At 40.0% G+C, this 288,358-nt stretch overlaps 11 protein-coding genes across 27 annotated transcripts in view; 6 read left to right on the plus strand and 5 right to left on the minus strand.

The window, feature by feature from the left end:
• The window catches only part of fam168a (family with sequence similarity 168 member A), a 14,667-nt gene extending 2,203 nt beyond the window's left edge, over nt 1-12,464 (minus strand). The window contains exons 1-9 of one of the 7 annotated variants that reach the window (XM_085916221.1): nt 12,322-12,464; nt 11,941-12,135; nt 6,848-6,956; nt 6,374-6,456; nt 5,145-5,339; nt 3,138-3,283; nt 2,871-3,057; nt 2,507-2,634; nt 1-2,305 (exon numbers count right to left, since the gene is read on the minus strand). The exon at nt 1-2,305 is cut by the window's left edge and continues 2,203 nt beyond it. In XM_085916221.1, the coding sequence (XP_085772347.1) occupies nt 2,522-2,634; nt 2,871-3,057; nt 3,138-3,283; nt 5,145-5,339; nt 6,374-6,456; nt 6,848-6,909 (786 nt within the window). In that variant the 5' untranslated portion in view covers nt 6,910-6,956; nt 11,941-12,135; nt 12,322-12,464 and the 3' untranslated portion in view covers nt 1-2,305; nt 2,507-2,521. Of the gene's footprint in view, nt 2,306-2,506; nt 2,635-2,870; nt 3,058-3,137; nt 3,284-5,144; nt 5,340-6,373; nt 6,466-6,847; nt 6,957-11,940; nt 12,138-12,321 lie in introns of those variants that run through there. The other 6 variants (XM_085916220.1, XM_085916217.1, XM_085916223.1 and 3 more) reach the window with 6 other exon arrangements.
• Nucleotides 12,465-13,817: 1,353 nt separating this feature from the next.
• Nucleotides 13,818-17,616, plus strand: kbtbd3 (kelch repeat and BTB (POZ) domain containing 3). The gene is given in 10 exon segments (XM_085916524.1): nt 13,818-14,020; nt 14,103-14,268; nt 14,439-14,621; nt 14,689-14,862; nt 14,927-15,214; nt 15,541-15,783; nt 15,862-16,152; nt 16,224-16,373; nt 16,519-16,658; nt 17,327-17,616. Coding segments are annotated over 9 exon segments (1,821 nt in total). The 3' UTR covers nt 16,642-16,658; nt 17,327-17,616.
• Nucleotides 16,784-17,973, minus strand: sln (sarcolipin). Its single transcript, XM_085916525.1, has 2 exons — nt 17,833-17,973; nt 16,784-17,511 (listed from the first exon to the last, which is right to left on the minus strand). The coding sequence occupies exon 2, from the start codon at nt 17,393-17,395 to the stop codon at nt 17,300-17,302; it is 96 nt and encodes a 31-aa protein (XP_085772651.1). The 5' UTR covers nt 17,396-17,511; nt 17,833-17,973; the 3' UTR covers nt 16,784-17,299.
• Nucleotides 17,974-21,772: 3,799 nt separating this feature from the next.
• alkbh8 (alkB homolog 8, tRNA methyltransferase) lies at nt 21,773-28,142 on the plus strand. 3 transcript variants are annotated; one of them, XM_085917186.1, is made up of 14 exons: nt 21,779-21,821; nt 21,891-21,953; nt 22,328-22,461; nt 22,543-22,646; nt 22,840-22,971; nt 23,206-23,301; nt 23,415-23,519; nt 23,933-24,003; nt 24,792-24,898; nt 25,054-25,214; nt 25,871-26,136; nt 26,421-26,570; nt 26,723-27,886; nt 28,038-28,142. In XM_085917186.1, exons 1-13 carry the CDS (start codon nt 21,816-21,818, stop codon nt 27,347-27,349), a joined length of 2,022 nt encoding a protein of 673 aa, XP_085773312.1. In that variant the 5' UTR covers nt 21,779-21,815; the 3' UTR covers nt 27,350-27,886; nt 28,038-28,142. The 3 variants fall into 3 exon arrangements, with proteins under 3 accessions (XP_085773313.1, XP_085773312.1, XP_085773311.1); XM_085917187.1 differs by lacking the exon at nt 21,891-21,953 and having other exon boundaries at nt 21,773-21,858; XM_085917185.1 differs by having other exon boundaries at nt 21,783-21,953.
• On the plus strand, nt 27,893-30,627 carry LOC147054775 (THAP domain-containing protein 2-like). 3 transcript variants are annotated; one of them, XM_085917188.1, is made up of 7 exons: nt 27,893-28,140; nt 28,665-28,857; nt 28,969-29,055; nt 29,154-29,210; nt 29,399-29,606; nt 29,748-29,901; nt 30,240-30,627. In XM_085917188.1, the coding sequence occupies exons 1-7, from the start codon at nt 28,028-28,030 to the stop codon at nt 30,295-30,297; spliced, it is 870 nt and encodes a 289-aa protein (XP_085773314.1). In that variant the 5' UTR covers nt 27,893-28,027; the 3' UTR covers nt 30,298-30,627. The 3 variants fall into 3 exon arrangements, with proteins under 3 accessions (XP_085773314.1, XP_085773315.1, XP_085773316.1); XM_085917189.1 differs by lacking the exon at nt 30,240-30,627 and having other exon boundaries at nt 29,748-29,905; XM_085917190.1 differs by lacking the exon at nt 29,154-29,210 and having other exon boundaries at nt 27,998-28,140; nt 29,437-29,606.
• A 202-nt stretch (nt 30,628-30,829) lies between these two features.
• cwf19l2 (CWF19 like cell cycle control factor 2) lies at nt 30,830-42,784 on the plus strand. Its single transcript, XM_085916868.1, has 19 exons — nt 30,830-30,976; nt 31,386-31,496; nt 31,788-31,904; nt 32,176-32,292; nt 32,462-32,581; nt 32,663-32,756; nt 33,202-33,317; nt 33,464-33,920; nt 34,622-34,847; nt 35,894-35,999; nt 36,132-36,233; nt 37,092-37,220; nt 37,838-37,975; nt 40,020-40,232; nt 40,447-40,563; nt 40,658-40,813; nt 40,903-40,983; nt 41,183-41,284; nt 41,552-42,784. Exons 1-19 carry the CDS (start codon nt 30,884-30,886, stop codon nt 41,690-41,692), a joined length of 2,736 nt encoding a protein of 911 aa, XP_085772994.1. The 5' UTR covers nt 30,830-30,883; the 3' UTR covers nt 41,693-42,784.
• A 4,643-nt stretch (nt 42,785-47,427) lies between these two features.
• gucy1a2 (guanylate cyclase 1, soluble, alpha 2) lies at nt 47,428-66,455 on the plus strand. Its single transcript, XM_085915824.1, has 9 exons — nt 47,428-48,556; nt 51,602-51,663; nt 52,285-52,409; nt 52,570-53,444; nt 59,206-59,418; nt 59,981-60,253; nt 61,587-61,730; nt 64,307-64,461; nt 64,734-66,455. Exons 1-9 carry the CDS (start codon nt 48,245-48,247, stop codon nt 64,951-64,953), a joined length of 2,379 nt encoding a protein of 792 aa, XP_085771950.1. The 5' UTR covers nt 47,428-48,244; the 3' UTR covers nt 64,954-66,455.
• Nucleotides 66,456-67,437: 982 nt separating this feature from the next.
• On the minus strand, nt 67,438-78,106 carry aasdhppt (aminoadipate-semialdehyde dehydrogenase-phosphopantetheinyl transferase). Of its 6 annotated transcripts, none has more exons than XM_085915826.1 (9): nt 78,065-78,106; nt 77,678-77,868; nt 77,490-77,603; nt 76,568-76,697; nt 76,138-76,259; nt 75,413-75,574; nt 74,400-74,453; nt 74,140-74,291; nt 70,645-72,931 (listed from the first exon to the last, which is right to left on the minus strand). In XM_085915826.1, the coding sequence occupies exons 2-9, from the start codon at nt 77,840-77,842 to the stop codon at nt 72,712-72,714; spliced, it is 1,119 nt and encodes a 372-aa protein (XP_085771952.1). In that variant the 5' UTR covers nt 77,843-77,868; nt 78,065-78,106; the 3' UTR covers nt 70,645-72,711. The 6 variants fall into 6 exon arrangements, with proteins under 6 accessions (XP_085771958.1, XP_085771952.1, XP_085771957.1 ...); XM_085915831.1 differs by having other exon boundaries at nt 77,678-77,850; nt 78,065-78,088; XM_085915830.1 differs by having other exon boundaries at nt 77,678-77,850; nt 78,058-78,079.
• Nucleotides 78,107-79,691: 1,585 nt separating this feature from the next.
• gria4a (glutamate receptor, ionotropic, AMPA 4a) lies at nt 79,692-153,814 on the minus strand. The gene is made up of 18 exons (XM_085916410.1): nt 153,652-153,814; nt 147,314-147,580; nt 124,545-124,784; nt 123,026-123,078; nt 122,719-122,850; nt 120,016-120,069; nt 119,273-119,431; nt 115,650-115,817; nt 115,298-115,402; nt 113,834-113,944; nt 106,585-106,791; nt 104,839-105,054; nt 104,173-104,333; nt 95,478-95,676; nt 92,085-92,332; nt 89,300-89,414; nt 86,167-86,304; nt 79,692-82,891 (listed from the first exon to the last, which is right to left on the minus strand). The coding sequence occupies exons 1-18, from the start codon at nt 153,812-153,814 to the stop codon at nt 82,727-82,729; spliced, it is 2,901 nt and encodes a 966-aa protein (XP_085772536.1). The 3' UTR covers nt 79,692-82,726.
• A 35,196-nt stretch (nt 153,815-189,010) lies between these two features.
• On the plus strand, nt 189,011-213,483 carry pdgfd (platelet derived growth factor d). Its single transcript, XM_085916559.1, has 7 exons — nt 189,011-189,300; nt 204,453-204,642; nt 205,287-205,464; nt 208,210-208,263; nt 209,190-209,400; nt 211,539-211,756; nt 212,469-213,483. The coding sequence occupies exons 1-7, from the start codon at nt 189,180-189,182 to the stop codon at nt 212,601-212,603; spliced, it is 1,107 nt and encodes a 368-aa protein (XP_085772685.1). The 5' UTR covers nt 189,011-189,179; the 3' UTR covers nt 212,604-213,483.
• Nucleotides 213,484-222,719: 9,236 nt separating this feature from the next.
• Nucleotides 222,720-280,276, minus strand: dync2h1 (dynein cytoplasmic 2 heavy chain 1). Of its 2 annotated transcripts, XM_085916467.1 has the most exons (96): nt 280,061-280,276; nt 279,671-279,856; nt 278,331-278,646; nt 278,107-278,225; nt 277,739-277,883; nt 277,448-277,593; nt 277,245-277,331; nt 276,874-277,008; nt 276,686-276,799; nt 276,501-276,612; nt 276,253-276,377; nt 275,584-275,759; nt 275,078-275,273; nt 274,884-274,979; nt 274,406-274,567; nt 274,201-274,299; nt 273,965-274,104; nt 273,653-273,881; nt 273,383-273,510; nt 272,837-272,952; nt 272,551-272,678; nt 271,568-271,717; nt 271,203-271,408; nt 270,960-271,115; nt 270,745-270,859; nt 270,466-270,636; nt 269,505-269,663; nt 267,811-267,879; nt 267,552-267,706; nt 267,041-267,173; nt 266,839-266,956; nt 266,624-266,736; nt 266,397-266,510; nt 266,126-266,276; nt 264,677-264,882; nt 262,852-263,034; nt 262,412-262,594; nt 261,957-262,180; nt 261,695-261,810; nt 260,551-260,750; nt 260,305-260,436; nt 260,057-260,189; nt 259,777-259,984; nt 259,565-259,694; nt 258,504-258,659; nt 258,053-258,312; nt 257,709-257,955; nt 257,115-257,266; nt 256,835-256,979; nt 252,652-252,754; nt 252,281-252,445; nt 251,941-252,065; nt 251,387-251,635; nt 251,177-251,285; nt 250,974-251,087; nt 250,379-250,521; nt 250,177-250,249; nt 249,502-249,662; nt 249,229-249,366; nt 248,406-248,519; nt 248,157-248,317; nt 247,046-247,169; nt 246,839-246,960; nt 246,278-246,364; nt 245,261-245,387; nt 244,488-244,629; nt 243,855-243,964; nt 243,464-243,484; nt 243,075-243,173; nt 242,587-242,710; nt 242,132-242,295; nt 241,920-242,039; nt 241,291-241,425; nt 240,324-240,467; nt 239,799-239,888; nt 238,628-238,693; nt 238,449-238,499; nt 238,302-238,355; nt 237,930-238,061; nt 237,651-237,723; nt 234,777-234,937; nt 234,258-234,383; nt 232,248-232,358; nt 231,292-231,361; nt 231,098-231,183; nt 230,404-230,479; nt 230,039-230,259; nt 229,106-229,210; nt 227,230-227,346; nt 226,472-226,579; nt 226,254-226,355; nt 225,465-225,554; nt 224,703-224,812; nt 224,556-224,637; nt 223,375-223,491; nt 222,720-222,946 (listed from the first exon to the last, which is right to left on the minus strand). In XM_085916467.1, exons 2-96 carry the CDS (start codon nt 279,851-279,853, stop codon nt 222,785-222,787), a joined length of 12,921 nt encoding a protein of 4,306 aa, XP_085772593.1. In that variant the 5' UTR covers nt 279,854-279,856; nt 280,061-280,276; the 3' UTR covers nt 222,720-222,784. The 2 variants fall into 2 exon arrangements, with proteins under 2 accessions (XP_085772593.1, XP_085772594.1); XM_085916468.1 differs by lacking the exons at nt 222,720-222,946; nt 223,375-223,491; nt 224,556-224,637; ... (10 more) ...; nt 232,248-232,358; nt 234,258-234,383 and having other exon boundaries at nt 234,791-234,937; nt 237,651-237,785.
• Between the last annotated feature and the right edge of the window lie 8,082 nt (nt 280,277-288,358).

Below are 288,358 nucleotides of genomic sequence, written 5' to 3' on the forward strand. Positions count from 1 at the left end.
CTGTCACGTTAAATAAATCCTTCAGAAATATAAAATGACTTGTGTTGCAAGAAGGGCCAATTGAAAAACAAACTGATTATTTATTTTTTTCCGGTAGCAACTTGATGCAATATTTCTTGAGTTAATGCTCTAGTGTAGAAACATTGGTGGGACTAAGAATAACTCAAACACTCAACTTTGTCTTATTTTAATTACAAGAGAGCTTCTCTCACACTCTTGCGATACAAAGCCTAAAGGTACCTGTGACTTAGCATTAAAATATACGACTAGTAATTATTTTATTTGGTTTATCTAATGTTGTGCAACTGTTCTTCACAAAGTTATTCAAAAGCCAAATTGTTGATATGTTTCTCTTTTTGTTAATGGTCGACAATAAGGATGCATATAGTGCCTGCAAACTTCTTTTTAAAAGACTACAAGCGTTGTTTTTTTCTTGAAAAATTCAAAAAGCTGATAAAAGAATCATTTAATGAGGCATTCCCTCTTTTTTTATTGCAATATTAGGCCACCTCGTCTACTAACCTTTGTGGTAAATGCTCTTAACGTTTTTTGAGCGATTTTGTTTTTTTGTGAATCCTGAAAATGCTACGCACATAAATTTTACACATTCCACCAGCCTTTCCTCAAATTGAGAACCAATAACCAAAAAAATGGGTTGACAAAAATCTAATTGTCACAGTCCAATAGAAGCATGCACTGTTTATTTTATGAAATCCTTTTTTGTTTACATCCACTGGGATTATTTTTTGTGTGGATTATGTATGCGCTCGTCACAAAACAGCAACGATTTATTACTCTTTAAAAGTCAGATTACAGCATTCTTTGAGTACAATAATCCTACCTCGGCCACATTTACGCTTTCACACAATGAACCACTTTGGGTTTAGCTATTTTTGCGACTTAGATGAGCAGACTTTAGTACTGGCTCCAGTGAATTGAAGTATCTTTTATCTTATCAAGTACTTAAAAAACATAGGCATGTCTGCTACTTCAATTTTAAAATGAATTAAGATTATAGTTCTGTTTAAATCGGTTTTGCACTTGCACTCTGAAGTCACTTTCAGCGGTATTTTAGCTGTTGTTTAAAATAAAAAGATCTGCGTACGCTTCTGCGCTTGCTGGATGTTTGGTTATTGGTCCTCATGTCGACGTTTATGCAGTCCTTTGCAGGTAAGATTTCACAAACCCAAAATGTCTTGCACTGTGAATGGCCACCAGCCAACACAATCTTTTTAAACTTCCCTTGCCCGCCTTGGATTTTCTTGTGTTGATCAGTAGCATAACTGAGTACTGTACACTTAAGTGCCAAAAGGCATTCATGTTTTTCACCCCCCAAACTCAGAAGCCTGCGTAAGTCACTGTATGCACGACCACCCGCACTGTTCTAATAATCCAACATCAATCACAAAATGTGATCAAGAAATGTTCTTTAGCGCTATTCATGTCACGTGTCACAACATACTAGCCTGCATAGTATGTGGCATGAAGTCGGTGACGGTTATTAAGCGCACACCACAAATGATGTTTGTATGCTGCTGAAAGCCGTATACAATTCACATGGAGACAGAGAGACAAGACAAGACAGACAGACAGACAGACAGACAGACAGACAGACAGACAGACAGACAGATAGTGAGGTGTTGGAAGACAAGTGAAGTTGGACTGAAAGTGAACCAATGCTGATGAGGAAAATGGTGAAAAGGAACTGCTGGTGGAAACATAAAAGTAACTCAAAACAAGGTGAAATTGAATGGAAAAGGCAAAAGAATATCTAACAATTTAAAAACCTGCATGAAACCAAATTGGGTATTTAAACCCTGTGCTGATATCTAGTTTGAGGAAATTTGGCAGCATAAGTCAATAGGTCTTGTATTTGCAAAGAGTGAAGGAAATGATATTGAGGAATAAGTGCGCTAAAATTTCCAGCCAACTGAGCAGCAGTCGGCGGGACCACATACACCCCCCCACCACCCAAACACACACATAAACACACAGGAACAACATTTGTGATTGGTCTGCGTCCTTCTGGAGTTGCAATGACAAAGGAAGTAAGGGGGAAAGAAACCCTGAAAATAATTATAAAAAAAGAAAAGGTCAAAACACGGCAATAACTGGTTGGCAAATGAGCAGATTTTTAAAAATGAAACGAAATAAAATAAAAGCAGCTTTTGTAAAAATGTTAGAGAATGATATTAAAGTGGCTGTTGCACTTTAGATTTGTTCTGCAGACACGGTGGCGAGTTCCCATGGTTACCAGGAGTCTGGGTCAGATTTGAGCAGTTGCATATGATGGCGGACTCCAGATCTGGAGGAAAATAAGAACAGCGATACAAGTTGGTGACGCATGTACTATCATCACATTAAAACTCGGATGAATGAGGGGAAAAGAAATGTTATGCAGCTTGGTTGTCAAGGAGACACAAGGGTAGCCACAGAAGAATTGCATATGGAAAGTTAATGAGGAGACTGGCCAGAGAAGAGATGGAAGTGGATGGGGCTCGCTTACATAAACTGGTGGGCTCTACCAGTGAGGTGGAACGTAGCTGTAGCCAGGTGTGCCCTGGGGTCTGTAAGTGGGCACAGTAACGGGGTGTCCTCCGATAGGGCCATGCTGGGGCGTTGTCAGCAGTGTCCCTTTGGAAAGAGAATGAAGAAGTTAAGAAGCGCAAAATGGCTCTTGACATTTGCCAGTATGCTAATGAAGGATTGTGCTAGTTTGACACCTGCCTCAGATTCATTTATCATTTCGTAAACAACAAATCTGTGGTAGTCTAACGCCCCAGCTTTACTTGCAGATGTCAAAGCGATGAGGGAAAAAAAAAATCCAGGACTTCGTATTACTAGTACATGTGTCTCACGCGTGGTCATACCTGCACTCATAGCCATGGTCGTCCCGGCTACCATCCCCATGGCAGCCATGCCGTTGTTACGAGGAGTGGGTACAGGGACGGGGGCCGGGTAGAGTGCTGTGGAGGGGATGCTGTTTGGTTGCACCACGGTGGTGTGATGGATCACATGTGGCTGAGCTGCATACACCGGTTGGGTATAATATGCACCCTGGAGATGAAGATGTTCATCATTCGCAGAGGAAATACCCTGGCTCAAGTATTTGATGTGTTCTTCTGAAGGCCCCTTACCTGTGTGTACAGGTTCTGCTGTGGATAGGCACTGCGGATGGGGTACATAGCTGTCGGGTATGGTGTCGGGGTTGGGGTATAGGGAGGAGGAGCTCCATTTGACTGAGTAGGTGGCACTTTGTATGGAGTGCCCGCTGCAGTGTATCCTGGGGGGGAAAAAAAAAAAAAAAAAAAGAGTATTAACGTAAATTCAATTTGAATCGACATTGTCAGGCTAGATGAGCAAAGATAAAAATAAATAAATAAATAAAAAAACAAGTGCTGACATGGTCAGCTCTTCTTTATTGTAAAAACAATTACTTCCCCTGACGACAAAAACATACAGTGCAAGGGAATACATCTTTATTTATATAGTGCTTTCACACCAGCTGCTGCTGTTAACAAAGCACTTTAGAAAAGACGATGTGAAATAAGCACGATGAAAAACTGTGTAAATATCTTATGCAGGTGGTGTGGACAATAGATGTGGCCTTATGAGGAAATTTGCATGTATATTAATCCACTCATCTTAAAATGCACCAAACTGCCCCCGGATGGTGGCATTTTACTCCTAAGTTATTCATCAACTTGCACATATGTGACCAGTGAATATGTTCATTTTCATTACCGTATAATATATATATATATATATATATATATATATATATATATATATATATATATATATATATATATATAAAATATAATATAATATAATATAAATATATATATATATATATATATATATATATATATATATATATATATATATATATAAATACATATATATATATATATATATATATATATATATATATATATATATATATATATATATATATCTTTACGATTACAGCGTGGGGACCAACATTTTGAGGTTAGGAACCACAGTGCTCCTAGTTAACATAAAAAGTTAACTTGGAGTCCCGTCTTTAATTAAGGCAAGCCTAAAATTGACATCGTGTGAATCTCAATTCAAGAAAATTATGAAAGGAGGTGCATTTTATTCGGAAACCTGCAGATGGTGCCCTGCTGCTGTTTTCTCTTTTTTTGGGGGGGGGGGGGGATTATGAAAACGTCGTTGACGGCACTTAAAAACACATTTGAAGATAACACAGAAGTGATACATTTAACACCGTGTCACTGAGGCAAGACATTGGGCATGAGTAATAATAGCTTACGACCAGCGCTCCTGCTGTAAAACAGTCTAGTCTAGAGAGTGTACATTGTTGGATGTAGTACCGCAGAATGGCCACTCGGAGGAGCCTGAAGGTCAAACATGTTGCTAGCTAGTGCTGCACTGCTTATGAAAGCAAGCTTCCCTTACACAAGGACAAGGGAACAAAGAGATGCAGGAGCTCTTCTTGCTCTCACTTTGTGTGTGCGTGCTTCTAAAGAGAGCATATATTTTTACTATACTGTGATGCACGCATGATAAGAATGTTTTCATTTATTTTACTGTTGTGACAAAATATATATACATATATATACATACACACATATATACACACACATATATATATATAATCTGACGATGTCATTCATATATACACGTGTATGTATATACATATATATGTATGTATGTATGTATGTGTATATATGTGTATATATGTGTATATATGTGTATATATATATATATATATATATATATATATATATATATATATATATATATATATATATATTACCAGTCGTTACTGACGGAAATCATTACCAGAGAACATTCTTTTTTTTCCATGCATACAAATTTTACAAATATTCAATGGCGTGAGTGTTGCCAGAAAACACTTGGCAATTTAACATCATTTAATATTTGAATCGATTTTAGCTTTTACATTTTAAGAGTAATAATAATAACCAGCTTTTCAATTTAATGCTGTTGGTGATTTTGGGGCACCCACAGGAGACTCCAGCGCTCATAGCATTTACCTAATTAGAGAGTAGTTTGAACTGGTCTAACTTGGATTAATTTCAAGGAAAAATGCTGTTTAGAGCTTTTGGGCAGTCTGAATAAATTCATGGTTCTACCTTCAAGTATTTCAGCATGTGATCTCAGCCATCTTTGGGGAGTTTGTAGGAACGTGTCAACAGGAAAAAAAAAGTAGCCTTTTGTCAACGTGTCAGACAGACTGGACTCACCAGGTGGATACCCAGGGCTCCCTGTTTGATATAGGTTTGGTGTATATGTGGGTGCCGTGGTGGGATACCCTCCTGGATAGCCTGCTGGACATAACAGGGAGAGACAGAGATTAAAACAACCAGGGAAATGACACACAAACACACATATGGGAAGTGTTTGGATTAGAGAGATGCGCACAGATGGCGCTCATTAAAAAATAAAATGTCTGAATTAGAAATCCTGTCCAAATGGCAGCCAATATGCACCGACCGCGTAAAAAAGACACACTTGACAGGAAGACGTAGGAGGAGACAATTCAGACATATTAGCAATACATGGAGAAACGCGCATGAGGGTTTAAAAACATGGAACACAAATGCCTCGCCACATACAAGTGAAGGAAAGTAGCAGATGTCATTTCTGGTACAGAAGATATCATACATGCCAATCACTGTTATCATCTCTCAGGAACATTGTGGATTTATTTTTTTGACAGGAACATTTCAATTTTTTCAGGAGCATTTTAATTTTATCAGGAACATTTGCGTCTCAGCCAGAACAACAAATGTGCTGCCTGAAAAATTCTGAACGATACGAGTATTTTTAGTCCATCTACTTTAGTTTGGAGTGACAAAATATCAACATCCTGCTTGTTTTAATTTCAGTGTTGATTTATTCAATACGATGTGGCATTTTTTTGTTAATTATACAATAATGTAATGACAGATATCAGTGTAGTCAAATATGAATTTATTAAAAAGTAAAAAAAAAAAAAAAAGTCTAATGTGCAAACCAAGAAAATGACATAGGTGATACTATGAATATTTAAAATACATGAATGTACTTTGAGTCAATCCCCCATTTAAAATAAAATAGAAACTGTTTTTACTGGCTTCTGATTTCAAAGCTAGTTGTGTTTTGTGAATTAACTGTTCATAGGTGGTTAATGGAGGAAGAGCAAAGGAGACAAGTGGTTACTGAAGGAAGAGTAAAGGAGACAAGAAACGCAAGATCACATTGTGGCGAATAACTAGTTCTTTGGAAGGGATTAGCGTCCATTGTCATTTTTTTTAATTTTTATTCAGGGCAAGTGATGTTGAACAAGATACTGTACCAGCAAATGTTTGAATTGTCTTACTTGCAAAGGCCATGTTCTTGGGGTTCCCATAGGGGGTTCCTGGTTGAACAGGGCTGTAGACTGGATTCATGGCTGAAGACAACCTGTTTTTGCTTAAACGATGTGAAACAGAGAAAAATGTGACATAAGGAAAGATAAGGTTAGAGTAAAAATAGAAAAAAAGACATCTTTGCATGATACACAGAAACAAATCCCAAGCCAACATTCTTATCTTGCCAAACATCCAACCAAAGGATTTTGCCAGTGTTCTTGAATCGAAATCCCTCATAAATGAACAGACATCAAAGTAAGCTGAGCAAAACGCAAAGAAACGCTGAGTACTAAAGAGAAAGAATGAGGCCCGCTGGTTATGCTAATGGCTTAGTCTGCTGCGTGGCGGCAAAGACAGACGTTACACTTACCTCCCTCAAAGTAAACATCGGCACGGGCAAGTGTGTGTTAGTGTGTGCGAGCGTGTAGATGTGTGCCGCGTACCTCTTGTGCGTGTCTGGTTGATACATGAAACTGAATTTGTCTGTGGGATGCCCGCTCGCCATTTCTTGCTGTATGCAAATGAGGAAGGAGTGGAAGTGGATATGCAAATCTGAAATTAAAACAGTGAGAGTCCATGATTACAACAAACACAAGAGAAGGAGGGGAACTAAAATGCAAGGCAAAGAAAACAGGGGGAAAAAAGCAAGCGGTTGTGTATCGAGCGTGTGAGTGAGGGAGTGTGAGTTGTGTCTTCAACAGCACAAAAACGGAAGAAATGGGTTTTAACAAAACTGTCCTCAACACTATTTTATGTTTGCAGTATCCTTTAATGATTCAATGATTGCTCAATGATAGCTAACAAATGTAAAACAAAACAAAAAACACCCTAAAATATACCTAAATGTGTAACATTTCCCTCGACTTTCGAGGCAGATCTGGGGAGTTACACATGAGGCTCATCTATTGGACTTTGCTTAAATGGGGGATTAAATAAGAATGATGGACCTTTTCCCAAGTGCATTGAAACTGTCTTTAAGACGGTGACACTCACTTCTTCGCGGCTGCTGCCCATTCTTGACTCGTATGACACAAGATCAACATCTTCAATCGCAATGGCTCCATTTAACGGTGTCATTGCACCTAATGAAATATACACTTGACCTGTTTTCTTGAAGTAGTCAAAAATGCAATTATAATAGATATAATCACAACCTGATCCAATGAAACAAATGTATTTGGTCTTGTAAGGTGGAGTTGTCACAAAAACCACAATGAAAGATTTTGAAAGCCTCTGTCCTGGTTGTTTTGTCTGTTTGCTTGTGTCTGTTTTTGTGTGCGTGCGTGTGGGATTGAGAACATTCAATCAAAGCAGTGATTTCACAATCCACACAATGAAAAAGCACAAGATGTGAGCAGACAACTCAAGAAAATTAACATTGTGCAAAATCTTAAATCGCAACATGAATATGCATAGCAGTGACAGCACTATATACAAATTAAAAAAAATAATAAAAAATATCAAGCCATGAGTGCCTGGTGTGGTGTAAATACAAATTTGGGTTACTTGAGAGAAATATGACACCGATTGTGATCTAGTATCCTATATTGTGTATGCTCCCATGTATGCACTTCTGTGAAATGGAAAATGCATATTAATCACTTTAGGCTTCTTGCTTCTTCACAGCTAGTCAAAACATTTTCCTTACTGCAGCGTTGTTATGACATCCTAATTACGCAATAATAAAAACTACAAAAACAAGACACCAGTCATAAACAGAATACCAACGAAGCACCTTTCGAAAAATGGCATTAATGTGGTCCGCATGAGTTATAATGTGCATGTCAAAAGAGTGGGAACATAGCTCATTAATACAGGCCAAGCAGCTAAGATAACCCTGAGGTCATACCCACCCAATATAGTGCCTACCAATTACAGATGATGTCAATGGACGGTGAGATATGCACATGGGCTAAGGTGTTGCGGAGTGAATGAACGAAAACAAAAGGGGCACCCAATTGTGCCTAATAAACCTCTATGTGTGTGTGTGTGCGCGCGCGCAAACACACACACTCGCCTGTGCTGAAGTGGGCGTGTCTAACGACAACTGCCTTTGTTTCACTGCGTGTCCAGTCAAGCTTCATCAAATGAAAAGATGCTCAATTCAACAATCACTATTCAAACCCAAAGTGAGCTTGTTACTGACATTTCCAGTCAATCAGCAGAATATTGCCACAAATACGCAACTCAATGAGGATTTGTTTACAGTGAAGGTTCATACATCCATGGCCGTCAACACTTCAATCTCAAATCCTCCGTTGACTCCAAAAAGGATCAGCGCTATTTTATTGGCATTCACAATGAGCTCCACCTGTTGTCGGCTTAACCTGAAATCTTCCTCAGAATTTAGTTTGGCTTGGACTCTATTAGTGGGACTTCATTTGGGATGAACTCATAAGCTCTGGCCTCAAGGCATGATGATCAAACACAGCCAGTGAGCCTCCATGCTAAGTTGCTAAAACAGCTGGGGGTTTTGTGCTGCGCGGTTGTCAATGCTGCGCATCTGAGCTTTGAGATGTTGCTGAGTACGCCTGCATATTTTCTCTTTAATAGTGTACTGTTTGTGTGTCTGGAAATAATCATGAAGATTCCACCCCATAAAAGGGAGCTTCCTTATAGCCCCGAGGGACAAGAGAGATTAATAATGAGAAGAGCAAAGAAGGGAGAGCGAATTATTGTTAAAAGAATGAAAGAATCAAAGCTCCCACACACATGCGGCAGCCATTGGTGGTGAACGTGTATGATACATTGCAACCCCCCCTATCCTCCCACATAATACCTCACCCGGCATCTATTCTTACAGTAACAAATCAAAAGCAGTGGGCGTAATCACACTTCCACGTAAGAGAGAATAGAACACACCAGTTTCAACAATCCAACACAAAGAAACATCCTCGAGATCAGTGGTCCGCCCCCTAACCTTTTTTTTTTTTTTTTTTTTTGCGTGACGAACCATGCTCTGCTAGAAAACAAAAAAAGACTGCATGAGAAGTAGAGTTATCTATTGATCTTATTGTATTTATGGCTGCTGCTTGTGGTCGGTGAGAAAAAAAAAAAATCTATGACACATCGTTCAGGTGCAGGTGATGGTATCAAAGGTTGACTCCTGCTGTCTGAACAATAGAACTTGCCTTGCAGCAAGCAGCTCCCAACACACAGCTCTAGGCTATTTCAGATCTAGGACACCGTTAGACACATTGGGACACATGTCCCATTCTCGCCGCGCTGCTTTTTACCTACCTCGCCACTCTCTTCTCCAAAAGCAGCTCATCAGTCACACACCTCTAGGGCCCGCATCCCTTCATTATGTTCATGCTTTCCAGCCTGCTGAATTGTGAACCCACCTACACAGTGACTTGAATTTCCATTTAAGACACTCTCGACTTCGAATAAATATTCAGAAAATTTAACAAGTATTTGTTCCACTCTAGACATGATCCCTTTGAGATATACATTCCAGCAAATGTGCTATTAGGGGGATAACTTTATTTGGGTTAAAAATATATACAGTGAATTCAAAATTAAATCTAACAATATGCAGTTGTATTATTTTGTCATGTTGAGCCACTTTTGCACTAGAAAAAAAATAACGGCACAAAGACATAGATAAATATTTAATTGACCCGAAGAATGATTGATAACAGCCAAAACCCATAGCCAAATTTCAACCAGCACCAAATTGCAACATTATGTACAGTTAACCAAGGACACAGGACAAGAAGCAAGGTGAAAATTGACGACTGCGAGTGTATTGTTCTCTAATCTACAAAGAACAACACATTGAGTGCTTGAACCACATGGGAATGAAGTGGTGCTCAAACAGTCTGTTATGGGACCAGCCTCTCATGACATTAAAAACCTCCTGGCTTTCTAGGCTTGACAGTTTTACAGCCACTTTGTACAGCCCACCATTCACACACAAGAGGCTGCAAACAATGCAACCCCCCCCCAAAAAAAAAACCCATCATAACATGCTCCACACATTCTGTTTTGACTCCTTCAGGACGAAGGAGGAAAAAAATCAAATTAAATTTGCCTCTCACACTGACATGTTGAGAGCTCAGCATGAACACTTTGATTTAATGAATGAAAATGACTTGCATTTCTAAAATACTAATCACATATATTCCTGCAATGTAGCCCTTGGATTGAACCAAATTGGCAGCCGTGCAGCACTCTTAGTGAATTTCATCTATTGACTCACAATATATGTATAAATAAATATATATTATTAGGAATATTTTTGATTCTACATTTGACAATCTTGTAAACAAGAGGTCCGTGTGGATGTAGCTTTCCTTCCCACAGTGACTGGCAACATCCAGCATAAGAAGCAAACGTCTGCTCAATTGGTGCACTCAATTTTGCCACGATTGTTTCAGTTATCAGTAAACTATTAAAGCCGTACAATGAGCAATTTAAATTCTTCACAATTGATTCAGCTATTGTTATTCATAATTACTTGACGATTAAAAAAAAATATTCGAAAATGAACTTAACTGAATGTGATGAAAAAACGGACAGAACAGCATCACTAGTAGTTTTGAAATTATTCAAGGTTTGGATCTTTTTTGGTGTAAAGTTGGTACAAGGAACCATTATGTTTTGTAAATTGATGATAAAATGTCGTCGCATGAACCGAACCAAACTATCAAGTTGTAGCATTAACTTGGCCATTAAATACTGTTAATAAAGCTCTGATATATATAATAGATGCAAGAGTTAAAGAGATCCAGGTGAAATCGGTGCGTACACATGGTTACAGTTTGCTACAGTTTAAAATAGCAGAACAGAAACAAAACAAACGGTCGACAGCGTTCCTCATCAGATTGGCTCACGTTTTCTTATTACATCCCCGTCGTAGGTTCATGTTTTTTTCTTATCTATCCCAACGTAGCACGCCAACTGGGCAGTGCGTCACATTCCAAAGATAGCAAGCAACGCCAAAACAGCCACTGGTGGACAAAAATGGTCACACTCAAACAAGCTCAATACACCATTTTGAATATCAACTCGGAGATGCCATCTTGCCAATTATCACCACGTTAGCAACGCAGTACACGCGTGGCTTTCTTCTTGCATTCCGTGGCAGTCCATGCAGGAATCCGCGTAAAGGCTCACTCATAATATGCCAATGTTAGCTTAGCGAAATAAACCGCTGTAGCATCCCTGCATCTTTCCTTCTGCACGTTCAAATAGCTAATCAGCGGGTTAGCTGGAGTAAGATTAGCAGATGACTAATACAAGGGGGGGGGGGGGGGGTAACCGCAGTGGGCCACGCCGGACAAGACCAGAAAAACAAATTTTAACGCCCCGTTGACAAACTTCTCCCACTAAAGCCGCTGCGATCTTCCAACTACTTTCCATTCTGTTCTTTCAGCTAGCCTGCTTCGCCAAGCTAGCCCGCTAATTCCCAAAACAGCCAACGCGGAGGACAATTGGGGCTCCACCAGGAAAAGAAAGAGCCTCAAAACAAACAACACGGACGTGGGTGTCCCCCCCCCCCCCCCCCTTACGAGGCGACAACGACACTTACCAACGTCACTTGGTCGAAGAAAACGAGTTTTTTTTCTTTCTCACTCCCGCGCGTGATGGGAACCAGTGTAGTCGCCTTTCTCTCGCGTGGACTTTTGCCTCGGGTCGGTGCGGGCTGGCTGAGCTCGAGCTGCGTTTGTGTGGGCCCAGTGGCGCTGCTACAGACGCGGCCGTCGAGTGGGGGATGGGGGATGCACTGTCGGGAGAGAGGGAGGGAGGGAGGGAGGGGAGGAAGGAGCGAGGGATGGTGAAATGGATGCAGGGATGCAGGAAGGAGGCTAAATGACAACGATTCCAAAATCCCAATGGTTAATAACAGCTGAAAAGAAACTAGGAGGAAAAACAAGCACACAATCGAATTAAACCACGAGTGATTGCTTACAGTGATGCCCTTGCAGTTATTGGGTGGTCTCATTAGATCAATAACTTTTAAAGGTCTGTAAATATTGACTTGATTTAAAATTGACACGGCACGGCACGCCGCTGCGTTATTTGGTCATATTCGGTGCCCTGCATATTGCTTACCCAACCACACGTTGGGCTTCCCAGTAAGACAGCGACATCAAGCGGCGATAAAATGCAATGCGCCACAATGTCAGTAGCCTCATGCTGATGTAATTTGCAATAATCGAATCTCCTTGATTCATTGATTTTAGAGGTGTGGAGTTTCACTATCCTTGTTTACTAATTTTCAGGGGCTGTTACTAGTAGAAAGATATTAGAAAGATAATAAATGTGTTTTTAAATTAGATAGTTTATTATTACATTTATTTCTTGGAAAACTAGGAAAGTAATATAACCTCAAGAATTACCTGTAAAGTATGTGTTTATTTATATTTATCTTGTATCTGTGCTCAATTAATTTTAGTTGTGGTGGTTGAAATGTCTATCAGGTATGCGTTGCAAAAAAAAAAAAGCCACCAAAAAAAAAAAGTGTAAGTGTCAAATTGGAAGTACAGTAGCTCTCAGTTTTAGAGGTTAGTGAATCACTATAAAATAAATGAGATGCTGAAGTTCCAACATAAAAAGATTACCACCCAATATTCAGTCTCCTTCTATATGTGTATAAACGCGTCTGACATTTTTTGATATTCATGTGATCTTTTCTGTTTTATATTTTTATTTTATGTTTTTGAAAAAGCGCTTTGTTGCCTCAAAAGTATTCAAGTTGTCACCAAAAGACGTATCGCAGTTCTTTAAGTATTTTGTAGTTTTGTACAAGCGCTTGGGGGAATTCCAATGAATATTGTTGCGTAATCGTGATTATTAATGCACACCCGAAGAAGTTAGTTGAACTATCTTTAACATTATATGCACAGTATATTTCTTAACATTTTATTCTCCACGTTTTCGCACGATTTCCGATTTGAAAATCAACCAAGAGAACTACAGTTCCCTTCAGTCGTTGCGCTTACTTCCGCCTGAAACAAACCATACATGCACGGATATAATCTAAATCTTTAAAACTCGTTGGATTTTCAATCAATATTGTGTATAACATTAAAATTTACATTCTACTTTTAAAATTTCGCAGCGACAAGCAAATCATAGTATTTCCGACTTCTCGTACCATATCTACCTTCCCTGACGTTCCCGGGAGAGCTATCCATGGTGCTGTAAGTAGAATCCGTGTTACCTGTGCTACGTGAAGCTTTTACAAGTGACATGTCTTATACAATAATACGTTCAAATTGAGATTTTCTATACCTAAGTGGCCCATCAGTAGTCATAATTTTGGTGCTTATATTAGGCTAGTGCACAGCGCACTATTTATTGCACAGGGAAGGGTATAGGCATTACCAAGTAATACAACACATTTACTTGCTTAGAAATTCCACTTGTCATTTATTCCCTCTCTTTTTTTGATGGGTGCTCAAGATGGCTGAGGAAAAAGAGCCTTGCAGCAAGATCCGAGAGGGTCACACCTTGCTGCAGGTGTCCAACACGCATGGACTTCAGTTGCTGGGTCTGCTCAGGTCATTTCGGGAGCGAGGCCTACTATTTGATTTCACCATAAAAGTCCAGGAACAGATTTTTCCCTGTCATCGCTGTGTTCTTGCTGCCTGCAGTGATTTCTTCAGGTCTCGATTTTCTTTCTACCTGTACATTTTTTGGAGAGAGAATTTTGCAATAATTTGAAAGTTTTCTTTTCTTTATTTTTAGGGCCATGTTTGAAGCAGCTATGCGAGAACGTGACGATGGTTCCGTAACACTGTGTAACCAGTGTCCAGTTGTGATGGAGTCCTTCCTGGATTTTGCCTACTCTGGTGAAATTCTTATCACAGAAGGGAACGTAGACTCTCTGTTTCAACTTGCCTCCTTTTTGCAGGTAGAAACACATAGCTCCGCAGCCACAGATCTATATGACTCTTTTCTCAATCTTTTTATTCTTATGGTATTGCCTCAAAGAAAATTAATTGATATTTACTCAATTGTACATGATATTGTACATTGAGTTCAAATAAAATTTTACTTACTTGGTGTTGTTGGTGTCTTCAGGTGTCAGTTCTATCCAGAGCCTGTAGTGACTTCTTGTTAGGAACGATAGATCTTGGTAACTGCCTGTCACTTTTGGCCCTTGCCGAAGCATATGGCTCAGCCTCCCTCCTCCGAAGTGCCACCGACTTTGTGGTTCAAAACTTCCAAGACCTTTCTGACACACAAGAATTCCTGGACATGCAGGTGCCAGTCAGCCGTCAACACGTATCTTTCTAAAGGCAGCTTCTAAAACTAGTTCCAATCATTGTAGGTGAATGTGTTGGAGGGGTGCCTCAGGTCAGATGCCCTCTGTGTGGCCAGTGAGGAGGCTGTGGTCATGTCACTTCTAAAGTGGATCCGCCATGACCTTCCTGGAAGACAGAAGCTGCTACCCACATTGCTATCTCTAACGAGACTTCACCAGCTACCGCCACATGCATTTCAGGTATTCACACAGTCAATGTCAGGTGAAAAGATTCTCGTCTCAAATTGATTTTCTTTTCTGTAAGTCTCTTCGTGATTCAGATCTGCTGAGCAGCAATCATTCCTGTATGGCTCTGATCTCTGAGGCTCGGAGCAGACAAAGTCAGCACAGTGGATTGTTCACTGATGCCAGACCTGCCACCACACAGAGCTACATATATATCCACAAGACGGAGGAGAACGGAGTTGTCCGCCACTCTTTCTGCTACTGTCTGGAAACAGACCAGTGGAGGGAGCTTGGATTCAACCAGGAGGATGGAACAAACATGATGCCAGATCTGCCAGGCTCCCATCTGACTAGCTATGCTGAGAAGGTACAACATGTGATTGCAGGAATCGTGTATACACTGCCACAACTCCTACACAGTTTAATTAAATCCAATAGTGGGCCTGCAGCACTTTTATCTGGGAAATATATTGCGTAGCAATCAAGTTGTTATTTTTAGAATCAATTTATCTTCCTTTGACAATGTTATAAAACGCATAAAGAGTCTCACTTGCCAACTCCATGGCCATTTGAGAGTTCATGGTGTGCTCAGTTATATCTGACATTAGCCAATTAGCACAATGACCAAAAAAAAAAAAAAAGCAAATGACCTTTGAATGCTTCCCTTCCCCTCTTCCTTCAATTGCCCACAAGATGTTTATCACTGGAGGTTGCCGTGGAAACTGTTACCGGGCAGTACGAATCCACGTGGCGGAGCCTTCCCATGATGCTACCGATGAGGTGTGGTGCTTCTCCCCCGTAACAAGAACCTGCACACCTGCTCCAGCGATGCCGAAACCCCGAACCATGCACACAGCAGTGGTCTGTCTGGACCGAGTTTATGTTATTGGAGGGCGGACGAAGGGACACAGAGGGGCTGCTCTGAGTCTGCTCGAGGTGCGTTTGTGGACTTTTTTTTTCGATGTATGTCTAAGTCAGAACATTTGCTGGCAGTACAACATGTTATATGTTCAGGTGGACTATTATGACCCATTGGCCAAGAGCTGGTTCTCAGTCAGTCCTCTGCCAACCGCAATCTTCTATCCTGAGGCCAGTGCTTGTGGCAGCGTTATCTACACACTGGGATCGGAGGTGGAGATAACCGACTCCTTCAATCCCTCACTGGACTGTTTCTTCAGCTATGATGCCCAACAGGACCAGTAGTGTCGCCTGGTGGCAGAGTTTGGCCAGTTTTTCCATGCAACGCTAGTAAAGGCTGTCTCAATTCATAAAACACTACACCTCTGTGACTTATCCACTTACAAGGTGAACACACAAAATATAGACCGATTCAACAAACAAATGTTTGTTGTAAGATTTTCCTGATCATCCTGCAGGTATACAGTTTCTGTCCAGAGACTTGTGTGTGGAAAGGAGAGGGATCATTTGAGTGTGCAGGGTTCAATGCTGGAGCAGTTGGTATACGAGACAAAATCTACATTTTAGGTGGTGATTATTCCCCTGATGAGATTACAGATGAAGTCCAGGTAAAATCCAGATTCTTTTAATTTTCCCTTCATATTGCTCGTGTCAACGTCTGGTCATGTGACAAAGATGTGACACAGAGCAAATGAGTCCATTTTGCGGATAGAGTGACTATAATTGGATAACTTCGCATATTTCCTTTGTTAGGTGTATCACAGTGACAGAAGTCAATGGGAGGAAGTGGCGCCCATGCCCAGAGCTCTGACTGAATTCCATTGCCAGAGCATCAGCTTCAATAGGCACACAAATCCATGGAGTGATATAGAATGATGCACACAGGTGGCAAGGTGAAGGAAAGTAAATTCCAACTGCAAATTTTTCACATTTAATCAACAAAAAATGACTATATAACACAATGCATTGTTTTATTTTTTATTTTTATTTATTGTTTATATAGCAGAGGGACCCCCTTTTTATATGTACAGAGGCTGACAGCAATATTTTGTGTGCAAAAAAACAACTAGAGTCATTCAAATAGGGAATTTATTCTGCGAGAAGTCAACAATAATTAAAATATTTGATTCAATTACACACAAATTATTTAAATACAGAATTAAAGAGCATACAGACTCAAACATAATAGCATGTGCGAGTCCATTAAGTGTCATCTTGCATTGTTTGAAAACAAGGGTGGAGAGATTTGCACGGTTGGTTAGGTTTCTGGGGGTTTTTTTGTTTACATTTTCCTCTTTTCTGGAAATCCCCTATTTGATTTTGATACAAGAGCAGGATCTCCAAAAAGCGTAGCTCTAAATCCCAAATTAGTTTACTTTGGTAACCGCATTAAAATCACACCATTTCCATAGACGAAAACACTAAAACTGAAAGCTGACCTAAAATAACCGCAGAAACCATGCAGACTCCATAAAATGTCTCCCATCTCCTCCGAGAGGAGATGGAGATGGGAGGAATGTTCATGTTCCGCATGTTAGTCCTGATATGTTTTCACCAACAGCCACATCAAGAGAACGGTGATTAAGACGATCATGAAGTTGAGGAAGAGTTCCTGCACCGAGCGATCCATGGCCGCTTTCCAAACAGGCAGATTAGGAGACAATGGCGATTAGGCGACAGCTGCTGAAGGTGGTACACACGGCAACAGGGATGGCAGAAAGGAAGCTTTGCTGTCCAACCCCCCACCTGAGCAAAACAAACAAGCAGATTTGCATGAAAAGTGAAAGGCAAGGCAGCTTTTTTAATTTTGCATATTTCCTTCTCAATGTTACTCAGTTTACATAATTAAGAATATCTATATAAAGAACTAAAGGCACGCAAAAGCAAAGTGCAAGGTACAAAAGCTTGCTATAAGATTGTCTGCACAAGTGCCATAAAAATATACTGTAGATTAATATTAAGTTGTGGTCACCTGTCATCACCTTTAAAAATTCCAGATAATATTTATTCAAATTAATAAGGTAAGAGATTTTCTTGCATCCTTTCAGGCCTCAAGTGGATTATTACCTTTTCCTTTATGTCATGTGCTCCAGTAGAGTTTTTTTTTTGTTGTTGTTGGTCTTGATTTGCAAAAAATCCAAACTGTCTATAGTCTGCAAATGTCTTCTTTAATTTTCTTCCCTCCGTGTCGAGCTTCAGCTTTCTGCCCTGACCGGGGACCTGGCCTGCCCCTAAAGTAGTCAACCTCAGTGGACCGCCCATGGCTCACATGCAAACATAATGATGTCACCTACACTATTTAAGTGAACAAACCAATCAAGTGTTTTATTTTCCACAATCTGGTCTACGACACATAGCCATAGAGAGTCTCGCTCTCACTGTCTGAGTTATTTATAGCAAATTATTGCAGATATGAGGTGGCTTACAATTGCTCCAAATACAATGCATGCATCGTCTCATGGATGGAGGAATCTGTCACAGTATCGGGTGTGAGGCGATGCACAAGATGAATAATGCAGTCAGCTTTTCAAAATGTAACATTGGAGGCTCAGATTCAAGTCCAACTGAAGCTGCAATTCATCATTATGACATGTCCTGTAACCAAAGCTGGTATTGCTTATTTTCTTTTTTGGTAAAATGTTTACATGTAGCTTCAATATCACGAGTCACTGAACCGATCTATTTCTCATTTGAGCTGTCGAACATCTATATCCTGGCCGATTGTTCGACCGTAAACTTTGCATAGTCAAAGAGAGCAGGCCATTTTCAGCACTTTAGGTCAATATTTCTAAGTGGCCCAACGAATACATTTTTTGAAAATCAATCGAACATCCATATCACTGGCCGATTGTTCGATCGTAAACTTTGCATAGTCAAAGAGAGCAGGCCATTTTCAGCACTTTAGGTCAATCATTTCTAAGTGGCCCGAGTAATAGATTTTTTTGAAAATAAAATTACAGGATTTTGACACGTAATAAACAACTGAAGGAACTGGTTCAATGTTTCTTGTAACATCAGACATTTGATGATTTGGGTCAATTCCAGATGCAATCATTCCCCCACCCCCAACATGTATTGGCCTGATCAGCTTCAAATGTGGATGTGAGTTGCATAGTTGTGTTATTGTGTGACCCATTAAAAAAAAAAAAAAGCAAAAACAACTCCTTGCCTACATTAATTTGAGTTAGCAAGTGATGCTCTTGTGGCTGTTTGTTTTCCACTTCTGCATTTCTTTCTTCCCTTCTGTGCCGTGCCGCTCCCAAGAAAGAATCTGACCGTCAGCCAGCAATCCTCTCTGCTCATCTCACACTTGACAGCTGCTTAGATTGGCTTTATCTTCGAACTGGTGCTAAACCCCATGACACGCACACCTTCTCCTGTGCACACGTCGGGGGTCACGGTGGGACAAAGTGTGTTTGAGTAGGCCGATCTTGAACCTTTCCATCACAGGGCATTCCCGAGGGATTATGCAGATCAAAATGGCTGCAATAAGTGTCACTCTATCGCATACGATTCTGCCAATGTTGGACCAGGAGCCGTTTGACCCAGGGATTCCCATTGTTATGAGATCCACTGTGGCTCTGATGGGATATAAAACGGGCTGGAGTGTGCTGACAGGATAGACCGCAGAGCAACCTGACAGCTGTGTATGTATGTGTCAGATAGAAAAGTATATGGCAGGAGTTACCTACTAAAGTAGTGGAGACAAAAGTGTCAACAGCAATGCAGAGACACCATTCCAGACATTCTGGAACATGCTGTAGAAGTACGTACATGGATGCAGAGTATGTGCTTGTATGGCCCTCTTATGTTAATAAACCACTTAAGAAGTAAATGGTTTGGGAAGTTTACGTAAACAATCATTGATCAAATAACTGATCAAATAATTAAAACGATAGTGAAAGAAGAGAGATAACTTTATATCATATTAATTACAGTTTGAGGAAAAATAATATTTTTTATATTGATCATTTTTTTCAATTTTAAATTATTTCACAAATGCAGTCACTTAAAAAAGTATTTCAGTTTCACTATTCAGTACTTTAATAATGCAAATACTTAAATAAAGCACCTTATATAAAAATTTAACCTGGTTTGTCTTTGTACAAAAATAAACCCAGCTAGTTTGGATTGATTTAATCTCTTTTACCTTGCTGTTTCATCACCTTGGTTTTGATATGATTCATCCTCCTCCAAATACAGGCTGATCAGTTAACACTGTGTCCCTTTGGACAAGTAAAGAAGGAACCACTATTTTAAAAACCCAGATCTTATTTCTCCGTTTACCCATATCTATCCTGCAGTCCCTAGCAAATTAGAATACAAAGATGCCTTCAGTAAAGGGTTTGGTGTCTGGCTCTCAGACCAGCATTTCAAAGAGTGATGGCGTGCCTCAGGGTACAAACACCATCCCACTCAAGTTTGCAATGTTTCACGACTCAGTTGCTGTGGTGAAGGTCAAAGAATTATCGAATCTCAACTTCAAGATAAATATAAGCTAGGAGACATTAACAAAGAGTACAAAAAGTTTCAGATTTAAACATATCTGGTAAAATGTGCCTCAAAAGCTTACAAAAAATGGCAACAATCCTACAATACAATTAAGGAAGGAAGCCATTCACTTTTCTTCAGGCTTCACTCACTTCACAGTATTTCTACAATGACAGAAGACTACAAAATAGGATGGAATGTATTACAGAAAGTAAGCTGCATTTATATCTAGTGCGACTTTCATTCACCCTCTTGCTCCATAGCATATTTGGCAGATGTCATTGTGAGTAAAAATATTTTTTTTCTATTATTATTATTATTATTATAACAATTAATATTATTATTATTATTGTTTCTTACTTTTTAATTCTTAACTTATTTTACACTTAAATTAGTTTAAAATGTAATTAAAACATTGCATGATAATGGTTTTTAAGTTCAACTAATTTGACCCTGCTGCCAGTGACCCTGACTGCAAATTTTTGTTTTGTTGTTGTTGTTTTTTTTAAGGAAGAATCAGATCATCCTCTGTTCAGAAAAACATCAAAAGTTTCAAGTGCTTTAAAAATAGATGTAGCTGAGTGTCATTATCATGTCGGAAGGATCAGTCATGTGCTTCCCTTTCTGACCAGCTGTTGTTTTGTAGACTACACTGACAACGAAGGGCTGCCGCTGGCAAACCCACCCTGGTGCTGCAATTTCAGTGCTTAGATGACTAAAGACAGGTGATTCCTACATTACACAACACACACACACGCGCACACACACGCGCACACACACACACACACACACACACACACACACACACACACACACACACACACACACACACACACACACACACACACACACACACACACACACACACACACACACACACACCAGTGCATGTTATTGGCACACAAGGATCCAAATCCGCAACGGTTCGTGTAAACCAGCAAACACAAGGAGTCACAGGTATGCAGGAATTCAGACCCGCTACAGGCATGCCCATTTATCACTTAACAAATCAAGGGCCTGCTAAACTGTGAATGGCTTTTTCTTTGGCAAAGGCTCCCCAGGAGAGTCACCCTGTATAGTTACATTTTATCCCTAGGTATCAAGTCAGCGATGACTATAGAGAATGATCCCTGGAGCATTTTTCCCTATCTTTTGATGGAAGATTAGGAAGGCATTGAGTATGGCATTTCCATCGTGGTTAGAGTCGTCTACTGTACAATGTGGCTACAAGTGAAAGCAGGCAGTGTCCCCCCCACTTTGGTTTTTCTGACAGTCCTGTTGACGCCTCGGTGTACACCAGCATCACTAGTGGATGACCAGTCAATAGCAGTCAATTGTATATCAATTTTCCATAATTCTGTCCAGTACAGGCTTATTATTATTATTATTATTATTATTATTATTATTATTATTATTATTATTATTATTATTATTATTTCAATCGACGCTAGTAGTAGTTGTGTCACATCTGATTGGGTCAAATTCTATAATCAAAGTCACTCTAGGAACGTTTAGTGTCTCCTCGATGTTTCTTCCGGACAAACCTAAAAAGACGCACAATGAACGTAAATATGGAAAATAATTCGAAGGCATGCCTTAGAGGTAAAGTTGACAAGAAACTTCTCCGTAAACAGATTAAATCCAGTCACACTTTGCTGAAACATGAAGGAATTAGCACTACGTCGAATCCCTCTAAGGTAACCCATAAAATAGATTACTCATTATTATTATTTTATCACAGTAAGTAGACGTTGTCCTACCGATACGTACAACATACCAATGCATTAAACATTGAAATGGACTGCAGAGAACAACATACGCAACAGTTTTTTTTGGTGTGTGTGGCAAAATACTGACAGTGTGTTTCTGTGTATTTTGTCTGTGCTGTACATTTAAATAGAATAAAAACAACATTTTGCTCGTTATTTGGCTATTCATTTTTTGTTTGTAGTGTCGTCTGATATACATACATATCTTGTTTTCTGGCTGTGTGGCAATTATTTGGATTCCTGTACAGTATGATGTCTTAGTTATAGATAGTCCAATGAAAATGTTTCTGTGTGCTCTGCAGAGTTTGGTGGTGGCTAACGGTGGCCTGGGGAATGGTGTCAGTAGGGAGGAGCTGTCTGCTGTGCTAAAAGAGATAGGAGAGGTGGAGAGCCTCCTCATGCCCCCTCACAAGCCCTATGCTTTTGTCACCTATGGGTAATATTGATCATTGAACCATGTTTTGGAAAGTTTGAACATATTTGCCTATGCCTTCTCATATTGTTGCGTCTTATGCAGATCTGAGGAGATTGCCAGGAAAGCTCACGTCCACCTGAATGGACGAACACTTCAGCGTGGAGAAGAGAATAACGTGACTCTCTACCTCAGCTTTGTTGACTTCGGTACTGCAGTATTTTACCATCTGACTTGCCTTTCAGATGCGAGGGTTGATAATTTGAATTGCACCATTCACAAATATCACTAAAATCAGGGACTGCTTGTTAGAAAGATTTTGTCTGTTTCCATGGCACTGCAATAATTGTCTGCCATTGTAAAGGTTTGTTTCCAATCATAAATGTTGATTCACGTTCACAGTGCCGTGTGAGCAGCAAGCTTGTGTGACTTTTCCACCTGGACTGGTTTTGGTGGAGGACTTTGTTTCTCCCGTGGAAGAAGCTCTACTGCTTGCTGCTATTGACTGGTCATCCACTAGTGATGCTGACACTGGTAAGGAGGAGCTGTGTAATGTGTTATTGTTACTGAAGTCTACTAATGAAGAAGTTTGAAGCATTGAAGTTTGACTATAAAACTCATTGTAACCTATCCCAGCTAACTTTTAAATAACGGCATTTTTTTTTACTGCCAACTTTAGGTTCTAAACTCTAGCAGTACATTTTCATTTGTAGGTGCCGAATTGTTTTACTGGTTTTCCAACTCAAATCGAATGTTCTCTTACTGTAGCACAAAAGGCTCTGAAGCATAGAAGAGTCAAACATTTTGGCTATGAATTTCGCTACGACAACAACAATGTAGACAAAGACAAGCCATTACCTGTAGGTAAGATGATTTGCATATAAATCGAAATATTTTACTTATCACATCATGTCATTTGCATCATTAAAATGGATGTATGAATCGTTAAATAAATATGAATGTGTGTGTCTATCTAGGTCTTCCTCAGGAGTGTCAGCCTGTACTGGACAGAATTATGGAAAATGGATATACAAAGTTCATGCCTGACCAGCTGACTGTAAACCAATATGAGTCTGGACAAGGTTTGTTGCATTTATATGACACGTGCTTTACAGTATCAGAGCCACTTACTATACGGTTGCATAATACAGGTGACCAATAGACCCATTATAAAAGTAGGACGCTGTAGCATGAAGTAGGTTTAGCAAGATTCTCGGGAGGGACTCGGGTCACACATGTAAAGGTCTTAATTTGTATCATAGGGTTTCATTTTTTGGTTTACAGTCATTGCCACCTTGTTCTCAAAATGTTTTATTCCTGCCACAAGGTGGCAGCACAGCCTTTGCACGGTAAAGGACATAGTTACCTCATACTTTTGCCTAAAGTTACTGCAAAACGGAATATGTAAACAAAAAAAAAGGTTGCGCTCACAAACTAATTTAAAATCTGTAAATGAATGTAGCATTAAAAAAAATCTGATTTGTCACATTTATAGGCATACCTCCTCACGTGGATACGCACTCTGCTTTTGAGGACACCATCCTTTCACTAAGCCTGGGGGCAAAGGTATGAAGTCACCCTAACCCTCTCTCATCAATTAAGTAACTAGACTTTTGCAAAGACCTGTCAGTGCAGATACCATACAGCCTATGAGCGAGCCCTTCTCAATTAGTTAAAAAAGGCGTAAGCAGTGCTGTCTCCATGAATGGAATGAGTTTATTGGCTTTACATTTTCCCCCATTCCTTTGCATGGAATTTAGGACATTTTGATTCTTGTGAAATAAATGTATAATATGGGTCTCGTCCTTGAATTGTGATTGTGCACATAGTGTGTAGGGGGGCATGCATTGTTCAGCTGGTTACAGGAACAGTCTGATTCATTTGCCGGTGTTCCATCAACGCGTCTGTGCTTGCATGCACACACGAACACACACACACACACGTACTATCTTCACAAATCCAATTTACCTGCTGTCAGAAGTTGTGCAGGATGCACAACTGGAAATAGTGTCGGTATAATTTCCCTCAAGACCTGGCGCTGTTCTGCTCCGGAAAGGAAAGGAAACATTAGGCTTAGACACTGACTCTCTCATGATGATGCTTGTGAGCAATGCTGTACCTCGCCTTTCTTTTGTGGGTTAGGGTTCTGGGCAAAGGAATTGGGATCATGAAGTTGTAGACTTGAATCAATATAGTAAGAATCTGATAAACAGGATATAATTTGGTCTAATTGAGGTGACTCAACAAGAAGCTTTGACCCATTTTATTTTGTTTATAGACAGCTGTTACTACACTCCTAGCTCGCTATTATTATTGGTTGCAATCTTTCAAAGTTTCTGCTTGTCTTCTTACAGACAGTTATGGAATTTCGTCATCCTGACCACCGTGTAGTAAGTGTGTTTTTGCCAACGCGGAGCCTCTTGGTGATGCAAGGAGAGAGCCGTTACCTCTGGACGCATGGGTGAGTTCAGAGCAGAGTTTCTATTTGTAAGATTACATTTATCAAACATTTGTGGGACTCTCAAATCTATGTGTGCTTCTCTTTTTCGTTATGTTGAAAGCAAGGTTACTGGATGTACACTAACTTGTATTTTATTTTATTTATTTTTTTATCAGAATCACTCCTCGCAAGTTTGACATGGTGCCCGCCTGCGATGCACAATGCTCAGCTCCGTCTATGCGTGACATTGGTGCCCTCAACCAACTCACCTTGAGCAAAAGGGGCACTCGAACGTCTTTCACTTTCCGCAAGATCAGACATGAACCTTGCTGCTGTGGTGAGGCCTGTTCAAGCACACAATGACACGATACTTTTAAAATACTATATACGTAGTATACTGATTTGCTGTGCAATCGTACGTATTAGTGAAAGATATTCTCTTGGCCATTGGTGTTATCAACGTTGTATTTTCCTGTTTGTTTTGATGTTGTGTAACAATTTCCATTGCCATCCATGCTAATGTCAACAAGCATACATTGTCTAGAGCAGGGGTGCTCACACTTTTTCAGCATGCGAGCTACTTATAAAACAACCAAGTCAAAATGATCTACCTACACACCACAAAAATGCAAAACATTTCACTATTTTCAAATTTATTAAGGATTCTTTGTATGTACTATGTATGTTGATGTACCTTGCATAACTGAATAGGCCAATATTGCACAACACACATAATGAATATTTCATTTTTGTGTAATTATGTGATGATAGGCTGACAATCTTTTTTTTTTACGTCACGCTGCGATCGACCAGTACTGCCTCCGCGATCGACCAGTCGATCGTGATCGACGTAATGAGCACCCCTGGTCTAGAGTATCATACAGAACATGCAGTGCAAAGTAGAATAGCAGATAAGACAGACCACAAAAAATACATTAAATTTTTGCAAGGACCTGTTTGGATGAATTTTTCGTCTCTTACTACATATTTCAGCTTTTCCCTCCGCCTGTGATAGTCAAGGAGCTCCATCTCCACCCTCCCCTCCCTCGCTTCCTCGAGGCCATGATGATGCTACCCGTCTGGAGGAAGAATATGTTCACAGGGTGTATGACGCAATCGCCCCCCACTTCAGCAGCACGCGTCACACCCCTTGGCCCCGTGTGTGCCACTTCTTGTCCTCGCTCTCACCTGGGAACATGCTGGTCGATGTCGGCTGCGGAAACGGAAAGTATCTGGGGGTCAACCCGGAGGCCATTAGTGTGAGTGCCTTTTTTGGTCACACTGTTGTTATTGTCAGTTTTTTTTTCAATCGCTTCAGCATATCATTTGGAGTCCTTTCAGTACAGATAGTGAATTTGTCTTTGAATCCAGGCCTTCCTGTGAGGAGTTTGCATGTTTTCACCCATGGTTGTGACACTTTTGCAGCTTTCTCCCACATTCCAAAAACACACGTGATAGATAAATTGTCCATAAATTGGAATGTGAGTATTTTTTTAATACAGCAATCATAAGAATATTGTGTCTGATGTCTTTCATATACCAGGTGGGCTGTGACCGGAGCAGCGCCCTTGTCCAAATCTGTGCCCAGCGAGGTTTCCAGGCATTTGTTTCCGATGCCCTCTGTGTTCCGCTTCGAACAGCTTCTTGTGACGCCTGCATCTCTATAGCTGTCATACACCACTTTTCCACACCAGTATGTATAAAGACACACACACACAAGTCTGCTTTATTGTCAATTTCTTCACGTTAAGACGCACAAAGAGATCGAAATTACGTTTCCCGCCATCCCACGGTGCCACACACGATTGTTGTCATAATTTGAAATGTTTGTGAATGTCGTCACAGGAGCGTCGCTTGGCAGCTGTGAAGGAGTTGGTGAGACTTTTGAAGCCTGGGGGTCATGCTCTCATCTATGTCTGGGCCTTTGAGCAAGAGTACAAGCAGCAGAAGTCCAAGTACCTCAAAGACTACAACGCTAGAAACAATGCGGTCAAGGACAACACAGAGCCTGACGGAAAATCCGAAAGCAGCCCTGGACATGACAAGAAAAGATCCTTGGATGAAGTGACTGCTGACAAACTTAGTGTTCATATTAATCGCACAGCGTTCAATTCTCAGGACCTTCTTGTTCCGTGGCATCTGAAAGAGGGGAAAGGAGGGAAAACAAGGGAGGGTGACTCAGAAGAGGCTTGGACAGATAGAGATAAAACAAAGTGTAAAAAGCTTTCAAAAGACTCTCGTCCAGACAATCGTGACTCAAGCATTAGATCCCACTGTAATGTTGAGGCAGGGAGCCAGAGTGGCCAGGCGCCTGTCTTCCACCGTTATTACCACGTGTTCCAGCAAGGAGAGCTGGAGCAGCTGTGTGTGCAGGTGGAGGGAGTCAAAGTCCAAAGTAGCTACCATGACCAGGGCAACTGGTGTGTTCTTTTAGAGAAGGGATCCGGAAGTAGAAATTCATCTGGAAAATAATGCAGCGTAAGTCATGGTGGAATCAAAGATTATTTTAACAGCCAAAGAAAACACATCTTGGATCTAGACATCTGCAGTAGTTAAAATGTTAACAAAAGTCAAAATAAAGCAGGCACACTATTTTATTTCTTAGTGTTTGATTATGAGGCACATTTCAACTTTAGAGATAAAGCACTTTAAAAGCAACCACATCTGCATACAAAGTGCTATACATAAAATAAAAATCAGACATAAAACACAGAACACAATAAAACAGTTGAAAAATGCTGAGTGGAAAGCCGAAGAATAAAAATGTTATAAATTCCAGTAAATCTTGTCAGTCATCCTTCATCAAATTAAAAGCCTCCACATGTCCCTATACTTTGGAGGTAATGAGAATAGATGGTAATCCGAGACTGAAGCATTCTGTCAGTTTTACACCTGCAACAAAGGAAGCAGTAATCACTGCAGATCTATAGTTGGCGCTAATGCGGAATTATCATTTGTAAACCAACAAGAAGAGAAAGAAGAAGAATTCTCCGGTGATGTTTACTTGAGGTATATTTTTCTTCATTAACGTTAACAACTCTTTGAATTCGTTCTTGATTTTGACACGTCTTAAATTGCTATTAACATGACATACGTGGTTTTACTGCAAGACACGTGGTACGTGGTGAGGATTTTAAAGAAATTTCTTCCATGTTTACAGTAACACACCTCGGAAGTACGAAGATGCCCGAGTATTGTGTAGCTCATGGGTGCAAAAACGAGCGCAATGCCCAGGTCAAGGCACGAAAAATTACCTTTCACCGGTAAGTTTTTTTTCTTATTATAATTAGAAGTCCACCAGAGAGTAAAATGCGAACAGTCTTGATCAGATGCTAAAAATGGAATAATTGCTATCTAGTTTTACCCAATTAGTCTTTTGACGTATTAAACAGTCTTGAATTTTAAATACTTTAGGACACTGGTGCAGCAATAAGTAACCTAATGCTTTTAGAAGGTAACTTAATGCTTATAAAAAGCAACTTTAGGCTCACCTTTTTGAGCAAGCATTCTCACTTGCATTTTATTGTCTTAATTTTATGTATATGTGTGTCATTTTATAATTTTGTTATTATCATGTGAGCAGTTTGTGACCTTGGTCTGGAAAATGTACTTTATAAATAAATTTACTTACTTAGTGAATCAACCTTTTGGATTTTGACTTTTTGGGCTGGTTAATCTGAATGACCAACCATTCGGGAGTTGGCAGCTTTCTTGTGCCATGCCACAACATAACATTTTTCTCTGTGAATATTGAAATGCTAATGAAGTTATTGTCTATGAATTTAAGGTTCCCAAAAGAAAAACGTAAAAGGAGGCAGTGGGAAGTTGCCCTTGGGAGAGAAAATTTTGTCGCCAGTGACCATTCGGTGCTCTGCAGTGCTCACTTTAAACCTGAAGACTTTGACAGGACTGGTCAAACTGTCCGACTTAGAACTGGAGCCATACCATCAGTTTTCAGCCTTCCGGCTCATCCCCAAAATGTAGGTGATATTTATACTCTAGGTGTTTTAGATGCTTACATTAAAAATGACAAATAACACACTGTTGAATTATTTGGTTTTAAACTTTATTTGAATCTTTTGCTATTTTAGCAGTCTTCTAAGAGAGCTGAAGAATGTCAGGAGCCGGAGCCAATGGACCTGTCTCCGGTGGTCTTTGAACTCGACCCCAAAACCAAGGTTGTAATTATTTGAGTTTGAACCACTGATCGTAACCTGTCTATGATCGTAACCTGTTGGTAATAATCTCAGATTTTTCCTTCTTTTGTCATTTCCAGAATGGTGAATCTGGAATGAATGATAAAATTAAGAATGATTCCCAGTACCACACAACTGTGAGTTCTTTGATTTAAATACCCTATAAAATTGATTCAGAGATTTGTTTATTCATACATTATTAATTCAATGTAGTTTATCAATACATTATACATGTTTGAAGATAGTTGAAAAATATTTGTAGTCTGATAACTGTTTCAGGCAGTTTAAACCTTACTCAAAATACTTTCATCCATCTCTCTTTTAGGATCACGCCTACGCATTGCCTTCTGCTTGTCTTCTAAGGAAGAGACTAGATGAAGCCCTAGCAAGAGTGGAGAGTTTGGAACGGGAGAACAGGAATGCAAAAATCAGAGAAAGTCGGGCCAAGGAGAGGCTGCACTGTCTGCTTGACGAACTGAAGGAGAAGAATCTCATCAACATAGAGCTACAAGACAAGCTTGATTTTTACTCAGGTAAAATGGACAGTGTAGTAAATAACTGCTTTTGGAAGGGATTCCTAATAGAGTTTTATGTCCCACCCCCAATGGTGGTCTTGGAACTTAAAAACGGCCCCACGGTCTACTAGTAATTTATTTCTACTCATTGAATTTCAGGGCTTAATCTTGACCTCCTTGAAAAGAAGAGTCATGAGTACTCACAGGACCAGCGAGAGTTTGCTCTCACGCTCAACCTCCACGGGCCAAAGGTCTATCACTACGTCAGAGAGACTCTGCAACTCCCCCTCCCACATTCAAAGATTTTGCAAAAGTAGGCATGCTGCACCTTTTTAAATAATTTGAATGCACTAGTTCAAAAGGGTGACTATGATTTTGACTTTCACCTCACGACAAATTGCATTATGAGCCGCTGGAAGCTTAAAAATCAGCTGTGTTGAATGAATTATTGAATTATTCAATGTATGCGGTGTGTTATTTGCACTAATCCATTCCGTCATTGTCACTGTGGGAGAAGGTCTTCAACTCATTCAAGGCATCCGGAATGGATTCCAAAATGAAGCATATTAAGAAAATGACGTCAACAAATATGCATTACATCTTTCTTGTGGACAATAAGTGTTTTTTTTTTTTGTTTTTTTTTTAAATAAGGTGGATGGCACAAGAACCCCATGACAGGACAATGCCAGATGATGTTCCCACCATGTAATGGTTGGGAGCGGTATTGAACCAAGTGGCACCCCCGGTCTGGACTGTGTTCCTGTCTTCCTTTGAGATGTTCCCTGCTGCAGCAGCCGAAGAACCAGATGACTTTCTGCCGATGTACTTGCCATTGTCAGCAAGGATACCTATCTGCCCACCTGTTTGTTGGTCTCGTTGAAAATGCCTTGGTCAGCATTTGTGGGTTTGTTTGAAAGATGGTAAGATGTTTGTTACCATCTGCTTCAAAGTATTTCTGTGCGGAAAAAAAAGTCTAATGCACTCTGTTTACTTGTATCATAGCTACATATCGGTCTTTTGTAATAAAATGTCATTAAAATTGTTGTAGTCAGCGATTTGTTTATTTGTTTCATTTGTAAAGTGTGCTTTTTTTCACGAAACTCTCCAAAGAAATGTGTCCTGGTCATAGTAAAATTTCAATCTGAGACTAGGCTGGGACTAAAAACTCTAAATGTGAGTTGGTGCGCGATTCAGCTGCAATTGAATAGCCTTCACTATTTGGTACGAGAACAGCCACTAATCCCCTCCGAGGGAGGTAAACATTATACGACACTGGTTTCATTTACGGCAGTGTCATGGCGGCGCCTGCAGTCAGTTTTGAGAGTTCAGGCAGCATAGCTGATCGAAAGGACAATAAACGACAGGCACGACAAGAAGCACTTGAAAAGGTACAGTGTAACAACGGTTACTATTTATTTATTTACTTGAAATCAAATTCTAATGGCGTCGGAACTTGAATCCGCTCCCATATAAGCTAGCAACGGGCTAATGGCTAATTTCACCGATTACAGACAAACTGTCCAAACACGGATGAAGTTGATAGAACTCGCCATCTGTGTTTGCCCGATGTTTTATATCCTGTATGTGGGAGTTACGCTGTGTTTACAACGCCTGTTATCTTTTTGCTCACAAGCTGTGTTTACAGTGCTACGGAACTGATGATGCTTCTGCTACCAGAGTGGTGTAACCTGAGCTCATTTGTGCATTGCCCAGATGAAAGCCAACAGTCTCCGCGTTTCATTTTATTTATTTATATTTAATTGCATCCGTCTATTCTGTTTCACCCACACTGTTTAGGCCAAGCAACAGTATGAGAGAGAGGAGAGGAGGAAGGAGCTGAAGAGGCAGAGAGGGGAAGACACTTGGATGCTCCCTGAGGTCACCGACAGATTGAAGGAAATAGAGAACGTAAGGCACCTTTTCCCACTACCTTTAGAAACTGCTCACTTGCCACTGAGCAATGAACTAGTTTGCTCTCACCATGCTGCACAGGGAGATTTGATTTTAAAGCATCAACAGTTATCACTTCAAGAAACAAAAATGTCACTGATATGGGGGACATAAGCAAAAAAAGGCACATTTTGAAGCTGCAATTGTGACAAAAAAGAAAAAGATCTCATTTATGCAATACCTTGACTTTATTAATTTTAAATATAAGAAAAAAAGGTACACCAAAATTGATCATCTTTTCACATACAGGAAACCTCAGTTAAAAGCAAAAAGAAGAAGAAGAAACTTAAAAAGGAGAAGAAAAACAAGGCCAAGAAGGAGAAGAAGGCGACAGTATCAGCCGATGGCTCAAGTGACAGCTCAAATGTGAGATAATTCAGTCATCCAATTTTTCTGTCGCGTATTGGAAGTCAGAAGTAAAATACTATTCTGCTATACTGCAGCCCCAGTTGATCAAATATGTTTTGTGGAACACATTTATTTGTCTACAGTGCAGATTTTCTTGTGATATTATGGTATTCTGTGGTTTATAGATGTTTAAAAAATGCTTTTATCACATTATTCATGCATATGGAAAAAGATAGCCACATTCATCTAACACAAAATTTTCTGCCTTTGCTTTTGCTGTATTTCTCAGGACTCAAATGATGAGTGGGTTGAAGCTGTGCCTCAGTCACAGCCTGCTAAAGCCTGGAAGGTGTCAGAGAAATCAAAGTCTCCAGAGAGCAATGGCGACTCAACTCAAAATGTCCAAGTACTGTTTCCATTCTACTTCCAATGGTGCTAAAATATACGTTTAGTGTCGCTCAGTAGTTTCAAATAAATTTAAATCTTCACTTGTCTATTGAGAAGACACTTTTAAAGTTAGTGTTGGTTTTCCCATCCATTGTTACCGAGATATTATATGTATCTCTTTCTTGTAGCGAGATGAATGGATGACTTTTGACTTTTTGGCCATGAAAACTACATCCATAGCCGAGAAAAGAGCTGAAAAAGACCGACAGAAAGAAGAGGAGCGGGCCAAAGCTCAGGCCATTGAGCAAGTGTGTATAATATTTTACTTACTGCAGCTCTTTCCTCTCCCGTGAGTGGATGGAAAAATTATGTTATGTGTTTATTTTCAGGCTGGCTTGCACAAATTAGAGCTTAACCCATACTGGAAGGATGGTGGAACTGGTCTGCCTCCCGAGAAGATGGCTGGTACTGCTGCAAACAAAGGTCACATTGCTCACAAGAATTTTGCTTTAAGATTTTGTTTGACCAAAAAGAATTCAAAGAAAGAAAGAGTTAAGCAAAACAAAAAATGTGTTTTTCCATAAGTAAAGTAGTTCATTTTAATTCCATTTTAATTGTAATTATAAAATATTTTAATTTATTTAAACATAATTATTAAACATTTAATAAAATTATAAAATGTTAAATATAGAAACCATTAAGAAATAATTACCACTTTTTAATTAGATGAAGGAATTAAAGAATAAATACTTTTTCTAGGGGTCTCACCATCAAATATTTTTAGAATCGATTATCCTATAGATTATTCCATCGCTTTTTAGAGAGGAGGAATGAGCAGGAATTCTCCAAGATGAGTGACACCATTTTGGGGCTGTTTTTGATGAGGAATTAGCATTAGCATACAATCTAAAAATATATTATCCAACAGGTTCAGTGGTGAATGATGGTGGGTTGAGCTGGCTGAGGAAGAACTACCAGAGGATGAAGGAGCAGGCAGAACGAGAGCAGCGTAGCCTGGATGATGTGGTGGCAGACAGATATGGAGTAAGGACTAATGAATGGCAAATTTTTACGATCTATATATGGCTGCATCTTGGGAAAGCCAGCAGGCTGCTTTTAAAGCTGCTGGATTTTCAGTGCAGGAATACACAAATAATAATAAAAACATGTTTATATGGTCTATTTTGCAGTCCATGAAGGAATTCCAGCAGCGACTTGCCGAGGCAGAAAAGGCTGCTCATGGACGTAGAAGCAGAGGAGAAGGGGACACTATGTTGAAAGACAGGCGGTTGGAAGGAAAGGAGAGCAGAGAAAGGTGGCGGAGAAAAGAAGATGAGCTAGAGAGAGATCAGTGGAGGAGACATGAGAAAGAGTCATCACCTTCGTCCCATGAGAGATATTCTGAGAGGGGAATCTATCGAGAAAGAGAGAAGGATGGAGATAGTGAAAGAAACCCAGACAAAAACAAAGACCGATCAAGGGACCGGGGGAGAGAGAAGGAAAGGGATGAAGAGAGAGAGAGAAACAGAGATAGAGCGAGGTCCAATGTTACATCCACATCTGAGAAAAAATGGAGTCAACGTTGTTCCTCTCTTGGGTCACTGAAAGGCCATTTTCTCAAGCCGACAGAAGATGATGACAGCAAAGGTGAGTTAAGAATGTCCTTTTTCATTATTATTTTTTTTTTATTCATTTATTATTTCTAAATAATTCATTTGAAATACAGAACTAAAGGTATCTCAGATTTTCATTTGTAGTATTTATTTGATCTTACAGTTGTCAATTTTGTATCAGTGAGTATTAACAATTTTGTTCGGGCGTGTACTTTATATGTTATCCAATTTCTGTCCATTTTTTTTTTATTTATTTTCAAAAGTCCCATGTTAATACCTTTTCTGATCACCAAGGCAAATTACAGCACAGTGAGAGGGTTGGGCAGCGGTAACACAGATAAGCGTTAATAAATGTAGTTGGCCCGGACAGACGTTTGGGTGCTTCAGTGAGTCAGCATTGCATACTCCACTGGGAAACATCTGCAATCCCCTTTTCCAAATTAAACGGTCTGTGCGCCTCTATTGTACCATAATTACCCCATTTAATGGTCAATGTGTTGGCTGTCCAGTAGTTGGAACTCAGAGCAGCTGTTGTGATGTTTTTTTTTTTTTTTTCTGTGGGCGTGTTTGGTTCGATTTATATACATTGTAATGATTAGGGAAGGCCTTTATTACATTATCATTATCATGTCAGTTACTTTTACCTCCATAGCATTTTGCTTAATTCCTACACAATTACACATCAACTTGTCTTGAGTTTCGGTGTGTTTTTTTTCCCCTCTGTTTACTGTGTAGCTCCCAAGCGTGCTCATCACAGTGCATCCATCGGATTCTTAAAACCCAGCTCAGACGATGAAGATTGTGGTCCACGAAGAACAAGGACTATGGACTGGAAGAAGAGTGGGAATCCTGCCAATGAGCCTCATCTTTTGGAAAAAGCACAGCAGGAGGACACGCGAGATGTTGCACTCCTAACCTCCGCTCATCGTGATGACACAGCTTCAGCAACGACAAAATCCAGGTCAGTAATGACAATTTCAGTAGAAAGATTGGTGAACATACTGTTGACTTTGCGGAGTGCCTGAAGGGAACGTCGATTTGTATTGTCCGATCAAAAACCAGCATCTAGCAAACATGAAAGAGGGCACACAACGAAAGCTTTCCATAAATCTCGCCTGTGTTTCTTCTAATGATGTTCTGGTTTAAAGCACCTCCAGGAATTCTTAAAAGACCCTGCCTGTATCTATCCACAGTAGTCATCATATTTCTAGAATAATGGTTGCCTAAAACAATTAAAGTCTCTTGTGTGTTCTCTGAAGTTTTTTTCTGTTTAAAATCTTTGTCTCTTTATACATACAGGCTATTTAACACATTTTTGAAGCCTCTGTCAATATATTTTTTCTTTGTTTAATCAGCCATCAATCTTTACTGAAGTCAATCTGCAAACTATTTTAATTATTTGACATTTATTTTATTATTATTACTTCTCACCATATTTTTGAATAAAGTAATTATAGAAGCACATTCTAGTTTAAGTAATGAGACTATTACAGCACAAAGCTTAAACAGGTAATATGGAGTATAAATTATAATGCTCAGTTGCAATAAATAACTTATTATTGTGATTGACGTTTGCAGTGGTGTAGGCTCCAACTGTACTTGATCATATTGAGAGGTGTTTCTAAAACAAACAGAAAATCCTTGCAGCACGAAAGAAATCAGCAGTGTTCTTGCCCCATTGCATTTAGTAATGAGAAGTCTAACAACCCAGAACGTGGCTTCGCAGATGTTAATGAATCAGAACTGACAAACATGGCGAGAGATTGGAAAAAGACAATTACACACAGTAAATGGTCGTACCAAAATGCTCCCCATCACTTCCTTTATCGACATTTAGAAAGGTTCTTTTACAATTAGAGACATTCCCCAACCATCCATTTTCTTTTTCATGAATCAGTGATATAAGTAGTGCCAAATATGAAATCATGGGATGAGTATTCAAAATCAACATGTTTTTACGTCACATTGTTGCCTTTTTCCTAAATGTCTTTTTATGTTTACTTCAAGTGAGAGTGACGATGATGCAGAGGAGGAAGGGCTCCCACTTCTCTCTGAGGAAGAGATGAACAAACTGGGAGCCAAAATGGTGAAGGCTGAGATTTTGGGTAACACCGTAAGTTGGCAATTTCAAGTTTTGATACTGAAATACATTCTTCATGCTGTAGCAAGTTAATATAGACATTTTGGCAAAATGACACAAAACAAAGCTAAAAAATCAATCAATATTTCTTTGACTTTATTTTAGGCCATGGTTGAGAAGTTAAAAGCCCAGTTGGATGCAGCTCACAAAGCCATAGAGAGCCACGCCGCACGGAAGAAGCTTCACGAAACAGCAAAATCAAACCAGGTTTTAATATACTACATTTGTCAGTCTGTTTCTTTTGGACCTCTACTTCCCAAGTCCCTACAAAGTAGTTTTTGACATTTTTAAAAATGACAAACCGAAGATTCGGGTGGCAAAAGAGTGTGATCGGACATTCTTAGAAACCACTATAACAATCAATGCTATATCAAGTTCAATTTTCCACAACTTTGGCAGAGATGTTTGGTTTCTTTTCGTGGAGCTATGCATACTTAAGAGACGTGAGTAATTCACGTTATGAGCAGAGAGTTACGAGTTCACACTAACCTCCTCGGTGGCATTGCTACAAATGCTCATGTGCAACAACAATGTGAGTAATGGTATGCAAGTTGGGGCAGATTAATCGCAACAGTGATGAAGTCCGCTGTAGAGCATCTCAGAAAAAAAGAAATCATTCTTAAGTTTTAGTGCACTTATCAGCTAAGAGGCTCTCCAGGCCTCAAAGTGATGGAGTGCTCTTGACCCGCGCTTGTTGGAGTTCCTCCCAGTCTGTCTTGTTATGGAAGCACTTTGGCTCATCTTCATGTTTTGCAGCTTTGACTCAAACTCATATTTACGTTCTAGCCTGAATGTGTGCACCCTCGCCAGGCCTAATTCATAACTGAAGGACATAATATACTGTATGCCCTCCCTTCGTTCCCTATTTCATCATTCCATCTCTTCAAGAGAGCTTTTTTTATGCTTTACCGAGACCTGCGTCTAATCAGAAGTCGCCTGGGGCTACACAGTCTAATTCCCTTTGGAAAGCAATCAACATAGAGTTCCGCTAAATGGGTGAACGATGTTATAACAAGAACACGAGGAAAAGATATCTATAAATATATATTTTCTGGGGTTTTTAAGGTGGCGGGCTGCTCCAGTGAAGACCGAGAAGTCCTATTATTCAGAACTGATCACGCTGGTCAAGCCTGGCCTGTCAAGCCCGTGTCGAGACCTCAGGAGCCCCACGGAGGACGTCGGAAGAAGAAGGCGGTAAGGGATACACAACAGAATAACAGCAAAAATAATCTCACTCCTGTCAAACATAATAATTACGATATAGCTTTAGATTCTCCCTCATGATGTGAGGCATTTAAGTTAATGAGGAAGTAACGGATGACTCAGTTTTCAGGATAGAATCTTATTCAAAGAATGTTCCAATGAAATTCCTGATGTCATTTACCTTCTTATTCTTTATGATGGGCCAAACTAAATATACATCAGACCGGCCAGCATTATGACACGCACACTTGCAGAATATAATGACATCCCATACGAAAGCGGTGTCAAATATTCTACAATGTTGCGATATCATTGTTTGCCACTGCAAATGAGTAGCACAATAATGAATACCTTGTAAAATCGACATCAACAGTATTGTCTTTGCAAGTACAGAATTTTTTGATGCCGCTCTTGTATTGCACTGTAATAACTTAGACACACTTAGAAGTGATTTTGATTTATATCAGCATGCAAATGGTTGAAGTGATATTTGTTTCACCTAATCTTTATCAAAATTTGATTTATTTAGTCATTGATAGTGGACTGTACTGTGAACATGGTGCCAATGACATTCACTTGCATCGGGCATGCTCAAACTCTCTGTCCAGATTGAGACTCACGTCGATGGGCAGCGGGTGAGGTACTTCCAGGATGACGACAGTGTGGGTCTGAAGGAGATGGTCAGGAGGGAGAAGATGAGCTCAGCGCAGGATCAAAATGCCCTCTATTCTCGAATGGCTGCCAAGGTAAGAAGGCACTTTTATCACAAAGAGTGCAGCGCTTAACACGTTCCAGCCAAAACCGTGACCTTGAAGGAAAAAAAATAATTGGAAAAAGCAGCCTGGCATTTTGAAGATAAGATGAGTGATTTTCTTAGCCTGGCAATTTAAACACTATTGTTCGCTGTCTTGCAAAGCTGCAGAACTGAGTTAATTCCTATTAAGTAAGAACGTGACAATCAAAGCAGCCAGCATTTGCGTTTACAAGTTGCTTTGTACAGTGAACACAGAACACAATGAGATGGCAAAGAGGAAAAACTGTCCATTTCTTGATTCATATCAATTCCACATGCACACATATAAAAATACACCAGCCTGCATCAACAAACTGTGACACTAAAAATATTTCCACAGTTACTATGGCAGGGCTTCCATAAATATCGCTTATAATCACAGTTATAGATTTCTGATTGCGAGTGAAAATCGGTTTTGTTTGAACGATTCTTTTCCATATCTCTATCACCTCGTGTGTTCCACACAATTTCTTTTACTCTTTGTTTAATTAGTACCACATGCCTTGTTTATTCACGTTTTCCCCAAATCTTGCAGTTCTCCAATTGAATTGAATTAGTGAAGCAATCTTGCTCAATTAAAATGATGAGAATACATCAAAGGACATCCAGCAGTAAGAGACATTCACTGAATACCATCCATCCATCTTCTGAACCGCTTAGTCCTCACAGGGGTCGTGGGCGGGCTGGAGCCTATCCCAGCCGTCATCGGGCACTAGGCGGGGGACACCCTGAACCGGTTGCCAGCCAATCGCAGGGCACACAGAGACAAACAACCATCCGCACTCGCACTCACACCTAGGGACAATTTGGAGTGCTCAATCGGCCTATCAAGCATGTTTTGGGGATGTGGGAGGAAACCGGAGTGCCCGGAGAAAACCCGCGTATTCACTGAATACAATATTGCAATATGCAGCTTTGTCTCCCTTTACATAATATTTTATAATTGAGTATATTGTCATCTTACCTTAAAAGAACATCTCAAAATAGTTATGACGATACACCGGCATATAAATGAAGAGTACCACCTCTGTGATTGCCATGGCAACACTAGATCACCTACTTTAGTGCTTTACAATAGTGTTGGTCTTTTGCAAAATCCTCTCGTGTGCCGCTCGTCCTGTGTTCAGAGTTGTGTGCAAGGTGTGAACCTTGTTTTGTTTTAAATAAAGCTGCTGTGTTGTCACAAGTTTAAAAAAAAAAAACATTATTAATTGGCCTGAACCTAGGTCAGTGCAGATTTGTGTTTGCCACAGTGGCGTAAATCAGTTTTCAAATTCCCTCAATCGGCGTCAATGTTTGTATTAATGTCAGTGACAGTACACTTCACATCCCGCTGAAGATATGCTTTGCAGCTTGAATAATCCACATGCGTATGCAGTTTTACGTACAATTTCTGCAGACAATGTTTTCACGGACGGAGAGGGTTACACACACGCGCGCGCACACACACACACACACACACACACACACACACACACACACACACACACACACTCTCAAACACCTTCCTGCAATTTCACTAAATTAATCCAATTTTCAGTCTCACTCACTCCCCCACTTAATCACTTACACACACTTAAGCCGTGCTTGCCTGTCTCTCTTTCTTTCCCTCCCGATCTCTCTGTTTCTCTTTCTCTCATCTCTCTCTTCCTCTCATCTCTCTCTGTCTCATTCCCCCCCCCCCCCCCCTCTTTCTTGCTCTCACTCACTCACTCACTCACTCACTCACTCACTCACTCACTCACTCTCAAACACACACACACACACACACACACACACACACACACACACACACACACACACACACACACACACACACACACACACACACACACACACACACGATAGCATTGCTCAATTGGTCAATAATTATCAGTTTCCATATCCAACATATTTTATGATCCAAAAATGAATCTAATCTCAGTAACATAGTTACCTGCCTCATGCCTCCCCCTGCCCTGTATTTCACCACCATTGTCTTCTAATGAACCCCCTAGATGATGGGGAAGACGGACGGTGACAACTACACTCTGGATGACATGTTTGTGTCAAGTGCGGCACGAAAAGAGGGCGAAGGGAGGGAGGAGGAGAGGCTGAGGAACCGAGCTACCGAGGAAAGTAGGAGGCTGGCGACTTCCATGGAGAAATGCCGTCATTGTTTCAACAACCAGGAGCTCCAAAAGCACCTCATAGTGGCCATTGGGACCAAGGTAATCAGACCATTCATAGTGGCAGTCATAATAATATTGCGATACAATGAAAAGCACTGACAGCAGTGGTCACGATGTATTTTCCCCGAGGGGCGTACACATAAAAATGAAAAGAATTTATATATTTGGTCTATATAAGAATATACAATTTTCTAACTTATGATGTACTTGTGTTTATATTTAAAAGAAAAAAAACGTGTTGTTTTATATCCAGGTATACTTAAGTCTACCTGCGGGAGTGTCCATGACAGACGGCCACTGTCTCATCTGTCCCCTCCAGCATCACTGCTCCGCTACCACCATGGATGAGGATGTCTGGTCAGAGATACAGGTGGACCAACCAGTTGTCTCTTATCCTGTATGGTAATCAAAGCGATTCCTCGCACTAACTTGAGTTCACACCTTTCCCGCTTTGTGGTATGTAGCTGTTCAGACGCAGCTTGGTGCGCATGTTTGAGTCGCAGGAGCTGGATTGTGTGTTCATGGAAACACACATGAACCTACGCAGGAGACAGCACATGGTCCTGGAGTGTATCCCACTCCCCCGGGACCTGGGTGATATGGCACCTATATACTTTAAGGTATATTTGGGTTTGTATTTGCAGTATTTGGCCTAACCACATTTAGATGTTTAAAAAAAAACTGCTAATCTGATGTGCCTCCCCCCTAGAAAGCAATCATGGAGTGTGATGAAGAATGGGCCATGAACAAGAAGGTCGTTGACCTTTCTTCAAAGGACATCCGCAAAGCTGTAAGTTTGTTACCTCTTTTGTTTACATTCATGGTATCCCAGCATCGTTTTTAACCAAAATGTCAATTTGGACATACTAATAGACCAATTTGTTTCCTTTGTGCTTCATGTTTTTTTTTTGTCTTTCCCTCCTACCTCTTCATTCATTGTCCTGTGTTGTGAAATGTTTTCCGCCTGGTTAATTGTTTGTGCGCTGCAGGTTCCCCGAGGGCTGCCCTACTTTGCTGTCGACTTTGGACTCCAGGGAGGGTTTGCCCATGTAATTGAAAATGAGCAAAAGTTCCCACATTACTTTGGCAAGGTCAGTTTATGCGTTAACAGTTCCGCATGATAGTGTTTTTGTGCTTATTAATTGCGCCATAGAGAATATCAATCTGTGTCTGTAACCATCTTTGGTTTTACAGCTGCGAGCAATCAGTTACAAAATGATTATATTACAAAATCGACAATCACGAATTGTCACATTGTTTCAAATTATTTGTGGAACTGAGTGAAACCAAAATAATGTCAGCCTTCTTGTACTTGTTCAAATCTGTTTCAATAGGATTCATTTGCTTTCTCATAACAGGAAGTGGTTGGAGGTATGATGGACGTGGAGCCAAGGCTTTGGAGGAAATTGATACGTGAGAACTTTGACGATCAGAGGAAAAAGGTTCTGCAGTTTGCCCAATGGTGGAAAGAGTACGACTGTACCAAGAGTGAGGCCTAGCAGGACACATGCAAACACACACTCTGAAAGACTGACTGTGGAGTAAACCATCATCTGCAGACACTATTGCATCCGTAGATGTAGACAATTAGATTTTATTAGTACCAACATTTTTGCATTTTTTTTTATAACATCAAATATTTTTATTGAAATACACACAAACAGATAAAATGCTACTACATAGCAATAGGATATAAATGAAACAAATAATTTGCCATGTTTTTCTTTTCCCAGATTTTAAAGAAAACTTGTAGAAAGGTGGGCCAGGGGCTAAATAAGAACTTCTTTTTTTTTTAAACTTTGATTCCTTTTTTGGGGGGCTTTTAATTTCATCTCAAGATATAAAATAAATAGCCCATACGTTGGCTTAGCAGGTCATCTAAAAAAAAGTACAAGCACACCAACAGATCCCAAATTTGGCTGTATCTCATTAAGTGTTTTTTTCTTGGTTCATCCCTTGAGAGTATTCTAGGGAAACGATTGAGTAAAAAAAAATCAAAATGGTGGGCGATATCATTGATTATGGATCAGTTGTTGCTGATCCATAATTTGGATTGTGTGACCTTGGATTGTGAAAACAATTGACATCTAGCAGATTATTAAAAAAACAATTGTGGAAAAGTCATTTGTCAAGGATGTCGTGTACCTATGAATGATATATTGAATTTGTGTATGCCTGCCTCCATGATGATAGCAAATGTGTAACTGAACAATTGCCATACGGTTTTATGATCGTAACAGGACCAGCCTTGGGATTTCATAGTTCCTCTGGCCTCACTATCATATGCAGCTGTCACCTAATTGTTGGAGGCTGTGGTGTCACGACAGTCTTTCAGAGGAGAACCACGCCACGGCCTCCCAACCCTCGCACACAGTCATCTCCTCTTGCAAGCAATCAGCCCCTTGCCCCCGAATGCGTCCTCATCATTTCTTTCACACAGGATACTGTTGGCTCTTTGATTAGCTCATCACTGCAAAAAGTCACCATAGTTCACGTCGCATTGTAGAATCTTGAATGTGCAGCTCTGCTTCTCAATATATCACAGAAAGTTAGTCTTTTGTTGTGTTGCATATTGTTTGAACATATGTGGACTGTTTTGGCTTCACATTTGAGGCTCTAACATTAATAGAGGCCATTGCCCCTGTGACCCACTGAACAATGTGATTGAACAATCCGGTTGCATAGTGCTTTTATTTGGGCCTCCGCTCACCACGATGGAATAGATCAAGAATGAAAATTACAATTGGCAATTCTTCACTGCAACACCAAGCAATTGGGCACCACTGTACTGTATTCTTAGTGTTGTATTGAAGTTTTCATGAGATGTGAATGCCATAGAGCTCAATTTTGAAAATACGTCAATATGTTAGCTTGCATAGTGGACCCGGACGTTATACGGTGCTGTGTGCTCAGCACCCCGAAGTCTTTTGGAGCTTATGCGCTTGGCCGGATTTGACAGGGGACAACCTCATTTAGATTGCGTATATTTCATGAGGTGACACGTTTAAGTTGACACGAGAAGCTGCGCAGCCCAAAAAGTGCAAAACGGAACCTTTTCGGACATAAGCACACAGAGAAATGTGCTAAAGGGCACTTGTCCGTTTTGGTGACAGCACAAGTTGGTAATTGTTACATGTTATTCAAAGTGTAACACTGAAGGCAAGTTGACTTTTTCCCAGATAACAACTTAGTGCTATAAAAACAAGAAAATTAACCTTTCCAAGAATTAGACTGTGTCAAAAGAATACAAAAGGAAACTGAGAAAACATATTTCCCAGAGGAAAGTGTTGAATATGTAGTTATTAGTCTCCTGGATGTTTTATTGTTGTTAAACAATAAAGTCCCCAAGGTACAGCGTTTAGCTTTCAGGCGATAAGTGCAGTCTTTAACATTCACAACTTTGTATGCCACTCAAGTGAACAATACTGTGTAATTAAACAAGGTTAGTCTGAGCACAGACCTCAACAAGGGCCAATAATAATGTTAGCTAGTGCTAGATTCTTTCTACCCGGTGTCAAGGCTGCCTTAATGCTGTAAGGGAGACAAATGGTTTCAGGGAGAAGTGTACCCTCTTGTTTTAGTCATGCATTTTACCAAACGTTTAATAATCCAGTCTTCATCTGGTATCCCTTTCTGTCTCCAGGGACGTGTTGGTTATTTATGCTGTATAAGTGCCCAAGAAGATTTATTGCTAATAGTAGCAGAGTGCTGTGGAGTGATGTGTGGTTATGGCCAATTAGGCCGTTTGGAGATTTATGACCAAGACGGCCATCTCTTGCTTTGTCCTGTCTCCTCGCCGTGCGCATACATCTCAAGTGATATTTTGGAAACGCCCAGACCGCATTGACATTCTTTTTTTTTTTATTTTTTTTTTTTATTATTATTACACATGCAGGACCAATCTGCCACTGTGTGAGATGCACTTGGCGGAAAAATAGACGGTTATGTGCATATGTTAAAGTCTATTACAATGTTCAGGTTATTACCACATTGATTTAACAATATTTTTAATGTTGTGGTTGTAATTTAACTGCACTTCATAGTATTTATGTATTTGAATAGTGTTGCCTTATACAGTATCACCACAGCACTTGAAATGGGCAAAGTAATAGAAATGATTGTTGCTATATCACTGATATTTTACTCCAGTATAATATTCGTATACTGACCAACATGGTCTGTATGCCTGCACAACTTTCTTGTGTCATGTGGCAGAACTTCTTTCCTTGTACTTCAACACTAACTATATACATGCTTTAAACTTATGGGTGTGCGTGTTTTCCAAGCTTTTTAGAGCCCACATAAATAGTCAGGGTATACCTGAGATGACACTGTACTTCTTTGGCTTCTTTCATGACCATATAAGTCTCCACTCTGCAGATGCCGCATGTTGAAATGTAGTGTACTCATAAACAATGACATTTTACAATATAAGGCATAACAGCACGACAGTGCTCCCGCTTACTGTCCTTTCAGGTTTTTGACACATGCATCTTCCAAGTGTTTTCATTCTTTTCCAACTACTTGTTGCTTTTTACTTAAATGGCACACCTAAACATTATGAAGGGCAAAAAAAATATCTCATCTTACGTCACAAAAAAAAAAATTACCCCGTGTGATATTGGGGCTCATTGAGTTGAACACACAGCTGTTATTTGACTGCATGAATGGTGACAGATGCCCGAAGGTTTAATTGGGCAACATGTCACTATACCTCACTGGATAGATAAACAGATCCACTATTTGCAGTAAATAAATAATTTTCGCAACAATTAAGTGAAATTGGATCATTTCCCACTGCACACGTGAATGATCTCACAGCACTTATGTGCCGAGTCAACCTGGTTGGCAATCACTGCCCATATTGTTTATATGTATGTTCAAAAGTTGCACGGTGGTTGAGAATGTAGTGGAATAGGGGAACTTGTCAAGGCTCTTGGCAATTCCACACCAACCTCGCTGGCTCACTGGCTTCTTAACAGCAGAGGAGCTGCTTCAGTGACGGATTGCTATCGGGGCGATGCTCTGCTGTCACATTCTGGAATAAGTTTTTGTCGCACGTAGAATGGCAGATGTTTGTGATAAGATGGCAGTGATTTTTTTTTTAGCACGTCATATATCTACTATGTTTTTTCAGTTACTAGTTGATTGTTTTCAACACACAAACCAAGTGTAGTTGATAACACGAAAATACAGATCAGATATTTTGATTGATCACAATCCTATGTATAATATGCTATCGTTATTAACTCATTCACTGCCAGCCCAGTTGAAATCAAACGTTGACGTCTATAGGCGTCAATGGCAGTGAATGAGTTCAAATCAGATGTAATCCCATCCAAGTCAGATGTTCCTATTGACTGACACCACAATGGCCAGAGTTGACCTTCTCTAATTCCAGGATAGCGTACTTACTGAGCTATTGCCCTGTCTGCACTCGGCTATAGACCAGGCTTATCATCTTTGGGACATTATTTATTCCATTGTTGAGTTGGCTTTATTAAAAGCCAATGTTATTACTGATGGATGCCTGGTTGATTGCAAGAGCAAGCAACCAGATAAGGAAAGAGAAAAGCGCGGGGGAGAGAGAGAGTATGGGCAATTTAGTAGGAGGTGTGTTGAGTTCATGCGGCTTCAAAAAGTCAAATGAATTAGTACCTTCAGGAAATTACAGTGAGTCGTGGCTTGATGCATCACGTCTCGTTCCTGCTCCTCTGTGTTCGCCAACCCTTTGGGGCTCGTAATGAGCAGACATGCTCTGCCAGTTGAGGTCAAGGTCATGGTTGTGATTAGTGCCAAACACGAGCGTCATCCTGTTTTCTGACAGGAGGCAACGAGCGTGCGCAATGACTTGCAGCTCATTTGCGATCTGCTTGTAGCGGCATTTTGAATATCGTCACAAGTAGGAATTGGAATGAACTCGCTGCAATCAGATAATGGTCAGTTGTTGTCTGCGTTTCTTTCAATATTTATGGAACTGTTTGCGGGTATACTGGCCTACTGATAAATGATTCGTACATGAATTTAGCATGCTGATTTCGATGAATTGTTTCTAACAATGATCAGTAAACAAATAAATGACCACGTAATCATTTATTTCTACAATTCTGCGCATTTACAATTTCATATGATCACTTCTACAACATGAGGAAATTAAAATGTCCCTTCACTGATGAGCTATTTTAGAACAGGCCCCTTTGGCACCAAGCTGGTAGTGACCCTTGGTCTACAAAAGGGGTTCTCGACCCTGTTCCTCAGGGGCCAGTGTCCTACGTGATTCATGTTTTCGTACGTCTCCCGACTGTCATTCAGTGAAATAATCTCAGTTTAATTTTTGCTTGTCTTTAAGTTCGGCGGTAAAAGATGTTTGAATTGGATATAGATCCGAGTTGTTTACGACAGTACCTTTGTCATTTTAGCACATCCAAGGAGATTAGAAGTCATAAAATAGCTCACTGTACAAAAACAAACAAAAATGAAAATTATGGTGTGTATTCTTTCCAGGTCTAGCTTATCCTCCCAATTTGGACTTCCAACATCGCTGACATATACTGATCAAGTCTTTCAGGCATATATGGAACGGACTAACAAAGCCACCTACTTGCCCCTGAAAGGAAAGAAGCCACTTGCGAGCAATTTAGGTTGCCAATCTCTAATCCTAACTAACTAACTAACATTGATTTTTACGTGGCATTTTCACGTTATTTTCTGTCTCTGCGTCAAACATTCCACCCGAAATGGTACCAATAAATCTGGGAAAATTGCTACACGCACATTTCACCTGTAAAAATTTAAGGTATATTTCTGAGTGCTACTTAAATATTTGTCTGCATCATGTCAGAACTGCCATAAAAATGAAAGCAAAGCCCATTGGGGCAAATCTGTTGCTAGATGTCAACCTTACCTCTGAATGGTTGATACAAACAGTGGAATTTATTCTTTGAGAGGATCTAATGAATCTCATGACTCCAGACAGCGATCCAAGCCTGAAAGTCAGTAAAATTGCGATCGTAAAATGGCTGCCACGGGCTAAATGTTCATTTTATATAAGTCAGTGTCAAATGATTGAAAGTCTATCCTGTGACCTGACGCGCATCTGCAGGTGTCTGTGAAGATGTGCGCGTGTTTTTCCTGATTGGTGGTGTGTAGTCTGTACCCCCCCCCCCCCCCCCCCCGACTCGCGCGTTCCCTCCACCTCCACTTTTTGCTACATCGTTGGCCGCATTCCGAGCGACGGCCGTGGAGACGCGTCGACGCAAGAGTGGAACATGTGCGAACCATGAGAGGACGCTTGCTCCGCAGACAGGAGCGTCACTGTCGCAGAGGACTATAGAAGGAAGACGAAGAGGAGGAGAAGGGACGAAGCTCGGACTAAGAGAGCGCATCTTCTGTGATTTATCTGAGGGGCGCGGGGGATTTTCTCTCCAAGTTCGAGGGGAAGACGAGCTGCGACATTTGTTTGTTTTCCGAATAGGAACGCGTCGGAATAACCCGGCGTGGCCGTAGGTCGATATGTGAAGGATTTTATCGGCGTTTCACTTATTTTTTTTGGGGGGGGAGGGGAGGAGGGGGGTGGACAGGACGCTATATGACGTCTGCTGTTTAAAAATAGGACGTTCCACCATATTAAAGCTCGCTCCTTATTAGTAAATATTGAAATGTATTTATCTCGCGCTTTTTGGAATCTCGAGTTTTCTAGGAATAAAAGGGGTCCGTTTTTAAGCTACTGCTGAACCTCTTACGTAAATGTGTGATAGTACCTCGGTTGTCCTTTGAATCGCGCCCCCCCTTCACACCTTATCTTCTCCTATGCACACGTAGACTCACTCACCTGAGCATACACATCATGCATACAAAATAGGACAGACAAACACACATCACCCCTACTCCCCCCTCCATCACCCCCACCGCCACCAACTGATGAATCCGCGTTATATAGGTGGACGTGGCACGGACCCAGCTGTAGCATCCTCCTCCTCATCCTCCTCCCCCTCCACCTCCTCCACACCACTAGAGCCGCCACTATCTTCAACGTTCTCTTCCTCGCCAGCATGTCCTCATCGTCGCGCAAGATCTCCTCGGAGTCTTTCAGCAGCTCGGTGGGTTCCGATTGCGGGCTCGAAAGCCCGGGGGGAGACGGAGGAGACGGCGGGCTGGAGGCCGCGGAGGAGATCCGAGGATGTCCCTTCTCCTCCATCCACAGACCGCTCCTTTGGAACGGCCGCAGCCCCGCCGAAAGACTCGCGTGCCCGGCGGGTGAGGAGCAGCCAGCGGTCGGCGGGCCACACAAGAGGGTGACTCGGAGAAGAAGAGTGAACCTGGACTCGCTCGGCGAGAGCCTGAGGCGGCTAACATCACCCACGGTAAGGCCTTAATAAGACCAAACGACGAACTTCTTCCCCACTAGACCTGTCAGATGGTATATTAGGTTTTATAAGCGTTTGAGATTTATACTATATATATATGGTATTTATACTATATATATGCTATTTATAATATATGTGTATGTTTCTAAAGTTCAAGACAGCAGCTAGAAAACGATTTTTTTCCCCCACAGGGGGAAATCATTGTTGTGACCCCTTCACAAATTCAGTCCAATTTGTAACAGTAGTTGAGCTCACAACAACAACAAATGTCATTCAAAAATAATTCTGGTTTCAAGGCATTTCTAACATGCTTTCACAAATTCACAATGATATATAAAAGGAAAGCATTGCATCATTTTGATGAACATTATTTATAGTTTAGTTGCTAATTTGGGAACATGAGTTTGAGCTGATCAGATTTGGTTCAGTAAAAATATACTTTGTCAAAAACGGGGTAAGTTCATAATCCAAATAGGTTGACACTTAAGTTATTAAAACAAAGTAATAGCGATACTTTTACATCTTCAGTGCGTTGTATGTTGTCACTTCTCAAACACAAAGTAAACTGAAGCAACAGGTGGATTTTTTTTTCGGAAACATCATAAATAAAAACACTAAAGTCCATATTGTGCACGCTTTTGTGGGTCAAACTCCAAAATAAAATATAAAACAAAAAAATAAAACTAACATCAAAAATATATTTAAGGCCACATATAGCCATTGCAGATTAAAATTTGCTATTGACAACAGCAATTGATATTAGTATCGGCTGTAACCCCACCACCACCGCATCAGTCTATCTCTAGCATTGAAATGACATAAAGAACTGTGAAGAGCCCCAGTGTCATCCCTGGCCATATATAAGGATGTTATAATATTTAAATAAAAGTAAAGTGTGTACGTCATGAAAGCAATTCTGACAAGTACAATTTATCCAAAAAGTTAAAGAAGTCCTGTAAATGTAAATCATTACAGTCCTCTGTATTTTTTTAGGCTCCCTTCAGTCCTCACCCCAAGTAACCTGAATCCTCTGGCGGATTATTATATAATGTGGTTGACCTGTGTTTTTCTACATGTCTAAGTCCATTCTGGTGGAAGTAGTAGGACACATGATTATGGTTCTGTATGTATGTGTTGTATTGTAGTAGGGGTCCATTCCTGTCCTGCTCATCCTGTATATGTATCACAGTAAATATTTGGCCCCGATCCTTTTTGCCGGATCAAAAACATAAAAAAATACGGCTCCAATTTGGAACTCAACACGTCAATGCTTTTTGATGGTATAGCACAAGACAAATTATTTGCAATACTTACCGACAATTAATACTTATTACAAAAGATTTCCATCAGCTGTAGAAATGTCATACAAATGAGGAGTGTGACATTCAGTGTTCCATATTCTCAAGGACACCTACACACTTAACCGGGTAGACTGTAGCTGTTCAAAGCTCTCATCATTATTCTATTAGATTTAACCTTTCAAAGAGGGTCGATTAGCATGTGTTATGAGGTAAAAAAAAAAAAAAAAGGAGAATAGAATAAGTATCAATTCAAGGATGGCTCCAGGACTGTTGGGGGGGCCTGAGAGTGCTAGAACTGTTTAATGTTAATTTTTTGGAGGAAATGCTACTAAATCTGTATAGGTACAAATGGGACACGTTCTATTTTGCTTTGTTACTCATGAACAATTTTAGTCACTCACTCCTGTAGTTATCTTTTTTTGTTCTCTCTCACACACCATTGCTGCTTGCATACTCAGTAGCTGTGTGCAGCAGCAGTCCCTGTTGTTGACTGCAATGGAGCGTGACAGACAGAACAGAGCATGCTCTCTATGGCTTTCTTCACTCCCTGACCACGCTGACCCAGAAGCAATGACACACACACACACGCACACACACCACACGCACACACGCTTTTACATGTGAGCAAACATTCATTTTCTCTGTCTCCCTTCTTTGTTTCATCAGCTCAGTGATCCGTGACACTGATCAAGGCCTCAGCATGTTAGCCGCAAATGCAGAAAAGTGTGAAACAAGTGTGTCGAGTGGTGTATTATATGGTGTATAGTCGCCAGGAGGTGACTCTTTTTCCACATTTAAACAAAGTATATGGTGTGTCTGCCATTATTTATATTATTGTTAAGCTAGCTGTTACATGTGCTTCAATGCTACGTTCCCATTTCTAACAATATCCCTCTTTACCATCACATGGTAGTCACAAAGAGCCAAATCAAATTCCAATAGATTACCCCCCTAAACTGATAACTTGTAACTTTAAAGGGGGAAGTTACAAGTTATCAGTTTTCTTGTTCCATCCGTTTTACTTGGTTTCCAAACTGTACTGTGAAGTTTGAGGTTGTATTGTTTGTGTAATTGTAACTGCATGTACAGCTAGTGTAGCGACTGCAGCAGGAGAAGAGTGATGGTGGGATTACCCCCTCCCCAATGTAAAGAGACAGCGCAAACAGAGAGAAATGTCGAACCAGATAAAGAACATGGGAACTCGACTTTTGTTGATCCTATTTGAAGACAAACTCTCCTCTCTGTCAAAATTCTCGGTTATACACACTTGTCATTTTTTGCTTGCTTCTATAAATGTGTACACATTCTCAAAAGGCACCGTTATTGGTCTACTGCTAAGCATATTCACGAGGGCACTTACATGTGTGGGCAATAAACATGCCAGTGAAATGATGATCTACTGTATTTATATTGAAATGCTCAAACGTTATACACACACACGCAGCTGAAATGACTCCTGTAAATGTCCGTAGTGGGCGGAGGCCTCTGAATGACCTCTCCAGCTGGCACACTGTGTTCTAGTATTGTCACTATAGCCTCGCATTTGAACTGCATCACACATAATCACATTGGACCCGCCTTCTCAGGCCTATTCTGTCAGATGTGCAAAATACATACACCAGCTGTGCGGATACACACAAATACATACACGCTAGCTGGAAGTGATTAGCAGTTAGCTAGCACACTGGGTGAGATTGCTGAAAGATTGTTCTGGACCCAAAACCATGTCATTTTCTTTCAGACACAGACTGTTCAAGAGGCTCTGCAAAGGACTCTGAAGTTTTACAGACAACAAGAGATCAGGTAGATTGCGACTGCTTGTCTCATCAGTGGCATCTGTTGCTATGCGCAACAGCTTTCTGTTGCATGTGTTGTGTCTATCTACCTGCTGCCTCACGGCTTTTCCCTGTTACTCTGTCACATGCACACAAACACAGTCAGCTCATTTTGGCTTTCACTTTCGTCATTTTCTTCTAAAGGGTATGGCCGATGACGGCTGGGATAGGCTCCAGCACGCCCGCGACCCCCGTGGGGACTAAGCGGTTCAGAAAATGGATGGATGGATGGATGGATGGATGGATGGATGGATGGATGGATGGATGGATGGATGGATGGACGGATGGATGGACGGATGGGTACGGACTGGCTCTGAATGAACGGACAGCACCTTTGTTGGTCGCATTCAAGTCGTCTGCTCCACCTACAATCCAGTTTTGAATCATATCTAAATAAATGACTTTTCACCGATATTTGTTTGTTGATTGGCATTTGGTTAAAAAATTTTCACATGAAGGGTTGATTCATTGCAAGAATTGTAAATAATTAATATGACATAGCAATGTTCAATTTTGCCATTTTCAACACCCATCTAGCAACATGTTATTGCTTATCTCCACTCATTGTTTGTCTTTGGGTTACTCACAGGTATCAAGATTCTGGTAAGGAGGACCAGCAAAGGGAAAGTAAAGACGAGAAGTGCCCATTTCTAGAAAATTCCGGTTCAGAAGAGGACGTCCTTCAAATCCTACATTACATGGCTACCATCCTTGGTAAACACAATCACAAATGTTCATCCAGATGAGTAGCTAAAAAGATGAGTGCATGTTTTCCTACAAATATCGTTCCTGCATGATTAACAGGCTGGTTTCAGATAGTGTATCTAATCCCCTGTCGACAACCGATCCTGGTTTTGTGTCTTCTCTCTCTCAGGAGTACCATTCTTTGAACTGCGCGAGCATTTTGGCGAGGAGTTCTTCGGCCTGTGCTTTGAAGAAAACGAACGCGTGCTCAGGGCCGTAGGTGGCAACCTCCAGGACTTTTTTAACGGCTTTGATGCCATTTTGGAACACATCCGCACCTCCACGGGTCGCCGTGCCTCGTCGGAAAGCCCCTCCTTTCAGTGCAAAGATCCTCACGAGGAGGTGAAGGGCCGAGAAAAATTGGACAAAGCACAAGATGGCCGCCGGAAGTTGTTGCTCCTACATTGTTTTAACCCGGCTCCTGTGGTGAGCTTGATCATGCCTGGGCTCATCAGAGCGGTTTCCAGACGGATTTTTCATTTTGAAGCGAAGGTCGATGAAGTGTCCCCTCTGACTCCTTTATTGCCCAAAGAAGAAGCGCATCACAGCGATGGTGATTCTGCCACACCAACTCCAACTGGATCCCCGTCTGGCTCTCCCTCCTCCTCTCCCTCTCCACCTTCAACTTTTCCAACCACTGCTCCCACAGTTTGCGTGTCCTTCCAAATTCAGGAAACTTGTCCTTCCCACTCCCTCCCAAATGCCAAGAAAGCCCCCATTTCTCTTTCAACAAGCCCCAGTGATTTACGCATCGGCCTGGCCACGTTTTGCCGTGCCTTTCCGTTCCACCTTGTTCTTGGCCCTCGGATGGAACTTTTGCAGCTGGGTGAGGGATTGCGACGGCAGGCTCGCATCGAGCCTCATCGGAGTCTCTCTTTCAGGGACTGTTTTGAGATCGTCTCACCCAAGATGGAGCCTTCGTTCCAGAGGATCCTACTGAGGCTTGCGTCTCCTTTTACTATCCGTACAAGGCCAGATACCACACAACTAGGGACCAAGGAAAAGGTAAAATAACCAAATATTTCTAAATGAACTCAAATCCAGCTCACAATATAATGGGATTATGGTTACACACTTCTCCCAAAGAATTAAAAAAAACTCTTTTTGTCACATTAACAAAGGTTCAACAGTAGAAGTACGGTAGAAGTGTATAAGTAGTGGTCATATTTTCTTAAACAGATGTCTTGACAATGTCAGCTGCCTTGCTTCCTGGCCCCTACCAATTCCCTCCCCGTCTCCGATCATGGTGCTGATCATTTTTTCCATAACTGCAGTGTTAATCTGAATACCTCGTTTAGTCTTGTAGGGGCATATGCAGCATTGGATTGTAACACCTTTGGGTTGACATGCCCTTTCAAGTTTATCATGATGATATTATACACCCATCCATCCATTTTCTATACCGCTTGCCCCGACGGGGGTTGTGGGCATGCTGGAGCCTATCCCAGCGCTCATCAGGCAGTAAGCTGGGGACACCCTGAACTGGTTGCCAGCCAGTCGCAGGGCACACAGAGACGAATATATATATATATACAATATAAATAAAATATCTGCTCTGATAAGACTGTGATCTTATATGCCGCTATAGACAAGCAGCACCACTTCTTTTTCCCAAAGGGAAATACAACTATTGAGCTCTATAATGAAAGTCATTCTGTTACGTATTACACCCGCATGAATGTTGTGGGTGGTTTGCAGCACTGGCCACAAATGAATCAATCCGTATTGTTTGCTATATCTGGTTCTCAATTGATTGGTTCAGTCAGCCACCATAACAAAACGCCTTCGTGGTGAACGGACCTGACACGGAGATTGATCAGTGTTGTGCTTTTGTGCGAGCGTGTGGGTATAATTTCACAATACGAATGCAGGAACACAAGTGTTTATAACTTTGAACCTGCGTATCATAAGAGGGTGGTTCTTAGACTTCTACATCGACTGTCTTTTATCGGCTTTTGAGTTAGATGATTGATTTTCATTGAAACTGACGGGATCCAATATTGTGATGCAGAGATTTTTGTTCGTCTATTTTCTTTGAAAGAAGTGTGCCCCCTAAGTAGGCTTAAGTAACTTTTGCAACACAGTATCTAATTCCAAAACGCTACAGTGGTAATGTTTTGAATAACTTGCAAGCATAAGTTAATAACTGACATTTAAATACAAACAGAAGTTATAATAGCTATAAATAGGTCACATTAAAACTAATCCAATAACAAATGATGAGTAGTGGCCGATTGAGTTGTTTTCTCTTTCTCTGGAGAATCATTTTAGTATATTGATCATGTTGAGTGACAAAAAAAGTGCTATACAAATCCGATTGATACATAATGTGTAAATAGTGGTATAATATCACTCTTGGATAACCAAATAAAATATTTTCTTTTAAAATTCATTCCATCACATAATCACAATGGAGTATAAAAGGGATAGAGTTGGGTACACGTAACTCTCATGAGATGATTGGCAGACCAAAAATGTGTTGTCCTCCCACACACTGCATGGATACTTCCGAGCTTTAAGCCTGAATCTGTCAACTCTGAGCAGCTGTATGCTTTTCGCAGTGTACATTGTTTCCCCTTTGCGTAGCTAAACACGTCTTGTATGAGCAAGGCGAGAATCTAGAATACAGAGAAGAAGAAGAGGGATGGGTTGACATTTTCACGAGAAAGGGCAGCAAGAGAAGGCGACAGGCCAAGGTAAAGACTCCGACACTCCCCGAATGCTGCACCTTGTGTGTGTACGTGCGCGTGCGTATGTGTGTGTGTGTAGTGCTTTTTCAGTTTGACTTCTTTCCATTTGTCGCCCAGGGACATTGGCTGTGCAAGACATCCAAAGCCCTACTGTAAAGGTCAAATCCCACCTCTTTCTGGCTCTACTTAGCGTGTATACCAGTTAACACAAGACGGACGGCCTGGGGTGGGGGGACTACACAGAGGTCAAATACATGCCACAGCGCCGTAATGGCACAACAGCGTGCCACAGATTTTTTTTTTGTAAGAGATTCTTGAAAGATTCATTCTACTGTAAAGTATCTTGAGGTATTGTACACGGGCAAATAAATAACAGAACCGAATATTTTTTTCCAAAAGAGATTTTCACTCAGCATGGACACAATTCTCGTTGGATCACCATTAATAATTAAATAAAACGTGTTCCAAAAGTGATTCAAATGCATATGAATGAAGAAAAAAAGAGTCGGTTTTGTGGCGAGCTACACTGGAGTTAGAATTTGCCTCGGATTGTCGTTACGACTGAAATCACATAACTGTTTCATCAGCTCCTCATATTATTTCATACACAGGACACACAACAAGGCATAATCACTGGCTACTCCTGTCTAGCACCCCTTGACATCTCCTTGATGGCCTGCCCTCGACATTATCCGCGTATACTCAGGTCCTTCGTCAGTCTTACAGTAGTTGACGCAATCCAACTTTTACCTGGCCGACTTTTGCGTTTCAGGTTTTCATCTCAGCCTCTGCTTCCAATTGATAGTATCGAAACTTTTTTTTTCTTTCATAAGCGTCCTTCACAACACCCTACCATTTAATTATTTCACAGACTCCAAAAACTGTATAGAACCTTCAAGACGATTCTTGTCGGTTAAACGCATTTGAGAAAATGTCATCCTCATTAATTATTCATTAATCACTTGGGACATTGGTGTTTTAAAACATCGGTATGTTATTTGAATATTAAACCTCTTAGTAAATACAAAATTTGTTTGACTATTGTAAGACTACAGTACAATATAGGCATCACTGGCAAGATAAAATCTTTTGTGTGCTCATGCATGCGTGTGTGTGTGACAGAAAGATGTACGAGAGAGGCTTGACTATTTGCTGCTCACTGCTTGTTCATGCAAATAAGAGTCTGTTGACATGCCAGCGTCTGTTCACAAAAGGCGATCCATTACCTTCACATATCTGTCTTTCGCCATTTCATTTTTTTTTTTTGCCCCCCTTACATTTTTAGTGTGTCAGACTTGCTCTTTTTTTTCACCTTACCAGACTTCATTCAACCTTTCCATTTCCAACCATTTCTTGCTTTTAAATTCTGGTCTTACACCTACTGTACACTGGAGTCAACCAGGAGCCTCGTGTAACACTTTTAGTGAATTTGATGAAGGCGCAAGCAAACAGATTCTGAGCTCCACCGACATCTTATTTGCTTCAGAAATATGACAACAGTGTGCATTGAATCCTCTGAATCATTGCACAAGTCCATCATGTAACATATTATTATTATTATTATTATTACTAGCATCTTTATATTTCCACATGAACATGTACAATGTGGGTGGAAGGCAGACTCAGATTGCGCACTAAGACTATCAGCACAAGATATGTGTAAATTCTTGTCGGTTTAGTTTTAAAGAGAAAATTATATCCTCATTAATCAGTGTGTTGCCAGTATCAATCAAGTCTGCCCGGGATCTTTAGAATTGGTAGTATTGTCCGTCAAAATCTAAGCAATTTGAAATTGGGTCTTTTTCTTCAATTGGATTTCAAATTCACCTCAAAATGTATCCCTAACTATCTGCTAACATTACTAGATACTAGAATAATCAACATTTCTGGTGAGGAACATTTCTTTTCATTTGTCATGTTTTGTCATGTTATTAATATTCCCTGTATTGCGAAATCTCTTTGCAAATAACATTTTCCCATTATCTTATAGCTCTAGGCCCATTTGTCACATTGTCCGGATTTAGTTATTCAGCCAACTCTCATCTCTCTGCTTGTATTTTCCTTTCCTGCTTCCATCTTCCAATCTCCTCTGTGTGTGATGTAAGCACAAGCAGGACAGACTGCTGAGTTAAACAGATGCTCAGGCAGACCAACACAAATCCTCCAGAGAAGTGTGTCGCTGTATGCGCAGTGTGTTTGTTTGTGATAAAGAAACAAACAAGGTCACTGAGTAAAAGGTACAGAGACATAACACTTTATGTCCAGCATGTTTTGACACTTTAAAGAACATGCTCAGATCCTTTAATCTGGGACTGTATGCATGCTGTTAGTATATTTCTGCACGAGCTGTTTTTTTTTTAAAACTCTTTGTAGCTTATGCTTCTTGCCGTGGAGGTGTGTGATCATAATTTCAGGCAAGTGTACTTGTTTCCAAATCTTTCAAAGTATACATTCCACACTTTAGCTTCTAATTGGCTCATCAAACCAATGAAAAGATCAAACACGTTCTCGAAGCCCTGTTGTGATGGGAATAGAAATAAATATCTACCATGCTGTTCCTTTTCACTGATCAAAACTAAACATCAAGCCAGCATGTCAGAGCTTTTCTCTTATCATATTTGATAAAAATTGAAAGGACGCAACGGAAACTTAAGCAGTTGTTAAAAGCAGATTTGTTCACTGCTGTCCTGCTTTTCATCTGATTTTGAATTACAATCTTTCTGATAACGTTCAGCAAGACAGACATGGGAACGACGCAAACGATGCAGCAGCTCTTTGTAGATGTGATTTTTGATTGTCTGGCCTACATTGAAGGGGAAAACCTTGCAGTTTGGATACGAAATGTTCGAACACTTGGAATCCATGTGCTTGACCCTACCTTGCTGTCTTTTTTGACAGAGTAGAAACTAAATTTGTAGCGTAAATGTGTTCAAGACTATGATGTAACGTAATTTCAATCTCTTTGTGTGCCTTGACGTGAAGAAATTGACAATAAAGCGTACTTTGACTTTTGACTTATACCTGCCTGCATTTTGTAGCTTATGTAACTGTCAACCAATGTTGCTCTTTGAAGAAAAACCTCATCTGCCATGTATCCATCCACCTATACATGCGATATGCTGAGTCTCTCATCAAGCTGCAGTTCACACTAATCATCTGTTGTGTTTCAGGGCGTTCGCTTTTATTCTGAACTCCAGAGTCTCAACCTTGCGTGCATACGGGATGCATATGTTTTTTAATGTTGCCCTTTGTTGGAAAAGAGACATCACACTGGTGATTGTGTGTTAGTGTGTAGCAAAATATGGTGTTGTGTGTGTAATGCAGACTGTATGTATTATGCAGACAGAGGAGAGCCTTGCGCTATAAATAAAATAGGGCTGCAGTGTGCTCACTGGCGGAATAATCTATCTGACACTATGGAGAGAAACAGAGAGAGGATGCGGGCAACGTTTAAAAAGAGTGTACGTACCGTGCGTGTGTGTGTGTGTGTGTGTGTGTGTGTGTGTGTGTGTGTGTGTGTGTGTAAGAAGCAGGTGAAGATAGAGAGAGTAGACAGATGAAATAAACATGGGGGGCAGACCAGTCAAAATGTGGAGGCGAAAGGTCAACGTACTGCAGTTTGCACCTTGTCTTTGCGAGTATTCTTTTCATCTCATGAGATGATTTGCCATCCTGCCCATTTCCGTCACACTGCTGAGAAGAAGTGCTATGCTTTGTCAAGAAGCATTTATGACAATGTACCAGAAACGTATCTGTAGCCAAGCGGCACATTTGTTTCCTATGAGATTCATCTGTTAACATGCTCTTGCCTCATAGTTTGGTTTGAGGACATTTAGATGGACATATGTAGGTTTAAGTAGGACATCAGTTTAGCCAAGTCAGTTTTTAAAAGCTCCCGCCCCCTCCCACCCAAGTTGACATCCATTATACATTAAGCCTTACTTAACCATCTTTGTTGTACAACATTGGGCACCAAAAAATACAAGCCATCAAATCATGAAATTATACCTTGTGCAATTTGATGTTTTCTCCCATCACATAGATTTTCATTCATATGTATCTTCTTTAATGGCCAGGTCATGGAGCTGAAGGGTCAGATGATCCATGTGCCAGAGTCGTGCTCGCTGATGTTCCTGGGCTCACCACGTGTTGACAAATTGGAGGAGCTCATGGGCCGGGGCCTCTACTTGTCAGATATCCCAATCCACGATGCCAAGCGGGACGTCATCTTGGTGGGGGAGCAGGCCAAAGCTCAGGATGGCCTCAAAAAGAGGATGGACAAACTCAAGGTAGGTTGCTTCATGTCAAGCCGGCTAAATCATGTTAATAACTACAAATAAAATACAAATTTCAGTTTAGAATCCATACGGTTCCAGTCAGGCACCTCTCACTTGAGCATCACTGTTGCATCACTTCCACTGATGAGTCAAATCTCAACATTGCCAGACTGACTGGATCGAACAGAACCCCTGAGACTTGCTCTTATAATTTGCTTTCAAAGCATCCGTGAGCAAGTCACTGGGTCCTGACCCAATCCACGCATCTGCTCTGTGCATCATCTCTCGCTGCTGCTATTACTCCCCCGGGCCACTCTCAAAAATAGATGTATTTCACTCAAGATGAACAGTGGTAGCCAGACCGACTCGGAGGAGCCCTCCCACAGACACAAATCATCACATGCAGATACACACAGCTTCACACCAAAAAAAATACATAGTAGATCATACATTCAGCTGTTCTTTGTTTTTGTTTTCGTCCAGTGCATTCTTCCCACATCCCAGCATTGCTGTTAAAAACGGCTTCATCCGAGCTCAACGCTTCATCTCTTTCCTCCTCACCCTCCTCTTTTAGGCCACATTAGAGCGCACTCACCAGGCATTGGAGGAGGAAAAGAGAAGAACGGTGGACCTCCTCTATTCTATATTTCCGGGCGATGTGGCGCAGAAACTGTGGCAAGGTCAACCGGTGCCCGCTCGCAAGTTCGATGACGTCACCATGCTGTTTTCCGACATCGTGGGCTTCACCGCTGTGTGTGCGCAGTGCACACCAATGCAGGTCATCTCCATGCTCAACGAGCTGTACACTCGCTTTGACTACCAGTGCGGGATTCTCGATGTTTATAAGGTAAGTTGACAAAAATGGACTCATGCGTATGTTTGGGTGAGCCGTAAAAACACTAGCTTCTCTCATACAGACTGAAACAATTGAAGCATCACGTTGATATAGCAAGCTACAATCCCATAATGATGCGTGACAGCTTCAGCACCATTGTATAGTGCTCACAATTGCTTCTTACACAACAGGAGTGGAGAAATGTGTGTCAGAGTTAAACTTCACACCCCTATCCTGGCATTGTGGATTACCCCAAGCCAGAAAATGCACCCCCCCATCCTCTGTTGGTGTTGTTTATACAAAACAGTGACACAGAAAAACGCTGGAAAAAATGCCTGCTTTTACTGGCAGTGTGAAAGGTGCTGCTTGTTTTTTTTTTCTTTTCCCTTTTGGGATGCCGAAAGCAATTGTATAAGGGGGCTGTTGTTCAGCTTTTATTTTGTACGATTTCTACTCTTGAAACAGTTGTTGTCTATGTCTCCCCCTTCATTTATGTGGTATTATATCTCTTTTTATTTTCACACATTCTTCCTTTCTGAGAATCTTAAACTGCTGTGATTAAATGTGCTTGTACGTATGTGGGCAGGGAAGAAGATTGTGAATGTATAAAAGAGAACGCAAACAGAGGTGGACAGAGTGAGGAAATTGAGGCAGCTGTATATTGACATCGTCATGGTTACTGTCCAAATGACTTAACCGCTGGAACGCTTAAATGAGAGCCGTTTGTCTCTCTGTCCTCCCTTTTCACCTCGTTTTTTTTTCCCCTTGTCGTATTCTCCATCCTGTTTGTTCAAGCCACGCAAGTTTGACTTAAAGATGTAATACATGATGGGATGGCAGTCACTAAAACAGAGAGACTCTATTGCAGTCGGATTCATGCTGAGAAGAAAACCTGATATTTTAATGTTGAAGTAAGAAGCCTTGTGCAAATCGAACTTTTGGAAAAAACATTTCCTTTGCTGTTTCAATCAATGCAACAATCAAAACTGGAAACATCCTTGGACTGTAAAATGTATGGCCTTCTTATTATATTTAAAGGGACAAATGGAAAAACAAAAACCACGAGTCCCAGTGGCACAATGACACCTAAAACATAAAATGACAAATAAAGATTTGGTGAATAAAACAAAAATAAATTCCCGTACCAGTACTCTGTTTCCTACATTATTTCCTGGAACCTTTTTCTAAAATGATTATTTTCAGACATTTTTCAATTGATCATGAATAGCTCAACACTAGTAATCAAAAGCGTTTTGTTGTCGGTGTGCAAAATTCAAGTCCATCTTTGCCAAGCGTGTGTAAAAATGTTTGTTAAAATAAAAGCTGACTTCATTTCCCCCCACAGATAGAGACCATAGGCGATGCCTATTGCGTAGCAGGAGGACTTCACAAGAAGGTCGACAGTCATGCAAAGCCCATCGCACACATGGCTCTGAAAATGATGGAACTTTCCGAAGAAGTGCTCACACCTGATGGAAAGCCTATTAAGGTGAATTTCGTGATAATAAGCACACTTCCTCACCGTGGTTATGCAAACTTTTACCATTTAAAACTGAAATGATCACACAATTTACCAAACATTACCACAGGCATTTAATAAGAAAGGTTTCACTGGAATTATTCGATAAGATGTCTATAAATTAATTTAAGGGTATTACAGAATGCTGTGTCAACCAGCCTAATCTTGTTTTACTTTTTTTTTTGTGATTAGCCAGCTGTTCACGATGCGTTTGTGTGTTTTGAATGTGTGTGTGTGGTCACCACCTAAGAATGGCCTGGCCTCCCCTGTCACAAGACACATAGTACTTTCCAAATTCTTTCAAACTTAACCATTTTAATTAAAATCAAAACAGCCCTGAAAAAAAAACCCAGAAGCACAGAAAAAGCAACAATTGCCCGGGTCTGCTTCGTGACAAAGTAACAATGCCTTTTCTGCCTCTCTCATGTTTTATACTGAGTGGGAGGATACAATTAGACTTTGAGTAAATTGGAAGTTGTTACATGCTCCAAAAAAACGTCAACTCATGTATTTTTAAGCAGCCATATCCTCATAATATTTTAGGTATCTGATGCTTCTGCTCAAAACCAATTTGAATTTGAAAAGTACAATGACTATCAAAATGATGACACTGAAACAGTGTGTTCGAGCAAAGCAGTAACATAATTGCTGATTAACAGACAGCACAGAGGTTCTCTGTGCTTTCCACTTGTCTCAAAATAGAAAGGCCTTGCCAAGCGCTTTTGGCCTGCAAGCTCGCTCTTCCCATTTCTGCCTCTGTGCATCTCCCTTGTTGTCTCCTTCCATTCCAACTAACTAACTAACTAACTAACTAACTAACTAACTAACTAACTAACTAACTAACTAACTAACTAACTAACTAACTAACTAACTAACTAACTAACCAACTAACTAACTAACTAACTAACTAACTAACTAACTAACTAACTAACTAACTAACTAACTAACTAACTAACTAACTAACTAACTAACCAACCAACCAACCAACCAACCAACCAACCAACCAACCAACCAACCAACCTCTCCGTCATTTTTTGTAACAGCTTATTTCCTCCCTGATTTTGTTTTCTTTTTTTTGCCCCCTCCCCTCCCTTGTGCTTGCTATTGTCCAATTCCCCTCCTGTTGGTCCAAAAGGGCTGTTATGGCCATAACACTTGATAAATGCTGTTCAGTGAGAGCACTCAACTCCAGCCAACGTTGCACTTTTGTGCAAACTAGCATGAGACCTTAGAGGGAGGAAAAAAAGACTGAGTGGTGGAACGATTGAGAGAGAGTGATTTGGAAAGAACTATATCTACAGGGAACGACACACAGAGGCCCGATATATTGGATTCATTGTGCAAGTGTATAAGTGGCTGAGTAACTGTTAATCCAAGAATATATTTTTCATATTACAACTTGTTAGGGCTTCTCCAGCTCATATCGTCCAAACCAACAGGTCTATTATTAGTTGTAAGTCTTTTGACTGTTAACATGCATTCAAAAGTATTTTTATTGGGCCACATCTGAGCAGAATAGTTGATCTCATATTTATATCGAGTCTAAAGTTCTCATCTTTTTTTGTTTACATCTCGAAATCAAGTTGCACACTTTCAGTGGTTTGCCATCTAATGGCCTGATGAGGTTGATTTCTCCCTCGATCTATTTTGTCTCCTGGTCTATCTCTCGCTGTCCTTTCTGCCTCACTACCCCCATCCCCTGCTGTTGCCATGACTACCTTGCACTGTGCTGGCATGCAGACAGTAGCGTGGGTTTCCAGGGTGATGAGATGCTCTAGTTGATCAGTTGGAATCTCCTGGCTTCCTTAGCTTATCCTGTCTGTTCGCCATATGTGAGTTAGTCCTCGAGGGAAAGATGCATTCAATTTTGATCGAAGATAACATTTGAAATGCTGTGGGAATGGAGTAACCCTTTTTGACTACAGCAGTATGGAGAAGGTTGAATGCCTAAAATGTGGAGTTGTAACACAACTTTCAGGACAAATGTGTCATAAATAGCATGTAAATTATGGACACCTGTCAACTGTGAACTGAATATATGTGAATTAACGTACCATGCAAGTGCGCCTCACTTGACCTCATTTCATCCATCATCTAATCTAACAATTTCATTTTGTACTTTTGGCATCGTAACGACTAATCTGTGTGGAACCTAAAGCTTTTATGAAGCGTGGCTTTGGCTTTAGAATTTGTTTGGTTCATTTCTACTTACACGTGTGCTATAAATGTTGCTTCTACATTGTCTCTATTTTTATACCTCTGCTTGGAGTAAAGATTTTATTGTGAAACCAAAAGCTGAACCGCCCGTTTGATGTTATTGACAACACACGTCCAACAGTTAACCACCGTGAGCAGTATAAGTTAGATACTATAAAACCACCTAAGGCTCATCTTTGAATTAAGTATATAAAACAAAACATAATAATAAAATATCATTTAGCTACAGCAATTTATTTAACTGTCAACTGAATTGTTGTTTCAATTCCAATTCTGGTAAACTAAAGCACAGGAGATTCACTGTTGTCTTTTTGTTGTTGTCTCCCTAGCTGAGAATTGGCATCCACACAGGCTCCGTCCTGGCTGGTGTGGTTGGAGTTAAAATGCCGAGGTATTGCCTATTTGGGAACAATGTGACCCTGGCTAGCAAATTTGAATCAGGGAGTCACCCAAGGTGTATAAATGTCAGCCCTACAACCTACCAGTAAGTTCATATGCTCATATGGAATGTGGTTGTTTTTTGTTTTTTCCCCCCCACACATTTCATACAACAAATAATTTCACAAAACGTAACTAATACATCACAATATTCATTCGGTGTAATAGTGGAGTCTTATTTTTCCACAACTGAGGATACGCTTAAAAGAAATGTGCAAAAATATAATGAAAGTAATACAGAAGTACTTTTGAGGGTCTGCCACACATTCAGCCTTTTAGTCCAAACTCGTAATGCGTTATTTTCTTTTCTTTTCTCAGGCTGCTTAAAGATGACCGATCATTTTCCTTCATCCCTCGTTCGCACCTGGAGCTCCCTGAAAATTTCCCCAAAGAGATCCCAGGAACCTGTTATTTCCTGGAGGCGGGAACGTCTCACAGCCATGCATCATTGACCAGCTCTCGCTCCGCTCCCCCGGCCTCTATGAGGAAAGTCTCCTACAGCATCGGGACCATGTTTCTAAGAGAAACCAGTTTGTAGGTATCATAAAGGATGCAGGAGACCAGAATTGAACCCGTGCAGCCGACAGGACGCCCAATAACACACATTGTGGATATGCAAATGACAACCTGGGCTCAGTGCTGCGGGATGGAAGAACATACAAGAAATGATTTTTGTCGCAGATGAATCCTACTTTGGATCACTTAGTGGAGAAAAATGAGGGTGTTTAGCTTGCAAGGTTTCTTCTGAGCCACTCATGACATAGAGCTCTCCTCAGCGGTCTTTTGTGTCACACGAAGAACTTTTACACTCTTGAAGTGGATAGATAGGTCGATTGAATGATTATTAGGATTTACACAAGTAACCATGGAGGAAGCTCTGTGACTAGCTGTGGGACCGTCTGGACAAAGAGGACCACGAATGAAGAACAACACACACCTCCTTCCATCCCTTCCAAATGAGCGAATTCATGTCCTACGTTCCATTAATATCGTGCATTATGACGGCAAACCAGTTGGGGCAGACGAGAGACAGACGAAAAGCAACGAGGGGTTAGTTCTGAGAAAAAAAAAAAGCTGATAATAGGAAAAATAACAATGCCAAAAAATGCTAGAACTAGAGCCTTTTTCTGCTTCTAACTCACAGCAAACTGCAATCTACAACAATCCAGCCATTTCATTGCAGGTAATATGTTCAAAAGTGTCAGTTTGAAAGCGATTCTCAGCTCAGTGCCTTTTCTGCTCAAATCAGGACAACAACAACAAAAAAGGAAAAAAAAAAAACATGCAGGATGGATTAATTTTAAATATCTGAGGGGGGAAAAGCCGCACATTGACACACTTGTCCTCAACTTTTTTTCCCCCTTGACATTTTGGTGTTTCCACCCTCTCTTCTCCAATAAAGATTCTGAAATATGAGAGCCCTTGAGTGATCCACAACACCAATGAAGGCACCGAATAGTTGCGGCAATTCATTTGAGTGATGAGAGGAGAAAAAAAATCAAAACAATAAAGTGCACTTCATAGGTTCCAAATATTTGAAATTGCATTTATTTATAACGTCTAGTTGTACCAATCATACACATGATGCAGTTTAGCGCATATACAGTACACATAGCATATGCAACACATTTGCAGAAATTTGTTTTGATTTACCTGATTAGGATTCTACTCTTTGCTCTTCATTTTCCTGCTACATACTTGAAATCTCAGGCCTTCCAAATGAGTCAGTGTAGCTCACTAACAGATACTTAATTGAAATAATTTTTAGATGCTCAATCTTTTGTTAAGTGTATTTTTGATGACATTATTATTGGTTGTTTAACATGGATATGTAACACTGGTGAACTCAATGCATATTTGGATTTTCTTTTTGAATAGTTGGCCTTTTATTCCAGGTAACTAGCGTCATAGTCAAATTGATGATTGGAAATTTTGCCTAACTTGTGGTTAAAGAGTAAATGATTCACACTTGACATCCATTCTAAATCTTCTCTAAAAAATAAACAGCTCCTCATGTCTTTCGATATTCTACATCAAGAATATTGGTCCGCTTTGCTTTGTCTTACTCATCTTGGGCTGTTTCTTTAAACTGCAGTATGCGTATTGTGCCGGAGATGCACACAGGCAATAAACATCAACAACTCGACTGGAGACGTTGGGTCAAGTCAAGAAGGTATGGTAGCCAACTGTAACCAAAAGTCTTTTTAACAGTTAAAACAAAATCACAATTGAATTGGTTGCAAAATTCATGATAAAAAATTGTTTCTTGAGTTTTAAAATGACTAAAACTTTTTATGACTGCACATTGTTACATTGTACAAAAAGTGAAGCATTTTTTTACAATAGCAGAAATAGCTCTCCCTGAAATTTATCAGACAAAAATGAAATAAAACATTGATTATTTTTCATAGCTTCATAATATAATCGTATTCACCTTGGCCAACATCATGTACATGGACTATTTTTGTTTGTTGTGTTTTCGATCCCAATCCCATTTCACTGTAATACTAAAACGATGATCTCATCTCAGATTTTAAAATTTTGCTTTGCAAGGCCCCAACGATATCCAGGGAAACATTGCAGTTTGGTTGATGGATCTCTGGATGTCTTACTTTATAGTAATATTACGACCAAGGCTGAACATGAACCATGTGTGTACCAGAAAACAGTTCCATAAAAGCTGTATGACTGACATTAAGGGCACATTTTCTTGTCTTAACATATGTAAATAAAACACCAAGTGTGTTTAACAAGAAGCAAAATGACTCCGGCTGTTATGTTGAACTCAACCTACAAAAGGTGCCACAATCTTCTAATCTCAATATATCATCTGAAGGCTGTTCTGTACGTTTAGGGCTGACCCATCCAGACATCCACTGAAAAATAATTGTAACAATGAATGTGTTACGTAACATGCAAATGTAGAGGTGAAAAGGGAAGTGTGCATGAGTACGAACCTCTTTCATGAGTTCAGTGTAGCTTCGTTGTTCATGTAGAACTATGAGTGCAAGATAACAGTCAGCATTGCTCTACTTTTGTTTTATTACTATTCAAACAGCATTTGGCTTTTACAGCACAGGCTTGGAGGAGACAAAACCTCTCCCAGAAGAACACAAAAAGGCTGCTTGGTTCCCCCCTTGCATGAATAATATAACCTGTACATATAAAACCTTACATTTTTTGCAATCAGCTTGACTGAACAGATAGAGAATTCATGTTTGAAGCCAGTGGCGCCTCTTAATCAAAATCACCTTGAACACACTTGGTTCGACCCATGACGCAAATAAGGACAAGGAAAATTAAATGGCTGGCTATTTCTAGGTGATGAAGCTAAAATGATGTTTAACATTGTCTCCACCCAGACGAGGCCAGAGTCAGCATTTGAACCCAAAGCCTCCTTGCTGTACGGCAACAGCAAGACATTTCAAAACAGAAGCCTTGTGTGTCATTGCTGTTCATCCCTCAACTTTGCACAGTTGTTTCGTGCATCCCTTTATTTATGCCCCCTCAACCCTTTTATGCAAATACGTCCCCCATTACACTAATTGGCAATGTGAGGTTTGAATATTTTACATGAATGGTCTCGACTGCACAGGCCACTGACTACGGGTTGTGGCATAACATTGCACGCTCTAATGTGCTAATGGTAATTACACACACAATAACACACACACGCACACACAAACAAAGGTGGCAATAAATAGGGAAACAAAGGTCATGCAATTTACGCACGGTGCCTGTCATATTAGCCAAATGAAGCAGGGCTGAATAACGGTACCGCTGACAGGAGAAACATCTTGACTGTCTGGCGAGAGGGGTGCGCACGTGTGTGTGTGTGTGTGTGTGTGTGTGTGTGTGTGCTGGATGGCCATGAATTATGCAGTCTTTACTTGTGGCCGCATGCGGAGAGGAGACGCTTTGTGATCGCTGGGTGTGATGTGTGTTCATCGAAGAATTGCTCTTGTTGACTACAAAAACAAGTCAAATACAACTGCATTGTTATTTATTGTTAAGAGACATTGTTTTAAGATTCATGTCCTTATAAAAGTCATATTTAGCCACAGATCAAATGTTCATCCTTTCAAAGTTTCCATTAATCTGGGAAGACTTTCTGTGGGGAATTTGAATGATCAAAGGTTACTATTGTTAGACCTGAGAAAGATCCTGGCCCACAATCTCGGTTCAAGTTCACCCGCCTGTCCAAAATATCTTTGGATGATGAAAAATAAAGAGGAGTTGGATGTTGTTCAATCCATGAGGGATAACCATATTTGGTCACAAAAACATACTTAAATCGTACCATGTGACTTAGGCTCCAGCAAGACAATAAAAAAAAAAAAAAAGTCAGATAAATTTAGAAAGCATTTGGAACCACAATTTAAGATTGTGGAGGAAGTCAATGTGTCTACTTGCTCCTGGGAGCCTTAATCGTGATTATGTTGCCTTATGTAACACATTGCGATCATATTTTTTTGGTGGGTGCCTCCTCCTTGCGATGTGTTTGTCAGCCTTGAATGAATGAATGAATGAATGATACACCATCTCTCTTATACTTGACAGCATTGCAGTGATGTCGCTATCATATATCTTAAGCTAGCAGGTTGTGTCAGCACACGCATGTACACATCCACGTCTCATTCATCGCTCTTCAATAAATCAGTCGCCCTCTAATACATCACTGCCATCACTCAGCCAGCACACTCCATTTCATTTGTCCCCTCCAAGCCGACGCCTCGCCTCAGCAGGTACGTTGATCACTTTTCTCTCAGCATTTTTTGGGTTGTTGACTTAATTTCTCCATGTATGGTTGAGTCCCACGTTGCCTCAAAGTGCAAGTGCGGACGAGTTGGTGTCAGAAGAGCGATAATCCACATGTCCTCCATGGCACTGATATTTTCCATCAGGGTTGCCTGGGTGGAAAAGAGATGAGCAGGATTGGGGATTAGAGTTGATCCATGCAAATTAAAAGATTGTGGAGGAGACCTTGCGAGGCTGGGTGAGTAGGATGCCCTTTGCGGGATTTTTGACATTGCTCTTGGAAAACATCTTCCTTTATCTTTTTTGTTTTGTTTTTTTGTCTGAATGTAAAGTTGGCTTTCAGTCATCTTAATAACTGTTAAAATGATGCTTTGTTTGTTGTCTTTTTTTTCTTCGAGGTCTCCCATGGCAAAATCCTGAGTAGTCTCCGACAAAACACATTACTACAAACATCACCGCTACATTTGATTTGGCTTTACAAACTCTCCTGAGTGACAAATGGCGGTTTTATTTTGTGAGAGATATGTTTGAGATCTTTTGACTTGTCTCTCACTTGGATGTAAATGTTAACAGCGGCAAACGTGGCTCCTTCAAGGCTCCGTGTACAAGCATCTGAAAAGGAAACTCTGCATGTGCATGTGCCTTTGCACTTCCTGGAACATCCTTTAACTTCGTTACAACGCTCCCATTAGTTACTCATTTCGACTCCTATTGCTTTAGAATCTAATCATTTTAGATTAATTATCAGATGAATCTATTATTAGCGCAAACAGTGTGCATGTGATGTGTTTGTACATGCCCTTTAGTATTTTCTTGTTTGAGCACAGGGTGTGAATGACATGTATTGTTCGGCAGTCATTTCCCAACGTCATAAAACTTAATTCGCAAAAATCTCCCAGGGCGATGTCACAGTATTCGGGATCCAAGGGTGTCAAGAAACAAGTAGCTCTCTCCATCAGGGAAACCTAAGTCCAGCATTTCAAAACTACTTCATAGACCAAGATTTGGTCTTGAATTATGAAGTGCAATGATTAAAGTGGGGAAATGAGAGCAGTAAAACAGTCAAGAGCGTACACCAGCTTTTGACCAAAGTCAGAAGGGATAGACTGTAACTCACCCGCCGTGACCTCGATGAGGGAGGATAAATGTTACGCAAAATGGATGGATGGAAAATAGAGGATTGGAATGTTTTACCCTTCTATCTATTCTGGTTCCCTCCTCTTTATCGCTCCCTTTGCACAAAATCATCTTTGTACACAGCGACACACACACACACACACACACACACACACACACACACACACACACACACACACACACACACACACACACACACACACACACACACACACACACACACACACACACACACACACACACACACGCACTTTCATGCTGCACAAGATTGTAAACTTGAAATTTAAATACGCTCGAGCAGTAAACATTCCCCTGGCCTGTTTGACTTCTGACTTTTGTGAACTTGCTCTATTGGTCTTCTTCTTTCAGCTGCAAAAACAAGCTAACAGCACTTTGCTTATGTGTGTTTGTGTGTGTGTGTGTGAGTCTATTATTACAATTGTGCATGTGTGTATCTAACCACCCGCCTCAGAAGAAAGTGATGGGAACGTATTGATGTTTTGATAATTTTTCAACCTTTAGCGGCAAGTCAAGCAAGGAATGTGTTTTGTGTGTTTGCAGGCTGTAGAAAGTTTCTCTACAGCACAAGCTTTTGCCTGATTGGAGAGAACGTAGTCTATGTTTTGATAACCGCTGGTCTGACACGTAGATGGAAACATGTCATTGAAGCAGTGAGAAAATTTGCTTCCAATTACAAAACTTTCCATAGACAACGTCAAACGCAAATATTTCCCATGATGGTAAGTCACATTCCTTGTGTAGAACCTTCTCAGTGTAGCCAAACTTTGAGTTCAATGTTTCAAACACTTTGATGACATTCAGAGACAAAACTCTTACCATTTGTCCATTAATGTTACAGAGTGAAATTTCAGATTCTTATCATTATCATATCTCCCTTTTTGTAACATCACTTACCCCTGCCCTCCAAAAGCTAAAGGGTCCATCTTTCACATCCTCACCAAAATGAAGTTAGAAGATCTCATCTTTCCTAAGTGAATGCTTCACTCACTGTGGTGTTGCATTAGCTCCCGCAGGACATTCATTTGGTCCAAACAAATCAATGAGCGTGTATGCACTGCATGTGCGCAGTGATGGATAGCTTTTTAATAATGAATCAGTGTGTATCGGTGTTCGTGCGAGAGGGGCAGGTGTTTGTGTGTCTCTTACACTTCAAAAATTTCAATTAAAACTCCACAAGATAGAGTATGACAGTTTTCTTTTGTTTTTTTAATTAGGTGCAGTGTTTGACTTTCGCAGAATGTAAAATGTTTGTCCCCTTCAAGCTCTTGGTTAATTAACTGGGACAATCCCAAGGCTTCTTTTTTTTAAATTCAACATGAAAAAAAATAGGGTACGTAGCCATCTTATTGTCATCATCATCATTGTGCTTCCATAAGATGAAGTTTCAGGACAAAGCTGGATGCTTGTGTGTTTTAAGGTGAATGGATGCTGTGCAGCTGTGACCATTGACGATGTGTTTCTTCACTAATCAACCATTTGAATGTCTAGCAGTGACTTTGATTAAGAGGACTGACGCAGGTCTCAGACGAGCGGTGAAAGGAGAAACCGCCTTGCTTTTCACGTTCCTACCCTCTTGCTTGCTCTCTTGTTGAGATCAATTTCAATGTTCCATTTCATTAACCTATTTGTATATATAATTCTGCACGTGGTCTGAATTTTGTTTTATTTATCGTACTCATATTTCCTCCTTTATTGTGTCTAATCCTCAACGTATTTGGTTTCGATGTGACTCTCCGTTTTTGCCCTTTCCCACATTATTCCTTCATCCTGTCTTTCTGATCATTCTGCCTCTGCCGGCAGCACTGGATTACCTCGGTGCACATGCGCACACAAATGTGTGCACACATGGTCTCTGTCACACACTCATAATTTTTTTTCTTTTGCATTAGTGCAGCTGGCTGGATGTAGATGCCCCAGTTTCACATGGGGAAAAAAAAAAAAAAAAAAGGGCCAAGGTTTGTATCATGCAGTGTATGTTTTTATCTTATCAGGGATTGGAAAAGCAAATGTTGTTTCTTGTTTTTTTCTTATCTTCTTCTTTCATGCAAAAACAAACCTCCTGCATGTTTCAAAATAGACTTCATCCTCGCATGTCACCCTGCTCCGTAATATACAAATAAGTACAACATTTAAAGCAGAATCAAATATTTTGTTCTGTTATTATATCAATATTTGAAGGCATAATGACAGTTGTGCAAAGACCCCATGCAGGCCTAGGGTGGAATATTTACCCCTCTCTGATTAACTCCTGCTATCAAAAAAAAAAAAAGATTCCTCTAGTCTGATAAGCCTTGTAAACCCAAGGCTACTAAATATGCTCTCTCTCAAGTGTGACTCCAACCTGACCCCACTGCAAGATTTAAAATGGCCAAGAGGCAAACTAATTCAGGCCAGCTGGAGGCGATGACTTCAATTGTGTGTGTGTGTGTGTGTGTGTGTTTTCAAACTCTGTGTCTTTCACGGCAGTAAAGAGGACTGCATTTGCATACTTAGCTACTCGTGTATAAATAGGAACAATCATCTCCGTCTGCAGACTTGAATGATTTCTGAGCCATGGCTGTAATCCCCATTTGAATACAGCCTCTGACCTAAAAGATTGTCTGAACATGGAGAAAAAAAGAGTAGACTAAAGATTTGCAACTCATTGCATCCTGTTTTTATTTACATTTTACACATCCCAAATTCAAGCCCTGCGATTGGCTGGCAACTAGTTCAGGGTGTCCCCCGCCTACTGCCCGATGACGGCTGGGATAGGCTCCAGCACACCCGCGACCCCCGTGGGGACAAAGCGGTGCAGAAGATGGATGGACATGACAAATTTATTCTAATTGGGGTTTGTATAACTTTTGTATTGGATCTTGTAACCATTGTGAGGACTTGAAAGTGTTTTTAGTATTCCTATGGAAAAGGGGAGCAGGAACAAGCCTTACGATCTTAATCAAGCATTATTTATTACTTTCAAGCTTTGAGAACATCTCAGAAGCTGCTTAGCATTTCCTTGTTTGCTCTCCAGTAACTCTTTATCTACTTCATAGCCCTCGACAGAGTAATTCATCAGGTCACTTAATAAGTCACCACTTCAAGTTGTGTGCATGCTTTTGTTTTACGCACGCCATGATGTACCACGTTTTTGCAATGTTGTTTCAAAAGGCTCCAAGAAACTTGTGTTTTTGGGTCATAAGTGTGAAGTGGGTGCAGTACAAACGATTGTGCGGTTTATTGACGCTATCAAAACAATGTACATTGACTAAGTTCTCTTTATTTATCTGTAATCATGTGTATGCTTGCTTTTCTTTTATAAGGGAAGATACAAGATATAATCATAATAATATTGTTGCTGAGCTGACCACATGTGTCCCTTAATGGGCAGAATGGACCATGATCCTCCATTGCTTCTTCAAGGACACTTGACACTTCATAGAGATAAAATAATCTCAAAGTAGATTCTTGAACATGGCAGTGCGTACTGTACTCCGTACTACCATGAATAATTAAAAATGTTCCGAAGGCGTTCAAGCAGGCACAAGTTTGGTGCCTTTAATGAAGTGTCTGGGGTGTGCTTAATTAAAAAAAATGTCCATGTTATGAACATTTTTTGAAGAGCATATTAGCATTACGTAAATCACATTTCACTTATATACGAGCATAAATTATGGTATAAAGCAGAATTAAAACAGTTTAGCCAACTGGATACTCAAATACCTGCGTGTGAATTTCAGTGTGTATTTTTGTCTCTATTGGTGAACAGTCCAGGAACACTGTAAATGCTCAAATGTGACCACTTCATGCTCTGAATGTCGGAGATCACCTGTCTCTCTGTCTCAAGGGTGCTTCGGGCTTCACTCTGAAGCTTTCCCAGTAGGCGGGGTCTTCTTCTGTCAGAGGCGAGGCCGATGCAATGAGGTCAGTGAACGTCAACAGTGTGAAAGCAGTGGTCGGAGGAAGAGATGAGGTACAATTCTGAAGGTTAGGTGAGCACAATTGAATGAGCAGAGGTTACAATTTGGCAACTGCTGGCTGCTTACTGAATCATTTTTAAACAAGACAGAGGCAATGCGGAATACTTACTGCATTGTGTCCCAATGCTACAGCAACATGGTGATCGGCATCAAGTAAACTCTCCTGCACGCACACAAACGCCATAAAAATTGCATGAGACGTGAAGATAATTTATTCAAAATATTGTTGATGTAACTGGCTGCCTAAACAAAAAAAATCAAAGGGCGACCTAAATGCTGCGTGTCGCATTTAACCGTACCTTTCTCGCACTGACCTTGACAGTCTGAAATAAATGTGAGCAGTCCCATTCTAAAACTCTTTGCTGGTCAAGCCAAGAAACAAAAACAAAATGAAAAAAAAAAAATCATTTGCCAAATGGTTGAAAAAAGGGACACACCACGAGTGAGCCGTTACATCTCCTTGCCAGTAAACCTTGACACTAGAACTGCATTAGGCCTCGGGTACCTCTCGAGGGAAAAGACGTGAAGAAAGAGACAAGCTGCTCTTTTTAGACTGCTCGTAACCTTTTAGCGGTCACATGCTAATTCTTCCGCCTGTGTGCGTGTAGGCGAAGGGTGAGAAGAGGGCTAAAGATAACATCAGAGAATGCAATATTGGAAGGCATCAAAGGGAGGTGAGGGCAGATGATGAGAGAAGAACGCGAGTATGAGGACATGGAATACAAAACAAGATGAGCAAAGAACAATCGAAACGGACGTTTTTCTCCGCTTTGATCAAGGACCTCTCATCCCCTCGGATCTTGCTGTTCATTTCAGCAGAGTGAGACCACCTGGGATTCGCACAGTGGACCCTTCCGTTAGGAAACCCACTGAGGTGCAGGTGTGATGTTTCAACTTTGCACTCCTTCATCTCAAACGTTGCACTACATGTAATTGAGTCCACCATGTACTTTGACTCTAATCTGAAATAGAATGAAATTAAATCCAGCTCACCTGTACACTGAAGGGATTTAAAATTTTAGTCTTATATATCAACAACTCAAGACTTTTATAACTACAATGTCAGACTTCGTCCAGTTCTTACGTAATAGAAGCTCCTCCTACATATGGGCACATACTCACTTCAAACAACCAGTTCTCCTCATCCTCTTCATCCAGGTGCATTCTGGTCTGACAGAGCACATGGGCTTGTGTGAGAGCTTCAGGGGACAGATGAAACTCCAACCTTTGCAGATTGAAGCCCAGTCCTGTGCCGATGGCCTTGATGAAACTCTCCTTCAGGGCCTTGAGCGGAAACAACAAACCCAGTCACCTCACTGAAAACTGATTATTGCTAAATGTGTACATTCCATCACTATGGCATTTCTTCTTGCCATGCTTGCATGTGGGTGCTCCAACAAACACAAATTATTCCAGCAGTGTAAATTGAAATAGAATAAACCGATGACAATAATTTATGGTGTAATATGCAGATGTATACAATGGATAACAAAACAGCGAAGATTGACTGTTTCTGTAAATATGGCTCTATGTGTGTGCAACCCTGTTCAATAGCCAATGAGCCACAACAGAATTACAGGGCCAGTTGCCATGGCAACCACTGAGCTCTGACATTAGTCAAAGGTGTGATGATGACATCAGAGCTTGACGTCACTGTGCCACCCTTTCAATCTCACAGCTTTGCTTACCATTGCTGTTCCGTATGTGTGTGTGTGTGGGAATAAAGGAGCGGGAGGCAAAAGTAGCAGCGCTATGCTTTGCTCTCACAAACACACACACGGAACACCCCCTGCAGGAGGTAGCAGCGATGCAATGTGACAACAAGGTTGTACGGTTGCCATGGTTACCCAGTGGCGGTAGAACATTGCGAGCTGATGCCGCTCGGAGCCGGCTGACCGGATGACGCGCCACTCGTACGGCGTGAATTGACGAGTCATGATGCGGAAGAACTCGGGAACAGTGCTGCTACCTGAAGAGAAGAGGGAAAGAAGGATGGAACCAAAACGACAGGGAGGGGAGGACAAAAATGGAGTGAGATGTGTGTTGTATCAAATGAGATGAGGTAGACAAACATCATTACTGCACTCTAGCTCTACCACTCACATGCAAAGATTTGCCCTGTTTTTTTTCCCCCCTCCTCGATGGTACAACAGCGTCACCCAGCGGCACAAGCTACTACACACACTGTAATAATGCTCATCCATTGTAATTTGTGCAGAGTTCTGGAAAGCTTTGAGAGCAGACGTCCAATTATGTCAAATTTGACTGTTGGCTTACCAGGCATGGATGTCTTCATGATGTCAACACCAACTTGCATCCCCTTCTCAGCAGCAAGCACCGCATAGTCACCCTGGTGGGAGATGTTAAAGTTCCAGGTCTGAGGCCCCACTCCCAAATCTGAGCTGACCTAGACAAATGAAAAAAGAACATCAACGCTGTCTCTAATTATGATGACAACAAACAAATCTTGTCATTCATATTTACATGTGGACAATTAAGAGCAGGACTGGGAAGACATAAGCACTAAGAAAGGACCACATTCAAGTTGTATAACAAACAGAAAGGCCAGGTCATTTATATAATAAATGATGGTGCTGGCTATGAAGATAAGTTGTGGCAAATGTGTTATTCGAATCTAAATACTACGAGCTTCTGGCGCTTAACATTTCTTTGTCTAACCTGAAAGAAACAAACAGGTAAGATATATATTTTCAGTGGTTATCATTTGACAATTAGGCATTTTTTATTCTCGCAAGTTACAAGTACTATGCAAGTTGATATGACTTTTTTTTCATTGCGCCAAATTGACAGTAGTATTAAAGTAATCAGATGCACTGGTTAGCACGTCGGCCTCACAGTTAGGAGGGCGCGGGTTCGATTCCACCTCCGACCCTCCCTATGTGGAGTTTGCATGTTCTCTCTGAGCCTGCGTGGGTTTCCTCCGGGCAATCCGGTTTCCTCCCACATCCCCAAAACATGCTTGGTAGGCCGATGGAAGACTAAATTGTCCCTAGGTGTGAGTGCGAATGCGGATGGTTGTTCGTCTCTGTGTGGCCTGCGATTGGCTGGCAACCGGTTCAGGGTGTCCCCCGCCTACTACCCGATGACCCCTGGGATAGGCTCCAGCATGCCCGCGACCCCCGTAGGGACAAAGCGGTATAGAAAATGGATGGATGGATTAAAGTAATCAATCACGAACTTGTAGCGGTGCAACCAGATAAGGCTTCCCCCTCGGTGACCGTTTCAAGCGGATATGTGTCCAGGGAATGTGCATGCTTTCACACACGAACCTCCTCAGCAGCAATCTGCCAGCCTGGCAAAAGAACGTGTTTATTTGACAAGTGACCCTCAGTGCAAATAGTGCATAGCCAATACGTTTACGCTCACCATGGCTGATTTGGCATCTTTAGCAAATACAAACTTTCCTATTCGGTCTTTCTCTTCCGGTTGAATACAGCGTGCAGCGAACAGCCACTCAGCCCGGTCAGGAGTCCACGACGCGTAGCGAAAAGCCCAGCGAACAGAACCCATCTGCTCGCCAGCCTCTGACATTTGGGCTCCTTAACCAGAAGTTGTGGCTGTCAAAAGTTGTCGGGTTGCTCACATTAGCATTGCACGCTGGAGAGTGTTGTATGTGCATTCTGTGACTAATAATAAATATATTGCCGACATTCTACAGCGAAGGAAAACTCGCGTTTCAATAGCATCTATTCATCCATGATCGAAACCGTTGTATTGTGAAAACAAGTAGTAGGCACTTTGTTTACATTTTACCTTTACCACATACACCCCGGAAGAGAGAGCTGATGATGTCACAAGAGGCGTTGAGCACATTGACCAATAATAGGAACGACCGTAAGTGCGCACCTCAATGATGCATTCACTTGTTAGTATAAAATGTAGTAAATAATAAAGTCAGTTTTATAAAATGCCATGGTTACAGCATTGTCGTGATTGAAAGGGTCATTTCTAATTGTTTCCTTACGAAAAAAAAACATCACGCTGTTTTAGTATGCTAAACCTTTAAAAGAAAATAAATGCTAACTGAAAGAGTCATTTCAGCTGTTAAAGCGGAAACGATTAAACACAATCCCTCTTTATCAAGGCCAGGATTTTAAAGGGTATTTGGTCACTCCATTGAATAAGATCGATCTGCACGCAATCTTTTAAGGCTTTGAGATTTTTTTACAAGATAACATTCTGTGAATGTTGCCTTCAAAGGAATCGTCAAAGTCATCAGATTTAAGTGCCGATTTTGAGGTCACGAAGCATTGTATTCAAGATTTTATCAGCAAATGATGCATGGCTAGATGAGGGGAAAAAGGGAAAAGGGTTTCAATTATACATTTATTTAGCTACTTGGTAGTAACCGGCAGATGGCGCTAGCTAATTAAAACCCGTCTATTCTGACGCTAGATCGACTGAAACATGTACAATAATAGGTACAGCATTTTTTTTTTTATTTGGTTTCCCTCCCATTCGACTTTTCTTGTGGTGCTCCAAAATGTTATGTACAAAAAATCTGGTACAGTGGAAGCTGTTTTGTTTCAAATGTCAAGCTACTGAATTTAGTAACATCCCTTCTGTGTTGTGTGAATGTGTCCCGCAGGCTGACTGTATGCAGCAGGAAAAAAAAAAAAAAAAAAAAAAACACACACAGAATGTTGAGAATCAACGTTGACTAGAAAAAAAATAACGACAAAACTAACTGCCATGCTGACATATGGTCAGCCCAGCAAATACCTTTTTCGTGGTTGAAGCATGAAATGAATTATTTTATTGATCTAGTATCAGTATGTAGAATATATATTGTAAAATTCTCTTTCTCGTATACATACAGTACAATTCCAAGCTGAAAATGTTTGCAACCCCAAAGTTTAAATCATTTTCATCTGTGCCTCACTAAATTCTGCTCTCACATATTTGATGCAGGATTGCTACACTGTGACATCCAATTTAACTATATGAAAGCCTGTTTTTAAATGAATACAAATTAATTGTATGATAGACAGAGGGAGTAGGAACTTGGACTTCACGTGTATTCCCTTATTTTGTGCTAATTGAAGTTATTTGTCACTTTTTTCAAAGGTGTTGTGTGTGTGGATTTGTGAATAGAGTAGTGGTGTCTTAAAGTGAAGGGCCACAATTGAACATTATTATTCTTTTGGACACTAACATCTAATCATGGATTCAAGAGATCAGAACAGTGAGAGAGAATTCTCAACATTCATTGAATTTTAGTGTAATGCCAATCTCTATTTGCTAACAGTCATATCTCAATCAAGGATGCAAAAAAAAAAAAAGCCTGTGCATGGTGCCGATATTGCAATAGTTTCTGTCCAGAAACTGAAATCAATATGGGATAAACCTTTATTTCCTCTTTGAGGCAGCAAAACCCAGATCTTCATTACAAAATAAACTTGAACCATTTATATTTTTCAGATTTGTCACACTATTATTTCAGTGAGCATGAATGTGCCATGCCAATCTATGAAATCAACTTTAATACATGTTTACATCACATCAGCAGGTAAACATCGGCCAATGCCTTTCGGGTAAATTTAGATCAATACATCCACAGCCAATAAATCCTTCAGTGTGAGCTTGCCTAGGCTTCACATTTGCAGCTGACCTCGCTCCGAGGCAACATTTGATCAACACAAACGCTCCAAGCCCCAAACACTGCACACTTGTCACAATTATTCATTCTTTCAGTGCTCTCATTGGTTCCACTGTTGAAGTGTGGAGCTTAGTGGACCTGTGACCAACCTCTCATTTTGAAGTAAAAACATACGACAACAATGCAGAGCCACAAGAAACTAACAGATAAAATCCTCACAACCCATTTCGCTGTGCTCAGGCGATCGACTTTGTGTGTTTTTGTATCTGTATGTTTGTGTGCCCCAAACACTGTACGCTTGTCACCATTATTCATTCTTTCAGTGCTCTCATTGGTTCCACTGTTGATGTGTGGAGCTTAGTGGACCTGTGACCAACCTCTCGTTTTGAAGTAAAAACATACGACAACAATGCAGAGCCACAAGAAACTAACAGATAAAATCCTCAGAACCCATTTCGCTGTCCTCAGGCGATCGACTTTGTGTGTTTTTGTATCTGTATGTTTGTGTGCATCTCTGTGTGTAGGTGGAGATGCCAGATGGACTTTCAGTGTTCAGTGAGACACACAAAGACTGTGGCATATTATTATTGTCCAGTTATCAAAAAAAAAAAAAAAAAGCCATGTAACAGAGTGTATACCATGGCCTCTGACAATTGGATCCATATTTTCAATAGATCTCTATAGACATATTTTATATATAGATAGTCTTTTGTTTTTGTATAACTATATATTTACATATATAATATGTAGATTTATCAAAACAATTTGATTCTAATTACAAGTAGTGGCGATTTTAGTTTGTACTCATTATTGCAATGAATTATCTAACATGTTTAAAAAACAGACAGTGTGACTTTTGCTACACATTATTTACAAGAATTTTAAAAAGCAAGCTTTCTGATATGATGCTTTCATAACGCCTTATACTGCCTTTTTATTACCCGAGAGAAAAAGATTTAGACTACATGTTGATATGGTTCAGATTAATCAAAGCTTTCACATTATGAATGGATGATTTGCAGCTAATAGGCGACTACATTGGGACACTCAGTTGTTTGCAAATGTGCAAAGAGTATTTCTTTTTTTATTTAACTGGCTTGACTTTCGAGGGTATTCTTAATACATATGCACTCCACAGGTAGTCCATTCACAACCATACCACTGATTTACCAGAGTTTTCATTGTTTCCCTTGCACTTGGTTTTCTGGCTCTGCATTCTGCATTTCAAGGCCCCGCAAGTCCAAATGTGCCATAATCTTCAATGCAGACCAAATATAGGCTTTCTCTGTTTTTGGAGGATGCGTTGCTCTGTGACCACACATAAGGGATGATTTTTAGCATCCTGAAACTTGTTTTAAAAAGGTGGCATAAAGTACAGAGGAAGGGGGAAACAATGATTTGAATGTAACACGAGGTACTGGTATGTGAAATGTTTTGTTAAATTACTCAACAGTAGCAATAATAGCGTGTAGCTGAAGAGTGTCGCCACTGAACTGGACATACATGGTTCCACTGGCTGCTAAGCTTCTTTCTAGAAGATTGTCGACCTTTGGTCGTCACAGTCTACTACTGTCTCTAAGCCACTTGCGATTGAGTGTTCACAACAGAATATGGTCATAAATTGACAACTATATTTAAAGTTTGTGGATCAAATTTCTTAATTGCTTTGGTCATTTGCAAAAGTCCATAAGGTCCCACTCTTGAGTCTTGTAAGCTCATTTGCCATTTTTAGTTTTTCTTTCCACATCTGTACATACATCTGAACCCTCAATAATGCTTAGTTTTTTTCTTCTTCATATTTCTAGGTTGTTAAGCTATTGGTGAAAGACTATTGATGTGTTACAAACCCATATTTACAAACACTAATTCCAGTGATGTCGGGACATTGCGCAGAATATAATAGCAAGACAATCTTCAACAAAAATTTAAATATATGAAGACAAGATTTCCAATTTTCAAATGTTCATCAACATTAGTTGTTTTTCCCCAATTATTCTCACAAAATACTGAATATTTGAAAAAAAAAAAAACCCAAACAAATAAACAAACAAAAAAAACAACATTTATTTTAACATAACACAGCTCCTGCATGTGGTGTATTCATTTGAATCTACTGGTTTAAAAAGGATGTAGAAATCAGTCTATTCTGTTTTTGTTTACATTTTACACATTGTCCCAACTTCATTGGAATTGAGGTTTGTATTCTAGGGGCCATCTTATGCCACACAAACAGCAAAATGGAGGTTTTGTCTGTTCCATAGTGGCTGTCTGCCTTGCTGCATGAAACAAGAATTCATTCTGCATGAAAAATAACAAAGCTTTGTCTTCCATATTTGAATTTCCATGGCAAAGTCTGCATTGTCCCCAAAACTCAGGCTTACAGTTTTGTGGTCTTTCAAGATGATCCACCTGGCACTTTGCAGGCGAGATGACGACAGCCGTGACAATATGATCAACATAAATGTTTGTCTTTGTAAGGCGTTGTTGAGGGGTGCCGCTTATTGGCCGAGACTGTCCAATGAAGAAGATAGTTTTTTCTTCATCATGATGGTCCTTACATCTCAGCGTTTTAAGTATCACTCTTTTGGATGAATCCTTCAAAACTAATTTAAAAAAAATGCTGCAGCCAACTATAGCAATGTTCACAACATTGTTTCCCATTCATTCCACTTTCTTCTGTCAAATAAGTCAGAGGCAGCGGAAAAGATGTAAAAATGTATGGCATTTGAGGATAAAGTGATGAATATTGATGTGATCCTTCAATGTGAGTCTGCATGTTGGTGTGTCACTAAGGCACAGCGGATCTTTTTTGGTTTTCAGGGCAGTCCGGTGGAGACCACTGCAAGGCCGGGGTGTCGGAGGGTGGCGTGGCCAGTGTGCACTGCTTTAGGGCAGTCTGGCGTTAGAACGCGGCCGTTCTCCCCCACACTTCCTGTGATGGACAGACGGGCCTTGTTCCGCATGGCTTCGGAAAAAGACAGCTAAATAAGGAAGAGCAGGAAAAAGGTTTGTCAAATTATGTGTGGAAAAATACCATCTGTACATAAAAATTGTTCTATAATTGCACCCATTTCTTTCAAAACACACACGCATGCATTTGATGTAATCATGCACAAGTCTTCACACATATGAATTAGAACCCACACAAATATGCTCCCAAGTATAAAGTTGGGAAAGTGCAGTCACATCAGGTTGCTTCGACTCAACTCTATCAGGCCTCACTCTCATCAAGTGTGTCAGAGTTGGTTTTCTATTTGCTAGAAGTAGATCAGTGCAAAAACGATGCTGCATTGAACAGATCACTCAGGAGAAATGCTAACAAAATGAAAGAAGGAGAATAAGAGTCACTTCTTCATATGTGGCTGTCGGCTCAGTAAGAAGACACATTTTATTTGTGAGGACACTGAGGTCACATAATGGACTGCTACGGACACTGAAATATAATAAAGAAGCCCAAACAAGCTGAATTTGATCATGCACCCGCCAACAGAGTTTTATGTCATCTCTATACTGTAGTTGGCTTGCTTTGGAGCCTTGGCTTGCCAAATACTAAAAATAGTACCCCGTGGTACCTGCATTTCACCGATGTATGGAATTGCCACAGTGGAATTAAAATGTTTGACTGGTCAATACGTTTGGATGTGTTTGCAAAGGTGTTTGAATAACTCGTCGGAAAAATGCTACAAACCGATTTTTTTTCCCCCCATAATGCCACTTTGTATCCTACTTGGGCAAGTGTGAATAATAAAAAGCTACTTGGGCATGTGTGAATAATAAAAAACTTTTATTTAGCATTTGGCCTACATTATACCAATATGCTAGAAAATGAAACATGCAAACACTGTTTGTATTTTTATGGTTTTACTATTATTTTCCTATAATATCACAGGGTATGCGCTTATGTAAGTAAATAGCCATATTCAATATGTTTGAATGACTCGCATATACGGTCGAACGTACTGGCGGGTACACTCAAACGGTCAAAAACCTTTGCCCCAGATTGGCAGTTCCTCTCGTCCATAGCCTTTGACAATGGAAGAGTAAAGTAAACAGGGAGTAACACCTGGTTAGCCGAGTAGAAACATTAAAGATGAATAAAATTTGCTTGCTAATTATTTCCAGTAATCAATCTTGTAGTAAAACACTTGATATATGCTTTAGTCTCGGTATTACAAATCAAACATTTTGACTGATTTTCACCAATAATTGATTGGAATTTGTCATAAAAACACAACAATCTAAAATCAACTTTGGAATGCCTGGTGTGAATGCACCCCCCCAAAGCATGGATCACACAGAAAGGCAATCACTGCATTAAATGTTGACGTACTTGATCAAGGCAAAAGGTACAAGCAGGCAACAAAGTGACAATGTGAATTGTTGACATCTGCATTTTATAGTGACTATGCTGTTTGGGGTGAGGTGGGGGAAGTTTGATAGGGTGCGGATTGAAGTGATTCTACAATTGGACAGGTTGTATTTCAAAAGGGAACATTTTTGGAGGGTGAGGATTTGAGAAAGACAAAGGAAAACAGAAAGGTGAAACTTTATTTCAAGGATTCAGATTTATAGAGAGGGAGTAAGTGCCGAGACCGCTTGGAGTAGGGTGGGCCACTTTACATGGACAGGCTACTCAATGATGTCTATGCACATATCATTTGTATAACTTTAGTAACACAACCCAAATATTTCCGTTTAGGTTGTGTGCTTATTAAATGAGTGTGCATGGCCAGAGCTTGGATTTCTTTCCTTGGAGGGAGGGGGTGGGGGTGGGGGGCTATCTAAACCAAAAAACAAAAAAACAAGCAAAACAAAAAACAATTATTTTTACAAAGGCCTAAAATTCTTCAGAAAATGGTGATAAAGATTCATTGTACTATGTAATGTGGAATATAAATGACTACCTAAAAAATGGGAAAATAAAATTGTCATCATCTGCTCTGGCACCTTGAAGGTCCCAGCATATTTCAGGAGGAGGGCAGTAATGCCCCTGCGGTCCACCCTCTAGCTCCACCACTGTCAGCGTGTTTTATTTCATTTAATCGGCCCTTTTCAACATCATTAAGTAGCTGTGCTACATGAAGTGTTTGTTGATCAATTTCCCCCCTGCAGCTATGCTGGTCTTGTTTTGAAGTTGTCAGGGCTGGATTAGCACCTCTTTGGTCTATCTACCAACAGGGATGCATAGCTCCACTAAACAAACACCTTCCATGTTTGTTTGAATGGAAATCACAACTACTGTATGTCACTGTACTCCTTAGCCGTTGTAATGTACAGTACTCAATGGTTTTTACATACTAGTCTGTTGCTACTCGTGGGCTTCCTTAGTGTGATTTCTATCACATTAGTGTTGAAAGTGAGAAAACAACTGATGAAAGCTAGTGTTGACGCTGAATATAATTAGCTTGTAGTTGGGAGTCGGATGAGGATATTTGTGTGAAACAGTCGAGGTCTGTGTAAAACCGACCCTATGTTGCGTACAGAAACAATACATAGTCTCACGGTTGAGACTCTGAGGTTGTGAAATGTTGCTTTGTGTAGTTTGTGCTTGTATGGACATTCTCCAGTTTCCTCCCACATTCCAGAAACATGCATATTAGTTTTTGTCTATAAGTGTGAATGTAAGTGTGATGTATTGAATAGAGTCAGTTTCAACTTGAATATGATTCCTAGCTCTCTCTCTAAAACAAAACATGCACTTCCATTGTACCACAATCATCTACATCTAAAGTGTTGTTTTCATATAACAGCATGTGAGGATGGAGCTGTGCATCCCTGCTCCATTGTTTTGTTCATAATTATGCAGTTGTCTAGTTGTGTTATTAGCTATGAGCATCACCGCCACTGTCACGTCATCATCATTTTCATCCTTATATTGCAGCCAAAGACGGTGGAACCAGGATAACAAAGAAAGAAATGTTTTAGGTCTATAAAATAGCCGCAATAAGATTTCATTACAAAACAACAACAACAAAAATGATCATCATTGGTTCCACAATGCTTGACCGCACGTAGTCATGAGCACATGAAGAACAACACGGTTCCGCATTGACAGGCTCTGGCATGAACATAACAAATTACAGCGCCACCATGACCACCATCACCACCATAATGACCCCACCTAGACGGCAGCCTCTAAATCCTACCCCTAGATCTTGACCCCCTCGGAGCCGTACACGTTGTACCCCTCCCTATAAGTGGCTAGATTCTGGGTGCTTGGGGAGGGGCTGGGGCAGTGGGGGGGACTAAGGTCCACCTTCATGCGTTTGGCTTCGGCCCGCGACTTGTAGCAGAACTCGACCAACGCCACAAGCATGGCGAGGCCCAGGCCGCCCACGAGGATGTAGAAGACCCCGGCCACGTTAGACAGGCTCAGGGCCTGAGATGACTTGTCCTGTGAAGAGCAGGAGGGGGAGTTGTGTTGGGGGAGGGGGTGAGGTAGAAGCCAATGAGGGGGATGTTGTCGATGGTTATCAGAGTGAAAGAAAATCAAAGATGATAAAAACAGGGGGGGTGGGGGCGAGTGAAGAGATTCGAGATGGGATGGAAAGAGTAACATAAAAAAAGAAGAAATAGTAAGAGGAACGGGGAGAAGAGAGACAAGGGGGTACAGGGGGTTAGACACATCCAGTTGTAATTGCTTCCAAGTCAATATGCTGTAATCATGTCATGCATCTGGAATGATTCTGCATTCATTGCTTCACGATAAACAATTCTATAGCGACAGTTAGTACTTTTACTCCTACTACCAGTTCTCCAGTACAGTCTAGATTCGTAGGCACCAAACATATCATAGAAAACATCTTAAATTAATAGTCTTTTTTTGAATGAGAGCTGGCAATTATCTTAGCAATGAAGACATTTGACTGCACTTCCAAAAACATTCAAAACAACTTGCATCTTTTCTGGTTTAGCTCATTGAGATTTAATATGTTCATGTTTTATCCTTCAATAACTTCTCCCCAATTTTGCAGGGGGAACAAACAGTTGCAGTTGGATGTGATATAATTGAGTAATTGTTTAGAAGATGACATTTTTAGTGGTTGTTTACAGTACACCGCCTGTGCAAAAAAATTCTCAACAACTGTTGCTTTGGTTGCTGGTTTAAGACGACAGCAGAGCAAATTTGCAAACTTTTGAAATTAGGGTTCTAGGATTACTTGCGTAAATGTACATTTATATGTCTGCAAAATAGGCACTGGAACACAATTTTGCCTCTTTAGTCTTAGCTTTCCGATTATGACAATGAGATGAACGTGAGCGTAGTGCACCGTCAATATTAGATTCCTGAGCCTAAGTGCAATGAAAATGAGATTGCCACAGATTGCTACAGAAACTGAACGAAAAGCGATAATCTGCGCTTTAAGATATTGGATGCTTTTTGCTAAATGTGATTTATCACCACATCCATATCCTGATATTAAAAAAAACATTTCTCTCCTGCTGTAGATATAGATATAGTATTATTTGGAGGTGTTGCTAGGACAGTAGTTGCAGTAATCTGGAGCATGTTGAGGATGAAAGTTTCAGGCTAGCATTCTGGGCTGTAGCAGCGTGGGACTGACCTTACTTCCAGAGTCCTTGGGTCCACATTCTCCCTTGTCATACCACCATTTGTTTTTCAGTTTGTCTAAGACGCCCGCTTCGCTCAGTTTCAAAACGGCAAGGTTTACCGGGGTTCTTTGCGTGTAAAAATAACATAAATAACATCATAGGACATGTTATTTTATGTTATTAAAATCTTTCACATATATGCATTGCACAGCTCAGTCACAATGTTAGCAAGTAGTTCATCAGTTGAGAGCAAGTGACCTAGCATGGATCCCACTGAGTACATGTGTGTATGCTCCTTGAGGAGGGGCTGGGGGGGGAGTGGAGCTACGTGAGCTACAGACATATGAGTGGGACCCACCTTTGTCACTTTACGTAACACAACCATACTACCCCAGCTTGTTCTTTAGCAAGTTGCACACAAATACTGTCCAGCCAGGAACGTTGTGGTAGCTCTGTGCTGTGGCTGGGAGAGACGGTGAAAGTGGAACGCCTGGCACAGCACATTTAGTAAGTCTTTTGACACCATTGTGGCATTTAACATTATATTTGTATGATTAAAATGCAGGATAGGCATTGCCATTTGCTTGCGGCGGTGTCTAGTCATTGAACACTGTTAAAGGTGTGCAATGAAATACTTGGTAATTCAGCATTTCACACCTAGACAAATTTAAGAGGAAATTTGGAGGATTACACCCCCCTCACTACCTTAAAAAATTTCGCACCCAAACAAAGCATAGATTTAGCTTTGTGAAATTAAAGTTGTTATAAAAATGTATCATTGTCCTTATTACCCGTATTGCTGACATGTTTTATTATTATGTTGTCAAGAGCATCGGTATATAATTTTATCTGTTTGGAATCTGTCTGTAGAAGTGATATTCTGTAGCTCTGTAGCATTATAATTCAAAAGTGGTTTGGGCATATTGTTTTCACAAAATAAATTAAAGCATTTTTGTAATACAAAACAAACAAAGTGGATATTTATAGTGTAATTGTACCATACCACTGTCAATTATTCATCCACAATACCGCTGAGTGAAACTGCAGCAAATACGTTACTTTTATGCAAGACCAACTGACCAACAAAAAAAAAAGTATTACACAAAGAAAGTAAAACAAAACACAAAAATAACAATAAAACAGATTTTAAATTAAAGATAAGTGTCAAAATAAATACAAAAATAAAGCTATGAATCAACATCAATTTATATATATACTTTTGTTTATTTTTCAATTAGCTTTTTATATTTGTTTTTATGATGACATTTCTTTATTTTTAATTTTACCAGTCCTACATACACTTTAGCCTTTCTGATAAATTGACTTTCTTCCACTTTCCTCAAATTTAGTGTCTACGTCTCTCCCCGGAGCACCACTAGGGGGCGAACATTCCTGCCTTTACAGCACCTGGAGCTTGTCTTCTTGGCTCTATTCAACACAGAACCTCCACACCACCTTGCTCTTTACTTTCAGAAAGAAGTGTCAGATACTTTGGTATTGGTACAGTTGTCTGATAACGTTTAACAGATCCATCAAAGTGTATTTTTAGAGACATTTTTATCTTTTAAAAGGCTCAAGTGTTGTAGTCTGTGAGAACACTCTGAACCTTTCCATGTGGGAAAAGGTGCACACTATTGACAGCAGCTGCAACCTTGAGTCTACGTTCAAAGCAGGTGGTGTCTCAGGAGGTTTTGGACTCCAATTTTGCTCTTTGCCAACACTCTTCACCAGGGCAGATGCTTGCATTACTACAGGATGGGGGCCATCTCAGGCTCCCCAGCCGCTGATTGACCCCCGTTCCCTCAGGGTGGGTGGGGCAGACAGAGAGGGCTAACCTTGGAATCCCCTCCCCCGCTGCCACATTCTCCTTTGTCATACCACCACTTGTTTTTCAATTTGTCCAACAGGCCCTGCTCGTTGAGCTTTAGCACGGCCAGGTTGACCGCATTTCTTAAAGTAAAAAAAAAAAAGGAGGAAGGGGGGAGGACATAAGATAGTTTGGTCAGAGCAAAGGATAGAAGGAAAGACAGACAAGCTGGATGGGCACCAATGCCAGGTGGAAAAAGGTGAGGGACATGGGAGCAAGGGGAGGACAACTAAGAAGGGTTGGAAAGGAGATGCAAAGCACCTCAGAAAAAAAACTCTCTTTATCTCTTTTGCTCTCTTCCTATAAATGTATTTTATGCAAATGCTATCTGTGCAAGAGTTGTCACACCATGCCAGATTGCTGCTGTACAGTGTTAACCAGGGCTGTAGCCTGCTGATGGAGTTCTTGTCCCCTCCTGCAGCTTCACTACCCTCCAGCTAGTCGCAACCTGTGTGTGCGTGTGTGTGCGCGCGTGTGTGTGTATGTATCCACTTTCCCGCAAGCCTCCTGCTCACACCCCTGAAGGGATTGTGACCTCAAAACAAAATTCAGGGACAGATGACTGGCTTTTAGATTTGAAATTGGATCTCAAAGTGCAAGTTTTTGAAAAATACTCGGTTGTTGTCTGTAAATACAGAACAACATACAGTCAGTCTATGAATGGGTGATGTTTTTTGGAGTTTGGTAATGTGACAGCCAGCAAGATGAGCCTTGATTGATTGTTACTTGAGGAAATATGATGTGGATTTTATTTTGGGGTTGACTTCCCCTCTAAATGTGTATTACTTTGACACTAAATTTCTACTCGGAATCATGAATTGTTTACTATCTGGTCTTGTTCGTGACTTGGGTTGACCACTGTCACCATACAGTCAGTGCTTTTATGTAAAAAAACTCTTAAGTCAGGTCACACATTTCTCAAGGCACCACTGAGAACAAAAACCTCGTCTGCCGGCAATGCTGGGAAAAATCTGAACACATTTATCCATCCTGTACCGGTCACTACTTTTAACTTTTGAGGATTGCTTTGTGCGCAGCACGGTGTGCCCCAAGGGGTTTTGGCATCCCCTTGAAAAACATCTCGGTGCTCTAAACTGAAATACTTTTTCCTCGTGCCTGTCAGCCATGCGAACTTAAAATCATTGCCACTTTTTTTCTTCCAATGTCAGCTGTCCTGTGGTGGACCATGAGGCTTCCGTGTCTGTCTCACTGTCCGAGGTTCTGGGTTCAAATCTCAAATTGAGCCTTTCTGTCCGGCATTATTATAAGCGTTAGAAAATGGATGGGTGCTTATATTGTTGTGTGTATTTTGGATGATATCTGCAAAACTGGAGCTCATCTAGACGAGCACATGTGTAGGGCAACTGGTAATAATTACATAATTAGAGGTTAAGTTGTCTGTGTTCAGTTGGAGGGGAGAATTTTTTCACGAGTAAAGAGATTTCAGAGATATTGATAAAGACAGTGTTCTCTGGGGTGCTCTAATCTACAAGCTATGATTATCTGATTTAAAGCAATGGATGAAAAACAGTTCATAAACAGTCCCATATTGTTTCAAAATTGATTTCAAAATGCAGTGATTATAATCATCAGAGAACATTCGTTCACCAACATGACCTTATGAGGAGAGGCAGTCTCACATATTCACGCTCCCACACGTTTTCGCCTCATATTTGGGTTGATTGGAAAAAAAAAGAAGATAGAACTACAGATAATTATGGGAGGAAAGACCACACACTCACTGGCTGCCACTTCATAAAAATTGAAAATTCATATTATAAGCAGAGGGCGTCTAACCCTCGCCATTGGTATTTGAGGGACTTATTTCACCACTCACGGGGGAAAGTTATAGGACAGACATGATGCTTTGCCTTTTGTACAAGTTGACAAAAAGAGAGTGAGCGAGAAATTGAATTGTCTGACTCCTTATTTCCCCTCAGCTGACACATTTCACATCAGGGAAGGCCCTGCAAGAATATGTGTCAAGTAAACAAATGTCTCCTGAGGGGAAAACAACAACACTTTTGTGGCTTAAATTCCCTAAGTCAATCTCTGTATCCACACTTTAAGGGAACAAGGGTTAAACCTTTGGGTTTGATGAATTTTAAGTCCCCCATTAGTCAAGCCCCTCTGGTCAGTTCCTTTTATTGCTGTTTCCTATAATTTTCCCTTTTGGTTGTGGATGCAGTGGCTGTAGCTTGAGGTTATTGCCCCTCCTCACCGTCATGTCACCAACCTACATCATCATTATAATGATCAACACTACAATGGCTTTGCTTAGAAGAAACACAGACATAAGACAGCAGACACATGGACAGTGTTACCTGGAAGGTGACCCTGCGAAGAAACAAGTGTAAAGGAGGAGCAACATAAAGTGCCACAGGACATAACAATGGCAAAAAAAAAAAAAAAAAAAGAAGAAGTGACTGAGAAACACAATGAGAAAAGATTCAAGGTGATGAAGAGGAGATATGATGATGTGCACACATTTATAGTTGCTGCTGGGTGGAAACTTTTTTTGTGTGCAAGAAACATTTTCTTGTTTTGGTGGCTGCATCCACTGATGAGGCCATCAGAGTGTGGGGGAAATGTTTTTAAATGACAGTTTTTTTTTTTTGTGAGTAAGAAGTTTCCACCGAACAGCAATGACAGTAATAGTTGTGTAAAAGGCACAGCAGGGTAGGTGGAATATCGCAGCAATAGCACAGTATCACTATTGTTACTGTTTCCTATTGTTACACTATTCCACCTACCTTAACTGTGAGCCTTTGGGTGTAGCAATTCCATATCCTTTGGAATCCAGGTTGCCTCCGACTTTCATGGTGTCACAAGGCTTGCGCTGCTCCGTGTACTCATTCATGGTGGACTCCAGGAGGAAGGCGTACTTCCCCTTGGACTTGCGCACCCTCGCCACACCTTCGGCAGTGGTTTTGGTGAAGACGGTTGGCTCGGCCGACTTCATGTACGACCACATCTTCTCGTATACAGCTATTTTGGACCTCTGGGTAGAAGAGGAGGAAGAAAACAGAGGAGTTCATGAAGACCATGATTGAATATTTCAAAGCAAATTGTGTCATCTTGGCCAATGTTTTATGGACAGAAATAATTGGATATAGTAACAAGAGATTTCAAAGTAAAATGTTCGATGCCCCTGCCTCTCTCCTGAATATATTCTTGAAACTGTCAGCAATTAAAGCCCAACTAGGGCTTATGTTAGACTAAAAGTCATGCACCTGCCACATCCACCAAGATTACTTCCGTCATCCCTGCCAATGGACAGGCCACGTTTGTAATAAATGTCGTACGGACAGTTTAAGGAAGGACCTTCATTTTGCTTCAAAAGCAAAGCAGTGCGAAGAAGTGATCCACCACAAAAACGGCACAACAAATCCAAAACTTTGAAACCTCCATACGCCACCATTGCAATAGATTGTGAATTAGGGATCGGCCTCAACAGCCACACAAATAGCTAGACCCGCCAAGAGGAGGACAATCATATTCTCTTCAAGTGATTGCCAGTGCCGATCACTGCAATTGTGTACAGACCAGATGTCCTCATGGATAAAAGCACAAGAGTGATACTACACAAGCATAGCATCTTCCGTTATTCTTGACGAGATGCCACCACTGAGACCTGCATTCAATGAGGTGCATGTTCATGTTTGCAGCTTGTGCATGACGGACTCCTATCGCATAATAATGACACTCGCATCCAAGAGCACCAGCAGACACCTCCTCTTATCTTTCTCCCTCGCTTCCTCTTTATATGATTTTGTTTGCCCTCCAATGTCCAAGATAGACTCAACCTTTATGCTAACAATCATCTGTCTTGTTTTTGGTTAATAAAGTGGTTAGAGAGCAGCACCGTCTGTTTCCGTTCTCCTATCAATACTAATTGTTATGATTACAGTTTGTTCTAATAAGCGGTGATCGCAGTATAGCAGTAAATTCAGTTACAATTCGCAATGAGGAGACAATTGCATGTACAGTTTGCACATATATTGACTGTCACAAAATTAAAACTCGCACAAATTATTGACAGAGGCAGATATGCTCATCATATTCTAATAGTTCTGATATTTGTTGATGATTCGTCCAAATTAGCCACAAATTTGATTCCACGTTCGTAATGGATCTTATTCTACACGTGCAAGTGATTGTAATGTTGTGGCCTGTTAGCGTGTGCCGGAGGTTAATGCGGCAATGATGAGTGTGCAACTCCGCCGCAGCGAGAAGGGTGAAGATGTGTGACGATGTGATGTGGCTCTTTCCAGATTCTTGAACAATGAGTAAGGCGGTGAAGGAGGAAATGGATGCGAGAATTCACCTTCAAGCATCCGCACTTTGAAAAACACATTTAATTATATATCGACACACAAATATGCTCAGAGGAGAGGGATGAGGCTCGTGCACATACATTCACATGCTTCCATAGGCCTATGAATATGCTCACACTCACACACACACATAGTCACACAAACAGACACTGATAATTAATGGTGGTGGTGAATCCCCCTTAGCTGTGGGGGAGTAAATTGCTTTTTCACCCTCCACAGATTTCAGCCTGCTCGTTATGTTGATGATGCCAGATCTGTTCACAGAAGCACAAACTGTCTGCTCTGATACCCCCCCCCCCCACAAACACCTACCCCCTCCCATCCAAGCCACCCAGCACACTCACTACTGTTCATATCTTTTAAATCTGTTATTTGGTGTGTAAACACACACAATGAGCACAAGAGTCTTTGGAATACTACAAAGCATGACTACATGTGACAGAGTGCATTTAGCGCTTCCCCCTCGAGACTCCACTGCAAAAGTTGTGAATGAATGAAGCCAAACTTGGGCTTCTCTCAGCCACTTAAACTTCATGCTACCACTCTCTACCAGACCCTTCCACTCATTACTCACTAAGCGTAAAGTGCAAAGTGCTCTTACCCACATTAGTGTGACTCTTGCCTGTGTAGATCATACTAAAGTTCTTGAGACAGTTCCACAAAATTTTGTGGAAGTTTGGGGCATGGCAACATATGGCAATTGATCAGATTTTTGTGATTAAAAAAACATCCTCATAAAATATCAAACAGTTTCATGCTTCAGCAATTTGGCATATGGTAACTGATTTATGATGCGCATTAATTACACCTGCAGTACTAGTGTGAACATTATGTACCCTCGCATGCACAATAACGGTTCAAATTTAAAACCAGGTTCTATTCAGGCACTAATTTTCCACAGCTTATCATTCAGGGTCACTTGTGAGCTGGAGCCGTTCCTAACCTCACTTTGTGTTAAAAGTTGTCACAGCTGTCTGCACACATTGCTGTTTCTCACATTAGGTCCATCCACCCTTGCGATCTACCAGTTGTGTCGGTGCTGGATGGCTAATCATATTTGGTTTGGGTTTTCAAATTTTTAATCTGTGCCACTGGCAGTTTAAATCGTGTAGCTGTCTTTGCAGGTAAAATCAGTCCCCATAGTTTCTTCCTCTTCTCTGTGTGGCAGTTTAAGAAAAAAAAAGCTTTTTATTCTGCCGGCAGCATTCATATTCATTCTTGAAGTGTCCTCCACAATTCCAGACATACCTGCTTTTATAGATAAGACCAGCAGCAAATCAGGTCACGGTGGTTTGTCGATCCCCAGAAAGAAGCAAACAGTGCTATTAACAATTTTACACCAATTTAGCTCCAAGCTAGGTGCACTTCAGTGCCATTTCAACAAAGCTTTTTTTCAATAAAATCTCTGGAAATGGCCGTCGATTTTTTTTCTTCACCACCCACCTGCAGTGGAATAAATCAGTTTATACGCTCGTTTGTCATCGTCCTGCCTACAGTCAGAGCTGAATTCTTCTGCTCGGCTTTGTGTCTAACACCGCAAAGTCTGAAACCGGCTTTCTGTACAGGTACCGTGGCCAATGCCGCCGCTGTTGAATAGTGTGTTTTACATAAAATATCACATAGCCTAGTTTTCTTTTGGTATTCTTTTGTCAGGGTGCTTATGGCAGAGAGAAGATTTCATGCCACAGTGTTGCTTATTTATGGATGAAAATGGTAAACACAAGACAAAACACTTGATGTTTCCCAAATGTCATATTGTGTTTTGTAATCACATTTAAGTGCAAATGATCAAGGGCATTAAGGCCATACCCTGAAGAACTCCTTAGTAGAACCTGAGTCCAGTGTCCCATAGGCTATCTCTGTCTGTTTGGCCAAGTCTTCAGCACTCTCAATGGGGGAAACCATCCTCTCCACAGTCAGGAAGGCAGCGAGGTTGGCTGTGTAAGACGAGATGATGATAAGGGTAAAGAACCACCACACACCTCCCACAATACGTCCAGACAGAGACCTGGAGAGAAGACAGATGGAGGTGGAGGAGGGAGAGAGAGAGAGAGAGAGAGATGGAAAGGAAGTGTGGCGCAAAGGAAATGAGTGGGAAGGGTGAGGAAGAGGAGGATGGGTGCAGGAAGAGATCAGGAAGGGGATTTGAGAGGGATGTTTGCAAGCAGATGACGAAGGACCAAGGAAGTGTGAAGGTTAAGGGGATAAAAAATACATGAGAACAAGAGCGATGGAGATTAGCAGAGGAAAAAACAGACGCGCTTAATTATTACTTTGTTTTTGCAAAATGGTTTCATCAACTCTGCATGCGTGACTTTGACAACATTAACGGCCAAGTAAACCTCTTTCATTTCCAGAACCCAGTTCAGTACGCACCATAAAAAAAGACTATGGAGCTGATTGTGATTTCAGCCCCCTTATACTCTTTTCTCTTCCTCCATGTTTACCCTTTCTATCTCACAATTGAGAGCGAACACATCAACCGAAGTGGCAATTCTCTCTTTGTTTGCATGAAATTGTTTTTCTGCGTAAGGGGAGAGAGGGAGGAGTGAAAACTGATCAAATAGAAGTTCTTTTCATTTAAAGACCTTGGAATGGTGAACATGAAACGCTTCTGTAAAACATTTAGATCTTTCTTCTCTGTGCTTTTGTCGACATGAAAGGACACATGAGGGAAACTATTGATTTTATAATCACTTTGGCAGTGTTGTTTCTTAGTTTTCAAAAAACTCAGCAAGGACTCAATGTTTTTTTTTTTGTTAAAGATACTCAACCTACATAATCCAGCTTTCTCACAGTTTTTCACAGTTGTTTCTAATGTGGAGTTGTACAGGTGAAGCAGGGCGTCTGTGTAAAATATTTGCAACTTGGAAGCAAACATTTCGGGTCTTAAGTTTCCAAAAAGCCTTTTTGGGCAATATATACATTCACAATGTGATTGACTCTGTGATGGTATCAGTTTCTTATCCGGAATTCACCTCATAACTTTGAAAAAAATAAATACTTAGTTGCTAGAGCAGTTGGAAAAGTTGCTAAGGTCAACCAAATTGCTAAGTCGGCAAGATTGACTGTCCTTTCGTAAACTAGCTCCTCAATATGGATAGAGCCTTGAGTGCTCATCAGCAGGGACGTGCCTTGAACTTCAGAAACGTTTAAATCTAAAAGACACCCTGGCATGACAGACCCATACTGTCTCCGTCAGCATTATGAATAAAACGCTCATGATTGTGTCAGTTATGTAAAGCTCTGACAGCTTCCAAAGATGAATCATTCGCCACGGACCTGCATAAATGTATTTACTTATCGAGTCCTCCAAACACAAGAAAACATTTTATAACAAAAATCACAGGTAGCCAGAAGGCTCACCGCTTCGGGTCACATCAAAAATGCTTTGAACTTCCAATCTTAACATTTAAAAAGCTTCTCTATCTTGGGACATGTACAATAAAAACGTCCTTTAGGGAAATAGATAAATGACTTGTCTAGCAACGAATGCATTGCCCTTGACTTGTTTGTGTGTGTTGCCAGAGAGGAGAAGAGCATGAAAAAAGAGGTGGTTATTAAACAGCATTTGGCCTTGCACCAAGTTAGCGATGATTTTTACCTCCTGGAGGTCGATGACGTGTGCTTCATTCAGATAAGGCTGTGACAGAAAGGACACTTGCATGCATGTGACCAAGTGTGTGTGTGTGTGTGTGTGTGTGTGTGTGTGTGTGTGCAAGTAAGTGTTGCTGGATGAGTGAAGTCCTTGATTCTTCATGTGACACGAATTTGAACACATTTATTTGACGGCGCAAATATGCGTGTTGATATGCAACAGGCAACTTATTCGCCGACAGGTCATGTATCATCTATGATAGCCAACAGATTGCCTTTCCCAATCGTTGTATGTGAAAGATTAATGGCGTGTCGTTTCTTTTTTTCTCTCACAGCCTGCACATGACACTTTTCAAGGGAACGTTGCTTCTTTGCATGCAACACAAGTGTGTTTTTACTCACCGTGCGGAACCAAACAATTTCAGTGAGGCTATCTCTTCCATTTTGTGTGTCAATATTATTTTCCAACAGTGTAGTTTGTGTAGTTTTCTCTGTATATAGTAAATGCATCTCTGAACATTGTGCTCCACATAAGCATGACCTCCAACTTTCCCCAGGAAAAAGGGCTTTTCTAAACCATAGTAGTAATACGACATCATGTCTATGGGATGCTCAGATGTAAATATTTCCCTCTTTTGGTGAATGTCTCAATTCAGTGCACTTGAAGACATGGTAAGGCTTGAGGGCACCACGAGCAGAGAGCTGTCTGTTGCATACAGTCATGAAACCAAGCAGAAGCTTTGTGCTAATACAAATATAGTCTGAAAGAGAGATGGAGCGAGTAAAACAATTGGAAGGGTGAAAAGGTGTTGAATCAGTGGCTGTCATGACTAGATGACAATGTACCTTCCCAGCATTGTATTTCTCCCAAATTTTGGAGGTTGCCACTTGTTGGAAAACCTTGCTTGATGATGTAATCAGATATTGATGTTATTGAAGCAATGTCAAGGAAAAAGAAAATTATTTTGGCTGCTGTAGCTCTATGATCATAATACAAAGAGAGCAAACAGGCACTTTGTTGACTACCCAGTAACAGGTAGTTCTTAATTAGTTGCGGCGAGTTGCAGAACGAAGTAGCATGTGCCACAGTTCAGCTGCATCTGAGTCACTCACTGTGCATTGGGCCTAAGTGTGGATGTTGCCATAGTAGCAGTTCTATCCGAATGGTACAACATTTCTCCATTAATACAGCAAAGAACAGAAAATAATGCATTTTTTTTGATGACATAATATTTTTTTTCATTATCTTAAGAACAGGATCTTCTCACGATGTGGTCTGCTTGTCCATCTCTTGCGCCCTTTTAAATATTACAGACAGCACATTCAACCAAATACCATTTTTATTTGAAAAATAAACCCGATATTTTTGGTTCACAAAGGCCCTACCGATTCATCGACCTGAACATTTAGGCTAAAATTGGAGAATTTTCATTTTTTTTATTTGTACCGCTTGTGTAAACATATTAACACATTATAACATAAGACAAGGACAATGATGTGCAGAATCAGCCGGTGAATTTAGGTGAGCAAATTTACAGATGGGTTGCAGTTAATTGTGTGATGGCTAGTTAAGGATCTCCCTGAAACTATTATTAGTGAATTGCAGTGCACTTTACAAGAGGATTTTAATTGGTGACCTTGTGACCAATTTGAGTTGGTAAGCTTCAGTGCACCACTATAGTTTGTTAGTCATTCCATTAGATGGATCTCTTGCAATCATTAAGTATTCAAGCCACTCGGGGCCATTTACTCGATAAATTACGCACACACACATGCATGCGCGCACGCGTGTACACATACACACACAGACAAACACACACATAGATACACCGGACTGTAGATGTAGTCGCAGCCGCCAGCCAGCACAGACGAGAGCTGTAATTTCAGATGTTTATTGACAAAGACATCCAATTCCTCTGAGATGTTTTCTTCTGATCGGTTTACTTCACTCTGCTGCACTCCTTCTCGACCCTCCTCCCCATCAGCATCACTTTGCTGCCATTAATGTTAACAATTCCAGTCCAATATTACCCACATACCCATCATCATTTTTCCCCTGCACCTTTCTGCAGTGACCTTGCCAATCAGTGACATTAACACCCTACAAGTCCCAACCGAAAGATGACAGGCGGGTGGTGTAAATGTCTTCTCAAGGTCAGTTTGACAATATGGGCCATTGTGTGTTAATGCTTTCATGTATCCTGCCACTCACTGCCATGCATGTGAACACAAAGGCGCGGGAATGTGTGTGTGTGCACATGTGCCACCGCACACACGGCACTTGTCATGGAAAGTTAATTAATTAAGTCGAGGATTAGACAATGGATCAGCATGAGCACCCTTGAAAAGATCTGCCGAAGGATGATAAGGAAATCTTATAGAGAGATTGGATGTGATAGAATGTAAAATTGGAAAGGCGCGATCTTTCCAAAAGATAGATAAATATAGATGGTGCAGGCTGTAGATTGAGAGTAAAAGACCTGAATAGAAGTGAGTGTAATACTCAGACTGCAGAGATGACTGCAGCAGCAGGGAGAGAGGGATGCAAGCCGCATACCAATCATGGCAACTCAATACGCAACACACACCGACTCTCATTCGCACGCACGCACGCACGCACGAACGCACGCACGCACGCACGCACGCACGCACACACACACACACACACACACACACACACAGATGTATTTAAACATGTCTTTTTTTGTTTCCCCAAAGATGGTCATGAAGGTTACAAAAAAAGAAAAGTGCTGTATTTGAGAATACACAACAGAAGGTCACAAAATAGTTGCGCACGCACAAGGCCTTTTATTCAATAAGTATCAGCGCTAAGATGTTTGTATTCAAGCAATGAAAACCTTTTCCTTGGGAGGTCTTTGACCTCACTTTGTTTCCAGCGTCACTATAAATGTCAGCCTGAATATCTCCATTGATGCCAGATAAGTGTTGAAATGATGAAGATGGAGAAGATCCATCCATCCATCCATCCATCCATCCATCCATCCATCCATCCATCCATCCATCCATCCATCCATCCATCCATCCATCCATCCATCCATCCATCCATCCATCCATCCATCCATCCATCCATCCATCCATCCATCCATCCATCCATCCATCCATCCATCCATCCATCCATCCATCCATCTTCTTCCGCTTATCCGAGAAGATCAGACTATGAAAATATTAGCAACTCATGTTAATGATGGTAGATGTTCCAAACTTGGCAAAGGTTCTGTGTTCCCTTTGACCTGCTTGTACATTAGCTGGTCTACACATGACTTTTTATCACCTCTGCCAAGGAGGTCATATGATAGGTCATGTTTGTTTTTGTTCATGCATGTATTTGTAGCTGCAGTCTCTGCAATATTCTTCAATTAAAACTATCTACACTTCTATTTTAAACAGATTGTGGCAATTTGCTTTTACTTTGGAAAACAATAATCATCATTGTTGTCGCTTTTCTGACCTGTTGCAGACCAAACCAGGAAATGAATCATAATTGATTTGTTTGTGCATTTTCCTCACAGTCAATTTGAACTAATATCCTGTTTTGTAATTAAAGACTAGAAATTACATTTCCATTACTTTATTGACAGGAGAATCAACTGATTAATTGATTATAAAAATAATCATTAGTAGTTGCAGCCCTATTAAATAATCAATCTGCTGCCTTAATCAGGACGTTTATCGCACTCAGTCCAGCACCCGTAGTTGTTGCACTGCTCCTGTCGCTTAGCAACCATGAAGGCTAGTGGGCATTCGTGACATGTTATTTGACTCCGTGCAAGTAATGTTTTCTAAGGTCAAATGTGTACAAAGTTTCGTACAATCTACAGACCTAACTGAATCGCATATTAAGAATCATGGTATCGGGGTTCTCAATACTGGAGCCGGAGCCAGGCTTCTTTTTAGACAGTACAGAGCCAAACCCATCGTTATTTTGACAAACGCTGAAAAATAATCAGTGCAGTTTGGGGGAATTTACTGTAGTCTTGTTTTTTTAGCTTTCTGGCAGCTGTCTGATTACACAGACTATGAAGTGTGTGATTGTAACATCTCCTAAGTGACAATGAGGAGAGAGACAAAAGAATCAAGAAAGTTCAAGGTAAAAAGATTTTTAACTGCTGAACAGCAGATGAAAATTGTTTATTAATTTAGATTGTTCGGAACAACAGCTCAAATTTAAAACATAGTTGAGCAGGTATCATCTTTCTCGATCAATTTGAAAATGTAAAAATAAAAAGTATTCCTTTTCTTTTTATTTTGTCTGTCGGTTGGTGATGACGTCTATAGTAGTTGATGTGGATATTGTTTCTCACATGATAATGTTCTGGACCTCAGATTTGTCCTGAACTAAACCACTGCAACTTTTAATTGAATCAGCCTAATAGGGTTGGCGTTGTAGATTTAAAATAAAACACTGTTCACAGAAATCCCATTACTAATCGTAAAGCAAGTGACATTACATTGTTCAAAACAAGTTTTGTTATTTGGTTGTTTCTCTCTTCTGGGATTTGTGGTATTTCTCCTGGTACCAAACAGCCTCCCCTTGAAGTTTTAACTTGCATCAACCTTTGCATAAATAATGGAAATACTTAAAAAAAAATGTTTTTGTTTTATGGATAGTGTGAAAGAGAGTTTATCCTCTTGGGGAAAAAACATGTAAATACACACTACTCCATTAAATTAACATTTTAAATGTTTAACAATTTGTACTGGTAGTGTAGCTTTTAATGCAAAGAGTTCAGATTTTTTGTGGAGAGGCATTTGCTTTCGTCTCGTCTTAAAATTATTTATGTTGACATTGTAGTAACTCGATTAATTGCCCAGCTCTGCCCCTGTGGTAAATAACCACAAAGATATTATCAGTTAAACAATAGTGTTTTTTTCTTTAAAACAATACTGTAGTTTGGATTTATGGAGTTTTGTTGTTTTATATTTTATGATATTCTTCATTTTGTTAAAAAAAACATCTGGTGGATGAAACAAGATGAGGTAGAAAATAAAAAAGTAGATATAGGACAGCTTTCCCTTTGCAAGATTTTAATCAGGCATTTATGAGTGCAGTAATCCTAGTCTTTATAGCAGTTGTGCTGTATTGGAGGTGACAAGGCCGGGCAATTTCGATGATGAACACCGTTATGTGAAGTATCGCATTATCGCGAGGACAGCTGCACATGCAGACACACACACACTTGAGTTAAGAGAATGAAGAATTTCTGTGTGTAGGTCGCCTGCACGTGTGTGTGTGTGTGCGTGTGTGTGAGAGGGTGGCGTGTGAAGTGTACTCTGCATTTTCAGGCACACTGCATTTGAGCCAGAATGTTGATGCATGCGGATGGCACAAGTATTTTTTAGTATTGTGGTTGGAATGGACCTGTCATTTGCACAAAGTGGGATTGAGAGGGAGAGGACAGCTGCTGGTGAGCGAGGAATCAGAGACAATGAACAAAAGTGAGAATGAGCGCAAAAGAGAAGGCTGGAAGGGTCATGGCAGATACAACTTTTGTTCATTACTCCAAATGCTGCTGTAGTTGTTAAAGCAGATGTGAAAACACAGCACAGAAGGAAAAAGTTCTTAAGGTGAAAAAGTTTGCAAAGACAGAAGGCCCTGCAGGTTTATTTTATTTTTTTAGGCTTTGTTTTAGTACAGCTATTAATGTTGAGTGAAGAAGGAGTTTGTCGTCTTGAGGCAAAAACAAAATCTTTACTTTCATCTGTTAAAGTCTGTTTCGGTTGAAGACCCAGCGCTAAATATTCAACATTGTCTCATCATTTTAACATGCCAAATACTTCCTACATATACCACGCACAAATCCAAACAAGAGAAAAAGGTGACAGAATTGGTTCTTAAGAATCTTTTTTTGGACTGTGTGGAATGTTGATCCAGTTTTTGTGAATACAACAAAGATGTAGGCAGCAAAGTGGGCTGGTGAGTCTTCATCCAAAAGCCATGAACGATTACCACCAAAATTTAGCCGTGCATATGTAGGCATGCGACAAAGGAACTCAATGTTTTTTTTAATTTACTTCTGTCGTAAGGATGCCTCTCCTTTTTTCCGACTACATGCATGTACCAACACTGACTACTGGAAGAAGCATTCGTGGGTTTCCATGGTAATGAATAATATTTTGTTGATACTGAACACATGAAATATATTGGTAGTGGTAAGTTCGGATGAGTCAGCAAGGACGTGCGCTGTGCAAACTGTGCCAATTAAAACATGCGAGCGACACACTGTCACATTAATTACCAGTTATATGAACATTGTTTTGGACATTCTAGCTAAAATGAATAGTTGTAAAAATACATTTAATAAAATCAAACCAATTTAAAATTTATTGAAGAATTAGCAGGTCACAGTCTCATTGTGGTCAAGCTCTCCCTGATGCTCCTTCTTTCCTCAGATTTGCTCTCTTAAGGTCTTCAGGATGACGTCCATCAATATTTCAATAAACTGCATTCTCAAGTTATCAATAATGGAATGCCATATTCATATAAATATTCTAAAAATACAGCTGGACTCTGCCTCTTCGGTTGTTCATTAAATATTTAAGGACACCTAGCAAACTGTGAAATGTCCCACACTTTCTCCCCCATATAGACAAGGACGAGGGACTGTGTGCCCATGTTTCCTTTTATACTTCCATATTTCACATTTATGGCGTCTGCATATTTTCACATCTTCACACAATGTCATGGAGCAGCAACCCAGGTCAGTACTAAAGTGAATAAAGTGTTGGGTGTTGTAAACAGCCTGTATCACAATATCCGGATGCGGCTTTTGTCTGAAACAGACATGTAGTATATATAGCAGAGTATTCTGTGGAGGAACCACAAAGGGTATCCCCCCCCCATGCACGCACACACAGATACGTCACGTAGCACATCTTCTACACTCACCGCGGCGAGATGTCGCAGCCTTGTTGCATGAAAGCTCCCAGTGAAAACCAGAGGGAGTTGAAGATGCCAAACTCATTTGGAGGTTGATCGTTGGGGCCCTGCTCTGTGGTGCCCTCCTCTGGTTCCTCAGCATGCCACTCATAAGGACTGAAGCGACTCACCTGAGACAACACAGGGAAGCGTCTTTAGTATCAGTAGGGTAATAGAGGGAAACTTGAAGAAGAATGGGATTGACACTTTACAAAAGTCATGCTAGTACAGTAAAAGTATAGTTTTGCTAGTTTTATCTTCGTCGACTTTCTCCCGGTCTCATATGATCAAAATTGAACAGAACAATGAAGAGGAGTATTCAAATGCCAATTATAATTGGACCAAACGATGTAATAGTTAATTCATTCTGTTGTGAAGTTTGCCATTCAGAGAGCATATCAAGCTCACTTAAGGTCATTTTAGGCTCATCGATTATTCCCAAAAGCCGGATAGTCCTAACCTTTTCTGAGTAGTGTGAGCAATTAATTCCTCTATTCACGATTGAAAAATGATATCGCTTGGCATATGTGAAAATCATCCACAATGTTTCATATAATTCCTGCAGTTTGTGTCCAATATAGTCTAAGTTTCATACATCCATTCATTCAGTGAAAACACGACCACCCCAGCACTCACCAAAAACAGCACTACGCTGACTCCGATGTAAGCAAACACGATGCACATCCAAATTTCATAGGCCAGCGGGTCCAGGAAGGAGAAAACACCTGGTTTGGACTTCTGAGGCTTCTTAATCATGATGGAGATTCCCAGAGACATGAAAGGCTTTGAGAAGTCGATCACCTCTTCTCTAACCAAAGTGATGGTAAGTGGGGCCACTGCAATCTCTGCTTTCTGCACAGAAAAGAGGGTTTCTTTTGTATTTTAAGGCAATTGATTTCCAGACAAGCACCTTTATCTGTCATCACCATTTATGCAAAAAGAGATAGTAAAAATAGGATGATCATGGGAAGAGCAAGGACAATTGAATAGGCAAGTACTTAGATTAGTGTCGTTTGAGGCAGAAGAAAATGAGGAGCTGAATCAGTACATCGAGATAGAAAGAGGGAGTGAGTTTACAGTGCATTGAAGATTGATTAGACTAACCTAGTCGTGATGTGCAGAAGTTAGAGGAAGTTACAGAGCATGAACACGCAGAAACAATTGTGACACAAAGACGAAAAGATAAAACAAAAAGTGGATGAGAAGAGAGGCTTTCAAATGTGTTTCCCTTTCAATGCCTCATCTGGGAGTACACCGAGCACTCGGAACAAATCAAACCTGATTAGTCGACGTGCTGTTTCCGCAGTGTCACCTTCCATCAAGAATAGTGCAGGCCAATTATTTGTGTTGCTGCTGTGCAACAATCTCAGCTTTCACACTTTCTCAAAGTGATGACTGACATTGTCTTCACTCACAATGTGCATGGTGTCGACAGACAGCATAATTGGTCACAATGCCAAATTCTTCAGGAATTACTAAACCCTTCGAGACCAAGCTGGGCTGGAGGAAAGATGCATGTAAAGCTTCTGATAAGCATATAAACTAGCAGAGTGTGAGAGCCCAAGGTGGGGTCACGGTGGCAGGAAAAGCTACTAATTGGAACAGCAGTTTGTTCTGCATGGAATGTGAAGTTTTACCTAGTTTTTTAACATCTGTGCTTGGCGCACCCTGAGAAGATACTGTTTGTGTACAGATTTGCATAAAAACACAATTTGTAGCCTAATTTACATATATGATTGGATCTTTGTAATGATCTACCAAAAACATCGAACATATGCACAAATTATATGGCGTCTGACTCCAAACAAACACTGCACATATTTTGGTACCCCAATCATCTTAGTTCAGGTGGCATTAAAATTATAGTGGAATATCATAACTTAGGTTTGAGAGGCAATATGGAACTTATCTGATCTTCGATCCCTGCTCATAGAATTTAAAGCCCTCTTGAGAATAGTTAGCGATATCATACAAATAATGGAGTAGTGTGAAAACGGGGTTGACATGTAGACTTACAAGTAGTTCTGAAGTGCAAGTTGTTTGTCCTTTGTTTCCAACTAATCCCCGAACGAGTATTTACTTGTGTATTCACCGATGCCAAGTAATGTCTATCAATATCAATAATCAATATACTAGGAACAAATTGAAAATAATAACAGATATAATCTGAAATAATGTCCTGTTTTTAATAAAGGACTACAACTTTTTTTTTTTTTATCTGTTCATTGATTCATCGACAACCTAATCAACAGATTGATCAATTATTGATCTAATGGTTAGTTGCGGCCCTAATGATCAGAATAGCATTTCTCAAGCTATAAATGAAATGATAGCCCAAGACTTGCACGGTACTGTTCTAATGTAATATCCATCCGCCCTTACCCCATAAACAAGCTCGCCCACCATCCCGTTCCATATCTTTGTCTCTGGATCTCTGGCTCCATATTTCCCATCAGGCACAATGGAGATCTTGTATTTGATTCCAATGTGCTTGGCGATCTCTGAGGCCAGATCCACACAGTAGCCCTCATACTGGTCATTGCCTTCATATAGCTCCCAGTTCTTCTTCAGCATCACATAGGGGCCCTCCTACAAAAGCAGCATAAGGCGAGAAAGACACTGTTTGGAAGTTGGTGATGTAAAAACAAAACTAAAATATATATATATATATATATATATAAAGACAGAAAAACAAAAAAAGGGAAAACAGATGTCAATAAAGAGCAAAATCACATTTATTTCAGCATAAACAATCGACAGCAACAGAACTAAGTATACATTGATTGACAGCTTAAGTGCTACAGAAAGATCACAATATTTCTGTTAGTTTTACAGTTCCATCTTCACAACATAAAATTCTATTGTGGTTATCTCGAAGTTTGGCAACCGCCGATTTGTTGCTGCAACATACTTTTCATCAAAAATGACTCGAGAGACATTTGAGAGCTCAAGAGGCAAATAGAAACGTGAGCGAGACGAGGGAACACAGATTTTCTTTCTTTCAAGGAAACACCACTCAAGTGCAGATTCTATGATAAAAGAGAGAATAAATGATTACATGGGTTCTTTCCACATATATCTGGGTGCTTTGTATGTGAAGTATTCAGACTTTGTTGTGCCTTATGTCTTATCTTTATCTGCCTTGACATGTCTCCACTGGGGCGTGCACCTGCCTGAGTGTTGCCGATGTTCAACTGAAGGAAAATACAGGCGAGGCAAGAACACTGCGGCTTTGAAGGCGTGTTGTCAAAGGCAAAACGACTTTTTGGGTTTGCAGTTTGCAAGATGAAAGCAAAATGCGACTCCAATGGTTTGGTGGGTGCGTTGTAACAATTAGAAATCACACACAGACGTACACATGCGTATAGAGTGGCGGTACATCTATCAGCATCGGTGAATTATTGTATAATGCCTGAGGCTGCTAATCTTGTAATCCAATTGAACCAAGCCTATTAAAATGTAGTTGAGCTCCTTTTAATCTAATATCAATCTCCTCTAATTTGTCAAATAGTCTTTTTCAATGTGGTTGAAAATGACAAATCTTAGCATTGAAATGTTCTAATACGCACTACAATAAAATGTAAACAACTTAATTTACTGGAATTGTATTACCATGATTATGATCAGATGCAGATTACTAAAGAAGAAGAATCGTTTTTTAATTATTATTATTTTTTCATTTTACAGTGGAATTACAAGTTACAAACTTAATCGGTTCCAGGAACCCATCTGTAATGTGAAATGTTCATAAATCTAAGTAATGTTTCACATTGAAATGAATGGAAATGCAATTAATCTGTTCCAGCCCCAAAACCAGTGTGGTAAAAATGAATATAATGCAAAATAGGATTAAATGAAAGCAGACAGACACCTCAATAAGTAACATGCATTCTGGAAATTATTATCTTTTATTTTATTTTCGGACTTCTTTCACCATGCCATGCAAAAACACACTCACTATCAGATTTGTGATTGATTTAGGTGGGATGATATGTAACCACTTTCCATCTTGTGCTGTGGACGGATACAAGTAGTTTTCAGGTCACAGCAGTGCATTATGGATGTTGTCAATGATGAGCATGCAATGCGAAACAAAACACAACATACGTATTTTTGGTCTGGAAGAACTTGACCTTTCAAATTAACCAGAACAGGCACGATCTCAGCTTCAACAGCACCTCTGACCTTTCAGATATTGTTGTGGCTTAAAATCTCCCAGATACACTCCAACATCTTGTGAAGAGTCTTACCAGGGGAGTCCTAATATTTTCATTGATATCACTTCCTGTAAATTGATTTGTCCCAATACTCTGCACTACTTTAGTAACAGGTCGCGTAGAATAATTAAAAGAAGGAAAAACTCCTGTCCACGCTCTCACTCTTTAAATCCTTTAAACCCACAATGTTTCGGACACACTGACCTTCCTCAGGCTGCCTCCAGTCCACTATTTTGTCTCTATAGAGTGCCTTTAAATTACTGTAAAAGTTGTGTGCTCCAAAGGTAACCACAGCGTTTCCTTAGTTTAGTTATGCTATTAGACTTTACTCTTTAATCATCTTTAATATAACCATCACATGAATATATTGCCCCATTGTGTCAAATCGCACAAAACAGATTCTCCTCCAATGACATTAGAAGAAGCATTTGCAGGTCCCTGGGCGCTCATTCCATCGACTCAACATGAATCGTAAAATTAATGAACACCAGACTTGCGTCTTCTAATAGTTCAACACAGCTATCTCAGATGCTCACAGACTGGGAATATCACCTGAATTAGCATATTGTCGATTTTCACAGTTTAATCTCATTTGCTGTTTGCTTCATATTAATATTATTTGCCGGCATCACATCAAATAAAATTGTTTCATTTGGAAGTATTAGCAATGTTAAATAAACAAGATCCTGTGCAAGTTGGTAAATCATATCCAGTAGGTACAAAGAGTACAGTAGACACAAGAATAGTTTGAAATATAATAATAATAATAATAATAATAATAATAATAATAATAATAATAATAATACATATTTCTATGGATCTACTGTCAATTGCATAGCATTCTGTGAGATTGCCATAATTTTAATCGTTCCTATCACCGATTGAATCAATTACTTTACATACTCTAACAAGGAAAACTTAATCACTCTCAAATTGCCCTCATCCTCAAGTTCATTATGTTAGAAGGTTAAGTGGTTAAAATCAGCTCACTCTACGGAGCTAATATTATGAAAGCAATGAATGCACTCATGCACACACGGACACAAACATGCACAGCGGGAACATTTTCATTTCAAAGTCGCCTTAATGTTTTTTTTATCAGTTTGCTCCAGATACCTTTGCCTCACTGTGAAAGTAATGCGTAATGCGTGTGTGAGTGTGTATTTGTGCCTGTTTGCTACTTGTTATCATGCGTTTTTGTGCTGCACCAGGGCAAGGAATGGGTGTAAATTTGCGGAAATGGGGGCAAATAAGTGCAAAATCAGCATGTGAATGTGATGAAGAAAGAATAATGTGTTGGCTGTTTAAATTTGGATTAACACAGTGCCCAATTCTCATTCCAATTCTTGTCGATTATTTAAATTTAAATCCAGATAACTCTACGAAGTCGGCCACAAAAATATCTGTCCCACAAAACTATTCATAATAATGTTAATATTAAAAAAAAAATAACAGCAACAATAAAATAGTTATCAATAAGTACATTTAGTAATACAAATACTGAATATCAGATTCTATTATTTATTGTAAGGTTTAAATGAAGATAATCTCATCGTTAGTTCACATGGTAGTACCAAATGTGTTTTCTTTATTTAATGATCCATGCAGATGTCATGTATCATATTAGACCATAATTAATGATGCTTGAGTTTATGCTTGATTGACCTTAGGTGTGTTATTTTACTCAACATGTGTGTGTTGTTTGGGTAGGTAATAATCAATTTGCATATTTCAATGATGTCAGGCCCACATTGACAGGACATACACTGTATCTGGTGCAATGTGTTGTGATTTTTCTGCAATTAATTTTTGTATGACTAAGATGTACATTTGAAAGACACCGGATCTAATCTCAGGTTACCTGATTCTATGAGATTCTTTTTACTTAACCCTAAAATATGAAAGCAAATTAGTCTGACTTGAAAGATCTCACTTGAACCTGGTAATGTAAATCCAGGCTGAAACACCAGATGTGGTAAAATGAAACATCGGATTAAACGTGGAGAATTTGAATAAACGGGAATGTGTGAAAAGAGATAAAGAGAGAAAAGGTACACTGTTTAGGAGGGAGCAACAAAACGAGGGACAACAAATGATCCAAGTGGCTGTGAAGAACAAAAAGGTTGCCGGGTTGAAACAGCTTTGTGGGAGCAAATGGTTGGGGCTGATAAGGCTTAAAAGGTTCCCGATCCGTGCCACGGAGACAGTTAATACTCGCCGTTTGAGCCAGTTTGCTCGATGGGGCAAACAGCTGGACATTGAAAAGTCCACTCATTCAAACAATCAGTTCAGCGTTACAAAACGCTAAAATTTCGCATAATGAATAACCAACGGCAGAGGCATTAAATCAGCCCTGAGCCATCCATTGCAAGAGCCAGAGGGCCGAGCCAAGCGGTCACAGCCTATTTCAGTCTGTCGGATGGATAATCGGTCCATTCATTCCTCAATTAGTCAAATTACAGCACATAATCATGCATTCACTGATGTATTGGCCAAGTGAGTCAGCATGATTGTCTCTGAGCTATCGAGACATAAAAAGAGCAAAACATTTTAACGTTTAGTTCTGGAGCCATTGTGCCGCTTGGTCAAGTCAACCGCGTTTCATTGCCAGAGGGCCATGTTAACCTTATCTGTTTCACAGTAACCTGTTGCTGGGAGAATTAAAACTTTTGGTATAAAAACTCATTATTAGAATTATTACTACATCAACGACTATGTTGCTATGGGACTAATGCTGGCTCACAAATTTGCATATTGTATGACGGTTTGGCTCACACAATACAATAAACACAATAAAGTGTGATTTCACTGTTTCATCAAATGTTAGCAACTATTTTAAACACACAACCCCAAACACGTTTTTATTCGCCATAAAACCACGGGCAGGAAACAGCATCAAGAAATTACAATGTATTTGTAATACAAACAACTGCATGCTAAGCACAATGGGAAACGCCACGCGACTTAACAATTGATCACAAGTGCAGTGCAATTTTTCCTTCCTACTCGTTGTGCTTGTGATTTTTTTTTCTGTGGTGGCCTAAAGGCATGCATGCATGAATTATCTACATAGTACATAGAAGGGTTGAGCTAAGCGTCTAAATGGGCCCATATCTCACGGAATTTTTCATGTTAACAGTGTCGGTGTTGCATTGATGGTGTTGAATGACCATTAAGGAAGGCATTTGACATAATTACAAGTGAAAACGTTTGAATGAAGGACTTGAGGAATTTATTTCTGGTTAAATTCAATGGGCAAAAAGTCTGTCATTCTCCAAAGGTCGGTACTCGGTTGACTTGCAGTGAGTTGCTGTTTCTTCAGTGTCGCAGCAGAGGCTTCTTCTTCATCAGAGGCTGCAAAGAGGAGGAGGTGGCTGAACTAGCGTTAGCCAAGGTCTGCTGAGGTATCCATCCACAGAGAGATATGAAGGAGGCATGGCGAGAGAAACAATGGGGCAGATGGAGCCAGGGGAGAGGAAGAGGACAGATGTGTTTGGGGAGACACATCGAAAAGACGTGTACAGTAATGCGCTGCCACTTGATCACACCCCTACAAATGACTTGATTGACGTGAAGAACTTCACACTCATCAGACAATTTTGTATGTACACACACTTGAAAACACTTCAAGAGCTGTGTGTGCTGCTCATTGTGATCCTGTGCAATTCTATATTACTGTAACTATATCCACAATAGTAAAAATATCTGAAGTCGATCACAAATGCTATCTTTGTAAAGGCAATTTGTTTTGTATGTTATTAGGGACTATATCTAATATCTGTCAACCAGGAGATAGATCCTAAGTGCACTTTGTCTGCCATATTGAACATGGCATATTTAGAAGAAAAGTGGTGGCCGACCATAAATCGGCCACAGACGGATGATGTCAAATCACTTACACAAACACACTCAGCCCTCCTTTGTCTTGGATTGACACTGTGCCATGATTATTTAATTGGCAATGGACTGGCATGTGAAAGTCATTAGAAAAAAGCCGACTGAGGTCACATCTGAATGGTGATTCGAGGTCAATTTTAGATTTGCCTATTAATGAGACATTAGTATAATCAAGTGTCACTCCCTTGTAGCCACGCTCCAAGGGCCTGCTTAAACTCGTTCGAAGTTTTCTGAGACATGAATACAAATTTGCTGCAGGACACTCACTCTTGTCTTCCACTATTAGGCTGGATTTACACTACATGGTTCAAGTGACACAATTGTGATAGACCATGGCAGCATAAAGAAGGAAAAAAAACATTGAACTTGGATATTCTCAGATTGAAATCGGGCTACTTACAAATGTGGACACAGTACACCTACCATTGTGACTGCAGTGGAACAGACAAATCAGACACAGTTTACCATGTCAAAGTGAGTCTGATCCAAATGCACTCACTGCTTGCTCTAGCGGAGCTAGAGGGGGAGCCACGGAGGACGCTGCCACCCCCTATCTGAAAAATTCTAAACCCCTCCCCCCAGGAGCCACGCTAGATAATCGATTTTAGGGTATTTTTCAGGGAATTGTTTTCCCAAAATTTTCACCATCCCTCAAAGGCGATACATAATCAATGTTTATCAGCACTCTCAAAAAAATTTGGGGGGGTTTGTAAAATTGAAAAAAAAAAAATCTGAGCTCAGCAAGTGACTGCTTGTTGATGTACTGTATAACAATGCCACACCTACTCTCAAACAACAGAAATATTCACATTAACAAACAAATGATGTATTGCTATTACTGTCAACAACAGTGACATGATGAAGATTATTGTATTCGAAAAATAATTGCAGCGGGTCATCCATCCATTTTCTGAACCGCTTAGTCCCCACAGGGGTCGTGGGTGTGCTGGAGCCTATCCCAGCCGTCATCGGGCACTAGGCGGGGGACACCCTGAACAGGTTGCCAGCCAATCGCAGGGCACACAGAGACAAACAACCATTTGCACTCACACTCACACCTAGGGACAGTTTAGACCACTCAATCGGCCTACCAAGCATGTTTTTGGGATGTGGGAAGAAACCAGAGTGCCCGGAGAAAACCCACGCAGGCCCGGGGAGAACATGCAAACTCCACACAGGGAGGGCCGGAGGTGGAATTGAACCCGCACTGTGAGGCGGACGTGCTACCCAGTGCGCCACCGAGCCGCCTGCAGCGGGTCAATGGATGAAAATACAGTTGTATCAGATTGGTATAAATTGGACGTGGGCTCTAAATTGGAATTTGGTACTTGCAGTGTAAATCCAGCCACTTAGCAGATTTTCCATTGCTTTTACATTATTTGTGCATGTTGCATGGTGGGAATCAGCAATATGAAGTGGATTTGGTTCAATTCAGTAATATAAATACTACCGCTGCCCACCCCTTAAAAATAGCACCATAATTATGCAGAACAAAAAGCAGTCAGTTGGAACATTACCATGATAGTTGTCACGATTACAGTCCGGTTCTCCATCGCTGAGCTGTCATTGGACAAGGAATTTTCATTCTGGACCAAAACAAGTTTGTCGATGTCATTCCAGTAACCAATCTGGCCCGGACAATTGAGGAAGAGAAGTGACAAACAAGAAATCATTCAATTAGTCTCTTTTATAGCTCAATTCTACCAAAAAGACAATTACAATAAAGATGGGACAAACACTAATAAAATGAATAAGAATAGATTGAACCAAAAGTAAAAGCCAACCAACAGAATGAGTCCAGCCGCAAATTTCCCCCTGGAACTGCTGAAATTGAGTGTGAGCCAACAACTTTCAATAAAACGCACAACGCTGTCAAAGGAAGTGAAATGAGATTCTCTTTTATTTGTTTTCTTTGTTGTAGGAATACGGTCACAAAATATTAGTCGTAAGCGCCTTAGCTCATCATGATGAATGGATTCAGTTTGATGTCTTATGTCTTGGCAGACTTTTATGTACACCGAGGTTACGCGTGTTGAGATGCTCCCAAATGTACACATCCAAGGAAGCTCTGATAATGTCGGCAGGAGTGTTTCTTCACTATATTCCTGTCGGGGATTTTGTTATATGGAATTTGAGTTCACTGCTTGTATTGTCTATGTGGAGTTGTCCACGTTTTCTGCTGTCCACCTAGCCAATGCCCTCATAAGCGATCAGGGCAAAGAGCCCTAATGCTGAGTGAGCCGGATTGAAGCATATTACTGTGACAGCGTGTTGAATTGAAGCATATTACCACAACGTACAAATGAAGTGTCGATGGTCAATGTGTGGAGCAGTTCACATTAGTTCTTGCAGCGACTCGCTGCCTTGTTCATCACTGCACAAGCGGCTAATCACACTTGAGTTGTGTTAGGCTGGCCTGCCCCAGGGCGAGCCAATTGGGGGCTTTATTTTAAATGTAGTAAGGCTTGTGTTTAAAAGACCACTTTGTTTTTTTTTTCAGTTTTGAATAATGTCACCAACATTTAATTTTTGTTTCGATCAAAGTGTGTGGGGGAAAATCAATTAAAGTTGAGCATCAGATTTTTTTTTCAGGACAAATGACATAATGGCATAAAACAGTAGAAATCAAAATGGGAAATTATTACATAATACATTTTGACTTTACTGTCCTTTGATTTTCCAGTGTTGGTTTGGACATTTCAGGCTCATGAATAACAGTAACAGTGTCCTCAAGTACTTGTAGACAAAGCCTTCCTTGCTCTTTTACTGATTTTTTTTGTTGGCTCCTTTGATAAGTGTGATCTTGAGTTTCTCGCATCCCAGCGTTTGTATTTTGAGTTGGAAAATACATAAATATTTCTCAATCTTTCTGACAGCCTTTGCTATTTTGTTTCTCTTTCTTTCAACACTACATGCCATCGTACAATGTCAGGCTGTGTTTTCAGAGAAATATATCATTTTATTCCCAATATAAAACCTACCTTGCGTGGTCCGTTGCTTTTCAGTTCAAACACATCCATGGTATAATTGATTCTCCGACCAAAGTGATCAAATTGGATATTGCCTGTCAGGCCCTGAATGCGCACCTGGAAAAAAAAAGAGAAACGTCAATTCAAAGGACAAATGTTTGAATGGCTCTTAGGTGAATGTTTATGTCCGTGTATGTATGGATGGCTCATATAATGAATTGACTTCTTGAAACAAAACTTAATAAACAATATACTGTGACACACACACACACACACACACACGCACGCACGCACGCACGCACGCACGCACGCACGCACGCACGCACACACACACACACACACACACACACACTTCAATAAGCACCTGCTTGAGTGCTCGTTCCATATCTATTCCTTGATTCCAGGGAGCAGCGGGATTGGCCAAGCAGTCTCCAGCATTTCCCCGACGACTGATGTCAATTTTTTGACGACGAAGCGTGCGAAAGGCTTCAGCCATTACGAGCACACCATCATAGGTTAAGGATGAAGTATACTGAAGATTGAAGGAGAAAAAAAAACAGGAGAATTCATGGATTAAAATTCGTTGTGCACATTGAAGCATTGGAATACATACGTACACCGTGTAACCAGAGTATGCAAACAGCCAGAAAAAAATAGAAAAGTTGAACAAAATAAAAACCACTACAGCTGTATTATGACCCACAATAGCACTCAGCATTGATTGACAGAACTATTGTTTTCACATCAGCTCACTAGGGGTTTATATTATATTATATTATATTATATTATATTATATTATATTATATTATATTATACTGCAAAACCCTAAACCTGCCATAGTGTTCAACTCCCTCATAGTGAAATGTGAGGTGTGACTGTGCAGGGTGAAGTAGATTAACTTGCAATGAAACACGATTTGAAACGGAAAAATAATTACAATTTAAATATGTTCAATATGTGATCTACTTCAAAACTATTAATTTTGACAGGTCTCCTTTTTTTATTTATTCTTTTAAACAAATTCATTAAAAGTAACACACGCCACAGCAGGGAACATCATTGGACTCATACAGCTGCAGCACACATGCCAGGCCTCACATAGCCACTCAGGTGGGAGCTCTCAAACACACAGCAGGGGGGCGTCACTTCACAACAGAAACAACTGAAAGCATGGAGATTGGGGATAGAGAGAAATGAAATGACAAAGTCAGCGGATGTGCATCCCACCTATAAACAGGAATGTTTCTCCTTGCTGACATGCCTTGATTTGTATCCCGTCAGGAGTGCAGCAGGAGACTACACAACTACACACATCTTTTCATTCCTCAGTGTGATATTGATATTGTGTGTGTGTGTGTGTGTGTGTGTGTGTGTGTGTGGGGGGGGGGGTGTACACACACCCACACACCCACAGGTATATATTACATTTTAGAAAAATCCCAACGCACATCAAAATTTATTTCAGGGAATACTAGCACAGATTTACTGTGTAAGGGCATTTTGATTGATGGCAGAAAGCAGTTAGCTCAAAATCTACTCCCTATGCAAAATTGGCAATTTCCATTGTAGGGCATTTCAGAGGGCGTTTTATTTAACTAAAATACTGCTTGAGTGCCCCAAGGCTAAGTGAGCGCAGGGACTCCTTTCCCATTCTGCATCCTTCATGGTGACTGGTCTGTTTGTAATTGTTGTCCGTGCTGGATTTTTCCATTCATAGGTCTAGATATTTCTATGTCCTGGAAAGCTTCATTCTAAAACAACTGACCAAAAATAAAAAGAGTATATTTTGTAATATGTAGTCCATGGATTAATGAAACAATTGTCGTTTGGAAGCTGTTAACACAAATAACAAATCAGGATTTAGAGAGCGAGTACAAGAGTTTTTGCAGGAATCTAATTTCCCTTTTTAGTTGGCAGAGTAAACACACAACATCAGGTTTGTATTTAGAACCTAAATTTTCCTTGTACCTTTAAAAATACTACTGGTGATGAAAGTCGTTATTTCGCATTGTGTAGCTTAATATCACCCCCCCTCGTGACTCAGGCAAAATGTAATTTGTTTTTATTTGGACTGCAAAATATGTTTGCATTTTACCTGAATCGGCCTGTTTTAATACAATAACCATTCTATTCACGGTGGACAGGAAAGTCTGCAAGGTACTGATGCCCAAGTAACAATTTACCCATAGATGCCACAAAAAGGCGACAAGATGCAATTTTTCAATTAGACCAAGCGATGGCCAGATGAAATCAAGATTTCCCCTCATTGTCTGATGGATGACACCTACTAATGGAAAGAATGCCAGCGGTTGTGTTTATTTTGTGCATCTCTACATGTTGACTGTGTCTATTCATGATGGCTTCATTAAGATACTGAATGTTGTGTAAACTGTAGAGGAAAATTAATGCGGCTAATAAGGATTCATCCGCTGAAAGTGAGAATGCTGATGAGACAATTAACACCAGGGTTGGGGTGAATAATGACATGCCAATAATAAATATCATTCATGAGTATGGACTAAAGTCAAACATTCTGTGGCATCTCATTAGAGCATTTGCATTGTATGTGCGTGAGGGTGTGTTCAATTTCTGAATAACTAGAAATATATAATGCAAATAAGTGGGCACATTTCCATTTAATATATGGAAATAAAAACACAACTGGCTGTGCTTCAATTCATAAATCAATGAAAGCAGGAAAAAGAAGGAAAGAAGACACTGAAAATAAAAGTACAGAGAGATGAGCACTACTGTCTGGAGAGTACACAGTACAGAGGGCTGAGTGAGATTGTGTAAAACATACTCTATATTGTTACATGAGAATCATGTGCAATCCCAAAACAAAGAAGAAAAGAAAGCTGGGATCATGTGAAAAGGAAGTGATAAAATCTGCAGCGAAACCTCTCCACTGGTTGATCCAACAAAGGAATCTATGTCAAATAGATTCCTTTGTTGGATCAACCAGTTCATTGCTCTTACAGTTGCAATGTTTGGATAACTTGCACTAACACAGACACTGTGAGGGATAACTTTTAAAGGAGCTGGGTTGTGAAGTAAAAGCAAGCTCACGCAACGTCGCTGTTTGGCAGCAAGTACGTGTATCAATTGAGCAATCAAGGGTTGTATACGACCCTTTGAGTCCTGATCTTACAAAGGCATTTTGAGCTATTGTAAACTTTCAACATCTCTCAGGTCAAACATCAGTGACCTCAGGAATATTATGGATGAATGAACATAAATTTAACACAGTCCACATTAACGTCTTGTACAATCTTTCCAGATGAGTGTGTACTCAGGAACTACAAAACAGGGCTATGAAATGTTTCTTTCCTAGATTGTTTTAGGATGGGTGGCTCGGTGGCGCACTGGATAGCGCATCTGCCTCACAGTTAGGAGGGTGCAGGTTCGCTTCCACCTCCGGCCCTCCTTGTGTGGAGTTTGCATGTTCTCCCCGTGTCCGTGTGGGTTTTCTCCGGGCACTCTGGTTTTCTCCCACATCCCAACATGGTTGGTCAGCCAATTGAAAACTTCAAATAGTCCCAAGGTATGAGTATGGTTTTTCGTCTCTGTGTGCCCTGCGATTGGCTGGCAACCGGTTCAGGGTGTCCCCCGCCTACTGCCAGTTGACGGCTGGAATAGGCTCCAGCACGCCCGCGACTCCCGTGGGGACAAAGCGGTTCGGAAAATGGATGGATATTTTAGAATGAAGCTTTCCAGGACATAGAAATATCGAGACCAGACATGGGCAAATTACGGCCCGCGGGGCACATCCGGCCCACGGGGCTGTTTAATCCGGGAGCCCGCCAACCCTGAATAAATTGTAAATAATATTGTATTATTAAACATTTTCTTGGTCATTATCCCTGCAATGACTGCGTTTCCCCTGCCCGCGCATTTGTTGAACCTACCGGAAGCCGTGTCAGAAAGACTTAGTCATCGCATAATATTGTTCAATCTTTACTTCTTAGGTTATGAAATAGCTCCTACCTTGGGTGGACTCTCTGATCCAGGATATTCTCTCTGATCGAGTTTGTTCCACCGCTGCATCAGTTTAATGACGATGGCTTTGCTGAAGTCCACTAGCTGGAAACCAGTCACATTGGCACCACCGTGCATGAACCTTTCCAGAGAAATGTCTTTAAATCCCTGAAAGGAAGCATCATAACAAAAACAAAACATTGTTATGATCCACTTCCTATTATCAGGAGTATACAACATCCTGTGCCAGCTAATCATACTTATTGTACTAACGCAGATTATCAACATTATTTACTCCTAATTAATATGGTGTCATTTCTGCTGCTTGATAAGCTTTCGCGCAGAGCAGCTCTCTGTAGTAGTATGGTCACGGAGAGTGATTCATTTAGAAACGAGGCAGCGTACAAGGTAGAAATGTGTGAGCTTGATCCTGGACTGATGAAAAGTAATTGCTAAAAGCGCCGAGAGCTTTTTCCCGCTTGACCTCGTCTTTCAGCCCTGTTCTTCGTGGCCCCGGCGGAAATGACTGAGAGATTAAAGATGGGGCACTGCTAAATTGACTGTTCTATGTCTGATCTACATCTGAAACTTGTTGAACCAAGCAACAAAATACAGCATATTATGAAACAATATTGACATTGGAAGACTTTGATGACAACACAGTTGAGCCGGATTCTTTTCCCCCTATATCTGGCAATTGCATAAAAAAATGATACAAGTAAAATACCAGGAAATTACTCAAGATGACTTACCAGGTTTGCTATGATGTAGTGGTAACCTTTTACATGTTTTCCCACACTGACTGCCTGAAGAAGGATTGACAAAGTGCAACACATTAAAATGGTGAAATGCTAGCTTAGTAATGACAAGCAAAATGACATTGGTTCAGAAAATAATTTCTTAAACATTGTTTCTGTTTCATTTATGAAATTTTTTACTTCAGATACACATGGACAAACACTCCAGATATAGTTCTCGGAACACAGAATACAGGATTATTAGTCATTAAAAAATGTAGTCCAAAAAATGTTGGCCAGCTTCATGGAGTAACCTCACTCCTGCCTGATCTCAGGCCATGTTTATACGACAATTGCCTCATAAATTTTGTCTCACACATTTTTGTACTGAAAAGTGGATATAATTTAGTCTGTATGCCAGGGCAGTACTTGTAATTATAACCACAATTACACATACTGAAATTAATACACTGTTTTAGTTGGACAGCCATGTTTTGAAACAGATAATTCTGAAACTAGTGATTATACTAGGGAACACATTTTTTGTTGAGTTAGGTCTGACAGTAGTTTCAACTAATTTTGGGGTGCAGAATATAAAACTGCTCTTGTTTTTTTCTCAATGATTTCAAGTTTTTAGCTATGATCCCCATTTTTAAAAAACAATTAAACATAAATATAGATTAATTGTATAAAAGTCAGCGGACCTGTCATTTACCTACAACATAAATATAGATGTAGGTAAATAAAACAACAGGTTGGATTTATTACAAGTTTTGAAAACTAAAAAAAAAAAATATTCAATGAAATCAAAGATTATGAAAAAGGTTTGATATTGCAGATATTGATAGAACTGTTTCAATTGTAACTGCACAAACAATTTCTCACGTAGCTGTAGATGCGTCCAAATTGTAATAAGATGGAAAGTCTCACTAGAGCCAATCAGTTGAATTTTGCGTACGGGTCAGGTGTGGAGAAAAAAAAATGACGTGCTGGAAAAAAAAACTGCAGTTTTAGAATCTGTTTGCCAATTTTAATTTTAATCATCATAGAAATTTAACAAGATTTTTGTAAATTGGTTCTACTTGAACACGACTGCTGGCTGTGTGATGGATCATCCTCAGGAGAGGGGTAAAGCTGAGTGGGTGATACCATGCTCAAAATTCTGTAAGTTATGTTATAATATTGCATTTATACTATGATAGGGCTAATTTATATGTGCTAAATAATAGACAGCTCTTCCTCCCACCCTCACAAATCAGCAGCCACACACACACAGACTGCAGCTGGCACTGCCTGACAAACAGAAAAGTGTGTCTCCAAGCAGGGACACGAGCCAACACAGACACTGTAGAGCCCATTGTGACATGAGTTTGTGTCTGTTGTAAACACTAATGTGTGTTTGTGTGTGTGTGTGTGTGTGTGTGTGTGTGTGTGTCTCCGTCTGCCTGTTCACTCACTACACTATAGAGTCCAATTAAAAAGCAGTTTGTCTGTCTGCGACGTGGAGTGTGTGTGCTGCAATGGGGACAAACATTTGAACACAAATTTGTACGTGTTTATTTTCTTACACCTTTCTCATGTGCGACATGTATCCTTGATATCTGCATTAATGGCGAAGGCGTGTGTCAGAGCTCTGTGTCAGATTTGTGTCACTCTTGTTCAAGTGTGTTAAGAGTACAAACAGTGGATCGAATGTGATGGTCGGTGACAGAATCAATGGGACGTTGCAAAGAAACATTAGTCAAGTGACACTCGCACATACACATTGACACGCTAATGTATTGGGTATTCCAACTGTCATCTCTCACAAGCCAAGGAAAAAAACATGACCCCTGCCTACCTCCCATGCATTATAACTACTAAAATAACAATATAACATAAAAAAAAACGAGTGTTAGAAATGATCCCAGTTGAACTCATTTTAAATAAAGGTCAATCACCATTAATGATGTGTTCCAACCCTACTGGTTCATGCTCAGTGGCCAGACCAGTTGAGGAAGGGCTGACAGTGCTTCCTGCAAATGAAGCTGTGATGCTCATGGGCTATTCAAGATGATATTTTTCCATTAATTTCATAGGGGAAATGAATGTTCTGTTGCTGCCACACATTGCCTGAAGCTGACAAGCAGCTGGCAGACAGCAATGGAAGCATCAAAATGGGAAAAATGTCATTCTTCCATTAATGACCGCAATTAATCACGTTCCAGTGAGTCTACTGTGCTGGCAAGGTTGTAAAACCTTTTAATGTGTGTTAAAAGGCTTTTAGTCTAGTTTCAATTGTATCATATCTCTTTACTTTTTCTTGAGTTAAGTGAAGACTCTTGGCTCCATTTTTGTGCCCAGCGCAAGTCTAGCATAAGGCATGGTATAAAGCTCAAAGTCAGGTTAGATTTATTCTTGCATACACATGCAAACGAGAGCAGTGTGGCGGACTAAGAAAGGGCATTTTTTGCCATTGTGGGTATGATCACAGCAAACTTAATTTGCTATTAATTGAAGCGACGCTTCTCTGATCATCCTTGACATGGAGGAAGAACAAACTGATTTTCTGTAGTCCAAAGGCAGGCCGAAGAGCGCACAGTGAGATTATATGCAACTGCAATTTTGGATGATGTAAACTCAGACAGGAGGATGATAAAAGGAACGTTGGAGACCACCTTCCAAGGACTCTATTAATATATTTTATATCAATATTACATTGGAATACATTGACAGCACCTGTTCTAGCATGCTCTGTAGTCTCTCTGGCTCCAGGTCAATGACAAACTTCCTCTCTTGACGTCGGTCCAGGTCTTCAAGAAGTCGGCGATATCCAGCCTCGTTGAAACTCTCCACACAAATTGCACTCACCTGGATTTATATTGCAAACAAATCCGTTGACAGACGCTTAGTCCGACAACAAAATTGTATAACAAAAAAACAGCGAGATGTTTGCGGTCATGCAAACCACTTTTTATACACCCTGCAGGAAATGTGTGTTTATTTTGGGCCGTTTCCAGAGCTGTGTATGTGTGCGTCTACTTACCTGCCAGCCGTTTTGTCCCGCTCTCTCCATGATTGCTTGCAGGATTGCATAACCTAGACAAGTGAGAAAATGAAGAAGGGAAAATTGAAGCATGATCAACCTGCTTGAATGCGAAGCAATTATAGTTTGCCGTTTTTACAAAAAAAGTGTTAATGCTTAATATTCCCATCAGAAAATATTTGATTTCATCACAATTACTACACAGTAGATTGGCAATATCAGCAAAGTGCTTTGCAGGTGTACTTTAAAATCCAGCAGACTCATCAGCCTAGCTCATTTGCTGAAGCAATACCCTAATGTCTTGTCTTTCAAGGTGGAGGGTGAAAGCACTTACCGTAGCATCCCTCGCAACAATCCTCTCTTGACCAACACATCAAGTATATCAAGAGATGATGATGTGCCAAACGCTATTATACTGAAAGTCAATACTAGTTTGCAGTGTTTCTTGTTTCTTGGTGCAATTCAGTCAGCACAATGTGTGTGAAGTTGGTCCAGTAAAGTGGGCACTTGGTGACCACCGCTCACAACAGACTGTATATGAATATAAACCTATTGAGATCTGTTTCTAATCGTTTGGTTAACAATATTAAGTTATAATATTAAAACATTTAATTTTAAAATTTGATAGAAACATTTCAGTCTTCTCCCACTCCTGTTACATACCACTGGATAGCAATAGATGCAAAGTTGAGTTCCTATTTGTTACTATCCTTCCTTGCAACTAGCATAGCCGTCTCTTTCCAATCAACTTGTTTGTCCCCTGCCCGTCTCATCTCACACCTGTCCTTCATGCTTCCCTTCTTTCTGGCTGCCTAGCCAACTTGACTGACTCCTGTGTTCCGCCTCCCTCTTCACTTTCATCTCTCATCACCAAGGGTACAAACCCAGACAGCCTGGACCAAGGGAGGAAAACACACACATACACGAGTGCACACAACACGGCTCATATACCATGGGACAGTGGATTACGTCTGACCTTTATTTCCGCTCTGTGTTTTGGAAGCACTCCACAGTTCTTTGAGAGAAAAAAAGAATGCTTTGCCCCATGTGCATTATGCTAGGGTTACATCATGGCTATGTCACCACGGTGAGCCCGAGTGACTCAAGTTTTGCACATTTGACAGAGGTGAAGATCCGATAGCTCATGCAAACAGATTTGGAACCTGATCTATTCATTTGACGCGCCCAGGAATGTACCTGGCAAACTGACAAAATTGCAGCAGAGCGTTTACGTATTCTCGGAGGGGTATATGTCAAAAGATTACTTTGTGATTTATCAAACCTGAAATGAATTGCAAGTGTAGTGCAGGCAAAATGAGAAGTGGTGGGAATAAATTAAGGAAACATTCTTGAGGGTAGACTCAAATGGATCATTAGCATTTCCATGTTCAATGCTGCGATGGTGTTTGTGACGCTAGTGTTTTGAGTTCCGAGCATTGCCGGTTCACAAATTAAACTCGTATCTTGAGGCACCATGGTATTTGTATACAATTGATGTGTTTTTGGCTTCTCTTTATACCTCTGTCTGTATCGTAGAGGAAGACAAATCGGCTCCAGTCATAGTGGTCCAAAAGGGAAAGCAATGCCCCTCTGATGGATGGCCTCAGCTGCAGGGTGAACTGAGCCTCTCCTTCGGTGGGGAAGCTGGGTGTCACCAGGCTGATGTGCAGGGCCCCACAAAATGATGTCAGCGTGTTGACTGAGCGTTTGTCATAAAGGCCGAATATGGCAAAGACTCCCCTTGAATACTGAGAACAGACTGGGGAGGAGGACGGAGATGAAAAATAAGGAAGGATGCATATGAAAGAAGAAAAAGGGTGATTAGACACACTTATTGATCACACATTATTTGTGAAAGTAAACAAAGAGCAAGCTTGGCAATGGAGAAATATTCAGGACATTAAAATTCCATCTGGTTATACAGCTAACGCCCCTTTCTTGCTACATACTATGACATCCCGTTACAAGATGCAGGTGTACCGAGTTTATATTTGTATTCATTTCAAATGATTAATAGAGCATCCAAACATAAAACCCGAGTCGATAACAGCAGTAGAATACGCAGTCTGGCACAAGCAATGAAGGCTTGGCACATTTCATTTGGGTGCACACATACACAATCAATTGTGCCACTCACCATACAAATAAGGCATCATTTAAAAGGGAAAAAAACAGCTCCCCTGCCCCAAAATGGGGGTTTAGTGTTTTTCTTTTTATAAAACATGTGATCAGAGAGTATAGTGCTTTTATTGATATCAAAGTCAAAGTCTGCTGTATTGTCAATTTCCTCTCATGTCAAGACACATAAAGAGATCAAAATTTCATTTCCTACGATCTCACGGTGACAAGACATATTACATATTACATTATATATATATATATATATATATATATATATATATATATATATATATAAAAAATAAAGGCAAATTAGTAGTAGTTGAAATGCTTACTAATAGATACCAGCTATTCAAAACAAAAACACATGCACGGTTAAAAATAATTTGTTTACCCTTCAAACCTTATCGAGCTTAAGTGAAGCGGTGAAGATTTTGATGAGATATTTTGGAAACAGCAATCACAAATGTGTTGAATTTTATCGGCCGTTTAAACAAACGACACTGCTATATATATATATTGGTCCACGGACAAACACAACATTCAAGTAAACAACACAAAAAGTAAAAACAAGAAGGCTCATACAATGAATAAATAAGAGCGATGAATATGAAATAAATAAATAAATAAATAAATAAATAAATAAATAAATAAATAAGAGGAGCAAAAATGGAACAAGTGTGCATACAGCAGACAGTCAGAATATAGCACAAAAGTACAGCAGGAGTAGTGCAAGGTAGCCAATGTGACCCAAAAGGCCAGGACGTTATGCAGCCGAGGGTGGAGGGGGATATATATTAATAAATATATAATAAATAAAGTTTTATACTTTCCTGGACAGTCTTTCTTGAAAAAACACAGCTAAAATAGCTAACAAGCAGAAATTACTAGCCAATAAAGCAGCAGCCACTGCTTTCATCATCACCAAAAACAGCTTTATTCTTCCAAGCATTAAAGTCAGTGAAGGTGTTTCTTGTGCTCATGTTTTTATGGTCTGAGTTTTGAACTTGAGTTACATCAAGCATCATAAGTCACTTCCCACCTTATGATACATCACTTTGGAGTAAACAGTGAGTCTGCAGACTTTGCTTTTGGCATCAAGCGGCTATCACTGGGTACTTCATCTTTCTTTTCTTCCCACACCTGCTCCACCCATCCTCCCCCTTCATCCTCCCCCTCTGTCGCTCTGTCTCTCTATCTCTCTATCTCTCTCGCTCTGCTTGGACAATGAATGTTGCTCCATGTGTGCTTCCTCTTTGCTTTTATTTTGGTTCCCTCCTTTGCTCCCTTCTCCTGGGACTCAGATTAATTCCATTATCAGCTCGAAGTCTCAGTGGGGATAAACAGTCAGGGACATGGAGCTTTGACGCTTTGCGTTGTGGCAATTAGACAAAGCTGAGACCTCTGCACCCACCAGGTGACAAGGCAGATTATAACATGAGTTAAATGCCTTCAGTTTTGAGAACATGCGTAGAATGTTCTTGGAGTAAGTTCTTCAGTACAAGCTGAGTCATGGTGTTTTCTAAATCAAATACAGTACAATATGACATTTTATTGCTTTGAGTTTAAATAAGTCTCATATAACAATTCCAAGTCAGCATGAATTATTCCCATGTCATTGGACTTTCTCCAGCCTTTGAATTGGCGAGAATGGCCTGGTTCCTTCACATCTGATCACGAGGACATTGGAATTTTTTTTCTCATCAAAAGACCTTCAAACCGAGAAAAGTAACCATCAGCACGAAGAGGGCCAACAGACAGTCTGATTGTTAGTATGTTCATATTTGACTCGAAACTTGCAAGGAAAATGCCTGTCATTCATGAAGGCTTTCTGCTTATAAAAGTTGCTTCTCAGCAGACAGAAACGATGTCCTCGTACTCTCTGTGGGCCAGCGAAGAGCCACATACAATTGGATTTCTCTGACAGCTTTGTTGAGGAAAATGACAATTTCTTGGTGGTAAAGCATTTGAACCAAATAAAAGTGAGTCTCTCTCTGAATACTACTCCCAAGCCAGATTGTGACATTTTATGGAAATTTTATGAAAGCTACTTGCCGAGATAGAGTTTTGAATTCTATTTTTCCACACTCCTCAAGGGTTTCTTTCAATTCAAGGAAAAGGAAATCATTTTTGCCTTGATACAAATCGTTTTTTTAAACCCAATATGCACAGGATTAGTGACAGCATTTTAATAAACGCATTTACCTGAAATGTACCGAAATCTTTTTGGTGAGTCATTCTGACATCACCTGTCTTTACTCTTTGATTCTGCAGTGTTCTCCCCTCTGATACAAATCTGCATTTTCTCATTTCCAGCACAAGTTTCTAAACCAGCGTAAGGCTGCAATGTGCCAGCCCGGGGCCTCATTGCAATAAAACATGCCCCAAAGTTGCCTCATAAGCTTTAATGAGAGGAGGGGACCTATGGTGGTGCATCAGCACCACAGTCAACTCGTCGGACACAATAGTTCTCCTGGGATCTAACTGGTTCTCTCAAGGTTAGTATTTTTTTCTCTGTTACCATGTCTTTGACTACTTCCTAACGACTTTGCGCCGCCATTTGTCTTACTCATTGTATACGGTAAGTTTCTATTCTTTGGACCATATGGTATGCTTAGTCTTTGCTATCTCTGTATCTGCAATGATCACTCTGCAGCACATTACCCTTTTTGTTTATTCAGGAAACTGTTTTAACAGCTCACTTTTTCTTGTTTTTCAGGTGAATAATCGCATTTTGTCGAACAGCAATGAGTCATAGATAAACCTCATAATTATTTACTCTACCTGCTACTACGGTGTGGCTATAGAAAAAAGGTGCACTCAGTAATCTGCAAACCCACAATGCAGCTGCCACAGGATAAAAAAATTATTGAATAAAGTATAAAGCAATGTCCGATACATTGTTTCATGTGAGTAAGGATCCATCCATCCATCCATCCATCCATCCATCCATCCATCCATCCATCCATCCATCCATCCATCCATCCATCCATCCATCCATCCATCCATCCATCCATCCATCCATCCATCCATCCATCCATCCATCCATCCATCCATCTATCTGTCCATACATCAGTCCGTCCATACATCCGTCCGTCCATCCATCCATCCGCCCATCCATCCATGTACCTGTCCGTCCATCCATCGGTCTGTCCATACGTCTTTCATACCATTTGTCATTAGGGTCACAAGTAAGTGGAGCCTACTCCATCTGACTTTGGGAAATATTTTTGCCCTGGACCAGGTGCCAGCCAACCGCAGGGGAAATGCAATTTCCATATAAATGTAGTAAAATTTAAAACGGCAGTAGTGTAATCTCAAACTGCAGATTGTCATTAGCATTGAAATTAAGACTGATATGATGCACATTGTGCAAGGTCAGAGTCCTCCTGTGATGCAACAGAAGCTTAAAATTATTATGCTCAAGCATCTGGCACTCAGTGCCCATACACTTCCATTTCTGACAGTATTATTTTCTGAGTGTCTTGCCATAAAGTTGACCATGAACATTTTCTGAATTAAACCACTACCTCTTGCCAGCCTGACTTTCTTGGTAGCATATTTTTATTCAACATTTAGAAGTGTGAGTGCGCCACCTCTCCGAGATTTTTAGTGCTTGGGTAGCAATGACTAATTTTCTCTCTAGTGTTTGATCGTTGTAATAAGCTCTCAGAAGCGTAGAGACTCGACAAAGACCAAATTTGTTTCGAGAATACAACAGCGAAAACATAATGAAAAGTGCTAGTAGTTATGACTTTATTCTTTTGTTCCATGTTTGTCTTTTCACAGTTGCCAAAATATTCCTTTGTAGGTTAGACATATTCATTGATAAGCAGTGAGCGTTATGATTACCTTTAAAGCACGGCAATAGATCAAGGTGTGTTTAAAATTTCATAACTTTCTTAACTCCCTGCACATATTTGAATTTTTTCTGAACTTACAACATGAAGTCGCAAAGGATCAACTACCCCAATGCACATTTAGACGAAATAATAACTTATACAAGTGTAAGCATCAGCGGCACTTTGCAACAAATATACAGCGCAAATGGGACAATCAATAAACAGGCAGGAGAGTTCAGCCACCTTATGGATTTCATATTTAATGTTCTCAGATGGAATAAAGTTACACGGAAGCAATGTCTTCATAAATGGAGAGTGAAATTTTATTGGGTGTTTTACATGGAGTGTATTTTAGGTCTTCCAACATTCTGTATGTCCGCTTTACTTCTAAGAATTAGAAAAAGAGTTTTAGCAACTGCAGATGTTTTTGAAAAGCTCAAACTTGATTGATTTATTGGACACAATTGGATGCAGTTGTGTTGACGCCCAAATGGCCGAGACAAGCTCCATCTATTTGTACCAATATGCGGCAGTCTACAAAATGACCAAAACTCTGTCTGTCTTGCACATTTCCGGTGTGCCGTGCGCCAGAGAAAAAATGTAACGACAATAGAGCCCATAGTCATTTTTCACGAGGTGTCAGTTTTTAATTTGTTTTGTTCCACATTTGTTGCAGTGTTGAATAGATAATATTTGAAATGAACTAAATCATTCATAGGGCGCTTGGTGGCGCACTGGGTAGCACGTCCGCCTCACAGTTAGGAGGGTGTGGGTTTGATTCCACCTCCGGCCCTCCCTGTGTGGAGTTTGCATGTTCTCCCCGTGTCCGCGTGGGTTTTCTCCGGGCACTCCGATTTCCTCCCATATCCCCAAAACATGCTTGGTAGGCCGATTGAGCACTCTAATTTGTCCTTAGGTGTGAGTGCGAATGCGAATGGTTGTTCGTCTCTGTGTGCCCTGCGATTGGCTGGCAAACAGTTCAGGGTATCCCTCGCCTACTGCCCGACGACGGCTGGGACAGGCTCCAGCACGCCCGCGACCCCGGTGGGGACAAAGCAGTTCAGAAAATGGATGGATGGATGGATGGATGGATAAATCATTCATAATTCATTTGGTTTTAAAATTGTGAACAGAATGTTGAAATACTCTTTTGTTACCTTAGTTTCTCAGTAACAATGCTTTAAAAACAATCTGATAATGATCCCAATTTTTATGTCCTCCCACTTTAGTTCTGGCTGCATGTCCAAATCCAGGACTGAATGTAAGGTCAGCAAGGTGAGGGACGGCTGAAGAATAAGCTCTTGGGTAAAACTGCCACAGTTCACTTCTTTATTCATTGTGATTATATCTTTCCACTCCCCTGCACCTGCCCTTCCCTGCTACCTTCTTCTGCAGGCATGCTTCCCCCCGGCAGCATGGAACACACAATCTAAGAATAGAAGAACTGATTGGGGAAAATGAGGGCCAGTAGCCAAGATGAGGGCAGCTATCTTGAAAGTCTTACGTGTTGTTGCAGTTAGTGGATATGCTAATCGTTGCTGACATATGGTCCTTTCTCCAACGTGGTCCGAGGGACATTTAAAAATGGGAAAGGACACAGTGATTTCCAAAGTTCTGATTTTCAGTAAAATACAAACTTACTGTCCAAGTTATGTAACATTCTAGATTACAAAGTTAATTTTCATAAGCCCAAGGACAAAATAAATGACATTAAACAAGAAATGGATGTAGTAAACAATAGAGGGCAATTAGCTAATACAATCTTTTCCTGTCTTGTTCTGTCATACTCTGAGTTCTGGATTCTACTTTCACCTGGATTCTACTGGAGCATATGTTCCTTGAAAAGTTGTTCGACCGCCAAACCATTTGTGCATGTCCAACTTGGAAGTCTTGTCACAGTGACATTTTCATTCTGGGTAGTCATGACAAGTATGCAAATCATGCCCCTCTGGTGTACAGAAATAGTTTCTGTGTAAAATTTGTATGCAGTCCAGTTTCCCTCCAGTAATCCAAGACATGTGTCTCTGAAATTACCCGTTGTTGTGATCCTTATTTTGACAAAAGCATCTTCAATAGGCAACCTGTCTGATTTGGGGGGGAAATTATGTTCCAGACAGGATGAGTCTGTCTTTGGAAATTAAAAAAAATGCAAATGATAGACTTTGAAATTGACCTTTCACAATTCATTTTTCTGCTTTTAATATCCTGCTGTCATGCTGTAGAGCAGAGCACATCAGTGATGCTATCCTTGCATTTACCAAGTTACTTGGTAGGGGTTCTCATAATTAGTCAGTGATGAATATGGATTAAGAATAACAATCAAAACATGCAAACAATGAAAAGGTCTCCACATTAAAAGTTGGCCAACTAGGAAATTAACCGTTTATGAAAAGGCAGGTTGTAGATGTGACACTTAAACCTTTATCTTGCGTTATAATTTGATAATTTCGTTATTGCTTAAATAGTCATTGTCAAATTGTCTTAAATAAAGATTCTAAACTCTAAACAAAGGCATCTGGGAATTGTATCAATTAGAGCAGTTTGGCACACTGTACAGAATGCACACAGTCCCTTTAAGGCTCCATATTGATTGCACAGCAGAAAGTTTGCTTCATCACTGATGTCTGCAGCCTTCCAGATAAAGCTAGATGAGAGAGCAGGTGGAAGGACAATCATGCCTTAAAGACGTTAACCCTAAACATGGCACGTGTATATTGTATTGTTTGTGTGTGTGTGTGAAAGAGGGACCTCGATCCCTAATGTGTCACATTAAGCTTTTAGGCCTGTAACCCAGTCAACTTGCAGTGCTACTAACAGTAGCTGAGCTGTAGCGGGTCTTTCCTGTATGAGCAGTCATTCATCACACACACGCCCCGCTGATATCAAAACCATTCATCACTGAAGACAGGTAGGAGGGGAGTAAGGAGAATAGGGTGCCCACTCGACTCATATAGTATGTTGGTAGTCTGATGTGGTCTTCCTCCAAACGGACAGTCACGAGCCTCTCCCGTGGCATCTTTTTCATTTAGCTAGCAGTTGCGTCATTTTGTATAAACGTTTAAGTATGCTCATCCTGTCAACATTGCCTAATGGCCTCGGGCTAGCCTTTTTCTAACCATCCATCCACAGGCATTTTTTGAAGTAGGTCCTTTTTTATCTATACATGGCGTGATCATAATGTAAAAAAACAACATAGGGTTTTAATTCTAATGTCTCATGGAGATGATACAATATGTATGAGTGGCCTTCTTTGATGTATGTGTGACAAACAAGCAAGAGAGAACCCTGCAAATTTGGCCGCTTTTCAGCTCATTTCAGATTTGAATGCAGCAGGGAGGGCTTGGATGAGTGTCCAGTGCCAGAGGTGGTACTGCAGCTGGTGCCCCTTTCATGGGAAAACAAAATAGCTCCGTTTATCACGCACGGCTCAGTGAAAATCAAAGACGGAAGTCCGAGAGACTCAAGGTGACTGATCCATTTCATGTTTCATCAAAACTTGGAAGTTATGAGAGAGGATGCATCCATACATCAAAAGCTAATACACTACTGCGTAAACATACAAGGATATCTTCACGATAAATGTGTGACACGCACACACAATGGTTTGAGAGCCATAGATTAATGCACGAGATAAACTGCTGAGTAATTTAGGGAAGGCATGCCAAAACTTATCGCACCTGCGGTCTCACTCCTCGACCCCTTGGTAATTCCTTATTATTCCACTCCTCCTATTGTTCTCTCCAACACAAATTTTTCTAGACAATGAAATTTAATTTGACGTTTTGAAGCATTCATCTTAAATTCAATTTTGCTGAACAGAAGACAGTCTGCTGTGACTGCTGTGAGGTAGGGGCGCTTGGCTCATGAATGCATAAGTGGTGGTTTGATCACAAAGGCTTGTGTTCTTGTGCTGAAGTGTCCTTGAGCAACTTCCAAATATTCTTTAGTGAGTGCATATGTTCATGATTTATGATTCTTTTGGATATGGACTCAGTCTAAGCCCCACCTATTTGGGTGTCACTGTCTTGTGTGCTGACCGTCAACTCCAATTTGAGGGCTCCAAGGAGAGAAGTTTTACTTTTACCGTACACTTGCACAGCTCAAGCCTGCATCCGTCACATTGGGTTAGCTCTATTGCTACGTTAACATCACATTAGAGCGTTTCACTCTCCGGGCATGTCTAATCGATTTACACTCCTTTTTGCCGTCATGCAACGGCAAGAGTTTTGATTGGATGAGAAAAATAAGTAGCTCTTGGATCACTCTCATGTAGCACACCGACTGCAACATCGGTGTTCCTAATAATTAACAATCATGCCGGGGAGATTGAAATGATCATAAGTGTGATTAAATTTCTTAAATATTAATTGTGACATCAATATGTAATCACTTTTCTTTCAGACCTGAGAAAAGATATAGTTGCTTTTCCCGTAGCATTTACACGACACAGGTATCATGAACTCAAGTTAGTTGGTGCTCTCAGCTTTTGAGAAAGGAGCTACTGTAGAATTTCTGAAAAGGCAAGGGCTCTCCTGTTATAGAATTTTATACACATCAATTTGTCCACAGTTCTCACTCTCCACTCCCATGGGAATTAACGCACGCACACACACACGCACACACACACACACACACACACACACACACACACACACACACACACACACACACACACACACACACACACACACACACACACACACGCACGCACACACACACGCACACACGCTGCAAGGCAGCAGAATATTGAACAGTCTGTACTTGTCCCCAAGCACAGAGTCAGCCATTGCTGATGAATGCTAATCACATTCCAATTAATTCTTCCCAACTAATGCAGTCAGGGTCAATTCTAGATTAAAGTGCAATCCTCCCAGTTTGGCTACTTGCAAAAGTTAATAAAAACACATTGGTTTGTAATCCTATCTTGATCACACAGATCCATAAACAGCTCATTCACACCAGTGCTCACACTTACTACATCTTGCCATAAGCCCAGACTTGTTTAGAAAAAGAAAAAAACAAATCCTTTTCCACTGGAGGAATCTGGTGGGCCCATCCGCTTACTACTGTTTTTTTTTAGGTGATTGGAACCTAGATCATACGAGAGTCGCACTTATACATTTTGTATCATATCTAATTTTTTGTGTATTTGATATCTCACCATTGGCACCTTTCAACTCTTATGTTCTAACAGTTTTTTTTTCATAGATTTTAGGTCATTGAAGAGACATTTTCATTTGAACTGAAGGTGGCAGTAGTGTGTATTTAACTCAAAAGAGTGTTCTATGAGTGGGCTGCAATCAGTAGTGTTCCACCTCAACTTCTCCATATAACAGCCACTTTGGAGATGTCCTTGAACACAGCACTCAACACTATATTGGTTTGCTTAGGCCAGTGGGAAAAAATGACTGTGCAGAAAAGTCACAAGCGACGACCAACGATGGAACAATTTCTCATGATAATTCCCAAAATGTTCGTATAACATCCATTCACTTGTTCTCATCCTGTTTCTGTAAGGAGCTGGAATCTATTTCAGACCTTTTCGGATGATGAGACCTAAACTGGTCACTATTTAATCACAGAACATTTTTAGTAGAGACAGAAAACCATTCACATGCACATTTACACTGTCACTGAACTGGTGGTGCGTGTATTTTTCAATTCAAACGCTGAATTAAGCATCCTTTTGCAGGCAACATCAGTAAGAGGTTGTTGAATGCTCCCTTTATCAGAACACCTTTACCTTACAAATGTCAGCGTGTTCATCACTAAGCTTATAAATAAACAGTTCACGTTCAGAGAGGTATCTCCATGGCCAGATTCCAAAGACTTGGCTCCGTTATGACATATTTTATGTCACTCTTGCAGCTACGATTTCTGTGTGCAGACAGTCACAAACAAACAGCAGATAACTGCTCGCACAAATAGTATGTGAACAGACGTGCATGATGTTTACTGTGGGGGCCCATGGTGGTTTTTCGGACAATTGAATGGACATTCATGCTCACCCGCCATGTTCATTATTTTTTTTGTAATTACCTTGTGAATATGTTTCTGAACACGTTATATGCAAATAGTACTGTATTGTATCAGTGGCTAGCATCTGGGGATTTGAATAAGGCACCTGGGACAACTACGGGGGTCCTCTGTACCCGGACGTTAGTAGACAGTGAGCGGGAGTTTCGCCGGGTCTGACTGTAACTGCCACTGTTGTGCTATGTGTTTCAGTAAATGTATTATTTTGATAACAAACCCCGCATGCGTGAAGTGATTCATGTCCATGCGTGCGTTATTATAAATGATTTGATCCATGGTTGGAGACGGACTAACAATGACATAAGAATGATCCACTGCACTGCCGTTCATACAATGAACGGAAGCAAATAGCCCATGTTGGTACGATTAATAAAAAATATGACATGTTCCCCAGCTCACTGTGTGCTTAGTGTACAGTGTTTATCCAGTATCATTTCTCCCATCTTCCATTTTCTCTCAGCTGGAAGCTTTGTCTTGAGCATCCACAGCATCCACGCCCTGAAGCACACAATTGGTAATATGATGTTTTTTTCCCCCCAACTAAACATCATTAAAAACTAGCATGAAGTCTTTACCCAGTGCTCTACCACTGAAGTGATTAAGAGACGGATGTTACTGAGTATTATTAAAAACGATTACACAATATCATACTCTATAGTTTTTCTGGTGATTGATATTTATTGGGTTGCTCAGTGTCAGTCATATATATTTGCCTATATGTTTCCCTTTATCCAGACATTCATTTTCTGTACTGCTTGCACTCAAGATGTAGCTTATCCCAATTTACTGGTCAAGAAGTGGGGCACACCCTGGAGTCGAGCCAACCAATCCCAGGGCGTATACAGGTTCACACTCACATTCACATCTGTGACAATTAACACGCTTTTCCTGTTACCTTTCAGATATAATTCAGACAATCAGCATTTGACATCTTAGGTCTTTCCCTTGCCCATGACTTGCAAATTGATATTGGAGCAGTGTTGAAAAATTGCCATCTGGCACAAAGCACTGGGGTCCTGCCGACTTCGCGTTGTCGAACATCCTGATACTCTGCTTGAAGCATTTCAACAAGCAGATGCCAATACGGGTCAAGTTTTAGCAGTGCAGTCCTCCAGATGGACTTTCCCTGTTTGCATGAATACCTGTTCGAGGAGTTTGGTGTTTTCATCAGTGTTGGTTGTAGGAGGCTTCTGAGAAACTTGATATTGATTGCGGAAACTGTTCTAACTGATGGAGCGGTGTGACGGCTGGCTATAAAGCTTTGCAACCTCATGCTGAAGTGCGATTGGGAACTTTTTGCCATTTTGCAATGCTGCTCCAATGTCAGTTGATGAACCATAGGCGAGGAAATGACATGCTTTCAAAACTGCTCAGCCTAAACAGTCAATGGTCTCAAGTCTGTCTGTATGATACCTGAAATGAAATAATACTAAATGCGATAGTGACTTTTGGGACACTCTGTAGAGTCATCAGTTAACCAACTTTGCATGTCTTTTAAATATGAAATGAAACCAGAGTAGCCAGAGAAAAGAAACACAAGCACGGGGAGAATCTAAAGAGTCTAAATATTCATTAGCTAAGTGACAGACACCAATTACTGTAGATTTGTTTGGCTTGTACATAATTGTACAATATAACCGCTAGAAATCCAACATGATCGCATTCTGTGTCCCTTTTAAAAAAAAAACATTTATTTGTTACTACTAATAAAATCCGGACCTATTCTAGACGACTAAAAGCAGTCCAGTCGAATCATGTAGCATCTCTCCTCTCCAGATCTAATCAGCCACTCTCTCTCCCCAGACGACTGTTCCGATGATATTACCTTCCCATATGGAGAATATTACTCTAGTAAGCCATCTGTACTATCATCCCATCATCCCCTCCGGCGTGTGACCATGTGTGCGGGACTATGTGTGCGAGGGAGCCAGCCCGTGGGAGGGAGGATGGGTGAATGAACTAGACAACGTGTGTGTCAATAGGTGTGTGATTGAGTGTCTGAGTCAGGAAGAATTTAACTGTGTGTGTAATTCTGAGTCCCTGTGATATGGCCAAGATAAGACACTGTAATAATATCCACCCTCTCATCAGTCTGCTTGATGATCTTTGAAACAGACTATGCCACTCTCTCCAAAAACATAATCAGCCATGTTAGATAATACTGTATACAACACAATATCACTCAAACAACAATAAGGGTTACGCTGGATAGACGATTGCTAACTTTCTCATCAAGTAGCTGAATAGGTGATAGAGATGTGTATCAAGCTTGTGTTGGCATTCATTGAAAACGTGTCAAATGTAATGATATTGGACCTTGTGTTTATTTATGATATACTTGTTGACATTGCTCAAGTATTCAGCGTTTCACTTTCATCATATTATATGTTATAGCTTCATCCCGAAATGGATACAATATTTTTCCCATTAAAACTCTAAATCCAACTACTCAAGATGACAATGTGAAAACAAGTTTTTCTTGTAATCTTTAGAATTTTAGTTTAATTAAAAACTAAGCCATCCCATGTGCACAAGTATTCACAGACTTTTTTTTAATGCATCTTTGGGAGTAATTACAGCCTTAAGCCTCCTTGAATATGATGCTACAAGCCTAGCATGCCTATCTTTGGAGAATTTTGTCCATTCCTACAGCACCTCTCGAGCTCTGTCCGGTTGGATAGGGAGTGTCGGTGCTTCATGTACCTTTTGGCAAACTCCAAGCGGGCTGCCAGGTGCCTTTTAAACAAGTGGCTTGCATCTGTCCACTGAAAGACAGAGTGCTGCAGATTTCTGTAGGTTGTCCTGAAACTTTCTCATTACTGTGCAGTAGTGTGGGTTCAATTATGTGTGTGGTAATTGATTGGCAACCAGTCAAGGTGTGCCTTTCATTCAAAGTCAGCTCTGCAGCTGCAACTCTCGGATAAGCCGTAGCCTATATAAAATGCTTGGATGGATGGGGTTTGTCTTAGCTCTTATGTCAGCCAAATTAATTCCCTCAAAATTCCAACAACAAGATGCATCAAGACCAAAAATTAAGAGCCATACCATTAATATTTTGATAATAGCTGTTAATGTAATTAGATCATTTTGTTGACAAAAGACACTGCATCATACTGAAAGCTATTCCTCATATTTTGGGTATCTCAGTTGCCTGCCAAGGGCAACCAGATACTGCCACAAAGTAAAGAACATATTATAAATACTATGCTGAACCATACATCATCATCTTTGTAAAGATGTAATATGCTATTAAGCTCTTGTACTGGGTCTTACTTGATTTTTAGTGATATCTAATGAAGTGCAATAATACATTTTTCTCCTCATTTCTGTCAACTTCCAAAGAAGCTTTTCAGAGTGGAGCGCCTCGTTAACAGTGTGTAATTGCTGCTAATGGACGGCTTCTTGAAATACAATATCATTAGGAAGAGCATTTGCTGCCAGACATATGGATGCAGACGGGCTGAAAATAGTCTTACAAGTCCTTTTTTTTTTTTTTTTTTAATACAAAAACAACCTCAATCTGTGAACTCTGTGTCAGTTGGAGAGAATTAGAGGCTGCATGAAAAACAACAGCAGTGGGCTCCTTTAGGCACTTGGTGAACCCATTTAGTGAACAGCCTCTGGTGACTCCTCCAACTAAACGGGCCCCAGATGGGATGAAATTTGACCTTGTTTTGAACTATTTCCACACTGCCAAGAGGTAATATGGATGCTCTGCTAGTTTTCATTTACTGACTTAAAACCCCTCTAAATGAAGGGCCGATACAGACAATGTTGGCGATATTGGACTTTGTTACAATACAATATGATACAAATCAATCACGTTGTTTAATTTACAGCCATTAAAATGCATTTGGAAGAAAACTATTACAAGTTTGAAACCCCCAAAATTATTTGTACCTCAAAATGGGCGTAAATTGAGAAAACAAAGATGCAAAGCCCACCAAAATATAACAAAATCCATCTATCCGTTAGAAAATGTATAATTTATATCTGCAAATATTGCACATTTGAGTATCTGAGGTTGACTGTACTGAATTTAGGTCACTCGAAAATACATGCAAATATAGAGTCCCAAAACATGTAAATATAAAGTCACAAGATTGAAATAGACCTGCAGTGTTTCTTTCACATTGGTTAGTTTGCACATTGGATGTTTGGGTGGTCATGAGCTTGAACTGTGCAAGTTTTGTCAACACTGTATGAAAACCTCATGTAAAATTAATCGCGTGTCCAATTAATTTGTGCTGCTAGCTTTATATGTTTGCTTATTGACCAAATGCTCCGAATTTTGAGTCCGTGCATGTTCTCCACTATTCATCATCTTAACCAGATGTCTTCCTTGATTTGTCTCTCTTATTTATGGCATCTCTTGGGATAACAAATCAAGCTAAAGTAGCTCACCAATGAGACATATTCTGGTAAGTTGACTCTACTTATTTGATCTTGTTTTGCCTTGACACATTTCAGAATGATTAGAGAAAGGGCTTGGAGTCTCCTTGTGGGGCCGCCATTTGGAACTTGGTGCTGTGCTTTACTGCTGCTTCCGGGTGGCTGGGGGAAACCTACTGGCCTGCTGCCAAGGCAAAAAACACACACTGGTCATCAATTATTCAAATGTATCAGGAATGCATACAAGCATAAATATCCCCCAGATAGAAAAGCCAAGGCTGACACACGATGTACTCGTTTGTATAATGATATAAGTGTATGATTCCCATGAAGATAAAAAGGCACACACATGCCGAGCTGGTGGGTAAAAATAGAAACGACCGAGTGTCCATCCGTCACTGTCTGAAAGGCCCGATTGATTATTGCGCGTGCGTTCACGTGTGTGTAGGACACACGCTGTTTGACACACTCCACTTTCACAGAGAGAAGAGGTTAGAGTGTGAGTGGGCAAACAGTGATATACACACACACACACACGCTCAGACAGGTGAACCAGCAGGTTTAAAGAGAGAAATACCAATGCTGTCCAATAGACGCTGACCTATGAGCAAACACACAAACTTGTCCATTGCTGCTCAGCAGCCGCCTCTCTGCCTCGCATACATATTAGAAGACAAGTCCATGCATCTGTGCACATATGCGTTCATTCTCTCTGGGCATCTGCCCCCTGTGATAATCACCAGAGACTGCATAATTAATTGTTTTCCTTCTATTTCCATGAAAGCATTCCGCTCTTCATAAAAGCACCGGACCTTCTCTGATAGATTTAATAGCTTTTTGCTTCCTACTCTGTCTTTGCGTATTTGTAAGTATGATGAATTACCTGGTAGTTACCAAAGAATCTTTTACCCCTGCAGAATAGCAATGGGCCATTAGGGATGCAATGCTTAAAGGCTGACTCTGGCTTTGAGGGCTGTGTTGTCGTGCTATCAATGAGTATACATTGCAGTGTTGTGCTATATCTATGTATGTCCCCAAAACACAATGAAAACACCAAATAGAACCGTGTCAGCCTGTGTGTGCGCACGTACATTTGTGGTAAAGGTTACGCCTCTCATCTTTAAATATGTGCACTTATCAATATTAACAAATGACCTTACTTTCATCCACATCATAAAGCTATGGACATAAATACATCCACACAGACACTTCATTAGGAACACATTCCAGCTTTAATATAACAGCTATATTATACACACAAAGCGCAATTGCCAAAATAGTTCTACAGTGCAAGCGAGCAGTGTTATTTTTGTGAAAGATAAATCTTTTTAATACAGCTTTTGCAGTGGGTCTCATTTATTGGGACCTGAAGACAAAAGACCTATGGTTTGATGTAGAAAGCTGTCCACTGATTGTACATTGTTTATTGACATTATGGTGGATTCTTAGGTTGCATTTTCTCCGACAATGCAATGATGGAAAGAATCGAGTGAGAGTGAGAAACAGAAAGAGAACAAGAAAGGAAGGTTTGTTTTCAGGCTAGCACCTGGGCTCTATTGTACTTGAGCAAGTCAAAGCACTGAACTGTTCCTTGTAAGCAGGTTGTCACCTTTTCAAATACTGTATGCATGTAGTAATTGTTTTGCAAAGTAATGTCATTGCTGTCGGCAACTACTTTCTCCAAAACTGGATGCAATGAAAGATGAGAAGAAGCTACAAAATGTTAAAATATGCAACACTTCTGTTTGCGATTACATGCTCGTGAACGTTTATGCCTCTCAGCGTCAAGACACAAACTGGGAGGAATAAAAGTGACAAGAGGAAAGTCCGTAAATGCAAATGCTTTGATTAAAACATGAAAACAAGAGCGGCAAGATGAGCAAGTGAGGGACAACACAAAGACATTGTAGGCAATTACAGTGAACATGACTCTATCCCGTCTCGACTTGTGTTCAGAATGAGGTAGCATGTAACACTTAAAATCCACTGTCCTCTCTTGTCATGCTTTTCATCTTGCAAAAGCTGCAGTGTAAAAACAAAATTGTACATATGATGTTTACATTTGAAATAGCTTGCCCACTGGGATAGATATTTCATCGAGACTTTAATGAAGGCACATGGAAAATGTGTGTGTGTGTGTGTGTGTGTGTGTGTGTGTGTGTGTGTGTGTGTGTGTGTGTGTGTGTGTTTGTTTATATCTATGGGCCAAAAAGATCCAGTCTGCTTATTAAGTCAGATTACCTGGGGGGAACATCCAGTATGTTAGTGTATTCTATAAAGACATTATTCACTCTTCATCACGACCAAAACTAAGCAAGATGGCGATGTATACCCTCTCTCCTCTCCCTTACCCCTACTTGCATCTGTATGACCTTTGGATGACCTTCAAAAAATATAAAATGGCAATACTGAGCTTATTCTCGGCATTTTGGCAACAATGCCCTACCTCCTCCTGTCTACAAGATGTCCTCCACATAGCCACAACTTAATGAAAAGTTTCACTGGGTTGAACCAGACAGGTCTTTACTGAGTGTTTTGGGAGGATTTTCTCAAGAAACTCTAAGCTTGGGAGTCTTTAAAACACCGCATTTGGGCTCATTGTCCTTCTGCTTCCTTTCTTGCCTCAAAACCGCAGACTGACAAACAAGAATTTCATTTATGTGAGTACCAATGTCACTGTAAACACCAGAATCATTTCCTCAAAGCTGCTACAAAGGTTTTTGGCCCTTATCGCTTCATCGTACAATCTTGCACTCTATGTGATATCAGTGCAAAAAATAATAAAATAAAAAACAATATATATATATATAACCTATATATATTAGGTTATATATATATCAGGATATATATATATATCATCTCATCATCAATCAAGTCTTTCTTTGATTCGTTGGGCCGAGTAGTCTATTGCAAGTGCACAGACAGTGTGTTCCTCCTTTAATTAGAAGCACAGTGGGCATGATGACGAATAGATCTGTCAGAAGCAAACAATTCCTTCAAAAATTCAATAATTTCATGACCCAACTCTTGGATTGATTGAAAATTATTCATGCCTGGAAAGAAAGTCTAACCGGCAGATAATGCAGCCCAGTCAACAAAAAGAAATGATCTATTTAAAATAATTTTGTCATTGGTTTCATATATTTGGTAAATGTGGGCATGTTATCACACTTGATCTCTTGTCTACACATTTCAGTGAAACTACAATGTATTATAATGCAATTGCCAATCGTTTTTGCATTGCATTATTTACTGTCAAACAATCCTTTCACTGCAAATGTTTTGCATCCTTCCCTGGCAGCAGATATTCTAATGAAAGAGTTGAGTTGAACAAACAAACAATCCTTTTTATTGGTCTACTAAATGAAATCAGATAAACCAGAACAAATGTATAGCTCCATTGCAACACAAGACTTGTAATAATATTACTTCCTAGTTGCTGGATTGTGCTGAGTCTACAATAACATGATTTGATAAAGGAACACTTAGCACAGAACAACACACCGCCAGGGAGTCACCTTGCTTGTGCGCGCATACAAAAGAACCGAACACTGTTTTAGTGTGCAATTGTTATCGAGGCAAAAAAAAAAGAACGTTTGACACGTGTTGCGATGCTAAACGACCAATGTGTGTGTGTGTGTGTGTGTGTGTGCGTGCACTTAACATTTTCAGTTGTGCAAAAAGAAGGTGATTTACTTCATTGATTAGAAATACTGTAGGTCTAAGTATTTTATTGTTCCACAATTTGTTTTGAAAAACAAAGACCAAACCAGAAACTGAATCGATTTAAAAAATGTCAGCGAGTAAATACATTTCTTCTCGTGTTAGTTGATTGCTAAAAATAGTTTGTTAAACATTTTATTGCAAAAAACCCCAAATCAGCCGATCAATGCATGAATAGGATAATCAAATTTAAAAGTATTTGAATGTGACAACTCAACTCTCTGCCCTTCTCCAGCTCACCTGACTATAAGCAGTATCGAAATTGGATGGATTAAGGGATGAACGCATGTTAACACAGTATTTAAGCATGAAGGTTAATATTCCATACAAAGTGGAAGATTAATATTCAATACACGACTAATGGTAGAAAGTCTGACGTGACTGATCTACAAATTATGACACTACAACCGTTCACCAATTTTACATGAAATGCAAAATATCTGCTGATCCAATCCAGCCAATAAGATCTCTTTAAAGGCCAACTTCCCCTTGACCTTGAACAGGAATAAGTGGATGTATAATATGTATTTAGAAAGGTGTATCAACTTTGATTATCTGGACACTGTTGATGCACCACCACTGTGAAGGTGTGACCACTGTGTTGAAAGAACAAGATTTTAATCATATTGTATTCAACCTTCAAAATTTTAGTCACGCTCTTAAACTATAAATGTGAAACGAATTCATCATAGCCAGGCTCTATTTTAACTCAATATCCTGATACCAGAATGCACACAGTCTACCAGCCAATTCTGTATGTAAGTACCATGATGAAATGCAGGCTTGCCAGATAGTAAATCTCCTTGCCTTGCTAGGTTTTGAGATATTATTTCACTCCATTTCCCTTGTGTAGCCATTAGGAAGACTCATAACCACAGAAAACATGATGATCACACAGTTGGCTTACAGAGTGTCTCACCTTATCTACATAGGAAGACTGACCCATTAAATACATTGACTTCAAAAGAAATGGTGTTTTGCAGATATATGGTAAGGGTGTCCGTACATCCATTTTTGAGACTGCTTCTTCTGTTCAGGGTCATGAGAAGCTGGAGTCTAGTCCAGCTGACGTCGAACGAAAGACGTCCGACACCCAGCATGACATATGAATACAAATACACAAATTGTGTCACGGTCCTTTTTCTGAGAGAGGCAGACCAAGAGAGGGAACATAATGTTTTTACAACAGACAATCTGTCTCTGACTGTTAACAACAACATTTACAGATTGCTCCTCAATGAGGCACACTGACTCACACCAAATTATACAAAGCCAATTAAACTCACTCCACAATGTTCAATTCAAGCCATTACTTTCTGATGTGTGTGTGTGTGCGCATGTGTATGTCTTTTATACCTTTTGATACAAGACACCAACAGTTATTTTATTGTCAAGTCACGCTTGAAAATTTAATTGGCGAGAATCAGTATAGAAATGTCCCAACTGATAATGATAATAATTAATTTAGACGGTTGACAGGTTGCTAATATTTTTCACAATTGTGTAACTAATAATGTGCCGCTACATAATTCAGATGTGTTGTAGTCACCATCAAACTATAAATACCAATACTGTCCTAAGAACCAGAGCGCAAAGGGGCATCTCAACGAGTCACAGGGCTTGATGCTGTTAGGGCGGAAAGATAATGAGATGAGTGTCAATTGAGCCTGCATGTAAATGCAATCGGTCCTTTAATAAAGCATAAACAGTATTGATTGAATTGATTCTCACAGTCCCAAAAAAATTAAGAAGACAAATGAGGATATGGATCGAAGTAATGGTTAACCACCTAAACCACAACTTACACCACTATCATAACTGCAGTAGCTACAGAATAAATATTAATGCTCTTAGTTTTGAACCACGAATACCAACATTGAAAAATACTCGCCCAAGATTCCGATTGTGGTTCCAGTACATCCGTTGCTGATGAAACGCACATAAGCGCTTCTTTGTTGCAAATCCTCTTCGTCTCTTTCTTCTTTGTCCCTAATTCACCTCAGCTGTCCGTCCAAATCGATTCCTTTTCTCACTGTTCATGTGCATTCACACGCTCACTTGATTATCCTCCCCTGATTCAAATTGACTCAAGTTTGTATACGCACACTGTATATTCGCGCATAGATTCAAAACAAAATGCATTACTTTCTAGGACAGATTGAAACTCCAAATCTCAGAACTGTGAGTTAGTAGTACTAACCACCACTACCTCACAGTTGTGCCGCATTTAAGGAAGAAAAACTGTATATGCCAAACTAAAACAATACAAAAAAAAGCATGCGATAAACTGTATTTACGCACCTACAAAGTAAATAAGTGAAAAAGACAGACATTAGCAGAGGATATATCAGATGAATGTGTGACAACGCAGAAAATGTAATTTATTCAAAATGCTCTCTTCACGCTCTCTGAATACGAGAAAAGAGAGGACCTGACGAAGGTCAGAGGGAGAATTCCCTATTCTAATTCAGAGGCATTGCTCACCACCCGGAGCAAGAGCCATGGATTAATTTAGAGATCCATTCAGCACGCTCGTGCTGAGGGAGAGGCAGCAAAACGTGATGAGGACTAAACGAGTAGAAAAAGAAGGAAAGAAATGACGTGGAAAAGGGAAGGACAAAAGTGAGGAGAAAGAGGATGAGAGACTTTCAACCAAGAGACTGCTTGCCGAGTGACAGACGCTTCACTTAGGAGAGCTTCATTTTACAGACACTCCTCCCCTTATGGCCAACTGGCAGCAGTGTGCATGCGTCTGCATGTGTGTTAATGTGTATGAGTCAAAACTTGCACTGGAAATGAAAGAAAAAAGACAATTGCAAGAAAAAGACAATTCTACAGCTCCCTCAGACATCCCAAGAACATGCTTTTCGGATCACTTGAATATTTGAACTTTGAATGTGAGAGTGAATAGTTTGGCTAAATATGTCTCCTGCTATCGGTGGCGCACTGGTTAGCACGTCCGCCTCACAGTTGGGAGGGTGCGGGTTCGATTCCACCTCCGCCCCTCCCTGTGTAGAGTTTGCATGTTCTCCCCGAGCCCGCGTGGGTTTTCTCCGGGCACTCCGGTTTCCTCCAACATTGACGATAGGCCGATTGAGCACTCCAAATTGCCCCTAGGTGTGTGCGAATGCGGATGGTTGTTCGTCTCTGTGTGCCCTGCGATTGGCTGGCAACCAGTTCAGGGTGTCTGCTTCCCGGGTGACGGCTGGGATAGGCTCCAGCACGCCCGCGGCTCCCGTGCGGGTCCCCCGCCTACTGCCCGATGACGGCTTGGATAGGCTCCAGCACACCCGTGGGGACAAAGCGGTTCAGAAAATGGATGGATGTCTCCTGCTGCTGACCTGACTCCAAGAAATTGTTGACTGGCCTATACATGCATTGCAACTGGGGTTACAAGTGGAGATTACTTTAAGCACCCAGTCAACCGATATTAAAAGATTAGCTTCAAATAACCTGGGTGGAAATCAATACATAGAGAAGCGTCTGCCAATCCGCACGGACTTCTTTTATGATGGTATAAAGTATTTGGTGATTCTGTAGAGTTAGCACCAATGGGAGAAATTGGGAGTTATGTTTTAGCACATTCAGTATCACATCAATCTCAAAATAACAAAAAGATTCCAAAAAGCATTGCACCGTATAGACTTTTGCATTTAGGATTTATGAAAAATAGCAGCTTTTAGAAAGCAGACCTCAGAGAAGGCCAAGCTGACAGTGCCATCAAACAAGAACAATGCTGCAGATTTGCCTTGAAATGTTACAGTATTTCTTTTTGTTTTTGTATTGGCCTCATGTGAGCCCTCTGCAAGGTTTTGTAGGATTGAAGTGGTTTTTTTTTTCCAAAGAGGAATGTAATGAATCACACAAACAACAAACACACTTAACATCCATCATAAAACTTCACTACTGAAATAAAATCTTAACTATGCAGTGGACACTAAAAAATGTATCATAATAACTTCTGCCAGGCCACTTGTTGCCAGGCAGAATGGAGCAAAATCAGTGAAACTTTGACTAAACTTCACCCTTTTATTTTTGTTTTGTTTTGATGAAATCAGAAAAAAAAGAAGACAATGTCCACTCACAGCAACTCATAATGCGGAGTCAGCACTTACTCAAATTCCAAATATCGATTAATATTCACATTACGGAGGGTAGAGAAGGCTTGGATACTCACATGCATTGGTGACTGCAAAGCTGTTGGCTGTCTCGATATTGTCAACATGTGGGACCAGGTTGAAGGGGGCTTCCGTAGCGTTGGGGCTGGTGTTGTGAAGGAAGATAGCTAGTCGAAAGGCAGTGTATTCCTGATCAGTATTCCTAATGAACAAGCCGCCTAGGGAGTGAGGCAAAGGAAAAGGTGATGGAGAGGAGAAAGAGAGCCAAGAAAGATTGATGAGACATGGAAGATGACAAAAAAGGAAAGACAGAATACAACTAAGATCTTCATTACCATTGTGAGAAAAATGTCATTTGTCTTTCAGCACACACAAAACCTTGAAAGAAAATCCATGGATACCAGTGAATAGAAAAAAAAGGGAGCGGGGTGTAAGGGGAAGGAAAAAATAGAAATAACTAGCCTGTCAGAGGTTAGTAGACAAAACAATAATGAGTTGGAGAGGTGATAGATAATAGAGGATGGCCAGATCACAAAAGGGAAGAGCAGAGGCCATGCACAGAAAAGGGATGACGATGTGGATACAAAGTGTCATTTGGCCTTTCAGAACGAGAGACATCTGACCAAATGAGAACGCGATAAAAGATAAAAGAAATGGCACAAAATTAAACCTTCTAAAATGTAAAACAAAATTGGCGGTTGTGGGGATGGCTGTGAAGAGTGGAACGCCACATACTGTTGGTATTGAAAAGCTTTTTAGAACTTCACAAGGAGTCCCAGGGGGGCTTCTTTTATGAACTAAGACAGACACATTGTAATCTGGTTCATTCCAGCAACGATGCCAATGAGATGAAAATGAATAAAATATGACGTATCATTAGTACTAATTCAATCGGCGAATAAACACATGCACACAAAACAGAACAGGAAATCAACGCACATGGTTGACTTGTATGTTATGTCCTGTCAATCATGACATAACATTAAGATTGTGGGACCTTGTAGACAAAATTTAAACAATGAAAAAAATGAAAGAACCCAAATAAATATATTGTACATTGTGAAAGTAAGAAATGGACAAAATTATTGGCACCATTACAACATATTCACATGACACAAAAATGGCAACGTAACACTTTGTTGAAACTGATGGCCTGACTCACGATACCCATTCTAATACATCCTAAAGGTGTTTGGTGGGCTGAAGGTCAGGTGCTACTCAAGTTCTTCCAAACATCTGATCATGTCTTTCTCTTTCTGGACTGGGCCACACATTATTCATCCACTTTAACACACTTGGACACAAATCATCTTCAAATATCTTAAGACTAAAGTACATCTTTATGAACGGTGATGAAAGCGACAATATCCGTTCACACACGCGGAGAGCAATTCTTACCCAACGTGGCACACCGAGCAATATTTGATCGTGCGCCCACCCTCCCACATTGATTATTTACACTGAATTGTGCTTAATTGATAAGATTCAGTGTGACCTTTACACGTGTTTGTCATGTTGAAATAGAAATAGCCTTTTGCCAAACTGTTCTCATGATTGAGGCGCAACTAATGGGGCTAGTACAACCTCCTAATTGTGTCCCAATACATTTAGTCATGCACTTGTTTTATATATTTCTATTACTTTCTCGCTTTTGAAAAGAAATTCTTATATTGAACTTTTTTTTTCAATTAGATCAACCTCTGAGATTTGATCAACGCTTCGAGGGCTTAACTGATTGCAAACAAAGTGATTGAGTTGACTTTTAACAGTAAAAGACTGGGAGGGGAAGAAGAAAGATGACAAGGGAGGAGTCGGCAGGCAGCACATAATGAAGCAGGCCATTATTATGACAAGGTGCCATCTACATTTGTGTGAGCGTGTTTTCTCACTAGGAGTCCATCCTGCATGCTTCTAGTTTTCTAAGATTATCTCAGATAATTAACTCACGATGATCAACGCATGATGATTAAAATGTAAATTCAATAATTCCAAATAGAACAAATACTGGTGGCTGGAAGTGTTCCGTCGCAAAATTGCACTCTGTTTTGGAGCGCGCTCAATTGAACCTGGAAAGTTGAACATTCCTGATGTGATCTTCGTAAACATGAAATCTTACTCGGCACATGTTGTGATGTTCCTTCGATTTTTACGGGGCTTTTTTCGTGGCACTTATTCTGAAAAATAGATGGTCATCATTTTTGGCTATTGTGTGCAAAATCACCATATCACACAATTTAGCGATCAACATAGTGTTAATTTGCTTTTCCTTTGGCTTGGAGCCATTGATGGTCCCAATCCCTTATTTGAAAAAAGAAAAAAAAGACTTGCTATAGCGACGACTTCTCCTCATAGGACGAAGTGGAAAGTTGCAACATACGAGATGGGATTTGTTTCCACCTCTGGTAGACGACCAACTAAGAAAAGCCTGCATCCGACTTGTGAGCTTCTACTCTACTACAGTTCTCTAAAATAGAATTAATGTTAGCAAAGAGCAAAGGTTTCTGTCAAGTGACACTGCAGACGTATGTATTCAACTCTGGAAGTGAACAACGAACCAGGCAAACAGAAAGGTCACGTGTGTGTGTGCAGAATCTTCACCTCCTATCAGCAGCGGGTCCACACATGAAGTGGGATTTGTGTACATGCCACATGCATGGGCGTGCGACGCAATAGTTACGACCATCAAGGATCAGCCTTCAGCCGCCTTTTACCTGTAAAAGCCGTGTGTCCAGAAGGCAATGCAGACGCGCAGTGGATGCTAATTTGCCCCAAAATATTTAACATCTGAAGTTTATTGGCAGCTGTAGGTACAGAGTCAAGGAGATGAATCCCATTATAGGACCTCTCGACTGCCCCCCACAAGGAGTGATGCAGTGAATTCATTATCACACGTTTGACTGCGTGCCAGTGGCGTGTGCGCGCAGCATAAGCGCGCATGCACGTGGCGTTATCTGCAACGGGTGATCCCTATTTTGCAAACTTTATCACTTTTCGGGGGTTCATGTGCTTGGGAATGAAGGTTTTGCTTTCACGAGAAGGGAAAGGAAAGATAACTTGAGGGTTAGAGAGAGAGCGACAGAGAGGGAGGAAATACTGCAGTGTCTAAAGAGAGATAAGATTGAAGAAGGAAAAGCTTTTTTAAAATATTCACACAGACAAAACCAAACTCAATGTATTTGTAGACTATTTATGATTTTGAGAATAAATAAATGAATAAAAGATCATTGCTCACAATGTTACAACGTTACATTTTTGTAAGATGCTTTTTCTTGGAGACTTTGCAAATGCACATCTCTATGGAGAGTGGGGGGGGGAAGAAGCTCTCCAACTCACCAATCTGCACTGAGCTGGGGAACGCTCCCGTCGTCAACCCCCAAAGGACGGAACACAAGCCCAGAAAGTACCAAGAGAAAATATTAATCCTCATGTTTCTTCACTCAGGTCCCCTCAAAAAGTGTTGCGATACATTGACAGGGAGGAAGGAGGGAAAGACGGCAGAAAAAAAAAGAGGAAGGTTTTCTCCGTGTAATGTATGTTTTGTCCAGGATAGTATTCCTATTCCATGGTGGGCTTCAAGCGGTTATCTCCCCACCCCGCCTGCGTGCGCAGTCCGCTCGGGAGAGAGCTGTATGCGCGGCGCACATGGAAAGACTGGCGGGAAGAAGGAATGGGGAAAGTCGTTGCAAGATTGGCGAGCTTGCATAGAGAGCAGACTGCATGGAGCAACTGGACATGCGCGCCCCCTCCTCCCTCTTGCTCTCTCTACCTCTTTTAGTCATACTCTCACTCTCTTTTCTACACCATATACTTTCTCCTTCCCTGTGTTGACGGTGATTCCGTGCTTGAGGGGAGGCGCGGATTAAACACATTTACGCACTTTCTACACGCTTGTGATCGTCTGCATTTATCACATGTCAAAGGTCTCCTCTAGTTTATATTATTCTTGTTGAGTCAAAGAGGAAAAGATCGTTTCCTTTAAGAAGTTTAAATAAAGGGTTCCTCCTGCGTCAAACATAATCCACCCTGACGCAATGGTCCAATATAGTCTGTCTGTCTCAGGTTTAGTTCACGCTGCAGCCGTATTAACAACAAAGAAGACCACAAACATCTGGCCAGGCTATTTCAGTACTTCAATGCCATGAATTGAAAATACGAATATGAAGGGGCCATGTCATCACTTTTCTTACCCCACAGCGCAAATGTATCCTATATAGGTAATAAAATAATCCTATGTAACTGCCTCGGAAACAGATATACCGCCGAGTTCATTTCTTTTCCATCTCGTTTTAAAAACATTGTTACGTGTGTGTGTGTGTGTGTGTGTGTGTGTGTGTGTGTGTGTATGTGTGTGCGCGCGCGTGTGTGTTGGAATCACAGTAATGACCACTACTACAATAGCACGGGCTTTCTACATTTACCAGAACTGTCCATGGTCCTGAAAGTCAATAACGCATTGAGCTGGATGCAGTTTGGATCTATCTACTTCCAAATCAATCAGTTTATTTCTAATGTGTTAATTTGATTCAGTTTATAATGATGTAGATTGTTGGTTTGTGGTTACCACTCCTGCCTCACACGCAAAAGATCCTTTGAATATTGGCCCTGGATCTCGTGTGTAGAGTTTGCACCATATTGCATGGTCTCTTGTGTAGGCATGTGACTTTGGCTTTCTCCCACTCTTGAAAAAAATCCATAATGGGTTCACCGAAGACTCCAAATTGTCAATACGTGTGAATGTGAGTGTGAATGGTTGCTTGTCAAACAAAACAAAAAAAAACATTCTTCTACATGAAAAGTGGTCATTAATTTCCACATACCCAGCAAGGGTAATTTATTTCTCATTTGTGAGATTTATTAATGAATATTATATTAATATAAATAAATAAATAAATAAATAAATAAATAAGAGGAGCAAAAATGGAGTAAGTGTGCATACTTGGAGTCAGAATATAGTGCAACCATTTAACCAGCAATCACAAGTCTTTTGCATACATTCCCAATGCAGTTTGTGTACAAGAATCATTTTTCTATTTTTCATATCTTTTCAAACGCTGCAAATTGATCCCGACCCTGGGATACATTAGTAATGCATAGAATTCTGAAATGTTTTGGCAAAAATCGCATTATTAAGCCAGCAGGCATGTAAAAATAGCCAGTGGTGTTCTTTTATGGTGATGGTGGGGTGACTTGAATGTATTTAACAAAACTGCCATTTTCCTAAGTGGACGTTATTTTCTAATGCATAATTCTGTTATTGCAAATTCATATAGAAGATATCTGAGTTTACACTATAATGTTGCTGTCTAGGTTTGATGTACATGTAGTCTATCACCTGTATGTCTCGGCTGTTTGAATGCAATCAAAGGATGAAGGCCTCCCAGGAATTCAGTCTCCCTGCCTAGCGAATTGACCCAAGTCGATTACATGGTTCACAGTCAATACGGCACCTTGGTAATAAAGACCCATCAGTCCAGCGTTACAGGCTATGATAATTGACACGCTGGTGTTTGCTTTGTGCTGCGGCTCAAACCATATTGAGTGTAAATCAGCACAACGGTATTGGAGAAAAATGTGTTACTTTGCATTTGATGAAGAATTGCTTGAATTTTTGCTCACCATGCAGCTAACATCTAGGTCATAGCATTGCCATCTTTTTTGCTAGTAATGTCTACTTGTTTAACAAAGTAAGGAAGTCAAATTGTGTTTTTATGTACTACTGTTCCAAACATACTTAGACTTGTATTTTTCATCTAATTCTGGCTCTCCACAACGCGCAATCAAGGGTACAAAAACATTAAAATCACAGCAGCAAGTCGGTGATGGACGAGTGAGTGTTTCGCTGACCAGACAGCATGGATTCACTTCCATTTCAGAGTTGCTGGGAATGTGAGTGCTCTCTGATTGACTGGCCACCAGTCCAGAATAGTCCAACTTGCAGCCAAAGTCAGCAGGGATTGACTGCGGCTCTCTGCGACCCTGAACAAGATAAGCCTTGTAGAAAACGAATAGATGGATCACAGCAGCATTTCTCCTGTTGCTTATCTGTGCTCGTTATTTCCAAACTTTGGACTTGGCCTTGTCCCAGACGCTAGGCTGAAAACTCGCATTTGTGAGAATGTGTTTATCTTGACACGTTTACTACATACTACTGGAATACCTTGTGGAATTGCAAATATGGAGGAAATATAATTCCATTCCTCATTGAGGTCAAAAGTTCTTCCAAGCATACATGGATGGACTTTGCATACTGTGATGCAGTTATGCTGTAACAAAACATTTCACTCTGAAAATGTCTCATTGAGATGACAAATTCAAATCTTTTTGTGCTCTGATTGATTATTTCTATGGATTGAGAGGTTTGTCTCAATGTTTCTTCTTCCACGTGCAATTTATTTACCCGACATCAAGCAGGCGACAGGCGATGCTGATTTGGCTGCTTTGTTCCATTCTTGTGTAAAGACAATAGTGGCGCTATGAATGTGCAGACGCCATTCCACTATCTTCTTCTGCCTTTGTCGCTCATCTCTCTCCATCTCCCATCCTTCCTGTCTCTTGCTCATCATCGCTTGTGTTTTCCATTCATATACAAAAGAAAAATAATGTCTTCGAAAACAACACATATTACTGTAATTGTATGTAACAAGAAAATACGTAGAGCTTCAAAAGCCGTCTCGCCATTTTCTAACAATATTAAAGATTTAGTTTTCTCAGCTGTTTGTATGACAGCTGTCATCCAGGAGACTTGTTACCTCTCCTGCTTGAAAGGTGCCGAAAAAAAAACACTTGTGCCCTCCACTTTCATCAGCGGTTTCTCATCAATCTTTACATTCTCTTTCCTGCCTGTGTGATGAATCATCAATCTGAATGCCCTTCCCTCTCCCCACTCTTCGTTTTACACCCGTCTCTATCTCACTGCTGCCTTATCATCCACTTGAGCCATCTGCCCTGTGACTTGTGCACTTAACTGTATTTCCATCCCCCCATATAATAGCTTTTTCTGCATTTCCTACAATCTATCATTTAAGTCATATAAATGTATCCAGCGATCCTCTCTTGTCTTGCTATCACCATGATGGCTTTTTCTTTTTTTTCAAAACCCACTAAAGCCTTTAACTTGACAGACTGTGTCAAGCGAAATTATATATTTGTTCTTATTCCTGCTATATCAAACATCTATTTTACTCCTTTCGGCGTCGTTCTTTGTTTGCTAATATCAATCTTTTCTGTCTTTTCTTCACGCCCCTGCTTCCTCACAGCTCTAGAGGCTATTGGGTATCTCGGAGAGAAGAAAATAGAACATTAGCAGATACAAATCAATTGATAGTGGAACAGTGTGATGTTGGAACTTGGGACTCATTGCATTACTCAAAGTAAGGTAGGAATCAATGCGAGTCAATAGCAGCTGGTGAAAAGTGCATTTATAATACACGTCAGCAAATGTTCAGCTCTTGTGATTTTTAGCTGATTTTGTTGTTGGGTGGTTGGATTGCATGTGTTGCAACATCATTCTTAATCAGGCCAAATTGTGAGTGAAAGTGAGAATACAATAGCACATACTTTTGAAAAAGTACCTTAGTGTTCTTCAGGTTCTCAAAGTTATTTTGAGACAATGCTATCTTTTGTGCCATTTGAAAAGATCCATGGTCATTTCTCAAATAAGCTCAAGCACATTATGAGAAAGGGTAAAAAAAATGTTGGATAGATGATGCAAAACAATGGTAAACATTTTTTGGGGAATGTGTTGCAGGCAAAATATCTGAAATGTATTTAATAGGATATAGGTTGAAAATAACGTCATTGTGTTTTTATATACATTTTACACTAAGTTCCAGCTCTATTGGGTTCAGAGTTTGTAGAAACTTTATTTGAAAGTTTTCTTCATTAAGAAAAGCAAGCCATCTATATTATTCTTTCTGTTGAAAACGTTAATAAGTGAGGTTGTTCTCTAAATCTCCAAATCCCAAAGCAGCAGTCGAGTCTCGCACATCACATAGTTTCGCAAAACCTCAAAGAGATTTGGAAAGCTTTTTGGAACATGATGAACTGAACAAGCACTTTCATTAGAGTCCTGGGTTCCTCTCATTCCCCAGTGGACCTGTCAAATTAGGGCATTGAGCGTTGATAGAGTGTGACTTGTAAATAAATGCCATTGTGTTTAGATTCAGTAACAGAGTGGCAGCGTGCAGCATCTGTATGACTGGCGGCAAGAATTAACGTCAGACTAAATTACGGACAGAGGCCACCGTAAAGTAGGATTACACTCATGGTGGCTGTGTTCAATCATTGATTGCTTAGTACAGAGCATTGTAAGGGAATTTACACCGACACTTATGCAGATTGTACATGACGATACTGAGCTGAAGTAGAACCTCTATATTTTTGTGACCTTTTTCATCAATTTTTGGGACATATGCTAGAGTAGGATTCATAAAGGTAATAATCAAGGCGGTTAATTAAAATTGTATTTGTTGAAGCGGCAATAAAATAAGGATAGCTCCCAAACCTTGAAGGGTTAAACCCAGAGTGGGGGTTCTGATGAGGTTAGTGGGAGTGAAAAGGAGAAATGCGTCCATTTCCAGTAGTCCAAGAGTCCAGTAATTATAAAAATGTTTGCTTAATTTCCTTTCATAACCGGTTCAGTGTAAAAGCCTTATTGTTGAAGGCACACACTGCAGCTAGAGGCGGATGCAAGATGTCGTAGGGACAAAACAGTATTGTCGCCTCGATGCTTATGCAGGTGTACCTAATAAAGAGTCCAATGACTGTACATTAAGATTCGTAAATAATCCCTCATGAGGCAAACCTAAAATGTATTATCTTGGAAAGAAACATGAATAAAACTAATGAAAATAATCTTTGATATGATACAAAATGTATTCGTACTTACTGAATGTTTTCTTTTTAATCAGCTCGTGCTGTGGCATTTAGATGCAGTGTTTGCAAGGTGACTTTCACACTTAACGTACTTGTGAGTCAGCAAAAAAAAAAAAAAAAAAAAAAGGATTTGTGTTCATCCTACCAGAATGCATAACAAATAGTGTCCTTTTGTACCCAATGCAATGCAGTGTATTGTATCAGTGTGATACAAGGTGCTCAATGACATAAACCTACAAACGTCAACACTTTCACACAATGTTGGAATAATTCTAACCGGGCATAACCTTAAAAGTAAGCTTGAGCCACAGCTTTTGCATGAATACCCTTAACGTTTATTGCAAAGGAATTTGACTACATAACACAATTCACGAGTTTTCGCTTGGCAATGGATAGCATAAAAACACGGACGTGCTATAAGACTCTAATGAATATTTTAAGCCCACACATGTGCTCATGTTTATTAGTAAGAAAAAGCAGACATTTGAAACTCGAAATATTATTATTTCATGAACATATGTGCAGTTTAAAAAGTAAAGAGCCTAAAGTAAGTCTGTCAAGAGTACGGCAACCGTGTCTTTCTTTTCTGCAGGAATAATTAATCTTTTTATCTGTATGTGACCACATTAGTGACCAGAGATGATTATTTGGTTCTGCAACATATACATGCCTGTCACCAACTGTATAATAAAATTTAGACAGTGAAAAGAGTTCACATATTCAGATATGGTTGTGCTTAATTAGTGTCATGGAAAAAGGAACATTTCAATTAAAATCTCTGTTAAATGAATGAAACATGCATAATATCAATGCTGCATTTATGGGATGTGACGTTGAGAGATAGAAAGATGGATCAGGCAGAGGTTGTCAACTGATGGGTTAGTCCCTGTGCTTGTCCCCCTCCAGCACCATTAGTGTATCATTACAAAACATCTGAACTCACAGATGCTGAACTCTCTGCCTGGCAGGCTTGCTGAGAAGCTGACACAAAAACAGAGCAGAGATTTCTTTTCAGGCAATCCCTGATGTCAACCCTACTGATCCAAAGCCAACCTCAGTCTGCTAATGAACCAGATGATTCCCTTCAAAAATCAAATCCGATCATGATTCATACCTCCCAGGCACCTAGATTGTCACATATCATTCAGGATGGAGGGACGAATGAATGGATGGATGGATGGATGGATGGATGGATGGATGGATGGATGGGTTGATGGATGGATGGATGGATGGATGGATGGATGGATGGATGGATGGATGGATGGATGGATGGATGGATGGATGGATGGATGGACGGGTGGATGACATTGATGGATGCACCTGTATTGGGAGCCCATTTGTATGAGTGTTTGTGGATTAGCCTTATGTGATCAAGGCCGTGGACAGCCATCTGCTTGCCTGTGGAGATGCTGCTGTCTACAATTTGTCAAACAGTCTGAACTAAGTGTGCATTGCTGGAACCTAGGCTGAGTATTTAGCCAAGGCGCCAAGGTGGAAAGAGCGTATAACGACGTAATCATTATCCAACAGGGAACCAAGGTGGCACTGAATCATTTTGGCAAACAGCCCAGTTCAGTCAGTATTTGCATGGAGGGTCAATACATTCTCTTCATGGGGTCACTTCAAACAAGTTTATTGAGGGAAACTAAAGATACATTTATATTTTACTGCAGCTATTGCAGACTGAGACGTTATGCTGTACATTTGATTGAAATATAGTTTGGCTAAATTTGATCATTATCATCCAATCACCTTCTCTTAAAACTATGTCATTGTTATATGTGTCTTTTTATAACAGTTGCCCTGTTTTCCTGCATGCACTTTTTAAATTGTAAAAAAAAATCTGTTTTGTGCAACTCCATTTATGTGGGAACCCATACTTGTGCTTCAGACCAAAACTCCTGAGCTGATTGCTCATTTTTTGTTTTGATAAATTTAGCGCTGACGGGGTTATGAATATATTTTCAGCTAAAGTGTTCAATGAATTATTTGCAATCTCAACTGAAAATATCAAAGCAATGCTTTGATGACATGTTATCTGCGTGGAAGCACTTTTGTCGATTAATAACAGTGCCTGGTGTTGAACTGTTCTGAAATACATTGATTTAAAACTGATATATGTTTTTCGGAACATATAATATTTCCTTCCTGCCAAACCCCTACATTCTTAATCTTCACTGACTTTCTCACTGACTGATGGATATTTACAATCCCACAAAAATACTCTAGTTGAGAACAATAAATTCCAATAAATGCCATGCAATTGTGTGAATGCGAAGAGAAAAGTAATTGTTGCAATGCTATTGTGCGTCCACTTTCTTTTTTCTCATAATCATGCCTTTACACTGATAATGTTGGCCATTAAAAAAAACATTGTTTTCTTTTCCTGCTCTTATTCTTCTTCCATGCGGATTTAAATAGCGCTTCACAGCAGCACACACACATGACTATCCTCAATGGATGTAAATTCAATCAAAGCACAAATGTAGCAATTAGTGTTATCATACTAAATCTTTAACACCAGACTTTTTGTATGCAAAGGTGGCAATATGGACAGAAAAGCAAGGATGTATGAGGAATATCCTGCATAAAAAATATAAACAAATAAATAAATACACACATATAAATAAATACATTTATATATATATTTATATGTGCGTGTGTGTATGTATATATACACTATATAGGTATATATATCCTCATTAAGATAGAAGTGCGACCATATCCAACTGTGTTTAATTAGAATCAGCAGGGAGTTAAATGCCAACCATCAGTCAGTGGTCCATATTCTCTACTGTATCTTCACATCATCCCATCGCCATTCTCTTCTCATTATTAATTGTTCCATTTACTTACCTGAATCCTCTTATTCACTTGAACTTTTACATGATTTCTTCTTTTGTTACAAAATCACTCTCCATCCATTTTCCCATCTAGCTCCATTGCAGCTGTCTCAACTTCTCAACCTCTGACTGAGTGTTGACTGTGAGCTGTGGGAGACGGCGCTAATCTTTCCTGACCTTTGTTAGCAGCACTGTGTGTGTGGGCATACGAATGAATAACACACCTATTTATCTTCATAAATAATTTACACAAACAGGAAATGGCCCGTACCAATTTTAGATGAGTTTAAAGGTGAATCCTTCACTGTACTTCACTCTATCGTGTTAAAAGATATTAGGACGACACAAATTAATGGTGAATACTTTAATCTGAAAAATATGTTTTTATATCAGTCCTTAAAACACTACAATTTTAACTCTGAGAGATAAAAAAAAATCTGATTATATACATATTAGCTACAGAGTGTATAAATGAATAAAAATTAATGATAAAATTAGGGTTAGGGATTGGTGACATGGAATTATTCCAACTCAGTGAACAGGAGATTTTTATTGAATCTTTTCAAGTTGGGAAGTAAAAATAAGCAACTGAAATACTGTGTGCACACCTTCTGGAATGTGTTAAGCAACCATGTTCAAACTTGAGAGTCAGCACACACCATCGACATTTAATTGGCATTCAAAAACTCCAAATAAAGTTCAGTTTGTTTAGTCGGCTTTTAATGACATTATGTTGTTGTTGTTTTTTTTTCGAGCAGGAACTTGTTTTGTGCTCATACTGACTGGTAATTAGAACTGCTCCAGGATCAGCGTTGGAGAGAGACGATGGGTAGAACTATTGCCATTTCATTTAATTCTATTACATAGACAGACGTGCATTGTTCATTGTGAACGTCAACCCAATACCTTTCCTGAAAAATGATACAAAAATGTAAAAAAAAAACATTTTTCACTGGTGAAGCACACTTGATCACCCGATGAATACACAGGATCACACTGGCGCTGTGCAGATACAATGTATGAAAAGGTGCACATGAGTTCAATTGTACATGTTGAGAGCAGAGCTGAAAGGGTATCTTTGAAAGCTACCTTTTTTTTGGGGGAAAAAAAAAAAAAAAACGTCCATCCATTCATTTTCTAAACCACTTGTCCTAACAAGGGTCGCAGGCTTTTTGCAAAACTGCTCAATCCAATTTTTAACCCAGCAGTTTCAATGGTGTAATGTGGTTGAGTATGTTTGGGTTTCTCACTCTTCCTTCACCAGATTCAGGCTGACGGTGGTTCCGGCCCGGTAGATCAGTTTATTGATCCTGCTGGCACTGATGGGTCACCCCCAGCACACCACAGCTGGGGCTGTCACTAGACAAATGCCTTGCTGTTTAATCCCTGGCATTGCGAGAGCCGGGTGGCAGAGGCCCCATTTGCATTACGGCTGAGGACTCAGTCTTCCTCTGAAGTTTGCTACTGAATTAATGGGACGATCCATCTTACCCCCCTTTGGCCCTGCCACATCTGATCTCTCCCCTGTTGGCCAGGATCAGCAAGGAGCAGTTGGTGAGGGGCAACCATGTGACAAGAGTGGCTGCTCTAATGATGCTTTTGCCCTGGCACAATTTTCTAGCCGTAGCTCTGGGGAGCGTTTTCTGAAAAGACAAATAGGCCGGATGTCATGCTGAAAGATGACATTTTTTGTACGGGCCCCTGAATGAATGGGTTCGATAAAATGGGTTTACCCCTAATTATTTTAACATTTCTTCCCTACAGTGTTTGCATTGTCAGAAGCTGGTGTTCTCCGCTTGTAATTGTTGTTCAAGCAACATGTTGCCAACTCGGGGATAGACCAAAGGACATGCCATGTAAGAAAATCTGTAGAGCTCCAAGCAGTTGTAAAATGGCAATGCAGGGAAGAAAAGACTTGCTTTGGAATAATACTAAAAAAAAATTATCTTCAATATTGAACACAATTAATATTTAAGATTGTCGGCCGAACTCATCTATCGAGACAAATCCACTCTTAATGCACTTTAGACATAAAGGATAATCTCATAAACAGAAGATAGTTGTGTGTTTGACATCACTCGGGAAAAAGCAAATTTATTGACAAAAATACCCTGATTGTCTTTATCTGTCTACCTAGCTGTAAATATTAAACATCATTGTTATTTTATTTTATTGCCACAAAATGTCCTACCCAATATCTTTTTTTTTTTAAATAAAAGTGGATTTCCCGGATGGCAGGAAGTATTTTCCAAAGCAACTCTGTCTTGTTGATCTATCTATTTTACAATGCAACCGCCTCAAATTTGGGACATATGTGTGTACCCAGCAGTAAATATCAAACATCTTTATTATTTTATTTTATTGCCACAACATGTCCAACCCAATGTTCCGCCGATGGCAGGAAGTATTTTCCAAAGTAAATCTGTGTCTTGCCGACATCTCTATCTTTCAACGCAACTGCCTCAGGTCCTCCTCTGCAACACTCGGCAACCATCTACGTTCGTAAGTCCCTTCCCGCTAAACAGCAGCTATCAGAGAAAAAAGAAGGTTGGGAATGGGTGTGATGTTACATGCTGTAAATACCATCATCATACTATCACAAAGATGTCTGTTTTGTCCTCCTGTGTCTTTTCACCCAACATTTTCTATTATCCTACATTACCTGGCTGAGAAGCTATTCACTGCAAATTGTTTTATGTGGGTTTTTCACTCTAATCCATCCTTCAGATCAACCACCACCAAGGGCTTTTTTAGTCTAAGATAGAAGTAGATGTTTTTTTTTTTTTCTGTGCTGGTACACAGCAAGAAAATAATTGTGTCCAGCGAAAATAAGTAATGCGGCCAAGACTTGCAGTAGTTGCTGCTTCGTTGCATTTAATATAAGTCTAACCTGTATAGCTCGCTGAAGACTTGTGCTTGTGTGTGTAGTCTTTTTTTTCCCCCCTGTAACCGGTAAATGAGACATGAGATGCTGCTGTGTGCTTTGGTGTGCCACAGTATTTGTGCCAACTCTGAAAGAAAGAGAGGTAGACCAAGAACAACATGGGAATGCAGTGAATGAGATAAATGTTTTTTCTTCAAAGGAACTCAGCCAGTGGCGACATTGCTTCATTCCCCCCCCCCCCCCCCCCACCCACCCCTCGTTTAATTAAGAAAGCAATCCCTCTTTACCCTGAGCTCACTCCTTCTTAGTCTCACTCGTTCTGGCAAAAGCCACATTTAATAAATGATCATGGCGATAATGCAGGGTGACAGAAAGTAGCGTGTGGTTGTATCTTGTCTGGATTTACACGTGTGTGTGTTTGTGTGTGTTTTTAGCTGCCAGCTCCACACTGACACATTCTGCAGCCTTGTTACAGTAACACACAATTAAGATTTTACACATGACACAGTAAATTAAGGGTGGTGAATACCACCAAATAGACTGTGGAATGACTATGGGAAGGCTTTCATGTCATGAAACTTGTTATTTAGTTCCAATAGTACCACAATTTGTCTCTCAAAGAACAGCAGTGTGTGCAATTGGTCAGGAAAGCGTGGCTGAAGTTGAATCAATCACAGCATGTCAGGCTAGTTCACTTCATTTGATTATAACATTGAAATTCATTAAGGGTCATGATTTGTCACACAGAGGGATTCACGTGAAGCCGCAACCCAAATGTTTTCTTTCCAGCTCAGTGTCAAACTACATGATGAGCACACAGTGCATTAGAGGAAGGGGTTTGTCACACTTAATGGGGGTCAGATGGGTTATTCCCTTTTATGAATAGAACTAAACAATAAGGAATTATATGTAGTGGTTGTTTCCGTAAGGAAAATGCACACAGTAATAGACTAATACATTTCCTGCTGCCTTTTTTCTTCTCATATGATCCATGAAACCTTTTATTGGACAATGTCAACCACAGAAAACTGTTTATGTAGTAACATACTTTCATCTTGTAAACAATACATAAATTAAGTAGATGGCCACACTGAAAACAATGTGTTGCCTAATACAGTTTAGGATTGAATGTATTTATTAAAGGGATTCTACAATTAAATAAATGACACATACATAACTATATCTAACTAAATCTAATGTAATTGGGCCATGGTCAGTGTTTAAATACATAAATGAGTAATAACAATGATGTAGCCATGTAACTTGCTCATTTTATAAAAGCCAGTGAGATGGGAATGAAATACTTTCTGTCATCACTGAAAAGGTTGGAATGAGGCATCTCCATGAAGGAAGAACAATCACCGCTGTAGACGAGTGGCAGTCCATCTTTTTTTCACATTAGGTGATCAGTGGGATACTCGACTGAAAACCACAGTACAAATAAATGACATCTGCTGCTAACCTGTAACCACTGTGAGTAGTTGTTTTCAGAGTTTGACCTGTTCGTTAGTCATAAATTGTTCTCAAATGGGACTGTGTACCAATCTAACCAAGACAAATGTGTCTCTTACTGGTCTTCATTGTCGGTGCTGCTCGTAGATATCTGAATGGAAAGAGGTAGCAGCGACTTGAATGACAATCAGCAACAACTTAAATTCATCGATAATTTGACTAAATTATTCAAAGCTCTGTCCTTGGCTCCCGCTGTCCACGTCGCTCCTTCTCAGTCAAGTACAAACGCGCCCAGTGGGCTTCCTGTGTTGACAGGAAGAGAGCGGCTTTTCACAGCCGGCCAAGACACACAGCTGAGCGGAAGATGAGCCCCCATTTGGAGATGGTCTCTTCGCAGCCGTAGCCCCCCTCTCCTTGCCTTTCTCTTGCTTCATCACACTCATTTTCACTTATGTCCTGTCTAGACTTTTTGGATGAACCTACATGCCATCTGACTTTAATGTCATGTCTAAAGTGATCTTTTGACATATATTGAGCACACATTTAGTTGTATGTGAGAGATACATGGAAATTTTAAAATAATTTAATAACAAATTTGTACAGCAAGGTTCTATTTTGCTTGTTAAAAATGATAAAAGACCTTCACCCAATGCATGAGCCAACACGGACTATTGTGCCTTGTCATCTCCTTAGTCTGTGTATTGAGGTGCCTCCCTCAGTTTCTTCTGGTCATTTTCAGTTGTGATGACTCTTTCCCCCATGTTGTAGCAGAGTAGCATTTCAGTTCCTACTCAGCAAGAAGTAGCTCATCTTCCTGCAACATGGCATGACATCTACTGTCATATCAACCTAGTCATGTTGCCACTTTAGGTGTTTTGAGGAACAATAGTGTGTGCGACCAGTATTTCTCAATCATGTCCTTGAACGTTCCTGATGTGAAGCACAAGCCGTTAGACAAGGTTATGACATCAATCTCCAGCACAAACCTCAATAGACCATAATGTAATTTGGCCACAAAGAGGAGTATGAGTGAGTGGTGAACCATATGAATACCTCAACACCCGTGTTCACACATTGTATGTCTTCGAATGGGTCTTCACTCCATTTAATCAAAACTGGGAGAACTTTAGATGCAATCATGTGCATTGTACGAAATGCTTTCCACAACAAAGAAATATTGTTGCATGCCATGAAAAAAAGCATACATGCTCACTCCTGTTCATTTGCTACACCTGTAATGAACAATCGATTACCTTTTTCACTGTCACTTTTGTGAACATTTTATTATGCTAATGCTACAGTCACCTAATTATAAGTGCTGCAAAATCTTTTGTGGCATGACAGATGTCATCACTGCGACCCATGTGCTACAGAGACCATAATAAAAAGCGTGAAAACTCATGAGCAGGGTCGAGGAGACATGGTAACTATTAGCAACTTGTTGAACGGTAGGAGAAGAAATTAGAATGATTGAGTGGCTGAGTGTGTCGGATGACAGCAGTGCGATGGAAGAGAGGGATGGGAATAGAAAAGGGTTAGATTTGAGCCATTCAAGAGGAAATAAGAAGGGATGGGATGGAAAATTAGGACAAGGGGCAACGGTCGCAGATGTCAGGACATTGCAGACAGAGAAAGTGGACTCTTGGAAAGGTGGGAAAAAGTGAGTGCAATGTGGAAATGAGGCAAAGGAGGGAAGAGGAAAAAAGACATATCACCAGATTCTTTTTAATCTATTCAGTCAGAAGTGTTTCTGTATGAGTCTCTTGAGGCTGACACACACACTCGCACGTGCACACACACACACACACACACACACACACACACATACATTACGAATGTCTCACAGCTTCCATTTGCAAGATTGCATCTTTCAATTAATACTGAGATGGTTATCTCTTGGTTCATATGAACACGAATATGTGTCCAAGATTATATATTTCCAAAGCCGCCTCCATCAGGCAACATTTAAAGCAAAGGAAACTAAACAAAACAAAAATCATTCAGCAGTCCAGCAAAAAGATCACACTGACTTATACTTCATATAAATGTCCATCCACATCCCAAATATTAAAAGTTCAAGTCTATTCTTCCCGTATGGTGTGACCGTATAGCACGTACTAGTGATAATGCCACAGTGGGAACCAGGGCAGCCACTTTCATAACTGATTTCAACGACAGCCCGCTTATAGCTTTGGAATTGAAAACGTACACTATTAAAACTGTTGTGTAGCTAGCGGCACGCTGCTCCACTTATGGAATAAAGGGACCTACTCAGCAATGTAATTTGCGGGTCACTTGTCGCTTTGTCGTTTACACCATTTTAGTGAATGAGATGAGAATCTATTGTTTTGTTGTTGTTTTTTTAATCCAAAACTAGTATACACCGTATTTTTCGGACTAAAAGTCGCTCTGGAGTACAAGTCGCATTCGCCATAAAATGCACCATTAAGAGGAAATAAACAAGTCACACCGGAGTTTAAGTCGCATTTTGGGGGAATTTTTTTTGACAAAATTTAACACAAAGAACAGACATGAATAGGCAACAACAGGCTAAACGATACGGTATGCTAACAGGACATAAACACAAAAGAGGAGCTGAGAACAGGTCTGACGTAACATTAACAGTGATTCAAATAACTATAACAAAAAGAACAGGTTCATCAAACCATCTGTGACACTCCAGATCATTAAATCCATCGAATTCTTCATCCTTTGTGTAAACAACGCCGCGTGTGCGGCGCACCGCTGACGTCGGACTCGTCGTCAGTTGTAGTTCAAAAATTTCCACAGGCCGATATAAGTAGATGTAAACTATATATCAAATAACAACAATATAAACAACAATTTTATCGAACCAACCGTGTCACTCCAAATCATTAAATCCATTTGAATCTTTGTCCTTGGTGTAAACATCGGCGCTTCTAACCCCTGAAGTGTGTGCGGTGTGTCGCTGACGTCAGTTGCAATTCAATTTATTCCACAGACCCATATAACTAGATATAAACTATATATCAAACTATGATATAAACAACAATTTTATCAAACCATCCGTGTCACTCCAAATCATTAGATCCATCGAAATCTTCATCCTCTGTGTCACTTAAAAACAGCTGTTGACTCTGGAACTCCATGTGCCGCTGACGTCAGACTCGTCGTCAGTTGCGGCTCCAATTATTCCATAAATCTACGTATATAATGATATTGTAGCGATACCAAAGTACCAGGCAAGACGTGGGTTTGGTAACTGGCTCTTTATTTCACAAAACAAGAGCTCAACAAATGAGCCAACACACAGTGCTATAAGCAAGCGCCCTGAATCGCTCCCCCCCCCAACTCCGCTGCCTTCCCAGCCTTGCTAGACAATTGGAAACTACTGAAGTCTAACAACATAGACGTTGCTACTCTAAATAAACTACATATCAAATAACTATAACATAAATAACAAGTTTATCGAACCATCTATGTCACTCCAAATCATTATATCTCCTGACTCTAAGTCAGTGAATGGAACTAATTGTCAGTGAGGCTCCAATTATTCCACAGCCATAGTGCGCCCTCATGCGTTTTAAAGGGAAAAATAACATGTGAAGTGATCAACTATATTCGTAAGTAAGTAATGTGTTAATGATCAAGTAAAAGTTTGTGAATAATTACACATATAAGTCGCTCCCCCACCCAAACTATGAAAAAAAAATGTGATTTATAGTCCGGAAAATACGGTATATGTGAGGAAAGGGTAAGGGGGTTCATTTTTAAATCATGCTTGGCCACAAAATGGGTTGGTTCTGAGCTTAGTGAAGTGTAAATGGAAAAGCATTTGTCGTGTATAAATTCTATATACTTTCTGTACTGCTAAACATAGACGTTGTCATAGGTTTGGCGTACTAATGCATTAACCATGTTCTTTGTATTTCAAGGTTATCCCTGCATATTTAATCCCATCAGCACAAGAGCAAACTAGACTTGATGAAATCCCAGAACACAAAAATCCCATTTGAAGTGTGTGAGAGTGGACATGTTTTTTTTTTTTTTTAAAAAGTATTAATATTCTGGGTTCTTCCTCTTTGAAGGCATACTGTGTATGAGTTAGTTGGGTGCATTAGCAGATAGATGATATAATATCCTGAAACTCCTTTGTATGTAACCACCTTCCTTGAAGCGAATGGCTCTTCTATTTAAACATATGCCTAACATTTGCATCCTTTTAATTACATAAGGAATATTATTTCACATTTGGCTATTGCCTGAGTGCAGATGGCTAACTATGAATACAAATAATATTGTTGCACATTATTTTTATAAGCAAGCCCACACGCGAGAGTTTTTCTGAGAATTTTTCAAATTGAATGTCATGATAATAAAAATACCCATCTATCTATATTTTCTTGTCTTCCATTTGGTATGGTCTGAGCAGGAGATCTTGGCAACCGAAACTACAACTGGACAAAGTGATAGCCAGACACATGTAGGAAAGTTGACACTTGGACAATTGGGAGTTTTCACTGAACCTATCGTGCATGTTTTTGGAATGTGAGACAATATGGAAAACCCAAGCAAGCACAAACTGCACACACAAGGGCCAGAATAGGCATCCCAATCTTATCTTTCTTCTATGAAAAGATGGTAACCCATCACTGGGCAAATACAACTCATAACCTCACACACTTTGCACGTACACACACTGCGACAGGGATCTTGATTACAGTCATTATCAATGTGACAGCGGTGTCAAAATAAACTGTGTCTTTATGTACGTACAGAAGAGAGGTGTGTGGGGAGTTATTGATGGTAAAATTCCTGAACATTTATCGCCGAATCAATATATGCTGTTGATGAGCTGCTTCACATCAATGACTGTTTGTTCATCCCAACACTCATCGACCCAAAATTGCTTTCTCAGTCTATATAATGTTAACTTTTTTTACCGTCTGACATCAAACAATTCTCATAAGTATTCTGAATGCCACATAACAATACGTTTATTTGTTGTGGTTGCAATTTACAGTATCCAAGAGCAATGGCAGACTAAAGGGGCCTATTTAAAACAAAGCAAAAAACTTAATTGTGTGAGTAGAAAACAATGTTTATGTGGGTAAGGTAATACATAAAAGGGTTCAAGGGTCAAAACAGTGCTACCGCTGGTCGCAATTGTAATATAAAACGGTAGTGGCATGGGTAGAGCAGTGTTTCACTTGCAGGAGACTGGAAAGCTAGACTTGTGCTGTCATAATCTTCTTTAATATTATACCAGATACAATGTGCTGTTGTGAAAAGACAAAATCATAAAACCTGAGTGATTTCTGAACCTAATTTTACTCATTATTGTTGTTTGGGCGTAAGCTGCAGTACTTACAGAATTCAAAGAAACACAAGGAGTACATAGAACCGCCACAAAGTAAGACTCTCATCCAGGTTCAAACCTGCAATTCTCGTAGAGTGTCTCTAAGTAGCAGCGGTGGTGACCACATTTCCACTGTACTACCTCATATTGAATATTGTAAATACATTTAAATCATGCAATCACGCGCAAGCGGAATGTTGGCAGACATACTGATTCTGACTTTTCAGCCACAACAAGGGTGTCTGTTTTGTGCGGAACTGCCAATATGGACAGGATTAATTATGCCTCTCATACTGGTGAAATTGAAACTGAAATTGTGTCCCCTGAATGACATAAAATATCTCCCCTCTCTCCCTTGTCATATTGGATGAGACTCAAATAGTTTACTCCGCAATAGTACAGCCTGTTCTACAACTGCTGCACTTGAATGTGTTTTTAGTCTGGTGGCACACACGTCATACATGTCCACAGTTGTAAAATTGAGATTGCATTAGATTGACTTTGGTTTTTTTTCTTTTGCCAACATGTCTGCTGAAAAATATTTCCACTCTAAAACCAAATTGCATGACTACATCTTGTATGTGTTTACACATCGACATGCTCTTCACTACTCATCTATCATCATTTTATATGCTGCTGAAAGTGTATTTTTATCTCATTGTCTAACTATACAAATAATTCATACGTATCTCGGCTGCATTGTTGAAACCTGTGTACCCTGCCTGAAGCATACAACAAAAGAATCACAATTATGTATAATTAAACCAAATAATGCATATCAGATTTCAGAGTGAGAAAAAAAACAGGGCTCACGAGTCATTTCAAAGCACTTTACCAACATATCATTCTACCATGCCAAGACTCATGTGGCTGGTGACGGTGTTTGCAAGTGCTATCATCCTAGATGTTTGGAAAGCCTCGAAGTTTCACTTCAGTATGCTTCCTCTTAAGGTCAGGACAGCCCCATATTCAACTGTAATCATTGGTGGAGAAATTTAAGGTACTAACCGCAAATTTTTAATAGACATTGCCAGGAAGAAAAAAATTAAACACGCTGGCATCACCACAAGATCAGGATGCAAGATTATCAGATTTTGGCAGATTTTGTTTGGTGGTTTTAGGAGGAAAAGAATATCATCCTCATCAAACTCACTGCCTTCGAAAGACCTGCAAAGTGACTGCAGAGGGGAAAGGACTGCAGGCATGACTGTCCCCAGTCAACGTTGGCTGTAGAGGATTCCCTCCTCAATCTGTGTGAAGAATGCACATGGCCATCTGGAGGACAGGAAAAGTGAGAAAGGCTGCAGCTCACAGGATGTAGGAGGCAGCGGGAAGACCCTCTTGGTGGTTAGGGAGCAGCACAAAGGTGTTAAGATGGAAGACAGGAAGAGGGAGTGGACCATCATTTGGCCACCATCAAAAAGTTAATGAGGTTAAGGGTCAAAACATCCCGTGAACGATGGGTTGCACCTGATGACATCAGCTCGAGGTCAAGACTCCATTTACCAAAGTGAATGAAGGGTGAAGTATTGTCTACATGTAATTATAATAAGGACAATTATGTAGCAGTTCAATTATTGATGCAAATAAAAAAAAAAGGCAGAAAATATACATAATCAGAAAAACACTAGCATAACTCCTTTCTTTCACCTTATATTTTTTCCATTCAAAGCTTTTGTCAGCCTCGCTTAAGATCTACTTTTTCCACATTTTCCACTGCTTTTTTTTTTTTTTTAACCACCAAAATCATTTCGAAAATCTTGTTTTTAACAGCATGCATAAAGTGCTATCCGGTACATGCCCAAGTACATGTACAAGTTCCTCGGCAGACCCAAGCTCGTCTTCAGTTCCCGGTGTCCAAATTTCCCTTTAGCTCTTTCTATTGCAGGCAGTCTTTTTAAATATCCTTTTATGTAACTGGCGCAGTTGCTCCCTCTCTCTAAGACATTAACCCCGAGGGGCTCGAGTAATGCAGCAGGGTGGCCATTGAGCAGCTTCTTGGCACACACAGAATGAGACAAGGGTACATAGTCTTCATAAAAGGCAAGAGAGAAAAAAAGGTCTTAAAAATAACCACACAAAAGGGGAAAGGATGGAGTGGATGAAATGTGGTGGACTTTAAAAAAAAATGCTACATTTACAGCAAGTTCATTTCATTTGAGCCGGAAAGAGTTGAAGGCCAAGTGACTTAACAGAACACTGAAAATGATGAAGTCTTTAGTGTGAGGTGTCTTTGGAACTATTTTTGTGGGTGTTATTTTCAATGTGGAACAGTTGGTCGCTTTTTGGTTAGCATGTGTGGCTTCCAGTTCTGAAGATTTGCTTTGACTCTTGTCTCCTTGCTTCTGTAGAGTTTGCATGATCTCTTCATGCTTAAAGTTTTTTTTGGTGAGCTTTCCTCCCACGTTAAAAAGAACAACATGCATGTTAGGTTATCACTACCTGATAAGCCTGTTCCCACACTGTTTTCCGGATTTCCTTTTCCACTCTGTTTCAAGTGCCAGCTTCATACTTTCAACCCATCCCCACACCCCCCAGTGTCACTTTCGATCTTTCACTCGCTCACACTAATTGCCTCCCTTATCGTCGCCTGCTCCCACTCGCTTAGCAGAGTTTGACAAGCAAGTTAGAGCTTACAACTTGCATGTTGGCACATGGTGTTCCTCTGTGACTATCTCCTCATGCTTCTCAACTCTTCTATTTGTATTCTCAAGCTTTTGCTCGCTTCATGTTGTGGCAGCTGAGCTAGAACACTTTCTTATTTCCCCCTTTACTTCAAAAATGTCATTTGTTTCTCTAAACACAAACAACTCACACACACACATTTCCTAATATGTGACAAGTAACGTAATGGTTCTATTAATGGTTCCACCAACCAACAACAACAAACCACCAAAAAGAGACTGATATTCTGTTGTATCAAGAAAGTTCCAAGTGGAAGAACTTTCACTTGATCTCACCTCAGAGATGCACAAAACCCAAAATTGAGAGCCATACCATGATGTCCAACATTTCTGACTTCACGAATAGTGTCAGCGGGTGCAGGTAGACCTTGGCAGGTTGTTCCACTTTTTTCCCTTCTTTTCTTTTATCTCACAGGCTTCTGCTTCTGGGAAATGCATTAATTAGATTTCTTCTGAGACTGAATTAACATCATCCCTTTAAGGTAATTCATAAATAATCAATCTCTCCTCTCATTTGTGCTAACATCTACACCCTGCACCACTGTGCTGAGGAACCACCATGCTTGTTATTAACTTTTATATACCATTCATCTCCCTTTAACCAGGACCATTACCGCCTCTGCTTCCTGTCATCTGCTCCAAGCTGGCCATCTTTCTCCCTTTGTGTCCTTCGCACACATCATTTATTTTAGTCTCATCACTCCTGTCTTTCCCACCAGGTACGCACAGCACACCCGACCTGACATTAAAGCCCAATAGCTCATTTTAACTCCACATCATAAGTGCAGTGTATAATAGCTTTTACCTGTCTCTGAGTGACATCATACAGAAGGAGGAATGCAATCAACCATATGACAGAATCATTCAAAAATAAGCTTTGAAACCGTATCAAATCAGTCACAAACTTGAACTAAAAATATTGAAAACCACCACCACTTAATTGCTAATTTCATAAGTATACACTTCAAAACAACTTTAAACAACTTGCTTCGCTTCCCCAGTTTTATTACTACCTGGTAACGTTCAGCGCGCGCGCACACACACACACACACACGCATACTGTAGATGTAGTGCAGTGAGTGATGTATTATTAAAGGAACCCATCCCTTTCCTGGTGAAAGGTGTGTGTTATTGTGAGTGTGTTTGTGTGTGCCGCACGTGTGTGCTGCTGCACATGGGCAGCTCTCTCTGTGATGACCTTTCATCACCTTTCAGCCAACAGGAAAGGAAGCCATGAAAGCGATGAGAATGACTACAGAGGATTAAGAGGAGGAAAGAGAAGTAGGTCACGCCTGCATCATAATGAATGCTATGGAGTATAATTTCATGATATGAAAGATCTGAGTCATAGCTCTGTGAGCTAAAAACATGCAGAAACTGCAATGAGTTAGAAGCTGCGTAAAGCTACTTGTATTTTGTGGTTTTAATGCTTTGTAATACTCTTTTGTTTTTGTTCCCGTTCCTTTCTAAATTTCGTTTCCAATATAGACCATTTTATATCATAATAATGATATATCACCATCTAGATATTTTCAGTTCTATAAAAATCATACAATACATGCGATGCATATACATACCTTTTCTTACTTAATTTTAAGTGACATTAATTATAAATAATAATAATAATAAATTATATTTATAACGCACTTTATATTCGGAGGAATCTCAAAGTGCTACATGGCAAGTAAAAACAAGAATAAAAAGCAAGGACAAGTATAAAACAACTGGACGACAATCAGGATATAAAAACAGGAATTACAGAAATGCCAAAGTAAAGAGGTGAGTTTTAAGTCCGGTTTTGAAAGAGTCAGTGGATTGGGGTGCTCTTAGGTGGTCGGGGAGGGAGTTCCACAGTGTGGGGGCTGCATGGCAGAAGGCCCGGTCGCCCATGGTACGCAGCTTGGTGTTGGGGACATGGAGAAGGTGAGAATTGGATGAGCGGAGGTTTCGGGTGGCAGATTTGGGGGCAAGGAGTTCTTTGAGGTATGGGGGAGCATGTCCGAGGATGCACTGGTGAGTGAGGAGGGCGATCTTATAATTTATTCGAAATTTGATGGGGAGCCAGTGCAGAGAACGGAGGATGGGTGTGATGTGGTCGCTTTTTCGCACCCTCATCAGGATCCTAGCAGCGCAGTTTTGGATGTACTGGAGCCTCTGGAGGCTCTTGCTAGGGATCCCGATGAGGAGTGCGTTACAGTAGTCTAGCCTGGAGGAGACAAAGGCATGGACAAGTTTCTCAGCATCTGTCAGGGTAAGTGTGGGGCGGAGTTTGGAAATGTTCCTGAGGTGGAAGAAGGAGGTTTTGCAGTTGTGTTTTATGTGTGACTCTAGGTTGAGTTGAGAGTCCAGTATCACACCCAGGTCGGTGACAGTGGCTGAGAGGGGGATTGTGTGACCGGCGAATGAGATGCTTGTGATTGGGCAGGTATGGATCTGATGGGGAGTGCCAAATAACATGGCTTGGGTTTTATCGCTGTTGACTTGTAGGAAGCTGAGATTAGTTATGTATCAAATGAGAAATCCATCCTATTATGAAATGGCACTATAGTCTATATTTGTATTTTTTGGACAGATAGGAATCTAATAAAAGGCATAAAATAATATTTCAGACTGAAATACATTTTAAAAAATCCACAGAAAAAACATTTTTGAAAATTAAAAAATATATATCCTGGCTGAGCAAAGTCAGTCACAACGGTGCACTACTGTCATGGAGCACTCCTGAAATTGTAATTCAGTCCACTGGAAATTTTGGGAAGGAGGACAAAAACCTTTTTTAAACATGCGTGCACTAGTGTCATGTGTCTCTCCATACCTCAGCAGTTTGGTCCCTTGTCGCTAGTTATGCTCCAACCATTCCTTTCCAATGTGTTTCCTGCCATTGTAAGTCACTCATGTGCGTATGTGAATGTGTTTGTCCCTATCTTAGGTGCAAATACTTTCCATGATTAGGTCAAGCCATTTTGTCATGGGTCAGTGGTGGCTTTGTGATAAATGTTCACAAAGTTTCTTTTGTTGAAGTACAAAGACAGTTGTTTTCTGTCTTCATGTGAGTATAAAAAAAATGGGCCATATGAAATGGATACATATACCTGTGAAACAGTACAATAGCTTTAAAAAAAAAAAGTAGCACTTAATTCTGTTCGGTTTGGGTTACTGAAATTGTAGGTAAACCTGTTTCTCTTTATTTTGACTCCAGTATCTCAAATAATGGTTCATTTGTCTTTATTCCAAAAACAATATAAAAGTATAAACAGAGTTAGGTCATCAAAACTAGGGATTGATTCCAACGACCTTTAAGGCAAAAACATCAACTTTCCGCTGCATCATAAGTTACCTCCCAATACCTAACAGGGAATTCATGACATGCCTCTTTTTTTCCACATACCAGTTATATACAAGAGTCGGTGCCCACTTGTGCAAACACGTTATTTTATTGTTTTATTCTTACTCTACCAAAAAAAATCACAAGTTTTACATTTTATATAGATCATATTACCTTGTATAATGTTTAACACAATAAGTGCTAGAAAATGAAGTAATTAATGGATATCTAAATATCACAATGTCCACACTTCCTTTAGGTGCTGCTCAATGCAGGCAAAAAATAAATAAAAATCCTACCCATTTTCTAAATGTGGATGTGCCTAATGGCATAACTGTGTTATCATTTGAACATTGGCAAATCTGACTCATTTTACTTCTACTAATGCATCAAACACTTGCACAGCACAGATGGGGGAAATGTCCTAGGTGACAGGTGAATGCAGCTCAAGTTAAAATGCTTTCGAAAAAAAAAAAAACATTCCTTCTATCAAGCTAAATATAGACTCATTAAAATTCTAAAGAGGAAGAGGTTAAGAGTTTGGATGAGGGAAAATAATTTTTCCAAGAAACACAGCAAGTAATATTGGAGGGACTGGACAAGAAATGCATGTTAAGGAGTGGATCGTAATGACAGGTTTCAGCAAGTTGTATTCCATATGATTTAAATCAAAGGGACCTGAGAGTGAGCAGTAGGGACTTTTTTGCCTTGGAAATATGTCAAAAATAAGAGCTATGTTTGTTGCCTACATGACTAGGAAGTGTCTATTTGGCTTATTGAGGACATTTCAGGAAGATGGAGATCATCATGCATCCACTTGGACCTTTGAAACTGTTTTACTGGCCAGCTGGCAAGGATGAAACCAGCTTTAGTCTACAATACATGACAATCATTGCATGCACAGTGCATTTTCACCTAGACTAGAGCAATATTTTATTGGTAAATCCATTGACGTAAGAACCCGAAGCATAATTCTCGCAGTTATGTGTCATACACCCGTCCGCAGTGTTAAGCAGTAAATGTAGAATGTAATACTGACGTTAAACTGTTGGAGTCCTACTCTCAATCAAATTCATTTACATGTTGGCTATGAATGAGAAATGGTCACACACATTGATATATAAGTCTTGTAATTTTTAAGTCAGGTCAAGAGGGATTTGTAAATGAGATATTGCTTCAACTGACATGTCTATTGTATCAAATGTGAAAAGGGGTCATGAAAGAAAAATGTCCCTTTGGCTGGAATTTATGAGGAATGAGATTATAATGTAGAGAATGTCGAGGTCATGCAGGCTTATGTGGCGTAATAATGTCTTGGAGGTGGTCGTTCGTGAGTGCATGTAGATTCTTTTGTAGATTAGAGCCCAAGCACACGAGCTTGACTCACTGAATGACACCAGATGAGCTATGTGAGACAGACTGGTTTAGTGACTAATGAGATGAGGTAGACCCTCAGAGGGCAGAGCAGCTGTGAAAAAATGAGTCTCGGGAACGAAGGCCAGAGGCAACTTCTGAGGAATTCAAGATACAATATACAAACAATTCTACCAATGTGCACATGCATAGACAAATGACCAAACAAATGTTAAAACTATCAATGCAGAAAGAAAGAAAACAGAAATGGTGGGTTTCTGATATTTTTTCTGTTGTCTAATTCAGCTCATAATTTCCAAATCTTCAGGAGTCAAAGTGTGTCTACCATAGGTGTCTATTGGGCTTTGTTTATTTATAAAAATACATATAAATGTTATTTATTTATTTATTTATTTATTTATTTATTTATTTATTTATTAAATGCTGGAAGCTATTTTAGTGATGGCCAAGCTGCACATATTTTCTTGGCAAAGGCCTTTTTATTCACATTTGTTGCAAGAATGGCAAGCGAATGGCAATAACTGTTCCTTATAGTTCATTGATATGCACAGTACATTGGAACTATATGAGGTTTATCCAAGCCTGCCAATTATTTTAGTGGATGAGCCACCCATGAGCCCCCCCAACCCCAATGGAGACTACAATCGAAAATGTAGTAGATCCATACATTTCTGTCCTAACTTCACTTTTTTTTTTAACTCAAGCACTCTCGCCTTCTGTCCAGCAAGAAGGGCAATTAGGCTGCTTTACTGCTGCTCTTACAGTATTTTACAAGCTGCTAGGTACCTCTATATAACACCAATTAGAGCCCACAAGTACAGATACACAGCTATTATTCAGTCTATCTGATTCATGTTCATTCTACCAAAGGTGTACAGACTCGCTACAATGAACACATTCAAACTTTAAATGGATTGAGAACCCTAACAAAATAGAATGTGGGAAAAATGTGAGAGGAAACCCTTGTGCATCCTTTTGGCTCTAATGCAGGTGGAGTAACCACATGCAGCAATGCTGATCTCTCTTTTTTTTCAAACATTGTAACAAAGTCACCGTGGGACGGTGGGAAACGTAATTTCGATCTCTTTGTGTGTCTTAACGTGAATAAATTGACAATAAAGCAGACTTTGCCTTTTTTTTTTTACTTTGAAATCAAACATTGTTGGTCAAACCTCTCATTGAATTCAAATTCATTTAATCCTTATTCCAGACCATCTCAATTAAATTGTGTCTTAAAGCTTTGTCAAGTCTGACAGCCTGTGGTCATACCACCCCCATCGACCACCTGGATCATAGCTGCTGAATAATTTCTCTCTCGTGTAGATCTTAACACTATTTGAATATTCAGCAGAATGAGCCAGAAGCAGCGCCCACACCGCATTTGATATAAAGATACTGTTGAGTTCACTCCATTTGCGCATGAGGTTGCTCACAGCATTACTGATTAGATTTGATCCCGCCAAGACAATATGATTTCTGAACCAACTTTGTTTCTTGCCACCTTCATTTTATCACATTGTCTTTTTATTACATTTCACCAAAAACACTCAGTGTGAGTTCTGATGATCAATCAACTTGATTTCTCTTAGTCTTTGGTCCCTGTTTCACTCACTGCAGAGATCGCCTCTTACATACTTAACACTTGTAAAGCTCAATATATATGTTTCAGTTGTTGGTATTATAATTGCTGATCATTATAATTTAGAATTTGTAATGCTGTGAGTAGAATAGTTCATTATTTTGAAATATGTCTCACAAATCTGACTGTTAGAGTTGCAGGAATGAAAATAGGGCAGTCTTCTTTATAACAGCAGCATCTGAGTAGATTCTGAAATGGCACTAGAGAGACAAGAGGTTAACACTGTCCTTGGAGTTTGAGTCGGGATTGCCAGACAGGCCTGTCAGTTCTGACTGAAGGGAAAGAGAGTGAACTTAATGTGGGATGCCTTGACTTGGAGAACTTTCATGACTTTTGCAAAGATTAATTACTTTGCCACTCGTTGGGGGGGGCTGCTAGTAGTATATTAAAAAAAAAGAGTGCCCATTTCGGGGACATTGAGACAGACTCACTGATAGACACAGTCTGTTTCTTAATGATACGCTATGTCAGAGTCAAGGCTGAAAGATGAATGCTAGGGAAAAACAGCCCTGAGGGTGAGGAATTTTAAATTTGGATTGTACTTAAATTGTGTGTGTGTGTGTGTGCAAGCTGATGTAAAGAAGGCTTATCCACTCCTGCTAATAGCTGTTCTTTTATTGGCTTCACGGGGCATATCAGCAAGCAGGCACAGCGGCATGGACGTAAACAAACTTCATCTTCACACCCAAGTGGATCAGCTACACAAATATACGCAGACTTTCTCACAAATCTCCAACAGAGGTCAGAAGGACAATTCCCCCCCAATACATTTATGCACCACACATTTGATCAAGCCTCAGACAGACTGAGTGAAAGAAAAAAGGAGAAAAGAACAAACGTGAGAAAAAAAAAAACATGCAAGGACAAAGATTTAAGGACATCGGCCAGTGAAGCCAACTTCACAACAATGGAAAGTTTACAACAATTGTGCAGAAAAGTGGGCTAACAATTAGACCAGCCTCAATGAGCATTTTTAACAAATACATATATTTTTGTCACTTGGAATGTTACCACCTCCGGCCCTCCCTGTGTGGAGTTTGCATGTTCTCACCGTGTCCGCGTGGGTTTTCTCCGGGCATTCCGGTTTCCTCCCACATCCCGAAAACATGTTTGGTAGGCCGATTGAGCACTCCAAATTGCCCCTAGGTGCGAGTGCGGATGGTTGTTTGTCTCTGTGTGCCCTGCGATTGGCTGGCAACCAGTTCAGGGTGTCCCCCCCCTACTGCCCGATGACGGCTGGGATAGGCTCCAGCACGCCCGCGACCCCCGTAGGGACTAAGCCGTTTAGAAAATGGATGGATGGATGGATGGATGGATGGATGGATGGATGGATGGATGGATGGATGGATGGATGGATGGATGGATGTTACCAAAGAAAATATAAAATAATCAAAAAAAAAATATTTGGAATCAGGGTTGAACGTTTACAGGTAAAACATTTTTGTAGTCGACGCGGTTGTGATGAAAGTTGAGCATGCTAGACACGACATCACAGTCATGCTAAAACAAAAACAATGATTGCATCATTCGCAAAGGGGGACCTTTCAATTCGGCCGTATAAACGTACTTTGCGTGCGCCAATGTCACACATGCATCGCAGTAAGTCACTTACTTGTCAAGCAGGGTTGCTCTTCAATCTCCCTGACTGTCGTGGATTAAGAGTTGGCTAGGAAAATATCAAAACAAAGAAAACTCTACCAATTGATCATAGTTGGCCTGAGCTTTGGGCTGGACATGGAAGTAAGGCCCTTGTTATATTCTGCTTGTCTGGCTGCCTGTTCTGTTATTTTGTTTGTGCTACCAGTTTCCTTGGTGATTGTTGTGGGCGGAACAGCCTGCTGTCCATGACAATCAGTATTGGGTATTTTGGTGCAGCAGAACGGAAGGAAGGCGCCGGATTATTAAATGATTAGTTTTCCAATCATTGCCTGTTTTGTGTACTTTTTTTACTCTCAAGATTCGTAGTTGGCTTTTCTTACTGTTTCTTCGTCGATTACTTTTGTTGGTTCTGTTCTTTTCTTTTGTGGAATAGATTTAGTTTGTAAATAGCTTTCATTGGGGTCTGTGTTTCTTTTCCCCTCTTTGAGTCTAGTTTTGTGTTCAACTAGTCTTTTGCCATCATTTTCCATTTGTTTTGATTCTCACGTTTATCGTGCTCGCTTGGTTCAATAAATTGTGTTTGATTGTCCTATTTTTGTTGAGTCTGCTCTAGGGTCCAAACTTTTCCAGTGATGCCACTTGACACACAAGGCCTGAAGGTATAGAATTTCGGGCCCACTGAGTCATGAGTTATATCTGCACTGAATTCTATGTATTTTATATTTCCTTACAAGAGAGAGGGCCCATGTGTGTCTGTTCTGGGCAAAACACACAGACGTGACTGAGTACGAATGAAGATGTAATGCATTCAAATGAATTGCAAACTCCCTGTATGCTCGTCAAACATATGTAAGCCTGCCTACATTCAACAAAGGACACTGCTGACACAGTGGGGGTGATCAAACATCAATTTGCACATATTCTCTTTGTCTTTATCTCCTCCACTTCTGACGTTTCCTCTAGCTTGATGCAAACCCACTTTTCTTGTTCAACTTCTCTCTATGAACGCTATTCTTTTCAAGCATTGAGTCTTAGTCAGGATAACATTTTCTACAATGTAAAGTCCTGTCGAGTAAAAAATAAAATGCTTTAAGACCAGTAATGTACGGGTGCACTTATTTATATTTTCATTGTGCCACCATAAACAACACCATAGACAACTTTAAACAGGAACACAATTGCCACTCAAAAAGCAACGTTCCAATGAAAACTCATATACAAAAAAATGGATTTTATGAGAGCCCACATAGAATTGTAAAAAGCCATTCATTTTCCTTCTATTCATACTTTTTCTTGCTGTAGCTAGGCCTCTGCCTCACAAAGTAATAATCATTAAGTGAGGCTCATTACACACACTCTTGCTCAACATTTCCTTAATGCCTGGTATTATTTGGTTTTTCCACGTGCCAAGACAAACAAAGCAAGATAGGTCAATCAAAAGGTAGAGATGGAGAACCTTTCACATGCCTATTCACACCGTCACTGAGTGGGCACTAGACCCACCCTTCCTGCACCAAAGTCATTACTTCATAAAACCGAGGAACTAATAGCTAATGGGAACTAATCAAACCCTCGGTGATTAGATAATTGATTGAGAGCTGTAGCTAATACGTTTGTCTATGCAGTGAATGTTCACCCACTTACTGTTTAGGCTTTGGTTTCCTCGTCTGTTTTATGCCAAATCCCAGTGTATTATTCCACTCCTTCTTTCTCAGCTTCCACAGGTCACCATCCTTGACTTCTTCTTCCCTCATCATTGTTACATTTCATTCTTAGTGTCTAACGACATTCCATGCCTCTACTTCCTGTGCCACCTCCCTCTATTTTGCTCTCTAATCTTTTTTGGATGCTTGGCCCATTTAGTCACATTTCACTTTCTGGTGAGCTGTTGCTTTTTCAATAGCTTTATTCAAACTGAAAATATCAATACAAAATGAAACAAAAAGAAAAAACACAAATCTTAACAAAACAAAATCAGGGAAACCAAATGGAGACAAAAGAGGACCACGGAAGAAAGACCAAAATCACTAAAGTGCCAAGGGAAAAGCAACATTGCTGTCTGTATAGTACTTAGAGAATTTGTTCCACTACATTTTAATGTCAATCATTGTCTGATGGATACACATCTGGATTCCGACACTTTCGTACTTTCAAACAACTGAACCTGGAACTTCCTTTTATTTGGACGACATTTGTGGAAGTCTAAGAAGCTACACAGAAGAGTTATGCAATTTATATAAATATCCAGTCCAACATTTTGAATGTCTATCCAAACCTCTTGAGAGCTATAACAGTCAATTAATTAATTATGTGGCTCATTGAGCATTTTTTTTCATTTGTTTTACAAAAACCGCTCCGTGTTACAAAAGATCTGGCTGGGCGTCTGCCGACCAAAATTAATCATCATAAATCTTTGATTTCCTTTGATTTTATTTTTTAAAGCAAACCACTTCAATACATGAATCCTTACTCATTTATAATTACACAAAGTTGTAATTGCAAATGGCATTTCGTAGTTTCACATTTGTCCCATGAGACCCCAAATGCACTTTGCAAAAAAAAAAAAAAAGACATTGGAATTGTGTATTAAAATAGTTTTTTGCTTTTATGTATACGCTGATGTCAAAACCCTTTACTGTTTACATGTTAAAAGGTTTTGGTGATATTATGTCATCTTGAACTTTCATTTATTCTTCTCATCTTATGCAGTTTGCATGCATAGGAGCTCTCTTAACCAAATCACTGAGTCATTCTGGCACTTTGATTTATCACGAGTTGAAATAATCACCATGAAAAATTAATAGCCATCAATAGAACGCTGACAAGTACAAAAACGCATCACCTATTCCCGTTACAATGTCTTGCTCAAGAAAAATCCTTATTAATCAGGTAAAAGGCCAGTGCATTGTCGGGAAGAATAATGACTCATAGAATGTGATGTGAAACGTGTATGTGGGAGGACAAGGCCCTCTGACAAGCTACATAACGTCTACATTCAAATGTGGAGTGTGAGCCACATGTGTCTAGAGATTGTGGAGAGCATTGATATTCAAAATAACATCTGTATTTGAAGAAAAAAAAAAACACTCTGAGACGCCGTCAGTGGCCAAAAGAATTGATTATATGAAAAAATAAAAATTTCAACAAAGCAGACTTGACATATTGCACATTGAGTTCCGCAGGACTTTTAGGTATTTGCACTTATGCCCCAGGGGGTTAGTTATAACTTTGACAGGAGAGGCAACTTCCCCCCATGCAGTGTAACTCTAAAGGTATCGCAGCTGCTCTACAATGAAAAAAAACGTTTGAATTATGGCTTTCAAAAACACCTTCAATTTAATTTCAAATCCACTGAGGCAAAAAGACACAAATTGTCATTGTCAGTGTCATTGCCGATATAATTAGCAACCAAACAGTGCCATCATTGGACAATTCACCCATTTCTTAATTGCAGCCATTTAGTCATCATCATTTAATTATTTCAATCATCCGGGTGTGCTCAGACGGATCGACACTGGTCAGTGTTTTACAGCAGATCACTACAGTGATAGGAGTCGAAAGGACTCTGCCAATTAACTTCTTTGAATGAAATCCAAATCAAAGACTGTGCTGAAGTAATTGATAAATAAACATAGTATGGCTACCTTTTGACTGAAAGTACCAATTATCGTACATATTAATGTGAAGATGTTTAAACTAAGTTAGGACGCAGGCACTTACTGTTGTGTCAGTCCAAACTGTGGGGGCATGTTAAATGTACCAGGTTAATGTATTTACAGCGATTCTATAGAATTAAAAAAAAAAAAAATCAAATTATAATAGAGCATAGGTGTCAAACGCAAGGCCCGGGGGGCAGATAAGGCCCGCCACATCATTTTCTGTGGCCCGCGAAGACAAATTTTGCATCAACTTTGTGTCATTACAAAATTACAAACTGTCTTCACTTTTTAAAAATAGAGATATTGCTAGCAATTTGTATTACCATTCATCTTTTTAAACTATGTGTTTACTAGTTTCTGATTTGAAAACTAGTTATTCATCAGTTTGTCATGTAGTCTATACTGTAAATAATATTAGGGCGTTGACAGTCATAATGGCCCTCCGAGGGAAACTGCAATGCGGCCTGTGACAAAAATGAGTTTGACACCCCTGTAATAGAGTGATAAAGGTTCAAGATACTGCTTGACTTCCGTTTTGTTTGACTGTATATTTTCCCACATCATCATGTTATTCATTTATTCAAGGTTAAAACTGGCAAGCATAAAATCTTCATTTAATTGTGCTGGCAACAGTCTCGCACTTAGTCTTGCTGCGTTGACTGTGAATCTGCCCAACAGGTCAGTTGATTAAACTGATCATTGAGGGGAGGGACTTTTAGGTTATCACAGCTCTCCTCCTCAGGTTCTCTGCTGCTTCAGCCAAAATTGCCAATATGAGTCACGGTCGCTTTTGGGAATCACTGTGGAGTCTTCACTCGCCATCGTGTTTAAACAAGACACGAGAGCATGGGATTGTCCTTTATTCAGTATGGTAGCGCTTGAAGTTCCTTATCAGTTAGGGTAGCAGTGACCCAGTTGTGAGAAAAGCAAGCTTTTGGAAAGCGGCTCACCAGTTTGATCCCTTAAATTGGCAAAGGCAGCTAAGACAAAACAAGGCACTAAAGGCAATAATTCAAAAGAGCTGCTGAGTGAGACCCATTGCTAATATACAGAAATGCAACTTCATGAATACAAAATAGGGAAAACAGGCTGAATTTCGTTTGGATTTTGTTTAAGTAAATAAAAGTTGCATCAGTGACCTGTTTTCACATGAAAGCTGTAAAATTTGAATATTCAGATTTTGCCTTTGAATATTTTAATTGGGTAAAAAGTTTTAGAGTTTCATCTGTCCTCACAATTTTCAATATTACAAAAGTGTGTGATTAAAATTAGAATCAGTCAGAAAATAATTATTTTCCCTAACACCCCAGAACATAGATACTCAAATGGAGTTAAACCAGTGATGAAAAACAACTTAAAAATTCACACGTGTACGCACATTGTTCAGTCATCTTACGTTCGTCTTCAGTGCAAAATGGCTGACATTAGAATTTAAAGGATATGTTCCGAGGTGGTTAAAGGCCCATTTTAGCACTGCTCAATCTATCTTCGACAATTGCTTTCCACGTTTTACGACAGCAATTTAATTCACACAATAAAGCTGGAAAAGACTAAGTTGTAAATTTACGAAAATGGACCATGTAAATTTATGGATTTTAGAATCACTTGTCATCTGGTTGCGGGGAAGCGGGATGATCGATAAGCCCTACGTTGGAGGTCCACATCAGAAGGCTAGGCTAGTTGCGAAATTCATCACTATTTTTAAAACCTGTAGTCAATTGAAGGGATGAAAATTATTAGCTTGGCCACACTGGCCAGAATTGTCCTATGTTCTTTTCCTAGAAATACATAAGCACGAGAGGAAGCCTTGGCTGGTGGACGTGCACATGTAGCCACCATCTTGAACCAAGAATTCAAAATTGTAAAATTGTTTGGCATAACCCATGCATAACTCAGACCATTGACAGTTGATTTAGGCCAAATTAAACGTTTAAAAGACCTGTAAGGCAGAGAGATACTATGTAAAGCTGTCTTTGTACTGTAACGCTCAGAACGACGCTTGTCCAATCAAATTGCTTGGTTGGAACTAATTGTTGTATAAAATGAATGTTCAAATTGTATTGCCCATAGCAGCACAGCGCAGTAGCGGTTAGCACGTCTGCCTGACTGTTCATGGCCAATCAAATTGCTTGGTCAGAACTAATTGTTGTATAAAATGGAATTTCAAATTCTATTTCTAATGACGGTACGGCACGGTAGCGGTTAGCATGTCTGCTTCACAGGGCTTCGAAGTTCAGCTATAGCCTTCTTGTATGGAGTTTGTATGTTCTCCCCTTGTTATCACCCGCCAAACTAAACGCACTAAAATCAAGCACGAGACATCAAGCCACAAACACTAAGACAAGAGAAATATATGAATTTGAATTGACTAAATTATTTCATTCTCATATTCAAATGTGTCAGTTTGAAGATTGTATTAAAAAGGTCATTAAATAGACTGCTTTAATGTTCTTGTGGTCACAAAGGATTTGCCTTCACATTGTGCGGCTACTTTATACTCGATAATAAGGAGCTAATGCAGTTAATTCTCATCAGCTCTGCCAGAGAGTTCGTCTTACGAGTACCGATTAGTTTGTTCACGTGTGTCGTACATGCTTGTGCGTGTGTCTGTATTATGTGCAGTTCATGTTATTGGTGGATGGCTCGTGTTTAAGTGTTTGTGTACGACTGATATTCATTATGGATGTCTGTTAAACACTGAGGGTAGCTAATGCATGCAATAATTACCTGCAAAGAGTGAAATATGCTGTATGAATTTTGTCTTGTGAGAATATCTCCTTTAGAATTTCATACAAGCGCAGTGCATGAAGCCAGCCTTGGAAGAATTTCAAGCATCATTACTTCCATTGTGAGACACAGATACACGTGTCCTACAGGGGAAAGTCCCCTCATGTTAAAGCACAGATGGAACAAGCCCTCAAGCATCCCACCCAGGCACAAGAATAGGAGATCATCATCTTTTTGCTGCACGTGGCTGCTCAAACAGCACCTTGAGCATCCTCGCTGTTAAGTATTTACCATCACCAAGCACAGATATGGACCACTGAGAATAACACAATTTATCAGCGCAACTCACAAACAGGATTCACGGCCATACACACCAACTTTGACCAATTGTAAGGACACAAAAAAAATTTTGACATCTGGCAAAATAGTACTGAGAATTTGATAACAAAAAACACCTACAATAATTGCAGTATGGTATCAGGCATAGGCAAGACAACTGGCGTTATACAATTTACACAAAAAAATGGGGGATACGTGTACATTTTTAAAAGCAATGAAAAAACAGAAAACCCCAAAACATTGAAAAAGATTTAAAAAAAAAAAAAAGAAAAAAGATCAGTGAACTGCAACTATGCATCAACTGTAGTTTTAAGTTGTAATATCACTATTCACCACTAGAGGGCAGACATGGCATAGTTGCACTCACTTTAGTCTTATTATTATCTACACTACGACATGAGTAGTCCTCATTGTTTTTTTGAAGAATGATATACAGAACAAACATATTACTTCAATAATAGAATTTTGAGTGAGTTGGGGGTTTTTAAGCCGAAAAGGCACAAAATGAGTTCTTGCACCTCATGTTGGTTTGTTTCTCCACAGGAATTTGAGATTTAAGCATTTATAATAAAATACCAGCAAGAGTTTTATGACAATGCCTGAAAAACATCCCCACATATGAATGAGTTTATCAGTTGTAGTCACCCAATACCTGCATGTTACCAATATCTTATGAATGTGTTTGACCTTCAAAGCCACTTGTCCTCTTATCACAGTACGTATGTCATCTCTTATTCAGCTCACCAGCGCCTCAAAATGGTTCCCCCTTAGCACACTGGAGTATCTTTTAACACATTAAATGTATCTCAAGAGGTGAGGAGTGTTCTGTAAGAGAAAGGTTGCATTCTCCATGAAAGCCTTTTATAAATCTTGCAGCTCTTGCTGTTTCACCTACTGTATGTAGCAGCACATCATACATGTTAAAAAGAAAATTGTTTTTTATTGAAGCTATCGTATTCCCCCCCGCCCTCCAACTTACAGTCATTTCTCAGTTCAGAATTGAAATTGTCAAAAGTAGTTCAATCTTCTCATGACTGTGTCACTTGTGCAGATCGTTGCAGGTGCGTGGAGGTATTGATTCAACAATATGTTTGCAAGAGGGTAAAGATTTTGAGAGAAGCGTAGGGAGTTTTACTTGTACATGTTGCAAAGTAAGGTAACGGTAATTATTTTTATACACATAGATTTTTAATATAAAAATATTGTATCTCATTGGATTTTGCAAATATGTCCAGTGAGTGTATGAAATAATATTACAACCCATTGCTGTTCTTTCCTTCAAATAGAATACTTCTGTAGCTTGATGGAATTTGGGTCACTTATAAACCTCAAGCATTCACTCCGGAATATAAATATCAAAACAAGCCCAAGCCACATCCCCCAAACATTTGTGCAACCTAATCCATTTCTGTTTGCATGCATGCTATTTTTCAAAGTAGAGATATACAGCATACCTTGCCTCTCAATTTAAAATAAATGCATAAATAAATAAGTAAATAAATATAGAATAAAATAAAAATCAGATGCAAAATGATATGATTTAAAGTTACTCTCCCTGGTTTAAAGTCTTTCAAGCTACAAATATTAGAAACACCTCTCAGTACAAACAGGTAGTATAAGTAGGTAGGAATTTAGTCACTAACCAATTAATCGTAGCGACTGCGAAGAATTAAGTTTAAATTTAATTGCTAAGTGTCACCAATATTTTAGTACTTCCTACCAATGAGGCTTCCATCTTCAAAGTCTTGACACATTATAATTGCTTTTAATTATTTATGATGATGATGATAATTGGGAATCCTGAATCCTAAATGTTCGGAGGTATCTCACTTTTCAGTGCTTGTTATTTATTACAACAGGTCTCACAATGATAGGGATTAAACCTCTATGTTTTAATTTTGTGGTTGACATAACTGCTGAAAGGCAAGCCGACTTAAGGCCTTATGCACAATCACACATTTTACATTTGAGTTACTCTTCCACGTGTCAAATGTCAGTTTACCTTTTAATTAATTTCCTCTCTCTATTAATAAATGATATAATCCCATAAATGGTTATAATATCTTAAAGGTGCTGCATGGTTCATTAGTCAATTGCTGTGTAATAGGAAGAGCATTTTGCTTTGTCAGCAGAACCCTCAAGTTGGCAAGTTCATTCCAAAAGTCAAAACAACTCTTAAAAGTGCAACGTGAGGAAATTGTGTACACAGTCCTGGAAGGTCTTCAACAGAAGTGCGAGACAGTTCACCTGATATACAGTGCTGATTTTGCAACCCGTTGATTAGTCAGACAGATAGATAGATAGATAGATAGATAGATAGATAGATAGATAGATAGATAGATAGATAGATAGATAGATAGATAGATAGATAGATAGATAGATAGATAGATAGATAGATAGATAGATAGATAGATAGATAGATAGATAGATAGATAGATAGATAGATAGATAGATAGATAGATAGATAGATAGATAGATAGATAGATAGATAGATAGATAGATAGATAGATAGATAGATAGATAGATAGATAGATAGATAGATAGATAGATAGATAGATAGATAGATAGATAGATAGATAGATAGATAGATAGATAGTTTTTTTTTATGTTTTAATTTTATTCCTGATTGAATTACGGTTCAGATGTATCGACAGAGCATAGAACGCAAATTGTGTCATTCATCAGTGTCAATGACTTCCCGATCTCGCAGCACTCCCGTGCAGACTCCTAACAACACAATGACACGCAAACAATTGTGCGCGCGCCCCAACTGAGTTGGCTGAAGTTTGACGCGCGCCGGTTGCGTGCAGACAGACAGAAGCTCCAAAGGCGCTGTAAACTATGCAGGATATTTCTCCGATACTAGACTGAATTCACTGCTTTAGGCGCGATAAGACGTCGGGCGCCTAAGCTCGCTTGTGTGACCATGACGGGAACTATATTACACTCCACCTGCACTTAGTCCAAGTGCCTTGTGTGCTTCATCATCCGAGGAGGTGAATAGGTTTTGGATCAGCACAACGTGCGTGAATCTCTGTGCGTTTTTTGTGCGCGCGCCACGCGTCAACAAGTGGATGGAAATTTTCACTTTCGATGCTTGGAGCGAGTACTGCAGGTCTAGGTAACTGTTCAGTGTGGAGATTTGGACAAGTAATTGATTTTTTTCCCCCCACGAGTTTATTGTCATGAGTGGAGCGGTAGTTTTCCAAATGTGCGTGGCGCTTTTATTGTTGCTGGACGCAGGAGTAGTTGTGAGAGCTCAGGTTTCCATGGTCAAAGTCATACGGGGCAACTTCAGGAGAGACGGTAAGATTACTTTTTTATTCTTTGTTCTGCTGATTGTTTCTGTAGCTTATCACGCAAAATATGTTATTGACTTATAGAAAATCATAAGTGAATTTGAAACCCTTGCTGTCAATGCTAGGCCAAAAGTGGCACCGCTATTGGAGACACTGTTGCTTCACTAGTGCACCTTTATTATCCTACTTGCGCACTGATTTTTTTTTTAACCAGTGACGACAAAGAGCATACTAGTACTTTTTTTTTTAGATATAAAAAAAAATATGCTCGAATGACTTTCCCTGCCTACCTCTGTTTCCTGAAGTGGCCAGGCAGCCTTTCTGTTCATCTTTGTTTACCTAGCCTTATATCTATGATGAAGTATTTATGATTTCCTGTAGCTGGTGGTATTAGGAATGACAATTAATTTAAAAGTATGGCATACATTTGTATCAATTTTTTGATCTGAAAATAATAATTGATGATTGGCATTTCTGACAGATTGCCAATTAATTGTAGTTTGACCTAACGGAACAAAAAAGGTCCACACTGTCTTTCAGGCAGCATTATTCTGCTCACTAGTACGCTGACAAAATACAGGTTCAGAATATATCTTATATAATATATCTTACCATTCATTTCAAAATATTTACAGTGACATAATTGATCATTCATTCTCCCCATGCAGGAAATTGTGTCAAATACCCACAAAATGTCTCTGACTCTTTGATTGAAAGGCTGATGTTGTGATTGAAGATTAGTGTTCAACAGATTATGAGAAAGACGTGAAAATGAGGTCAAGTGCTTATTTGTCACCTCAAACAAACACTGTCACTGTCTCATGAGTCTTGCCTCCCTGATTCTTACTTCCTGCAGGTGCACATGCTTGTTTTTTATGTCATCCCTGTCTACAGTTAGTGTATGGTCCATTTTATTAAAGACACAGAGGCACACAGACAGCTGCAGGGTCGCTTTTGGCAGGGATAAATGAAAATACCTCTGTTTTAGATTCATACCTGGACAAGAGCCCCGAGGCCTCCGGTGTGTTTATGAAGAAACATGGAACCATTTGCATGGCTTCTGCACTCGGTGCTCTCCACTTAGTCTTGCATTAGGAAAAGCCCTAGAGTTATGGATTTTCACATTTTCTAATTTACTTTGGTGCATAAAGGCATTTCACAAGTATGGGAGCAAGCAACAGCAGAAAGACTAATGCGCTCTAAAAATGTAAACAATGTGAAGACATCATTGTGCCCTCTACTTCACACGCCTTCAAGTACTGTGGTTAAAACATGTTAAACATCAGCTTTCAACCACGTCTTGTCTTCCCCTCTAGGTTAGATTGTTATGGAAGTGAAATGGTGGGAGTTTTCCTTTAATCTGATATCAAAAGGGTCCACATAGTTTATAATGCACTGCTGTGTTAAGCAGAGCTTCACTTTTATGGAGCAATGTTCTTTCATTCTTTGTTTTGCCTATAGTCCTATTAAATTTTGCATTGTATTAAATAGTAGTTGAATAAAAGAAGAACAAAAAGTCATGCTGCATGTATTTGATACCATGCTGACTCCTCTACGAATTGGAAAGTCCCAGTGATGATGTTAGAGACATTTGTTTTTCTTCCCGAGACACCGCCAACATCATACAAGTCCAAGTGGACGCCTGTTGCGAATTTTTCTCAGAGGTGTGGTTTTAAATGTTCAGTTACTTTCAAATAAATACGTTAATAAGCAAGTAAAGTTTTAAAACATATTTTCAATTTAAACAGAGATTTTATTATTATTATTATTATTTCTTTATTATTTTTGTCATTTTCTTTAAACAAAACAATAGTCAGGGGTGTGGTGACCTTCAGAAAATGAAGTGAATTCCATAAATAAGAACAATATTTTCTCAAAGAAAAATTTAAAAAATGCGTTGATTCAAGTTGCATACAATAACATACAAAATTGAGACCTAGACTTTGTAATTGAAGCTTAAGGTGGGGATAAATTAGCTTCTACTAATGAAGTGTCATGTCAGACTTGACTGCCGTACCAAACGCAACTTCTTTTCCAATATTGTCTTTCATAAAGTCCAGTTATAGTTTTCTGATTTCTGCTATTCTGCCATCTTTCTTATCAGTAGCTTTCCTCTCTCAGCGCTGTCTTATCAGTATACGCTTGACTGCATATCACTCCATCTTCCCAGATCCTCTTCCTTCAATCTTCCCTGTTCTCATTTCTTTCTTTATCCTCCCATCTTCTTCCATCTGTTTCAGCTTTTACCCTGTCATCTCTCTGAGCTCTTATAAGGTGCCAAACAATGTCACAGAAAGGCATGCACAGGACTCGTGAACAAACCAAATAATCTGCACAAAGGAAATAAACCTCTCTTATTCTTAAATGCATACTTAAAAAAAAACATCTGTGAGGGATTTATGTCATGTTCGGTTTTGACCAAAACAAGAAGGCCGGGGAGAACAAATATGGCGACACCGATGTACAAATGCATGGACCAGGGGTGTCAAACTCTTTTTTTTCGCGGACCGCATTGTAGTCATAGCTTCTTTCGGAGGGTCATTATGACTGTCAATCCAAATAAATGTATAAGCACCTCATACAGTAAAAGCTCCAAAACAAACTGACAACTCGTTTTCAAATCAGACGAGTAAAAACTGGTCATATATGTTAAAAAAAGATATTAAAAGTGCAATTCTAGTAATGACACACACATTTGATGCACAATTTGTCTTCACGGGCCTCATACAATGATGTGGCGGGCCGTATCTGGCCCCCGGGCCTTGAGTTTGACATCTGTGGCATGGATGCTGCAATGGATTCTGTTCTCGCTAAATTACCTCAAGTTTCCTTTTTGAAAAACGAATACTGAGCGGTGCGTTATCCATTTTTAGTTAGTAAAGAGGCCAGTGACGATATTATTGTTGTGTTTAATTTTAGGCGCATCCCAGTGCCACCTTTGAAACAGGGTCCTCTAGCGGCAGTTCTGCTCGAATCAGTCTGTATATGAAGCCTCCTATCACACAAAAATGGAAACATGACATCACGGATACAATTGTCGAGTTTGAGGTCCGTCAACGTTGTGGAGGGTGTTGGTAGAGAGCATACAGTGCACTGTAACTGATGTAATTAATCTAGAGATAATGGCGATTTATTTATGCCAATCGGATGGTCGAAGATTCTGACCTCTAAAAAGTTGACCAAGATTTTTTGGGGGTTTACTACAGGCCTTTTAATTTCCTTGTAAACTTCAAGTATGTGCCAGCTCAGCTAACACCATACCCATATAAGGACATGAGACTGCAGGCTCATGGTCATAAAAAGATGAAGAAAAGATGAACACACAGCCACAAGCCTGGTCTAAAGTTATGCTATCAATTAACATTGTGTCTGGGGGAGGACACATAAGTGCAAAAGTCAGGTCGATGTAAATTGACCTTGAATCTAAACCGAGGGATACAGTTTCACTTTTAACAATACATTTCTGGGATTTTTACGTAATGAATGAACCAGTTATGTTTGAGTGTTGTCCTACCAGTTAGACTCTGTTGTGTAGTGTGCATGTGTGGCTTTTTTTAAGGGCCACGTGGGAAGAAGGAAAAAGGGTTAGCACAGGTGTTAAAGAAATGAAGCTGTCTGCAAGTTGTATAGAAATGAATAAAGGAGCTGGCTACAAAGAAAGTTTAACAATGACAGTCTGTGCCCAATCATTTTCCCCATGGTCATGACTAGGAACAGCTAACATTTTAATGGAATGAATTACCATGTTATTTGGCTGTTGGAAAAACAAGTCCGGAGAGACATAATTTTAACCATTTCAATTGACCCCCTGTCAATAGACTTACACTGAAGGAGGCCCAAATTAGTCATGATGCACCAATTGGACACTTGCACAGGTGAATTTGAGCCAATTCAAGTTATCACTGTTGTAGATTTCAGTGGTGTACAGCAACACTGGATCATCACAGGACTAAGAATTGTTTCTTATAGTTTGACTCTCATGTAGTTACATTGCTCAACAGTACATAGACAAGCTGCTGAGTATGTTACATCCACATGTGCAAACATGCAGCTTTAGCATGTGCCCTATCGTACTGTCTTGGCATGATATCAGAGAATATGCTGTCATAGTCCTTTACTACTTCAAAGAACTTTAATAATGTGCATACACACACACACACACACACACACACACACACACACACACACACACACACACACACACACACACACACACACACACATTTCTAAGTGTCAAAATATGTTTGAGCAAGGGTATCCAAACATAATGCCTAATAGAAATATCTTTGCATTTGACAAAACAATCTCGAGGATCAATTTTGTAACTCGGCTATGATTTGGCATTTTCCTTTGCTTGGCAAATCTTTTCATTTTCTGTGTCACGAACAGAATCGCAGGCCATGCTTTACAAGGGCTTAGAGTAAGAGAATGTCAATTTGAACATGAGTTCTTGACCTTTAAACAAATGTCATGATCTCACCTCAAGGTCCATGACATATGGTAATTTTTTTGACTCATTACAATTGAATAAAGTGATGAATTGTCCATAGCGTAATGTCTCAAAGCTTTGAGGGATGTTTTCGATTGGCATCATTGCAGAGCCATGACGTGTTTGCGTCAAATTCATCACTGTTTCAAAAGCAGCCGCAAAGCGTTTCCACATGTCACAATATGAAACTAAAGGGTGGGAGCGGGGAGAAGTGTCATTGAGGTTATTGGAATTGGTGAGTCACAAGACACCGGACATTGAACTACTTCACATCCTCCCAAGTGGACACACTCATAAGCAAACACAATTGCAGGATCTCCCTTCTAAGGAATCCCCTAATAAACACTTGCCACACACATAACACAAGCCAAAGCAGCCCCACCAAAAATATTTTATTCTCCCTCGCCTGCAAAAGGAAAATAGGGTGGTAACCTTCTGAACGGTCTGATGGGAGGGTGTGTGCATGTTTCTGTGCAGCAACTGACAGAGGCAAGCGTGTGATGAGGTCTTGAAAGGCCAACAGAGGAAGGTGGTGCTTGATACTCCTGCTGCTGTCAGGTGGAGGTAGTGGGTGGAAGGAACGCAGTGATAGTGTAGAGAGGGATTGCAGAGGTTGGAGAGGGAAGGTGTTTAAGAAGAGATATGCCAAGTTAAAAGAGCCAGAGGAGTTGTCCCCTCACTTTTCTATCCTGTCAGCATTAAAAAAAAAAGGGAACGCAGAGGAAGCCAAATGGACCCAGTATAAAAGGTGAGGTACCTCTCCCTGGCTCACCCACCGGCTTCTGATCAGAGGATATGATGAAAAGGGATGATGAGTCATAGCAGAAAAATCGCAGATTGAAAGTCTACAGTCGTCTGCCCCCAAAGTGACTCCCTCGTCGCCTGACTCAAATTTATCTTAAGTAGCAGTGAATGACCCAAATGATATTCTGAAAGATGAAATTCTTTAGACCTTGTGCTTTCTTGGATTTAGATTTCAAAACATATCAAAATAATATTTTGTGTCAATTTCACTCACTTCATCATAACCAGTCTGCGATTATTATTGAGTGTTCATTCCTTAAGATAGATAAACTGGCTGCCTCTTTTCCCCCCGGTTGATTGTTTCCTACAATCTTGCTTCATTATTATTATCATTACTATATTTCGTTACATTTACAGATGTGTCCTACGTATTATTTATCACTTTCCACTTCGTTATAAGTATTGCACCGATACATAAAAGCCGATACCACTTTACCCGCCTGAGATAGAAGCCATGTCAACCATGTGGAGATATGGTACTTCAATAAATATAGATATCATCACTTTTAGCTGTCTGCAATTCATAGTCTGCTTGGTGCTCCGCTGCATGCTGCTGAGATCTGGCCAAGCCAACCACTTCCATCACAAAGCCGCAGCCGTGCGGCATGTCAGAGAAGTAAGACAGACAGTGTGATAAAACGCTACTTCAGTTTCAAGGGGCTTCACTGAGCCATAATTGACAAATGATAACGACAACTCCAATTCCAAGACATAAAGGCATTGTAATGGTTTTTCAATATCGGCAAGTAATCAAATGAAAATACTAAAATATACAAAAATGTGGTATTGGTGCATCCCTAATTGCATTCATTAGCCATGACACCCGTATTCATATTCTTGCCGATGCTGCGAGAGCTGCGTATAAGGGGAAAAGGTGAAGCAGTAAGGGACATTTATTAATTCAGGAGGAGAGTATAGTCTTGGCTGAAATGCCTGACTGATGTAGAAAACAGAGTGGAGCAGCTAAATTGGATGTGGAAATCGAGGATTAAGGCCATAAGGAAAGAGCCGCAGAATGGGAAAGTTGCAAAGCCATGGAGGTCATAAAACCAGCTTATGAAAGACAAGATGGAAACAGGAGAAAGTATTGTACAGCAGAGGGACGGCTAGATGGCAAAGGAAATTCATTTGTGATTTGATGACCTGAGGAAATGTGTCCTGAGTTTGAAATGAGGGACAGTTTATCAAAATGCTACAAACAGGAACCAACCAGTGACTATAGAACATAAAACTATCCTGTTCAAGGTCACGGGCATGTGATTGCTTGCCAATCTGTCAGACGTACAACCGCACCATCGGCCAATTAATCCCACGCTGCCTGTATGAAAGAAAGTCAGCCTTGCGAGCCACTGCACTATCATTGACCGTATCCTCCTTGATAAAATAATCATAATAATTCGTTGAATGATCAATATGATTCCAAAATACTTTCAGGGTCAAATTACCACAGACGGCTCACACATGAAAAGTAGAAGCATGATGTTTTTTCGTAATGCGCCCAACGACAGACAGGGTGCTGGCAGAAGCATTTTAAATGGCTTTGCTTCATAAAACTAACGGGTTCATTACAATGCCACTGTAGTTGCAGCTGGTGTGTTAATTACATTGATAGCCCTCTGGCAAGGTGGAACAGGTTCTCCGAAGGGAATGCAGGGGGAAATTAAAAGGATCTCCGCTGAAGCCATTCAGATGCTATTTAGGCTGAGCAGAGAGCCATGCTGTTACTATTAAACTGTAGACAAGATTTTTATGTATTAACTTGATTTTGACAGTTGTAAACAATCTCAGCTGTCTTTTTGGATTAACAAAGAGAAACAGAAACTCGTGTGAGGTAAAGGTTTCCTCCCCAGGGTGTCCGCAGGCTCTCCCTTTCGGGCAGGGCTGTCAAAGTCATTTTTTTGCATTGTAGTCATAGCGTCTTTCGGAGGGCCATTATGACTGTCGACCCAAATAAATGTATGAGTATACAGTAAAAGCTACAAAACAAACTGACACAAAACTCGTTTTCAAATCAGACGAATAAAAACTGGTCAAATCTTTAAAGAAAAAAGATACGATGAAAAGTGAAGACAATTTGTAATTCTAGTAGTGACACATGAATTTGATGCACAATTTGTCTTCACGGGCCACATAAAGTGATGTGGGGGGTCGTATCTGGCCCCTGGGCCTTGAGTTTGACACCAGTGCTTTAGGGTGAGAAACTGTCCCTGAGAGAGGCTCAAAGCAGAGTCGCTGACCCTCCACCAGGCAGTTGAAGTGATTTGGGCATTTGATCTCACCTCCCTCGTGAGGTGTTCTGGTCATGTCCCACCAGGAGGAGGCTGCGGAATAACTCTGGACAAGCTGGAGATATTTCTCCCATTTGGCTTGGGAATCGCTTGACAGTGGCTTGGGAAATGGAAGTTTGACCTTCCTTGCAAAAGCTGCTGGCCCCACAACCCAATCCCAGATTCGTGGATGGTTCTGTATAATAAGAGACAAGATGGAACACAATTACGCTGAGCATTGTCAAAGACGTAGTGACCGGAGGTATATACAACCAAGTGGCAAATATTTGTATCTCTACAAATAGACTATGAAAAGGTAGAAAATAGAAAAGGTTTCTCAAAAAGCACAATAGAGCCGAATGGTTTGTCTGGCTGCTAAAAAGGAAGCAGAAAGAAATGAGGTAGCTGGGCTAAGCGAGGGTTAGACATGTGGCAAATGCCAGAAGTGACACTGCAGAAAAATGAGAGCAGAAGCCCCAGGAGATTGGCCCCTGCTGAAGGAAAGAGATGAACACTTTGTGTATTTATGCCGTGTGTCTTATGCGTGTGTTGCGCATGCAAGACGGGGACTTTGACAAATCCTCCGATACTTAGTGAGTGCTATGTCTTTGTTATTTTGACAATGGTGCTCTGACAGTGACACAAATGAGAGAGATTCTTTCCCTCTGTCAAATGCTTTTTATCTTCCTCTCTCTGAATGTCAGCCGCTTCTCCACAATTTTCCCACATTCCCCATTTGTGTATCCGAGCATTTCTCCATCTTTCTCCCTCCACTCTATTTCTTCCTCCTCTGGTCTTCATTAGCCTCCTTTCTCTTGGTTTCAGCTCATGGTTAACTCTCTCAGAAGTTGGTGAGCAGCGCAGGGAGAATGGGAGCATTGCAAGTGCCGGCATGAGAAGAGGAGACATACAGTATGAAGGATGCTGGAAGGAAGTGGGAGGTGGGGAGGACAGTAAAAGTCTGCTTGTGAGATGTCGAGGGGGAAAGGGTGAAAAATGATGACAGACTAGTTAACAGACAGAAGTAGAATTGAAGATGAGGAGGAGTAGGTGGATGTTGATGTTGAGCCTTCAGCGAGATAAGCGACCCCAGCGGTGGATAGGTCAGATACCGGCTGGCAGTCAGAGGACTGACACGCACGTACACACATCTGATGGGAGTCAGAGAGCGGGACTTCTGTCAAAACATAAGCATCTGCTCTGTAACGGAGCAAACGTGCATCTAGCAAACATCTTTCAACTTGCCCTTAGAGAGAATGGGCTTGCAAAAATGTGTGTTAACCCAGATGTGCCTTACACACATACGCACGCACACACACAACACACACACAGTCAGGTGGCAAGAGAGAGTGTAGATAAGCACTATAGAACATGAATGAAAATATTAACAGCAGAAACAATTCAAGACTTAAAGGAACTGTTTTACAATGTGCACATTGCACATGATGTATGCTTGTGTGCGTGGTGCATGAGTGTGCTAGTGTGTGTTGTGCACTGCGGGAATTATTGATTGTCCTCCTTAATGTTACAGTTTAAACTGCAGTAACTGTCAGCAGGAGCAAAGTACTAGTGTATCAAGTGTTGCAGCATACTCGCACTAGACCACACAAATCATGTTGGACGTGGCTGAGTTTCTCCCATCCTGTCCTGTCCCATCAATACAAATTGACAAAAATGTACTGAATAACACACAATGCCCATTGATCATGGACATCGTGTACAAGCTACTTTAACTACTTTACTGCATCCCGGGTCTGTAGTTTCAATATTATATGTACACATTCGTTTTTGTATTTATTTTGAATGTCTTCATTGTCATTGCAATACAACAATGGAAATGAAATGCCTCTCACAATACATAATAAAAACACAGCATAATAAGTAAATAAAAAAATAAAAAAATTATAAATAAATAAATAAATAAATAAATAAATAAATAAATAAATAAATAAATATTCCGGGTCTGTAGTTTCAATATTATAAGTACACATTCGTTTTTTGTATTTATTTTGAATGTCTTCATTGTCATTGCAATACAACAATGGAAATGAAATGCCTCTCACAATACATAATAAAAACACAGCATAATAAGTAAATAAATAAATAAATAAATAAATAAATAAATAAATGAATGAACGAATGAATGAATGAATGAATGAATGAATGAATGAATACTTAAAAATACTTTTTGATATCAGTGATGGTACAAATGTGTGTTTGAAATGCGGCTGCTCACATCGTTCTGCCACAGTGTCTCTAAAGATCTATCTATCCGCAGTGCTGACTCTGCAAGTGTTAGTCCTTTGCATTATTCACTTAGCTTAGCCAAGGTGTTAAACGGTTATATGTCAAAGCACAGTAGGTATGACGTTATTTTGATCGTAGTTATAACAGCTGAACAGTTGGGAAAAAAAGCAAAAAACACAACCTGTCAAGATTATACTACTCATCTTGTTAATTACCTTCAATAAATTGTATCCATTATTTAATCAAGAATGAAACCAACAACAATTTTGGGGATCACAGTTGCCAAAGAGGCTGCGAAGTGGATGCTAATGCTATTCAAGGGACCACTGAGACACACTTGTGAAGATATGAGGAGCAGATAAAATGCTCCTGAATCATTTAAATGCATTGAGAGTCATTTTTCAGCAACATCTCTCCTCTCCCTTTTGACATTGAAGTGAACAAAAACAACCGCCAAGAAGTGACACAGCTTCACAGACACACACACATGCGCTAACAAAGCAGATTGTACCATTGCTTATTCATGAGTCTTAGACATGTTCTTTGGTGTAGCTTATCTAATGGTTTGAGAGCTCGTGAGTGTTTGTGAATTTTGTTACTCAGCAATTTACACGTTTCTCGTGCTCATGAGTTTTTAAACTTTCTCTTACCCTTAGCACCTCTTCTTTCCTTTTCACACCTCCGTTCTGACTCATATCATTCGCCCTGTTTCAGATTGTCCTTCACCCCAGCCAGGTCAGATTTTCTCAGTTTTTGTATCTTGTAGTGTTCATTCTGTTTTGTTCCCATCTGTCAGCGTGAGGCTGCAGTTTGTTTGTTTATCATCATCTGATGTGAAAAGACGGCATATCATTTGTCATGCTGCTCCTGGACTGTGCCAAGGGAAGCCTTCAGAGGCAGTCGGCCAGTTAGCAAGGCATAGTTCAGCAGTTTATGAGATTGTATTGATCTTGCTTGCAAAATATGTCCTTTGGCTGCAGTTCAAGTTTACCAGAAATAACCTCTCTGGCTATTACTTAAAATATTGACTAGCCAGCATACCTGGGAAATGGTAGTCTTTGACATTTGTAATCTTCCTCATTTTTACCAAACCTTTGACTTATTTTTGATCTGTGAGAAGCATATCGACCAAGTCTCTATTAAACTGTACTTGATCGAACAATTTACAGCAATTATTAGCTGGGGCACTTTCACACATATCAAAAAGTCGAGGATATAAAATTTAAAAAAAAGAGTAAGATTTGGCAGTTGCCGGGTAGACGAATGTGGTGCTGATTGGAAATCAAATCTGGGCCATCTGCACACACAACAGCATCATATATCTTTACATTACCAGTAACCACAAATGTAAAACAATCACTTTAAACGAAGTATGGCACTGAATAAATTTGCCTTCTTGTGCCGTGTGACCACAAATTCTTATTTTAGCGATTTGTATTTGACAAAAACACCCTTGAAGTCTTCTCCTCTTTTTGCCGAGGCCTCATTGCCTCATCTGCCCCAGCAAAAAAAAAAGGAAAGGCCTTCAGTAAATCTGTCTGCGAGTGTCCTGAGTCAACAGTGTTTTGATCCGCTGCTGTTTATCTAACCTATTCTGTCTGTGTCACAGGACATCCCTTTGTCTGCCTTCAGGGGAACAGACACGCGCACACGCACACAATGATACACACGCTCTCACACACACATGTTCAAACAAATATTTGATGTTTCTGCTATGCTAGAAAGTCTATGATGTATACAACGTAATTGTCACTCAGTAAAGGATAAACCTTCCCATGGTCAATTACAAAGTTATGAAAACAAATTGTCAATTGTTATGCTACTTCTTGATGAATGGATAAGTGGTATTATCATGATTGTGGGGGCTGGATGCTTCATAAGATATATTCACTCAAACTGTGAAAATATATGTATATCTAAACTTTTCTCTTTTTTTAATCCCTTGCATGAATGTACTTTTTGTGCAGGATTTGTAATTGTTGCATATCATATTTAAAATGCAGTGGCAAAATAAATCAAGCACAACGATTAACAAAACAAATCAACAAAAAAGTAGATCATTAAAGTTTCAATTTCAAACAAACACGTAATGTAACAAAAGGAAGCTGAATCATATAACAATGTTGCTTTCAAAACAATTGCCCTCCCATAGCTAAAGGTTGAGGCGGTGCAATGTTACAGTGAATATGCACACACATGCCCACTATTTGGGATCTTAGTGAATCAGGCAGTAAGAGTCTTGATATTTGTTGTTTTAGTATGTCAAAAAGATTGATGAGAATGATTGTTTTGGTGGTATTTGAAAATAGTAAGCATGTGATATGCATGTGTGCACATCACAAACATTTAATGTACATTTGATTGTTGCTGATGAATTTTTTTTAATTTTTTTTTATGAATTACTCATCAACATTTGGTATCACCAGAATGTCAGTGCTGGTTACATTGCTCATTTGTCTTAATCTGATGCAAAGAAACTATCACTTGAAATCCATCAACATGTAACAATCACCTTAACACCTTGATTTCACTCTGCAATAATTCAGTCAAACTCAAAGCAAACATGGGAGCCATGCAGTGTCCATCTGAAGGACCATTATGCACATGCACATTTCTATAATCATGTGAACTGTATATAGTCCTGGCATTGCTATGAATCATACATCTCCACACCCCATCTGCCCTGACACAAGTGATTCACAGTTGAATAGTTTCTTCTCATGTCTAATGCACTGGTTGTGCCCACATTGGCTTTCTTCCAACATGCACTTCCCTTCTGGAATAATTTTGTTACTTAAAACATTTTTTTCTTGACTCTATGTTCCTCAAGATGTGTTCTATTCCACCGTTTGCCATCTGTTCTCCTAATACGTTTTGGTTATTGTTAACTGTTAAAGCCCTGTAGAAATTAAACTGAACAACTGATCAGAGAAGTAAGACATTGATATTATGGTGTTTTCAGATGTGATCATTAATTTGTTCTAGTTTTTTGCACTGTGTTTTTCATTCGAATTCATTTTGCTATAATAGGGAAAATGAGAATGAACCCAACATCTCAGAAGAAGAGATGTTGGGTGGGAGGCCAATGGTGACCAAAGATGACACTTATGGCATGTAGTGTCCACCCCAAGGACCCATGTGTGTGTTTCTCTTTCATGCCTCTGTGCTTTTGAAAGCGTGACTTAGAAGCAAGAGAGAATATTTAAAGATGATTTTTCATGAGTGAGTGGCAAAACAGTGGAGCCAGCATACTAGGCCTTGATAATCAATGCATGCACACAGGCCTTGAGCTATCATTTTGCCAGATGGAAAAAAGGTTTGGACATTCATTTCTCTCTGGGTGGAAATTGTCTGTGAGTGCAAGCACAGTGTTGCGCGTCAGCAACCAGACTTTGCAAAAAAACACAATGTCATGCAAACAGTACGTACTGCAGAGCAGTGAACAGATGTACGTTATGCACAACCACCTATTGTACCACACAGCGGATGGCATCACCTATGCTGCTAATTGGACATGTTTTACATAACACAACAAAATACAGATGAATAAATATTCAAGACATGGATGAGCACAGCAAGGAAAACAAATAATCTATAATGCATATAATGACAAAGGCAAAACAATCATCCACTGACTTGCTGAGAAAATTTCAATCCAAATCAATCCCAATAATTTAAAACCACTTCTATGCTGAAAACCATGTTAAAGGTTTAACACAAGTTGAACTTTCACACACGCTCACATAAACGTTACCACTCTTATTTTTAGTTTTCATTTTCTACTAAACTGTTGTAAGAGTGTGATTGGCACTTGGATCAGAAATAGACCTCAGTGCTACAGTATGAAGAACATCACACCCCAGCAATGAAGGTGGGAGAGACAAGTTTCATTCGTGCGAAACTACCCACCTCCATCCTGCCACACATGAAAATAAAACGTTTTGGGAAACAGTATGTACAAATAAAAATCAAAATAGACCAGGGATGGGCAAGCTAATGATGGAAAGAGCTACAATTTTTCATCTTTGCTTTTGGGGCGGCACAAAGGACCACACACTTCCTACCCAAATATCTTACAAAAAAACGAGATATGAGCAACAGAAATGCTCTTAATATATCTCTTATTACATTACTTTGTAGTATAGCACATGCTATGTCTGCCATCTAGTGATGAATGTTGATATTACAACCCAAAACAACTCAAACTATACAATGGAAGCCAGTTATTTGTGAGGGAGTGTGAATACTCAAAATCAGTATATTAAATAAAAATATCTATTTTTTTTCTGAACCCAAAATGTTCTACAAGACTGTGGATATCCATTTATTTATTTATTTATTTATTTTTTTACAAAAAATAGGGATTTGCCTTCTCACCCACCCAAAAATTAAAGGAAAAACATGGGACATGTCAAACAGGAAAAAAAAAAAGGTTTTCACTGCTCTATTTATGTCTACTTCAACCTGCCAGTAGTTTACTGTAACCTGCAGTGCAGCAGACAAGAGTGAAAATGAAAGTGGCCTGACACCACATTAACCGACAACCTTACAAACATGCACACGCACACGGATGTGTCCCTCACTAACCGTAGAGGGGAAAAGATCCTGACAACTAAGCATTTTTATGAGCAAATAGAACTACAGAGTCAGACATTTGCTATTGCGTAAAAAGCAAGAGCATCTCCATATTTAAGCTTTAATGATACAAACAGATTGTGGTGGTGACCTCCTTAATAAATTGATCAATAAAACAACATAGTGAAGAAAATAAAATTCTTAAGCGGGAGCTGAATGAGAAAGGCGTAGAAGTGAAGGCCAAAGCTTCATCATCATCATCATTCTGGGGTGCAAACTGCACAGCCTTGATTATACATTCATCTACCTCTTCACAAAATCCACACAAGTCAGAAAAAAAACAGCCCTGTCAGCTCACCTCAGCATGCTGCTTGACCTTCAGACTATGCGTGTGTTTGTGTGTTCACCAGGTATTCCTCATTTATTAAGGATATTAATCTGCCTACACAGCCATAATAAATACCTCGTTTGGGAACAAAAAGTAAAGTGCTTTCTGCACCAAGAGCAATAAACTTACCATAAATATATCTGTAGAAAATAGCAGTGGTGAACAATATTGTTTTGAGATCATCAATTTGAGAGCCGAAGGCTGACAGCCTTGTTTTAATCAACACATTGTGGGCAAAACAGCAGGATTCATCTGTGAGGTGCAACAACAAATCACTATCATAATCAATACCATTGCCGTACTTGTTTATATTACAGTGTAATTTTTGAATAAAAAGAACTCACTCATTTGTTTATATGAGCTAACAGACAACAAATGTCTCATCACAGATGTATACCGAAAAGAGGACAACATCACCGTTACACCGCCGGGTGGAGTCATCAATAGCCCACGCTTCCCCAACTCGTATCCACGCAATCTGCTTTTGTCATGGACTCTGGTGTCACCGGCGGGAAGCCGGATACACCTGGAATTTGACAGTCATTTTGGCTTGGAGGAGGCCGAGAACAACGTGTGCAGGTAACACAAGCGCAACAAATATAAGAGATGGATAAGAGCCGAGCGGTTGGATTATTGCGGCATATTGCTTCAAAAGGGGGGTTGAATGAATCTTCAGAAATCGGAAAACGAAGGACTCAGTTCAAAATTGAAGCTAAAAGCGGATGTGTCAAAACGATGGCTATGATAACAGTAAGACAGAACCAGACACAATTATTGCTGATGAAGAAGGGAATCCAATAATTATTTGGAAGGAATTGAACGGTGGAATGTAGCAGATTTCCCCCACAACATGGAGGAAAGGTCATAATTAATCTTATAAAGAAAATGGGCATCTTCACCCCCAAAAAAATCAATGAATGCCAAAAGAATTGGGCAGAATCAATATCAATCATTCTTCCACTTAAAAATGTGCATAAGGAATCAGTCTAATAAGCGCAGTAACATTTTAGTACAAGCTCCTGAACCCCACAAAATCCACACATTTTGATTTGATTTCTTGGCTCTAATTCAATATTTTCTTTGACTCTGATATTTATGAGTGTTATACAAAAAGCAAAGCACCCAACTGTATCACTGAAATCAACGTGTCAGCCTCGAGTCTTACATTTTTCATCGTCATCAACTTGTTTTGTTGTCCTCTTCGTCTTTATTATTCACTGCAGATATGACTTTGTTGAAGTGGAGGACCAATCAGAGACCAGCACTATCATTTGGGGTCGCTGGTGTGGACAGAAGGCACCGCCTAGTCTCAACTCCAAATCTAACATCCTCAAAATAACCTTCAAATCTGACAATTATTTTGTCGCAAAGCCGGGATTCAAAGTCTACTATTCATATCTGGTGAGACACGCACACGCAGTTGACATATAAGTCCTGAGTTACTTGTAGATGTCACATCTCGCTTGATCTTTGTCTTTCATACTATTTCCTTCAATTTTCTATCGCGGAGATATAGACATTGTTGAGATGGGTAATCAGGGAAATAACATTCACACTGTATGTGATACAACCCTCCACTAGGGCCCCCTGAGGATAAATGAAATGTTCTTTCTGTGTTTTTGCTCTATACACAAAATATTGATACGCATGAATGGGGAGATGTCAGCTTGAGGGGGGGCTGCAGACACACAAGCCTTCCGAGAGTTTGCACCGGAAGAAAGTTGAAGGATATTTTCATTCCACTCCATGTTCACTGTATTTCTAATAAATAATTGCAGAAACTACGTTTTCTGATTTTTACTTTTCGTACAGCACTTTGAATGTAGCACTTTGGAATCTCTGCATGGGTGAAGATAGCATGTTCTGGTTTGGACACTAGTTGTTTGCTGTCTGTGCCCAGTGATTAACAGGAGGGAAAGTCTAGGTATTCGTACTACCGGCCAATTGGGCTCGTGTGTCAGTGTTCAAGAAAAGAAAAAGCAGCGGAAAAAAGAGGGATGGGTGGACGGTTTGATGGAGATAAGTTGCTGTAGATGTTACTAAAGGAACATTTTCTTTTTGTCAAATAAGCAAATAAGGAAATCAGCTGAGTCATTTTGTTGGGAAGAGTTGAGAAGGAAGAGAGGACTTCTGATGTTCCTCAGCCTGTAATCGCAGTGAAAGGGGGAAGAGAAATTGCAGTCGAGACACAGAAAGTCTTTTTAAGTTATGTATTGCTTGGCTTCCTTTCATGTCACAGATGGGGCTGAACACTGCTTTTTATCTGAAGAAGAAAAAAAAAAAGAAAATGGATGCTACGATGCAAGTTGCAGAGAGAAATAGTGCATTTGTAGAATTTTTTTTCCTTTTCATTCTTCTTTCATTTTGACGTAAAAGCTGCCGTTGACAATAGGCGGCTCCTAAATGCTCATCAAATCTTGATGAATTGCACCCATTTGTGCTATTCCTCGTTTGTGTTTGACTAATAGCGTACAGAAGTTCTCTTCAGCTGGACTGAAGTTGTGTGGCTAGCAGCTCTAATTTGTGCTCTTCAGAGCTGTCAAACTGATAAAAGGGAGGAGATGGCCAGGCAGCCAGTGGGAGGACGCATCTCTGGAAAGAGAGAACAGGTGTCTGAGATGGTATCGGCAAGTTAGCTAATGACTTAAATGCCTGCACTCAAAGAGGAAGGTAGAAGGAGACAGAATAGAATACAGAATAGAGCATGGACTAAGTCAAGACGCACACAGCTTATTGTGTTCTCTGTGTATTCTGTATTCAGGGAACAACACAGAAATTAGAAAATAGGTCTAGTGCAATGTGCAGATTGTTTGCGCCGTTGAGGGAGTGAACACAGCCAATTTGATTTCTAGCTAAATTTAGTGACTGCTCTCATTATCTTTGAATTCAATGCACATGAGGCGTGCGGTTGACTTTGCAGGAGTAGAAACAAACTCACTGAAGATTGTGTTTGCAATTAAATTGAAAACAAGATGGCAATGAGTCACTGAAAGAAATTTAAGTGTTGTTTTTTTTTCTATTGTCAGTGTCCTCTAGATAACCGGTTATGTGAGCTAAATGTCGACAGTGAAATCTCGGGGTCTTCGTGGCCATCTAGGATGCACTTAATCCTCAACTGTCTCACTGTCCGATTGTACCAAATGGAGGTCGAAAAGGGCAGCTCCCTGGTGTCCCTACTACTCGACTGCTTCTGTAAATAAGGAAGTGCCCTATTGCCACCTACAATATTGCTGTATTTTTCTGTGGCCAATATTGGCCAATGAAGCTACATTGAAAAAGAAAGGCTTTTTTATTTTACAGTCAGGTGCTATTTCTTGACTTCAGATGAAAATAAGTGTTGTGTTTGATCCCTATTTCCAACTTTTTGGAAAGATCAAAGTGGCCCAGATGTGGATGACATGATACATTTCACCTTAAAAGGAGATGAAAAGCAGGTTTTGTAAACTGGCTTGCACGCACTCTTAGAAAAACGCCTCAGACGTCATTTACACAGCTGGTCGAGAAGCATGTACGAATCATAAAAAAAGCCATATGCCAGAGTTTTCTGTTTAACATTTGCAGATGTAAACAATCACAATAGGACTTTGGTTTGTCAAACGGGAAATTTCCCATCTGCTCCGGAAATGCTATTAAAGACTTCAAGAGATGGAGGTCATAGAAAATGTGAATTAGTGTGTCAGAGACTGAAAGTGATTGAATTGGTGGTTGCCTGACACGTTTTACACATGTCACAGGAGAGTCATTTTACACTTGCTATGGTACGTGTTAGCTGATTGGTACTTGTCGTCTGCGATCACAGGAACTCAAAAATAAAAAATCTCACATGACTAGCACTGCAGCTATTTTTTAAAATAAAGTATTTAGTAAATACAATCATGTATTTCAATAGTTCTCATCAAAATGTTTTTTTGCTCATATTCTTATGATAATGAATGGAAAGGACATTATATTTTGATTGCAGTATTATCGTATGAGGTCTGTCTGACTTCACCGAATGAATCTTTAACCCACTGAATGATTTTCAGCCATTTAAGATTTCTGTTTGAGTGCTCCTGCAATAGAATCACATTGAAATGTACTAGTAATAGAAACTTTAGAGAATCAATTAAAAAACGAATCCCTTATTGCTGCATTTCTTTCCTCTAGCCTGACACCCCTCTGCCTGCATCCCAAACCAACTGGGAGGTTGTCACCACGTCGGTGAGTCCTACATGGGAAAATCCTGACTAGAAAAGTCAATAGACATTTGCATTGTAAGGCAATTCTAACTAATAAAGCGAAAGGACTGGTTACCAACATGTCCATTTAATTTCGTAGCTTTGAAAAGGCTCATTCTTAGCATTCTTTTTAATTCCAATATTTGAATTTATAAATAAATAATAGTTTATCATCTAATCTGTGTTAGTTGAAACCACACTTCCCAAAACATACAGTTTGTCACCCATTCACCCCTAGCTCATTGTACTTTTTACAAGCACAAAGAAATACAAATAATTAATGGTCACATTAATAATTGTTATGACATAGTGCCCATTTGTATGGACCAAGGCCCAGCCACATATTACATGCACACATTCGATCATGCATATACACCATACTGCATACATTATACATGACATGAGATGTAAAATGTCATGCTTTCTTAGACTAATGTATTTTAAGTACATTTAATCCCTGTAATTTGTGTACGTCTCTGCGTAAGCGATCTGTGGTCAGCGATGTATGAAATCATAATAATTAGTCTGCATTGTTGCGGATGGCACTTTTTCTGCATGAACCGCCCATGTGGGGGCGTAGACATAATCAGCATGTTATGTTATCACTCCTACATAGAATGTGCATGTGCACGGTTTGCCCCAGTTTTAGTACTCAACATGTTTTCTATAGACACTGTGTGCACACTTAGTGAGAAGTATTTCAGTTAACTAGACAAATAAATATTTCTCGACATACACATGGATGTAAACACAGTAGAATACAAATATCTTGCATGATCTGCTTTTGTCATTTAAGGTTTGGGTTCTCATGGTCATATGTGTTGCATTAAACATCAAACTCAATGTCAATCATTGACCGAGCGTATAACTAGAATGGAATCATTTTGTTATTCTGAATTTGATTCGTAGGATCGCAGTGCTGTGGGACCGGCAGCAGTCACTGAGGTACCGCTCTCATTAGATGACCTGGACCGAACCATTGCTGCCTTTGACACTGTGGAACAGCTTCTGAGATCCCTGAATCCGGACACTTGGAAACAGGACCTGGACAGCATTTACACACAAACACATATTCATTATAGATCCAGGGCTTATCATCTGGCAAGCAGGCATAACAAAGGTATGTTTTATATATCTATATATGTGTGCTATTTATTTCAAATAAAATCACACAAACATCGGTAAATGTTTAAGCGAGACAACAAATCAATTTTTACCAATGCGTGTGTACAGTTACTGTTACCTGATGATTGTCCCATACGGTGGGGAACACATATTGCAGCCCCTCAGAGGTGTAGTCGCCGCAGGTCGTTGATACGACATAGCACCTCACTCTAATTGGAAATTCAGCTTGTGCACTGAAGCAGAAATGTGCTCGAGTCAGCAGCTTAGCTTTGTTTTCATTAAGTCACACACATCCTTACTTGGCCAGCAATAATGGATTAGTTTTCAATTTTCCTTTGTTACCTTGAAGACACAAAGACAGATCATAATTACAATTGAATGAGTTTTAATTCCAATTGGATATTAGGCCACATACAAGCAAAATAATATATAAAGTAATTGCTAACTATTCTTACGCTTTCTAATCTTTCTCTGGCACTCCAAAAAATACTAGTCAACAGGTTTACGCATATGTTTATTAACTGACAGATCAGAAGCTAAACTAGCTAAACCAATAAATATTGTTGGTTTTATTAGTGGTTCTTTTTTATCTAAATATTGCTTAAATGTTATAAATGACCCCAGTTACCAAACTCCTAAATAACCTTATTAACTAGTACTTCAAGCGAGTGAATATTCACAGTAGCCATTGGGGTCATTGATCCACTGATTCAGTGTACTTTGCAGTGCCAGCGTTATTCTAAACCACTCTCAACTTCCACCTGTCACATTCTCATAACAATCTCTGAAATGCTGAGTACATCTTTGGTTACTATATATTTAGTTACTTTTACAACCTGTTTAAAAAAAAAAAGACAGTCAATTAATGCCAGTGACATTTTGTCAACTCAGAGACTTTCCAGTGGAGGAAATATTCACCACTCGGTGTCCAGACTGCAAATAATTTGTGGAAAGCCACCGGTGGCTAATTTCCCCAATTAAATCGTCCATATTCTGACACCTTTAAGATTAAGGATACAAATAGCAAGGTTATATAAATTGCTCTTACGTATGTTCTTAATTTAGAATTGCATTGCCAAGAATTTGCTTTCAGGTCCAGTCTATTAGTATGAATAAAAAAACTTGTGTCTGTATTTTTTGTTTTTGATTGATAAACCTATTCGTGACAGCGCGCATGAATGAGTACCAAACCTATTGTGCTCTTTGTTTTTTTAGTAGTAGTATGTACCATGATCATTTCACTTGTTTGGTGTAATGAGGATGCATTCTAAACAAATAGCATCTGCAAGGATGTATTATGATTCATGCCAGATATCTGTTTGAGATTCAGTCCAGCAGTTCTGCTCAATCCACTAAATGCTTTCTTTCTTCATCATTTCAATTGGGCACTTACATCCTGCCAAGATTGTGATTTCAGTTATATCAACCTCGTTAAAAGAAACCTTGATTCAAGTGTTATCTAGCCTGTACCCTGAATAGGACTACAGCTAAGGCATGCAGAGTCAAGTATTTAGGGCTGCATAGAATTGAAAAAAGTTTCAGACAAAATGCAAATATTTCATCAATGTTAAATGTTAAGTGCTCAGTGCAACAACAATTGTGGGCTGATGAATTTTTTATTTTTGTTTCTTTGCTGAAGATGCCATTTTCTACAATTTTGGTTCGTCATCTGCAACCAACAGATATGCACAACAATGGGTTAAATCAGCCAACCTATAAATAGTCCATATGTGTAATCACCACGCTTACGGGTGAGAGTGGGGTGATGATTACCCAGTTTACTTTGACCCTTGTTAAGAAGACAATCTGGCCATGATTGCTGTTCTCCGTCCCCATCTTTTACATGACGCGTGTTTCTCGAGCCACCTTATTTCAGAGAAGATACTGTCTTGCTATACTTTCTGGTTTTTCCATCATTACCTCAGTTGGAACAAATTAAATATATGAAGCAAGGTTCCACTGAATTACTCCTAATGTTACTCCATTACTTCCGACGATGCTGCGAAAAATGCTCTTCTCTGAAACGTGAATCAATCGTTCATTAGTGTATGCATTGTAAAATGAATTCCCAAAGACTCATGGAAAGATTACAGAGCGGTAGATTTCATGACAATGTTCTCCGTCACTGTCTAGTTGACCTGGATCGCCTCTACGATGACGTAAAGCGGTACAGCTGCACCCCTCGCAACTACTCTGTCAACCTGCGTGAGGAGCTTAGGGCTACCAACGCCGTCTTCTTCCCTCGGTGCATGCTGGTCAAGCGCTGTGGCGGCAACTGTGGATGCGGCACAAATAACTGGAATACCGGCTGCACCTGTCAGGCCTCGAAGACAACACTCAAACTACATGAGGTGGGTCACAAATAATGAAGACTCATTGCTATAATTCACAATATGTATTTATTAATTTTGGTGTTATTATTTTGATAATAATACAAGGAGATTGATGAGATATTTTCTAGTTTAGGGGCTTGATTTAAATATGTGTACAACATATAATGGCAGCACTGCAGAAAAGTGGTTACATCTGCCACTTAGATTCCAAGCGCATGCATTATAAGTCAACAAAGACTCGAAATTACCCTTTTAGTTCCATGTCAACTCAAGTTCAAGTTATCAGTTGACCATAGAGACATTCTCAACCCAAAAAAAAAGGACAGAAAAAAAAGGTTTGGGCAACTAGCTCAAAAAGAGTGAAGACATCTGAAGCGAGTCAGACTGATTGTACTCAACAGGTCCCAAATCAACAGTTAATTTGTGAAACACTTTTTCCATCCCTTTAGATTTCCTCTTCTTTTCCTTTTGTGGGTTTAAAAAATGTGAAGCTTTATTTTTCTATCACTTCCTGCAGCAAATATAAAAAAAAAAGAAGCCTGAAAACCCCATCAATTTAAAACTGACAAGGACAGTGCCAATGCACAAAACATACAGACATGATGCAAACATGGGTGAGGAATGAAAAAGAAGTGGAGCTTCAGACTTCAGGGACCACAAAGCTTATGGCCAGGCAGGAAATAGTTTAAAGTCCTGAGCTGTCTCAACCTATTGCCCCTGTCTCTTCCAGGTGCTCAAGTACGCCCCGGAGACCACTCTGTACCAGCGCCATCGCAGGACAAGGGTGCGCTGGGTCATCGATGAGATATTCCTCACACATCACGACAAGTGTGAATGTGCCTGTCCCTCGCAGCCTCCTCGCTGAGATATTGACACAAACTCTTAAATTGTTGGACACCTTCTGCCATTTTGCCTTGAACTTTTTTTATGCAACCAGCTATGCAGTAAATGCACAGGAGAAATTATTTGACAGATGATGCACACTTTACGTAACAGTAAGTACGCCAGAGGAATAATCGTGAAACTCAACTTGAAGTAATGCAAATACATTTGATTGCATGAGTTAAGTGAATTTTCAGATGTCTTCTGCCGCTGGCAAAGAAGGTATGGGGGCGGGGCGGGGCGGATGGGGGTATGTGAATTCAAGCTGACGGTCATTCTAAACTAAAGGCTAAAAAAGCAGTTATTTATAATACGGAATTCCCCACCCTTCTGATTTTCCACATAGCCCGTCTTTGTTTTGTGCACATTCCTGTCTACAAGAATTCCAACATCCCTTTGTCCTTCACTGTCTGTACTGTGTTCCCTCCCTTTTGTTTCTTCCCCAATGTGTCTTTTAACACACACACATACACACACGCGCACACACACATTCTCTCCTATCGTTCAGTACCAAACACATCACAGATATTGGCACAGGCTATTGCACTCTGCCCGGTTTTCTGAGCATTCCGGGAATTCAAGTCGCTAACCGGTAATTCTGCTAACACCATGCACCCTCAGACCTGAAAAACATCCCAGAAGAAAGGGATCGACAGAAAGGAAAGAAGTCGGGAAGACAGACACCTGGCAAATGCTACCGGATAATTCTTCATAACATCATACGGGCAACAGTGGGACAGTCATTAATGAAAAAGGATTTGCATCCATCCTGAATCTTAACTGATAATCCTATGAAGACTATTTTTTAACAGCATAACTGTGCCTCAATGCATAAAAAATAAATAAAGGCAGGGATAAATGGATTTTATTTGGACAAACCATTCGAGAGCCTTGACTTCAATTTCATCACGCTCCTTTGGGACGAACTATAATTTAGCTTGCAATTCCAGGACCTTTCAGTGACCTCACAAATATTCTTACACATAATTGGGCCAAAATTCCAACAGGCACACTTAAACATCTTCGAAAGACCTCACTGAAAAGTTAAAGATTATTAAGCTGTAAATTGTGAGCCACTTCTAATTTTCTACCATTTTCACCTTCAGTTAACCTGCTCATGTTTGCATTTTTATTTGCCAAGGATCAGTTTCCTACACACGCAGCCTTGTAATCAGCACTTTAAAGCATACTTTTTTGCCAGTTACAATGATGCTATTTTTGTGAGTGAGCGTGTGTGACTTTGTGAAGTGTTTTTGTCTAAGGGCTGAAGAAGTTTCCCAAAGGAGGCTACAAGAAATGCCTGCAGGAACATTGAAAGAAATCAGGAGAAACGAAAAAATCCCCAAATGATATTGTACTGTTCGATGGTTCCTTTTTTTCTAGCACAGTGAAATCTGTTGGATCTGGTGTGCCATTGCCCTGATTTGACCGCACACATCATCACTAACAAATGAATTGACACAGATCATCTTTTTACGCTACTAACCGTAGCATATATGAATGCTCGGCTGCTTCCATATCTCTCTGTATGTTGTGGCCATTTGTTTCATTTGCACGCCAAGCTGACAAGGAAATGCTCTTGTAGCTTGAACGCTGGATGTTCAAATTAGTCAGCAACTTTTGCTAAATGTTGAGTTCCAAAATTTGGACGTGTTTGTGTGTGCTGTGTCTTTCAGTGTGCCAGTGTTGTGCTCACCAAAATGGCTTTCAGGAAAAAACGGAATCCAAAATGCCATTTACAGCTACTTGTGCAACATTTTACAAAACTTTTTAACCCTTTCTTTTCTTTATTTTCTTCCCCTCCCTATTGGTGACTCACAAATCAAACATGATCATCTTGGTTAATCCAGTGAATGTTTGAGCAAGGTAAAAGTGCTGCTTTTGGTGTCTTTGGAATATTCGTGACAAAACTGTAGGCTTTAATTTATTGTGTCTTTCCCAGTTGTTTTATTTCGGGAAAAATCAGCTGGATGGTTTTAATAAATAAAATATTTGCAGCATCAGTGAGTCTCGTAGTCTTTCCCGTGTGTTTGATCATGTATGGAGTTGAACGAATTTGTGGCAGATGCAGGGATCTTTGGGATAAAGAGGTGATGAAGGAACGGTAAGAGAGCAGAAGAACAAGAGAGCGCAGGGATAAGGGCTCGATGATGTTATCTTGTACATCCTTGTGCGTGAGTCGCCATGGAAACCACCGCTTTTCAGGCCAATGTATCCGCAGTTAAGGTCAGCAGAGTCAGCACCACAGAAGTCAGATGGAAATTAATGGATGTTGTGGCCTGAAGGGATGATTTAATTGTTGATTTTGTATTCAGTGATTGTGACAGTAGGCTGTGGTTAACCATTTGCTGCCTGTGTAGGGCCCTGCCGCTTTGGTATGAGCTACTATTCAAGGTGACATGCACTCAGATGTGTATATTCATTTTGTTTACCGTGGAGCCTTTGACATCACTCATAATCTGCCCTGGGGAGCAAGGAACATTTTTCCCATGGGAAATAATGAAGAACCATCACAAACCGCCTGTTGTCAAAGAAAAATCTAGCACACTAGCAACGTGATGATGTGTGAAGGTAGATTTTGTCTTGCAATGTCCATTTCCTTTAAATATATATGAAAAGCTGAAAAGTTTGTATTCCCACAAGTAGACACACACACACACACACACACACACACACACACACACACACACACACACACACACACTGCATCCTTTCCGTCCCTGCTGATCTCCAGGCCCATCCTTGCCACGTCCACAAGCACTTCCACCCACCTCCTCTTTCACACTGCATTATAGAATAGCTTTCATTTAGGTATGAATATTAGATATTGCTTCTGAATTATGTAAAAAAGACCATATGTGAGAAATCTGCAGACATCGGGAAAGGACAATTGTGGGTTCCCGCATTTAAAAGAATCAAATAAAATTGACTTCTTCGATTCAAACTCTTCTATTAAATAAATGATCATACTTCAAGCGTAGTGGAGGCACTTGTACCTCTCTCAACGGTTAGAAGAACTAATTTTATCCACATTATGCTACTTTGAGCAAAATACAAAAAAAGAAAACTGGTAAATGTGAGCCGAATGCAATGAACGGAAGATATGCTGCAAGTGTATGAAACACTCAGGGGCGTTGATGAAAGCTTGACATAAGACTTCTAAAAGGCATTTATGAAGCATGATATTTCCTTCCAAGTTCAAAAGTATCGTTTGCAAAAAATACAATTGAGTTGCGTCAAATCAAAAGTGAACAGTCAACAGTGCAAAATAATCTGAGTGAACAGACAATACACATCAGAATTTTTTCTTCTCTATACATATAGTAAACAATAGGTATCATTAATTACATGAAGTACATTCTTGACTTTTGCGTTAGTGTCTTTTTGCGTGGACCTACACACCAATACAAGACCACACAAGGAGGTGTTGCAGCAACCCAAGCCAAAGCCCTTCTATCACATCACCTACGATGATCCTCCGGGAGCCTTTTAGCTTGCAAGCTACCCGGTGGGTAGCACCTCTTGTGTGGAAAGCCCAGCAAGGACATGGTGGGATACATTCCAGTCACCGGAGGCTTCACATCAAACTGATGATATACAGCTCAGAGGTGAGATGGTCACGATCTCAGTGAATTTAGTAGAGTGGAGAAAATGGTCTGATGAGTCATGATTTTATGATAAAATATATATTATACTTGAAAAAACCTATACTGGAAATAAGTCTGTAAGCTACCAAAGAATGTTGGAAAAAAAGAGATAACCCAAGTAATCTTGACTGGCAGACACTTTCCAGAGTGTTCTGAAAAACATGTTTGTAATTATGACTTACAGGAAACTCTGCCCCCAGGGTGTGTCATTTTTTGTCATTAATATGCGTGCATGTCTGTGTTTGTGCTTGTGTGTGCGTGTGTGTGTGTGTGTGTGTGCATGTGGCGAGGTAATATGAAAGGAAATCTGCTCCCTGACTCTTGAGTCAGACGATCATCAGTCATTGAGGGGATGCATACCTGACTTGGGTTTCACTCCTGTTTTTGTGGCGGAGTTCTATTTTATTCTCTGACTACTCATTTTTTCTCTCTCTTATTGCATAGTTCAATGAACATTTATCATTTTATTGAAGTTATTCAAGTGTTCTTCTGCAAGCTGACACACTACACTTCAAAGTGATCTTTAAACAGTTGTAATGGGTTTCCCCAAGAGCAAACCAATCAAAGCTGCAAAAACAACAACAAAAGCTTCAATGCTGTAGGAATCCGAGTGTTAAAATGGTTAGGCTGGGTCGAGACAATCCTGAGTTTGATTATGGTGAATGATTTTGTTTTCGCATCATGACAAATTTTCAAAGATGACTTCAAATTGGAGCATTCAGCGCAGAGTGAAGTGATTTTTTTTTATTTTTTTATTTAAAGAAATATTTATTCTTTTTTTTTTTTTTAGTAAGAAAAAAAAAAACATGTCTTGTAAGGCTTTTTTGGGGAAAAAAATGACTTTGTATAGTATAGTATAGACCATATAAATAGGCTTCTTATAAGGCTTTTTTTGGAAAAAAAATTACTTTGTATAGTATAGTATAGTATAGTTTAGTATAGTATAGTATAGTATAGTATAGTATAGACCATATAAATAGGCTTCTTTAAAAATGACCATGTATAGTAAGGCTTTTTTTAGTAAAAAAAAAAAAAAAAAAAGCAATGACCATGTAATATTAAAAAAAATGTTGTAAAGAAAATGACCATGTTTAGTAGACCTTTTGGTTTAAAAAAAAAAAGAAAAGAAAAAGAAAAAAAGACCATGTATAGTAACGCTTTTTTTTGACTATATAGCGTGGTTTGTGAAAGCAGAGTGGTAAAAACATTTTCTCTCTCTTCACAGCCTTTTAAAAGCAATGCAGTGTGACACTATGTCTGTTTCAAGACAGGCTGCTTTGACTGGCAGTCTCCAGAAAGAAAGAGTAAAACCATGTTGGATGCAGATGAATCAACCTTGTGTTTCCCTCCGGTGAAGTTGTCACTGTTCTTGGTGGGTCTGTTGTCGCCCTTTCCCGCCCCCCCACCTCCCACTTCTCATCTTCCTTTGCCAAAAGCACACATGGACATCCTGCTTGTCTCTCATGTCCCTTTGGAGGGGGAAGTGTGTCAGTGACTGTCTCACTTTCTGTGTTTATTTCTCAATTCTGCTCACACCTTCCATGGAGCAAGTTACATTTTCTTAGCCAAACTTTCAAAACTATATCACTGATGTTTTTTATCTCATTCTGGATTCAAATCAACATGTTTACACTATGAAACATCTGCTTCATTGAAATTTTGGCATTGCTGCTACTATTTGGCTAAGATCGCATTCTCTGATCCTCTACAACCTGGCAACAATATTTGACATTCCTGCAGGCATTGAAAACATTTGCCATGATTTAGACAATGTAATAGACCATAGACACACAAATTACTTTCCTTACAACAAAATTTACAAAATCATATCCGCATAAAAGTAAAAAAAATAAAAAAGCTAGCAACTTGCTGTACTGTGATGGCAATCCAGTGTGTGTTTTTTTTTTAAAGGTGACTATTTTTTGATACCGTACACATGTATTACCATTGGCTCTTTCCTGAAAGTGAGCTGGGGTAGGCTCGAACTCACCGGCAACTTTAATAAGCAGTATATATAATGGATGCATGGATAACATTGACTTTTCATGATGATAATGTCTTCTAAACTAAAAGACAGGGAAAAGTTTCCTCAAGGCTACAGGCCTTCATCGAGAGTGTCTTTTGAAATTATTTTGATTTATTTTGCATTTGAAATTTTTCAAGGCATATGGAAATTGTACTTGTTTTTTTTTTTCCTTCACCCAAGAATGAGATTTAGCGTCACTCTACTGCTATGCTGATGCAACGCTGACGATACAGCCGCAAGTCAAAGATAGTAGTTATTACACTCGGACGCACACACAAATTTGAGCATGCACACGCAAATATGGATTATATGTTTACTAATGAGTATAATAGAAAAAAAATGGCGTGTATGTGGCTTTTTTTTTTTTAAAGGAAGTGAAATGTTCATCTCATCCTGAGAACACACACACACACATTGGTGAGTCATAAATAACAACACTACGTAGTACAGGTGTGAAGAAAGCACATTTTTGCACCAACCAATGCAATGCATCTTTGGAATGGTGAGAGCCATCTATGTGCGAGATGAGGCGTGGGTGGAATTGCCGTAGGGTTAAAAGGCCTATCTGTCAAGTAGGTGTGGAAGCCTTGTCAATCAAACCTCATCGGTCAGTTCTCTTCTCCTTCCAAAATCAATGTTATCCGAATTAATCCTGAGACTGTCCTCTTTCTTTGAAACTGATGAAAATATCTGTTGCGTGGGAGGTAGAAAGTAATCACACTTGAAATAAACTCGTGAAAGCACCAATGAATGTCACAAATAAAACCAAAATCACTCACAGTCTTGAAGTCATAATATTGTGCACTGACAATTTTTTTTGTGGACATTTTTCATATCATTGTTGTCAAACTTAGTGGACAAGTAGCAGGTTTAAAGCATTTTTTTTTTCCCTTTGATTTTGACCTTGCTGTGACAACATAACAGGATAACCAATATATAATAAGACAGGTCAAGAAAAAGATAGCCATCAATTTTGTGTTACCTGGGGTGGGAGCATAAACGATTAAAATGTATTGTGTGTTATCCTTTGGCCCAACAGTTTATTCACCTATTTGAAAAGCTGTTCATACAACATGATTCATCTGGGATGTTGGGATTGGAAGTGCTACTAAAACGGTTGAACCTGACCCAGTGGATGACTATTCATTTCACCGTGATCGACAAAGGCTAAGAAAAAAAAGCTTTCTGCTGCCTGAGCATGTGCATCATCCGGCGTATTGCATGTGTGTGCCAGTGAAGCACAGTTTTTCCAAGGGCTGCTGGATGGGGCCGCTCTCATAAATCCAGCCAGCCATAACCGTAGTGATTTGCAGCTTCGGAAAAGCCATAAACATGGGCACTACGCGGGCTGCTGCCCTCACAGGAGCCTGAATTAAGCGGTGAGTCGTACGTTGTACAATGTGCGTATGCTCAAGGACACATCTTGCTTGGGCTGAAAGCCAAGTTTGGCGATCGGCTCAAGGTGTGAGGGAAATTCATCGACGCTGTTCCATTGACCGTGACAGCAGAAGGGTTCTTTCTAGTGCAGCTGCTCAGTTAGCTGCTGTCACCTTTTTAATCTGCAACATTCTTCAATATTAGATGGAGCGGACCGAAAGTTACAGTGGTCAAAGAGAATTCCCTCATACATCATTGGAAGGAAGACTGGTCTCTTGTGCTGGACATTCATTTCCTTGTTTGAATTATATTTCACAGCAAGTATCAAGGTTAAATTTAGGAGGGTTAGGTAATAACTTTTTGTTAGGACTGTCTTTACTCATTTTAGACCTGAAGCAGCACGTTTTTCTTTTTCGATTGATACAAAATGTAAGGTTGTATTAATTGCAATGGGAACCTATGATCGACTTTTCTGGTCATGAGCAAGATATCACTTGAGGAAAATTTCCAGCGTGATAGATGCTGACCTCATGTAAAATCAATCCAGAAAGCCATTGTCAGATGGTGCGTGTGGCCAGTGATGTGACATTGATCCAACATAAGAAGAGTACATCAAATAGAATATAGATGGAATTCTGTGGAGCAAACAATTGTAAGGTGAAACAGGGTAGTGCCAGAATCTGTTACAATATTCCTCAGGATGTTGTTGCAAATTCATGCACCGCAGATATGTAGTTCCTCAAATTGGCTCACACAACAGTGTGACTAGTAAACACTCCAATAAAAAGTATAAAACCGATCTACGTTCATCTTTTTTTTTTCTTAAATGGAAAAAAAAATCACTAGTAACCAGACATGAAACAAAGCAAGATTTATTTTCGACATCTTTCTGTGTTTGCTCTCTTTAAACAAGTGTGCTACTTTAATGCTGAGCGATCCTCATAGTGTTCCAGCCCATCTGTTGAGCATCTGGATTGTGGAAATGCTTTTGCAAAGAGAGCAAAACCAGCAGTTGCGTCGACAAAAAAAAAAAAATGCTAATGCTTACTTTCAGAAGGATGCTGAGCAAAGTGTGGGAAACGTAAACCAAATGAATTCAAGCTGCTGCATGAGGCAGTGACAATGTTTTTATTCCCAAGGGGGAGCAACGGATGTGCTCTGAATGCCATTTGGGATTCTGACTCTTCCTGTCACGAGGAGAAAAAGTCATGTGACACAAGTTTTGTGATTCTGTCAAGTCTAAGTCATCCAATTGTGGAATATCACATCAAATATTTTCTGCTGACATGCAAAGATAGTGATCTAAAAATCAAAACGAGAGGACTGTTTTTTGCTGTCTGAATTTTTCAATCAGACAAAACGCTCCTCTACTATTCCTAAAGAAATCCATTTAAGATCTAAGAATGATATTTCGGTCTGCTGGGGCCTCAGACAATGAAGTGAAGGAGATAAAGACTACACAAAGGGGTGATTGTAAAATAGAGACACAGCGAGGTATGAAAGTGAGATCATGGGAGGCTAAAGGTTCAGATGATAGTTGAGCAGACTGGCTCTCAGGAAGCAGATGTGAGACAGATCCACGAGAGCTCGTAAAAGGCCCCTCAAGTATTGTGATTCTCAAGAGGGGATCTCAGTACTGAATGATGAGTGACCTTGTGGTCTTCCTCTGTCGACCTCTCTTGAGAATCACTTCAGAACCACACACACACACACACACACACACACACACACACACACACACACACACACACACACACACAGACAGACACACAAATACACACAATTGTTATCAAAGTTGGCACAAAAATTGTTAGATGACAATCCATATGTGCAGTTTAATATTAAAAATCCACGCATTTAAAGGTGACTTATGGACTACCTCAAGGGTCTGTAATAAATCATTATTATATTATCCTTATTATTAACATTATATATATATATATATATATATATATATATACACACACACACACACACACACACACACACACACACACACACACACATATATATGCATATATATGTATGTATATAAAAAAGGTTCAAATCACTCTACATTCAATTGAAAATAGAAAGAGTATATTAGAGTATATTATATAAAATATCTTGTAGACTTAATTTTTGCCCAACTTTGTTTGAAGACACAGTTTATTGTGCATTAATATTTCCATATGGTGTCTTTTGATTTGGTGTTCTCATAAAACACAAGACAAGCAAACATAAAGCAAACGTGTTTGTAAATTTGTGTAACCACGATGAAGATGATCTGATTATGTGTGGTTTCATTATATCTTTTAAAATAATGTTTAGCCACAGATGCTTAGTCTATTATTAATTTGTAGAGGATAGTAACATGCAAATTTAGCAACAAACCATGGCTAAAAGAATAATCAACCGTATTGTAGGTGGACACATTGTGTATTGCGTGCATTTACTCATCGAGATTTACAAGGCCAACAGAGGTTAGTGATGCTGCTCTTCAATTAAACCTGCAGGGCAGCAGGTCGATGGAAAGTTCTGTTTTAACAGTTTGGCCTCCTGCCTCTGGTGAAGCCCATTATATTCTGTTGTGTTTTATGCCGCACAGTCGAAGTTTATCCTTTCACCAGTTTTGCTTGAAATGACCTCTTGTGTAAACCAGAGCGGTAATTATGAGAATGACACATCAGCAGCGAAAGAGGCTACGAATATCACCGCAGAATGTGGCCAATTAGTTCGAAACCTTGTGGAACTCCAAAATGCATACAAAAAAGAAGTCATACATAACAATGATGACAAGAAATGTTTCTGTCACACAAATCATTCACTCTAGATCACATGTGGCAAACTCAAGGCCTCAGTTGCTTCTTTCTCACTCTGACCTTCTCTACTGTTCTTTCATAGTTTGGCTCTCCTCCTATTTGAAGTAATCTTGTTCATTCCTATGAGACAACTTCTCTGTGATTTTCCCCATACTTTCTGTCTCCCCACTCCCAGCAGCAACGCCCACTTTCACTAATGTATCAACACAGTAAAGCAGATGATTTCTGGAAAATATACAATTCAGACAGATTTTTATTTTTTTTTACTAAAATAAATACAATTATAAAATGCACAGTACATCTGTGTGTCCTATCATTGTTGCTTAAGGAAGAGGGCAGCGCCAGTTTGTATCCACTGGCTGGGGTTGCTTCTGCAGGGCACACTAATGTGCGTGACCACTTTCACCCTTTCAGAGCTGCTATACAAAGGCAGCCAGATGCTCTCCGCAGAAGCAGCGTGGTCAGCAGTAGAATTCTACGAGTGAGCACAAAACACAGATGACTACTGAACCAAAATGACAGAGAGCACAGGCCTCCTCCGAGGTGTAAACAAATATTTGTCACTTGCCGAATCAATGAGTAAATAGTTATACTCCTGAAAAATGTAGCAAAATTGAGGTAAAACTCTATCCCAATCCAACATTTTTAAGATCCAAGTGGTAATATTATAGGACACCACTATAGCACTGAATTTTATTAGCTGTTTGAGATATTACATCATTGGAAATGTGCGTTAAATTTTCATTGCAAGTTTGAATAGAATAATGACGAGATGTCATCCTTCGCCGCAAAATTGTATTTTGTCAGCCAAACACATACAAATATAAGTTGATAATGGTTCAACTTCACATTCGACTCTCCTCAATATGGCCACTCCCTTCTAAAGTATTTTGGAACCCATACCTGAGAAACCCAGGCCATGTAGCAGAGCGGCACAGCTGACACACTGGGAGAGTCATGTTGGTTTTCACAGAGATGGACACCATCAAAACTACAACCCTCCAGCTGGAGACCTCCCACCTAAAAAAAAATTGATCATTCAAGACATTTTTAACGCCAAACAAGGTTTTTAGCTTCAGAGAATCAATGACTTTTAAGGAACCATGGAAACCTTGTATAATGTTTCATGTTTTGTAAAGCTGCAAACAAAATGAGAATAACACCTCTCACCACAATTTCTCCCTCACAACAAAGGATGTAGAAGAAGACAAAGAAAGGAGAAGGAAGGGAGGTGATAATTAATAACAGGCATTTTAAAACGCATACCAATGCCAAATAGAATGATAACAAGGACAGAAACAGTCCCTGAAGAGAGATGCGAAGAGGATGCAGAGACAAGCCGATCTGAGCCCCAATTTGGAGAGAAAAATCAAAGACACAAACACGTGAACTCGCAGTTCATCTTAGCGAGTGCATTCACTCCAGTGACTCAAGAGATTTTCCACTGCAGCTCAGACAATAAAAGGAACTCTGGCAGCAAGCCAGACATACAAAGACAACTACTAAATCACCATAATCTGGGCAAGAGAAAAAAGGGCAAGGAGAGAAATATCCACACAAACCTACATTATGTGTGTGTGTGTGTGTGTACATGTGTGTCAGTAAAAGAGCACTTTGCTTCACAATAATTATTCAGTCACTATCTTCAGCTGTCAGATTTTGGAGTGTTTTCCTTCCCTGCATGCAGCCGCAGCTTCTTGTTAGGAGCCCACATTCCACCCATCTCCTGTTGTACACTCAAAACTAGTCAAGTCATACAAGATACCTAAAGCACCTCGATAATACATGTTTTCAAACCCAAACCAATGTCCAATGTTATTTGAGGTAACAGAGTGCCATTTGGTCACTTGAAAATGGAGTTACATTGCATTGAGCCAACATGGCTGCATTATCGGAACATGAATCCAGATCACTAAAATGACTCACATCAGACTTCAGGTGGGAGCAAATGATTGACGTCAGTTAACAGCATTGACCTAATGCACATTTGAATCCATTTATAATAGTCGCTTCAATAGTGGGGTATCTGATGGCCATTAATGACACACTGCAACTGTATATCATCTGTGCGTGCGCCACTCTACCTTAACTTGAAGTTTGGCTCCAACAATGGGATCCCTCCATGACGATGCAAACACCAAACTATCCATTGAACAACCTAAAGATCTAAAACCCACAAAAAGAGGTTATTTATCAGTCTCACTGTAGAACAAGGTCAAACAAAATCCTACCTGGCAGTCTCCTGCCTCAGAGCATTGAGAAAGGTATCAGGGTGGAAGAGCTCGGACAGATCCAAGGTGTCCGAAAGAAGAGTTTGTTTGCCAGCATGTTCCACCCAACTCTGTAAAAATGGAACAAAGACGCAAATAAGCAGGGAAGGACGAGCCTTAAAGATGAATGGAGATGAGCAGATGTATGCAGATGTAGATGTATGCACTCTGACAAATACACATTCAAGCCACGGCCAGCCTTTATTATATTAGTTGAGCAGGACAAAGAGATATTTAAAGAGAGTTACCTCAAGATGGGGACACAAAGAAAGATGGAGTGCAAGGAGGTCAGTAGATACAAAGACACAGTGATGCCATACACGCACACACACACAATTGGGCGTGCAGGCAGATGTAATAGCAGACCGACAGACGTAGACAGACGGTTCTGCCTCACACAGATAATGAAATGAGTCGGATTATCATGGACATAAGTATTTCTGAACACACACGCAAGGGTGTGCGAGTGTGTCTCTCAGCTGCCAGAACATATTGAGGTAGGCGTGGCTCCTGACACAGTACACAGTAGACAGAGCCAAAGCCTTTACTTCCTGGCACCGACATAGTGCAGATACTTTGGCGAATTTCAAGCAATTGAAATGTATATGAGAACACTATTTTTGTTTGTCAAAAAATGAATTCCATCAACAACAATTTCCTGTCACTTTATCAAGGCCTTTACATTGGCACATAACGATCAACTATGCTGATGAGGAATATTACCTGTAAGGCAAGCGCACGCATTATGACAGCACCCAGGTACTGCATTGGTTCTTCAGGTCCCTCCCACATATTTTGCCATGTCAAAGGACACTAAGAAAGAGCAAAAATAATCAAGCAATTTATTAGAACATTTTTTTCAACTGTCTTGGTTGGCATTAGGATGCCCTTCTCAAATATGAGTCAGTCAGAAAGATACTGTACATGCTGCAGCTGATGCGTGGTCAAATGAACGTACATCTCTCCCCCACCTTCGCTGTCAATGCAGAAAACTACATGGCGGAGCATGAAATCAAATTCATCGAGCTGCATTAAAGTCAGCCCCTGGGGGGAAAGCCGCCCATGCCTGCCTAAAAAGTTGCTAGGATTAGTCCCTTGGCTGGCTGTGTTTTACATAAAAAGAGTTTTGAAAAGTCATTACAATGCAATGTGTGCATTTTTCAGCATGTATCGTGTGAAGGGAAGAGAAGCAAAATGGATAATGGAGGGTTGAAGGACTGGCTATGCATTCAAAAGTACGAACAAAAAGCTGACCTTTACTAGGCTTTGGAAAAGCTGTTTGCATTTTATCTCAGGCAGAGTTGTCCTCCTTCGGACCCAACAAAAATTAATTTAAGTTTTATGAAGTGACATGGTAAGCAAGATTAGGTTTGTTTTCCCTGCAAATATGCTCACATACTAAATAACCAAACATGAGTAATCAATAATGGGATCTTGGCTGTGATTTGAAACCTCCGTACAGCCAACTTTTTATGGTCACTGTGACTTCATTCGTAAATGGTTTCCACTTACCTCTTGATTGAGCAAAGCAGTTGCCAGTTTTTGCACCTTTGGAGTTAGAAGCTCAGTCCCTCTAATCACCTTGCTCAAAGCAGCGAGTGATTGGTGGATACTCTGTGATAGCAATTAGAAATGAGGAAATGTATCACACAAGTGCTAGTCTTATAAATGAATTTTAAGACATGCTATTTGACTGCAGCGTCTCTCTTAATGGTGGTTGCCTGACACACCTGAACCAAGCGGATGGCATTAAACTGCTCCAGAACAATGAATGACAGTACTGGGGAACCATGTTGATCTGTGGGTGGTGTGACCTTTCGCTGGATCAGCGCAGAACCCTGGAATGTAGATGGGAGCCAGACAGAAAATATGTTTGCTTTCAAATACAATATTTGTTATTTGTTTAAAACAAGATTCACCATCAAGAAAACATGCAAAGCCTGGGCAGAATTCAACAGAAACTTGAGGACTCATTATCCATATTGCGTTATGTCACAGAAAAGCTGGAGCCTGTCCCAGCAGATTTAAGGTTAAAGGCAGGTCAGACCTTGTACTAATCACCTGTCAATCAAAGGACAATTGTGAATGGAGCATTGAGTGGGAATTGATCCTGTGTCATTTGCATTGAAGGTCAGCTATTGTTATGTTCTGCTGCATAATTTTCATAAATTTGAGAGACAGGTGAATTGACGCACACCAATATTAATTCAAGACAGCCTTTCTTCCCACACCAAATACTGTCAAAATAAAATCGCATTTTACAATCCTCACGTGCATGTTTTTCGAGTGTGGCTCAGAGGAAAACCTATACAAATATACGAAGAACATGCAAAAGAGGAACGGGTTGAGACTCAAACCCACAACTATCTTTTTAGATATTTTGTCAAATATTTATACCAGTCTAAAACCAGTGAAGGATATCCAAGACTGATTATATTCTACAGCACTGTCCTCTTATCACAAAAAATGAGCAAATACTGAAAAATACCTTGTTGAGTTTCTTCCACAAGTTGAGGATAGGTGAAAGTCCATTAGACCAGAGCTCCCTGTCAAACTTTGACCCGGTTGCTACTGAGCGGCTTATGACACGAAGTTGGGAAATTACCTGTGAAAAAATAATAAACAATATGGTAAAGATTGTTCCATATATATTAGCTGTTGTTTGCAAAGTTCCTCATCCAAGGAGAGTTTAGTGTGTGTTAAGAGGCATATCCTCATCTATATTCATAATTAAACCATAAAAATATAACAAAACTACAATCCCCAAACTACATCATTTTCTTTGTTTTGTCTTTGGGATCAAGAAAATACCAGCAGTGAAAATGTTTCATCCGGTGGTTTTATGAAAACAAATTACTGGGGAAGACGAAGACATGGAGCACAGGTTCGGGTTTAGAGAAAAAGAGAACTGTCTGAACTCCAAGCGCAACTCATAAGAGATCCTTCCACAGCCCATCAAACATGCTTAGCTTAAGACCTAAAGGACAGTATTGTGCTTTCACACAGAATCAAGATGTGTGTTAATGCAAAGGTGTATGTGAGGAAGACAAGTGTTGGTGATGAATGGCTTCCATTAGGTCCAGGCAAACTCCTTAAACCACCTGCTTTATCTTCTGTGCTTGGGTGATTAAATTGTGTCTGTGTTTCATACTGAATGTAGATGCACGCATACAGATTTGCACCGCATCCTTCATTTGTCCCCAAATTGCTGAACCTCCTTTCTGCCATGAAGAGTAAATGCACCTCACATAATAACCCAATCACTGAAATTACTTTCAAAAGATAAGTTCCGTTATTGGCAAACCACCCGTCACTCACTCACTCACTCACTCACTCACTCACTCACTCACTCACTCACTCACTCACTCACTCACTCACTCACTCACTCACTCACTCACTCACTCACTCACTCACTCACTCACTCACTCACTCACTCACTCACTCACTCACTCACTCACTCACTCACTCACTCACTCACTCACTCACTCACTCACTCACTCACTCACTCACTCAACTGCTTTATAAGTAAATAGTTATGCTGCAGACTGCCTCAAAGTTGCGTTATGATGCGCTGCTAGATTTTATGTTCACCGCGTCTCGCTACGGCCCACTACGGCCCACTAGGTTTCTCATTTGCCCCGTGACTGCCGTAGCATTTTTTTTTTTTTGCCTGGCCTGTCACATTTGCCCATGCTGCCTTCCTGCGTTGTCTCATAACCATCCTGTGTTAAAAACAGAGCTGGCCGCATAATGCAAACATAGCATAGAGGATGTTTTGTTTCTGTGATATTTTTCGGTGACCAAAGATAGGCACAGTGCTTTTTCAAGCTCTAGGAATTTGATCCACATCACTGGTGAACATTCTATTTGTCGCAGTTGCATTATAGTAACTGCAGAGAGTTTTTGCTATCAATCATGGTTACAGATATAAAACAACACAGTGACAACCTGAGATTGATGCAGACAAAACACACATTATGAATGATTGAATTACTCCCGTAAAAGTTGTACGCCTGGGCAAAGGGGCTTTCATCTCACACTATGATAAATACAGCAGATGGCTGCTTGATAGGATTGTTTGGAGACTGCTGAATGCTTTGTTGTTGTTTTGCTGCATTACTGCACTGCATCATTCCAAGATGGGCCTCTGATGTTATTGTGGCTAAAGCTTGTATCTTGGAACCCTAATATCCGATTGTCCAAGTGTACCCTGTACCCAAAGTAGCTGCCCAGCTAACCAGCTGCGTGTCTATCAACCAATACAGTATTATGTCCTCAACATTTGTAGACAGGCACTTATGTATTGTTTACATGTGTGGTTGATTTAGCAACCAGCTAAGAATGTGTGGGTTTTTGTTGTGCACCTGGGAGCTGATAATTCTCTGGGAGGTTCTTTCTATGTTAGTGGGAAGACCAAAGAATGCAGGCTTGTCATCCTCTGGGAGATTCTCCACGACGCCACGGTAGTCCTGAGAGCACACAAACACACTTGTGTTTACAAGATTTACAACATAGCACATATAAATACAATAAAAGAACATTTTCACATTTTTGGAACTAGACATGAAGCAAGAACAGTATGTGAGAGAATCTACAACTTAGAATTATTCTTGATTACAAGTATTGGTTTTGTAGCTCCTTATCAACGCAGAATGTACAAGCTGCTAAGGTCACATAATGAGAGGGTTTCACATTTTTAAGCAAGCAAGATGTGATGAAAGTTTTGTTATGTGCTAGAGCAGACAGCTTAAGTGTTTGTATGCTTGATTGTGTGTGTGCGGTTGTGTTGTTGACCTAATGCGACAAAATTGCTCCCCGCGAACAATATGTAAAAACACACATACAACAAACTGAGCTCTCACTTAAATAGTTGTTACTTTCTTTGCAAATTGTCATTTCACAGGACAGATTTCCATATTGACTTTATTTTCTTACCATATGTCTACCCAACTTTGAAGTGGCTATAGCAAAATGCGCTTTCAAAGACGGCAAGAAGTGTGAGTCAGTGATAAGCTTGGGTGGCCTCTAGCAGAAGTCTGTAGGGTTTTTTTTTTTTTTTCCTACAGATACTTTTTACTTAGCCAATGCAGCAGATTTCATTTAGGATACAGCCTGACTAAATTGTAGCATTTGCTTCAAGAGGCAAAGATGAAATTGCTCCATTTAATATTTCTTTTTAACAAGATTGAATTTTGGACGTCTTAAAGGGGATGTTACATAAGCGGACCACCATCTTAGCAACCGTAAATTAAAATGTTTGCTTGCAAATTATTTGTTGTGTAATCCCCTCAACCTACCAAAATGGAGCAAGAATTTGGGAGGCTAATCTGAGAAGGGAGAAAGCGTGCTCCTTTGCTCTTTCCCTGTCCGGCTGAGAGGGAGGAGAAGAGTCGTGCAGAGAAAAACTGCTCCAGGTAAGAGCGCAAGATGCGGAGGTCAGATGGGTTGTCAATGCGTCCACCATAGATGGCACTCTCCAACAGGCCATGGACAAACTCCCACTGAAAAGGTTTCCCTCCTGAAAGAGATCAGAACACACTCAAAGCCCCTGAAGTACACACAGAATGTAAGAGTAAGAGAATTTACCAACACGCAGCTAAACAGGATCCAAGGTGATAGAAATGGTTTGATCAGAGAGCAGAGGTTTAAGAGAGTCCCCTACCTTCAAAAAGCCTATCGATGATTTCAAAGCCAGCGCGCAGGTCTGATAAGGAAAATTCATAGAACTTAGTCCATCCCTAAAGAAAAAGAAGTTAAATATTACATATTGTTTCAAGTGATCTGTTCATCTGTTATAGTTTCCTTTTATCTATCTATCTGTCCCGTCCGTCCGTCTAGCTATCTAGCTATCTCAGGGCTTTTGTATCCTCTCACCCATGAATCCAAACTGGATTGGTGGTAGAAAACAGATTGATGGATGGTGTTTTATTGAATTACCTTGAAAACAAACTTCACTTAACCTCAGCAGTTAGTCACCATTTTTTTTCCACACATTCTTAACAGTGACTCAGCTCATAGAATGTCAAGGTAATAACCCTGAATAATCAGCAAGGGAAAATAGTTTTGCAGACAGTGTACACACGTACACACACATGCACACTGTCTACAGTATTGACTGACCTAGTCCAATAAATTACAGTTGTGTTTACTCTAAATATATCTGGATGGGTTTTTGGTGGTCTTCCTATTGATGTTGCGGGGGGCTGTGCATGTATGTTTGGTAATTCCTGATTTAATTCTCCTCTGTATGTTGCCTCCCACATTAGATGGTATGTTATAGGTTGTAATCATGTAATTGTTGTGTAGTATTTTTACAACAGTGGTTTTACATTACAGTGTGTGTCTGTGTTTGCTACCTGAGGTATGTAGTTACGTCTCTCTTGGCAGACAGCATGGAACCAGGCTAGACAGAAGAGAGACTGGGCCCGGGCGAGTTTCCCACCTAAACAAAACCACTTAACATCATCTTGAATAATCTATTGAGTTCAATGTAACTAGAAAAATAGCAAAGCAGATGTTAACAATAAAATGTCATGAGAAGACATGAGACCTTTACTAATCTGTTCAGGTGTCCAGGATTCATAAGTCCTCAGCAAGTTCCTCTTCAACCCAGGAGGATCCTTGATACACAATACAGATATTGGTAAGGAATGCAGATCAAAAGATGAGATTGTGAAGTTTACTGAGATTCAAACAAAATTACACTCGCTTAATACCTATGTGCATCTATGCAAATATGAGGGCAATTCATGTTTGGTTTTTATTTTGTCACATTATTTGGTATATCATTTGAGAAATAATTAACAACAAACAGGCTGGTTGCGGTCAGATGTTCAGTCTAATTAATAGAACAAGGAATAATGTATCACATTATCTCCATTTACAAACGCTCGATACCCCAAAAAAATTAGACAGCAAAAGTAACCGTGAGTTGTGTGGTGAGACTTTGAAGACAACGTGAACGAGCTCTAAATAAAACAGCGTGTGAAAAATAAATAAAGAAAGAAAGAAAACAACCCCTAGCAGAGCATCCATTCAGCTGATAACCTTAAAGCTCATTATAAACTACTCAGTGTCTTGCCAAAGCACCAAAACAATCCATTCACATAAAACACGCTTGCATTTTTGAGTTGATGAGGTATTTAAAATGTGTTTTCTCATGTGAGTCTGTCAGCTAAGAAAGAAAGATAGAGAGACAACAACAGAGGAGCAGGTTATGCTGCCTGCGTAGTTGCTAAAGCAGGTTTCCCCTTGAGCGATACTCATCAGAAACACACCATGCAATAAATTATGCTTGACTAACACACACTCTGCATACCTCTGTATCTCTGGGCAAAAAATCTGCAGCTATATAAAGTGTACCGTATGTACGGCATCAGCGTCCTTTGAAAAAAGTTTGTTCTCATTTACAAGAGGAACCAACCAGCCACAAAGACAGCTATATTCAAAAGCTAATGAAATCTCAAAATAATACAAATAGTATGAAACATTGTGTGTTATGAGTACCTCATATGTGATCTTGAGGCTGGATTGCAGCAGTATGGGAGGAAATCTGGGATGAACTTCTGATGTCAACCAGAGACGGAAGCCTTCTTTGGGTCGAAGCACATTTAGCTCCTATAGAATGAAGATGGTACACATTTAGAAACATTGTGGATATGCTTGTTTTTCTTGACTAGGCATCCCCTAGCCACTAATGTGGTAAGCTCTGCTTTGTTTCCAAGTTTGCACATCAATGCCCGTCAGCCTCACAGGTAGAAAACAAATATTGGCCGTCCAGCCACATTTTTAAAAACAGTTTTTCGCATTAAGGCCACAGATGAGTTGAAACATATTCTATCTGACTTATGGCGAGAGGCAGGGTCATCGCTCCTATGACACATACAGTGCCCACCGCCATATTTATACGCCCCCACCCCCAGGTTAGCTGTGTTCTTTACCACATAATAAACAAAACAACACAGAATCTCCTATAATTCATCTATAATTTCACAAGATGGGAAGATACATTTTCTCAAAACATCTGAAATGGTGCCTCTCTTCTGCATTCTCTATGGTGCACTCCGCAAGTTTTCAATTGGGTTAAAGTAAGAGCTTGACTTTGAGTCTGGTGAAACATGTCTACAATTTTTAGTATGCTTCTATAATAACAATTGAATTTACAACAAGGAAGATATATGTGTATAATGTACACTCAGTTAATAATACACAGTAATTAAAACAACAATATTTGACATGTTTTCAGCATTTCTCATCCAATGACTTCCTCTCCTCTATCACATTCTCTCTTCTTGCATTGTCCCCTGCGGCCCCATTTTGCTATTAATGCACATGGTCAGAGACAAGCAAACACAGGAACTGACAGAAAAAAAGGGTCTATTTTTGTGAGAGACAGATACATGGATTAATAACTAAAGTTAAATGGCAAGATAGACTTTTTTGTCTGCGCCGGGTTTAGAGAGGCTCTGGTCATCTTTGTCCGTTTTCCTCCTTTCACAACCACCATTTTGTTCATTCATCATACTCTCATCTTAACTTCCTTTCTCACACTGCCCCCGTCATTCCCTCGTCACGACAGTTTCTCATTTCAAGCTTGACTGCCGAGACCTCATCAGTTGATGGTTAAGAGCGAAACAAAGAAAAAAGGTGATGAAGAGGAACAGAGGGAGGGTTTAAGGTTCACAGGCTATGCGTTGCTGCTTCAGATGATATCCGGAATGTAAAACACAGGTGAAGGAAATACAAGAAGAAGCTTTATTTCGTACTGTGAGAAACGCCGCTGGACTAAAGGACACCCACACACACATGCACACACATTTCTGCCCCAACAACTATGCCTTCGAGTGAGTGTTGACCTGCCACACACATTACCATGCATAACCCAAGGAAAGGTACAATGACATAAATAAAACAAAAGAAAATCCTGCATAGAAAAAAAGAATATGTAAACAGTGAGGTGTAACAACAGGTGAGACAGAGGTTAACACAGCATGCTTGGAACACGTAAAAGAAAAATACGTTCTTTCACAGTGAGAAATCATTCTATAAGGAAGAATAAAAAAAGACGGATGGTTTTAAGTGTGGCTTTTGATGTCATTCAAGCGCTGGCATCTTTAAGCGCATGAATAAAATTGAAAATATGCCACAAATATAACAATCTGTTTCCAGCATGGTATTGTATGTTTTGTTTATCAATGTGTATTTTGCTTATCATTCAAATGCAGCATAACTGGCATAAATTGCACAATTCCACTGAATAGATCCAAAGAGCACAAAAGTCAGTTTGCACCAGATTTACATCTAACACAGACTATCAGAAATATTATCCACTATCACCAAACTGCACAATTGTTTCTGGGTAACATAGTTTTTAATTATAGTATTAAAAGGATTTGTTCAGAAGAGTAGAGATTTAAAAAATCTCAGAGCCTTACCATCTGGAACACAAATGCCTTACATAACAACAACAAGTGAATATAACTATATATATCACACGATAGCAGAGAGAGTGCTTACTTTTTCGAGGAGAGGTAACCATGCTGTGACAAGATGAAGGTTTTTCAAGCAAAGCCACTCTCCGTTTCGGGAACATTCTCTGAGTGTGGCCAGGGCCACATCAGCTTGTCCCTGACCCAACGAGATCTGGACAGACAGAGAGCCACACTCAGGCAGGGCACCAAACAAAGGAAATGGAATGGAAAATCCAATTCTGTCTTGGCATTTGAGGTTAGTGGGTATATAATGTGATTGCACCATTGAATTTTTCCCTTCAATGGATGAAAAGCATGCAATTGTAAAACTCGATTACTTTGCAAATTCCAATCCAATCAAATATGTAGATAGCTGACTTCAGTTGAGGTCTTACAAATTAACTCATTTGCATCTAAAGTTCCTCGCAATTACAGCTTTGCCAAGAACAAAATAACAGCCAATTTTGGAACTCCGGCAAGTAACCACCAAAAGTCAATTTGAATTTAAACAGTAAATTAGTTTGTTTGCATTCACAATATCAGAAATTTCATATCTGTTGTGTACCTCATGATAGTGGTCCCGACCCACAATGTCTGTGGCAAGTTCTACAAGCTCCTGGGAGGGGTCTGCCCCGGGTGAAGTGATGATGAGCACTGGCTCCCACTCCAGTGTCTCAGCATAAAGACGCCGCAGGTTCAGAGGAGGAGGGGAGAGCTCCTTCATACCTGGAGAAACAATGAGAAAAGGCAAAATAGTGAGTAATGATGAGTGAGTTTTGTGTGGATTTTTTTTTTTTTTTTACAGATACTACAAGTGAACTGTTTTGAGATGTCAGTTCAACAAAGAGGGAATAAAAGCCTGTCAAAAAAGCAGAACAAGTTGTGGCAACTGCTGATACAAATGTAAATACGGAGCAGTGGCAGAAGAATGTGAGCTGCTGATTCGGCAGTAATTAAATTCCCACAATGCAGCACAAAGGTGGAGATGGGTCATCAACGGAAAGGGAAGGTGATCCACATTGAAATACACTGAAGAAGGGCATCGATGGAGAATAGATGGAAAGGCAAAAGAAAAGTGGCTGATGAGGAAGATAAGGATGCTGATTCACTATACATACTAAGAGCAATACAGTATATAGAGAAGCAAAATGTGTTCATACTGTCAGCTCCCTGTTGTAGCCCTTCGTCAATGTGTCTTCATGCAGTGCATACGTGTGTGTGTGTGTGTGTGTGTGTGTGTGTGTGTGTGTGTGTGCTGTTTGACAATGCGCATGCGGCTCTAATCCTGCTGTAATTGAATGAAACATCAGATATTAGCTAATAGAGGCACACAAGCTGTGATAAAGCAACATTTTCAAAATCTCAGTCTAATACTCATGCACACACGCACACAATCAAACAGACTTAGCCAGACTTTGGTGGCCGCTGCCAAATGCAATCTGCTCCACTCTTCCAAACACACACGGACACTGAAAGCAGTCCTGGTAGAAAACATCTTAGAGCAAGCAGCCTTTAGCTGATTCTCCATAGCAACATAAAGAAAAACGTCATCTGACCACATGACTTGTGGTGTAGGGGCATTTGTTCGTGTGCACAAACTCGCATCTGCCGCCTATGTTACCGGCAGGTAATCAGTATTCGGACTGCAAACAAGCATCCAGGCGGTGAATTACAACATTCACCTTGATTTTTGGAACATGCAGTTAGGGCAAAGAGGAACCTAGAAAACAAACATGTTTCAAATACAACTTGAAAGAGTGTATGTCATATGTAGTATATTCTCATATGTCAGCCTGACAATTGAAGCGTAAGAGTTGCTTTGCTATCTTCTTGATATCCATCCATTTTCCATCTTGCCTATTTTCATTAAGGTCACGGGTGTGCTGGAGCCTATCCCACCTGACTTCGGGCAAGAGGGCAGATGCACCTTTGACTGTAAGCAGCCAATCACATTGGACAAAAATGGACGAAAACAATTCACAATGATTTGGGGTGTCCAACTAACCTAATGTTCTTGTTTTTGGAATATAGGAGTAAAGTGGAGTACTTTGAGAACCAACATGCCACCACATGTTGACAAATAGTACAATTAAAAATAATAAATAAAATAGAATTGTTCTGTATAATGACAGCTGTCAAGTCAAATGAAAAGTCCGGCTCAGAAATAGGATGACTCAGAGACATTTAAAAAATTATTTGAGTTTAAGTTAAGCGAGGCATGACTGTGTGCGTGCGAGCAGTGGCCAGACTGAAAGGATTGGGTGAGATTAGTTGTAAAAGGATTACAGACCATGCCTCATTAGCATACAGATTTACTGCCAAAGACACAAATACGCACACTGTCTCTCTACTCCGCTCCTGCTTTGTTATGAGTATATCTGCCGCCCTCCATGGATAAAGACTAATACTCTGCAAATACTGACGACAACTTCAATGGTGTACTCATTTGCTATTCAACAAGTTAGGAAACCCTGCTGTCACAAGCCGCAATATTTTGTCCAATTGTGTACTTAACAAGCTCTAATACTAGAGCTGTATTATATATTCTGCCTTCCATAGATAATGATCAATTTCGACTGACACAGTCAAAGAGGTACTGATATTTTTTTTTGTGGTCATCACTAGTGCTAAGAGTTTGCCCCTCTTGTGCAAGGATTTTTTTTCTACACCTACAATAACAAATGTGTTTTGTTATCAGGTCTGATAGTACATCAAAACACAACTTTGAATAAGAACAAGACACTTCATAGACTTCATCACACTATTTAAAAATGTCTCCAAGTTCACAAATGACAAGGCAAATTTACTACGTGAGAACTTATTGTCAGTAAAATGAAGCATTGGTTGTCAAAGAAAAGTAAGGAAGAATCCAAATAATACACATAAATGACCACCTAAAAGACAGATAGTAATACCGATGAATAGAAGAACACAAATTTGACAAACAGACATTGGAATCATCTCCATTTTGTCTGGATATGTTTTTACAAATGTAGCCCCTTATTTGAAGCACTTCCACATGTCTATTGGAAGCAACGTCATCCTAATACTCTACTTTAGCTTGATTCTGTCTGGCTTTGTCATCTCTCTTCAATCCACCTTTCTCCCGCGGCAAGGGCTTATTTTATTAATAGCAAAACATGAACTATGTGTATGATCACCGTGGGGATATTGATATTAATAATGAACTTCCTGACTTCATTACAGTTGTAAAGTTGACTGACAAACCTCTTGTTGATGTTGCCCATCCCCACCCTTTCATTATCACTATTGCTGTGGTGGGACCAATCCTCATCGTTTCTTTTTTTATGTCTTCTTAACCTATTTTCCTTGATGGAATCTGTTCTTGTGTCTTTGCTAGATTTGCGATGATTCTGACTCTAATATGACAAAGCCAAACTAAAGGACCAATGAAATAGTCTGAAATGAAAACACTTACCCAATGCCTGTGAGGCAAACGCTGTCATGGCACTCTGCAGCCGATCTGGTCTGACTGCCTGAACCAATAACAGCTGGAGGGGAGAAGAGAGAAGGGTACATTGATGAGAAGATAGAAAACTGCTTGGTTGTCAGACTGTTGAAAATTAAAAGGAAAAAAACAAAAACATGATGTGTCAGTAATGCACCAGAACGTGATTTGTGTTGTTTGTTTTGCTGTGCATGCAAAATGTGTATTATTTTTATAAATTGAATACATTTTGTCTGAGTGAAATCTGACCTGCTGGAAGGGAGTCATTTTCTTGGCAATTGAGGATGGAATTTCTTGTTCGCAGCGTGAGCTCCGTGCGAAGGACAGCCAAAGGTCTGAGTCATTCAAACACAAAGACTGATAGAGGTCTGTGAATGTAGCCTGAGAGAGAAAGAATGAAAGATGTTAACCAAGGCAAAGGAAAAGTTGGAATGTGAGACTGAGAATGACTTCTATTCTACAGTACTTGGAAGAGAACATGACAAATGTGAAATCACATTATCAACTCAATCTCTCATTTACAGATCCATGCTGTATTATGGATTTGAGATATGTCCGATACATCATCAGTATGAAAGATAAGGTCTCCATTTTGTCCAGTAAATATGTTTCAGTGTTTACCTTGTAAACTGCTACTGATTTGTGCCTCTCCTGATCGATCCAAGACGGGAGCTCCTGACATGTGGAAGAAGGAGGGGGATGGTGGGATAGGTGATTCTAAATAAAAAGGCCACAGTGTGTTCTACTTGTAGAGGAAATTAATCTTACCTCTTGTTTGAACATTTCCCCGACAATGGAGCCAATGAAGACCTCCCATTCCTACAGCAAAATTATTATTACGGCTGACATTTGGTGAATAAATTGTATTAAAATGGGCCAGCATATTGTGTAAACTGAGAGTTACTGTAAATACATGCTTTATAAAATACACTGATACGCATACTCACATTTTTCTGGAAGAATTCAGGGTATATGCCCTTGGTGAAGTGAAGGGCAAACATTAACTGGTCAGCCTGAAAGATATAAGAGCAAAGTACAAAAATATGAACAAGATATATTGTATGTTACGCTGGATAAAAACACAGTTGCTTGTGAACAAATTATTTTGAATGTCAAGAAAACAGTGCCTTTAGGCATTACAGTAAAAACACCCACATTTGTCCAATAATGTTCGAGTGTACTATCAAAAGTGTTTTGGAAAAAGCCGCCGGTCAAACCTGCCATCTTCCAAATGCAAGACTGCCACTCTAAAACCTTTGTTTCAGTCTCACATGTGTGTTTGGAGAAGTGTGACATGTTCATCAAGTTAAAGTCCCAATGGTTGTCACACACACATCTGGGTGTGGTGAAATTTGTCCTCTGCATTTAACTCATCCCCGTGTGATTTTGATCCATCCCCTGGGGGAGAGGGGAGCAGTGAGCAGCAGTGGTGCCGCGCCCGGGAATCATTTGGTGATCTAACCCTCCAATTCCAACCCTTGCTGCTGAGTGCCAAGCAGGGAGGCAATGGGTCCCATTTTTATAATCTTTGGTATGATCCGGCCGGGGTTTGAACCCACAACCTTCCAGTCTCAGGGCGGACACTCTACCACTAGGTCAATAAACTGTAACTTCCTAACACTTGCTGACATTCCATTAAAGGCACATAAACACGTTTAGAGATGACATTGAATGTTCATTATGTGATCTTTAGAATGTAAACAGCCCTAGTCGATACTAAACACTTGATTACTATTAATTGGAAAAGCTTAATGAAATAGCATGCATGCAATTGGATTGTTGGATTGCTTCAACATCTCATAGACATACATTATTCCTTTCCCCAATACAGTGTTCACTAATGCATCATTTTGGTGCAAACATTTGGAATTAATTAAATTATGCATTGAATATTCAATAAGTGATTTATTCTAAAATTATTTGATAATTATTTTGCTAATTTGTTGATCATGTTGCAATTCTATTTTAATATAAAATAGTCCAAATAATCAGAATTTCAACCTAACAACATGAAGCTTTCTCAGATTTCTGTGAAGGTAATTGTGTAATTGTATTAATAATCCTTAATAATTTTACACATTAAAATGACACAATATTTAGTGTTTGTGTGTATATTACCTTAAAAAGTGAACGACAAACATATTCATACACCATGTTCTTCAAGCTTGCTTCCAATGTCGTGATCCTTGCTTCCGTTTGCACTGCTTCCTACAGCGTACGGGGTAATACAATGTGAATGTCAAATACTGTGCGCATCAATTGCAGCTTTCTTTGCTAGTTTCAGTACCAGAGGTGTGAAAATGCACTTTTGCCGTCCATATCATTCAAATCGTACAAGTATGAACCAAACCATCGATCACATTTATTGCGATGTAGTCGCAGTAGACAATACATAAAACTCTGGAAATGATGAAATAATATCACTGCAAAATAATCCATTCCAGAACATTTTTGTTATTTTGCAAACGCCCAAATACAAATGGTGTCATGTAGCATTTAGAACATTTATTTGCAGGGAATTCAATATAGATATTCAAATAAAATTGAATATTGTTTCGTTTGTGCGTGTTTCTTTGAATAACTATAGAAGTGCTCATACTAAAATATTATTTTGTGGGTAAGTGATGTGAAGGACAGAGTCACCTTCTTGGCCTGAAGAGCCCTTTTGAAGAGATGCAAAAATGAAGCAAGGCTGAAGCGGTACATGTTGTCGATCTTTGACAGGTCTGTGATGACAAAATACATCTTGCTTGCACTTTCTGCAAGAGGCAAATAGGCATCCCGTTCCTGAAATCCAAACAAATTAATGATGACTTATGATAATGTGGGAGTGAGGTGAAAGGAATTGGGAGAGACAGCAAGAGACAAAGTGTAAGAACAAAACAAAAAAAAGAACAATACATAAAATTGGGGTTCAATAGATTAATAGTGTTGGTAGAACACCGCTTCTTAGATTAAATAAATTTAGCTGGAGAAGTTGAGAAAGTAAAACATTTGTGTATATATTCAGTAATAGCTCAGTGAATAAAAAACACCAATATATAATGTACATGACCAATTGTGTTACTTACTAAATCTTATACATGTATTTGATACTGTTTTTTTTGTGTTGAAATACGCCACTATGGGAGACAGAAATTCCGATATCGACCCATCACACGCCCATAGTACAGCAGAATAACAGCAGGAGCCCAAGAGACATCCAACTTGAGAAAATGTGCAGGTGAGTGTAGAATAAAGATGGTGCCCAAGAACAGCAAAAGATTGCTCCTCTATTCCCACTGTAGCCCAAAGGCCAGACATAATGAGGAAAGATGAATAGTATTTAATAATCAGAGAGAAATTGCAGGCATGAAAAGGAGTCCTGGGAGCAAATATTTGGCCCCATTTCTCAGAGATATTTTAGAGCCACAATTGCAACTACCAATGTTCAGCATACGTAGCTGCCCGAGGGTGGCTGAAAATCTTCAAGGTCTACTTTTGAGCAAGATTCAAGATAAGCACTGAGACACGAGGAAGATATGTCAGATTAAGCTGCCTGGCCTTGATGGTAGGGCTAATAAGAATGTTATGATGCTCATGAGAATAATTATTTAATGCGTGTAAATACCTGGTCGAGAGATGCTTGCAAACGGTGTGATTCCAGTAGTGACTCCTGTATGAGAGCACTGCTTGCTTTGGCTTGGTTCAGACTGTCTATCAGCTCCCGGTTCTCCAAAATATTCCCCTTCGATGTAGCCAGAGTCTGACACGGCGGGGTGGTGGGAGGGCAGAGACACAAGATCTGTTATAGCAATTGCTGCCGTCTTGTAACATGTCTCATGTGGGACATTAACAGATTTATCAAACCAACTGCAAAGCACATTTTCTAAAAATGACTGAAAATAAAATGTATTCACCAAAACATTCAGATAAAACAAATGGGAAAGCAGTGAAGCATGGAAATGTGAAGCTGACCATAATAAATCTCTAAACTGTTTTCTTGTATCATTGATGGCCTGTGTGTGTTTTTCTCTTACATAAAATGTGGCCTTGACACAAAACCTAGCAATTTTGTATGCAAATAATTTTGACTGAGAAAGTATTGATGTTTTGACAAGCGCTGGTTGTCATAGCATGGTTATACACATTGATTGATTGTTGTATTAAACATGTCATTACAATATTTAAACTAGTTGTTTGGCCATTGAGATTCCAATTATTTATACTTTTACGACTGTTTCTCTCTTAATGGTGTACCTCCAACAGTGACTCTTCTAATAGTGCGAGCTGTATCTTCTTGTCTTCCTCTTGTTGAAGCAGTCTTGTTTTTTCTGTCTCTAATTCTGGTTTCTCGTGTTGTATGGTCAAGGCCAGAAGCTATTCATAAACAAACAAAGACATTCAGTATTTGTACCATAACATTGTTCTGCTTCAAAAAGTGCTTAGGTTGACAGAAAAATTCAAATCACCTGTCCTTGCAGACCTGCCTTTGTGGTGGTAAAGTTGACTTCCGTAACCACAGAAACGGCATCAGGGGGGATGAAGGGAGCAGGATTACGTGTCGCCAGGAAGAGTCGGAAGTCTTCATTGTAATCAATAACCTTCTCTCCGATCTGTACAACGTATCTTGGGCCTGCACACATGTGCATGAAAAAAAAGCTTTTGTCAGAAATTCCGTTTTTCAATTAGATGGTCTTAAAAGTAACGACTGTGACTTCCTAACGCAGCATGGTCTTTGCCTTTCCACTTTTTTTCCTATACTCAACAACCTCCTCATCTACCTATTTTTAAAAATGAGTTTTTCATTGATATGATGTGTATTATTTTAAGGATAATTGAGAGAAATAATGAAAAGTTACAATCATGTTACATCACAACAGTAAAACAATAATCAGATATGGTTTTGTGCATTGTGCAAGTGTACCTTGCGCAATGAGGTCTCTTCTCAGCAGTGGGTAGAGAACAGGTTCCACTCCATCCATTTCTTGAATGATGAGAGTTTTTCCAAATCTGACTGCCAGCTCCAAGGCTGTCATGAAATTACTGTCCTTTATAGACATACAAAAGTGTGACTGTTAGGATCAGAGAGTGAGCTATAGCAAATGTGTTTTAAAATAATGACACAGCAGGTAATATTGTAATTTTCAGTCATGTAGGCGTAATTAATCTGATTCACAAAGTGGTGGCCTACCACCATAGATTAGTCATTCGCTGATCTGGTGGTTCACTGTGCACTGGGATGCCACAGCAATTGACAGATAAAGTAATACGTATGTTAATGTAATACAGTACATCTTTGATAATGTGGTTCATAACAAATATCTGAATCTATACTCTGCAGATCATTTAAAATACCGTGGCTATGAATCCTTGATAGCCAATGACATCCGCTGACTTTCAAATCGTATTTACCTGTTGGTTGATAACCTCAAGTCGGTTTTGTATGAGATGTGTGCAGAGCCACTCTGTGGCCCGGGAGGAAGGGTCAATGAGGAAAGGGCATGCGACACTCTGAGGAAAAACAAAACAATTGCTGTCATTTTAAGATGTCCACAATCACTAGGAAATGTACATGATCATATTGATTATGCACAGAATAAATCCATGAACAGAAGTACCATTTCTGCTTACTTCTGTTGTTTTGTTATATCTATTAATACGCACTTCAATTGCTGTTGGCTGCAGATATTCCAAAAGTAAACAAATGAAGTCAATAGGTATCTATATTGTGTGATTTCAGATGAATGGCATAAGCACAAACAACACAAACACACTAGCTGTATGGTGGAACAAAGCCTTACCCGTAATTTAAGCTCATTGATCTATAAATCAGAAATGGAGAAACAAAACACAAAGACAGATGTAATATGCTTATATGAATGGCAACATGCTCAATACAATTACTTGATACTTTATGTGACGATTGGAAAACGGATTGGAAAAAAAAAGGGTGAAAATGGCTGATCAAATAAAGATAGGATGACAAGACAACATAATAGACTGCATTCTTATATTTATAGTATGCATTATGAGAACAGAGCTCAATAATACAAATGAGATTATCAGGTAAGACAAGAATAACAATTGATGATGATGATGATGATGATGACAAGAGAACTTGATTTATCCCACAGCGGGGAAATTTACTTGTCACAGCAGCGTACAAGAGTGCCAAATGTACTGAATCCCAACCTGTAGTATGACAATGGCGTTCTCCATTGAGAGGTCATCAGACGGCAGCCCTTGGCTCTTCCAGATCAACTGTTCACTTTCCAGGGACAGGAATGTCCTGAAGTCAAACTCTATATAAACAAAAAGGCATTTAATGTGTTTGGCCCACCAGTGTTCTCTATTCTATCACGTATAATGAAAAACATAAACAATACATTCTACATACTATATAGAAATTATTCAGAATGAGCCATAAAAGATTATCATGTTTGCCATTTGCTACTGGTCCAAAAAATATTAAAGATGTTTAATTCTTGCTACTATCTCAGTTTGATATTCAACTATGCAAACAGGCCCAATTTTCCCAATGAGTAAGTAAATTTGGGAGTATTTGGAGAGAATACATCATTATTTCAATACATATAATCAGTTAGTTGCCCTCAAACCCTTTAAATCCATCTTCAGTTCTTTTCTGTTCCAACATGACTTGCCTCAGAACACAAAGAAGAAACTTCTCCCAAAAGAAGGAAAGCCTTTAAAACTGGTCACGGCAGACCACCTCATTATATTAGTTTTGTTTTCAGGTCCTCTATCTATAATGTTCAGCTGTCCATAAGTCTATAAATGAAATTTCACTGTCAAAATTACACTTACTTTGTAGTCCTGACTGAGCCATCCAGGTTTCTAGACAATGTCTACGACGATCTTCAGGAGCTGCAGACAAATATGTGATGAAGGCTGCAGCAAGCATCGCTCTCACAGGGAGTGTATCTAACTCATTCTTTATCTCCAACATCTGATGGTGAGAAAGAGAAAAAAAATATGTGAGAACTCAATTCAAGATAAGGTTAAAGATATAATCTGTCTTTTCAGCACTTTATTATGATACTAATTTAATTTCTCATGGCACTGCAATACTATGGCTCAAAGTTGTCACCTCAAGGTTGATTACTAATGCTGTATATAGACAAAAATACCAAGCTCTCATAATGTAACTTTTTAAAAATTTGAAAAAAATGTACATACTTGCTGATGCCACTGAAGCATGCCATTATGAAGTTGACCAACTCTGTCATATAGTATTTAAAACAGTCAAGAGTTTGAAGTGACTGTGAACTTGATGGTATGTAATTATTGTTGAAATACACTGTACTGTAAATTCTGAAGACTATCAAGTGTTACTATGGGGCAAATGTTGAGGAATTTTGAGTGTGTGCGTGTGAGAGAATGAATGTGTTTGTGTGTCAGAAGGAGATTGAGTGTTTTAATTAACACCCAGACAGATGCTGTCGAAAGAAGTTAAACAGCCAAATAGGTGACCTGAGACATCACGGCTCCAGCCCTTTGTCAACCCCAAAGCCTTATGTGCTTCAATTTGACTATAAAATGGCTATATTAGCAAAGGCAGTATCAATACTTCACACAACCTGCGTATTCCACCGCCTATGTTCTCCGTCCAGTTGGGAAATCAGTTGCTGGGCAGCATTGATTGTGTCCTGAGCTTTTGTCACCTCAGCTTCCAGTTTAGCTGCCTCTGCAGTGTGACACTGAAACCTGCCAGAAGGAAAGACAAGAGGTTTGTAAAGCAAAATACAAGATACAAAAAAAAAGGCACATTGATACAAGCAGCATGTTATTGACCTTTAACCTGATTGCAATCATCATGGTCCAGAACATTTTAAGAGAGGGGGAATAGCTCTGCCCTTCAAGCAACCGTGATTGTTTATATCCTTGATGACAATAATAGGCAGAGGCAGTAAACGGACAGTAAGAACACATTTGTTCAAGGATGGCAGGTGGATGTGCAGAATGGGCATCTTGCAATGTGATGACTGGAACCTTGAGGAACATGCTAAATAGTCAGTTGCTCCTGATGTCGTCAAAGTCAATTTCCCAAAGGTGAGAGTGTAAGAGATTATGTGGCGTATTATAGTAACTGTGGTAGTTTGGTTACCTCCTGCAACTCACTTGCAATGTGCTGACATTTTTAAAGTAGGCTGATTTTAAATCATCAAATCAAGTTTTATCACTTGGCAAGTATGATTGAGTCCTTGTGCGAGCGCTTTAACATTTGAGGTTGCAATAATCCACACTGTATTACATTGTATTTTTTTCTTATAGAATCTCATTTCAAGGTCCTTCCTTGGGTTCAATGAGGTCGAGGTAAAAAAGGATGAGTTCCTCCACGTCACCTTCAAACCACGTGAAATTAATACTGAAACAGAAAATTGTCTTCCTAAAACGGTTCCCACAAAGTTAGTTGGTAGAAGCCTAAACCTAACCCTGACACCTAAATGCCCAGACAAAGGGACAGACACACACACACAATCTGAATAAATAAATAGAACAGAATGATAATAAAAATAACAGAATAACCTTTGGCCACGTTGCAAAAAAAAATTAAACAAACCAAAAGAATAGTGAGAATTAAAGGAGGTGCATACTTCTCTTTGAGTTCATTAACCTTGTCTCCAACAGAGTTGAGCAGGCTTTCAAGCTTATTCCTTCGACTTTCTGTTTTCCTCAGATTGCTGGACAAGCACAATAAATAATGTTATCAATATTAAGCAAAACTGACTGGCAAAAAAAAGAAGAATTTGTCTCAGGTTATTGAAAACTCAGTATGCAGAAAATGTTCTTTTTTTTAATTATAGTCATTTGACAGAATACACTAATGATGAAACAATGCTATTGTGCTGTGCTCAGCTTTACACACTATTTGAAGCCATCACATTTTATCTCAACTTTGATAAATCACATTCCACGTTTATCTCATGCACAGATGAAGTAAATCAGGCTCTAGTGTACTTACTGGTTACTTCAGATGAAAATAGCTGCCGTGTCTAATATTCTCAACGTATTTTATTGTTGGTAATACTATATAGATGTATGTTTATATGTGATTGTGTATGTGTGTGTGTGTGTGTGTGTGTATGTGTGTGTGTGTGTGTGTGTGTGTGTGTGTGTGTGTGTGTGTGTGTGTGCGTGCGTGCATGTGCGCTCACTCCATTAGTCCAGCCTGCTCTCGCTCAAGAGGCTCTATCCTCTGTAGGACATGTGAGTACTGAACATTGGCTTTGACCCAGGCAGCCAAAGGGGCTGCTGCTGCACTCGCACGTTTTGCATTCTGGCCATGACAACAGAAGAACATTTATCTGTTAATCAGACAAAGTGGTGTTTGTAGTATTTGTGGTATATGGGGGCAAACTGACCCTGGGGTCGAAGGAAGCTTTATTCCTGTGAAGTAGTTCTTCCACACTCTGGCGAATCTCTGGGGTGATGTTCCTCGCCTCAAATGTGACTATGTCCTCCCTGACACCGCGCTTAGCTAGGAAGCTAAAGATTAGGATGGGGAGATATGGGAAAAAAAACAAATAGATGGTTACAAGAACCTTATATGAAGAACATCACAGAATATCACATGCAGTTACTGTATTTTCCGGACTATAAGTCGCTTTTTTCATAGTTTGGCCGGGGGTGTGACTTATACCCAGGAGCGACTTATGTGTAAAATTATTAACACATTATATCATTTCACACAAAACTGCAAGAGGACACTTGGAACAATTGGACCTGCAACAGACAATGAGTCTGACGTAAACCACGCAGAAGAGGAAGCGCTGCATCTTCTACTTCCAGAATTAGCGGAGTTGTTTAAAAGTGACACCGAGGATGAAGATTTCATTGGCGTTAATAATTTGGAGTGACGCAGATAGTTGGACAAACTTGTTAGCATGTTATTTATGCTATAGTTATTTGAATAATTCTTAATATGTTACATCAGGGACCTTCTCAGTTCCTTGTTTTTGTGTTTACGTAATGTTAGCATACCGTACTTTCAGCCTGTTGTTGCCTATTCTATTTTTATTTTAAATTGCCTTTCAAGATAACATGAACACATGAACACCAACTGTTCTTGGTGTTGGATTTTATCAAATACATTTCCCCAAAAAATGCGACTTATACTCCGGTGCGACTTATTTATATATTTTTCTTCTTTATTATGCATTTCATGGCTGGTGCGACTGATACTCCGGAGCGACTTATAGTCCGGAAAATACGGTACTTGCTAATACATCTTTGACTCTAACTTCTGCATTTTTTATAAATTTCTTTTTTTTTCAAATATTATCATTATTATTATTATGTCTTATGACAGTTGCATACCATGTTCACCCCTGGAGCCTGAGGCAGCTGTTTTATTTTTCAAGAAATGTACCATCGTCATTAGTTTAATTAGTCCCAAACGTTGAATCTGTCATTTTATTTCTAGCGTCACCTCTGTGTATCCTTAAAGCTTTTGCTCTTGCTACCTTAGCTCACCTCTTCATGCTGACCCAGGAGGTGTCGAAGGTACCCATCAGTCTCAGGACCCCCTCCAGGATGTCCCTGATGACATCAGGTGGCATGCGGAGAGAGCGGATCTCAGACAGAGCTTCAGGCTTGATGTTTCCCACTGCTTGCTTCGCCTCATCTACCAAAGGCTTAAAGGAAAGAAATAAAATTCATGTATGTGAATGTGCCCAAGCTATTGTGGAGGTTAGCTCTTGACAAATCAACCAGACATCCTACCTTTACTTCCTTCAGCTCATCTTCAATGTTGCCTTTCCGCTCTTCTATCTTGGACACTTCTTGAGCCATCCTTGCTTGAAGCTTTTCCATCTCTGCCTTCTGGTCACTTGCATTCTGGAGGGCCAACATTTATTTTTGGTAGATTAAGAAGGCATTTTGTTGTGACAGGCTGGCCACACACTGAAATTTGAATGATTTCTATATAACAACCAATTTTAAATGTCGGACGAAGGAAAATAACATGAAAACTGTCGGAAATGGGAACGCACCCTTGTCCAGGCTAACCTTTTCAATGATCACACTGTCTTCCTACCCAGCTGATTTGAAAGTCTCCTTTTCTGTTCTCAACCCCCCAAAAAATCCTTGCACAAGACCATGCTTAATTCATGCTTCCATCTTGGTTAAACCTTTATAAAAAGAAAATAATCATTGGCCTTAAAAATGGTTCTAGTAATTTATCCCTTTCACCAACTATTATGATCTGCTACCAGCCAACCGGGATCAAACTACTGACGCTTGCTCATTCAGTCTTCATTAATCGTCATTCCTCGAAAGAAATAATCCTATTCAGAATTCTGGATATCTACAGAGAGAGTATAACAGATGGAGTGAAACAAATAAAAGTGCATTTTAGCTCAGTGACCATGTTCTTCACAGCTGGGAATAAGTAACACCGCTGGGAAATGCAAGAAATATGCAAAGGAGAAGACGCGTTACAACTCATAAAGGACAATGAAAGACATGTTCCCCTAAGACACCCATCCTGCCTGACAGTCTGCGTACAATTTTCAAATGACAATACCAATCCAATCAAATCATTTACCTGCATGGATGTGGTGATTTCCTGCAGGGCGGAATCAGCCTCCTGCTGTTTAGTCTTCAGCAGCACACTCTGCTCTGCAGCCCGCCTCTTCAACTCATCAACCAGTGCCTTGGCTTCATTAAGTTTAGACACACCAGCCTGCAAACAAAAGTTGAGGTCATTTCTGCTTTTCATATTGACTCATCTCGCGTAAATAATAGCAAGAGAAAATAAGTAACACTTTTCTCGTGACTGTAAAGCTAAACAAGTTTATAGCTACATCGCATTCATTACCTGCAGATGCTGTTGTCTCGTTGTGAGCTGCATCTGCTTCCTGCTATAAATTGCATTGTAAAGGTGTAGAAAGGCCATATACTGGCTGGGTGTAGCACCATGTTCTCGACATGACTCATGGACCATCAGGAACAAACGGCTCACATCTTCCTGTCCAGATTCTGACCACATGTTATAACACATAACGTAACAATAGAGGAAAGAATGATTCTGATTCATGCACTAATGGAATAGTAAAAACATGAAATATATATATATAGTTGTGGATGAGCACAAAGCATTCACCACTCTATATACTCTACGGCTAATGTTTGGGTATGTTAACGTATTCACAAAATTGTATACAGGATGAACAAGTTTGGTCTCATTACTGCCCCTTTGGTTACGCACCCCACAATTTGCAAGCAAGTGAAGTTGAACTAACTCAACTATATAAACTGCTGCCTTTTCTTTATGTAACCACTGCACCGATTAAATCTTATATCCCTAAATCTAATAGTGTTGTAATTTGCTGATCAATAAATAAGGACTGATGTATCCAATGCTTTCTGAAGATCAACAAACAACCCTACTTTTTTTTTCGTCTTCATTGGAGTCAGTGGTTCCTCCAATGTTTCAAGATTTGTTGCTGTATGTAAAAAGGAACCAAAAGGAAAAGTTAAACGGTATTCCTACCTTTTCTTGATTTCTTGTTACCTTCATTCTTCTCATCCTCACTGTTTGCCTTTGCAAGTAACAGCTCGGGAATCTGACAAAACACAATTTTATGCAAACCCATGCACTCAATGCATAATAATAATTGCTTATAAATAAATGCATGGTATATTTATTCAACCCATTTAGAAATGTTCTTAAAAAATACCCCAAAGCTTCTGACCTTCTTCATACTACTTTCAGACCATCCTTCCATCCACTGAACAGAACACTTGCGGTAAAAAGCTGGATTACTCTCACAGCTGATGGTGAAGTTGGGGTTTGAACAGTCCATGATTAGCACAATGTGAAGATTCTGCTGAATTCCTGAAGAAGATGTGACACAGAAAGATGAGCAGAGGAATATAATATTACCATAAAAGCATTTCCTCACAAAATTGAGATCACAAGTGACAATATGTAGGGTATTTGTTTCTTGATGCTCGTAATATTGTCCATATAAATATAATTAGTATCTGGCAGACCTGAATAATGAGCTGTCAGGAGGCTTTTTAGTGGTTTGACTTGAACATTAAGCTATGGAATAAATTATCAGACTACTGATTCAACCTTAGTGACCCTGCAGCGTTTCAATGGTACGTACATTGCTCTATAAGGGAAAACAAGTGCTGGAGACAAATAACGAACAACGACAGAAAAAAACTGCCAGATAGTCTGAACAAGAGGTATATACTGTATATACACAGTAGAGAGAAAAGATGATTACATTTACCACACAGGGAGTCCAAACTAATGACAGAAAAATGCAGCATACTAACTGAAGGAGAAGTAGTTGTATAGAGGTCCAGTAAATCCATCCTGGGAAGCCGAGTCTTTGAGGGAAGAGAGAAGAGGCTCCAGTTCTTCTGGGGTGTATAATCCAGGAACCTCACCTTAAAACACATTCAGGACAGATGGTAAATTGAAATTCAAAATTTTGAAAACTTGTCCACGTTGGGTCATTTATTATGAAATGACATACCAGAAGAGAGCAGGCTGTTGACCATCTCTAGGAAGGCAGAATGGACAAACTGATAGTCCTCCAACAGGAAGACAACCTGCTGCCCATCTAGTCCGGCCAACTGCATCACCTGGACACATTAATGTGTGAAGCTCAAAGAGTGCACACAAATTTTGCAGTACACGACACAGTAACTAGAATGACAAAATGTCGAATGTAAACACCACTTACCGTCTTGAGATCATTCTTAAAATGCTTCAGAGAATAACCACGAGAGATCTTTGGGGTAAACAGAGAGTACCCATGCATGTGCGACACCAGGAATGTAGCTGTGTGCCGCCCGACGCCACTCCGACCAGCCAGGAGCAGAGAGCCACCTGGCCGGCTCAGCACGCGATCAAGCCTGGACACAAAATCACACACTTCCCAGAAAAGGAGGAGGTCCAGCTCTCTGTTATCACGACTGTACAGCACTAGACCCTAAAGAGGAAACAAACACGGGGAAAAGGTGCACAGTCACAATTATTTTCCAACACATATGTACACTGACGGACACAATAAAACTCAGATGACCAAACCAAAAAAAAAAAAAAAACACAATACTCAATAAAATGACAATCAGTCACTCTCAAAATATTACATGTTCAACAGTAAGTAAAATGCTTTGAAATGAAAAAAATGTGAGGGGATGATTTTACAGGTGAGTTCAAATCGCACCCAGCAGAAAGCTGCTGGAAAGGTTTCCTTTGAAATCAAAGCAAACAATCCAACATATTGTTGTATACCTTCTGAATGACTTGCTTAAGGTCAGAAGAATGCAGACGTCCCAGTTGTTTACCATGCGGAGGCAAAGACTGGCCTGGAGTCATTAAAACCCCCTCAGAGACTCCCCACGTTACATAAAAACCATCTGCGCATGGGGAGAAAAAAAAACTTGTCAGTAGACAAATGTAAAGGGTGAATAATTAATAAAAAATAATGACTGTATGTGTAGAAGGGATACATTTTTCTTTTAATTCCTCAAGAGTCCATTTTTTTAGAAGGATTTCCCCATCTGAGCATAAAATTGTGTGTTTTATGTAAGTAAGAAATGAGGAACAGGAACGACAGAAAGAGATTCCTTACCAGTCATGTTTTCAAGAGCATCAGAGCTCCAGTCCCCGCGGATGATGGAGGAGAGGATGTTATCAAAGGTATTGAGATCTCTGGAAGAAACAAGCCGGTCTCTGAAAAGCCTTCTTGCCTCGTGTGCTACCACCACCAACACACTGTCGGTCACATCTGATTGAGCTTGGAAAAATAAATAAATAAATAAATAAATACAATATTAATTATATATATATATATATATATATATATATATATATATATATATATATATATATATATATATATAATATTGTTTAAAAATAATAATAATAATAATAATAATTTATTTTACTTTATTTCACAAAGCTACAATAGCTCCATTACAAAATGAGAATGGATTAGGTTACCTGCAGTGAGGTCATATCGTAATAAGCTGAGAACCCATTCTGTCAGGACACACGGGGTAAAAAGGTAGTGACGATGGTCATCCACTGTAAACTTGGCTTTCACCTGTTAGGAATCAAACAGTTGTCGTTTTGGATATTAACATCGTGCAGTAGGACGGAGAGCTGATCTAAATCGATTTGATGTTGCTAATAATTTGATGTCTCTTTTAATTCAATGAAATTTGATCATTTGGTCTGTGAAGCATTTTTACATATCGTTGTATATTAATAAAAACTACAAAAGATAGAACCTTATGTCCCCATTCGATATCGAATCGTAATCCCACTGAGACCAACCAAACTGATCTGTGACACTTATTACAACCGAGAATCCCTCTCCGTGAGTCGTCACTTTATCGTGGTGGAGGTGTTTGCGTGCCCTTATGATCCTAGGAGCCATATTGTCTGGCGCTTCATGCCCCTGGTAGGGTCACCCATGGCAAAAGGGTCCTAAGTGAGGGGCCAGACAAAGCACGGCTCAGAAGACCCCTTATGATGAATAAAATATATGGACCCAGTTTTCCCTCGCCCGGACGCAGGTCACCGGGCCCCCCCTCTTGAGCCAGGCCTGGAGGAGCACCTGGTGGTCGGGCCTATGGGGCCCGGTCGGGCATAGCCCGAACAGAAAACGTGGGTCCCCCTTCCCATGGGCTCACCACCTGTGAGAGGGGCCAAACGGGTCAGGTGCAAAGTGAGCTGGGCTGGATGGAAAGGAGCCCGAGCTGGTGTGTGAGGCAGAAAAGTTCCGACTAGATATAGTCGGACTTGCCTCCACACATAGTTTGGGCTCTGGTACAAGCCCTATTGAGAGGGGCTGGACTCTCTTCCACTCAGGAATTGCCCACGGTGAGAGGCGTAGAGCAGGTGTGGGCATACTTATTGCCCCCCGGCTGGGCGCCTGCACATTGGGGTTCACCCCGGTGAACGAGAGGGTAGCCTCCCTCCGCCTAAGGGTGGGGGGACGGTCCTGACTGCTGTTTGTGTCGATGCACCAAACGGCAGCTCAGAGTACCCACCCTTCTTGGAGTCCCTGAAGGAAGTGCTGGAGAGCGTTCCTTCTGGGGACTCCATTGTTCTGCTGGGTGACTTCAATGCTCACGTGGGCAATGACAGTGAGATCTGGAAGGTGCATGACTGGGATGAACGCCCCCCCCCCCCTCCATATCTGTACCCGAGCGGTGTTCAATTGTTGGATTTCTGTGCTCGACACGGATTTTCTAAAATGAACACCATGTTCAAACGTGTGCACTTAGCACCAGGACACCCTAGGCCGCGGTTCGATGATCGACTTTGTTGTCGTGTCGTCGGATTTCCGGCCGCATGTTTTGGACACTCGGGTGAAGAGAGGGGCGGAGCTGTCAACTGATCACCACCTGGTGGTGGGTTGGTTCCGATGGTGGGGGAAGTTGCTGGTCCGACCTGGCAGACCCAAACGCTCTGTGAGGGTCTGCTGGGAACGCCTGGCAGAATCCCATGTCAGGAAGAGCTTCAACTCCCACCTCCGGCAGAGCTTTTCCCACGTCCCGGGGGAGGCGGGATGACATTGAGTCCGAGTGGCCCATGTTCCGTGCCTCCATTGTTGAGGCAGCCGACCAGAGCTGTGGCCGTAAGGTCGTTGGTGCCTGTCGTGGCGGCAGTCCCCGAACCCGCTGGTGGACACCGGCGGTAAGGGATGCCGTCAAGCTGAAGAAGGAGTCCTATCAGGGCCATTTTGGCCTGCGGGACTCCGGAGGCAGCTGACAAGTACCGGATGGCCAAGCGGAACGTGGCTTCGGCGGTTGCTGAGGCAAAAACTCGGGCGTGGGAGGAGTTTGGCGAGGCCATGGAGAATGACTTCCGGACGGCTTCGAGGAAATTCTGGTCCACCATCCGGCGTCTCAGGAGGGGGAAGCAGTGCACGGTCAACACTGTTTACAGTGGAGATGGCGTGCTGCTGACCTCGACTTGGGACGTCGTGAGTCAGTGGGGAGAATACTTCGAAGACCTCCTCAATTCCACCGACACGCCTTCCATTGTGGAAGCAGGGCCTGGAGACTCTGAGGCGGACTCTCCAATCTCTGGGATCGAAGTCACTGAGGTAGTTAAAAAACTCCTCGGTGGCAGGGCCCTGGGGGTGGATGAGATCCGCCCGGAGTTCTTAAAAGCTCTGGATGTTGTGGGGCTGTCATGGCTGACACGTCTCTACAGCATTGCGTGGACATCGGGGACGGTGCCTCTGGATTGGCAGACTGGGGTGGTGGTTCCCCTCTTTAAGAAGGGGGACCGGAGGGTGTGTTCCAATTACAGGGGAATCACACTCCTCAGCCTCCCTGGTAAGGTCTATTTAGAGGTGCTGGATAGGAGGGGCCGTCGAGAGGTCGAACCTTGGATTCAGGAGGAACAGTGTGGCTTTCGTCCTGGCCGTGGAACAGTGGACCAGCTCTACACCCTCGGCAGGATCCTCAAGGGTGCATGGGAGTTTGCCCAACCAGTCCAAATGTGTTTTGTGGACTTGGAGAGGGCGTTCGACCGTGTCCCTTGGGGGGTTCTGTGGAGGGTGCTTCGGGAGTACGGGGTGCCGAGCCAACTGATAAGGGCGGTTCGGTCCCTGTATCACCAATGCCAGAGTTTAGGCCGCATTTCCGGCAGTAAGTCAGATTCGTTCCCAGTGAGGGTTGGACTCTGCCAAGGCTGTTCTTTGTCACCGATTCTGTTCATAATTTTTATGGACAGAATTTCTAGGCGCAGCCGAGGCGTTGAGGGGGTCCGGTTTGGGGACCTCAGCATCGCGTCTCTGCTTTTTGCAGATGACGTGGTGCTGTTGGCTTCTTCAGGCTGTGATCTAGCTCTCACTGGAGCGGTTCCCAGCCGAGTGTGAAGCAGTTGGGATGAGGGTCAGCACCTCCAAATCCGAGTCCATGGTCCTCGGTCGGAAAAGGGTGGAATGCCCTCTCCGGATCGGGAATGAGATCCTGCTCCAAGTGGAGGAGTTCAAGTATCTTGGGGTCTTGTTCACGAGTGAGGGCAGGAAGGAGCGCGAGATCGACAGGCAGATCGGTGCAGCATCGGCAGTAATGCAGACTCTGTACCGGTCTGTCGTGGTGAAGCAAGAGCTGAGCCAAAAGGCAAAGCTCTCGATTTACCGGTCGATCTATGCTCCTACCCTCACCTATGGTCACGAGCTATGGGATGAGCTGGATGAAGTGGCTGGGGAGAGGGAAGTCTGGGACTCCCTCCTAAAGCTGCTGCCCCCGCGACCCGACCCCGGATAAGCGGAAGAAGATTGGATGGATGGATGGATGGATGGATGGATGGATGGATGGATGGATGGATGGATGGATGGATGGATGGATGGATGGATGGATGGATGGATGGATGGATGGATGGATGGACAACCAAGAATCATATTGTACCCCATGTATCGGGAATCATATCGAATTGTCTTTTGTTAACAGCCCTAGTTAACCTTTATGATTACATTTTTCTAACATAACACAAGAGGGAGATAGGGGAAGTATTTATACAAGGGAACCCACAATTATTTTCCTGCTGTAGAACATCAGCAAATGATGTTTCAGTGCAATTATTCGTCTTTTTTTCCTATTTTAAATGATGTATGTTAGGGTTTATAAACTATCTTGATCGTATGATTATGTTGGGATGTAGACTAGAATGATAAACTTTGTTTGAACCTTTTACCTTTCCTTGACCCTGAAAAGTTTAACCATTCAGTTGTTGAGACTTTCCAAATGGTGTGGAAACATCCTTGTTTAGATGCTCCACTAGGTTTTATTTCCACGACCTCGTAAAACAATAAACCGGGACCCTCTGCACTGATTGACCAGTTGCTGACGTGACCACCAAACAGGCCAGATGTCACCCCCACCTTGGCCACTCTCACCCCCACCCTTCTTCTCTCAATAAATACTCTCTTGCATGAATCCAACTGTACCTACAGTAACGAACAAACTCTCCACTTGCAAGTGTTAGAAGGGCATACTGTCTCCCGTATGGTTCTTGCAAAATAAGTTAGAGTCAGAACATCTCTAACAATGTAAACCTATAATTCAGTTTGTACTAATTAGAGATTATGCTTTCAGTATTTGCAGAAAGAGTCTGGCCACAAATATAGATGCTGACATGAATGTCCAATCCAATTCAGTACCTGCTCATAGAGTTGCACCAGCGAACCAGCCAGCTGGTGTGTTTTGCCTGTGCTGGCCCAGGATGCTTGGCTACCCAAGCTGTGTTGGAGAATTGGCTGCAGGTACGCTGAGTAGATAGTCTGCAGCTGCTCCCGGTCTGGATAGCTGAGGCACCAAAGCAGATGGAGACCGAGAGTAGACAAGAATGGAGAGTAGTAAACAGGAATAGCACAGTTTATAGTGAGGAGGTTGATGGTGGGAAAATAATAATAAAGAAGGTGCAATTGCCGCTGCACTTACTCTATGGTGCAGATGCGAACTATCGATGAAAAGCGAGATGTTAGCAAATGGCTCCCAACAGCACCACTTGTTGACATTGAGGCCACCACCTGAATGTTCTCCAGGCTGACCCACTCCAGATTTTCATCATAGAACCCTTTATATGTCAACACCTTGAGAGGGAAGAGTGGGATAAAACAGTTAGAACACTAATTTATTGGAAATTGTCATTAATGATTAATGACATTTTAAAGAGCAAACCAATTATTTCAAAGTTCATATGAATCAATGCATACATTATAGATGCTGTTTGTCATTCAATAACTTGTTATAAAAACGTTTTGTTTCTTGGGGATTTTTTGGGAACTTCAATCACAGCGAATTACTGTTATTGCCTTCAGCAGTCCAACTGCTGATGTGTGATAAAAACATTTGCCTTCTAAATAATTTACCACCCCTTTAACCATTTCATTTAAATAATCGTCACGTATTGCTTCGATAGTTCACACTTTCAAGGGTAATACGTACATATTACTGATTTAAAGAGAGTACATTTCAAATAGTTTGTTCATTCTTGATATTCAGTAGGACTTATTCTTTATGCAAATGTTCTACCTGTTGCAGGAAAGCTGTGAGGTTGCTTGTTCCCCACTTGTCGGGTTTGGGTAAATTGATGTCTTTTAGGTAGAGAATCAAGTTCTCACAGTCCTTGGGTCTGAAGACTCGACCAGTGTTGGAGCTGAGCAACAAGCAGGTCTGACTGAGCTTTTGAAGGACATGGCGAGATGAAGTCTGGGCACTGCAGTGGACCACTGCCACTTGGGTGGAACGTAGCCGAGAGAAAGCAAAGCGCAGGAGCATTCTAGATGTTAAGAAAACATTTTTAAGACTTGTTTATTTAGTATTTGAAAAGCTGACTTTGTACAGTCTATGAATTTTCCACGTCCGTGTGAAGTTACCCCTTCCCGCAGCCCTCTGGTCCCACCACCATGAAGGGTTGTCTGTGTTGAGCAGTGAGCCAGGGGGAGAAGCAGTGAAGTGCCCTCTGTATGTCTGGAGTCTCAATAACAGGCAGTGAATTTGAATGAGCGAGCTGCTCCAGCCTGAGATTGTCAGGCCGCTGCAATGTATAAGCTGCAAGATGGCCGCTGCCCGGGTCATAGTAGGTATCGAGTGGCTTTCTGATGTTTGGTGGGGTTTCATTGGCCCAGCTCAGCAACTAAAAAATGGCAGCAAACATGTTTATGCATCCTCAATTTTATGCTTACAGGCGACAACAAATATGTACAATGACATCACTTTATTAGATAGATTGTAAATGCAAGCACCATATCTAAATAGCATTGCCAGTGTACTTGTATAAAAAAAAAAATTGGCTTCTCAAAATCTGTAAAACATATATGTGCTCACCTCTTTGGCAAACTCTTGTCTTGTTTTGAGGTTGAGGTTTCCTCCCAAGCCTCTGAGAAGACCAATGATGAACTGACCACGCATTGTCACAGCACTAAGGTGTGACAGACCGTTGAGTACAGTGCCCACGAGACTGGTCTCGACCACAAAGTCATTCTTAAGGAGGGGAAAAGAGAAAAAGAACAGTTTACCCCATAAATTTGCACATTTTTTCCCAGATGAAATTAAAGTGCTTTCAATATAATTTCCTGAATGTATTTAGCATTTTACAGCTAATAGCATGCTAAAAGAATCATACAAGGAACTATAAATAGCTACATACTCAAATAACTATTTACATTATCACATCATTAAAAAAAATAATAATTGAGCAATCATTTCTATAAGAAATTAATTTTGAAAGGTAATATAAACAGGTTTGTTCATGCGTTTTATTTTAGTCCCTCATCCATCAAGTAAATTGTTGAGTCAGTTCACTTATTCTTCTGATTTATTATTCATAATAGTTTTTTACAAACACATTCCACACATTTGAATATATTTGGAACTCAATTAAAATGGAGACTGATAAATTGTGTAATTGGTTTAAAACTCTCACCAAAATTTTAATTCCACACAGTGCAATTTTAAACTATTGATGGTCACCTGATTACACCATTAGGCATCAAAGGCAAATTGACATTCAATTATTAAATTTGCATTAAGATCAAGATCTGGTTGGCTGGCAACCAGTTCAGGGTGTCCCCCGCCTACTACCCGATGACCGCTGGGATAGGGTCTAGCACGCTCGCGACCCCCGTGGGGACAAGCGCTTCGGAAAATGGATGGATGGATCAAGATGTGGACTGACACTCATTAGGTACCGTTGATAATGTTCCCTTTTGACCCGAGAGGTGAATGTCGCAATATGCGGTTGTACTTTATAATGGTGTGGAACCGTAATCCGAAATATTGAGAGGTGCTTATATGTATTCACAAGGGCCTGGAAGTCATTCGATTGTGGAGGTGTCCCCAATGATACGTCAGGTGAATACTAACTGCATAAGGAGGGCAAAAGTTACCTGTTTGAGGACCCAGTTGAGACCGCTTTGGAAGTAATCTCCTAGCCAGTTTTCTAAATTAGAGCGACACTGCTCAGGCTGATTCCACAACCACGATTTCAGCAAGGCGCCCACATCAATATCCTCATCACTTAAAAATGAAAGGGGATGTTGGAACAAGGGAAATAATGGAATAAATTGCAAATAAACACACATTGTTCAACAATGCTGACCTTAGAAAGATCATGCCCATGCGAGATATTGTGGCTGGGGAGGCACAGCTGAGGTCGTGGGTCTCAAACAGGAAATTGACATTTGGTCCGAACTGGATACGTTCTCCACTTGGCATTGTTAAAAGTCGATTATCATCGAGCACAGAGTTCAAACTCTCAATCCACTCTGGATCAATGTCACCATCACACACAATCCAGGAGCTTACATCTGGGAGGAAATTAAATGTGAATAAACATAAAATAAAAACAAATGCAATGCACAACCAACCACATTTCTCACCCTGTGATTCTTTAACCACATTTCTAGCGCTATGCGTCAGAACGCCATCAGTCCACTCTCTGGTGTCCATGTCAATATGTCCCAGAAGCTGCTGTTTGGGCATTGCTTTAGGGTTCATTGTGTACAGCTTTACCTACAACATAACAAAATACACAAATGTGTCAATTTTCTCTCCAGAACAAGGTAAGTCAATAACGGGATGGAACTGGTGGGTTTAAAAGTAAGAAAGAAGAGTATTAATCACTTACCACTCTGCCTGTCTTATTAAGAGCAGCCCGAAGCATCCTCCACAGAGTAGACTTGCCCGCTCCACTGGGCCCTACGATCACGACACCCATGCGTTGTCTCAGCTGCTCATTCAGCTCCAATACCTTTTTGAGCTACGCACACAAACACACACAAAAATCATTATCTGGTCACCAAGGTGATAGTTTGCAGGAGTTTTCAAAAGGGTATGAGGAAGAATGTTTACACGGAAGGACACACACACACACCTGAGCGGGTATGGGCTCTAATCGATTTTCTTTGTAGACCTGTTCCAGGGCCTCAGTAAGGATCAGGTCCTCAACATCAGTGAAACTGACCCCAGAGAAAACGTCTCTGAGCAAGGCATCAAATCGTGAGCCATCAGCAAACGTCAACTTGGACAAGGTGTTAAGTCGCAATGCCTGGACCACCAGATTGATCTCTTGAACTGCACACATACAATAGAAGGGAAACAAATAAAAACACAATCATTTGACTTAAACTGTGAAATAAATACATTTCTGTGGCGAGCATTAAAAATAAGAAAATTACAAAAAACAATTCACCATGCCATTTAAAAATGTGACTTGCTGTTTTTGTTGTGTGAGTGGCATGTTTTCAGAGATTGCACGACTCAATGCAAGTTGCAAACATTTCCTACCCAAGTGTGTTTCATTCAGAGCACAGTACAATATAGTACTTGAATGGACTACGCATTGAGAAAAAACCTCAAAGAACCTTGGGACCCATTGGCCATTGTGTGTGTGTGTGTGTGTGGGGGGGGGGGGGCGTTCGTGCGCGTGTGTATACGTGTGAACATGAGTGTGTAGAGCAGATAAAGGGTGGGTGACAGACCACATGGAATTGAGACTTAAGAGGGAGAGAGACAGAAGGAGTGAGAGGAAGAAGACAGAGAAAGAGAGGATGAAAGTGGCACAAACAAAAGTTAGAAACAGTACACAGTAGCAAAGCAAAGACAAATTACAGCCTAAGGTTATAAAAAAGTTGCACAGCCCCAAATGTGGTTCATTAAAGTAATGTATTGCTTTTCCAAGAAGTAAATTTGGCTCCTCTGTGTGGTCCAAGCACCCATTAATTAACAAATAATTAATTGACATTTTGATAATGTAAGAAAGGTATTTTTGGACAAAGTAATAATGATTTAAAGTTCTGCCTTTAGTTTGGTTCATTCTATTTTTTAATTGCCGAATCGGAACTGGCAGCAGGATAAAATATCAATATCAGTCAAGCCCGAATGGTTTTAGCTGCTTGATATTGACGCTTTTATTGCAATAATTATGACTCGAGGTGACCAAATAGGTGGCCCTGCTAGTTTTAGTACAGATGTTTTGCAATGCTAAAAATATGAAAAGTATTCATAGAGGGTCTCACTTTTGTCCTTGTCATGACTCTTCCTCTGTTGCTGCAGCAAACTACCACAGGCCTTCAGCACTGTCTTCAAAGCACGCAAACCCCAATCGTAGTGCTGTTGCGGGGTCAAAAGCTCCCTAGACACAAAAAGAAAAGAAGCTTGCCTAACCGTTCTCCATTGATTCCAGGGCTGGTGGTCCAAGTGTGAAGATAACTTTTCCACATAATCAATACACTGCAATGGAAATCATTGCTGTTCCAAGGTTTTTAAAACACAACTTACCTGGCCAGGTTAAAGATGGCAACCAGTTTGCGCCCCAGTATTTCTCCGTTTTTGAAGCCCTCAGAGTACAAAATGACTTCAGCAATAAGTTCATTGTCAGGCCGGCTCATGGCCACGGGCCTGAATAGTTGCTTAAGGTTGTCTGGAAGTTTCTGTCTGCCTCCGTAACCTTTTCCTGCTGGATTCAGCGTGATGAACACTCCAGAGTTTGGATTTAATTCAACCTTAGATAAAAAATAAAATACATACATAATGTACAGTACACACATACATATACATTCCTTGGTCGTTTAAATTATTTTGTAGATTGATAAATGTTGTAGTTGATAGGTACTGTACATGTGTAAATAGCCACTGAAGTAAGATGAATTGAATCATCTGAGAACATTGAGACAAAAACTTGGCATCTGTACTTGCAAAACTAAATGGTATTGCATCAGTTCTTATTCACTGACCTCCCTCCCCATCAGTTCGCATGTGCGCTTGTGATGTTTCAGGGAGTCTTGAATGGCTTGAATCTGCATAGAAACTGCAGATAGCACTGCCTCCTCCAAACGATTGAACTCGTCAAAGCAACCCCATGCGCCACACTTCACCAAGCCCACAAAAATGCGCCCCATTGATTTCACATCAATACCCTGGGTAAAAAGACAACATGGGAAATGAGACTTTCATTTGCTCTTCCTTTTGAACTCGCATATTTATGAATATCAATATTGTGATATGACAAAGATTAAAGGCAAACATAATCTATTCATCTATAGACAATACATCAATCCTTGAAGATATCCTTGAAGTTATCCAATGATGTTTACCTTGGTGAATAACAGACATCTATCACAGACTAGTAATCATGTCTTTCTCGTATATACTAATATATAGACCAAATTTTTACCTCATCACAATTGAACACCAAAACCTGGCGCCCAAACAACCCACCCAGGGCTTTGACTGACTCGGTCTTGCCTGTTCCAGCTGGCCCGTAGGGGTTCCCCCCGAGCCCCATCTTCATGGCCTGAGTCAGAGTCAAGTAGCATTTATCAGTCAGTGGAGTGTGAACCAGCTTTGCCGCATTTCCCTGCAACACAACAAAGAAAGAGTGGGAAAATGGAGAGGGAATTGAGAGGAAAAAAAGCTCATGAGGATGACAGTAGAATGATACGATGCGAACAGAGAAAAAGAAGGTGGCTGATGAAGAGATACGCTTTCTCAAAACAACTGACTGACCAGCAAAACAAAATGACAGATGCTTTTAATGTCTTTTCAAATGAACACAATGTGATTTTATCTTCACCCATTGTTAAATAAACAGCTCCCCCAAATGGTAGTACTATATTCCTTGGACATTATGAAATCTTCACCTCAAAAGTTCCCCAAATTGTGTCTTATTTCATTTTGCAAAATCACAGACACCTTACTAGATGCTGTAAACTGAGATGATGAGTATGGATGAATACAGGTAGACACATCACTGTCCAATTAAAACATATATTTCCAAATTTATATATATTTTTAAACAAGACCAAGCAATAAACTTGATGCTATACTCTTTTCATTGAACAGAAGTCATGAGTGCCAGACACAAAAAGTGCATGATAAGGGATAATTCTGCTCCATTATGCAATGCTTTGAGTGACAGTTTACATTAGTTTATCTTAATATAGCTTGATGTAGTGTTTAAAACTACCGTATTTTCCGGACGATAAGGCGCACCTAAAAACCAAATATTTTCTTAAAAGCCGCCGGTGCGCCTTATAGTCCGGTGCGCCTTATATATGGACCAAATTCCTAAATTCAAACTGGCATTATGTCATGAAATCAATCATAAGTGGCCCGCTGAAGACTACGAATCATGAATCAAAAAGACTATGGGTCATTATTTTGTGAATATAAAGTAATTTGTTGCATCTGAAGTTAAAATAAAAAGATAAAATGGAGAATGATTTGATTTGGATTAAAAATCTGACATGATGCATTAATGGTGCGCCTTATAGTCCGGTGCACCTTATATAAGGACAGAGTTTTAAAATGGGCCATTCATTGAAGGTGCGCCTTATAGTCCGGTGCGCTTTATTGTCCGAAAAATACGGTATACAGATAGTTTTCAATTAAATTTTAATACATTATTATATAATGTTTTCATCTCTGTTGTTTTCTATATATTTTTTTTATTTCAATTAAATTTAGTGGTGAGACCTAGAAATGTGAAAGCACACATTACATTTGGCTCCAAAATAGTTTTTATTTTTAATTAACATCTGAGAATCTTGTAAGTCAGGCATATATAGAATGTGGAGTCAGGTTTACATTTTGGTCTTGAATCAAATGAGGGCAGGGTTAGTAGAGGACTATGAGTCTATTGAATGGCATGAGATGAGGCATTTACCTGGCTAGAAAGTTATATACACAAATTTGATGTCTGACAAATGACTTCAACCTGAGTCAATGTTCTCACGCACGGGCATTTGTGAATTAAAGCACCAGCTTCATCTTCCCATTAAGATTCTGTCCAGTTTTTCCAATTTTCATATTTTTAGGACTGATTATTGGTGACACACGTTATTGGACTTAAGTGTGTGCCAATGTTATGGAAAGGTTCCTTGCAAATGTCCTCCTCAATAATTATCACAAGGTCATGCTCAACGCATAGCCTTTCCTTGAATCTGTGCAGGAGGTGGATTGTTGCAAAAGACCAAAAATATAGGAGTTGCAGTACCCACCTGGTACTCATAGGTGTAGCTGAACTGTGCATCCACCATATTAATGTAACAGCATTTATCAGCTCCCATGTAAAAACGAAGTTGCTTCTGCCAGGCCCAGGCCTCAAGGTCGCTGACTCCAGCTTGCTTCAGATGCTTCACCACACTGATGTTGTGGATTATGTCCAGAATCAAGGCCTTCAACTTCAACTGCAGAATGCCAGTATCTGTGCAGGGACATTATTATATGGACCAATGCATGGGTGAAATGTGATATTACATGAAATGTAAAGTAATATATGCAAAGGAAACAATCTTCATAACGACTTGCCACCTTCTCATTTACAATCCAACAAAATACTGTTAATAAACTGAGCAATTAAATTAGTTCAGTCTTTTTACGGCTGACGCAAATAGAATATATTGCATTTGTTTACAATGTTGTTTGGACAGAAAGTTGGTGCTAATTTTACAGCTGTTCAATAAATGAATTTGCTTCTTACATAAACGATTAGATCCCGCTGCACGTAAACCATATTACTAAATGCAAGTGGTTAAGTTGTGTGTTTGTAGGAAATACAAATGGACTGTACAAAATAGTGTAGTGGCTAGAGAAAGTGTTTTTTTTGGAATACAGCACGCTGCTTTATACTCTGTTAACAGTGTTCCATCACAATAAATTGCACAGAATTCACATTACAATAAATGATTTATGCTTTACAATTACCATTTCAATTTCCCTTGCTTGTTGTTCTTTTTTTTATCATTATTATTGCCAGTTATACGCTTTCCAACTATTGCTTCTGACCTGAAATAATAATGATTTGCCTGCTGCTTATTTGCTTGCTGTAATATGGTTGCAATGTTGTAATTAAGATTGTATGAGCAACAGAAACACAGGATAATTTAGGGATTGTAGCTACCAACCTACCAAGCAATGTCTAGAAATTGATTCAAATATGTACAAGTAAAAAAGACACATTTCTGTGTTGTGACACGAGTAGAAAAAGCTGTAGTAGTTGTTTATAGAGTGCTCTATTTATCCATCCATTTTCTGAACCGCTTAGTCCCCACGGGGGTCGCGGGCGTGCTGGAGCCTAACCCAGCCGTCATCGGGCAGTAGGCATGGGACACCCTGAACTGGTTGCCAACCAAACGCAGGGCACACAGAGACGAACAACCATTCGCACTCGCACTCACACCTAGGGACAATTTGGAGTGCTCAATCGGCCTATCAAGCATGTTTTTGGGATGTGGGAGGAAACCGGAGTGCCCGGAGAAAACCCACGCGGACACGGGGAGAACAGCCAAACTCCACACAGGGAGGCCTGGAGGTGGAATCAAACCCGCACCCTCCTAACTGTGAGGCGGACGTGCTACCCACTGCCCCACCGAGCCGCCTTGCTCTATTTATATATTTATAAAAAAAAAAAAAAAAAAAAAAAAAGTCAATAACTACAGTAGGCCAACCTGTATTTGTCTGGTCATCAGAGCTGGTGTCGACTGTGGTGTAGTGTTCCAGCTTGGCACTGAGCTCCAACTCTAGCTGTTGGAGACTGTGTTCCTTGAGTGCTCGCTCTACATCTTCAGTAAACTGAATTTGCTCTGCAAGACACAAAATCTATACCCAAAAATTACATTGTTGACTTTACAGGCTTTTTATGGAAAGACAAACACAAAGATTAAAAGAGAAGCAGTCTTAAATCATTAACTGTATGAAAAAGGATGTACGTATACGTACTTGTGACGGATAACGTGAGGGGTCGACATCCCCCTTTTTTCCTGCAGTGACACATTCATACAGCATTTCCCTCAAAGTCTCCTTCATTGCTTTCGAAAGTTCATTTAACCAGACCTATAAAAGACAGATTTTGAAACAATGGGTAACAGATCATGTTTGTATTGAAATTAAAAATACCAAACTATTTTTTTCTATAGTCTATATGTCACACTTCCCGTATTATTTACCTCCACAAGGTTGGAGATTTGAACAGTATTTCTGAGAGGCACCATCTCGCCATCCAAGGAACACATGGCCACAATGTGCTGGCACTGGTCATCAAACACAACACTATGGATACCTGTTCAGGAAGTACATTAATTAGGTTACCGATTCAAGCCACAAAGTTTCATGTTTTAACGGTGTGTGCCCACAAAATGTGAATAGAATAAAGGCTTGTGACCTGCAAAGAGTTTCTTGAGGTGTGACTGGATAACTGTTGGGTTGGTAGCCTGACCAAGAATCTCTAAAAGATCATCATCTCCTATAAAATAAAACCTTGGGAAGGCCGAGCGCTTTTCCTAAAACAGACAAACACAGATATATGAAGCTGTGATACGTGAAGGGATTGACGCCTTGTGATGGTGCTTTTGGTGTGCATGTACCTCGAGAAACTCATTGAGTGATTTTTGGCAGCGCTGCAGCTGGTCCATTATGGTCACCAGGGAGTTTCTGATGCCAGCCCTTGAGCTCAGAGAAATGACTCTGTTGTCCCTCTGGATATCTGACATGATTGCCCTGAGTGGCACATGGGTGGTAGATTTCTGTTAGTTCATGTTTACAGTGCATAATTGCATATTCTGACATAGTAAAGACACAAATATTGAGAGATCTGGCCATCGCACGTACAGAACGTGAAAATGAAAGAAAATATACAAGTGCACATCCCAAATGTGTTTGATGCGGTTGAGGTCAGGGATCTTTGTCAATTTCTTCAACACCAAGGCCATTCAAGGATATCTTTATGGAACTTCTCTGCTGACTGTGCATATTTTTTTTTATTCCCGTTGCTAGTGTAAGTTGAGTGTCAACTCAAGCCCTGTAAACTACCCTGAATTACTTGAAGTATTCAGATTCAGGAGGACTATGGATAAGTCAGATTTACAATCCAGTTACCTGAAGTCCTCATCAACTCGTTTGAAGCGGGCCTCCTCTCGGGGTAATGCTCCCCGTCCAAAGATAGGCTCCAGATAAACCCATCTTCTCTGGATGGCATTGAGACTAAGAAGGTATTCGTCCAAGTCTGATAGACGTACCTCCCACAAGCTGACCTGAAGATACATTGGAATAAACATCAGTAGTTATTTTACTCTTTTTTTTTTGTCGTAATTGTTTGTGTTTATTCAAAGGAGCTCAATCCACACTTTCATCTGACCTTGTCCTGGAAGTTGCGGTAATAGGGAGAGTCTTTCAGAGACTGCAGCAAACAGCGGTTATCTCCTACCTAGATGGACACAAAGTGGCAAAAAGCCAACATTGGCTCAACTGTGAAGATTTCCTCTCTTAGTGTCTGCTGGACTGATTTTAGGATTAATGCAAATTCATCTAGATGAAATGACGTACTATATGTAAATGAGCTGGTGGAACTATTACAGAAGAAATGCAAATGATTTTTATTTTACTGTGTTTAAAACAGATTCAAATTGACTGCACATCTGCATCATGGTTATGCACAGCTGAGCTGTTTGCAGATGCATTTAAGACAAAATTTCAAATACTAAATCAATGGTCTGAGGTTTGTAAATTCTCCTCCCAGAAGAAAATTATCTGTGTGTTTGGCAGACTCAGTGCGTACGGTGAGTTTATCAGATTCGACATTAGTTTACGTGAGTAAAACCGATTTTTGCAGAGGCAAATGTTGAGTATATCAAACTCATAATGTGCAGAGCAGATGACAAGATGGAATTGATCATGCTTTGTTCAGGGACAGAAGGTGTGTATGAAGTGTAAATCATGAGGTAAAAATGTTTGCCAGTTTTAACAAAAGTGAAGCCGAGGATTTATATGTCTGCTTTCTGGCAGTTAGTCACTACTCGATACATTTAAGACTCCAAAATCTATCGGCCTGTGAATGATATCTGTAAACGTGGGATGAATCTCAATAACTGCAGTCTCACAAACTGATCCCTCAAATAGGGGTAACAGGACATTTAAAATGAAGTGGAAAAATACAGATTATCCATCCATTATCTGTACCGCTTGTCCCCACGGTGGCCGCGGGCGTGCTGGAACCTATCCCAGCAGTCATTGGGCAGTAGGCAGGGGACACCCTGAACCGGTTGCCAGCCGATCGCAGGGCACACAGAGACGAACAACCATCCGCACTCGCACTCATACCTAGGGACAATTTAGTCTTCAATCGGCCTACCAAGCATGTTTTTGGGATGTGGGAGGAAACCGGAGTGCCTGGAGAAAACCCACGCGGGCCCGGGGAGAACATGCAAACTCCACACAGGGAGGGCCGGAGGTGGAATCGAACCCGCACCCTCCTAACTGTGAGGCGGACGTGCTAACCAGTGCACCACCGAGCCACCAATACAGGGGATATTAATAAAGTTATCCAGTCATATGGTGTAACAAAATGATTATTGCCAAAATGTCCTGAATAATTTTGTCTCTTGTCTGAAATCATTTCAAGGGTGCTTCAACAAGATGCCTGCCCAATATTCTGGATAAATAGTATTATACAATGCATTGCACTCAGAGTCACACAGCTGAAGGCGCAGACTTTTTCAGTCTGGCAATTTGCAATGCACAGTTGTAGGGCAATGATGCGCAACTGATTGGTCTGGAACATAACGTTGGTCATAGATCCATTATGGCTTAAGAACGGCGAGCTAGTTGGCACAATGGTTTAGGATCGTATGCTTATTTAACTGCCGCACTTTCTTTTTTGTTTGGTCGATTTATATTTATGGTCTCATAGAAGTTGCATTTTCCTCAGTTCTAATTGTACCATGCTGGAGGAGGCCACAATATAAATTCATATGTGTACCCCTCACCAGGCTCAATACTGTACTCAGTACTCTATGTGAGAGCACATTTGGTTCAGTGTGTGTATGCTTCTACCTGGCTGACTATATCCTTCCAGTCTTTGATGATGTTTAGAGTATGTCCGCTGCTGCCAGTGTACTCTGTGAGGTTAAAGGTAGCTGCTGCTCCCCACAAATCCAACTCTCTCAGTGCTTCTCTGATTGTTACCTCTGCCTGGGCACGGCTGTTCAGGTCCTACAAACACATCAAACAAGACAGTGTTACAATGAGAAAAAATATTTCTGGAAATCTCAATCAAAACTGATCTGAGCTCCAACTAACTGAAGTGGTTCTGAATTTATAAAGTGTAAACGTGCTGAATCAGATATGTTTAATTTCCCTGCATTACGCTCTCCAGTTTCTCATCACTTACTACAATAATGAGGGTAATAAAAGGATATTACTTAGGTAGGCAAATGGACGGATAACTGCCTCGCTGTGTTAGAGTGTGTTAGTGCGTGTGCATGTGTTGTGTATGCATGTGTTACAGTGGTTTATACACCCTGTTCAAATGAAGGTTTTGTGATATTAAAAAAAAAGTGACCTACATAAATCCTTCAAAAACATTGCCACCATTAATGTGACCTTAGTCAAGGTGAAGGGAATGATGAACAGTTTCAAATAGTAATTATTGTACAAAACGTCCACTAGGAAGCAACAAATGTTGGAAAAAGAATACTAGAATAGCTCAAATTTTGGGGGGGGGGTTAAATGGTGCCATGTGTGTGCTGGCCCCCATTGAGCTTAAGTTTGAACCTAATTGGGTAATTTTGAACATAGACATTCCCAATTATAAAAAGGTGCGCAGCCACTCTATCTCAGTTCATCTCTACTTTCCCTCCTGAAAAGATTCCTTTTTTTCAACTGAGTTATGGACATTATAGGTCACAGTTATGGTCGAAAAGTTGTGAAATGATTTATCTTTGTCTCATTTTTCCATGTCACGAATAACTGGCATTTGAACCGCATTGTGTAGGCTATTTTATATCCAGTGTACCTTAAGCTCCATGGCCTTTGCAATAATGTTATCTGCCACTCCAAGAAGGTCATTAAAGGTGAGTTTTTCTAAAGTCATCCCCCTTGGAAGACCGAGTAAGCGGAACATGTCCAACCAGTGGTCTTGAGAAAGGTGTTCCCCACGCACATACTTCAGCACTGGAACAATGCTCTGAACACACAGATGAAAAAGTTATTCATTAGACAAACAACAAACTCATAACACACGTAAGAGGTCAACTGATAAGGAAAACAAAAAATGTCTAACTGTAGTGTGTACCTTATATTTATCCACTTCTTCTTGCAGTTTAACAGAAATGGCAGTAGGTTGTTCCAGCTTCCTGAGTTTATCCTGCCATGTAAATAGGAATTCCTCAAACAGGTAGGTCTTACTCCTGTAAAATGGGGAAAAAAAATGTTCAAGCAAAGAAAACTATTTTAAGAAACAACATTAATGGCATCCAGGATTTGTTTTGGCTCTATTTGTAACTTTACCTGAATGAGATCCAATCCTCCTGAGCCTTTTCTGTAAAGCCTTGGTTCCACTCCTCATACAGACCCCACATCTGGCTATACACCTCCATGTCTTGTTTTGTCTCTTCAGCTAGAGGGAAAGTTGAAACCTCCAGGTCAAAGTAGACACAGTCCTCACTAGAGAGAGGAGAAGTACGGTAAAGCAGCAGCACCAGAAGTGGAATTTTGATATGCTTGATATGAAATATATAGTAAAGTATTTACATTAGTTTACTGCGCACTAATTCTAACTCCTGGAACTCTTGCTGCTTATCTTTGATTATTTGAAGACTGGCTAGTAGGGTTTCATGATCACCAGACTCAAGCATCTCCTCTTTGGGCTTCAGCTGGTCCCAACGGGCCTTGAACCTCTCCAGATCTGCCCTATAGGCATTGATACGATCTGTGGTGTGACTTCGCATCACCTCCACCTACAAAAGTAATAGAGCATGAGCGATATCGAAAAAAGTCAGTCACCGGGAAATACAGCGAAGGAGATAAAGGAAGAAATAAGTACTACAAGCACGTAAATGCTGTTGCACAAAATGTGTCCCATCAAGAACTCCAAACATGATGCTCTGTTGGTATACCTGATCTTTTATCATGAGCTGGTGGCTCTCCATGACAATCTCCAGTTTGTCCCATTTGGCTCTCAGGGAGGAGAGGGAGTCCATCCCCGCCCCAGATACTGCTCGCAGCAAACGATTCTTCTCCTCTGCCGACTTGAACTGAGGCAGGATCTATTTGAACCCAAACAGTTAACCTTTAGACATGACATGACCTACACCACTCCATGAAGACCTCAAATACAAGGAATGTTTTTTCTGCTACAAACATGAACATATTTTTCTATTGGTTATATTTTCAACTATTTTATATTTAAAGTAATAAAACGTAACTTCAGCAAAACTACATTAAACAATCGATACAGATGCAGTTTCTGATGATGATAAAATGATAGTAAAGTAATTTTCTGTGCCAGAAAGGAGTCAATCCAATGGTAGATAGTGGCCATGGAATTTTTGGGAGAAATACACAAGTGACTTCAACTGTGTCATAATTGTTTTTCTTCTTTTCATCATTTTCTTGTGATGCAACTGCAGAGGTGTATCAGAAATGGCAAAGAAGAAAACGGTGATTATGACCATAGAAACAAAAATGGGTCACAGGTGTTTTTCCAAACTGCTCAGTATATTTCACCTAGATCAACAATAAGGCCACATCATCAATAAAAGAAGCAGAATTTAAATTGTAAACTGAGCTGTCTCACCGCCGAGACACACGCAGTATTATTACCCTCTGCAGGTTCATCACCATGTCACGAGTCCGCATCCGCTACGCGTCTTAAGCGTTAATGAGCTGAGTTGATTAGGTACATTGTTTTTAACTTTTATTGTAAAGCAGTTCATTTCCTTTTACAATTAAATGACAATTCAAAATGCAGAGACAAAAATCATACAATAATGGAACCTGTTAAACCTTTTAGATTCAGTTATTTTAATATTGTAAAATGCAACCATTTTTTTTACACATTATGTTTTAGATTCTAGAGTATGGGATATTTGTTTCTTACCTCTGGTTTGTGGGCCACAATCTTGGAATATTTTCCACTAGCACTACTAATGGCTTCAATATTTTCTGGTCGTGTGGACAAGGTCTCCATAGACTCTGACACAAAACTGTCTATGGCTTGTGTGTGACCTGAAATTGAGCCATTGCAAGGTCAGCAAAATGGGTGCAATCAAACAACAAAGAATCAGGCATAAAATTATCAGAAAATAACAGAGAGAAAGACGAAAGAGAGACACTTATTGTCTTATTTGTAAAGAAATAAACACTATATTTATTGTGACCTCCACCTTGTATGGACTTCCGAAGAGACATTAGCAGCAGGTCAAAGAGCTTCTGGATCAGCCCATCGATGGCAGCTTTAAGCGGCTCACAGTTGACTGTGACACAGTCAACCTTCTCCTGGCTGAAAAATAAAGGACGTGACATGCGTTAAGAAAAGACATTGGTTTCAATAGTTCTAAAAATGAAATAATTTTCCATTGTTGATTGATAGTGCCCTTGTGCATTTATGCCTATCTATATCCATTCCTTGAATGTTTAATGACCCAAACTTCGTTTTTATCATATTTTCTTTGCTAAGTTGCAAATAGCATTGGGGAGTTAGTTAGGTCATTTGCCTCAGTCAAGAGTCGCTATGTATCTTGAGTCAAGCCTTCCTGTGTAGAGTTCATGTTCTGCTTTTTTAATCCCTGTTTGTCAGAATGTTACGTTAACTGAACTAATTTTTCCTCACGAGGGTTGCAGATATAAATAATAAGATTTTAATAATTTAGCGGTTTATTAAGCATCCAAAGTGTTTCAAGGCCATACTTGTTGTTTTCAGTAATATGTACCTAGGCAGACGTTCTGATTCTTTTCCTCTGGCTTTCAGGGCCTTGAAATTCCTCTCCCAGTCCTGCACACAGGTTAGATGCTTCTCCACTAACTTCTCCAAATCTACCTGGCCCAGTACCACCCACTCCTAAGAAAAGAAAAAAAAAGAAACAAACACACACACACACACACACACACACACACACACACACAAAATAAAATAAAATAAAGTTGAGTTCAGAATTTTACTTACTGTCACCATCATCATCAATGTAATGTTATTCTGACACCTTGTACTTGTGTTGAATAGCCTGCAAGCGGCTGAAAAGGTCCTCTGCCTTGTTGAAAATGGTGAGGAACCCAAACGCATTCCTGTCAATCATAGCCCCAAAGATAACAAGTTCCCCCGGTGCGCTGACACCTTTGAACTGGTTCGGGATTGCGATGAACCTCTTCATCTCCCTGTAATAACGTGCCCGTACCTCCTCAAATGGCGGTTGGAACTGCAACCGGCCCTGTCTGCTCAGAGAAAGGACAAAGACAAAGTCTTTTGGGAAACTCAAACGAGGAATTGTGGATAACGACAAAGAAGTTGTATTCACTTGAACGTAAGGTCGATGTGGATTTCAGGTAGGTTCTTATTGAGAGCTTCCAATCCAGTCTGATACTGGTGTTCAAGGGCCTTGTATAGCTGATGATTCCAGTGCTGCCGCCATGCCTGCATGTCATCAGACCTAAAGCCCTGAATTTCAAGATAGAAAAATTCTAAATCCTTTAGCCTCAATCGAGCACAGTGATTTCATGGTAACACAGGCACATTTGCACAAACAATCATTACCTGAGCCTCCAGAGTGGCAAAGCCAGTGCGGAGCTCCTGGAGGCCTTCTTTCCATCGTTGTTGATGTCTCAGCAAGTCGACATTCATCAAAGTCACCACCTTGAGAATACACACAAAGATGAACATGAAGCCAAATGTGGGTTAAGTCCACAAATTCATACAGTCCGTAACAGGAATTGGTAAAAGCTTAAGGCTGAGCTCCAACCTTGTCTATGAAATCCATGTGCCATTTGCGCAGCTTCCTGTTCTCCGTGGAGAGTTTCTCAGTGGCAGACTGCAGTTTGGAGATGTAAACTTCCAGCTCTTTTGGATTGTTCCAAGTGATGTGCAGTTTACGGCCTGATTCCTTTGTATGAGATCGGGGATTCTGTCCAAGAGACGAGATGTTATTATAACACATTATCACATAATAATCATCCTCATCATAACCTGGACGCCATTAAAAAACAATTATGCAGTGATTTGACTTCACAATAATTAAATGGCTTCTAATAAGGACCATGACAACCCTTCTCTTATGGTAGCCCAAAACAGACACAACATGGTTTATTCAATTCTAGCTATCCACAAATAAACAATAATATAGTCTATACCTACTTTTAATCAATAAATGGTTTAACGATAACATTTCGTTCCTAGTCAAGCGCAAAACAGTTGCCTTTGCTCTATTGTGTTTGGAATACCTTGATGACTTGCTCAAAAGCCAAAGCAAGCGTGAGCATCATTGGTCTCTGAGATGGGATCATTTGCTGGTCAATTGTGTTGTAAAAATTTGCCACCTATAAAACATAACAAAGCTTTGTTAAAATGCAAGCCCGAACCAAACAAAAACAAGAAGAGAAAAGAAGACCATGAAAGGAAACCGAGAAAGGGTCACCTGTTTGAGGACAATGGCTTGCCTATGGAACTTGTCTGCAGTATTAGCAGCCAGTTGGATCTTTGCAGGAATAGCAAAGCCCAGAGCAGAGAGCTGCCTGACCTCCCTGAGCAGACTGACCAATCTGTCAGAGTAATGGATCTTCAACCTGCCATCTGCATGATCCAGTTCCATCACTCGATCACTCGCCTGGAGACTAAAGCGACAAGGATTATGTGCATTACATTGGAGTACAGCACAAGTGCAAGTACAAGGCTCAATTCCGATGAAAACATTTTTACAATAGGACCACAGAATGGAACAACAATGGAGTCAATTCATTTTCAAATGACTTACTTTAATTTGCTTCACATTTTTAATATTTTATTTGCAACATTTATATTTAGGGATTGGGCGGTGACAAAACGTGCACGATAAAATGTGAATTGAAAACATTTGTGTCTTCAAGTATTAAGCAGTAATACAGTGAACACAAATCATTTTATAAAAAGTGAACTGCATCTTACCTGAGTCCTGACTTGGGATCAGCCAAACCAGACAATAAATCTCTGGACCATTCCTCAAACTGTTCCTGTTCATAAGCTCGTAAAATCTCCAAAAAGTCATCACAGAAATGCACAAACCCTTTGAACCCTGATAGATCTGACAGCAGAGCTTCACTGATGCGGACACAGTCCTCCACCTAATGCAGGGATGAAAGCACAAGAAAATAAAAAACAACTTTTAACATATTTTTTCAACACATTATTTCGATGAGATTCATCATGTCTCCGTATTACATAGATAACAGATTTATAAACAGATTATAAACAGAGCCGTCTGAAGAAGACTGGAGTAGCAGTCGAAACTGTCAGCAGGTAACACCTAAAAAAAATTATTGTCTGAACAAAATAATCTGTTTATAGTATTCCGAATATTCTTCAAACGGCTCTGAAGAAGACTGGAGTAGCAGTTGAAACTGTCAGCAGGTAACGCCTAAAATCTATTTATAGCTTTACATTGGTTTGGTTTTTTTACATTTATTTTCTTAACTTCAGTTTTCAAGCGATTCAAGAGTTTTTTTATTTGCCATGTTTTTTGCCCTTAATTGTGATGTTATTTATGATAGCATTGCTAAACCAGCAAATCTAATAGTTCCTAAAAAGCTTGTAATGTGTAGTTGTTCAAAAGGCTACCTTATGTATGATGTGCTGAACCCAGATAATTTTATTGACCACATCAGAGAGATTTCTCCCCATGAGTGGGCCGGCCTTCTCTCCTGGATTTCCATGGCAGCGACTCTCAAAGTCTGTCTTCAAACCTATAAAAGGGGTTAACATACAAATATCACATTTAATGTCTTATTTTTAAAAAAAAAAAGTCGACCATAAAAAAAAAAAAAAGTGGTTCAAAATGATGAGATATATGAGATGATCGAGTTCACCCTTGTTGTAGTCAAGCAGTCTGGCCATTAGAGTGTCTCTCTCAGACTGCAGTTCTTTTCTGATGGTAGGCCGCCTGATTAACTCCTTGTGCTTTTGGAACACCTGCAACAACTATATAAAATGCAAGTACCCGAGGTGAGCATCCATTCAAGGCCGTACATTTCAATCAGCGCTGTTACACAACCTGCTGTGGGTTGTCTTGTACATCAGCGATGTAGTTCTTAAGTCTCCCAGCCACCTCCCGCTCTGATGGAGCCATTATACGCTCAAACTGAGCCACTGCTGCCCTCCAAAGGGGCTGAAAAGGCATACAACAAAGATTTGAAACAAGGAGGAAGAAAAACAAAAGCACACGCAGTCCACTCAACTAACCTCAGTGTAGGGGTTGTACTGGAGAGGGTTAAGGCCAGAGAAAGGTTCAAAAACACAATCTGTGGTCAGAGTCTGCTGCTTTCCTCCTGGTAACAAACTTAGCAGCTTCTCATGGAAAACCCGCAGAGACACCACCTGATAGACAGATAAAGGGCATTTCACACAACTCATTGGGAGGGGGTCAAAATAATGCATAAAACAATGCGAGGAAAACACTCAAACAGGACTTGGAACTCTATTATGAATGTCTATAAAATGTCGATGAAGCTACAACACAAATGGACATTGATGGGGAATGAAGGCAGGTAAAGTACATAAGTAGGAATGTAAATAGATTCATAGAATATATTAATTGGATTGACACAGCATACCTCATCCAATCGTTTGCCAAGGCAATGTAGGGATTGTGGGCAATGTTTGTTTTCCTTCCAGGGATGAGGAGCATGTCTCTTCCAGACCTGGCAATGTAATTTAGAAAGGATGAAAAAAGATAAGTTGAGGACAGTCACTTCTTTTGACAATATTTCTCAGTCATTCCAGAGATTTGTTTTTATTTATTAGTATTCTCTCTCACCTGTCCAGTCAAATGCTCACAAGCTGCAACCCAATGCTCACAGATGGCTATCCCAGTTTTCCAGCTCTCCCTCACAGACACAAATGGCTGTTCAAAAATCTTGAGATCACTGAGCTTCTTCTGGACATACCGTCCAAGTGCTCCACCTTGAAGATAAAAAAAAGAATCATAATTTTCTTGAAAATAAAATGTTGAGTAGAAATGATTTGTTAAAATGTACATTTACACAATAAGGTACGTGTTCGCGTCAGAAGCAGAAAAAAAAAAAACATTGTTGTCAGTTAATCTCACCAATAACGTCCATCAATCGGACCATTCGTATTTCTGGGTAAGGTTCATAATCAAGCTGTCGCCAAACACCATCGAGTGCGTCTCTGCTTTGCTCCACAAGATCCAGAACATCGGACAAAGACAGGCCATCAAGACCACAATACTCCTGTTGGAAACAGATACAAGTGGAGTTTGTATGATTTTGCATCACTTTGAATAAAACCATCACATTTACAAGAAAATATCTTCATTGTTCATTTTTATGTCAAATCAAAGTAAATTGATAACAGTATCATTGTTACTTTGTTTGAAAAAAAAAACATTTTGCACACCAATTGGTGATAAACTTAACTTTAAGTAGGTTTACATTTACTGTTTTATATGCATACCTTCTCTACCAGATTAAATTGTTCTGTGAAGTATGCAGCTCTTTCTTTCACATTTGTCTTCTTTGCAGACTCAGATACGTCCACCCAGTATAAAAACTCATCATTGGGCGTCAGAATACCTGAATAGGTTAGACGCATACACAACATTGTAGGAATTGTTGGATACAGACAATGACCTGCAACTCACTGACCCATGCATAACCTATTGGTCTGTGTGGACATACCCAAAACATCTTCTTCCGAGTGCCCTCTCTTCAATTCAGAAGGTTGTGCTCCAGATTGGCGGACCACTGAGCCCAAACCCAGCTCTAAGTCACTGAGCAAACTCGCAAGCTTTGGATCAAACGCCGAACGCCAGCGTTCATCTTTGAGCAGCACTGGTGCAAAGACCTGTCTCACAGCCTGGTATAGAGTGTTGATAGGAGACTCCAGCATGGATGACACAAGGATGCTCTGGTGGAGGTTCTCCTCTGTGATCACTGTGGGGTAGAGCTTGAAGAACACCAACACTTTCTCTCGGCCAGCTTCCAATGCTTCGATCTGATGAAGGAAAAGGAATTAATTTGGCGGGGAAATAAGGAAAATTTATTTTTGGACTGCTTGAAGGCAAATAGCTCTGTTTTGAGAGTGCTTGCCCACACATACAGTGTAAAATGAATCATTTTGCTGTTTTATGAAAACGTGGCCGTGAGTGAGCCTATTGGGAAGATGTACAGTACTGTATACTGGTATGTCTGTCTCAGATTGCCCCTAGGTGTCCAAGGTGTGCACAACAAAATAAGATACACAATGTGTATGATGGTGCAGTTGTTAGCGCGTCAGCCTCACAGTTCAGAGGTTGTGGGTTCGATTCCACCTCCGGCCCTCCCCGTCTGGTGTTTGAATGTTGCGGTTTCCTCCCACATCCCAAAAACACGCTTGTTAGGCCAATTGAGCAATACAAATTACCAATATGTGCGGGTGCGGGTGGTTGTTTGTCTCTGTGTGCCCTGCGATTGGCTGGCAACCAGTTCAGAGTGTCCCCCGCCTACTACCCAATGACAACTGGGATAGGCTCCAGCACGCTCGTGACCTCCGTGGGGATAAGCGCTACAGATAATCTGGATGGATTGATGTGTATTTTAGGAGAAAGTGTAACAAAAATCTAATTACGTCACTTTTATTATTAACATAAAATACTTTTTTTTAAAATTCTTTTAGTTGTTTTTTTAGCGGCTAGAACAGAATAGCAGCATGTTCATTCATTCATTTCTATGGAGAAAGATCATTTCAGTGTTTTTCTTTATGACTGTGGACCAGGAAAAAATTAAGCTAATGTCATAATAAGGTTTCATCTCAAGGAGCCAAGTGCAGCACACACAAAAGCTTCTAAAACGGCTGTTTTCAGCAGGAATTAAAATAGAGTGTGTAATATGAAGTGTAATTCTTGATCCTTTGACAACAGCACACCACGGACATATTATCAAAACATCTGGGGACTAAATTATTATTCAATTTGTCAATTTGAATGTTAAGAAAAAGCTGTTTATATGTATACTAAAACAACAAATCCAAGTTGCGCTACCTTATTTGACAGGCGAAGATTACTTTCATGTCTGCTGATGGACAAGACAAATTGGTTTCCATCATCCAAGAAATTGTTGAGCTCTGGGCTGTCATTGAGAAGGGATGGCGTCTTTAGCTCATAAAAGTTTCCCGTAGTGGTAAGAATAAACTTCTTGCGAGCATCGATTGGTTCCTGGGCCATCTCCTATATGAAACACATGTACAGAAATACAAGAAGCAGCATTTACTGCGTTTAACATGCATATGCAAGTAGGCGTATCGATTGCTTTCTTACACAAACCATTAGACATGTAAACCAGAATGTTAGCAGTGTTTCAGCGCAGCCTTGCAACGACTTAAGAAGCTAGCTGTGGTTAGCACGCTGCCTCGGTAAAAGGATGTTACTCACGTCAGTCGATCAGATGTTGACAGCGGGTTTTCCCGGAGAAAAACAACACTTTACTAGTGCTCCACCACATACTGAACCTTTTCCTCATAAATAAAGTCTTGATCCGTGGAGTGAAGCATAGCAAACTGTTGCAGATCGCTCCTGTGCTCCTCCTCGAATACGCTTGCGTGGTTGCTGCGTTACAACACCAAAACCCGCAGTCACGTGACCAGATTGCCCTAGAATCTTACGCATTTTGCGTGAAACTACGCAACTTGATGGCAACTCCTCTTTGCCGAAGTTTCTTGGTTACGACGGAACAATTACGTGCCAATAATATCAATAAAGTAATAGTTTTGCCACATTCATGTACATTGTACAGAATTATATATTTCTTTGGACTTAAGTAGGGAAATCAGATATTTTGACACACCTCTGATGATGCAGTGAAGTTCTACCCCAATGCAAATTACAATTACAATAATAAACATTTGTTAAATTAATATCAAATTTCAATTACTGCGTTACATTTGGAGTTTTTTCTTTGTCGTGCAGGTTTTGTATTGCAAGTCATTTAAAAATCATAAAATCATTTAGGCCACTAGATGTCGCAAAAGCAACAATAATTAATCAAACGTTGTGTTGACAAAGACAGCACATGCGAAGCAAGGTTAACATGAGCAACTAGGCAAAAACAATAGTTTTTGTGCAAAGCAACGAACCAGGTATATTTAAGTATAAATGTAAAGTACCTGTCAGGATGAGGCTTGAAATGAAAAGACAGATAAGAAGAATTGAATGGGCTGACACTAAAATGTAATGATGGATTTAATTCACAGGCTATACTGCCATAATGTCTGCTAATGTCAACTGTAAAACACATAATTACATTATTTTTATATTGCATCCCACTCTGAGAAATTTATCTTTTTCTAATTCTGTGACAGACTGTCAGTCCTCTCCATTCTGTGTTTACATTGGGGAGAGGAGCAGCACCAGGTTGGTTGCACTTCAGGAATGTAACCCTGAGGTCCCAACCCATCCAACTTTTCCTTTCTCCCCACATCTGTTCTCCCCTTCCATCTCTTCCCCCTGACATGGACTAATTTTCCTTCTCTCCTCACTACTACTTCTCTTTGTACGTCTACGTCACTTTTGGTGCCCTCCCGTTAATAATCTGGTCCTCTGGCCCATCACGTCACACACACCAAATGACATCACAAAAATCTTTCTCTTCTCCTCTACTCACCCTTGAGGGCTCCCTTCTCTAATTCAGCATTGAGTACCCCTCTTCTCTGCCATCAACCCCCTACTTCCACAACCCCTGAAATTTCTCTGTCTTCCTCCCCTCATTCCTCTGTTGTCTAACCCAAACAAACCAGTTGGACTTTCCTCTGCGGTGGCTGTAAGAGAAACACACAGCATGTCAGGCTGGGTTGAAATATAAACATCAGTCTGTTGAAGAGGATATGAGGTGTTTAGGCTCAACATGAGATAGAGCTACTATTTGGACACCGGAACATCTAAATGCACTACTCACTGCACAAAAAATCCTGAATAACTTCACAAGACAAACTTGCTTGACCTCAAGGAGTAAATCTAACAACTAGTGAATTTCAGACACTGAACTACAAAAAGTTAACTCTGTTTTCTTCTTGAATAATTAATTCAAAAGGACAGTATTTTTGCCTCTTAGTAATTCTGAGAAATATAATAAGCAGGTTTCTATTTTCCAATGACACAACAGCCTGTGTACTTAATCTTTTGAGGCATTTCTCAGCAAGCAGTGTGTGACCTCTGCCACACTATTCTGATGGGGTCCATACCACAGGATTTATAAACAGATTATATTTTTTGTGCGGGGAACCAGTGCACAATGCATTGATTTCAAGCAATTAAATTGGAGTTGGTCACCATGAGGAGGATTAGGTTGTTGGTGTTCTGAAAATAATCTGAAATGACAGGATATTACAGTTGTGATTAGAGCACTGCATGGCTGCAGAGTGAGAGTGTATATAATGAGTGCAATACAAAGTAAAGAGACATTTTATCTTCCTATAATGTTGTTCTCGTCACAATGAAAACAATAAAATTACATACAGTGTACATTTAGTATAACAATATTGCGGCCGAAAATGTGGAAATCTGATATTTTTTTCAAATTAATCTTAATTTTTAGCATATATTTGTAAATTTGGAAAAAAGTGCACTCACACTTGTTGTAGCACTTTTCTACCTTTGGCACTCAAAACAGCACTGTTATCTCATTTGCTTTCTGGTGACGCAGCATCAGGCGCAAGTGGGGGTTCAGTATCTTACTCATGGTCACAATGGATTTCCCCCCCCCCTCCCTTTGCCCCCAACCTCTGGAATGGGAGATTACCACTCTACCACTAAAACGTGCTTTATTATAATCTGCTGAATTAATTGTAGCATAGTTTAGGAATAACAAATCAGCTCAAATGAAAGCACAAAAATTGCATTCATTGCATTTAATTGGTTCAGCAGACTCCCAGTAGAGAACTATGCATGCCATTGTCTTATGTCATTCATGATGCCTGTTGAGTATGGCTATTCTTGCCACTTCCTCTCTAAATTGTGGTGATTCTACACTTCTAACATGTTAGAGTACATGGATGTTGCATATATGCATGGAAGTGCAGCGGGGACTTTTGAACCTTTCTTTTTATGAGTTTTCCTGACTAAAATAGCCTTTGTTTGATTGCTCATGAGGGGGTTGAACACTTTTGGAGCGAGATTTGATAGATTTATGAAGAAAGAGGCTTTAAGAGGCTGCTGGAATTCAGTGTGGGCTGTGTACACACAACTAACATTAATTCTCTGGCGTCTCCTGAACAGCCGTTTTAGGTCAGGAATGTTACACGGCTGTTGCACCTCGCAGCTCCAAGTCAACTTTTCTGATGATAAGCAGCATCAGATATCTATAAACAAACGAGGTTTGCAAGATGTATATGATGATATATATATATATATATATATATATATATATATATATATATATATATATATATATATATATATATATATATATATATATATATATATATATATATATATATATATATATATATATATATATATATATATATATATATATATATTTAATATATATTAATATATTATATAATATAATTATATAATATATTATATAATATATTATATAATATATTATATATATATATATATTATATATATATATTATAAAAGTATTTCAGCCATATATATATATATATATATATATATATATTAATTAAGTTGTATCAACTTAAAGGCTTGTCTTGATATTTTAGGGGCACTTTATTAAGGGATGACGGGCTGATGATGATTTTTTTTGTTGTATTTTGTACTTGATTTTGGCTTTTTTATTCATATACATATATATATATATATATATATATATATATATATATATATATATATATATATATATATATGGCTGAAATACTTTTCTAAGAGTTGCTCGTGTATGGTAGCACAATGTCATCAGCAACATTTTAAAATGAATAGAGAGGCACAGACAAGTATTTTGGCATGATGCCCAGTGGAGTTATTCACACCTTAATGTAATGGTGATACACCAAATGAGTTTTTGGCTAAGGCATTTTTAACTAGGCTGGGACCCAGTCTCTTAAGTGTATGAGTGAGCGAAATTTGAGCAGACCTTGCCAATATATATAGAACTGCTGAAGATTTGACCTTTACTTCCCCACAAACAAAAAAAACTCTCACATTTGTACATGCACGGATCCATTCATCCGTTCATCGAATCATCACCAGTAACATTAAAACATGTGATGAGACAGAAACAGATTGTCTTTTGCGAGGACCGTGTGAGGGAAGCCCATGGGAGGAAACACAAAGAGGGGAGGGGGCAACGAGAAGTCCACTTGGCTGCAGTTTGTTGGCAGCTTCATGTTTCTGCAGAGGATCAACATCAAAGGCCATCTCAATTTGAAATGTATGTCGTGGGAGCAAATGACTGTAGCCTGTGTTAGCTCTACAATACTGTTCCCCTGTGCAGTGACCTTATCTATGTTTCAACAATGACCTAGTTGGGAAAAAAGGTTCATGTAAGCAAGATGAAAATTTTGTCAAGCAATCCTTGTTCACATGGACCTAAAGAATCGACCTAAAATGCTGTATTTTATTGTTCTTGCCAGGCTTAAAGTTGTCCATGTGACTTTGAAGATACACACTAATTGCTTGTCCTCCAGAGTTCTGTATTAATTGATGATGAATACTTTTTAAACTCGTGATGTTGGTTGAGATGCTTTTTATCTTTGGTCAGTCACATCTTTTTTTTTTCTCCTCTAGGGAGAGATGAAAATGAGGGGAGTAGTTTTTAATTTTAAATAATCAAAATTATAGCTCATGTCTGTTATGGTGCAGGGAGAAAATTGGTAAACCTTTGAATAGTGCTAACAGCACAATATAGCTAATTTCTCATCTCAAGCAATGATTATGTCTGTTTCACTATGCACTGGAAATTTCCACTCTTCCATAGAGACAGATTTGGGAGGGAGGGAGAGAAGCAATTGTACAGTACGTCCGATTCCATCTGCGCCTGCACCCACCAGCTCTAAGGAGACGCAATTAGCTACTGAAACTGAGAAACGAAGTCGGGAAGAATCGTTGACATGCTTGACAAGCTGGGGATACTCCACACTACTAGACGGCTTACTTCCTTGCAGCTGATAGTCTGTGCATGTTTTTCCACATTTAGTTATCGAAACTGCTGTCCGAGTTTGTAAATATCGATGAAGGGTAAATATGGACTCTAGATGTGAGTGGTTGCTGAGACACCTTAGAGATGGTTAGAATGGTCATTTCAGTAGACAGCTCACATAGCTTTGATCATTTTCCCGTCACCTCGAAAATAGATCTGGGGAACAGCACTGGCACTCTCCCCCGTTGTCTAAGGCTGTGTGTGTGTGTGTGTGTGTGTGTGTGTGTGTGTGTGTGTGTGTGTGTGTGTGTGTGTGTGTGTGTGTGTGTGTGGTGGTGGGGGGGGGGGGGGTTCCCATCAACCTGACAGGGAATCCACACTTGTTTGTAGTGCACAACCATGTGTTTGCAGCCGTACGTGCAAGGGATGAATATTTTTCTCGATGGATTTCTGTAAATAACCCAGCAAAAAAAAAACTGTGAATTAGAAATAAAGATTGTTATGAGTTTGCAGCTGCTGCTATGTATGTAAGACACTGTTTTATACGATAAGTATACATGTACACCAACGTAAGTTATCTCGCTCAGGGGTTTGAACTGAATATGCTCTTTGACTGTCTTAAACCTTATTTGATGGGTCCTGCTGGAGTGATTTCACATGGAAAAAAAAAGATGCTTACTTGAATTAATGCCTGGAAAAAAGGAGCGCTTTTGTTTCAAAGCTTCCCTCAGAGACCTTGTTTGGTTGCTTTTCAAATGGCTTGGAGGTCCAAAGACACCGTCACATCATTATGAAGGTATTGCAGCATCCCACCTTTCTCAGATAGGAGCATTGGCCAGTGGGGGAAGGATGCAACGCATGCTTGCTTGGATGTCCCAGAGGTTTTAGTGGAAGCAGAAGAGACATTGTTGAAGTATTCGACAAAATAGTGCCAATAGACGCCTTAAAGTATGCAGGCTGGAAATAAGCATTCATGCATGTTTATTCTAGAGACTGGGTGTAGATCAAAATAATCTTGCGAGCAAACTAGCCAAGGGGACTCACAAGCCTTGAGGAGGAAATAAGGAATGGATCAGCCCAAAAATACTTTACTTCACAATAAGCTTTTGTCCATTAAAGGTCTGAAAATCAGCAGAACATCTGTCATTTCTGGACTTCTTGACTATTTCTCCTTTGTCTATAGTCACAGACATTTCCTATACTCATGTTATTTTTGTCTTCACTTCCATCGATCAGATTCCCGTTACCCCATTCCCAAATGTTTTCCTTTGTTTTCATTCTTTTCATGGTTGAAGTATGGCTGGGGAAATTAAAATATGATCCACATACCTTTCCACTAAATCGAATGTTGCAAGATTATGAGTCTCAACTCTCCATAGGATTGGATGGTCTCATATGGGCCATCTTCTCTGTCTTACAGCTGCATGACTGTTATTAATGGCAAGAAAGTGAAGACTATGACATATGCTCATTACACAACGCTTCCAGCTAGTATCTCATCTTTGTTCTTCTCTGACACACCCACACACACACACACAATATTGATCCTCTGTTGTCAGTAAGTAGAAAAAGAAACAGGGATATTGGAATCCATCAAATATACATCAAACACACTAGTACCAAGACTGGCTGGGGAGGCGGGGCAAAAGAGGGGGAAACAGGCAATTCTTCTGTGAATAAAGACCAAGAAACAGCCTCTAGGAAAGCAGCTGTGGCTCATATTTTACTGTGTTGAAACTCCATTCAAAGATCAATGACCCGATATTGTAAGGAAATGTTGCAGTGGAGAAGCATCACACATTAATTACAATGTGGACCAATTTGACTACCACACAATGATTCTTCAAAACACATCAGAGTTGAACCACAAGAGACATATTTAGCCACAGACTTTCATTTCCTCCTGATGAGCAATGATGAGTTGCGTGGCTCAAGTGAACTTCACACTCCAAGCAGCCAGAAGCGTTGCAAAGCCACAAATGACCAGCTCACAAGTGGGCCAGGAAAAATCTGCTCAAAATAGTCAGCGAGCCAAGATATATTGTAACTTGTTCAAAGATATTACAAGGGTTGCCAAAGAATATTCACAAGGCTAAAGTGGCTAAGCAGAATTCTGCGAGAAACCCCAACCTTCCTTCGTTCGTTCCTTTTGCGAGACAGTGTAGAATTGCGCTGAACATGTTTAACCCCGTTCTACTGTTTTGATTACCCCCTTTAGGTAAAAATTAGAAACACCTCTCTATGTCCGTAGTTGGAGATTAAACTTCCTCAGCTATCATCGTCTATCATGGCTCCTCTTTTCCAGCACTTGTTCAAATGATCCAAGTAGTCGCTCCAACGAGTCTTCCACGGTTCCTTTTTCCATTTCTCGGAGTCCAGAATGTGTTATTTTCTCCTAATTTCTTCTTTCTTAACTCCGATGTCTCGGCAATGTCTTCAATTTTGGGCTGTTTCCGTATCCAGTGAGCTAAGTCTTGTATTTTGACAAGATCTTATTTTGCCATTTCTACTTGAGCTCTAAAGGAAAAAAAAAAGACAAGTGTTGTATACCACCAATTACACTGACAAATAACACTTTTAAATTTAAAACCACTGACAGCATCAATCAATAACGGACAAATGTTATCTTTTAACTATTTTTTTTTTATGCAGCTCTTGGATTTGATTTCATTAGATGGCGTAAGTGGCTATGTTTTACCTGGGTGGAGAATAAATGTCCAAATTATAGTGTACCTCAATACAGTGCAGACCCTTCCAAGTCTAGGACAGTTTTAGTTACAAATAACTATGTTTCTATCTCTGGGGAAATAAAGTTAAAATGCAAAAATAGTTAATAGTGTGATATAACAATTGGTCTGTTTTGTCGCCATTGGGTAATAGGGAATAAATTGCCTTGGAAGCATAGCAGACCCCTTAGTGTGTTCACCCCCGTCTGTCCAAAGTGGCCTCCCCCCCTGGCCTCCTACAATTACCCCTTCCTTTCCCGACTCCCCTGCCCGGGCAACTTCTTTGCCCTCTTGTATCCGGCCGTTTAGCGTGACAATCCATTATTTTGACGGCTCCCACTGAAAGAAAGAGTGAAAGAGGCAGAAAGACGGGGGCTACTTTGACTTTCGGGCTGCGCCCCTTTTTAAAATTCTCCCAATTTATTATTCTCTTCTTTTCCTAGTCTCAAACCTGCAATACCTTTCACTATATCTTATTTACACCTATTTCCTTCTGCATTTCATATTTTATCTTCTATATATAAATTAATCATTTTTAATTGCATCCTTTCTTATACTCCATACCTTTAGTTTCCTTCACCCCATGCTCTCCCCCCTGGACTTCTTTTTTTCACATCTTCCCCACCCTCCCACCTCACTAAACACCCGCCCCCACCCTTGTACTTGTGCTCCCATCTCTTTTTTGGCTGGATATCGCTTTGTAGCTGGCAGCATTTGGGAAACCTGACCAGGCCTAAAGAAAGAGAGGAACTAAGGTTTAGAATGTTTCCAGTCAGCCCCCAACAAGGAGCCCCTACTTATACCAAAATGTATAACCCCTTAAACCACACTGGAGCCAAACTGATACACACCCAGCCAGAAGTGCAGCCCAGCCTTCACTCTTCAGTAATAACATCTACAGCACCA

This window comes from Syngnathus leptorhynchus, chromosome 7 (assembly GCF_054491065.1).
Source record: "Syngnathus leptorhynchus isolate UIUO chromosome 7, UIUO_Slep, whole genome shotgun sequence".
NCBI lineage: Eukaryota > Metazoa > Chordata > Actinopteri > Syngnathiformes > Syngnathidae > Syngnathus > Syngnathus leptorhynchus.

Excerpts from the sequence above, each read along its gene's own strand:
- sln (XM_085916525.1), bottom strand. The coding sequence starts at position 17,395 with ATGGATCGCTCGGTGCAGGAACTCTTCCTCAACTTCATGATCGTCTTA.
- alkbh8 (XM_085917185.1), top strand. The coding sequence starts at position 21,816 with ATGAACGTAAATATGGAAAATAATTCGAAGGCATGCCTTAGAGGTAAA. Across the intron at positions 24,899-25,053 it reads CGTTACCTCTGGACGCATGG|AATCACTCCTCGCAAGTTTG; the intron begins GTGAGTTCAGAG and ends TTTTTTTATCAG. Across the intron at positions 26,137-26,420 it reads TCAACCCGGAGGCCATTAGT|GTGGGCTGTGACCGGAGCAG; the intron begins GTGAGTGCCTTT and ends TTCATATACCAG.
- LOC147054775 (XM_085917188.1), top strand. The coding sequence starts at position 28,028 with ATGTTTACAGTAACACACCTCGGAAGTACGAAGATGCCCGAGTATTGT. Across the intron at positions 28,858-28,968 it reads TTCCGGCTCATCCCCAAAAT|CAGTCTTCTAAGAGAGCTGA; the intron begins GTAGGTGATATT and ends TTGCTATTTTAG. Across the intron at positions 29,902-30,239 it reads CATTCAAAGATTTTGCAAAA|GTGGATGGCACAAGAACCCC; the intron begins GTAGGCATGCTG and ends TTTTTAAATAAG.
- cwf19l2 (XM_085916868.1), top strand. The coding sequence starts at position 30,884 with ATGGCGGCGCCTGCAGTCAGTTTTGAGAGTTCAGGCAGCATAGCTGAT. Across the intron at positions 40,814-40,902 it reads TGGCACCTATATACTTTAAG|AAAGCAATCATGGAGTGTGA; the intron begins GTATATTTGGGT and ends CCTCCCCCCTAG. Across the intron at positions 40,984-41,182 it reads CAAAGGACATCCGCAAAGCT|GTTCCCCGAGGGCTGCCCTA; the intron begins GTAAGTTTGTTA and ends TGTGCGCTGCAG.
- gucy1a2 (XM_085915824.1), top strand. The coding sequence starts at position 48,245 with ATGTCCTCATCGTCGCGCAAGATCTCCTCGGAGTCTTTCAGCAGCTCG. Across the intron at positions 59,419-59,980 it reads AGAGGATGGACAAACTCAAG|GCCACATTAGAGCGCACTCA; the intron begins GTAGGTTGCTTC and ends CTCCTCTTTTAG. Across the intron at positions 61,731-64,306 it reads CTGATGGAAAGCCTATTAAG|CTGAGAATTGGCATCCACAC; the intron begins GTGAATTTCGTG and ends TTGTCTCCCTAG.
- aasdhppt (XM_085915826.1), bottom strand. The coding sequence starts at position 77,842 with ATGTCAGAGGCTGGCGAGCAGATGGGTTCTGTTCGCTGGGCTTTTCGC. Across the intron at positions 74,454-75,412 it reads AGGAGAACTGGTTGTTTGAA|GAGAGTTTACTTGATGCCGA; the intron begins GTGAGTATGTGC and ends GTGTGCGTGCAG. Across the intron at positions 72,932-74,139 it reads CCCTTGAGACAGAGAGACAG|ACAATCTTTTAGGTCAGAGG; the intron begins GTGATCTCCGAC and ends CTCCATGTTCAG.
- gria4a (XM_085916410.1), bottom strand. The coding sequence starts at position 153,814 with ATGAGCAAGAGACAGGAAGGATGGGAGATGGAGAGAGATGAGCGACAA. Across the intron at positions 115,818-119,272 it reads GATCAGAGAGTCCACCCAAG|TATACTTCATCCTTAACCTA; the intron begins GTAGGAGCTATT and ends TTCAATCTTCAG. Across the intron at positions 82,892-86,166 it reads CCGAAGCCAAACGCATGAAG|CTGTCTTTTTCCGAAGCCAT; the intron begins GTGGACCTTAGT and ends TTCCTTATTTAG.
- pdgfd (XM_085916559.1), top strand. The coding sequence starts at position 189,180 with ATGAGTGGAGCGGTAGTTTTCCAAATGTGCGTGGCGCTTTTATTGTTG. Across the intron at positions 189,301-204,452 it reads GGGCAACTTCAGGAGAGACG|ATGTATACCGAAAAGAGGAC; the intron begins GTAAGATTACTT and ends GTCTCATCACAG. Across the intron at positions 205,465-208,209 it reads AAGTCTACTATTCATATCTG|CCTGACACCCCTCTGCCTGC; the intron begins GTGAGACACGCA and ends TCTTTCCTCTAG.
- dync2h1 (XM_085916467.1), bottom strand. The coding sequence starts at position 279,853 with ATGGCCCAGGAACCAATCGATGCTCGCAAGAAGTTTATTCTTACCACT. Across the intron at positions 271,116-271,202 it reads TTAGTGCGCAGTAAACTAAT|TGAGGACTGTGTCTACTTTG; the intron begins GTAAATACTTTA and ends TCCTCTCTCTAG. Across the intron at positions 260,751-261,694 it reads GAGTCATGACAAGGACAAAA|TTCAAGAGATCAATCTGGTG; the intron begins GTGAGACCCTCT and ends GTATGTGTGCAG.